At 45.6% G+C, this 218,957-nt stretch overlaps 8 protein-coding genes across 22 annotated transcripts; 5 read left to right on the plus strand and 3 right to left on the minus strand.

Annotated features, from left to right (window-relative positions):
- Positions 1 to 4,762: 4,762 nt before the first annotated feature.
- On the plus strand, positions 4,763 to 66,598 carry LOC144718556 (glutamate receptor ionotropic, NMDA 2C-like). The gene is made up of 13 exons (XM_078593926.1): positions 4,763 to 4,849; positions 17,643 to 18,059; positions 28,903 to 29,498; positions 33,499 to 33,613; positions 36,113 to 36,321; positions 37,536 to 37,710; positions 39,878 to 40,031; positions 40,308 to 40,433; positions 42,402 to 42,631; positions 47,749 to 47,909; positions 50,499 to 50,686; positions 54,300 to 54,538; positions 62,851 to 66,598. Exons 1-13 carry the CDS (start codon positions 4,763 to 4,765, stop codon positions 64,660 to 64,662), a joined length of 4,509 nt encoding a protein of 1,502 aa, XP_078450052.1. The 3' UTR covers positions 64,663 to 66,598.
- Positions 66,599 to 72,376: 5,778 nt separating this feature from the next.
- Positions 72,377 to 92,194, minus strand: SLC35B3 (solute carrier family 35 member B3). Of its 3 annotated transcripts, XM_078594064.1 has the most exons (11): positions 91,896 to 91,982; positions 91,333 to 91,419; positions 87,239 to 87,496; positions 84,684 to 84,805; positions 83,214 to 83,368; positions 82,689 to 82,796; positions 81,044 to 81,141; positions 80,222 to 80,314; positions 78,580 to 78,691; positions 75,375 to 75,444; positions 72,377 to 73,146 (listed from the first exon to the last, which is right to left on the minus strand). In XM_078594064.1, the coding sequence occupies exons 2-11, from the start codon at positions 91,348 to 91,350 to the stop codon at positions 73,002 to 73,004; spliced, it is 1,179 nt and encodes a 392-aa protein (XP_078450190.1). In that variant the 5' UTR covers positions 91,351 to 91,419; positions 91,896 to 91,982; the 3' UTR covers positions 72,377 to 73,001. The 3 variants fall into 3 exon arrangements, with proteins under 3 accessions (XP_078450190.1, XP_078450192.1, XP_078450191.1); XM_078594066.1 differs by lacking the exons at positions 91,333 to 91,419; positions 91,896 to 91,982 and adding an exon at positions 92,091 to 92,194; XM_078594065.1 differs by lacking the exon at positions 91,333 to 91,419 and having other exon boundaries at positions 91,896 to 92,166.
- Positions 92,195 to 94,941: 2,747 nt separating this feature from the next.
- On the plus strand, positions 94,942 to 101,997 carry HSD17B7 (hydroxysteroid 17-beta dehydrogenase 7). 2 transcript variants are annotated; one of them, XM_078594069.1, is made up of 9 exons: positions 94,942 to 95,389; positions 97,120 to 97,323; positions 97,954 to 98,046; positions 98,800 to 98,914; positions 99,306 to 99,500; positions 99,630 to 99,734; positions 100,308 to 100,364; positions 100,606 to 100,704; positions 101,684 to 101,997. In XM_078594069.1, exons 1-9 carry the CDS (start codon positions 95,295 to 95,297, stop codon positions 101,765 to 101,767), a joined length of 1,047 nt encoding a protein of 348 aa, XP_078450195.1. In that variant the 5' UTR covers positions 94,942 to 95,294; the 3' UTR covers positions 101,768 to 101,997. The 2 variants fall into 2 exon arrangements, with proteins under 2 accessions (XP_078450195.1, XP_078450194.1); XM_078594068.1 differs by having other exon boundaries at positions 94,946 to 95,389; positions 99,276 to 99,500.
- Positions 101,998 to 102,967: 970 nt separating this feature from the next.
- On the plus strand, positions 102,968 to 114,242 carry LOC144718655 (carnitinyl-CoA dehydratase-like). The gene is made up of 7 exons (XM_078594070.1): positions 102,968 to 102,985; positions 103,105 to 103,363; positions 104,470 to 104,637; positions 108,667 to 108,761; positions 109,686 to 109,830; positions 110,625 to 110,774; positions 113,263 to 114,242. The coding sequence occupies exons 2-7, from the start codon at positions 103,135 to 103,137 to the stop codon at positions 113,490 to 113,492; spliced, it is 1,017 nt and encodes a 338-aa protein (XP_078450196.1). The 5' UTR covers positions 102,968 to 102,985; positions 103,105 to 103,134; the 3' UTR covers positions 113,493 to 114,242.
- A 1,429-nt stretch (positions 114,243 to 115,671) lies between these two features.
- Positions 115,672 to 129,266, plus strand: DRC3 (dynein regulatory complex subunit 3). 2 transcript variants are annotated; one of them, XM_078594077.1, is made up of 13 exons: positions 115,672 to 115,772; positions 117,343 to 117,510; positions 118,646 to 118,762; positions 118,969 to 119,135; positions 119,268 to 119,414; positions 120,309 to 120,428; positions 121,509 to 121,621; positions 122,420 to 122,594; positions 123,188 to 123,319; positions 124,169 to 124,239; positions 125,419 to 125,542; positions 126,478 to 126,609; positions 127,659 to 129,266. In XM_078594077.1, the coding sequence occupies exons 2-13, from the start codon at positions 117,351 to 117,353 to the stop codon at positions 127,767 to 127,769; spliced, it is 1,569 nt and encodes a 522-aa protein (XP_078450203.1). In that variant the 5' UTR covers positions 115,672 to 115,772; positions 117,343 to 117,350; the 3' UTR covers positions 127,770 to 129,266. The 2 variants fall into 2 exon arrangements, with proteins under 2 accessions (XP_078450203.1, XP_078450204.1); XM_078594078.1 differs by lacking the exon at positions 115,672 to 115,772 and adding an exon at positions 116,858 to 116,949.
- Positions 128,812 to 139,976, minus strand: NCDN (neurochondrin). Of its 6 annotated transcripts, none has more exons than XM_078594072.1 (9): positions 139,755 to 139,976; positions 139,333 to 139,409; positions 138,550 to 138,618; positions 137,896 to 138,043; positions 135,312 to 136,325; positions 133,627 to 133,853; positions 132,862 to 133,092; positions 131,825 to 131,964; positions 128,812 to 130,587 (listed from the first exon to the last, which is right to left on the minus strand). In XM_078594072.1, the coding sequence occupies exons 3-9, from the start codon at positions 138,570 to 138,572 to the stop codon at positions 130,154 to 130,156; spliced, it is 2,217 nt and encodes a 738-aa protein (XP_078450198.1). In that variant the 5' UTR covers positions 138,573 to 138,618; positions 139,333 to 139,409; positions 139,755 to 139,976; the 3' UTR covers positions 128,812 to 130,153. The 6 variants fall into 6 exon arrangements, with proteins under 6 accessions (XP_078450198.1, XP_078450199.1, XP_078450201.1 ...); XM_078594073.1 differs by having other exon boundaries at positions 139,885 to 139,903; XM_078594075.1 differs by lacking the exon at positions 139,333 to 139,409 and having other exon boundaries at positions 139,755 to 139,856.
- A 618-nt stretch (positions 139,977 to 140,594) lies between these two features.
- LOC144718660 (choline/ethanolamine kinase-like) lies at positions 140,595 to 157,911 on the plus strand. Of its 3 annotated transcripts, none has more exons than XM_078594084.1 (12): positions 140,595 to 140,673; positions 146,217 to 146,427; positions 147,837 to 147,945; positions 148,803 to 148,916; positions 149,388 to 149,521; positions 150,746 to 150,850; positions 151,453 to 151,511; positions 153,023 to 153,110; positions 154,211 to 154,319; positions 154,738 to 154,949; positions 155,454 to 155,535; positions 156,223 to 157,911. In XM_078594084.1, the coding sequence occupies exons 2-12, from the start codon at positions 146,231 to 146,233 to the stop codon at positions 156,277 to 156,279; spliced, it is 1,266 nt and encodes a 421-aa protein (XP_078450210.1). In that variant the 5' UTR covers positions 140,595 to 140,673; positions 146,217 to 146,230; the 3' UTR covers positions 156,280 to 157,911. The 3 variants fall into 3 exon arrangements, with proteins under 3 accessions (XP_078450210.1, XP_078450212.1, XP_078450211.1); XM_078594086.1 differs by lacking the exon at positions 140,595 to 140,673 and adding an exon at positions 140,970 to 141,391; XM_078594085.1 differs by lacking the exon at positions 140,595 to 140,673 and adding an exon at positions 142,440 to 142,620.
- A 687-nt stretch (positions 157,912 to 158,598) lies between these two features.
- On the minus strand, positions 158,599 to 211,425 carry LOC144718659 (ankyrin repeat and SAM domain-containing protein 1A-like). 4 transcript variants are annotated; one of them, XM_078594080.1, is made up of 24 exons: positions 211,136 to 211,425; positions 205,152 to 205,232; positions 202,969 to 203,125; positions 201,503 to 201,565; positions 195,541 to 195,837; positions 194,178 to 194,253; positions 193,578 to 193,691; positions 193,284 to 193,477; positions 192,349 to 192,432; positions 191,345 to 191,474; positions 190,196 to 190,284; positions 189,966 to 190,071; positions 189,059 to 189,696; positions 182,882 to 182,954; positions 178,816 to 178,931; positions 172,427 to 172,522; positions 171,530 to 171,670; positions 170,667 to 170,768; positions 168,706 to 168,831; positions 167,637 to 167,708; positions 167,413 to 167,499; positions 166,663 to 166,800; positions 164,659 to 164,841; positions 158,599 to 163,847 (listed from the first exon to the last, which is right to left on the minus strand). In XM_078594080.1, exons 1-24 carry the CDS (start codon positions 211,261 to 211,263, stop codon positions 163,743 to 163,745), a joined length of 3,396 nt encoding a protein of 1,131 aa, XP_078450206.1. In that variant the 5' UTR covers positions 211,264 to 211,425; the 3' UTR covers positions 158,599 to 163,742. The 4 variants fall into 4 exon arrangements, with proteins under 4 accessions (XP_078450206.1, XP_078450209.1, XP_078450208.1 ...); XM_078594083.1 differs by having other exon boundaries at positions 189,059 to 189,435; positions 192,349 to 192,435; XM_078594082.1 differs by having other exon boundaries at positions 167,413 to 167,496; positions 192,349 to 192,435.
- Positions 211,426 to 218,957: the final 7,532 nt, after the last annotated feature.

The raw sequence follows: 218,957 nt of genomic DNA on the forward strand, positions 1-218,957 counted from the left end.
GGGGGGCACGAGGGGGGGTGGGGGGTGAGAATGTTAAGATGTACGCGGTTCGGAGCTCGCAGCTGGAGGAGGAGAGACGATTGGATGTAGGTCTCTGATCAAGGAGGACAGCTCCAGCACCTGATTCATTGTGATGCTATTCTTCTCTCCAATATCATTCTTCTGAAAGGTAAAGAAAGCTTCTGCGCGATTTCAAATGTGAAATGGTGCGAAACGAGACGTTCAGCCGCCGCTCCTCGTGCTTTAAGCGTGGCGAGCGCAAGGGATGAGAATTGAAACAAAAAAACCTTATCTGAACTGCAAATCGCAGCTCGTAAATGATCATTTATTAGAATAAAACGCTGATAGTACGTCGTGACTGCTCTGATATGTCAATGTGCGTGTGTGTGTTACAAGATCGTATTATTTAGCCTCTGTGCCATCTGGTTGTGTGGGTAAAAAACAATGTAATGTGGTGATCACAATTAACGTGGATAGGAAATGACCACGAACGCGTCTTTTGTAGACTCAGTGTAAAAATAAATAAATCATGGAATGTTTTATATATATTTAAAAAAAAATTACGGAGCCTTGCTGTGATCTTGTATATGCTGCCATCGTTTCGCGGAATTTGTATTGGTACATATTTCGTCGAAAGGTGCAAAACCATCAAATTCTACCACGGTGTAGAGAAATACCAGCAGCTCATAACACGGGGAGACAACGCAGCAATATCATTAAGCAGATCACATAGTGGACGTTACGTGCGTGCTATGTGTAAACGTTCACGTTGGAATTTATTTTTTTAAATATAATAAATTGCCATATATCGACGTAAATCCATTTCGCATCACTGTACCGCTGCTTGCTGGCGTACACGTCGCATGAATACTGATAAGGCGAGACCTCACAAAGCCGCCACCGTCTTCATTTCATACGCATTTTAATTGTGGAGCGTTCAACTACCCACACACAAAGGAGATTGCTACTCTCGATACGCGGCGAGAAGGCGATGCCCGCAATTGCGTCGTCGAGTTCGTCGGTGGCTCGTGGTTTTAAGTTGATCACTCTATTAAAATAGTTCACCCGCATGATGCCCACCAACAACAGCAAAAAAATAAATCACAGTCATCATTCGCGTGCTTATATTTTTAGACTTGCCTTGGCGAAAGCTCACGTTGGTCGCTCGGCCAATTCGTTTACCGAATGTAAACGTTTCATGATCGAGATTCGCGAATTCGACGGATCTCGTGCAAATGAGGGGCGCGTCGTGACGTCTCCGGCGCGCGCGCACGGCGCGCTTTGGGTTCGTGAAGTAGTCCACTCGAGTGGTGGTGGCGTGCCGTGTGGCGATGTCCTGGGGTGATGGACATTGCTGGGGATGCCAGCCACTCGAAATCATTGCAGCCACGGACACCTACCGGCAGTTGGCACTCGCATCACATCCTCTTGTCTCACCAGATGTTGTTATACTCGTCGTCGTCGTTATTATTGTTGTCATGGGAAATAATATAACGCGTGCCATTGATACATTATTGTTCAGATGGAATTCGTTGTTGAATGTGACACCCATTAATTGTACACCGTTGAAAGGTGTGGGAAACTAGGTCTGAATGAATGAACATTGCCTGCATTAGATTGTCTAAAATGTGTAGTGTAGGTTGGATGTGCGCCTACGCAATGTATGTTTCCTCTGTATATGTTTGTGTGATACAGGTTACACAGTGTGTGGCGTAACCAACATGAGCGGTATTGCTAATCGTGAGTGCAGTACACAATGAGGATACGTGGCTCTTCGGCAAAACGTCACAGTAATAAGTGTATGTGGGCGTTCATCCCCACCTTGCGTGCAGTACCCTCAGTGGGGTTTAATACGACATATGGGGTTTTAGAAATGTGTAATCTTACCTCATAATTTCCTAAAGAGACATGTGTAGTGGAGAATGGTGAATGGCACATTTGATATGCGTGTCGCTTTAGCATATAAAACGCAAGGTACGGTATATACGATTTTCAGCACAAACGGAAAATAAATACAACCATTAGTCTCCCTTATCTACGGTTCCTAAAAACGTTTATTTAAAATGGCCACCTTGAAGTGGTTTCAATATGCAGCGAGTCTCATCCACTTGAGGTGCAGCCGACTGATGGAGCAGCCACCGAACAGCCCCTCCTGATGGTGTGTGTGGGCAAACGGCATCCACGGCTTCACAGCATCCCCGACGCATTCACGAATGCCGTGTTCACGAAAAAGGGGCACGTTGCTTAACAATATTCTGCAGCTTCAGTTAAAGCAATACACAAATTATCGTAATGTGTAGTTGAGTTAAAATCAATTGAAACAGATATCAGCCTGTTGGGGCCTTTGACATCGAATGTTTCTTGGTGGCCTAGATGGTACTCCAGGCTCATTAAAGCGCTGACTTTTTACTTGAGATGATACAAACTACACTTTTTGAGATTCTAATTTTGATCTCGTGTTCATCTTCATTGGGTTTCTTATAAGCCATTCTCAAATGATGTGAACAACTATACACGTTCATGTTCTTCCACGTCTTCTGAATTTGATTGAATTTCAGTTGTCGACCTGTAGAGTCGGCTTCACAGGCAGCTGATTGTGGTGCCAGATCACGTGTCAATCATGTGTCAACCATGTCGGGTTCCTGTGCAATATTCCAGTTTATTTTTGCACTGATTATCTTAATTCATTAACCCACGTCCACACGGACTATTATTGATGCAATACATCAACAATAATCAACTATGACATGTGGAATAGAGCGTGGCATGATGGCATTGTAAAGGCAACGAGGAGGAGGAGGGGGCATTTGTGATGGAAGGGACACGTGTGTAGGCTTGGATGAGAGGCAGGTTAACTGAGAAAGGCGTAGAGCCACATGGTGGTCAGACCGCGGAGGTCGGGTGTAGGCTATTCAACAGTTGTGGTATGTGGCAGAAGGAAGCAATGCCGAGATGTGGCGGCGGCATTGGAATAGCGCTCGCCATGACGACCTCGTGATCTCCACGTGTGCGCGTAACTTTACCAACGTGATTATTGCTGGCATTGGCCTCGGTCATGTGATGAAACATTTCTGTTACGACGCAAATTAAATTCAGGGACAAAGGAATGAACTTGGGAGTTTCCCTGGGGTGGGTTTGCTGGGGGGGGGAGGAGGAGGGGGTCGGGCACGTGGTCGGGGGTGGAGGGCAAATATCCATGTGGGACCACGTCAAGTGGCCAAAGGGGCCCCATGAACGCTCGTAATTATGATGGCACGGCACCAGCGTAGCGTACCCTTCCTGTCTCCTTTGTTCCCACACGCGTGCCCTTAATTTTTCAGACGTGGAAGGATGTTCACTTCACCAGCTGCACGGTCTTACAGGGTAAGGCAATTCACGCCGCCTATGGATAATGTAACATATTCATGGTGTACGTTTTACACTCGACGTTACAAGTGCAGCCCTTTTGTCAATCCACTGTTCGTTGAGTCCCTCCCCCACACCGTGCGGGACATATGGGTTTATTTGACCTACTTCGTCACGCCGATCAGTAAGGGTTGGTGAAGGAAGGGCGCATAGACACTGGAGAATAGTACAGTACAATAAAAAAAATTCGTCACTGCCCTCTGCGGACAATGCAAGCCCTGCAGCGACCTCCAACACCTGTTCGTTGCGGTCATCCATCCAATGCATATCCAGGCTCAACTTTGCTTAGCTTCAGAGAGACCAGGTGCATTCTGGGCAGCTAAACATGATGCGTATGCATGCGGTGTGCTGTATATGCCGTACGAATAATGTACAAAGACTGAACCCCCCCCCCCCTCACAATTAACATCGTTTGATGCCCACCATTAAATAACCTGCCGTACCCGAGTTGGCTAATGTTTTGGGAAATGGCCGCCTATTCGGTGCAGAGAGAGATTGGGGGCAGCCTAAATGTTTTGACTGACATTTGGAGGAAGACTGTGGTGGTGCCTTGAGAACACTGACATTTGGACGTACAATACCCCCTTGGATGACATTTAGCGATAGTTGGCATAAACGATTTTCATAACGACCAGATAACTGGATCGCAAACCAAAACCTATAAATCTGCAGCAGCAAAAACAAAAAAAACACACTTAAATCGTTTCGTGTAAAGCAAAAAAAAATTAGCACGTGATGTAAATAAAATAAAAACGAAATCAATATGTGTACGTGCATTGATCTAAATTAAGCAACGACAAAAAAATGACCAGGTTGAATCCGCCGCAGCCCACTGCAAGTCAATAGATTAACGTTTCGTTGTGAGTGCAGCAGTTGAAGACATTGTTATGTTAAGTAGGTCAACCATTTTTAGGTGTGACCATTCATGCACTGTTCGTTTGCTAATGTATTCCCACGGGGAGATACGAGAACAATGCTCTCCAGCAATTAGCCACATCATTACACTCCTTACACGACTGCGCTATATGTCGACTTTGTCCATCAAATATTACACACGTTCTGTCCATCGATAAAATACACGCACACAAGACCGTGCACCGAGCGTTAAACAGTTTTACTGTGTATAATGTTTACACGTACAAATGAATGTATGCAGTCCAGAGGATGGTCGGTGTGTTTTGACGTTGCAGGCTTCTCTGTTTATACCAGGTCGTGTCTAACTGGAATTCACAAGCGATGGCTGGTTTTAAGGAAAGCCGAGCTGAGCTCTTTAACCCTGCCGAGTGAAAAATGTCCCATCTTTAAAATATAGCAAAATCCTGCCCTCCTTTGAGCCTCATTCCCATCAGAGGCCAGCATGACATCGCCTACAGCCGTGCGCACATTTAGGGTCCCTCGAACCGACGCCAGCGAGGTGATAAACCGCTGGGCTCGTGTCACCAAGGTGGGCCGACCAGGCACATCCAAGGAATCTTTATCCTCCTGCTCTTCAGACGAGTGCAGCACATGCAAATCGCGTCTACGTACATACCTGAAGTTAGATGTTTTTAATTTAGCAAGAACAACAAAAATGCTGGTTATATAGATGTGTGGCCTCTTGTCTCAGCGTTCGAAGCAACAGATTGTCAAACGCTTTCTCTGCCTCGCTCGCCGTGTATGTCAGTAAAAACGTCACGGCTGCCATTTTTGTCTTCCTTTCCAAAAGGGCCATTTTATAAAATCTTCCACTGTGCCCTCTACTAAGGCTGTGTTGACGACGACGGTGGTGATGTCTCCTTCCTTGCTTGTAGACAATTGCCCAAGAAAATTCACTTCGCTTTTTAAACATTATATTGCATGCATAAACGACTTCTGTATACAGTGTACTACTGAATTCATCCGTATACTGGAATGCATGCATACATTACATTAGTATACATTATGTACTGTGTAGATATTTTTTTCCTATACAACCCCAGTATGGGGTAAATGTGCTGCACAGACATCTCAAGTAGGATGATGGGTACTTGCTAGGGAGTGGCGTTAAGATCAGCAGGGGGGAACGTGGGGGGGCATTGCTATGTTTAGGAGTCTGGTCCTGGGCTGCTTTATTGTAAGAACACCCAGTTTAATGTCATTCTGTGATCACGTTTTTTTTGTTTTTTTTTTTACTATAACAGCATTTTTATCCGCAGCACTTGCCCACAATGCTACCACGTTTCCGGGAGGCACAACCGAGACACGTTGTGAGCTGGTGGGAGAAACAATTGTAACCAGAACAAAATGTAGAATTATTCAAATGTTTCCAAACACCAGGAGAGCCTTTCTAAAACCGGAACTGTCCCAGCCAAAGCCTTTACCTTTCCAACAAATTGTTCTGGCCAGGAATGGGATGAATCGATCATTGGCGAATTCAATCAAAATTTAAGCTGAGCTTCCATATTGAGTTTAAAAAGCACAAATATAATGCAATCACGTTTAACTTGCCGGGTCCACTGCTAACCGTAAGAACAGCAACAACTGGCTACTCAGTTGCATCTGCATCAACATAGCAGCGGCCCTGGCGTGTTTCATATAAAATATGCCACTTATGAGCAAGAGTGGAAATTGAACCCAGGATGCTGCTGACATCATAGACTACTGCACTACTAACCACTCTTACTCCGTGGTAACCAACTTTTACCTCTCACACCATGGTAAATGTTTTTAACTCTCAGACCAAGTGCAGTGCTTTAACCTTCATCATCATAGTAGCACGAGAGAGCTCCTCAAGCTGTCGGCATATTTATCCCAAAGATGCAGCAATTCGTTTAGCTCATGCACATGAGCTGATCTCATTTTCTCCGACTCAGAATCAGAATATTTATACTGGAGGAGGAATCCGATTAGCTTTAAAGCTCTTTTTCACATATGTCCAGTAGGGGCATAGGATAAGAACGTTACATCAACAAACAGTACAAAAATACACTAGGAGTGCAAAGTACAACAAAATTAAACAAATCGCCCAAACACAGACAAATACAACTAAACCATCCCCATCCTACAAGGCAAATCCCACTGAGCTATTAACTTATTTTTCAGAAGCAACCTGGCCACAAATAATAGCTGAAGAAAGTGGCCCATCATTTGGACATTTATAGCACCAAAATAATAATTCTCGATCTTCAGCTGTCATCCATTCTCATGGACATGTCCTGGCTAAACCCAACTATCTTAAGAATTCATATTTATATATGTAGTTTGTATATGTTATTTAATCCACGTGTTGCTGTTTTATGTCTCTAATTATATTTTCTAGCATTCAACTATCCACGTATATAAATTGTTGACAAATATCAATGAAACAGAATAAAAAAAAACGTTAGGATTCAATTAACTACGTGAGAAATGTGAGATTTAGGAAAGGTTTTTCTACCACTGTCTGAATACATCGCATTAATCAGAGTCTGGGAAATACTAATGAATATCAAATATCATCCAACCAAGCCTCTGTAGACTATGACATGGCATTGCAATTAGTGGAAAGTAATGCTGTCATCCAAGTGCTCACAGGCCAATGCATAAATAAATGTATGGTATTCAAGTGCATTTCAAATACATTGTACTATTGTATATCACCCCGTTAATTAATGATTTTATATCCATAATACACGACGTAACTTTACTTAGAGCATTTTAAATGCATTATACACGGCATAACATTATATACTATTTTGAAGATATTCTACACCGCAATGGCATACTTAGAGCATTTTTAAGGTACAGTAAATTAAATTAAGTACAGTCAGAATCAGAATATTTATTTATACTGGAGGAGGAATCCGATGAGCTATGCCCAGTAGGGGCACGGGATAAGAATGTTACATCAACAACAAACATCCTAGTATGAGAGGATCTGCTGCCACAGGTTTCAAGTTTCGTATTTCTCTTTTTACCAGGTGAGAGCTCACGAGGCCCAGAATAGTTCCGTTTATTAAGTTCTTGAGCCAGCTGGCCAGAATTGTGAGGAAGAACAAAAAACTTAGCCCACTATTCACTCAGGGCAACTGCAGAGCACAGACAAAGTGTTTCTCACCTGACATAAAAACTAACAATAGAGTCTCGATTGTTGGAGTGACCTGGATCAACACCGTGGTGAAAGCAATATCGTTAAATAAAATACAACACGTGTGTGTGTGTGCGCGCGTGTTACTCGGCCTATAAATGTATAATTGTCAAATCTTATAGATGATTGAATATAAATTCCGAATCCTCCAATTCCTAGGTCCTCCGTATGAACAATCTATAAATGATCAGCTTCACATTTAACAACATACATACAGTGCACGTAATTATTGTACTTTAATATGAGATTGTTTTTCCAATTACGTCTATATTCGGGAAATTTTGTCAGATAAGTGGTTCCACTGCTAATTGAACTAGGGCTGGCTAGCTTAAAAATATATACCTACCTAATAATGCAATGTCTGCTCACTAATACGCCCACCAATTTACATTCAGCGTTATAATAATGAGCCTGCATAGAAATGTAGCACTGTGCAGTAGGTCACTTTCACGAACCATGTAAGATTTTCCCTTACAGACAACTTGATCATTCAGACACACACACACGATGTTGTGTGAGGGCAGGTATTCTCTCACCTGAAACACTGCCAACAGAGTGTGCCCAGACAGATCATAACCGTACACTACTCGGAACGACAAGCACCACTCGAATGCACTGCAATGTCTCTATGTATATATTAAAATAAATCCATTACATTTCTGTCGATGCTTGACGACCAAGAGGGCCCCTCCAGCTGAACTCGATAGCAGCAGCGCCTTTCCTGGCCCCTCAAGCTGCCAGCTCTCCTCCCCCATCTCAATTTTTTGTATGATTTTTGTTTTTAAATAGACGTGTGCAGCTTATTGGTCCGCCCGTCATGTGCCCATGGCTACAAGTGTCCATTTTACTGGACTGACAAAAACCTCAGCATCTAAGGTCGTGTCAGTCTGCTAAGAATTCACCATTAAGGGGGAGGGAGGGAAACAAAGGAGCACAGCTTTCTGAAATCCTAAAATTTAACTTCAGTGGAATGACAGGCCCTGAGCCGTGAATAAAACAACCGGCCCCGCACTCCGATGGAAGTAGATAACTCGATGAAAATAAAGACGGGCACGATTCCCCACTTGTAAAGCAAACGAAAATCCCACGTGTTCCGGTGTAAACAAATATGACAATAGTTCCACACAACTGCCAGCATTCCAGTGAGATAACCAAAGGTTAAGGGAGAAAGTGACATTAAAATAACAAACGCATCACAAAGCAAGTTACACGTGTACCTCTTGCACGGGGTTTTGTTATCAGCCGCCTTGGCTTAGACCCCTGCACACCATAGTCCTGGCATCACCGAGTCTTTGGCTGTAGCCACTGCTGGTGACACTGAGACAATCAACCTCCCACAGTCCGCCGAGAGATGCACGCCAACTCTCATGAGCCCCCTAATACCACGGCCCCTGGCTACCGATGAATCTGGCGGACACGTGGCTTTGTGTGGTCATATCCTTTGGTAGGACACAGTTCCCAGCCGGTTGCCTGCAACATCCCAATGGGACAAAAAAAACTATATATTTTTTTTGATAGGGGTCAGAGTTGCCTACAGGTGCAATCACGGGCTCGCTAAGCGGGAGGGATGGCGATACTCTGGGAGGAGCACGTGGATTGTCCAAGGCCTGACCATGACATACCTGGCACCTGCTGCAGGAGGCTAACAGCGACTAAAAACTGAGCATACGAGCTGAGAGTACAATGACGCTGGCTCGCGTGATGACGAGCCGCAGCCAACGGTGGTGCGCGCACATAATCAAGGGCTCTTTGGGAGGCACGGATTTGGTTGTGGGGTCAAATAAAATGTGTGAATCTCCCCCATACTTGCTGGGCTGTTAGGCAGTCAGGAGGTGGCAGTATCGCAAAATGGATTCAAGGCATTTGTGCAGCGGTCTCTTCACAAGGATGGGGGTGTGCGCGTTATTGAGGCGCCTTTCGGTTTGATTTCGCGTGCAGACATTTATTTCCTTGGGAGAGGATTGGACGCGCGTTTCTATAGCCGAACCCCCTGCGGAAAGCAGACTTTGTGAATTAACGAAGGACCCATTATTGACTGTGCACTATAACAGCACGTATTTCTATTTGTTGCCAGTGAGATGTGTGTTATTCATACTTGGTTCAGTTATTGTGATTTTGGATCCAATGGGCTTGTAGCTCGGCCATCCCATTATTGTCAATCATATAAAGTACACAGTGTAATTGTCACGCATCTGTTAATGATGCTCATTTCAGTACTGCACTTAATGAAAATGAATGTAAGCTAATACATGAATGCAAGCGATAAGCAATTAATGGGATTTTTTACAGTTAAATTAACACGAAACTAATTGCTGAAGAGCCACTCCAGTTATGGGGTTATGTGGGATGTCCAACGCGTCGCAAACGATTAAACGTGTAAATATGACATTTTATTCACATTGACACGTAATTAAACCCTATCCCATTTAATTAACACGTAATAACGTACCAACAATAAACGAAATATTGACCATTTCAAATGCACAATTAAATAGCGCTTAGAATCCACATCTGGACTTTACTGTGCGGTTAAATCCCGGTCGTTGGGCATCAGCATGCGAGCACAGGTGCAATGCTTGGGGTTGGTTTGATGAGAGGATGCCTGATGACATTTTGTTGTTGTTGACGGGCCTGAAGAATGTGTAAGTTGTTTATTTATAAATGTAATGTCAAATTAAAGTGACAAGCCAGAGCATAAAGGGACCCCTGGACACAGCACGTGGGTCGCCTTGGCCACCCAAGGGCACGGGTTCGCTGAATTCCATGCAACCGTTAAGTACGTATAGTTGATAATTGGTGTCAGTTTTGTTGCCAGATAAAAGGGTAAAAATCCAATTATCATATTTTGCTACTGGCAAAGGAGGTTCCAATGGTGTAAATTCTTACCCCGAGCTCTCATACTCTGATGGTGCATTGTCTTTGAGTTGTGCGCCTTTTGGCGTCATCTGGTCCAACACCATGTGAGACTAGGCTCTAAGAAAAGCTGTCTCGGGTGTGGACCAATCAATTTCAAGGACAGTGCATACATTATTAGAGTTGTGTTTTTGTTTGCATTCCGACCGCAGGTATTGTGGTCAATGCAAACATGACTCCTTGTAAAAAAAAGTGTTAGTTTTGTTGCCAGATAAAAGGGTAAAAAACCAATTATCATATTTTGCTACTGGCAAAGGAGGTTCCAATGGTGTAAATTCTTACCCCGAGCTCTCATACTCTGATGGTGCATTGTCTTTGAGTTGTGCGCCTTTTGGCGTCATCTGGTCCAACACCATGTGAGACTAGGCTCTAAGAAAAGCTGTACGTATAGCTTTATAATTGCCAGTGCACAAATGCAGGTCAAATGTATGTGGGGTTTTTTTTTTAAACAACGGTTAAAAATAGCATTTTACACTTCCTAGAACTGTATTGCTAAGCACATCTCAAATTCCCCGCACGAGATAAACACAAAGCATGACTGCGTGCAGCACAAGCAGTGGGTGAACGGAGTTGCAGTGGGGTTTTTGGTTTGTTTTTGCAATCGTTATTTATTGATTTATTTTAGAAGCTCATCTGCTTTCAAGAGGATTCACTGTATTCTCCAATGGCAATTCTTCGTCGGCCATTGCCTATCTACTGCTGGATGAAGGCCTCCCCACACTCTCGCCAGCCCACACAGGTCTCCGATGCCACAATCCATATCGCTGCGGTGCATCACCTGATCTCATCGCTCCGTCTCCACCGCCTTCGCCTGTCATTCTGTCACCAGTCTTGCCCATCATCCACTATCCATCCCTTCCAGCAACGGTCTCCGGGCCTGACCCCAACTCCGTTCAGCACTGTTGGCAACGTACGGTGCTAAAGAAGTTCAGCACACATGCATACTTGCCTTAGTCATGGGAATGACAGCACGTGTAATAATTAAGTCACGTAACTGAACACATAATTTTCAGGTATTCTCTGTGCAATGCTTGATTGATACTTAACCCCTTGGTGTGTGTTGCTGGGTACGTTGCTGGTCACACGACCGCCTCGGTCTTTATTCGTGTTCTTTAAAAGCACTTGCCCCAACAGCCTACATGGGCTAAACAGGTGATCTTTGTCACACTGTGACATCGTTGATTCATGCGCTACGATCACAGGAACTCAGCTTTGCTTCCTGACCAATGCACAGCATCGGTGGCAACACGTGTCTGGACTGGACCTGTCCCGAGTGAGGGCCCCTTGGTCTGGAGTGTGAACATCAGCACCGGGAGGGGGGGGGGGGTAGGTGTGGTGAAGCCCAAACCTCCACCATGCCAGTCCGAGTTGATAACCCACCCCAACACTTGCCCCTGCAGTCTGTAAGGCTCAATTGGCTTGTTACAACCACACACCCATTTAGCACACGATGTTACGGGAAGCGAGATTCAAAACTAAAATCAGCTGAGGCTTAAATTTTTAAGAAGCGCTCAATGTGCAGAAAAATGCCCGTGTGTACCGTGGGTATGTAAACAGTAAACATTGACGTGTGCTAATTGCTGCTAATTAGCGCGTGTCATTTAGCTCCTAGCCCTTGGGATTCGTGAGTTTCCACATTATCGAGTCTCCGAGTCTCATATACACACTGTTGGCTCCAGGAGCACGGCTAGCTTGCCTTTTTTTTATTATTTTTACGGTTCATTGTTAATTCCTGATGCTCAGAAAGCCACCCTTGGGATTTTAAGTTGATGAGTTGCTGCCTAAGGCACGGAGCCATTCTAAGACAACCTTGTGTCACTATGAGTTAACTTCTTAATGTCCGTTGCTTAGGAGGACGACATTCTCGTCATTCTTAGCTTGCATTAATAATTTTTGAGGCGCACAGGTACAGGATAAGGCACCTTAGAATCCTCCGAATGGATTGGCTGAGAACATTGTTAAGTGACTATTCATCATTTGGTGCATTTGGTATTCGCTCAATTCATATAGCCCAGGGCTATCACGAAGGAGCTCTGGTTCACAGACAGTCTGAGGTAGTTTCACAGTCGGGGGCGATGTTGCTATGTTTAATCCCATTCCATTATTTTGCGGGTAAATATTTTCAAACGTGGCATATGTGGAACATGACACTGACACACGATGGCTTATTAATTTCAAATGACGTCAGGATATTCTTTTTATCGGTCACTGAGAAACAGACTGCGAAATATTTTACGCATAATACACATTAACCAGGGCGGCCATGCAGATTCAAACCACGAACCTCTCCAACAAGCAGCGAGCACGATATCGCTGCGCGACGTCACCGCGCCGATGTCTCCGCTCGAGCGTAAAACATTGTACATACCAAGCGTTGGTATCTTCATGCACACTTGTTTTGTTTTGTCAAACAAGAGTATGCTCAAGCATATGCCACTGCTGGTTGCACAGATTTAAGGGACAACAACAACAACAGCAGCAGCAACATCATCATCACGCGAGCGCACTTGTTCAGATACGGTATATCACAACGTCTTCTGGGCAATCCTGCAGATTAGAACGATATCCAATTTAAAAACAGGGAAGATGTGGGGGAATGTTGATGACATCACACCACCTATGCAAGTCCCAAGACTGGAGGAGATGTTCACACTTCCCGGCAATCGTCCTCGCGATGCTGCTCGTAGCTGCAGGGCGAAACGTCGTGTGAATGGTGTTGGTTCGCTCGCTCCCACACGGCCGCTGTGCTGGAGCAGCGATTCGTTGGGGCGTTTGTTCACGCGGCAACTGTGATTGGCTGCGTCAGGTGGCGGAGGGTGTACGACACAGCACTGGCATTTTACTCGCCCAGCGATCTGATGCAAAAAATTTATTATGAATCACGACAGTTCCTGTTACATTATTTACGGGTTCGTTGAACGATTTAGGCGTCAATTGCATGTGAACATTATTTAACTTTAAACACAATGTAGTCCTGTACTTAATGCTTTGCTTTAGAGAATCAACTGGTAGATGCTTCCCAAAAATACACGTCAGTATAAAACGTCTCTTTGAACCGTTATTAATATTACACGTTAATATTAATTAATAATAAATAATTCATAATTATTATAACCAATAATAATTAATTATTAATAACGATGCTGCACGTAAAATGTATATTTGGACAGTTATTGAGAAGAACGCGGCTATCTTCCTTTCCGAAACTAAGAGTGGCATTTTTATGTTCCATAAGCAACAAGCGTACAGGGGGGGGGGGTGGGGGTTGCATTGCTACTCAAACCTATGGGATTAATGAGCTATTTTCGGCTTGAAACGGTTTCGGGAGAGAAGGTTTTAAAGTGTGTGGCGGGGGGGGCACAGGGGATGGGATTAGTCAGGCTGCCCCGCTTCCTACAATCAGCAGTAAGACGTTCCTCGTTTGTTGTCACTCCAGATCGCATTGAGCGAGGTGCATGGGCAGCTCACGGCAAGCGTCGTGGAGGCAGCGTCCAGAGAGAGATAGCCGGGAGGCGGCGGTGGCCCAGTGGACAGCGCACAAACTCGGGCCCCCCCTGAGTTTGATTCCTGGCCGTGGGTGACATCGGTGGCGAGTGGCATCGCACCGACTCACGCTGGCATTTCCGTCGTACGGCTGATCTTGACGCAGACCAACGGCCGTAACGTTTACATTGAGGTGGTTGTGCCAGGTGATTGCGTCAGGAGTAGCGGCGTGTGCCGCTGTGATGCCACCTCCTTCGTTTAGATCTCTGTGCGAGTGTAAATCGGTGTCTAGATGGGTCGTTGGGTCTCGATGTGAATCGATGGATCTCTGTATGAGTCTATGGGTCTCTGTGCGAGTCTATTGACCCCACAATGGCGCTGTGGAAGTTGCACCACTGGCTTGGAACTGACAGGGCAGATGAACGCGGACATCGTGTTGGGCTCCCTGAGAGACCCTTTGACTCCCTGAGAGACCCTTGGACTCCCTGAGATACCCTTGGACTCCCTGAGAGACCCTTGGACTCTCTGAGAGACCCTTGGACTCTCTGAGAGACCCTTGGACTCTCTGAGAGACCCTTGGACTCTCTGAGAGACCCTTGGACTCCCTCAGAGACCCTTGGACTCCATGAGAGACCCTTGGACTCCCTGAGAGACGCTTGGACTCCCTGAGAGACCCTTGGACTCTCTGAGAGACCCTTCGACTCCCTGAGAGACCCTTGGACTCTCTGAGAGACCCTTGGACTCTCTGAGAGACTCTTGGACTCTCTGAGAGACGTTTGGACTCCCTGAGAGACCCTTGGACTCTCTGAGAGACCCTTGGACTCTCTGAGAGACCCTTGAACTCTCTGAGAGACCCTTGGACTCCCTGAGAGACCCTTGGACTCCCTGAGAGACCCTTGGACTCTCTGAGAGACCATTGGACTCCCTGAGAGACCCTTGGACTCTCTGAGAGACTCTTGGACTCCCTGAGAGACCCTTGGACTCCCTGAGAGACCCTTGGACTCTCTGAGAGACCCTTGGACTCCCTCAGAGACCCTTGGACTCCCTGAGAGACCCTTGGACTCTCTGAGAGACCCTTGGACTCCCTGAGAGACCCTTGGACTCCCTGAGAGACCCTTGGACTCTCTGAGAGACCCTTGGACTCCCTGAGAGACCCTTGGACTCCCTGAGAGACCCTTGGACTCCCTGAGAGACCCTTGGACTCTCTGAGAGACCCTTGGACTCTCTGAGAGACCCTTGGACTCTCTGAGAGACCCTTGGACTCCCTGAGAGACCCTTGGACTCCCTGAGAGACTCTTGTACTCTCTGAGAGACCCTTGAACTCTCTGAGAGAAGCTTTGACTCTGCGGTGTTCCCAGGAACTTCTCTAGGTGCCAACTCACCGTCGAGACTTCACTTTTCCCGGGTCCAAGCTGACCACGTAAAAATAATCGTTGCTCAGAATCGTCGGTATGGAACGCTTCATTGGTAGAAATATCACAAGAGATTTCCATTTGAGGGGCAAAAAAAAACCGTAGAAGTAAAATATATATAATGTAAATGATTCATATTATGGTTTTTATACGATTCCGCTTGCACCTTTTAGTCAAAGTAAGACCACATTATGTAAACATCATTAACCCCTGGTTGGTTTCCTCTCCTCCTCCTCCCTGTTTGACTCCCCCCTCTCACCCCCCACCGCATCTCACCCCCCACTGCCCCCCTGCCCCCCCCTGCCCCCCCCTGCCCCACTCTACTCACAGAGACTCTTCTCTTGCTACTTGTTCACATCGCAATTATTATTACGAAGGGCGCGTGAGATGCGCCATGCCCAGCCCAATCGCGTGTGAACATCAGGCCACGGGAATCTGCCGCCGTGGCCAATGAGTTACGGGCCCGCACGGGGGCTAATGGTTACAAAGAGGCAGAGCCTCTAATAAATTAAAACTCCACCGGCCATGGACTCGGAAACCCTCCGAGAACATAAGGCAATCGAGTGTTTGGATCGACCTCTGTATTCTCGTGTGAAACACCGATATGCACGGGGGGGGGGGATTAAAATGAGATAGGAACTGTGACGTGAAGACTTAGTAGGCATGGATTCTGTGGCACCAATCCAGGCCGGGGTTGTGGGGACGGTTTATTGGGCACTGCAAATACATCCATGTACACGCAGAAGCACCTCGTTCTTAACACACATTCATACTCGAGTCATCAGACGATTCACCCTCTCTGCAGTGTGATGAATCGTCACCACGTTGTGGTCACGCATTGATTCAAACGTCGATTATGATTGTGTGTTTTTTGTCTCGTTTATGTTTCATTCGCATTGTCTGTTTCCACGTGCGTGCTTCATCTTGATTGCTGTCCGAGGCCAGTCCATTAGCCTTCGGGATAACATTTGAGCACGTCATTTACATAAATCATGAATAATTGATTGCAGTGGGCACCAATATGAACACGAATTGCCATCGTAAGACTCTGTGGGAACCCGTGAGTCGTTGAATAGTTAGTTGCCTGATTGAAATTAATAAAAAAATTCCTGCAGAAATTCCAGAGTAATTTGTGCAACTCCGAGTTTGTGTACGGTTTGGCTTTTTTGCATTGAACGGGGGCCCCAGATTGTATACGGAGTGCTCTTACCAATAAGATCTGGCAATCTAGCAGCATTTGTTGAACAAGCCTGATGGCTGATGAGACCTAAAAAGTTGAAACCAGAACTGGAGTTTGCTCGCTTAAACAAATTCCAGTTGTTAACGTTGGCCTGGAAAACCAAGATGTTGATGGACTAAACATTTTAATACATTTTATTTATATTGTGGCGACAAGAGAATGTAATTCTGCTTATCCTGTACATGTGAATATTAACTTTCCTGGAGACACGTCCTGGTAGGGCACATACATCGGACCAAGGAGTGGTTTATTATCTTTGCATAGGGGATAATAAAAAGCACACTCTTTTAACAACATGATAGAGTTTTATTTAATAATAATACTGCAGTGCTATTCCTGTAGTGCGCTGGTCTTGAGACTCAATACCGTACCGCTTGAGACTTACTGTCAGACCGGCCTTGCTGTGCACGTCTGCTGAATGCTCTATGTCAGTAAAGCACTTTGATTGCGATTCGAATTGAATGCAACTTGGGAAACAAAATGTGGCAATCAAAAGTGACAGCGTGATATTCATTTACGCAAACACGTATCATTGCTGTGACATGCCACGAGCACACACAGCTACAAATGGGCTACAAAGACACAGCGTTGACTAAGCCATTATAAACTCATCTTTGGAACATTCCTCCTCGAATGTCACACTTCCACGCAGTAACGACGTCTCTCCACCAGCTTACGGACATTTTTAGCATTTGACCGTGGCGGCTGATGAAAACAAACCATCTGCAAAAGTCGATGTGGCACTTTCCGACTGACAAATATTACCACAATTTGTTGGCAAGCAATTACCTGTCACAGGGACTCATCATGGGATAATTAAGATATCGGCGGAAGGGATAAATTGTACGGCGTGCGTGAAGCGTGGCTACTTTAACACATCTTTCGCGCAGCATAAAGCTCACTCGTTTGCGTGTGGATCTCGAACATTTTGCGTAGTTTCTTTAATCCTACCCATTTTCGCCCACATCACAAAATGCTAGCGCGTGTGTTTCCGCTTAACGCCAATGCTGCTTGGGAGAACGCTGTCTTGAACGTTGCGAGTGCCTCTCTTCAATGTTCTCTCTCTCTTTCTCGTTGTTCGCCCCCTCCCCCCGCCCGCCTGCAGGAATTCACAATACGGTTGAGTATGGGGAATGCTGTTGTGGCTGTTTTAATGCTACTTGAAATCTTAGCACGAAACTGGGATACGGTCTGTGAAGCGAAGAGTACACGCCCAACTGTGAACATAACTGTGATCTTCGGCTGGAGCGCGCTGGGCATTCCGGACATACTCAATACGGACGACCTCTCCGGCATCCCGGTGGCGATCAACCTGAAGAACAAAGTGCTGAACGAGACGAGTCCCACCGGCATCATCAACCAGCTATGCAGCCTCGTGTCCTCGGAGAGAATGAACGGAATTGTGTACGGTGACGACACTAGCCAAGAAGCCATCGCTCAGATTTTGGATTTTATATCGTCGCAGACGTTGCTGCCCATCGTTGGCATTAATGGTGGCGCTTCCATGGTCATGAGCGGAAAGGTAAGCGCGCCCGGTTTGACCGGTCACAAAATAATAATCTGTACGTTGACACGACGGTTCGTACGCGCATGTGCAGCGGAACTTTAACAATCTCAGACAGTCGTCGCGAATGTCGGTGTTGTGATGAGAATGGGCAGAGCAGTAAGTGACCTGGTTTCGGCATGCTTAGTGCAGATAGTGACAGTTAAGATACTATCCATAATAGAGGTTGTTTGGGTTAAATGGCGTAAATGTAAATGTGTCGTTAAACCTGCCACCAGCCGACGCAGCCAATTAGGAAGGTTTGTCACGTAAATAATACGTGCCAATTATTTGCTACTCTTTGGTTCTTTCGGTAAAGTCACGTAGGTATAAAATAAACACAAGCAATCATCATCAGGTGGGAAAAACCCTACAGCAAAACAACATTACTGCTGTGGTTTTCTCACCTGATGATGATTGCTTGTGTTACAATCGAAACGTGGTGATTTAATTCATTTTATTTTATACCTACGTGACTTTACCGAAAGAACCAAAGAGTATGGATCCCTGCAGTCACGAAAACTTCAAATCAAGATTGAATTCTTTACTAGTAGAGCACGCCGCCGTTGTGTGTGGAAGAGTAAACCCACAACATGTACAATTCGAGTACAATGTTTTGCCAGTAATCACAACTAGCATCATCAGAAGACAGCCAGAATTGTGGAAAAATCCTCCCGTTAAAAAAACCGTTGAATACGCACACTCACTCGCAAGAAATATAGACACGAATGGATTGCATTGCACAAGCCGGGCGGTGCAACAGCGATGGCGGTTGTTATCTCACTGCACTATGAACCTAGTTATTCCCAATTCCCAGCCAATGGCTAACATCAGTCATGAGTGGCGGGTCGTATCTGATTCTGCAGTGTGGTCTCACATTCACCAACCCGCACAGAACGTCCGAACAACCCCCATATAATTCTAGATTTGAAGCTTTCGTGACTGCAAGGATTCATACTCTTTCGTTTTTTCGGTAAAGTCACGTCGGTAAAAAATTTAAATAAGTAAATGAAAACAACTAAATTGAATCACGACGTTTCAGGCGCAACACAAGCGTCCTTCTTCAGGTGGGGACAACGTAGCGAAAGCACAACCGCTTAAGTGTGTCTGTATGTGATTTAATGTAGTTGTTTTGATTTTTTTTACCCCTATATAATTGGCATGGCTTGGTGAGGTTTTCATCCAGCAGCAGATTGGCAAGGGGCTGTAAGTGATCATTTTTAATACGGACTGAATAACTTAAAATGTCAGTTCGTGATGTCGTATGAGGGATATACGAGGGATATGTTTGTTTTAAGTGCGTGGCTTGGGGGGTACAACATTTTGGAGAGAAAACAAAACTGGTGTAATTAGTTTTTCGCACTTGCAGACATACACACGCAATTACCGAGATCACATCGAGAGAAAACTTAAGAAATACTGTACACGGCGTGGTAAATCAACGCCTGCACGTCACACGTGTCGCCTACACTCGGAGCCGTTTAAAGAACGAAACATTTGATTGTATTCCAGCGATGCAAGCAACCAAAACACGCTAATTGTATCGAGTGCTGACATCGCCATGCTGTGACCGACTGCCCACAGAGTGGGCAAAGAGGTGTGAAGGAGCGAGAGAGGGGCGTTAGGGATAATTCGATATTAGCTACATTTATCACGGAGTGTACGAAGCCTACACTCGGGGCAACGGTTTTAAAATCACTCGCATATTGATAAGAGCTCGTTCTCTGGGAACATTACATTTTGATTTGCTCTTTCTTGAGGGTAAATTGGGGTGAGGAGAGACTCACGACAACACTTTTGGGGTGCACCGGCCTCTCACGTAACACGCGAGACATTTCCCCAACACTGCCAGGAGATCCGGCGTCGTCATCAGCCTGAAATTTTCCTCCACCAACGATGACTTTGACTTCAGGCAGGCACAGAACCCCATAGAGGGAGAGGAGGGAATGTAGGCAGCGGTTATTTATACAGCTCAATCTACTCCCTAACCCAGGGACAGGGCCATCCCAGATGCCGGGCTGCAGATAAGCGTGCGAGTTAGCAATTATACAGCTCAGACAGGGGAGGCGAGATGGGGAGGGGATAGATCCAGCGTAGAATTTGCTAAGCATCGGATTTGCGATTGATCAACTTGACAATTGATCATTTTCGTTTGATTTTGTTGTTGTTAAAACGTGGTTGGAGATGTTTCCATTGGCAACAGTGGTGAAATTGGCGAAACAATTTGTTTTGACAATTCGATTCCTACTTACGTCTTATGGCTAATGCCAGCGATATATTGGAAACCTGTCCTGTGCCTCTCTTAGGTCGACTAGGCCTTAAATGAGTTGTGTGATAGCATCAACACTGTGGAGACAAAGGTGGCCAGGAATGGTGCTCACCACACCACCCGCTCGTCAACTGTGTGGGCCTTAATAGGTGCTCGCTAATAGCACTTGACCCAACAGTATATGTAGACCATATAGGCAAAAATTGGATTCGGTGTTAATAACCAATTGTGTTGCAGGAAAGAATAAACTTATTACTCTTGGAAATCTTGAAAACGCCGAATGAATGAGGAAACAATATGTATTTGTACTGGACTGAGAGTACCTCGAAACGCAATGTTCACTGCTAACCTCTTATTCGTCCAGTCTCTGGGACCCACCCTGGTTTTCTAGGTATTTTTCTCTCTTTCGGCAGCAAATCATGTTTTCTGCAGAGCTAGTCGTATCCAACTAACGTTTTCAATGGGCCCTTTTTTTGTTCCTACCAAACTGCAAAAGTAGAATTTGCTTTTGTTGAAAGAAGCTAATTTAAAATAAAAAATTGCTTTAGTCAACAAGCCTTCGAGATTCACATATAGATTCTGGGCATGTCCCCCTGACTTCACATTTTCCTGCGATGCCAGCACTGCCACTTTTTCAAACGATACCATTACATAACCGCGACACGTAGCCACAAACAAAACAAACCAAAAAAAATCACCTTCCACAACGAGATTGGATTAAGAAAGAAATGACAAGAAACTGTATCAGTGGATTAGGTTTTTGCTATAAATAACATTCCGGCCGAGAGCTATGCACAACACACGACCTCATAATTCATTCCTCTTTGCAAAGTACACGCTGCCTCTCCTATGGTAGATACTATAAATTATCTTGAAAGCTGCCAGTAGTTCGGCTGATTCAATCACATCTCGCTTTCTTAGATAAGTGATCTTTGGCTGACTGCAAATGCGATAAGACTAGTTTTATACGCAAACAAATTGACAGCCGCAAGTTCATTCTCAGTTTTAACATTTAGGACCTTACCCTCTGGTTAAATGGACTTGCAGATTGAATCCCTTGGGTTTCAGAGGCGTTTGGCATTGGCAGAAGTTTGACTCAGCACTGGTAGTCAGCACAAATGGAGTTTTCTGCCTGCAATGTGAGCAAATGTTTTTTTTTTATTAATGTGCCGATTTTTTCTTTTTTTTCCCCAGAGTGCTTTCTATGCACGATTTCATTCTGTCACTGGCCCCAAACCTCGTCACACCCCTTGTGCAACGTAAAGGGGAAATGCTCGTCATTGCCTGTGACGTGCGTCCCAAGATCTGTCGTGCAGAAAAATTTGGCTGAACCCCCACAATCCCAAAACCGTTCGTGATTCCATGCAACAAAAAATCTCCTCGACTCATTTGCCCTGTGAACATGGCCTGGCGCAAATGGCTTTTTACCCTGAGTACACGGTTGCACGCTCCCCCTAGAAACAATTTGTCTCAATAAGAACTGCAAAGTCTAAACGTAGCTTTCCTTATCTGCAATTTATTTTATAACGCTGCTGGCATAGGCAGCGGTGCACGAAGCACGATTGACAAAACAAAAAAACTCAACAGATTCATCAGTAACGATGCCTTAAAAGAAAAATGTATAATAGACGATGTTTCGGGCTATTGCCCGTCTTCATGCTATGGACAAGGGCAGTGGTATTGATGAATGTGTTGAGCGTTTTTTTCTCTCTATCTCTTATCTGCAAGAAATTGCAAATTGCAGAAGGAGTCTGTTATCACCTTTCTCTTAAGGAAAGATGTAATCTCAAAGAGAAACAGCTGTTGTCTTGTAGATACAAGATACAGGGCTGGTCGAGTTCATCATCATGGCACTCCCGTGATTGCACTCCCATCCATATTCATACAAAGTTTCAAGTTTATTTTTGTGTATTGTTTAACTAGGTGAGAACTCAAGAGACTGGGATCATAGTCTAATTTGCGAAAGTGACCTGGGGCACTCAATGTGAGAGAAGCAATGACGTAACATAAAGTTTTCTAACGCAGCAAGGAGAAGTGAGTGGAAAAGAACCATAACAGAACTTGTCACGGTTTTTGTCTCCTTAACAAAGCCTAACACTCACAAGACACACAGCCAGCTCTGCAAGATCTCCTTGTGTTTAGAACTTAGTTTTTTTTCCTCTTAAACTCTGATAAGCTGGAGTGCAGCAGTGGCGCAGTGGTGAGCGTACCTCTATGAATCCGGCGACCTGAATTGTTCAATTCCCAGCCTTGCACGGCACACACGCGCCCGTACCACGCAAGTCAGAACTTCATTCCCGATTGAATGAGGACTTGCGTGATTCCTGCACCGCATGTGTGCGGCGCAGCTTTGCACCGCATCGCAGCGGAGCTCTCAGCTCTCGAGAACGATTTGCTCGATAAGCGTGAGCGGCAGGACGTGCGCGACTTGTCGATTTCCACGGCAGAGTCGGCTCAACAGGAGCCGGCAGAGGGAAGGGGCCACTGGCTATAGCTGCGGCAGCGAGTTGGCCGATCAATCGCCACCACCGACTTTCCACTGCTCTCAATGCTTGAGGGTTTCATCCTGCACTCGGAGGAGTCGCCGTAAATCAGGACGCACACTGCACAGAGACGCGACGTACGTGGCACGGTCGTCCACGTGCGGTGCGAAAGAAGATCAACGTACATCATCCACACGTACGGCCCAAAGCGTGCACGGTGCAAATCGCAGAAGCCACGTGCATGACGCAGGCAGCTTCCAGGTGCGCTACCCCCACGCAGTGGTGCCCACAGCCACGGTCAGAGTCCAACTCCAGGCAGCCGGGCGTACGGCAGCTACTGGGGTAAGCTCACCGATGGTGCCCGCTGCTCACGTCAGGTTACCCAGATGGGGGGGGATGGGGGGGTGGAGGGGATTCGTGGCGAAGCCGTTCGGTTCTCGCCTGCAGATCGGCTGCCAATGCGTGGCGCAGTGCACGTGGTGCTTGCCATGCATTAAAACAAAGAATCATATTTTGCCGATTATATATATATCTGCATCGCCAGTTTAGGCAAGCAACCACAATTGAGTGGCGTTATCTTTCCATGATGGCAATAACACGACATCGCGCAGTTCTTTCACATATTGGTGAGGCGTATATTTATTCCTGACGTTCCACCCAACTCCCAGCTCTGTTCACTACACAGCGTAATAACTCTCCAATGGCTCTTAACGCTTGGCTTTAGTCGCGCGTACATCAGTTTAGTCCTCGCAGTCACCCATGCTTTCTGTAGCTGGCAGGCTTCCCTGGCCTGGGCAGCATTGTTTCTGAGTCCCACAGCACACACAGGTGCTCAATACTGGACCAGCTGAGTCAGCTTAAAGTGACCCTCCTTGTTCCTCGACCACAAGGGCCTTTACGGCAAGGAAAGATGCCAGTCAAAGGCCTCAGCTCCATTGCTGTGTTCCCACGACCACCGGCGTGGCAAGCCGGACCCTGTTCGTGAAGCCGAATCCCCAGGGCGACGTTACCGGGTCGAGCGAACTAGAACATAGCCTGCGTGGGCCGCCTACGCTGCGCTGAGCACATCGCTCTCCATAGGACGCCAATGTCAGCCGCACCGCCCTCAGAGAACAGTCGTGGTGTCACGGGGAGCAACGCAGAACAGACGACCGCGCCAGTATTTCCCTCCATCGGCGGAGGGGAGCGGGGACAGGGAACAGACAAATGAAGGAGAGGGGTTGAGCCCACGGAGTTGCGAATTAGAACGAGGCCGGAGCCGTTCCCTGAACGTCCCCAGACTGGCCCGGCACGGTTCAGGTCTGGTATTTCAGTGGCTGCTGGAACGTAGACAATATCCGCTCCATTCTACACAGCATCTCCCTTGGACCAGTTGCAACTCAGAGACTTAAGAAGCACAATGTCCCATGCGCAAAACCACTGGAGGCTTGTGTGCACAGCGCACCATTCCAATACATTTCCACGTAATATTAGCCCAACACCAAAGACATTAATTACTTTGTGGTTCTGTGGCCTCGCATTTGACGGCTGCAGTGCTGCATCGGCAGGCCAACAACCTCTTCTGCTGCCGGTGCCATGTCGAACGGACCGGGCCACTGCTGATGCCTTCGCAAGCCCCTACACTGCTCACATGACCCCCCACCACGCCTCTCCCCAATAAGGATTTGCATTTAAATGACACTTAGCCGCCCGCAGTATCTCAAAGCGCTTTACAAACACGCTTTGGGAATTTCACAAAACAAAAGAACGCGGAGAGATAAGTTAAGCTAAAACACAATAAAATAACGTAATTGAAAAAATAACAGGCAAGAGAGGAGGGGGATGGGGGGAGAAAGTCATCCCCACTCGACAATTCGAACGGTCCACGAAGGCCGGGCAGGGGACGCGTGGCTGTGGGAAAGTGAAGAGAACCCGACGCATTTCGATTCAACGCTTCAAGCTCAGCTCCCCCCGGACCCCTTCCACGCCGCTGATAGGAAAGCCCGCGCTGAACGATGCTAGGGGCCGTCTCTGCCGAGTGTGATTTAGTGCAATCACACTAAGTGACGCGGCAAGTCGTCATTCACGAAATGCAATCTACATGGGGTAAAGAAAAAAAACGCATGGCACGAGGTCTCGTGACCCGCAGGCCCCCCCCCCTCTCACCCAAGGCGGCTCTTCCTCGCGTTGCTGTGAACGAACGCTACCTGATGCGCAAATGGGAAAATGTAAAACTGTTGGTCGTCCAGAACAGACCGTACAACGTATCACGGCGCAATGCCCCGATGCACAAATACGAAGGAGACGTCACGGCGATGATGACACACCCATGATGCGGTTATCTGGCTTAACCACCTGAATGTGAAATTGTCGCTGTTGTTATTGTTGTTCTGCATCGACATCAATCGTACGAAAGAAACAAAGGAAGAAAAACGTTACCCGGTGCATAGAATCACGCGAATGTGTGAGGTCACCACCTCCCACACGCTTGGGCCCCGAAGTAGGCCGTGTGGCAATTACATTGCAGTGGATTTTTTTTGTTTTATCAAAACATACTTTGAGAAACATACAATTTTCTAAACGGGATTTTATGAACCGCGTTCTAATCGCGTGGCGGGTGGGAACAACGGAAACGGTGAGAAAATAACAAGATAAGCGAATAAATTATGCACGACAGACCTCCCATTGTACAATGGGCTACAGCGACCATCAAAAGCCCCCCAAAGGGCTCCAGGCCATTTTTTTCACATCCACCGCATTGCGATAGCTTTCCTCGCCATTTAATTAACGCCACTAATAATTCACGGGGTGGGGGGGAGGGGGGAGCGGTGGCGCAGCGGTTAGCGCACGGTTGCTCTGAACTCGGCGACCCGAGATTTCACTGCTCCGCGCGTCGGGTGCCGGTCGGATCGGTTCAGATATCGCTCGCCACAGACGTCAGCTGTGGCCAGGCATCAAACTCTGGTCGCCAGGTTCACGGGGGAAGTGCTCTCCCCACAGCGCCACCAGCTCCTAATTATGAGTGATTTTAATGTTTGAAATATGTTTGGATATGACATGCTTGACTCAACCGTCGAGACTCACAGCTCATCCGCAAGGGTGCCTTGGCAAGATGGCAACCATACGTCAGTTCCACATAGAATTTACACAATATAAAAACACACAGCACATTAACATTGCATGCCAGCGTAATGTATCATCCTAGGCATTGTCCATACTCTGCGATGCGTTCCGTGCAACGGACACTCACAAACGAGCTGTCCACCACCCTCAATGGAAATTTTTTTATCAGGTTGAAATATTTTAACGGTTAAAAATATCTCATTTTCAGAAATACACATTTGTAAGTGGAAAGAATGGCGTGAAAGGGCTTTAAAAATGTGTACGTCTTTACATTTAAAAATGAGCGCACCGGCAAGACGTGAAGTAGCATAATGGACACATCTGTGAAAAGGAGCTGTATAGCTCATTGGATTCCTCCAGAATATATAAATATTCTGATTCTGTTTACTCCTCAGGGAAGTCGACTGCAGTTTGCTTGTGCTCTGCATTAACAACAACAACATGCTGCCATATTGATAAGTGTGTGTGTGTGATTGTCATCGTGACAATTTCTCCCCCACCCCCAAATTCTTTTATCTACCTCTCAATTGTTGAAATAAATAATCATCATTACACACGTATGGTCGCGTAGGTCAGGTCGCAAGCAATGCGCCAGTCGGCTCTAAAATAGTGAAATAATGAGCACACATCGATACGCTGCGTAGAAAATCCAATCCTTGGTGCTTCAATAATCATGCAATGTGCCATTAAGAATTGTTTTTTAATTGGTTATTTCTTCTTCTAGGTAGGAGGCGGATATTCCCCTCTAGGTTCGAGAGAAAATTCTACTTCCTCTCGCCAAACAAAGCGACACATTTTGTTTGCATGCGGGGAGTCACTCGGCAGGCCCCAGGGTGCAGAAGGGGTTCGTGGGTGGTATCGGGATGGGAGTGCGGGATGGCGGAGGAGAAGGGGGGGGGAGCCGCCGGGTATGGAGGAGATGTAAGAACATGAATCTATAGAGACTGCGATTGACGAGTGTCGTCTGCGAATCGAGGGGCAGCCGTGGGCTCCGAGTGGTGAGCGTTGGTGGTTGAGTGTAATTGACGTCGGTGGTAGGTTTTTAGGCTACGCGTTGGCGCGATGTTAACTCCCTCGCCTGGCATGCAGGTCGTGGGTTCGATCCTGACCTTGACACCTGTACATTTGGAGTTTGCGTGTCTCTCTCCCCATGGTCGCGTGGATTTTTCAGCTGGTCCTCCGGTTTTTCCCTCCACATTTAGAATCGACATCACATTATTTGGCTGCTATACATTTCCACGTGATAAGCCACTTCGTTGAGCTGTCATATGTGGCCAGGTAGCTTCTGAAAAAGAGATGTGTAGCTCAGTGGAGCCTTACATGGTGAAATACAACTTTACAAAATAGTTTAGTTTAGCGGTTGGAGTAAGTGATGAGCGTGATTGGTGAGTGCAAGTGGAGAGTTGCGCGTGTGCAGTCGCGATTATTACCAGCGGTGAGTTACCGAGTCGAATGGCCCCATTCGTGCGTCAGTGCAGCGTCTTAAGTGCCCAATAAGTGGCGAGCGCTAATTCTTCCTGATTGATATAATAACAACGAATAATTGATTTTATTTACGAAAATTTCTAACTGCTGAGATTTCATCTGTTCAAATTATGTTTTTTTTTATATATATTAAACAAGGCTAACAAGCGTAGATTTTTTTTTAAAACCACAAATTGCGTTTATTTGCTAACACGGAGCCAAACCAACTGTGCTCTCGTGGTATTGCCATCGCGACGTGAAGAGCGGAGAGGCCAGACTCATGGACAGGATGGAAGTTGCCACGCAAATGGAGTTGTCCACTTTGCCGAAAGGAATGATTTCGTGCCTTGCCAAACTCCGTCTTTAAAGAGCCAAGGAGTCGCTTTAACTCAGCAACACAGGAGCACGATTGCTCCCCTCTCGTGCGCGCGTGTCCCTGTGTGCGTATCCACACTGCGCTATGAACCTGGAGACCTGGGCTCGACTCCCGCTCACGGCCAACACCAGTGACGATTATCTGAACCGGTCCTGGGCCTCCCCTAGGTCGACTCAGCCCGAAATGAGTACCTGGTGCGGTGTGTAAACATCGCCACTGGGGAGACAAAGGCGGTCGGGCGTGGTGCTGGCCACCCACCCCCTCGTGTGCCGTTCCGGCCTTCGTAGGTGCTCGCTAACAGCACTTGCCCCTACAGTCTGTTAAGGCTATACGGGGGATCTTTATCTTTATCCACATTGTTCGCTCCACCCAACCGTTCGCCATCACCTTCATCCCTCTGCCAGATTCCCCTAGTCGACACACGACCGCGGGCGTGTGTGCTCACGATATCCCTGCATTTGGCTTCAGGTCATCTTCTGCGATGTCAACAGCTAGACTCCATTGGCGGCCCCCCGACCCAGTGTTGGAAATTTCACGTTCCCATGGCGGTGACCAGCCTCTCGTAGTTAATATTTACGTCACGTAATCTGCAGTGTTGTATAGATGCAATTGATTATTGACACACAAATTCAACCGTGATAATATAGTGCATTCATAGTAATAATAAAAATAATACTGTGGGTGAAGCAGTGCCACAGTGGTTAGCACTATGAGCTGAGGGACCTGGTTTCATTGCCAGTCACGGGCAACGTCGGTGACGAGTGATATCTGAGCAAATCTAGGGACCATTTGCGTCTCCAACCCCCATGACCGACAGGGTGTGAGGAGGCCTTCATCCAGTAACGGATTGGCAAGGAGCTATAAATGATCACTCATTTATTTGTATATTTATACGGCCTAGTACCAGATTTTCACGCTCATGAAATGGACAGAACACATCGCCTTGGTGATTCGCCCCATTGTTGTTGACTTTACAAAAGCCTGGCTGGAAAGGAGCATTCATCAACACAAACACAAGGGCAGGCTTATAAGAACAAAATGCAACATTGCAGAAATTAAAATGTACTTTCGGGACTTTTCGGTGGAAAGCATTCAAACGAAATCCGTTCTGACGTTTTATATTTGCAGGAGATGCGGTCGATGTTTTTGCAGTTCGGAGCTTCGGTGCAGCAGCATTCGAACATCCTGATGCGCATTCTGGAGGAGTATGACTGGAACAGCTTTTCCATCATCACCAGTTTCTACCCCGGCTACCACGACTTTGTCAACCACATTAAGCACATCACAATCAACAGCTACTTCGGCTGGGAAATTCAGACCATCGTCTCCATTGACGTGAAGAAGGACGACGACATCGCCATCCGCATGCAACTGAAGAAGGTGCACACGCAGGTCATCGTGCTGTACTGCTCGAGGGACGAGGCCGAGTTCCTCTTCCACATGGCCAACAGCGTCGGCCTCATGGGGCCTGGCTTCGTGTGGCTGGCCGCTGGCTTGTCGGTGGAGGACGGCGAAATCATTCCCCTCGGCTTCCCCATCGGTCTCATCACGGTCGCGTTCAACGACCTGGACTACAGTTTCTCGCAGCGCATGGCGGATTCGGTCGCCATCATCGCCTCGGCTGCCCAGCGCACCTACCAGGATTACGGTCACATTCCCGAGGCGAAAACGGGCTGCGACTCGCAGCCCGACGAGGTGCCAGAAGAAAACAATATATTTTACGAGTAAGTGAGCGGAGAGCGTGCACGCTGCCACGGCCTCGTAAGCCGTTGATCACCGCCCGCGTGTCGTTCCCTCGAAACGTGAGAGAATCAGTGCTTTAAAATCCCACGTAAATGTACACGTCGTTTATGATTAATGACACACGTGTGAAAACCACTGCGGCGCAGCACCTCCGGAGTACGTGCACAGGGAATGTAAAATTGCTATATACCCGTGTGTACAGGTTTAGACTTGCACGCGCACCGGCTCATTTGTGTCCTCATAGACCGCCAAGTGTGCACCCGGATTCATGAGACAGACCTTGACGATTGGCCACAAGCTGGGCTTCCACAGTCAAACAATCATTACCCCCCTTCCTGTCGCGCTCTTGCACTGATTGTGTCATTAATCAGGTAAGTATTAATGAGACATTAGCTCACGCGACGTGTTATTTTTGATCGAAATACAGATGTAGCCATAGTGTTGATAAGAGTAAATGACGGTGGGATTTCCGCTATTTCGATCGGTTTGAGTGTCACTTGATTTCATATATATATTTGAAAATACCGATGTCATATTTGGATTCTGCACACCTCAACAATAATAATAATTTAATTTTATGTTGCGTCATTCATGCAATTGCATCCCACAACGCTGCACATCAATTAGCCAGTCCTTTATACAGATAATACAAAAAGAAAACCCCCACTACTTAGCAAATAAAAAAAAATGCATACATAAATAATGAGTAAATAACTACACATCACGAGAAAATGATCATCACCGAGAAAACAAATGTAATACATCCGTATGCTTAGACAAACCTTCATCAGCCTGGGTAGAAATTATTTTAAAACGTTACATGGTTTGCTTCCTACATTTGGGAGGCCCCGAATTTGACAATTTTGCTTTTCTGATTTTTGTAACGTAAAAAATAAACAAAAAATGTTCCAGATTTCAGCTACCTACCCATTTTAGAAGAGCGTGATTGTTACTATCATACACTCACTCACAATCGTATATATATATTCGATTTTTTTTCTATGACTGTCCAATACAACACCGCTGATATTTCCATAGAGGAAGTCAGTCATTTGCAGAGGAAAACAGGAAAGCCTTGAGCCTGGAAACGAAAAATAAACTATTTTTATTTTACCAGGTAAGGCCCACTGAGCTATATAGCTCTTTTTCAGAAGTAATTTGGCCTCAAATGATAGCTCAACGAAGTGGCTTATCACGTGGACATTTATAGCAGCCAAATACGTTAAACTCATGTTTCTAAATGTGGAGAGAAAAACCGGAGGACCTCCTGAAAAGCAGGCGAGGTAGGTAACATCTCGTGGCGGCGCCCCTGGACTTGAACAGCTTAGAGGATTAAGCACAAATAATATAATCAGAGGCGTCGTACGGTAGAGTGTCGTAGTGATTACTAACACAAGCCGCGATGGTCATTGATGCAGAATAATGATTTGTACCGCCGTTGAGTGTAAAGCGACGGTCACTGACGCAGCCCGGGATTCATTCGTTCCTTGTGAAGTTTAGCGGCGGTGACGTTGGCGTCTGAAGGTGCTGGCGAAACGGGCTCCACTCTGGTTGCATTGAGTTTTCGTGTCATCTTCTTGGTTCTTTCGGTAAAGTTACGTAGAAGGGAAATAATAAAATAATAAATATATAAAATAATATGATATAATTTTATTATGTTTTATTTCTTGGTTCTTTCGGTAAAGTCACGTAGAAGGGAAATAATCAAATAATAAAAGAACCAAGAAGATGAATCCCTGCAGTCACGAAAGCTTTAAATCGAAATTTTTCGTGTCATGGCAAAGAGCCAGCCACTCAACGGCCGATGACATCCACACCAAGGGAATGGGACCCTGGGTAATCGTGGCCTTGCCGAAGGCTGATGAGCTTCCAGTTTTCCATTAAAGGGATCCTAAAATATACATTAACTTATAAAATACTTTCTAAATAAATAATTTGCGTAAAAGATTTAAGCGGACTCACCCCATCTTGTGTGTCGTCTCTTAACCTGTCAATCGCTTGGTATCATGGGAAGAATTGTGGAATCCATTGTAATTGTGTTGTACTGTAGTATAAATAGAACGATTCACAGATTACAGAGGGATGGGCAAGAGGAGTTTGACCATCGTAAATTCCATCAGAAAGACAATCATCCGCAGAGAGATGCACATCCAAACGGGAAACAAAATCAATAATTTGACTTTCAAGTGGTCAGACAGCAACAGCATGCCTGATCTACACCACTTGAGGCAGCGCTGTTTGAACACAAGGTTGAAACAACGCTTTCCAACTTAGAATGAAGGAATTGCCTACCATGAAAAAATGTTAACGGTCCTGTTGATTTAGTTCACTTTGTTTAATCAGGCAAGAACTCAAAGAGGCCAGGATAGAATCTCATTCGTAAGAGTGACCCCGGGTCAGCAGAGTGACAAAAATAAATAAATAAAAACTGAACACAGCAAGGATAATAAAGCAAGGTCAGAGAAGAACCACCGCACTGCAGGAGAAATAAAAATGACCGCGAAAATGGCCATTAATATTCATGACAATAAATGCTTTCCTGTCAGATAAGTTGTTGGCTCGGTCGTATCGCATGTATTTTTAAAACCTTCATTGTAAGAATAAGTTTGAAAAAAACATGAAGTTAGGGAAATCATTATTGCGGTAACATACCACGTGTGTGAAAAATGACCCAAAGAGCCCCAGAGGCAAGTCAAGTGGTGTTGCATGTAGGGGAAGTATGGACAATTAAACCACTTACATAGGTGTCAACCCCTTATCAGTGCCCTACCTTATTACAGACCAATTCAGACCTTATTGGTCGCCCTTATAAATCTCAACGTTTATCCTACAAAGTCCCATCACAAATAGACAAAACATTTTTTTGCCCATATTGAAACGGCTGTACGCCCTGAAAACTCAATTTCCCTGGCCACGAAAACGGGTAAATCATATGGGTTGACACGGTATGCGCTTAACTGGCACCGTGTGAAGAGGATTTCATCCAGCAGTGGATTTACAAAGGATTTGTAATTTAAGAGAATAATACGATTTTTTTCTCTCAGTGTGGCGCTATTGAGGATGGCTACTGTTGTTTTTGTCTGGCACCGGCCAAGTCCGGAAGTGACCACGTGGCAGGCTCCAAACGTGGAGTGGAATTGTTCCCATCCAAAAGCACGTGGCACTTGACTCGTGAAGCTCCATTCGTGCGTCACGAGGCAATTAAATCAGATTTTGAGACGCGGCAGTTGACATTGATTCCAATTTTTTTGTGTATACGGGAGGTAGTTTTTATTATTATTTAACGATTCAAATATAATGCACGGATTAATATAGTCAAATTCCAAGGTGATACTGTTTTGCAAATGTGTTAAAGATGGTATGGTACTATATGTATGTAGTGGTCGGATGGCTTCTGAAAAATAAGCTAATAGCTCAGTGGGCTTTACCTGCTAAGATAAAAAAAAATTGTTTAGTTTCAAAGTATTTCAATATTGTTTTTTAAGTGATTTGTTTACCTTTTCGAAACTTTGCACTCCTATCGTGTTTTTGTTTTTATTGGTTGTTGTTTATCTTCTTTGGGTCTTTCGATAAAGCCACGTAGATAGAAAAAATAATAACAATGCAATGATAAAATAAATACAAATGAAAAGAAAGTAATTATTTGGGTGTATCGGTAAAGTCACGTAGATAGAATTATTTTTTCTATCTACGAATATGAATTCCTGCAGTCACAAAAGCTTTAAGTCAAGAGATTGTTGTAACGTTTTGACCCCGTGCCCCTACTAGGACGTCTGTGAGCTTTATAGCTCATCGGATTCCTCCTCCAGGAGAAATAAATATTGTAAATTCTGTATTTATTTTTTATTATGACGACAATGATGATGATGATGTTATGACGCATGCATTCTCACCATTGCAGGTATTTGATGAATGTAAGCATCTTAATGTATTTTATGATGTTGACGATGATGATGATGATGTGAATTCTCACCGTTGCAGGTATTTGATGAATGTAAGCTGGCACGATAAAGACCTCTCGTTTAAACGCGACGGCTACCTCGCCAATCCTCCCATGGTGGTGAAAGTTCTCAACAAAAAACGCACGTGGGAAAAGGTGAGCCGCTCCTCCACCTTGTCGCGTCCATCCGCACGAACTGGATACACGGTTCTAAACAACATCTCCGATAAAAAAAACAAGAATAGCTTCTACCCTTTCTGGCGATAAAACAGGAGGCGTTAAGATGTTGAAACACCAAATAGAAACATTTTTCAAGGAATCAAGTCTTCTCTCTCTCTCACTCTCTGTGAGCGACGTCAATTCCTCTAAGACGTTGCTGATTATTCATTCTCGAGGAATCCGGTGAGCTGTAGCGTTCCTTTTCATGGACGTCCAGTGGTTCCAATTCACCTCTCTTCCTGTGATATTTACTCAAGAGATTTGAATCAGATACTCCTCTAAGTCTGCCTCCAATCGTTCAAGTAGCTTTTTGGTGTAACGCAATTCGCCACGGATTCAATAAACGCACAGGCGTATGAAACGGTTGAGTGAATCGCAGCTGACGTTGGCTGACTATGATATACCGCTAATACTTGCTAATTCTACAAGTAATGGCTGTTGTGCACCAGTTGTTAATGATTATGATGATGATACAATCACGGTAGTTGTGAAAAATGCTCAACTCATTAAAACCTCCTCATGGTGATTACACCTGTCAAACGTGGGTGTACGACTGGAGCCACACCAGTCTTGTGCTGCCACAAAGCTTCTGTGATGCATATCTTGGTAGAATAAAACAAATAGTTTAGTTTAGAGTGATTTGCAGGTCATTTCTCAGCATTGGGGGGGGGGGGGGACGTTTTGGCCAAAAGCAGTTTCCATTTTGTGTTGTGGGTTTAGCTGTGGGAGGAAGCCTGAGGACCCGGAGAAAGCCCCATGCCAAACTTGGGAGAGGAGAGAGAGATCTTCCACACAGGGACGCACCCGAGTTGGGAATCGAACCCAGCCCTGTCTAGCTGCGAGGCGCGAGCGTTACCACTGCCGCCACCTTGTGCAGTTATGATTTATATAAGTACATACTCACCTGTACGTACGTATTTAAATGGCCATCAGCTTCTTTCCCGGTTGTTCTCTCAAATGTCCAGCTCTTTTGACCCCCGTACCATGGCAGGCGTTGTTACTCTCGCCTCAAACGCCCGTCTCTTAAACATCTCAGCTCTACCTTCTTGCACTCTTCCGGAAATGATTTACGCGGTCCATAAACCCCCACCGATGCTGCTACGCAATGCCCCGCACGACTACGAAGATCCCCCTTCGTTCAGCAATAAAACACGGTTCAGGGTTCAGGAGGTAGAGCGATGCCTCACAGCGTAATGATTTACACACTCGGGTGTTGTAGCATTAATTCGCAATCAATAATGCACTGCCCTTTGATGAATCGCTGCTGATTGAGGCCTAATCACGTCGAGTTGGTAGGCCATGGTGGTTGTTTGACCATACTTCACCTCGCTCGTCGGTGCATCTTGGTGGCGCCCGGGAGGGAGGAGTCTAGGGCCAGTTCAGGTTATCGCTGGATTCATAGCGAAGTGCAGTTGCTCCTCCCCATTGGCATATTCTGTTTAATTCGTGCATTGTTGTTTGCGTGAGTTTAATTCCCTTTCAGAAGCCACATCATGCAGAATTCATAAAATGTACACATGGAACAATGATAACGATATGATATGCAAATGTGGTAATTTCACCAAGCCGCACCGACCAGTGTTGTGAAGTATGGTCACATAATCCTCCCCCACCCCTCCATGTACGTTAATTGATGATGTAGTGGATAGATACATTGTGCATGTTGACGATTGACGATGATATTGCGGTTAGCTACGTACGGTGCGAAAGAAGTTCAAGATACATACATATTGTTTTCAAGTTATAGTATTTCCATATTCATATTAATGTGTCGAATTTAACTAAATGTCATTCTAAATAGTAGAATGTTAACAACGTGTGTGTGTGGCCTGCAGTAATGTACGATTACCATACCTGTGGAACGCTTTCACAATTAGAACTTTCAATATCCAATCACAATGCAAAATTATTTCCAGTTGATTACGGCACTGCCAAAAAACTGCTCCAGGCACGTGCAGTTTAGTTATAATATTTCAATAGCATTTTCCGCGTGCAAATCTCTACATCAATACAAATCAACGCAAGCCTCCCGTACGTCACGTGACTTCTGTGTGGCCACGCCCGCCCCCTGTGAAAACAGACGCCGCTCTGTGCAGATCACTCCTGCTTGCTCCTTCCTTCTCTCTCTCTCTCCCTCTCATCATCACCCTCCTCTTATCTCCCTCCCCCCCTTCCTGCCCGGCTCTCCTTCCCTCTTCCTGCTGCTCATCTTGAGCTGCGCCCTCTTTGTTCTGTCTTGAGGACTTACATCCTGTTATCCCTTCCCTTTTACATTCCCCTATTCTCTATCCATTCGTTATATATCATTGACTCCCCTTGCTGTGGTGACGTGCCACGGGTAAACGGTGTTCACACACTGTTATGTGGGTACCGTATAAGCGTTCTGACCATGGCTTTGGCTCGCAACAATGGTTTTCGTTGACACGGTCGTTCCAGGTCGGGATGTGGGAAAAGGACCGGCTGTCGCTGAAATACCCTCTATGGCCACGCTACGAGCTGTCCGAGACGACGGTGATGGACGACCGCCACCTGAGCGTGGTGACACTGGAGGAGAAGCCCTTCGTCATCGTGGAGGACGTGGACCCCCAGACACGCATGTGCATGCGCAACACCGTTCCCTGTCGCCAGAAGATCAAGCTGTTCAGGTCAGTCCACGGGCCTACGAAGGAGGGCCCACTGCCCACCCCCCCCCTCCACCAAGAACGTCACCTCACGCAAAACGCGCGATGTCGGTGCTAATGTTTGGACGTGCGGTTGGGGAACGTTTGCCCCAACGTTGGCTGGACGTTAGCCCAACGTTCCGTGTATACTGGGCTGTTATATATATTCTTCCCATTTAAGGCGACAATGTTATTGCCGAATGTGTTGGGATTTTTTTGTTGGGTTATTTATGGCCGTGCACTGCTGCTGTCGCAGCCAACATCACCAAATAATTTGCTCCGGTAGGAAGTGATTTATCTGCAGGCGTTTATTTTGCTAGAACGGTCGTCCAAGCGTGGGTGTTGGTTGCTGTGGTACATTCACCGCGTGACTGCCTTCACCGGATACATTTGTGGGTGTTTCTATATTTGGGCAGGCAGAGCAAATGTTATTTTGTTACGTGAGGTGAATAGCAAGGGGAGGCCTCGCCACGCCGCTAGCCTCCTCCACGCAGGTGGCCACGACGCCGTAGGGGGAAGAACAAAAACAATCCGCGGATTTTTGTTGTTGTTGTTGCTTGCTGCCTCAGTGGAGATGAGCAAAGTGGATCCTACAGACGCTTTGCTACACTTGAATCATGGCTTCATCTCCTCCGTAGCTCGTAGATTCAATGATGGAACGCAACACATTATTTTTTTACAAGTGTCCTGCTAGACGGTGCCTTTAATTGGCCATTTACTTTCTGACAAATATCTACAGAGAGTGGCTTTCTGACTCGCTCCGTTTTGGGCTCATTGCTCTTCACCCTAGTGAATTACTTGGGCACTATTTTCTTTACCGGCAGAGAGGTGGTGCCGCGGTTTGTAAACTGCACTCAGAACCCTGCCAACCTGAGTTTGATTCCCAGCTACGGCCAACATCAGTGACATTGGAACCAGTCCTGGAAATTCCCCCCCCCACCGCCACCACACCCCCCCCCCAACCTTTCATAAATGCACACTGAACATGATGAAGTATGGCCAATCAACCCCCACGAATGATACGGCATGCATGGGAGAGGCCTTCATAGAGTAGTGAATTAACAAAGGACTGTAAATTCTTATTATTTAATATTTTTACCACTGTATTCCAATACTATTGCGTAAATAGTTTAATAATAACTTGTATATGTGCGCGTGTACGCACGTGTGTGTTTGCCCCCCCCCCCCCCCCCCCCCAGTAATATGACCAATCCATCTTCGAGTCCATACGTGAAGAAGTGCTGCAAGGGGTTCTGCATCGACATTTTGAAGAAGCTCTCCAAAACCGTGAAATTCACTTACGACCTTTACCTGGTCACCAACGGCAAGCACGGCAGCAAGATCAACGGCGTGTGGAACGGAATGATTGGCGAGGTAAGGAGCGTTCGTTTCAATCGGTAAATATCCCTTCTGGTTCTCCGATAATACTTTTATCCCAGCGGTGCTAATGCAGTGCGCGAGGCCTCGTGCTGTGTAAACTATTCGGGATTGAACGCGCAACGCGACGAGAGCGCGCTAAATAATTAGGCGGCGTTTTTGTAGTTACGTTATCAAGTCAATATCATCGACGCCAAAGAGACAGGTGAGAAATTGAAATGAAACCGCCGATTTCGCGTCTCGGATCTCCGCGTGGACATTACCAACGATCAATCCCAACGCCGGCGGCGGCGCTCCACTGCTCAGCGCCGTTGGCGTGAGATCCGGCAACCTCCACCCTGCCGCTCTGCCCTCTAAAGCAGCGGCTGGAACAAGCAAGTGGGCAGTGTGCAGCCAGAATGGTCAGCGTTAGGTCAATTTCGGTCATTGATGAAAGAGCTCTGCAACTTTGTAACAGTGGCAAAAAATGTTTTTTAATTCATCTTCTTGGTTCTTTCGGTAAAGTCATGTAGAAGGGAAATAATAAAATAATAAAGATAAAAGATAATAAAATAATTCTCACGACGTTTCGGCCACAACGCAAGCAGCCGTCCTCAGGTGAAGAACAGGTCTGTCGGAAAGAACAGGTCTGTCGGAGTCACGAAAGCTTTAAATCGAAATGTTTTTGAATTGTTATCATCGTGATGTTCATCATATTGCCGCTATTCAAGAAAATGTTTGGTTTACATGAGGCCCTGAGATAGGGCGCCATGTGTTGTGCCAATTAAACAGCAGTCGATTTGTTTTGGACTGCGTCTTCAGTGACAAGGCCCCCCCCTTCCCCCCACCCCGTTGGCTCGGAAGCTTCTTCATAAAAGAGTTCTCTCTCTCTTTTATCTATCCACAGTAGCAAGTAGCGTGTAAGGCAAACAGTCAAACAGCTTAAACATTCTGTCTTTTTTTTTTATAAAAAAAAAAAATTACGTCTTCACGAAATGCAATAATTAGCAACAGCATTAAACACGAGACATCGCTTCGTTTCCATGCGATTTAATTCCAAATTACAAGAAGTCGTGAGAGTGCGTGGCTCGTGCTTGTCAGTGCACGGGGCACAGGAGCGCGCGAGGCAATCACGTGAGTGCACTCGCAGCATCACACGTCACGAAGCTGGCAAGTCGTCTAAGTTGCACTGCCAAATGTTTTCGCTTGATAGGCCGTTGTGCATCATCACTCGCAGTGTTTCTACGAGTTGAATGTCCTACTTTCCTACCAGCTCACCACCCCTCTCACTCTCACAACCCACTGCCCCCTCTCACATCTGCACACTCCTTCACCTGCGCGTCGTACATTTTTGCTTCGTTCATTCGCCGCAACAAGCCCCCTCGCTTGGTGTGTCCCACCTCTTGCCGCAGGCTGCCACCTCGACTCCGTAACGTGGCCCTCCTTCTGTCCTACCATCGCTCTCGACACCTCCTCACGCCACTGCCCCCCCCCCCCCCTCTTCACTCACCACGACCCCCCCCTCTCTCTGGCTGTCCCTTCCTTCCTCTGCTTCTATCATAGCTCCGGTACCCCCCTCGCCCACCCCGCCATCATCTCCCTCCCCCCCCCGTCTAGCCTTATCGTTTCTCTCATCACAATCTCGGCTACCTTAATCTCTTCTACTACGACAGACTTCCTATATCGTCTCTTCCCTTCCACCCCGCTCTGGACACCATGATGCATGATGCACCACTCTGTTGGAATGAGGCCAAGAAGTAACCTGACAATGGGCACCTTCACGACCACATAAACAATGCAACAGGCTCGGCAGCCAGTAGGCCTTCCACGGCAACGCTTTCCAGCATTTAAAGTTGAACATTTAGGCTTTCCGACCAATATTATCCAAAATATATTTTTTGTTTTACGTGATCTAACCCGAAAACCTCTATTATCTTTCCAGCATTGTCTGTTTAATGTGTCCCATCTGCTCTTTCGTGGATGGATGGAATTTCGTGTTGAGCGATACATTGTCGGGCCACCAACGTGTCCGTTCTTTGAATCGTGAACACGTCAATCCCGCGGAGCAATGAGGTCCAGCGAAAGGGGCGGCCCACGCGGCGAGATTACATTTGTAAGTCTCTCGTGCGTGCGTGCGCGTGCTTGTGCGTGCTCGTGCGTGTATCGCGATGTGACGTTCCACCAGGTGGTGAACATGCGGGCTCACATGGCTGTGGGATCCCTCACGATCAACGAGGAGCGCTCGGAAGTGGTGGACTTCTCGGTTCCGTTCGTGGAGACGGGCATCAGCGTCATGGTGCCTCGGAGCAACGGGACCGTATCGCCGTCCGCGTTTCTTGGTAAATCGCCGCTAGGGCTGCCGTGACATCTCGAGGCTCGGACGCCGCAGCCTGCCGCGCGGGAGGTGCCCGCCCGCTGGCGTCGATCGCCCCGGCGGTAAACGCGGTGTAAATATTGCGGCGGCGAATTAATATGCATCAGATGGGAAGAGATGACAGGCCATAAACTTTATATGCTTGAATTATGTCTCGTTTATGAATGACACTTTTTCGTCAAACGGTGCGAATCAGTGTGTAATGAGGTGATCCTCCTGTGGGTTTTGTTTGTAATTCCAGAGCCGTTCAGTGCCGACGTCTGGGTCATGATGTTCATCCTATGCTTACTCGTGTCCGGAATAGCCGTCTTCATCTTTGAATACTTCAGTCCCGTTGGCTACAATCGACAGCTGTCAGCCGGAAAGGGTGAGTCCCACTCCTATATATGTGTGTGTACATTCAACTTTTTTTGCACCGTACGAAGCCAATCGTGATAATCGCCATAGCCTGCAGATGCACCGGGTTTATTTTACGCTGGATTTATGTCTGCAGTGATTTTCCGCATCGATTTTTTAACGGTGGATTTATGTCTGCAGTTATTTTCTGCATCGATAAATCATCACGTTTCTTTATTAGTGTCATCGTCACAATAATCGTCATCGTCATCAATTTTCAAGGGGTGTTCGTGCACTGCTGTACATTTCATCAAATTAATTTCAACTTTGAATCTTTCTTATTTGTAATATGTCACTTTGAATGCATACGGCGAAATTAAATTAGCAAAAAAAAGTGACTGCATAGAAAAGAATAAACAAAAATGTTCATCACCCCACGATGACCAGCATGGCCAAACAACTCCCATGACAGTGGATTGACAGAGTGCTGTACAATACTTATTATATTTAGAATCTTTCACTCACCCGAGTGATTTGAATTCATCTTGTCAGCCCTGAGGGGTGAGAGTCTGGGTTGTCCGTCAGCCAGCAGGCGCATCTCCTGTCTCCCTATTGTGCATTAAGCCCTCTAACCATAGTACCTCCTGCCTCGATGAAAGGAATATTTTTCCCAATACGTTTCCCAGCCATTTAAGACATTGCAATTAAAACAATGTAATTTCATGGACGTATAATTACGCTTTCAGCTGTAAAACTTCGTGGCATATACCGTCTGCTTTAATCTTCCCAATGTTACATCACCAAATTAATGACACCTTTTTATATAATCACATTTTACAACTTGAAATCAATATGCTTAAAATTCACCATCATTCCTGCATTTACACGGGCAAGATGACCAGTGCATCATCATCATCATCATTATCCAGATCACGTGCGTGAGATTTAAAATCCATGGAACGTTGCAAAGAAGCCGTTGTGCTCAACGAGTGAATTGCACATGTCATAGACAAGAGCCATCGATTGATCAGCGGACCATTTCTCGTGGTTATGGAGTAGCGCCCAATGCATGGAAATAAGGACAAGACGAGCCAAGGAAGCCGTGGGATTGAATCAAGGACTCGGCACGTTCGTCACAGACGCTGTGGCCTTAAAAGAAAAAAAAGTACATAATAGGTGACATTTTGTGCAGTGGCCATTTTTTTTCACAGCGCATGAAAAATGGGCCATGGCCTGAAACTTCAATCGTTTATTTTATTTGTTAAAGGCCACAGTGTTATTTCTGAATGCGTTGAGTCGTTTTTTGTTACTGCCGCTTGTTGCACCACTGCCAATACAGCAGCAGCCGCAGCTGCATCACCAAATAATGTGTTTATATTGATTCAGTCAGCCTGCATGGGCACATTTGAGGCGTAGAGATAGTTTCGTGTGACCGCAGTACCTACCTACGTTTGTTGTCAACAGCTCTTGATGAGTCCGATAAATTCCGGGAGAATCACAAATTGTTTATCTAGCCAGCATGAAGACTTAACATCGCAATTCCAGACAAGATGCACAAATCCTGCCAAACGTTTACAAAAAGTGGCAAAGGTACCATATTGATAACTCACACCAAAGCAATATACATTTCAGACAATAGAAATATCAATGAATAAATACATAAGATATCACTGAAATTCATTTTTAGATGTCATTTTAAGCATTGCTGATCATCAACAGTTTTATATATACATATTTCTTCTCAGAAAAAAACGTGATGATTCGAGAAAGTGCACTGCATCACATCTGGAAAGATGTAGACGAAAACCGGTTAAAACTAGATTTAAAACATAAAAGAAAAATATATTAGAATAGAATCTTCAGTGAATAACGTCCCGTGGGGTGGTGGTGGTGGGGGGAGGGGCGGGAAACCCTCGTGGATTGATTCTGACGCGTGTGGTGCCGTGCGCGCGTTTGTAACGCGTTCACCTTTGCCTGTTGTTCTTTGCCTCTCCGCAAGAATTCGGAGGGCCGGCGTTCACCATTGGCAAGTCCATCTGGCTTCTCTGGGCCATCGTGTTCAACAACTCGGTGCCAGTGGAGAACCCGCGGGGAACCACCAGCAAGTTCATGGTCTCCGTTTGGGCTTTCTTCGCCGTCATCTTCCTCGCCAGCTACACTGCCAATTTGGCGGCCTTCATGATCCAGGAGGACTACATTGACCAGGTCTCCGGTCTCAGCGACAAAAAGGTAAAACGATCTTCCCCTCGCCCTCTTGCAATGCTTCTGGATTCTCTTACTCGGAAAGAAAGAAAAGAAAACCGAGATAACACGGCCCCATTCTGAAAACTACTCGTGTACGATTAAAAGCTATTTGGAAATTACGTAATTTGGAATGTGCAGCATGCACGTGTCTATTCATGCAATCCTTTTAAAGCATTGGTCTACATGTATAAGTCGATGTGGCATTTCACGTTTTTCACTGAATTAAAATGGAACTTTTTTTAAAATCCATAACGACAATGATAAGGGAATTCACAGACACCGGGATATTTTATTTTAAAAAATTGTTGTTGTTGTTTTGCGGTTAGGTTATGTTAATGGCTCCCTCCCCACCCCCCGATTCATATTTAAATAAAATCGCCACGGCGTTCCCTGAGCTTAACGCCGTGTGACGTTCGCGATGTGAGACACATTAGGGAGACAATGGACGGGATCGCAGTTCTCGGGCCGTCTCTCGCGCTATCGCTGCTCACCGAGAGGCAGCAGCGGGGAGCGATGGCAACACGCCGCTGTAATAACGCCCGTGTCATGCGGCACTCCGCAAATCACCTTATCGCGCCAGGAAGTATGGTGGGATTCATCTGGTCCTTTAATGGACTTTAAGAGAACATGGAATGGATGGAGATAACAGAAGATATCTTCCAGGGGAGAAATTTTAAGTGCCCTACGCTTTCTCATTCGCCGTCTTCGCTTTTCAAACGATTCTTTCACCAGCATGGCCCATTTGTGTTTTGGGTGGGGGGGAGGGGGTAGAGAGAGTCGGGAGGGGGGGTAGGCAAAACAAATCTGTGGGTATAAACATCTCTCAACTCCAGAGGGGCTGTAGTTCCAAAAATATCAAAAGCACATTCCACACACAATTGGTTGCCACTGATGCACCTGCAGCTGTTATTCCTCTGTCCGAAAATGGAACTGTCAAATTTGTTATAAATATCCACCAAAAATAGACTGAATAAAACACAACAATACATTTAGTAATATTTACGTGTGTATATTTGACACGAACGTTATTTAAGTACTTAAATCAAGCGAACGCAACTGTGTGAGAAGTCTGCATTATTGCGCAAATATAAATCAACGTTAAATTATACATTATTAGGAGAACAACTCGGCTCAGGAAGATTATTTTAGGCTGATCATTGTGCAATTACTAATCAAGGAACAGAAAAAAATGAACGGGTGTTGGGTGACTATTGGACTAATATGTAAGCAGACAAGCATACAATCAGTAGCAATTGAAATGTAGAATGCGCGTTCCACACCAGGATCCCAATGCGCAATGCACGAAAAGCAGAAAACAAAAACAGAACCAGGGCAACCGAGCAAACTAGAGAGGGAGGGCCACTTTAAACGAGATGGGGGTTCTAAGCAGACTTGAATCTATCTACCGACTCTGATTTCCTGACTTCAAGTGGCGAGGCATTCGAAACGCAATTGCAAGTGAAGTTACCAGAAATAATGTCTTCACTCGTCGGTACATTTCACTTGTCGCTCCTTTCACCCTCAAAGGACAAGAAGACTGAAAGCAGAGTTAGAGACACAGAGATACAGAGAGACACAGAGACACAGATAGACAGAGTGAGACAGAGAGAGAGACACACAGATGGAGACAGAGTTAGAGACACAGAGAGACACAGAGTTAGAGACACACACAGAGACACAGAGAGACAGAGTGAGACAGAGTGAGACACACAGAGACACACAGAGACAGAGTGAGACAGAATGAGAGACACAGAGACACACAGAGAGACAGAGTGAGAGACACAGAGACAGAATGAGACAGAATGAGAGACACAGAGACAGAGTGAGAGACACAGAGACAGAGTGAGACAGAGTGAGAGACACAGAGACAGAGTGAGACAGAGTGAGAGACACAGAGAGACACAGAGCGACACAGAGAGACACAAAGACACAGAGTTAGAGACACACAGAGAGACAGAGTGAGACACAGAGAAACACAGAGAGACAGAGTGAGACAGAGTTAGAGAAACACAGAGAGACAGAGTGAGACAGAGTGAGAGACACAGAGTGAGACAGTGAGACAGAGAGACACAGAGTTAGAGACACACAGAGACAGAGTGAGAGACACAGAGTGAGACAGAGTGAGACACAGAGAGACAGAGTGAGACAGAGTCAGAGACACAGAGAGACACAGAGAGAGAGAGGGAGACAGAGAGAAAAAACACTTGCCAGTTTATGGAAATAAATCAATTTAATGCATTAATATCTAAATTTGAATTCACATGTCTAGATGCGGAGTTGGGTTTCCCAGCTGGCGAGTGTAAAAATGGCTCCTCTGATTGTTCTGATTATTGTTCGCTTAATCCATGTCACTTTATTTTGCTTTTATAATTTTAGTCACCCAGATCTCTCTTGAAAAATGAGACTCATCCTGGTCTGTGGCGTTACCATCACCTGGTTGAAAAAACGCAAAACTGAAACTAAACCAATGGGTTGAGAGTAAATCTTTGCACATGAAGCTCATCTCGTCCCTCCACCTCCGTGATGGTCACACTCTGAGATGCGTTCGCTCCTTGAGCTGCCATTCCTTCACCAGTCCCGTCCTCTTGCTCCGTCTTCTCGCCTGGCGATACGTCTCACCGAAATCCACCTGCTTACTTGAACGATCAATCTAATGTCTCTAGTTTTGTGATAGCTCATTGATCCACGTCTTCCTTTTTACGTCTTATCAGTGCAATTGCATGTTTTTTCTCCTCACATAGTTCAATAAAAAAATGTCATTGAGAGATAAAAATAGGCGTCCATGTATTTGAGAATGTTCACGTACGCGTATCAGGCAGGACACTTTGATGAAAGAATGATAGCCGGTGGGGCAAAAATAATAACAGTGGCAACCAAGGGAGGGGAATGCACCAGAGGTGACGTCTTCCGCGGAGATGGAGCTATGAAATCGGCAGCTGCTGGGTGGATTGTGACATTGCAGGGCCATGAGAGATTGCTGCAGATCGGGGAGGCCTTCATCCAGCAGTGGATTGATCTCGGCTGGTGATGATGATGACGATGATGAATACGATTGCGCAAAATGGCTGCCTACAGCATATTGATTGATGTCCGCCTATTGACGGATGCCCATGCATTTACATGCATACTTACAGAAGTCATGCCACCGTCATGAAATATTCATTCGCAGTTGCATTCCACATTCCATTTAAGAGGCACATAAATAGCAGAGTCTCTCTGCTCCCACCACTGTCGTTCGGACGGCTCCTAACCTCCCCAGGTTTGCGAGTGCGAGCCTGTCCCTTTTTGTGAAATCGAATTTTTTTTTGTGAATTTCACCCAGTAGCCTCTTTAAAACGCTAAATTGTACACTCAATCCCGATCATCAATTGGAAGGCTACTTCATGCGGCGGTTTGGCGATGGTGGGACACCGCGGCCACGGTGTAACGGTCAGCACGCACGCGGATATTGAAACCTCGAGGTCGCCGCTCTGAGCTCCCGGCAGGGCGGAGAGAAACAAAGGGACATGTTCATGAGATTTACACGCTGCCTCTGCCCGCCCAGCAGTGCAAACGGGTAACAGCAGAGCGAGGGGCCGCAGTGGCGAGATGTTAGCTGACTCTCCTGGTATACAGGAGGTCGTGGGTTCGATCACGACCCTGACGCCTGCTGTATATTTGGAGTTTGCATGTTCTCCCCGTGGTCGCGTGGATTTTTCTCCGGGCCCTCAGGTTGTTTCCTCCAGATTTAGAAACATTCCCTTCAAGTATATGGCTGCTATACATTTCCGCATGATAAGCCACTGTGTCAAGCTACATTTTGTGGCCAGATGGCTTCTTAAAAAGTGCTACGTATCTCAGTGGGACTTACCCGGTAAAATAAAAATAGGTTGGGTTTAAGTACAATCGATCTTATTACCTTGCCGATCACTTTGCCACTCATTACAGAGTTACCCTGCGGACTGCCAGCATGAGTGATACGTTTTCATTAGTGTGCACATGTCTTATGGCCCCTAACTTTTTTCAGAGTGGAATAAGCCTGGGGCGCAGGGTTTCGACATTATCTTTGGTAGCGTCAGAAAGATGATTTTTGTAAAACCCTTGAAAAATGTGGGAACTTTGGGTAATCCATTAGCGGTGACCTCGGGGTACCTCTTGAGAGGTTTTTTTGGTTTTTCTGCATTATTAATAGGGCTGTAAGATGTAAATAAATATATATACATGTATGCGCATTGCTGGCGAAAGGGAGCTCTAGATAGCCCCTCTAGTTGGCATTTGGCCTACTCGTTCACACTCTTGCCAGACATCTTGGAGAAGGTAGGAGCACTCACACTTTACCCCACCGCATGCGAACCGCCGATCGACGAACTGCGGTAAGGCCATTTACGGTGCTGGGTGGACAATTTGAAGCGAGGGGACATTGCGGAAACTTTCCCCATTGTCTCAACTGCCATGCCGGGAGATTGAACTGATGACCCCTGAATTACAAGTCCAGCGTGCTATCCATTATAGAGGTTCATTTGAGTTCGGTTGCCTAAATATAAATGTGTCGTTAAACAAGCCACCACCCGACACAGGCAATCACGTAAACAAAACATGCCAATTCGTTATTAGTTCAGCACACTGGTGTGCTGGAGAGTAAACCCAGCGCACTGACCATGACACCACTGTGGCAGCATGCCATATGTAACCTCGACTTAACATTCACCTCATGAAGTATTTAAAGAACATTTCTTAAGAAATTAGAGGGTTGGTAGCACAACGTATGAAGACCTCTGTGGGTTGAAGTTTCATTCTTGGCCACGGCTAACCTCAGCAGCACATGATTTCTGACCTCACCCCGTTCACCAACCCTCACGAGCCTGCCTGGTGAAGTATGGTCAAACATCCCCCATAACCGACACGGCATGGGGAGGCTTTCATCCAGCAATGGATTTAAAAAATGGTATAACTTAAAGCTTAATTGTCTCCTGTTATTCAGAAGCATTCTTGAAACGCATGTCAAGTAAATTGTGTACGCGACCAATGTGTGTGGGTATGTTCGTTACAAATTATTGTCTCGTAATAAAGAACTGAGGTTTGTTTTTAACAAATTGCATTATTTCCCCCCCCCCCCCCCTTAGTTCCAAAGCCCGCTGGAACATTCACCGCCGTTCCGCTTTGGAACTGTTCCAAACGGGAGCACGGAGCGTAACATTCGAAATAATTACCTGCAAATGCACGGCTACATGTCAAAGTTCCACCAAAAGTCCGTCGAAGATGCTTTAATGAGCCTGAAAGCAGGGTAAGTTATCTGTTTTTATTATCATATCAAAGCAAGCGCACGCATGCCTTCTCGCAACACGGTGGAGGACTCATCCCCGAGCGAAATGTTCCCGGTACCTCGCGGCATCTTGCTCTGCCGTGGTGTACACGTTGAAAACTAGGGCAGACAGCAGGTATAAACACCAACACGTAAACAGCGTCTTCTAGCCTCCAGCCACAGTGACACTGCCAAGAACATTGTACGCGCACAACTCTGCGCCATGCCTTGCCCGTTTGCCTGCGGTAAAACATCTTAACACCTTCACACCCCCTCAGCGGTTCTTACAGCAGCCACTCAACTTCCTCCGCTCCTCCGGCGGCCCCAGTGTTTGCAGTTGCGTGGTTTTCAACCAGATCTGAATCAAGGACCACTCCATTCATTAATGGCTCTAACGCATTACTGCGTAGTAGAGCATTTAAAGTTGGGTGTCTTCCGTGAATATGCGGAGATGTCTCGTTCCGGTACCGTGTACCCCGGACCCATTTACCACCACCAGATTGCCTGAGGCCACAATGAGGGGAAAGTGAGTTGGACAATCATTCAAAAGATTAATCGCTTTTATTTTAACAAAACTGGAGTCTGCGTGGGCTTTGTATTCATATGATGAAAAGTAGGACTTCACATTCCAGGATGAAACGCAGGCCGGCCGGCCGGTCCAATCCTCCCGTTGCGACGACGCGTGGCGTGCAAGCCAGAATTGCGTTAATCAAGGCCGGGCTGCTACCCCGCGGCCGCGTTGCCCCGCTGTGTTCAACTCCAGCTCCTTGCCCACCACAATCACCCCCCACTCCTTGTTCCAAAGTCCCAGTCCCCTGTGGTCTAAGCGTCCTGCACAAGAACAAACCATTCAGTGGGCAAGCATCAATGCAAGGGCTGGTCGTGGTGATGGTTGAGAATTTACATGAAAATGAAACGTGTCTAGACAAAAGTGTCTTTTTTGTGATGAAAACAAAAAAGGAAATTTTCTGTCGTAATGAAATAAATTATTTGGCAGTGGTGCACAAGTACAGACAACAACAAAATAACCTCAACACATTCATCATCCCTGTATTTCTTCATGCCTCTGCCAGTCTCTCTCCATCTCTTCATCTTTCTGTGTCTCTCAATAAATCGTGTCTCTGTCTCTTCGTTCGTCTCAGTGCCTATTCATGTCTCGGTATCTCAGTCTCTCTCTCTCTCTTCATCTCAATGTCTCTCCGTGCCTGTGTGTGTGTCTCTCTCTCTCTGTGTCTTATCACTATCTGCACAGGACTGACCTCATTCTTGAGACAGCTTAGAGCCCAGAGGCTGTACACAACTTCTCCAGGGGCAGTAATCTCAGCGCAAGCCCCACACGGATTGAGTGTTCCGTGGAAATGAGCCCGAATGAAGAAATGTTTAAAGCCATCGCAGGTGTTCCTATCAGTGGATCACTACATTAATTACTTGCTGTACTACCCAGCTTCGCCTGGGACTTGGATCCATCACGCCCGGCCGCCTTTGTATCCCCAGTGGCAATGTTCACACACCACAGCAGTTACTTGTTTGAGGCTGAGTCGACCTAGGGGAGGCCCAGGACCGGTTCAAATAATCGTCACTGGTGGTGGCCGTGAGCGGGAATCGAACTCGGGTCGCCGGGTTCGTAGCGCGGCGCGCTAACCACGACACTACAATGCGTTACGCTTCCACATGCGCGAGTCACATGACAGATGTGACGTCACAGCTCACTTGCCGTGCAGAAAATATCTGCATTATTGAGCTCCCCCCCCCCCCCCAAAAAAAAAAGTGTATTTTTATCGTTTTTGCATGGTGTACAGTCTGGAAAGTACCCACATGGCAAATTTGCAGTTTGTTGCAAGTCGGGAAGTACGCTAAACATTTTTAACAGACACACATATTCACAACTTTGCCTTTTACATATATATGGAGATACATTGTCAAAAGATACAGCTGCAACATTAAATGCGTTTACATAGAACCTAACGGCCATATGTTATCGCAAATCAACTGTTGTTTGACTTCAAGCAAAGATCTCATCATATCAAGCTCGTTAATACCATTCGACACTTAATCTAAAGTTTAATGTATTAGGAAATGAACAATATAATTTACACTTATTAATACCTGACATTTGTGAGAAAAAACTCTTGTCATTATTCAGTTACGGTCCCCTCTCAGATAATAGAGCTGAGCCCTGTATATTTGGAGTTTGCGTGTTCTTCCCCTGGTCGCGTGGATTTTTCTCCGGGTCCTCCACATTTAGAAACATGTGCTTAGAGTAATTGTCTGCTATAAATTTTCACATGATAAGCCACTTCATTAAGCTATCACTTGTGGCCAGGTCGCTTCTGAAAAAGAGCAATATCGCTCAGGGGGCCTTAACTCGAAAAATAAAACATTGTTAAGTTTGAGTTTAACCTCCATAGCCCTTCTAGTTGCATCCTCTTTGTATCTCTTGTCAACGCGTGCGCAACCCATCTAAATAGCCCTTATCTTCCCGGCAATAATTAGTAACTAGCTTCTAATGCTCCGGCTTCTTCAAGCAATGGTGGTGTGCCTATCGGTGAACTCGCTCTTCTACTCTCTCAGGAAGCTCGATGCGTTCATCTACGACGCAGCGGTGCTGAACTACATGGCGGGGAAGGACGAGGGCTGTCGCCTGGTCACCATTGGGAGTGGAAAAGTATTCGTGGCTACGGGATATGGCATTGCCCTGCAGAAGAGTTCCCGTTGGAAAAGAGCCATAGATTTGGCTCTGCTGCAGTTTATCGGTGACGGTAAGACACGTCTTATTCTTGTTTAATAAAATACCTTGAGATGCATTATAATAAATGTCACTATCTAAACAGAGTGATCCATTTGCCATGTGAATATCTAAATTAATGTTACTACATTGACACACGTATATCCCCAACGTTTTGGTTTCGGCTGACACCTAACAATAAAATAAGCACAGAGGCATGGGGAGGTGCGTACTTGGAATTACACCGGGACGACAGAGGGACACTCGGGTTAGAGACATTCTAGCCACGTCGCGTATCGACTGTTGAAAGGGTCGGCGGGCTTGGGCAGGGCTCGTCACAAGCAGGAGCGATAGCCGGTGGGAGAGAATGATTACGGAGTGGCAACCAAAGGAGAGAACGCGCCCAAAGAGGAAACACACCCGCCAGTGGATAAAGGAGCGATTGAATCAGCTCATGTGCAGGTGCCGGGTGGATTTATATATCGTAAGCGCCATGAAAGATTATGATGATAACTTGAGAATGCCTTCATCCAGCAGTGGATGGATCATGGCTGATGATGACGATGGAATGTATGAAAATTGCTCAAGGTAACCTTTGGTAGGTGCTTTGCGGGGGACCATTTTGAGGAGCTATATTTGATGCCAGGGTCAAAGGCCAACACAACTATGGTGTGACTACAAAGATCACCTAACACGAAAGTGTAATCGTGACATTTGGGAAATGTTCTCTGCATAATTGAGTGCAGCGTTGAGGTCACATTTCAAAAGTCCTACGATTGTTTCACTCGATCACTCGGAGATCCCCCGCTCACGAAGTTCATCGCTCGTTCGTTGATATGAATGACCTGACACTGAGTCTGGCCCTGCCCGCCAAGTGGTGCAGCGGTTAGCGTGGGGCAGGGACCTGAGTTTAACACCTGAGTTCACATCCCAGCCACAGCCACATTAACGCCATGATGTGGGGGGGAGGCATCTACTTACCCAGCAGTGAATTGACAGAGGGATTACAATGATGTATTTATGATGATTATTATTACTGTCTGCCATTAATTTCAGGAGGTTGTTGATGTTGGTATTGATGGTGGTGAACGGACTGCGGATTGGGAGTAATCTGGCAGGATCCATGATGAGCAGTCTTGCTCCATGGGTCACTATGATCATAGTTGGTGCGATGGACATGAAATGAATGGATCTGCCATTGATGCTAAGATCAAATGGTTAATGAGCCTAAACTTGCTCTCTCTCAAATTATATAAATAAACACCATGCATATGTTTAACACAGTGCAGAAAAATGTGGAACAGTGTTGTCAATATGTAAAATGATAGGGGTCACACCTAAGAAAAGCTATGGACATATTTTAAAAAGGGGCCGTCCATAAATGACGTCACACACCTGTGGGGGGGGGGGGTCAGACATTTGTGACGATGTGTGACGAGGGGGGGGGGGTTTGAGAAATGTGACGTCACATCAAAATGCGCAACTTAAAATAAATATAGACAACACGTTCTACTTCATTAAATAGACTTTTTAATAAATGTTTTCTCCTACAACATCAGAGTGCAGCGCCACATTAAATACGCACTACAATGACAATAGTTTAAAGCGATTTGAAGCATGTTTTATGGTTTTGGGGTGGGGGGGACAGAGCTTTGTGGCGTCATATTTGAGGGGGGGTCTGACTTTTTATGACGCCGTGTGACGAGGGGGGGGGGTCAAAAATCGTCCAAAATCGTGTGACGTCATTTATGGACGGCCCCAAAGCACGATTTATTTTAGTGCTGCGTCGCGACACAGCAACGCGTGATTCCAACGGTTTGAGCGATCGCTTGAAAAGAGACGAATTACCAGAATAACTGCATCGTCAAACTGGTGACAGGGGGGAAACAACGCTTATTGATTGAACACGGTACTGATAAATGTAAACAAATGTACCTGTAATATCAAGGTTGTGCACGCTCATACATTTTTAATGACTCCTATTAGGCGCACGTGTAAATTTGGCGAGACGCATAAATCCAGGGGGTCACCGCGTCATTAATCAAAAGCGTCACTTTGGCGCCTGAAGTTTGCCTCCTGTTTGGCGAATGACCAGACTTGGCTGTTTTGTCCAGAGCGACATTCCTGTGCTTCAATGTGGACAAAGACAACAACAACAACAAAGACAGGCTCTGGGTGGGGAACACGGCAACATTTGTATTTTAAGGCCGTCAAGCCGAGCATCTCGATTGATGTAAAATTCTAGAACTGTAATGGCGAGGCTTTGACGAGTAGAGTGATGATCCATGATGAGGGTGGCCAACCACGAGAGATGACATTCACCATAATTCACACGGGTGAAGAACATAGCGTATTATCTAGATCATGAGGCGCATTATCCCCCAGCCCCCAGTAATTTTAAGCAAAGGTTGGGGGTAACGTCTGATAATCTGGAAGGCTGATTCTCCATCGCAATACTGTGCAGTGTATGTAGCAGGAGCAAAAACAAACGCAAATGAGATGGTAAGAATAAAAAATACAATCAATAAACCTGGTGACCCAGTTTAACACGGCTTTAGCGACCAATGTTATTCAACGTAAATGTTTTTGCATTGCATCGCATAAATGTGTCGTTAATCCACCACCACCCGACACAGCCAATGAGCAAGGTTTGCCACGTGAACAAAACGTGCCAATTCGTTACCACTTCAGCACGCCGATTGTGTGTTGGAGAGTAAACCCACAACGTTAACAATGTTCAATCTTGATTTGAAGCTTTCGTGACTGCAGGAATCCATACTCTTTGGTCCTTTCGAAACGTCGTGATTGGTTTTATTTTATTTTATTTCTACCTACGTGACTTTACCGAAAGAACCAAAGAGTATGTTTACGATGTGAATACGACGTTTCGTTTGGTGATGACAACGACCAGCTTCGTTACAACCAGCTTGCGCCCCAAGGTTCAATCCTGGTAAATTCGTCTATCCTGATCTCTTAAGTTCTCTCGCGGTGACAAAAAAATTAACCTCAATGGAATCATGACCCAAACTTGTGACAATGCGTCGTATTTCATGGGACCTCCTTTGCCAGTACCAAAATATACTAATAGGGTTTTTCCCCTTTTTTCTGGAAACAAAACTGACACCTTTTGCAAGGAATCATGCTTACATTAACCACAATACTTGCAGTCAAATGCAAACAAAAAACAATACTCTGATAATTTATGCATTGTCTTTGAAACTGATTGGTCACGTGCGCCTTTTGGCGTCATCTGGTCGAACACCATATGAGACTAGGCTCTAAAGAAAGCTGTCTCTGGTGTGGACCAATCAGTTTCAAAGACAATGCATAAATTATCAGAGTATTGTTTTTTGTTTGCATTTGACCGCAAGTATTGTGGTTAATGTAAGCATGATTCCTTGCAAAAGGTGTCAGTTTTGTTGCCAGAAAAAAGGGGAAAGCCCCTATTAGAATGCGTCGTATTGTTAGCATACCAGTGAAGCGTACGGCAGATTATCCGCCCCCACCGACATCATCATCATCGATGTCGTCTTTTGAACGAATAACCCAACACGCGCGCATTGCGGGGTTTTGTTTTTGTTCTCAGCGATTCCCGATGCTGTTCCTCTCTCTCTCTCTCTCTCGTCCCCCGTGTTGTTGCCACGCAGGCGAAATGGACGAACTGGAGATGATCTGGCTGACGGGCATCTGCCACGGCGAGAGGAACGACGTGATGAGCAGCCAGCTGGACATCGACAACATGGCGGGAGTGTTCTACATGCTGCTCGTGGCCATGGGCCTGAGCTTCATCGTCTTCGTGTGCGAACATTTCTTCTACCACGTGGGACGCCACTGCGTGAAGAATAAAGAGAATGACGAGCCGGGCCTCCTCTATTCCATAAGCAGGGTGAGTTTGGGTTTGTTGGTGGGAAGGGTACGAGCCACGCGGAACGTCAGCTGTTGCTGCCCTGCTATCATCGTCATTGTCCAGTTGTTGTCGATTTTCTTTCTTTCTTCTCGCGAAGATGCATAAGTGAATAAGCCATAAACTAATCTTTATCAAACAATTTTAAGTCTTTAGTGTTCAACAACTTTCGGGAGCAAACAACAAAGGCGACCCTTCAATCACCGTGGCAACCGCGGTTCCCTACTGCACGTCACCTGTCCCTGCTGTCCTTTCACAGTGTGCGCTACGACGAGGCACGTTCGCTACGCGCTGTTCCAAATCGGAGTGGTGAGGGGCAAGACGTGAGAGTGTTTAATGCTGAAATATGGTGAAATGTTTTAATATTAAAACCAGCACTGCCAGCGCATTTTCGCGGGGTACACGGCCGGGGTGGAGGGTGGGGGGCAGTGGGGGGGAGGTGACGTCACCACGAGGCTTCACGCTGCACCACCACAAACAACAGCTCAAGGACAATGCACACACACACACACATTTTCTTAAGCATGTTTAAAATAAAGAATAGGTTTTACCCTTTCTGGCAATAACACAGGAGGTGTTAAGATGTCCAAACACCAAACCTTTTGCAAGGCATCAAGTCTGCATTCATCGCACATACTTGCGGCAAAACATGCAAACAAAACATCCTCTGATAATTCACTGTGTAACAAAAAAAATATATATTTTTTTGTTCCTGGGTAGTAAGTGTTATTTCCTAATTGCTAATGCCTCAAAAGTACAGAAAATGGCTATTATTCCCTACAACCTTTGCGTTTGTGACCAGGACAGGGAGATTTCGAAATGTACCTATTTTCAATATGAAAAGGTGTGCATTTGTGTCATTCCTTCACGTAAAATCCTGGTCACAAAAGCAAAGTTTGTGGGGAATAATAGCCATTTTCTCTACTCTTGTGGCATAACCAATTAAAAAATAACACTTACTTTCCAGGAACAAAAATCGTGTTACATAGTCATATAATATATGCATTTGTCTTTGAATCTGGCCTATACCAGAGACATCTTAACACCTGTTTTATTGCCAGAAAGGGGGAAATCTATTAATCTATTTCCATCATTTTCATCCTGGCGAAAAGGTCTCATGGACACGAAGCATGTTTGTTCGAATGTTTTCTCACACGCATGTCTGGTTAATGCAGACTAGATGCTGCCTTTAGATGGGTGTCTATTTAGCGTTTGAACATCATAACACCTCCTGCAGTGTTCTTACCAGAAAGGATGAAGCCTATACTTTGTCGTCATCTTGATACTACCCCCTTAAGCTGGTGACGTCGGGTGACAAGCAGGCATAAAGAATTATGAATTGTCACGATTAGGGTCACAAATGCGATTCAAGGATAGGTTGGGGGTTTGTTTTTCTTTCGTCTCGAGCTTAAGAATCCATTTGATCTTCTAAATATGTTATTTTTACTCCCCACTATTTTATTTCCAGCGCGCTTATCGATATCATGGCAACGCGTAACAAGACGGGAAAATCCATTCAAAGATTTGCTTGGGGAAAGCGACCCAACACTGCTGATGGCCCTGCGAGAGATTTGTTTTACAGAAATGATTTCGTGGCCTCTTTATCTTCCTACAATAAGGGTCATCACTTCCCACTGCTGTTAGCTCAGTGTTTGCCACATAGAAGTCCCACCGATGGTTTACTTCTCAGAGACCTCCAGTTTAGCCATATGAACCGGAAACATACTATGTAATGCTAGTTTTTGTGTGTGTGTGTTTATGCATGTTGAACTTATTTCGCACCGTACGTAGCCAACTGTGCTAATTGGAGGTGCGGGGGAAGGACAACAAACTCAACACAAAAAGCAGCGCAAATCAATTATTTAAAAGTGTGCAGCCCCAGTGGCTCCCTAATATTGGCAGGAAGAGCGTTCCAGGCAGCCGCAGAAGCGCATCTGTTTGCACGTGATGCAGCGGCCGTCTTTGTTCGAGGGCTAGCGAGGATGGTTTATGGGTTGAGACTATCAACTCACTGCACCTGAGATCACGGTTTAATCACGGGTAACTGACACCCGGGGTTCAAACCCAGAGTCTCAGTCGTGTCGGCTCAGCAACCCAGTGAGACTCTCGTGACAACATCCAAAATATATGTCCCTTCTCTATTCCATGAAACCCATGTTTACTGTATATGGAATGGAAAGCTACTAAAAAAATTAGCTCGCTCACAAAAGGTGTTTCTCCGAATGCCACTGAGGAATCTACAGAAAGCCACCTGGGTAGCAGCACAATCAGGGATCTCACGTCGCTGAGTGTTGGCGTGAGACCAGGCAAAACAAACAATCCTCCAGCGCTACTGAAGACGCGTGCCACCGGATCTATTGCAGGAAAAGTGAGACTTCCAGACGAGGCAACAGCTCTGGAGCATCGTGTGATGTGCAAACATTCGACGGTGCAAGGAAACTAACGGGCGGCAATATCCGATTGGATTTCTGCTATCGATTCCACCGATCCACAGCCTCCTTCGTCGCCGCCTGGCAATTAGCGGTGTCATGAGTGATTCTGCTGAGGACGGCAGTAGGGGTGGCAGTGGCATTCTTATTGGCTCTGTTACGGTGCCATGTAGCAATGCATTCTCAAACCAGCGATTTTGATTAATTATTACAATTCAGCATCGCAATTCAAATCAAGAATATTTTTTTGTTCTCTTATATTTTTTATTCTTTCCAATTGTTCTGCCTCGTACAGTCAGGTATTTGTGCCATTAACATGTAAACTATTTAAATTAAACTATTTTTTTTATTTTACCAGGTAAGGCCCTCTGAGCTATTTAGCTCTTTTTCAGAAGCGATCTGGCCACAAATGATATCTTAATGCAGTGGCTTATCATGTGGAAATGTATAGCAACCAAATACTCTAAATGCATGTTTATAAATATGGAGGGAAAAACTGAAGGACCCCGACAAAAATCCACGTGACCACGAGGAAAACATGAAAACTCAAAATATACAGGTGTCAAAGGTCGGGATCTAACCCACGACCTCCTGTATATATAATTTGTGTTACATCTGTGTCCATTGTAAATAATTGATACTCACGTACGCGCACACACACACACACACATCCGTAATTCGATGGCTACGTCGGAACAGTGTGAATACATTGTAATTGTGCGGATCAATGCATCGTCACGCGTTGACCGCGCACGGTGATGGAAGAGAGACGGCTGAAAATGCACGCTTCCTCAAACCTCCTCGCGTTGGCCTCAGATGGGGGAACGAGCGAGCGCGCGAACAGGGCGAGCCTCTGGCAGAGGAGAACGAGCGAAAAAAAACGAAGCTTTTATTATCCCAGCAGGGAGCCACGTTAGTTCCGCGTGAGAGATCACAATCGGAGGAGGGGAAACGTGTAGAGATTATCGCAGGTTTGTCAAGATACGGGCGGCCGCAACAAAACAGGACCGCCGCTCGCCAATGTTGGATGCTCGCACGGCACAATGAACCGTGGCTCGTGATCCGCGGTGAATTTAAATTTTTATGACTTCTGCAGGGGCAGCTAGGGGGTTGCGCACGTTTTGATGCATTAACTCTTTTGAGTCGAGAATTAATTTGGGGGTCAGCGCATTGCGCGTAGGGCCAAGCATCCTGACCGAAATCCCGACAATTGTTTCCTAGGCCAAGGATGCGAATATAAAACAAGCTGATACATGCTCTCAAATTGGGTTCAATTACTGCCCACGCAGCTCAGTTTATTTAGTCGTATTTAGGCATGCTGTTCACAGTGCAGCAGAGTGGAGTGTGACTGGATGATTCAATATTGATATACTTGAGGGCAGGCCGTCCTACAGACAAGGTGATGCAACACATACGTGTCTCTCACCTGACCCTCACTCCACTCCACTCACCATTAACCAGATATTGACACGAAGTAGACACTAACCACTCAGTAGGAGATCAAATACTCATATACGACTCACCAGACAGTCACCAGCCACTCTCCACTCACCCAATAACCGCTCACCTATTACCATCCATAGTATATACCGTACGCTGTGTAATAAGAACCTGGAGTCCATCAATGATGATCATGTGGTCATGGTTTTTAGATCTAGATCAAAGGTCATAGGTCACACAGAGCTCATCTTCAATACCAGAAGTTCCTGGATTATTAAGATTCACTGTAAGGGGCCATCCCAAATGCGTAGCTTGCATATGGGCGGTCTACTGACAATGTTTGCATAGGAAACGGGGGGGGGAGGGGTGAAGCCTGATAATAATGTGTCTACATTGGCCTTCGAATGAGTTAGATCGTCCGGCGGTGGACCATCTGTTTGCTTAAACACGTTAATATTAATAATCATTGATCGTTTCTGCGTGGATTAAATATCGGCCGTTCTATAGGATTGGGGGGGGGGGGGTGCATCGAGTGAACGTACGCAGGTGGCGGGGGGGCATAAAAAGTCCGCGTGCGTACAGAGAGGGGGGGAGGGCTCAAGTTTTGACAGATTTTTGCGTACCTACTAAATGGATGGCCCCTTATTGCTAAGGGCTCCAACAACCAAACGTGAAGGAACTTATCAAAGATTTCAATCAAGTTGGAGAAAGATTCCAAGCGGACCTGTGTGACCCCCCAGCTTTTGAACTAGCGCAAAGGTCATAGGTCGCACATATTTCATCTTCAAAATCGTAGTTCCCTATTCCAGTGTGGTGAGAATGAGGCCTCACTGCACTTCGATAATCACTCAAGTAAATGCTGTGACTGACACTGACGAATGAATGAAGCTATTTGAGAACAAAATGGGAGGGTTTATCCACAAATCTGGCTATCGCCTTATGAAGCTAGCTGTAATTACTGGCAAAACGTTTATTCTCCAACACACCGGTGTGCTGCACTAGTAACGAATTGGCATGTTCTGTTTACGTGACAAATTTTACTAATTGGCTGTGTCGGGTAGTGGCGGGTTTAACGACACATTTATATTTAGGCGATCTAACCCAAAAAAAACTAACATGATTTAAGCTGTTCACCATGCATATAGATTGGTGACAAACTGTGACTGCCGATTTTTATGAAAATCATTTCTATGACTTCTGCCTATAGCCACGGGAATACAAACCGCGCAGTGGGTGGAAACTTGATCAGCACTTTCACGGTTTTTACATTCTGCATGGGCAGAATTAAATGTGCAAATGAAATTTTGCATAAAGTGTTAATTCGCTAAAATAACAGGTCTAAAGAGGCATAACTAAGGTGTACGTGGATGGCACCTCGGTAAATATACAGTAGCATCTGAGGAAACTTACAACAGCACTGATGATAGAAAAAGACTCAACCAACTCGTCATTAACACCGCGGCCTTAAAAAGGAAAAAATATATAAAATAGGCGACATTTTCGGACAATGATCCTTCTTCATAGCACATCTATGTGCTATGAAGAAGGGGCATTTTCCTTTGAAGGCGGATTTATTGATCAATGTGTTGGGTTTTGTTGTTGTTAATTGTGCTTGTGCACAACTGCCAACACAGCAGCATCAGCATCGTAAATTTCGTTTTTCCCGTCGATGGCCTTTTGGCTGGCCATTTTAGAGGTCCTCCAAGCATCCATCAGATAGATCACGTGGAACAGCGGGCAGAATTAAGAGCGGCGGCTTATGTTGTGCTGATAAAGAGGGCAACACCTGGCCGAGCTGGCAACCGCTGAGACCCCCGTGGGTTGAACCTGGGCAGCTGCCCATGAATAAAGTGGATGCTCAAGCGTAGTGAGTGGTTTTTTTTGGGTTTCAGCCTGGTCGCGAGCGGCTTTATGAAACAAAAAAAAACTCGTTGAATGTGATTTAATTTAGATAAATTTCCGCTTTCGCTTTGAGAATACTGTGGTAGAATTTAAATAACATTGAAGGGGCGGAGGGTAGGGAACTAAAATAATAATACAAAGATAAATGGTACTACTGCAATGAACTCAACTAACCTATGGAGCCTGATTATTCCGCAGATCTCTGTGCGAACACGATTGTGGGGCTAGTCGTGCAGTGGAAGCCATGTCACCCCAGCATTCCTGCTAAATTTAGCCCAGTTGGTTATTCCTTGCCTCTACCCACTGAGCTGTGCAACAAGATGGCAAGTGCGGTGCTGCTACAGGGAGAGAGAGAGCGCGTGCGCGCGCCCGGCTAATTGCGGCCATGCGCGCACAATCGGCGAGCTGCTGCTCCTAAACGCTCGGCCGCTTGGCCCTGCCGGGCGTACGACCGCCGGGGCTAACGAAGTGCACGCGGCTCAGATCGGACGCAGCGCGAAAGCCACGGCGATGGGTGGAATGACTCGAAGGAGACAAACGCTCGCCGCTCCTCCACTCTGCCGCCGCCGCCGCCGCTGCCACAGGGCGGTGTTTATCCGGTCACATTCCTCCGGCAAACGGTCGCAAGCGCAAATGCAGACAGCCTTCTTCATTTCGTGCAAACGGTTGCTGTTGTCCGAATCTCCGAAATACGCTTTGACCTCAGTGTATTTTGGAAATTTTTATGCGCGGCCTCTTGTAAAAGGGTGCCATGGTGACGAGGTGTTAACTACCACACTCGGTATACAAGAGGTCGTGGGTTCGATCCCGATCTTGACGCCTGTATATTTGGAGTTAGCATGTTCTCCCCGTGGTCGTGTGGATTCTTGTCCGGGTCCTCCGGTTTTTCGCTCTCCATTTAGAACCTTGTGTCTCGAGTATTTTTCTGCTATACATTTCCACATGATGATAAGCCACTTCGTTGAGCTATCATTTGTGGCCAGGTCGCTTCTATAAAAAGAGCTACATAGCCCAGTGGACCTTACCTGGTAAATAAAAAAAAATGTTGAAATAGTTAATAGTATGGTTCGTCAAGCGCGTACATTTTAATGTAAAAACATCATCCGCAAGCACTGTGCCACTATGGGGGAAAGTGGTGGCGTGGCGATTGGCACGCTGTGCTGTTAATCGGATAACCCGAGTTCGATTCCTGCCCGTCGCTAACATCAGTTTTTTGCCAATATCCACTGACCAACCTGGTGAAGTTTGGTCAAGCAACCCCCATGACCAGCGATGCATAGGAGAGGTCTTCATACAACAGTCGCTTGATGAAGGGCTGTAAATTATATAACACTATGTAACACGATTTTTGTTCCTAGGTAGTAAGTGTTATTTTCTAATTGCTTATGCCTCAAAATAATTTTTAAAATGGCTGTTATTCCCCACAAACTTTGCTTTTGTGACCAGGACTTTACGTGAAGGAATGACACAAATGCACACGTTTTCTCATTGAAAATAGCTACATTTCCAAATATCACAGTCCTGGTCAGAAAAGCAAAGTTTGTGGGGAATAATAGCCATTTTCTGTACTTTTGAGGCATAAGCAATTAGGAAATAACACTTACTCCCCAGGAACAAAAAATAAATGTATTTGTTACAAAGTTAATTATTTTATTATGAACCGCGTGCCATGTCAAAGTTTATAGACGCTTGTAATTGCTAACTTTCATTGGAAACAATGAAATATCAACGGCACTCACAGCAACATAGCCGGTTACCCCATTGCTGTATTGGCATATCATAACGTATGTAAACTGATCACAAAGACACGAACATACCGACCAGATTACTTTTGCCCTTTAAAATACCTGGTAGAAAAGTGTGTGTCTTGTAACCTGGAGAATATGATATCAGTAGGGCCGTCCAAAGTGGGGTGGGGGGCCCCCGACGCTTTCAGACTGAAACCCAACATATTAAATCTGACACCGTGACGTAGATGCGTGAGGCCCCCCAAAGCGTGGGGCCTGGGGCTGTCGCCAAGATTTGCCGTTACCCAAGGGACGGCTTTGGGTAACAGTGGAAGAGGCATCAGGAGACTTGGTTTAGATCTCCCAATTTGCATGGGCAGACGACAGCAGTCTGGGCACAGATTCTGAGGTATTGCTGGCTCTAGCCTGGATGAAGATAAGATTTAGTTTTTTTACTTTTTACAAAAATGATGGCAAGTTTATTTCTCCTGAGACTGAACATTTCCCTGTAATTTTTCGTGAGAGCGATGGGGAAGGTGCCTGTGAAGATGTTCACGTTTACCGATTTTCATCTCCGCTTGTCTCCAGTCTTCGTGCAGCATCAAACAGTCCTTGTGAGATATATATATATATACACCGTGTATGGCGGTGTCGCATATAGCACTGGCATTTTTGACAAGTGCGTCGTGATTTCTTCAACATGTTTTTTTTTCACCGAGCGTTTAAACCGATTGCGCACTCTTACAAATGAATTACGGTAAATTGTTGTGTTCCTTTTCTTCGCGTGTCTCTGCAGGAATTGTACAGCTGCATTTACGGAATTGAAATTTCCAATCGAAAGAAATACATGCAGTCGCCGAAAAAGCGCGTGATGGACACAAACTCGAGCATCGTGAGGTTACTGAAAACCGCGCGAAGCATGGCCAACCTGACTCACATCAACGGGAGCAATTCCACTCCTCACCGCAGCAGCAGCAACAACAACGAACGGGCACCCCAACCGACCCACGGCATGAACGGGCCCTACCACAGAACGTCGATAAATAACTCGGTCCTGTACAACCACAACCCGTCTTCGCACCGCTCCAGCCTGCGGGAGACGAGCTTTCACGAGAGCGACAACACGTCGCAGTACCGCTCCAACGCGAGGCTGTCGTCGCGCGGTTCCTTTTCCCTGAAGGAGCAGGAGCAGGTCCACCCCTCCGTCCGGGCAAACTCGGTCAACACGACGATCCACGAGTTTGGCGAGGCGGAGCGCAACATGGCGAGGTCTCGCCACGCCTCCGAGAGGCCCCGGGACCTGGCCCCGGGGCTGCGGGGCATGCGCAGGAGCGCGTCCCATGCCTACATCGCGTCGCAGAAAATGTACAAAAACGGATCGGAGCTCGGCAGGGGCTACGTGTCGGACCTAGAAGACATACGGGAGCACAGCCCCATCCTGAGGCACGACGCCTACAGGGAGAAGAACGTCCCCTACAGAAAGTTTGATCGGAACCTGCGCGACGGTGGCCGACTCCCGGGACGGTTCTCGCTCAAGGAGAAAGAACTCTACGGAATGCCGCCCCAGCGTATAATGACCAAATATGCATCCATGGACTGGAAAGACCCAAAGATATTCACCCGCGATGCCCCCAACGTCCTGGAACCGGCGGCGGCGAAGAAGAGGTCACTGTTCAAGCGAAGCGACAGCTTCGCCGAGCACGAGGCCACTATGCGTTCTACCTCCTCCATCGGATCGTACTTCCCGCAGCACGAGGAGTGCAGCGGCTGCAGGACGAAATGCCACGAGATCGCGCCGATGAGCGTGCATCAGGGGGAGCCGGCTCACCCGTCCCGGAGCTGCCCGGGCCACTCCAAGTGGTACGGCAACGCGCACGGCGGCGCGCGTCACCAGTGCGTCGGCTGCAAGTGCCCCGGCATCGCAGCCGACAAGAAGGCCGCGGCGGACCACGGGGAGCGCTACATCGCGGAGCGGCAGAAGCGGGCGCGCGGCGACGACGAGTGCTCCTTCAGCTCGTTCTCGTCGCACAACGTGCACAGCGCGCCGCCCAAGGAGTCCCACCACAAGCACGGCTACGCGCCCGAGTACGACAAGCCGGCGGAGATGTACTCCTCCTCCTCGGCCGCCGCGGCCAAGGGCGACTTTGCGGAGGGGAAGTTCGGCGACACCGACGGCGCCGAGTCGGTGCGGACGGTGCACTGCTACCGGCCGGGCAACTCCAGCGACGCGGAGGCGGGGCTGCAGCAGGGCCGCCACCAGCCGCCCGAGTGCCAGCCGCACAAGGCGTTTGCGGATTCGTACCCCGAGTCCCTGAGCTCGTCCTACACCGACCGGGGCTACTTGAACACGACTAACTTCGGTCGACGGGCGGCCGCCGCTGATCAAGCACACAACAGACACTTCCCTCCCATCAATAAATCAGAGGGCATGGCCTGGGTTCAAAAACACAACTCAGCAGAAGAAATTCAACTTTGTAATCAAGACACAGTTGCCAAAATGCCTTATTTTCTAAGCAAGACTGATGGGTGGACAGTGCCACGACCCATCAATAGTACTTGCATTAGAAGGGTCTACAGCAAGCTGCCAAGTGTGGAATCAGAAGTCTGAAACTTGGTGTACATATATAATTTATACAGTGCTGTAATCTGCTGTACAAGAATACCTGTGAATATTTAACATTAATATTGTACATAAATGAAATGTTCAATTTTGCACTTAAATGCTTCCGTCTTGGCACTCTTCTTTATACAATCTGCATGGTTTATTGGTGACTTTTCACTTGAAAAATTAACTGTTCTAGTTTAAAACATTATTATAATTATTTCCTAAAGTAGATTGTCATCGACATATGTATACAATGTGTGGAGTTTGTATAAAATAAAAAGGGTAGATAAAAAAAACGTTCCAAAAAAAGTAATTTGCATGGAAAATACCACATTTTTCTGTGGAAAGCAATAGGAAGCATGAAGTCGACGACTTCTGAGAGGCGGTACAGCAAACTGCTCTCGTGCGACGTGGCAAATTTACAATAAGCCATATAAACCATCGTAACGTTCATTTTCTCATTACTCAAATTATCTTGAAGCGACGTGAGCAAATTTCGGGCTAAAATTTATACACATTTTAAAAAGGCTAAAAAATCCTCGCCGCGCATTTCTATCAAAGTTGACGGCGCTTGGCACAAACCCGTCATTTGGCACCGCGTTCCCACGCGACAAGGGGTAGAGAGGAGAATCGACGGAAGACACGGTGCCGTGCTGACGTCTAACGGAGAACGGTTCCTCGTACAGTATGTACTGCCTTAAAACGTTAACATTCACCTACCCAAGTACATATTATTATTATTATGATTTTAATTATGAAACATATCAAATGAGAGCGACTAATTTGATATTTATTTTGGTAAGGCGTTGTCACGTGTTCAAAAAAAGAAGTATCCGCAGATGAATGTGCAGATTTCCTTGCTCACTGCATCACAGGTTGATCAATTCCAGGGTTCAATGTAAAGTATTGTTTAAAGCCATATAAACCTTTCAGTGCACCTCCAATGAGTTCCCTCCACATTTTGTGTGCTTGTAAATATCTCTCTCTCCATACAAACCCTATACGTACAACCTTTTTGTAAGATAAATACCCTTGTCGTTATATATACACACACACTCACACACCATTTTTAATGTGACAGGGTAAATACAATACAATTCTGTTTAATTGTACCGTAGCAAATCGTTTTACATTCAAATAGGTAAAGAGGGCTAAATATTTAGTAGGAGATTATGCTTTTCCATTTTTCCATACACGGTGTTAGATAGTAGCCATTGTGTTATTTATTTATTTGCAGTTAACACACATACTATGTGCATGCATTTTTACCTTCTACATTTTTGTAGCAAAATAATATAAATTATCGCATTTACCTTTACAATAGTTTGCAGTTCGTAGAGCTACATGTGCTTTGTTTTGTATGGCTGCAACCGAATGGCCCCACAACTTGAGGTCACTTCGTCACTCAAGTCCCGCGGTGTGGGATTTTGGGCGTCATTTCATGGAGGTTTATGGTGCAAGGGATGCATTTCCACGCACGCCACATTCGAAGCCATCAGGTGTAAAATACTGCGTGTGAAACATTCCTTGCTTAGCGTTCGCCAGTGATCTTTTTTCAACGGAAGGCGTGTATAATATATAACTATATCAACAAGTTAGAAGTTTACACTAATTAACGCATTGCTCATTCATCATTTTACTTCTTTTCACTGCCGGTTTGAAGATTTTCATCCATCGTGTCTACACATGGCAATATTATAACCGAAGCTATAAAACCTACAAATCTAACAAATCCTTTCCGATAATAAAAATGGGTTCGTGGTCGTGTGGTTTTAGCCAATATCACAAGTTAGTATATGGAAGATGGATTCAATATTTAGGTGTGACACGGTTTTTATAATAAGAGTAATGTTGTTTTATTATTAATCAACATCTGCAATGTGCTCAAGATCCCTTGTTGTTTAACCTACATGTATTAAAATTTTACCACATTTACTTGAAACTGCTTATTTTGACCGAATAAATTTCATGAATTTAAAATCAACGCTGAGACTCTGCTTGATTTTTCCAACGCATGCTGCTGCTGCACCCGGCAGCCCGGGTTTGACTCCCAGCCATGGTCTATAGGCAGGGGTCAGCATCTCAAAATAACAAGAAGAGCTATCTTTTTTTCCGTGGAATTCGGTAAAATATAACTCAATATTTCAAAAGCCACAATGCACGTGAATAACGTCACGAAGCAGTCGATGAAGAGCCTCATGCAGCTCTGGAGCTGCATGTTAGCCGACCCCTGGGCTAAAGTGTCTCCATAACATCAGTGGCGAGTGATATATGAACCAATTCTGAACCCCTAACCCTTCACAAACCCTCACCGATGGTTATGGTGAAGTATGTAATTGAGATGATTTTAATCCAGCGTTGAAATGCCTGAAGGCTGTAAATTATGAGTACCAGTATCACTCGTAAAGGAACTATTTCTGTAGTTGAGTGCTTTTGACAGACATTTGGATTACTGTATTAATTTTAACTTTCTAATCTGCTTTATTCTGAACCCTTTAATCCAATCTCCTGTGAAATGCATCGCTACTTGACAATTCTTCATTATTATTCAGTGGCTGTGTTAAATAATTTTGTGCTAATAACCACGACTTTCTTTGCCTAATTAATGATCCTCAAGAAAATGAAGCCAAGCATTTCTGCGATTACAAAAACAAAACCTAGAAATGCCTAAAAGTGCACAACGTGTAATGGGTGCTGGACTTCACAAGTTACGCTTGTTTAATAGGACAAATGCATCAGCAGACGCTACTCAAAAGTGATTGTTTTAGTGGAAGCTGCAATGGCAGTGGCGGCTGGTGGTAACGAGGTTTTTTTAAAATATAAAATAAATTTTTTGGTGATGACATTGGAACGGGTGGGGGGTGAGGGAGACAGAAATAGAAAGATGTACATTAGAGAATACACGCACATCAAAGGCATCGTTTCAACCGTTGATAAAAGTGCGTCGTTCTGTGCGCGTACAGCTTCCTGGCGGCTCGATCCCACTCATCACTACACATTGATGAGATGAGAAACTGGGGTCATTAAACCATGGATCCGACGAGACCAGATCCTTGGTGGCAATTCCTACAATCGCTTTCACCCGACAGAGGATGGGAGAGTGCCTGGAAGCTCACCAAATCAACCGTCGCCTCTCTCCTTTTAGCTCAATCATTTGGGCAAACACACCCCTAAAGGTTGGCATTTAAAGGATTAATCTGACACCAATGGATGGAGGCGGAAGTGCGAACGGTCGAGGGGATTACTTGACCCCGATCTGCGGCCACATTCAAAATGTAAAGGCCAAGTATGACATCGCCAGCCATGGGGTTGTTGTTTTCAAAGATATATATTTTACATGAAGGCATGCGATCTTTTCTCCCTCCCCCAAAATCCAGTTGTCAGAGCCCACGCGCTTTAAAAAAAAAACGTAATTCTTCAATAAATCACGAGTCATTCATAAGCCCTTACTTGAATGCAACGGTAATCCTAGAGCGCAGAAATTATCCTCTGCTATCCTCGCCTCCTGACGGCAGATGACGAGTGGTAGAGAGAGGAGCCTCCCCTCGAAGGGATATCATCTGGGTCCCCTTTGTCGCAATTTTTGTTCTTCAAATTTCGAATGCGCACGTGCGGAGCTTGGCAAGAAGCAAGCGTGGCAATGGACGCCCGCCGTGCGAGAATCCGAGGATGTCCCCAATTTTCCCGTCGGAGATTATTCGGTGCCGCTGCGACTGGCAATAACATAAAGTCAACACATTGGTCAATACCACCGTGGCCTTAAAAATGAAAGTATGTATTAATGTGTTTTTTTTACTTACAGTATTGTAATTCCCCTTAAGGCGGTGTTATTGGCGAATGCGTTTATCGATTTCGTTATCTTTGGAATATCGCTCTCCTTTGCCGCAGAAACCTGTCTCCTAAACCTCGTAAGGGGTTGATTAATTGACTAAATCTCACAACAGTCCACGTCATTCGCGAAATCAGTCCGGTATTGTGGTTCATTTGTGGCAAGCACTTTGTGGTTAAAACATAAAACGTAATCTCCATCCCGTGTCAATCATGGCGGTTATTTGACCCTACTTCACCACAGGCCGACTATGTATATATTTTTTAAATAAAACTTGAAGGAGCACCAAACACTGGGTCTTGGCAATTGGTCGCGGCTTATAATGATGCCTCTGGTGTCACCTGTAGTGTGTGACAGGTGAACGTGTCAGGGCCATGGTGTCACCTGTAGTGTGTCTATGGCAGCATATAGTACGGGGTAGACCCGTGTGATGTAAGGGAAAAAAGTTTAGCTGGAAGCATATCATATTTTTTGCGACATAGAATTGTAATGTATTACTTACTGTTAGTAGCTCAGCTTATTGGAGAGTATATTTAGTATACTGATGATACTATGTAGTTTATACTTTAGTTTTTTACGTGGTTTAGTTACTGCAGCTACATACTATTAACATTCCTTACCTTCATTAATGCTACCCCTATCCCCTCCCTTTGATGCTGCTAATCCTGCATAATGTACGGGCATAATGACTTTGAAACCCCCCGCCCACTCCTACGCATTTCACAAGAAGTACTAATCACATACCTGCATTTCCCATAAATATGCTAAATTCCTCTTGATATGCAAATTATTTTGTCAAGGCGCCCTTCCCCCCTTCCAACCCAGCTTAAATATACGCTCCAAGCGTGGTGGTGTTTCATTCAGACGCTGTCTCCCCGAAAGACCTGGTCTTCACCTGACGGCTGCTTGCGTTGTGGCCGAAACGTCGTGAGAATTATTTTATTGGTTTATTTTTATTATTTTATTATTTCCCTTCTACGTGACTTTACCGAAAGAACCAAGAAGATGAATCCCTGCAGTCACGAAAGCTTTAAATCGAAATTTAAGTCAATGTAAATTAACCTTTGACAAAGTTTCAAGTTTATTTTGTTTAACCACGCGAGAACTCAAAGAGACCTGGATAAGTCCAAGTTGCAAGAGCGACCTAATGCCTTAAGTCTGCCAACAGCAGGCGATGCCCACTGTGTACAATCCCAATTTAGTCATGAGTGGATAAATTTCGTATTTGGCGCATTTGAACAGCGATGCCAACACGCAATAGACCCAAGTCTTGCGAATGACGTCAGATGATCTCTCACGTCCAATGCGAAGCAGAGACCTCGTGTTATTACGGATATTACTCCCGCAGTATTAACCAGGGTAAGCCGCTGGAGCCGCACCGTGAAACCTCGACAACAAGCGGGGGAAACTCGGAACCGTTAGGCCATGGCACTAACCAATCAAGTCGGGACATATCAAAAACCACTCAATTCCAGAAGCGTTATCCACAGCGTCTTCTTTTATTACGAAGTTTCGTTTAATAAAAAAAAGCACTTGGAGACGCGCATTCGTTTTTTTTTCCCATCCACCAGAGACCCTTCTCGTGTCAGTCCACAGCGTGCACCCTCATACACCTGTGCCATCGCAACAAAAAAGGTGGCAAGTACACACTTACAGTAAAAGCTATGATCAGCATCGCGTAAAGCAATTGTGAGCAGCAACCTTCCCAGCGTCAGTCTTTATCATCATCATCATAAAAATGCAGTGCCCAAAAAAACCCTTAAAAAAAGAGAGAAAAAGTTGCAATAAAGGACGCAGATGTTTGGGTTGGCGGGTGGCGCCGCAGTCCAGACAATCTCGGCAGCGACTTCTGCCGTGGAGAAGCTCTCGCCGAGGTCACACAAGTCGTGCCGGGGCGGGCGGGCGGACGGCCTCCTCCTGCCACGTCGGCGCATGGCCCTCGGGCTGACGTGCGTAGCTGCCCCCCCGGGGCACCGTCCACGCGCGCGACACCGCAGACAACTCAAACCACCCCCCCCCCGCCGACGCCGGAGACGTCGTCGCGCTTCTTGGAATATCTACTCGGCCGGAGATGCATTGCGGGCTGCCTCCCAGGGTCAACGTCTCACCGCCGCAGGTTTGAACACCGCGGCGTAACGGTGCACAAAAACAAAAAAAGGAATGCGTTTGAGAGGTTCGCAGCGCCGCGCGCTTGCTGGAGGATTCTGTAGCGAAGACGTGCGGCGCACTCCGGAACCCCGCTTGCATTGATTCCGTGAGCAAAATTTGTTTTTAATTGCACAGTTCGATGCACACAACAAACGTGTCGTTATTATTAATTTAAATAATGTAAAAAAAAGCAATAACTGAACGTGGAGGTGCGTTTTACATATGACTCAACCACAAAAGAATGAAGACAATTCGTTGATTACAAAACTGTGATTGACATTCAGGCTAAATGTGCATTACGCGCCAAGATCACGTGCATGACATACATACACCTCCAAAGGCAGTGAAAAAGGATGCCTGTAAGATGCAGTACAGAAAGTAGGTATCTCAACCGAGGATATATTGAGTGTTCTTCTCTTGTGTCGGTTCTATCTCGGAAACCCAGTTTCCTCCCTCATTAAACAATACATGTTATAGAAATAAATTATAAAAGACAATTTAAGCAGGACTCGTGAAAAAAAAGTCTTTGGACTCGACAATGCTTTCTTGGGTCAACACATTACGACATTACGATTATCTGTTATCCTGTACACTGCAATCCCAACATCTGCTGACTTCGGGAGCCACATTTCCACAACTCCATCATTGCGTAAGTCCTCTCTATAGACGTCAAGAAAGCTATATCGAACAATAGGGTTACAAATTAAGCGATTGGTAAATTCAACATATAATACAAGTTTTTATAAGACAGTAAAAATAATGTACAGCCTCTCTACATTCGCTGCCCGATGACCTCTCCACTCTGTGGAAAGGCCGTGTGGTTTACTGACCATACTTCACCAAGTGCGGGTTGACAAAGGGGAGGCCCCAGAACTTGTTCAGATATCGTTCGTCATTGGCGTTAACCATGGCTGGGAATTGAACTCTTTGTCACTGGCTTCATGAGGCACTGCACCACAGCTTCCCCCAGTCACTCGTTATAGTTCTAAAAACCAGAGAAAAGAGAAAGTGTCCTCCAAGCAGAGAAAGCCTCGCTATGACGAGACTTTTTTCCAGGAGGTGTTCTGCATTACGATGTTTGGTCAATTCCTCTTTTTAATAATGAGTGGTTTGCGTGTAGGAGGAAAGCCAGGAGAAAACCTGCACGCATGATGGGATAACACGATAAAATCAACACAGATTGGGCATGGCACCATTTGTACTCCCTCCCATTTCTTGGCCACAGCGTGTGAGTAAACGTGCATTAGCTATTATTGCACTGGTTAACAAGTGTGCGAGTCAATGCACGGGAGGATGTGGAGTTGAGTGGACTTGCCGACGACTGGTACCAGCGGTGTCAAGATCGGCCTCTATGGAGGAGGCTCGTGAAGGCCGCTACTGGGCAGTTGGAGGCAATCGCCCTCCAGCAACAATGGAGGGCGGAGGAGCGATGCTCACAACAATGAGCAGAGCGCCGGGCGGATAAAATACAGCACAAGTTGGCACAGTAGGGGATACAGCTGGTGCATCTACGAGTCATCTCAGCCAACCCATGGCACCTGGGTCTGTCCCGAGACCTCCTGACAGCGAGCCTTCGACACTTCCCGTGGCCTCAAAGTGCACCTGGCCTGGCACACGCACCGTGGTGACGTCACCATCACTTAGTGGCGAATGGCGGGTATTGGTATTGGTGCCAATGCACTCGGCCAGTTGCAAATGAGATTTTAAATTACTGAACATAAGTGCGCTTTACAAAACTGCTTTTAGCCAAATTAGTTTAATCACTGTAGAGGGACGTTTTACAAAAAGACACGTTAAATCAAGTTTTTGCTCCTTAAATATTTTCCCTTAGAAGATTTTCTCAGACGGCCACAACATACATGATGCCTCCGCATATCGTTGACAGATGCGTACATGATATGACAATAAATCAACAGACAGGGCCTATTTGGAAGTGTCAACGTGTCTCTCCAGTCATAGAATGAATTGTCCATTGCCGACTGCATCAGATGAATCGAGCAGAGCGGCGCGGCTTGAATTACAGCCGATTTCTGACTGCATCCCGCCAGTTGGGGGTTTTACACTCTCCAATTGCCAACACTGAATGTGTAGCGTTGGACGAGGGGGGGGGGGATGCAGAACGGGCCACAAAAGATTTTACGGCAACTAATTTTAAACGAGACAGCAGACGAGAAGGGATTCGCTGAATTAGGGGGAGAGGACGTGTACGGGTGAAAACTGAGATGACTATAAAACTAAGATACGAACAAATATATTCAAACACCGTTGGCGTAATGGCCATTGTTCCACCGAATAAGACGAGTAAAATCATTTAAAAATATAACGGCACCGTCGTCATTGCATACCCCCATGTATTTTTTACACGTCACACAGTGTGAGAAAAGCTCGTGCGTTTCTTTGTCAGGAAAGTCCACAGGTTGTAGAACATGGCACAGTTGATCTTGTCCGAATTTTTGCTGTAGAAATTTAGGAAAATCCCCAACACTACCACCGCTCCCGCGAATACGTAGCTGCAAAAACAAAAAGCATCGTTCAAAATGTTTCACAACGGCGTCTGATTCAAACATGGAACAGGCACAGCGATTACTACAAAAACGGCAATTTATTGCCTGCATATGCGTTTAACTAGTTAACATAAACTAGGGACGATGCATGTGAACGCGTAACTGTGAGCAGACTCGGGCCACGTTTAATTAACTTTAGAATCACTCTTCCAAAAGAGGACCCTAAACAAAGGGTTATTGAAAAGCTGATGTCATATTTGGACAAACCACTCTGTAAAATATCCAAATGCAATCTTTCCTGAGTGTAGATTAAAAAACAACAAAAAAAGTCACAATGTGTACCCAGATCGCACTGACATAGTTTACAGACTTATTAAAAGTTTACAGCATTTAACTTGTAGAAATCACCACCACAGTTTTCGTGCCTGCAGTGAACAAGAATTCCCTTGCATCACAAACAATTATGGCTGTAAAGCTTCACAGCTGATGACTCGGTTCCAAATGTTTTTGGCAGCAAAGACGTCAATGTTTTTGGCAGCAAGACGTCAATGTTTTTCTACTATATCAACTCTTGTTCATGTTCAGCGTCCGAGCGCTGCAAAGCGTGAAATAAATCGTCGTGCGTTTTCATTACAGATTTCCAAACATGCAACGCAATCGCACTCCAAAAATATTTGGTGCGGCTTTTCGTAGGCGCCAATGTTCGGTCGCGTAGGTATAATGTAATAAAAAAAAACTATGACCCTCCACCATCTGCCAAAGCCAATCAGATCAGATCAAATTGTCACGTCGTGAGAAAATATGCAGCTGATTTGGGTTTTCAGCTAACCGGAATGTTTGTTGAAAAGCAGGCATAATTTTATAATGTGACACGATGAATTACTGTCGATTACATCCAGCATCATCAGCTGTTAACAAAAGCTCGGCTCTCTCTTGCTTGAAAGAGCTTCTTGATTCTCATCCTTAAGTAGGTGATATCACATCATCAGGACAGCCACCACAGGTGAACCGGTTTAATAATAAGAGTTGATTGCGTGTTAATTGGTTGTGATTGGCAGATTATATTTATTGTAATAAGATTAATCTAGTGAGTGGTTGGTGAAAATAGGCTTTTAATTATATTAACGTTTCCTACGTTAGGTAAATAAATAAAATGAAAACAACTAAATTAAATCACGACGTTTCGGGCGCAACACAAGCGTCTGTCATCAGGTGGGAAAGCAAAAAAAAGTATGAATCCTTGCAGTCACGAAAGCTTCAAATCTAGAATTTCCTACGTTAGTTATAGAGCTGGAGTTTAAACGGTATTGTGATTCTCATCCAGCGTTAATTGGTTCATAGGGTTAATTAAATTAGCATTTTTGGGATTTGCACTGAGGAAATTAGCAATACGAGTTGACTGTAAATTTGACATTAGTGTATATCTATGCAATCCAACGCAAAATAAACCAATTACGAATCGGACGCATGGGACATCACTTGCCATTTATGGTTTCTCACTTTCCGTCCCATTTCTGTTCGTCCACTCACAGAGAAATCGTGACAAATACCCTCACCTTGCTTCTATCGATAACACTGCATTATGATCTGTTTCTTTGTCTGTAAATTCATCACTAATCAATGGCCAAATATCGTCAAATCCATACCTTTGTTAAACATTAGCACAGACGCAAGTCTGCCCAAAGTTACGCAAACTCCGGTCATCCTCGGAGTGGCTTTTGGCTACCATCGAAGACGGCCACTGCATCGCGCGGCGCTTTCAGATGCACTTCTACGGCCGTCTGGAACGCTTTTTCTTCCGATATTGGGAAGCCACTGGAGTTATGCACTTTTAAATCTAAGTTGAAAGTAATTTCTTTAGAACTGTTTTGTGTGTTTAGTTTGATGTCCTTCACCCGCACCTCCGATATGCACGGGTGGCTATGTATGTCGCAAAAGACGTTGAACATACACACAATGCGAACACCGCTGAGCTCAAGTGCGATACTGCATGCATGTATAGATAAAGAAATACAAATTTACCAAACATATTTGTGTATATGTTACATGTATAAATTAATGCATGGGCAAGATCCCTTTGCAATTCTCCTTGTAGTTGCTTTATCTGCCTTCATTCTGAGTGTTCGGCTTCAAATTTAAATTCATAAATACAGTAGATAAGGGGTAACTGTTCTATTTAATACTAATGTTAAATCGTATATCTGTTCAGCTGAACGTAAGTAAATGTCACTTACTGTATAGTAAAGGGTTTTGAGAAAAACATGAAGGACAGCACAATTGTCATGGTCTTTCTCCCAGTTGTAACTGCAACAAAATACAAAAATATATCTCACGTGAAAGAGTCACCAACTGTTTATAGAATACCACTCTGATGGTGAGCAGTCCTGACACCTTGGGTCGATTTGCTCAAAAAAACGTTCATCGGGTCGAATGATAAGCATGCAATGAGGATTACGAATAGCATCAACGCTTCAAACCGACGTGACTTCAGCAGATTAATGAGCACATAAAAGGTGCACTGCTATTTATGGCCCGACTCATGCAAATGATTGGCTACTCGACTCCATTTACTCATAACGTTATCTGCAGGGTATGTAACAGGCAAGAAAAAATGCACTTTGTTCTCAATAAGGTTTTTTGCCAAAGAGACTTTTAACTTTTATTGGGATGAAACCAGAGCACTCGGATAAATCTTTCCAACACAAGGGGATGGGGGGGGGTAACATATTTTCTTAAAACCCAATCCACTGAAATATCTGTGGAATGAACCAAGTTCTGTACTTCTATCTCCTGGCCACCATGCAGCCCTGTGTCTAAAACACCTGGACATGCAATGGATCACTCATCCGAGTAGCAACCAACCGTAAAAAAACAACCCTGCTTAGCTTCTGAGATGCATTGAGGGAGCTTTGATTTTTTTAAACTGGGTGAAAACTCAAGAGGCCAGGAGAGTCTCACTTGCAAGAATCACCCGGGACACCAACATGGCAAAAATTAATAAAACAATATACAGCAAAAGATAATAAAACAATATCAGAGCAGGACAACCACGCTACAGGAGACATCAAGATGACAGCACAAATGTGCATTAATATGAAATAAAATAACAATTCATCTAACATAAGCTGGCTCGGTTAAATGGATTAAAACATTCATAATATAATTATGTTATATTTGGTTATAAACTCAACAACAAAGTGTTACGGGATTGTGGTATATATTTTTGGCTTCCAGAACTTAAATGTTTTGCTGTCAGTTAAACCATAAGAGTGGGGGAAATTATCGGTTGGAGTTTCCATGAGAGAGCAGACTAGGACTTCACATTATCGTATGACCCAGTAGTTCATACCAAAAACCTACGGTACTACATCCTGCAGGCATTTTTCCAGTCCCCATCTATCCAAAACAAGTCTTCCATTAATTTAAAGAATGATTGGAGATGTATCACGTGATACCGCATATTTAAACAGCCTACAAAAATGTAACATTTTGCAGCTGTGATGGAATAACGTAGGCATGTGATAATTAATAAGCACATTGATTAAAATAGACCATTACGCTCATAATACATTCATTGAGCCGCACGTGTTGTATTTGATTGGTTCAAGTAAACCTTGCAGCCGATATAGATTTCCAAGTGCACCACCATTCATCAAGCTGTCAGGCTGGGGGATCATTACATACCTCGTGTATTCATTAGGCCTACATGGCCAAATCACTCGGAATGCGTCCGATATCGTCAGATCTGGGCACCTAAGCAGGACTGAGAGCCCGTATAGTGCTTGGTTAAGTGACCACAGTGGGTAAAAGGTTGTTATGGCCGCTGCTGCTACTGGGTGATGTATTGAACAGAGGGCAATGTAGGAGAGAATCCATTATTGCACTGTACTTGTGCTCACTGCCTTCACCAACCCGCACTGACCAACGTGTTGAAGTATAGCCAAATGACTCGCATGGTACGAGCAGGCCCTCTCCCAGCAGTGGGATTGACAAAAGGGCTGTCCGTACGTGCACGTGCATTCGTTAAGATACCACGCCGAGATCGCAAGACCATTGAACTGAAGATCGTCGTCAAATCAATGTCGCTGAACCTTATTGGAACACTGGATCTCAGTGGTGCAGGTGGCTCAATAAAATTCTGCCACAGAATTTCGGGCCGCTCAGTCACTCAAAGCAACAGTGCATAAATGGCAAGACTAACAAATGTTAGCTGATAAAAGAAGAGTCATTTGCAGAGGATTTAAGCTTTTTTTTTCTGTAGAAAAACATGAATCGTTTCCACGATCATCATTAACTTTAAAATTTTATTCATATTGTACAATATATATTTTTTATCATTATTTAAAAACCGTCAAAATAATTACTTGAGAAGGCATATCAATAGGTTTTTACCCTTTCAACTGGTACAAAAACTGGCACCTTTATACAAGGCATCATGTTTGCAATAACCACAACACAAGCAGTCAAAATACAAACAAAAAGAAACAACTCTGATAATGATATGCACTGTCCTTGAAAGGCGTACGTGTCATCTGGCCCAACACCAATGGAGACTAGGCTCTAAGAAAAGCTGTCTTGGGTGTGGACCAATCAACTTCAAGGACAGTGCATATCATTATCATTATCAGAGTTGTTTCTTTTTGTTTGCATTTTGATTGCTTGTGTTGTGGTTATTGCAAACATGATGCCTTGTATAAAGGTGTCAGTTTTTGTACCAGTTGAAAGTGTAAAAACCTATTACTATATTTTGCCACTGGTAAAGGAGATGTCTCATAGTGTTAAGGCATATCAAACAACGTTCTCGACTGCGTTGAAGCTCTATGGGCTGGGTTTTTCCACTGACGCTGGAATAGAAATGCGCCTCTCATGAGCACGGTTGGCTACTGGCAGGACGAAAGAAGCTCAACATACGTATGTGCATCACGGTCCACATGAAGTATAAATCGGAGCGCAAACACCCGCTCTCGTTGTAGCCTAACAAGGACGAACGGGTTCGACCATTCACTTCTAGAAACTTCTCTAATGGCCTAACACACAAGCTTTGTGCATTAAATAAGTAATAAGTTTATTTTATATCCCTGAATTTCACATTTTTGGGAATTTTCAAGTGATGCTGTGATGTGGAATTGGACTGAATGTATTGGGGGAAATAAAAGTACGACATTTAAAATGCTTTGTTACTTTCAGCGGGGTTTTTTTGTTTCTTAAACTTAAAATGTATTTTTTTTGGCGTGCTTGTGTTTTTTTAATGTTGTTACTCGGGTGCAATGTGTTATTTGGTAAAAATTTGGATATATATACGTGTACTACAGCAAAGCATAATGTTACGTGACAAAAAAATAAAGTTTAAGGAAACGCTATAAACAAAGTAGTAGCTACCCTGCAACAAAACATAAAATGTCATTCCACAAGACAGGAGATAAATTAAAGTTTCATTACCTGTGACTGCTACAAGTGCTCCAAACAGTTTAATCAAAGCCAGTACGAATGAAATTCCCAAGTATCCACTGATAGAGAAGATCAGCGCGTAGCCATATGTCTGAAACGGATGCTGAAACAAACGAAAACGTTAATTCCATGAAAGATAAATATTGCATGATATGCAATAAAGAATAGCAACTATAGGAACAGCATTTGAACAGTCATCCCTGAACGATGTTCAGGCAACACGATATCAATCAGATATGCGTAGGATTCGACACAAAACAGTGAGCGGTGACGTGGCCAAGCGGTAGCACGTTTTCCGCTTGAAGCAGAGGTTTGCAGTTCGTGGACTGGGAGTCAAAATTTTTATTTCTGTGTGATTTATCAACCCGAGCTTTTAGAGTGTTAGATCACAGGCCTGTGCCGCTTTGTTGATGGAAAAAAAATTCCATTCCGAGAATGCGCCTTCTGCTTATCACCACCAAATGAACAACTTTTTTGCATTCATTAACTGACACTAACTGTGTGAATTTGCTGTAATATTCTCTATAACGCATCAAATTGGGGTGATGATTTATAATGCTGTATTGAACTTCAAAACATAATTTTTTTTGTGAACATGAAAGTACAAGCAAAGTCACGTAGAAGGGAAATAATAAAATAATTAAAATAATTTGAACATTTTTTTTGCTGTGGTTTTCACACCTGATGATAATTGCTTGTGTTGCAATCTAAACGTCGTGAGAATTTTATTGTTTAATTTTTATTATTTTATTATTTCCCTTCTACGTGACTTTACCAAAAGAACCAAGAATACAAGCAATGTTCTTTAAGAAATTAATTAGCGCCGAGTCATTTGTTGTGATGCTTGAGTCATGGGCATCGGACTTCACCAAATAGCTATTGGTCAGCTTTATCCTCACACTCTTACAAAGAGCCCCAAAAAATTGGTTGTAAAAAATATTAAGTCATTTTATTCGGATTCAGTGCCCTTCAAAACCTTTGATGAAAGTCTGTAAAACCCTTTGTTTCAAACATGTTTCTAAGTAAGGTATACTCTCGATTATCCTTGCTAATGAAGGGGATGGCTGCAGATCATTCAAAATCATGGATAATCCAAAAGTATCCATTTTCTGAGCATCTCTATGCCAAAAAACACTATTATACGATCGACCAATCGATGTGCGTGCTCAGTGAAAACCCTTTCCTGCTCCCGTGCAGAGGACTCCGCCCACGAGGTGGACAGCAGAGCCACGTCAATCAAAATCCATCAAATTCCGCCCACTGTTGTGTAGATATGCAACTACTGTACTGTAGCGGCGATCACGTAGATTTCGGATTAATCGGACCACATATTTGTTCGGTTTAAGCATGTGAATTGTAATAAATATTATCCAAGCATTACGATGTATAGCTGTTGTTAGGTTATTACTTTGGGCTTTAGGGAAAACCCAGGAGTAATTCATTTGTAAAAATCTCAGGTGCGTGATTAATCCGCAAATCAGATAAATTATAGCCAGGAAAAATGTTATACTAATGCACTACATATACATTATTTATATATATATATATCTTTAAACAAGAGTGCAAATGGATGTGTGTACATTCTCTATCAAGCCAAGATGAATTGTAAACGTGCACTAATTGTCGAGTTTACCTGGTAACAAAATGTAAAGGCTGTACTGAAGCTTCCTGATAGTCCGATTCCAAAAAACAGATACACAAATCCGATGGAATAGGAGTAGAGTACCTGTAAAACACAAAGTGCGACACAAGCTTGTAAACGTACAACTTTCATCAATTACAATAGTTCTCGGTAGTTGACCAGGGACCTAATTGAAGTGTGGAACAAAGCCAGCGTTACGCATTGTGAATTCACACCACACAATATTTAAATGCACGACGACACAGCGGCATAGCCTCTATCAACATGGTCATCTCCAACCGTGCTCAGAGGCGGCATCTGAGCGCAGACTTAATCTCTCATGCTAAGTCTCCTGCAGAGCTGCACGTGACTTCGCGAATTTAAACAAAAAATGTTTTACCCGTTTGTAGGCGATTCATCGTCTAGGGAATGCACCCACACTTGCATGTCATGTCAAATACGCGAGATGCATAGCGGCTGGGACGTATTGTTCGGCTCATATCCGTCAATTAAATATGTGACGGAGATAAAGCGCACAAGTCCCTCTGCTCAGGCAGCATCGTCTCCCGAGCACGGGGCAGAGTTCCTCTTTGTTTGCATCCTTTATTTAGCCACAGTAATACTGCACATCGCGTACACCACATGATGAATACCACATCCTGGAAGCGAACACATCAACCCACCTCCCCCCCCCCGTGGCTTCATATATACCGGCTCAAAACGATCGATTGGTATAATCCAAAAATGAACCGGTCTCACCAATCAGTCTTCTTATCTGCGACAACCCCCTGTTCCACATTATCAGACGCGAGAAATTAAACTGAGAATATTCACCATTTCCGAGTTGGAGCTACTAAATTCTTTCATGGCTTTCTCTTGCACATTGCCAATCGCTGCGTCGGCACAGAGTGCAAGCAGTATCAATGCAACACCTGTAAAGAAGGGAAAACAGAATTAATCAGGAACCGACGCGTTTTGAAATATATTCAATAACGGCAGCAACGGCGTTAAATAATTAGTGCCGATTGTGTTATGATAACCGACAACAATCATTATCTTGCACTAATGAAGTCAATTCATTCAAATCATTGATTCGAATTGAGCAATTATATGACACCGCAGCAACAATATCGACACCTTAATTTATGTTGGTAGGTTTAACAGAACGGTGAAAAGGTTATATTACATAATGAAACATGAGCAAAGCATCTTAATTCACACTACATTACCAAGTTTATAAAACAACTACATTTTACCATCACGGGTGACTTTCAACTTGTGTAACAGTTGTCTTAACAATGTGGATGATGGTATTAAAACAAAAATGCTCACTTCAACTAAGTGCTTTTCCTGCCAACAGCAACACGAACAGAGTAAAGTTTGCATGCAGAGCTGTTCAGGCATTACAAATGACCCGTTACTGGGGAATTTTGATTAAAAGGTTTATGCTAGATCTAATTATCCGGCTGGGTGGCACTGTGATATAGTGCGCGCATTAAAATACTCTTCATAGCCTAGCATCGCGGTCCCCAGGGAAGTGTGCTTGGGTGCAGGCATGATCTCACACTTAATAGCGTGGGATTCGTCTGCTGTTCTGAACACAGGCACAACACACGGGAGCCGGGTCGCCACCCTTACGCAAGCGAAGCCTCGGCCGTTACTTGCTCATCAACCGTTTTGTTGAGTAGCAGTCACTGCCAAAAATGATCGGATGCCATTCAACGAACTGGGGTGGAGCGGTGGCGCTGCGGTTAACGCATCACACTATGAAACCGACGACCAGAGTTCGATTTCCAGACACAGCTGCACCGTCTTGGACACTCTCTCTTCGCCAACCTGCACTGACCATCGTGGTAAAGTATGGTCAAACTGCTATGAATGACCTGGCCTGGGGCAGCCTTTCATTCAGTCGTGGAATGGTATAGAGCTAGGCAATTTTTTATTGTTGAATTTAAGATCCTGTGGAAATTATCTGCACCTCGTGATGTCATGTAGCATATACTGTACAAGGTATCCATTCAGGTATCATATTGTTGATAAATAAACAGCTGATTGGACTGAGTCGATACAACTACACACACTGACACTTGGTAGTTGAACAATTTTTAATCCTGCGAGTCTCCATTCTGTGAATCAAGATTTGAAAGGGTCACAGGTGTTTTCCAACGTCGGGTGTCACCGTTCCAATGGTTATGTTATGTGCTGTTACATGAACACTCAAGCCTTTCAGTTTTTCTTTTGGAATTCACTTTTACCTTTCGCACAAACTGGGCCACACGTGAACGTACGACTCGGTTGCTTTAAAAAAATGTTTCCCCTCTCGTAGCCGATTAGTGGCGCCAAGACGCTCGCAGTGACGGATGAGAAAAAATTATCGTTTGCGCACCTAGGCCTCACCATGGCCACAGGCCGCACGAAAATAATTCCCGAGGGCATGTCAATCCCGCGTGCCCTGAGGCGCAGCATCGGCGAGCCTTACCCGTTACGTTGAAGTTGGGGACGACTTTGCTGTCCGCGAGGGTGAACCATATGAGGCCCAGGCTCATACAGATCACCGCACACACATCCACCAGGGTGTACCTCTTCCCTGGATAAGAGGATTTAACGTTTCCGTTGTCACCGATTCGGTCCAAATTTCAAACGCACATTCAAGTGACTGTTTCATCATACAATGTTTAAAAAAACGCTATAAATAACGGGTTAAACAAAGGGATGTTTTAATTACATTACGGAGTGGAAGATTTCAACATTTTGGCTGACAGGCCTTCTTTGAGAAATGTATGCAGTTCAGCACTGTATTTTTACTTGACCTTTCATTTATTAAGCATATTCCCAAAATCGACATTTTAAACACGTTTAAGGGACACTTCCATGTGATAAGAAAATGTGTTTAAACAGTTTTTCAAGTTTTGATGCAGCAAAGATAATGTAATGCAACAGAATCTCTGTAATTTTCAAATGTTATTCAGAATGGGAAAGGAAACGTAGCAAATTATGAGATCACCTTGGATAAGCACACCTCCAATCATGACTGGAACAAGTTTACAGCACTTAAATATCACTTGTGTTGGGTAATTCAGGTAACCAAGAGATGTGTTTGACAGTCCCATTGTCGCGACAGTCAAAAAGGCAATCAGGAAATAGGTCCGTAGAGGAATCCTGCAATGTGGAACAACGACGGGCAAGAGAATTTGTTTATACAGAAAACAAAAAGTTAAAAATTATAATAGCTAATTACAGTCCGGTAGAACGCCAATAATCACTCCTTGAAAAATTTGCCTTGCCACGAAAAATTGTAATTCTGTGAGATTGTTAATTTTTGGAGGGCGTCTAAAAACAATGAGCAAAAAAATGCATGGATTATATCGGCAAATCCCTCTGCAAAATTCACGAGATACCGCACCAAAAATGATTATTTTTCAAACATGGTGGGGCTCCTTGAATAGCAATAATAATATACAATTTACAGGTGTAACGCGCACATATTTCACGCAACGATGAACTGTTCAATCGAGAACTCAGAAGCACAGAGCCAGAGCTCAAAGTTCCTGCCTGAACAGGTGAGAGCCTTGAGCTCCTCATTGAAAATGGATGGTGATTAGATGCCGCGCTTGCGCAGTGGGAGAGAGTTCCAAACGGCCGCTAGTGTGGCTACGGAGAAACGCCGTTGGTCGCCGATTACAGGATCCGCAAAAGCGCGTCCCCATAACACCACGGATTTTTTTAGTTCTACGGCATTACAAAAAAGTACTTCGAAGTTGTAATTAGTTTTGGAAAATACTTGCAAGAAAATAAAAATGCATCAGACATATCATGCCAACAATGTGTTGTGTAAACATTTCACACTGCTACATTACCAAAGCTGTTACAGACACTAACATACACCCATAATAGAAATGTACAAACACTTTAATAACACCAGCAAAGACACACAAGTAAATACCACACATGCATCATCATATTTTATAAAATGACAACGCAATTACATTACATTACAAATTGGAATGTGGAAGCTTTTTCTAATAATATTATAAATACTGTCGCATTATTATTACTAATATTTGCAAGCAAGGGAGAGATAACGGTTGGGCTGGAGGAAAGTGGCTTTACGCATCGGCATTTAAATAACGATGATGAGAACAGAGGGGGCCTATTGTTCAAGAGCAAGAGGTCACAACAGCCTGCGTTATTTTAATGCCACCACGCTTCCCCCATTGCTGCCTTCATTCGTCATGGAATTTTGCATCTTCAACATTTTTTTTATCATGGTTAAAATCTCAAGTGAGAACAATGCATTCACAAGAGCCAACGGTTTCACAAAAAGATTCAAAATTCATTCGTAATTTTATGGTGGAAATTTGACGATTAAACTGAGGATGAAATGTATAATTTTTGGGACTAAAAGCATAAGCAAATGTTTGTTTTTTGACTCGTGGTTTTACTGAAAAAAACGAAAACATTCATTATACTTTACCTCCTCTGTTTATTGCTTTTTATTTTCAGCTCGACAAGACCAAACAGCGAGTAGTAAGCAAACTGCACAAGGGTCAGGTACCAGCCGAAGGGCTTGAAGCCCTCGACAGAGAAGATGAGTTCCTGCGAAAAAAAACAACAAAGGATGAAACTTCATCCATGTGCATGGTGTCTTCAATGCCTTCCATCGTGCGTTTGTCCTCAAAATTACATACTTTGGGAGAGAAAATAACCAGGCTAACGACATTGTTCACGCTGTTAAAAAAAGTAATTTGACTTGGGAAGGACGCATCGCTGGAATGGATGATGAACAATAAGTCGAGATTTATCGCCAAGTGGTAGCCGAGGTAGGGAGAGTTCACCACTGAGATAGAATTATGAAATTAGCTCGTATGCAGGCGTTTGGATGAAAGGTGGCATCGCAGCAGTATGAGAGATGGTGATGGCTTGAGGGAGGCCATCATCCATCAGCAGATTGATAATGGCCGATGACGATGATAAAATGTAGGACAATACAATTTCAGACGAAGTGATTTGTTCGTAGAAGTCTTTATACTGGGGTTCAGATAATGATTGCAGTGGCAGGTGCAGTAATAAATTCCAGGAAATAAAATTGCATAACCTGTGTTTTATAGCATGCTTAATAAACACAACTTACAAAGCAGACACAAGAGTGGCAATGAGGTTTTTGTTTTTCCTCAAATAACTGCCATGCATACTGTTTTCATATCCTTACGGATGCATAAACATGAGGAATAACCTGGGAAATGAAGCACTGAAGCTTTTGAGCAAGAATGGAAAGTGAGGATGAACAAGTAGCTATACCTTTACACTAAAATATCAAGAGAAAGACTGTGGGAGACCAGTTTAATGCTAGAGGAATGCACTTGCGTAGACAATTTAACATAAACTGTAGCGCTTATAATGAGGTCCACAGTGGCATAAGGCGTGCAAGTTTGGTGGTTGACGCAAGTTGAGCCCTCTGAGACGTGCAGTCAAAGCAGCCATAAATCAAGCAGAGATGGAGAAAATGGCACTACCAATGAAGGCTCTCAAAGGATTGTTCACAATTGCACACGTGGAGGCGGAAGGTTAACACTCGCAGGGCTGTAAAGAGGGAAATTAAAGGCAAGTCTGATTGACATGCAGGCGATTCATCCCCTACGAGGACTTCTCAAATTGTAACAAAATTAGATCCGCAAGAGACAAGCACGGAAGAATGAGATTTTAGCGGAGATCACAGGAGAATGCTGTAAACTTGCAATCAAAAACATCCCTTTCCAACCACTGACATTTCAATAACGTTTTGGTCTTGTTAAAATCGTGAAACGTGGTTTCAATTGTAAGTAAAATAAAAAAAAGTGGAGTTTACTTGTAGCCTGTCTACTGGACAATGTCCACTTTCAACTGCTGATCCTTGCAAAATTAAGACTGGCTGGGCAATGGAGGCAGCGAGAAAGTGCAAATCCTGTTTACAAATGCCAAAATTAGGAAAATTCAACTAGTTATAAAACACCAAAATCCACATACCTATCCATATATATTAGATGGTACATATGTAATACATGTTAGTTTTTCAGTCGCTTTTATTTTTAAAATTCAACATATTTGAATATTCACACTGGCATACAATGGAGTGGAGCGATGGCAAAGTGGCAGGAATACCGCGCTTTGAACCCAGCCCTTCCTGAGTTCGATTCCCGGCCATGGCTAGAATCTGTGATGAGTCGTATTTGGACCACTCACCACCCCTCACCAGACCACAATGACCAGCGTGGTGAAGTATGGTCAAACAACCTCCATAACCATGGCATGGAGAAGCCTTCATCCAGCAGTTGACTGACAAAGAGGCTGAACATTTTTTATCATGCACTACACAATGGATGTGAAGCAGAAGTTTGGTGCTGGATACAACCACATTTGCAAATGTGATTTGTAACTTTGATCCTTACCTGTGTGTCGATAGTTCATTTGAACGTGCAATTTTATTGAGGGACTACTGTGCGTTGTCTTGGTGTGGTCTGGGACTGTTTTTGTTGTCCAAGCTTCCATTTAGTGTTGAAATATCAGCAGGAATTTATGTACTTATGCAATATATACTCATATGCTTCATACATTTTTCATGACTTGCTTACCTTTTCTACATTTTGCACTCTTTTTTTTAGTTTGTTGTAACTTGCTGACCCATCCCAACTGGACATCTATGAGTAAAGAGCTTCATAGCTCATCGGATTCCTCCAGTCTAAATAAAGATTGCGATTCTCATAAATATATACAGTACTACAAACGGAGGTTACAAGATCATGTTCCACATCAGGCCGTGCACTGTGAATGCATACACTGTATAGGGGAGCGGTAGTGTAGCGGTTCGCGTGCTGTGCTACTAACCCGGCGACCCAAGCTCAATTCCCATTCGCGGCCAGCACCAGTGACGATTATCCAAACTGCTCCTGGGTCTCCCATAGGTCGACTCAGCTTCAAAATCGTACTAGGTGCGGTTTTTAAACATCGCCACCTTAGAGACGTGTCTACATGTGCTTCACCACGATACCGTACCTGGAGGTAACCATAGATGAGGTAGAAGACGAAGACTCCTCCCAAGCAGATGAGGAACTGCACGCTGCGTGAAAATTTCCCCAGGTTCAAACCCAGCACGTACAGCTCCTCCGTCGTTCGTATGTGCGGAGAGATCACTTCTTGCTTCGTCGAGATGTTAATGCTCACGAACTTCCTTGTGTTCGGCTCCATTGTGGGTGTTACTTTAAACGCGTCTTCAGCACTTGTGTCCTCAGCGTCATGCTGTGGTTTACTCTCCTGCAACGTAGAAAAAAGAAGCGCATTCACACAACGTTAGTTAGTTTTTAGTTACAACTAATCAGTTACCTTATTCATAACAAGCAAAGGGAGCAAGGCTGTATACTTTTGAAAGGAGGCCAGGTCAAAAGAGCCTCTATAATAGCTTTGGGGTAATAAGAACAATGGTTAAGGACCTATCATGTATGGATATTTCAATCAGCAAGAGGCTTGTAAAATAATTATATTCGTAATTTAGATTTTTAAAAATTAAATTGTCAGATGTTGTAAAGTGATCGAACAGGACGACGGTGCCCTTACACAACCGCACATTAGAAGAGCAGCAATTGGCTATTCGTTTGTCCCCTGAGGGTGGAAGGACAAAATACCTTCAAAATCGTTCAAACTCCACGAATCATGGCAACATTTTACACATTGGTATAACAACTGCATTTCAGACAATAATGCATCACAAACAAGTAAACATATTTTTAATCAGGCCAAAAAAAATGGTAAATCCTGTAAAATGTATTGTCTTTGTTTACATTTTTGGCACAAATTGGACACACATTTGGAAAATCTCACTTGTTGTGGATTACTTAATTAACTGCTCCTGTGCTGGCACCTAACGACGGTACTGCGTACCCAACACGAGCGATGTTGGCCGGAGTTTAAGAATGATCTGGCCTAAAACCTCCGTTTTTCATCACAGGCCTGCTTACGTACTGATTGAAGCCGTTCCACCCATTTGTAAATGTGGCCATGATTCCTACAGTCAGCAGCCATATTGCAGCTTCATTCTTTACGTTACTCTTCTAATGTAGAGCTTCAAAGGGCCAAAACAATAAACGGCTAACCTATTTTAATGTGTTTATTATGCAATGGCACTCTTACCTTTTAACACCTACCAGTAAAATATATTACCAAATATAGTAGAGATTCAAATTGTTAAAATCAGAGCATAATGCGACCATCATCGCAGCCAGCTCCATGTGTTATACTTTATCATGCAATGAGCGGCAACGGAGAGCAGGTTAGTAGTTAGGGGCCATCCATTTAGTAGGTACGCAAAAATCTGTCAAAACATGACCCCTCCCCACTCCCTGTACGCACGCAGACTTTTTACACCCCCCCCCCCCCGCGTATGTACGCTTGACGCATCCCCCCAAATCCTATAGAACGGCCGAAATTTAATCCACGCAGAAACGATCAAGGATTAATAATATTAACGTGTTTAAGCAACCAGATAGTCCACCGCCGGCTGCATTAAATAATTAAGTTGCGTACCTTTAAAAAGTGTGTCAAGTCCGCTAGGTTCAAACGCAGACTGAACCCAGTCGAACAGGTGACGTATTAAAGGGATTTCGTCAACACGCGCAGTGTCAGGCGGACGCACAGCAGCGTTAGCTGCAGTCTGCTGGGTGGCTGACGTCCTCATTATCATCATCATCATCCAGCTTTTGATTGTTCTCACCGTCAGAAGACTCAGGAGTATGAATGCGTTGGTGTTGTTTTACAGTGGCCTGCAGCAGCTAAAATCTTGAGCCAGCGGCAGTCTGCAGTGAGGCCAGATTGAAGGATGTGTAATCATCCATGCGGCAGGCCGACAGACTATGTCAGACTCACTGCTGAGCTGCGTGATAGCTGCAGTCAGGGGTACGGTGGCACACGAGAGACACCTCTCCCACAGTCCCACTTCTCCCGGTAGTACTTGTCTGACAGCTGAAGAAACTGAACTGTGGCTCATTTGAAGGCCAATGTAGACAAATTATTATCGAGGCTTCACCACCTCCCCCCGTTTCCTATGCGCACGTACATTGTCAGTAGACCCCCCCATATGCAAGCGTACGCATTTGGGTTAACTCCCCCTCCATGCGTACGCACTAAATGGATGGCCACTTATGCTGGCATGCATGCTGCGCTGTTGATCACAATTGATATTGCCATTGCAAGCTGGGCTCCCAGAAAGTTAACTAAAATAAAAAATGTATGATTTAGATTTTAAAAATGCATTTGTTTCTCCAGAAAGCATGATGTCTACCAGACACGCTCATCAAATATGAATTAAAATATTCCACTCATTTTTCACGACACTTGTCTATACGAATGCTAAAAAATGTAAAACAACACCGCGAACATCTCATGTTTGCCACTTAATTAATCAAAATAAACAAGGTTGGATTACGATGCATATCGCTCAAAATCAAGATATTTTTAAAAATTCACATTAATGTATAAATGTCATATTTTCTCTGAAGACCGCAGATCTCATACGGTGGCACCTCATCACCAGAAATACATAATTGATGTGCATCAATAATGAAGCTAATTTACGTCAATAATGAAGTTAATTTACGTAAATAATGTGCATGTGTGAAGTTTTATTTAATGTATATGCTTTTGAGCTGTTCCATATTGCAGAAAGTGTGTGTAATGGGAGTGTGGAGTGATATGAGGAAGCAGATTCTCTCATCCGTAACACCGTTTCCCTGCTTTCTTACAAAATAAATCAGTTCTCCTGCATCAGTATTTATGGGTCAGAGCAGAAACTGGTATCACGAGATAGCTATCAGCATGGTGAGGTATGGTCAAATAACCCCCATGACCCACATGTCATGGCAAGGCCATCATGCAGCAGCTGAATGACAAAAGGGCTGTACGTGTGTGCATCCTTTGAAGGGGTTATCAAACATGAACTTTTATTGGCCATAGAAAAATGTATTTTTACCACAAAAACGTGCCAATTTTAGGTGAATCTACCATGGTTGACACTGTGGCTTGGCATGGGATTCTGACCGAGGAAGGCGAGGGTTAGCAAGAAGTTAAACTGCCAATATGGTGAAGCAAAGTTCCCATTACATTCATGTTACAGAGCGGTCGTGAGAGTCAAAGGCCAAATTGACATTTAGACCATGGAAGGATATACAATACAGTCGAACAATAGATTGTGCTGCACTGCCTTCTGCTGCCCACAATTTAGCCTCTACAGTGGGCGTCACTTCCAAACATCATCTCTGGCCACTGTCCTCCTGAAAACTCGCAACACTGCTTCGTGTCACATCAGGATGTGCAGAAAGCCGAAAGATCTGCTGCAGGCCCTCGTCTACACATGCAGTGATTTACGTTTTGTCCGCTCGGATGCATCTCCTGCAGTCACATCAATCAGCTGCTTTAGTGCGGATGGGGCAGATCGAAGAGCGATTGACATGTCTGAGTGATGGTCAAGTCTTTGATTATTTAAAAGACACTGGCATTCCATTGACATTGGTTCCATTACATTTTCAGTAATGTCGACTTCATGCTATGGGCAACACGCGCATCATTTAAATCTGTTTTTTTTCAATTGCATCGGGTAGCCCAAGACGCATAGCGTATTACAGTATTTACAAGACTGTTTTTGATTGTAACTTTCTTTATGGCCGAGTTCACCTAGGGGAAGCCCCGGGAAGGTTCAGGTACCACCTGCAAGTGATGTTAGCCGTGGCCAGGAATCAAACACAAATCGGCCGGTTCAGAGCCGTGCGAAAACGACACCTCCAATACACACACTCACACGCACACCCACATAGGTAATGACAACATTACTCGACACATCTACTTTAGACAGCCGGGTCTATTGCTGTTGTCGAGCACCTATTAAGGTAAGCCTACGGTACACACAAGCAGATGGTGCGGCCAACATCGTGCCCGCTTCTACCCATGGGAGCCACTCTTTGACGTCTGCTGGGTCAACGCAGCAACGGCATCTCTCGCTTCAGGGCCGGGGGTTGGTTGAGAGTAATGAAATGCAACGGAGAAAAGGCCACAAATATTGCCTAGGCTCGTGATAACAGCTATAGCCCGACCCAACCGCTGACCTTGGAGAAATGCTTCATCGATTGATTGCTGCTCTCTGGATTCAGAGGGGCAGGATGTTAGCAGTCGTTCCCGGGCCAACGAGCCCACTGGTGGACACAAACACAAGTCAGGCAGACGCACAGTCACCCACATCGATTCGGAGAGAGACGACAAACATACACATACACACACACAACACTGCCAGCGAGATTCACACACACGCGACACATTACCGCATACACCTGTGCACACACAGACTCAATCGCATACAAAGACACACACTGCCATGCATACACACACACCTATCACAATACTTATGATCACCCACAAACATACAAACTCCTCCTTATAGCCTCCATACATACCACACACACACTGCCACGTATACAGGCACACGCCAACACGAGAGAGGGGGGCCTACCACGCCAAACGAAGCCACCGTTCGACGGGAACTTCTCTCACGCGCACGGAGACCTCAGTGGGCTGCAGCCGCGACAACGTTGGACACTCACAGAGACACACGGACAATGCTGACAAAACCACAGCGATAGCAAATGCATCTCTCCCATGTCCCATCTCCCACCTCTACGGCTCCGGCGGTGGCGGCTTTAGCTTCCTCCTCAGTGGCTGCCGTGGCTCTGAACAACGAAAGCGGAGCGCCCTGTGCGGCACTGAGCACACGGGGGGTGGGCAGCGCCGCTATTTGTCGGGCTCAATGTGACACGGGCCAGCTACACAAGTGAGAGACAGCGCGTGCGCGTGTGTGGAGCTACAGTACCGGCAACTTGACTGCTACTGTAATGACACACGGACGCAGGGGGGCCCGGAACGAAAATTGGCCCCGGAACGAGAATTGAGACACTTGGGGCCCCGGAACGAGAATTGAGACACTTGGGGCCCCGGAACGAGAATTGAGACACTTGGGGGCCCGGAACGAGAATTGAGACACTTGGGGCCCGGAACGAGAATTGAGACACTTGGGGGCCCGGAACGAGAATTGAGACACTTGGGGGCCCGGAACGAGAATTGAGACACTTGGGGCCCCGGAACGAGAATTGAGACACTTGGGGCCCGGAACGAGAATTGAGACACTTGGGGGCCCGGAACGAGAATTGAGACACTTGGGGCCCGGAACGAGAATTGAGACACTTGGGGGCCCGGAACGAGAATTGAGACACTTGGGGCCCCGGAACGAGAATTGAGACACTTGGGGCCCCGGAACGAGAATCGAGACACTTGGGGCCCCGGAACGAGCATCGAGACGCGTGGTGGGTTTGTCTGGGAGTCTCGCGGACAAGTCCGCAACTGATTGCCCCCTCCGTGGCACGGTGTTAAGTGGCGTTGGCTGCGTACGGCGCGAAAGAAGTTAAACATTCATACATATACGCACGGACATTCATTATATATGCACACAATTAGCTACAGAAGTGCCATTGTGGTCATGCATCCCAAACTATGGACCGTATTGTACTCCCAATAGAGACTCGTAGAGATGCATAGAGGACCCATAGATGTGCATTAAAGACAAGCCACAGTAATGTTGTGGGCATGCAACCCACGCTTTGAACCGTATAGTAAACCACTGCCAGTCTACGCAGCTTCAGCAGAGTAGTAGCAGAACCACACGAACTTTCTCTCCTGAAGTCCTCTCGTGTCTCGCAGACCTCGACATTTCGCTCCTGAACGTATTGCTACACACAATAACATAAAAACGTCAACACGTTCGTCAAAAACTGTAGCCTTAAATAGCGACGTTTCAGGCAACGGCTCTTCGTAGCACATTTGTGTTCACATTTTAGGATCCATTGCATGGAACAATGCCCAACTAGTTTGGGTACATGCAGTCAGAGGTGTGGACTCGAGTGATGTGACTTGGACTCGAGTCAGACTCGAGTCATGAATTTGATGACTTGCGACTCGACTTGGACTTGCATAACAATGACTTTGTCCCACCTATGAGATGTGGACTCGAGTCATGTGACTTGGACTCGAGTCAGACTCGAGTCATGAATTTGATGACTTGCGACTCGACTTGGACTTGCATAACAATGACTTTGTCCCACCTCTGCATGCAGTATGCTTTACAAGGCAGGGTTAGTGACGTTGAGCTGTGTTTAGTTATACGTATGCACCACTGAAAATTACGCATACCGTAACTGCTAAAACATTCCAGTTTTTTAAAACGTAAATACTTCTTTTGAAAAAGTCAAGTCATTCTCGTGTACCCATCACACACAGTACGCTCTCTGTACGCCCAAGTTTAGATGAGTAGGTGCCATAACGCACTGATGTTTTCATCGTCAGATGAATTGGGTGACAACGCTTTTACGAATGTTTTATTAACATGCCAATACAGTACTTTAATAGCTGAAATGATAGATCTGAGCCGTTAAAATTGGTACGCAGCGGAGCCGACTTATTTAGCCCCGTGGGCGAGAAAAGAACTCGTTAACACACGAGGTGCTAAAACTTTAGTCTTACCCAAAAAATTATGGCCAATGCAAACTGAGTTATGGGACAACTAAATAATTTCACCAAAATAATCTTCGCTAATTTCAATTCCGCCTGAAATCGACACACCACTTCATTTGCACACATCGAGTGGGAGGGTTGTTGGGTCGTCCTGGCCCTGGGACTCTGGGACTCAGGGTTGGAGATGAGTCCCAGCCCCCCTGTGACTGCCCCCTGACCTGGTGGGACCCCGCTGTGCCTGGTCCACCACTCCCACATCTCTACGGACTGTGACCCGTGCGATACTCGTGATCTCTTATCTCCTGCGTGTCCCTGCATCTTTTAGACTATGGACCATATAGTTATTAACCCGTAGAGACTCACAGAGATGCATACAGACTCCCTTGCATCTTACATACACCCTTGTGTAATGTTGTTGACGGTTAAACCTCGAAATCTGAAACTTTTTATTTATTTGACCAGGTAAGGCCCACTGAGCTATGCAGCTCTTTGTTTAGAAGTGACCTGGCCACAAATGATAGCTCAACGAAGTGGCTTATCAAGTGGAAATGTATTGCAGCCAAAGAAATACTATAAACGCGTGTTCATTATAAATGTGGTGGCAAAAAGCCTGAGGACCCGGATAAAAAAAAATCCACACGACCACGGGGAGAGAGACACCGCACACTCCAAATATACAGCAGCAGGCACTGTCAGGGTCAGGATCGAACTCGACGACCTCCTGTACACCAGGCGAGGTAGTGAACATCTCATAGCCACCGTGATGATGATGAGAGAGAGACGCAAACTCCAAATACACAGCAGCAGGCACTGTCAGGGTCAGGATCGAACTCGACGACCTCCTGTACACCAGGCAGGTAGTGAACATCTCCTAGCCACCGTGATGATGATGATGAGAGAGAGAGACGCAAACTCCAAATACACAGCAGCAGGCACTGTCAGGGTCGGGATAGAACCCACGACACCCCCCCCCCAAAGCCCCCCCACCCCACGCGCATTCTCGCTCAGTCATTGGCCGCTCGTTGCCCTCGCGCGACCGCGGCTTGGTCCAATCAGCCGCTCGCGCCGGCGGCTCGCGCCAGCGCGACAGCCAATCGTGGAGCCGTCATCGCTCACGCCCCACCCCCCCACCTCGTGGCTCCGCCCCCCCGGCCCCCACTCATTCGTTCGTGAAGGAGTCGCCCACGTGCGTCTCTCGTGGTCATCCTCGAGCTTTGCTTTTGACCGCGGGTGGACATCGCTCGCTCGACCTTCACTCGCCGCGTGCATTCCGTTGACACAGAACAGGGTAGGGGGGGGGGTGTTCAATCGCAGATTGCGATAGCCACTACAACTCCACAACACTCGCACGCACACCCCCATAAGTTAACGGCGACATTACCAGACACGTCTGATTTAGGCTGCAGGGACTATCGCTGTTAGCGAGCACCTATTAAGGTAAGCCTACGGCACACGGAAGGCGTCTCTAAAGTGTCGTGGGCGAAGGAGGGTCGCGCACTTCGGGCGAGGAATGAAGGAGGAGGTCGCGTGGAGCGGGAAGGATCAAGGGAAGGATCAATGGAAGGATCCACAGCGCAAGGTGGTGATGGTGACGGGTGCCAACAGGTACTGGACATAGTGCTGAGGAGGGTTGCTGTGGTAACCGCACAGGCCACAACCTCGCCTTAAAAGAAAACAATAGGCGACGTTTCGGGCAATGTACCTGCCCTGTTTTGGTCCTTTTAACGCCAGTGTTAACAATGTGTTGCGTTTTTTAATCGTTTAACATTGGCCATCGATTATTATTACTATGCTTGCATCGATTGTATGTGATGCCTGTGCTATGAAGGGATACTTCCGGAAAGGTCGCCTATTAGATATTTTCCTTGACAAATGCGTTTTTTTTTCTTTCGCTGTATTCTGCCATGGTCATTTAGACAGACACGCGTACAATACACACTCGTGTCCCTTTAAAGACAAGTACCGTAACCCACATGGGTCGTCGTAATCTTGAAACTACTTATCAGTAGTTTGATCAATTTGATGGCTTGTTTATGGAACGAGTCGATGCTTTGACCCGCGCAGGAAACGCAATGCACCCGTCATCCCAGTGTGGATGAAGAGTTGGTCTGGAGTGCATCCAACCTCGTGGCATCTTACCAGAGTGCGTCTCCCGTCATAACGCAATCGGACGAGAATTGCATTTTTCTGAAATACAGGCCTATTTGTTTGACAAACTCTGCCTTTGTAAAAGCCACCTTAAGTATTGATGAGTACCCACATCTTTAAGTGTCTGACATGTACGTCCGGCATAATGGGATTACCCTTAATGTGAAAGAATTTTGATTTAAATAAACTGAGTAAAGAAAATCTAACTTATCTTTTTCGAAAGTTTTAACTTTTAGCCTGGAAGTCATGGCAAATTAACAACAATAATAATATATGATTGCAATTTGCAATGCGCACTCCCATAGAGACAATGACTCAAAAGGTGCGAGAAACTACAGATTAGTAGGAAGGCAGCCACCTTGATCAGCCGGCACCAACAATTCCCCAAGCTCTGAGCTCCTCTGTACATTAAGTTGTTATCGGCCAATTAATAAGTGTTTAAATGTGGGAGGAAACTGAAGCACCCAGAGAAAACCCATACGTGCGAAGGGGAAACACTCTATCCCATACAGATGGAACACACCGATTAGCACGGTTGGCTATGTACTGTGCGAAAGAATTTCGATTTAAAGCTTTCGTGACTGCAGGGATTCATCTTCTTGGTTCTTTCGGTAAAGTCACGTAGAATGGAAATAATAAAATAATAAAAATAAAACATAATAAAATAATTCTCACGACGTTTCGGCCACAACGCAAGCAGCCGTCCTCAGGTGGAGAGCAGGTCTGTCGAGTAGACAGAGTCTGAATGTCTGTCTACTCTGTCTACTCGACAGACCTGCTCTCCACCTGAGGACGGCTGCTTGCGTTGTGGCCGAAACGTCGTGAGAATTATTTTATTATGTTCTATTTTTATTTTATTATTTCCATTCTACGTGACTTTACCGAAAGAACCAAGAAGATGTGCGAAAGAAGTTATACATACAGGTGGAGCCCACATTTTCTTTACTGCCTTCTGGAAAACCAGGGTATGGCACATCGACGCCCACGACAAAGGAGTTTAGCAACATTTGTGTGATCCACCAACCCCCGCCTCCACAGTTCCGGATTATAAGCGCGCACCGCCACTGTGAAAAAAACTTGTCCGATGTCTTCCTTGTGTGTGTATACCAAACTTCTTTGACACCGTACGGAGCCAACCGTGCTAACGGATGATGCGGAATGTGTGCGGATGTGCCGTGTCTCAACAGTGGCATCGGCTTGGCGCTGTGCACGCGTCTCCTGGCTCGGGAGCCCAGCCTGCACCTGTGCCTGGCGTGTCGGAGCACCGTGCGGGCCGAGGGCGCTCGCCGGGAGCTCCTGGCCGCTCACCCCGGTGCCGATGTGGCCCTGCTGCGCGTGGACGTGAGCCACGTGGAGTCTGTGTACCGAGCGGCGCAACAAATCAAGCAACGGTGCGATGTGCACCTTGACCCGGGTTGCGTAGTAAGTGGACAAGAAAGTTGTGATTTCATAGTTTCTGGCTTGAGCTTCACTTCTCATGGGATCTCCCTTGCCAGTATCAAAACCTTTTAGCAAGGATTTAAAAGGTTTAAGTTTGGTGTTTTAACATCTTAACACCTGTTTTATTGCCAGAAAGGGTAACACCTATTCTTATAGCTTCGCTTCTATTTGACCATTACAATCGACGTACCCGCCTTATCAAACTTCACATGGGGGGTGGACGCTAGGGTTGGAAATTCCTCATCATTACTCATATTCTGTCCACTGCTAGATGAAGGTCTCCCCAAGCCTTTGTCGTCTCTTAGAGTCTCTCAATGTAACAGTTCATGCTCGTTCTTGCACAAGAGCTGATTTCATTGCTCCATCCCTGCCAGTGGACATGTTTCTTTGGCCCTCATCAACACAAATGTCTCTCGTTTTAAACGTTGATCAATCTACGGCTCTTATGATGGCCTCCCCAAGCCCTCGCCATCTCTTGTCTACCTGAAGAACACAAGTGCTGTATTTCATACTGAAGTAAAATAAATTCCACGTGAGATCACAATTCTATAACTGAGAGTGTGCGTGTGTCAATTGCACAGGTACAAGCGCTTGGACTACCTTTATCTGAACGCAGGGATTATGCCAAACCCTCGTGTGAACTGGTCGGCCTACTTTTCTGGCCTATTTTCCAGGTACTGTAATTGTATTATGTTTCCACACAGCTCTGCAAAACAAATATTTAATGCTCGTGCTGCATCAGCATAAATGTTTTTATTAAATAAACCAAGAAAATGTAAGTTTATGAGAATATAAAAAAGTATTTGCACACTCTATATAATTCTCTATGCGGGTTTGGTTTTGTGCAATTTTTAGAGTATGTTAAACGTTGAGTTTTATAAAGCACACACTCTCAGTTACTTAATAAATAATGAAACTATAAAACATGACATCGCCATGAAATTCATTTATCCGGAAAACATGGTGCAAAGTACTCATTTAAAGTGTCATTGAGACTTGTTAAGACATTTTATTGTCAACTTTCATTTGAAACATTACATTTGAAATAACGTATTTCAATAGATAAAGTAAGCAACAAAATACAATGAAACTATATTTTTCAAAACGGATTATACGATTTATCCTGGACCTTATATCCGAATATACACATCATAGTATCACCATATCACTGCAAACCAACTGCACAAGCGGTGAAATACCCCGGCATGAAACACAGCGCGGGATGAAATACCCGGAACTAAACCAGTGAGAGTGGCAAGAAGGTCGATGTGTAAATGTTATCTCTTATCAACTGTTGGAAGGTATCGTGTATTCTACGCTTCAGATAGAGTGTCCGTTAAATGGTTACAATTTGCCTAGCTTAATGGTAAGTGCTTTTAGTGATTTTTACAAGTGGCGCGTGCATGTGTGTGTGTGATGATGATTAGGAATGTTGTGAGGATGTTTGCCACGGGCGAGGGGCTGCTAACCCAAGAAGACAGCGTGAATGAAGATGGTCTGCAGAACGTTTTCACGACCAATGTCTTTGGGCATTTTATCTTGGTTAGTACGCTGCACGCTCCATGCATTACTGTTAGGTCACGGGAAACCATGCATTTTTAATCTACTCGAGGCTCTTCCATTCTATTGAAGACTTGTAGGTTTTTATTGTTTTGTTATTGAATAAAAGATGTTGCATTTCTCACCCAGCGAGGTACTGCCAATCTAACCCAAACAAACTTTATGATAATATTGGTCGCGAAAAGCCGTACGCGTTAAATGTATGTTATCAATGTAATTATGTTGCCCAGGTTTGTGCAGTTATAAACCATAAGTCACAAGGGCATTTTCGTTCCATGTTATTTAATTGTTATGGAATCCTCACATTCCTGTTTGTGTGTTTCTAGTTAAATAATGTATGCAGAACGTTCTGTGTGTGTGCGCGTGTTCCCAGATACGTCAATTGGAGGATTTGCTTTGTCGTCCGGACACGCCATCGCAGCTTGTGTGGACTTCTTCGAGCAACGCAAGAGCGTCCGCCTTCGATGCCAGTGACCCTCAACACAAGAAAGGCTGTGAGCCCTACAGCTCGTCCAAATACGCAGTCGATTTACTGAGCGTGGCACTCAACCAGCAGTACAATGAGAAGGTACTCTAACGTGCTCATGCAAGCGCTGTCATACATGTTTCCTCGATTACAACTTCAATTGATATTTCAAAGATTGCATTTTAATGTGTGTTTTGATGGGAACTTATATGTATGTCTGTGTCTTTATAGGGACTGTACTCGAGTGTGGTGTGCCCTGGTTTGGTAATGACAAATATGACATACAACATATTGCCTGCCTTCTTCTGGACTCTAATCCTTCCAATCATGTGGCTGGTAATGTTGCTCACACACTATATGCACTGATATTACATCCCCACCTACACAACACAGACCGCACACTAGAATGTGATTTTCTTTCTCGCGTTATGTCTACATTAACCGCAGCCTCGTGAGAGCAATAGGTGTGACGAAAGTGATCTTAAAATTGTTATTGACACTGATGGTATGACACTCTTATTTAGTTGAGTTCACAATTTATAATATACAGCTCTTTTTCAATCTACTGCTGGGTGAAGGCCTCCCAAAGCTACGTTATTTCTGGGAGTTGTTTGATAATGCACACTTTTCAGTGCGTGTTTGGCGAAGGCAGAGGGTTTGGGTCAACACCAGTTCAGATATCACTCGCCGCTGATGTCCGCAATAGCCGGGAATAAAACTAAAAGCTCAGGTTGACAGGTTCATTTTATAGTATGCTAACCACTGCCTTGATGGGTTTGTTTCCATGATTAACATTTTCTTTACACAATAAAAACACAGAGTTGTTACCCAGAATATCTCTGCCAGCATTGCTAAATGTAACATCTCAAACATGATTAATTGTAATCATATTTTTTTGATTTCTATTAGATCAGGATTTTCACGAACAGTTATACTTTATCTCCAAAAAATGGTGCTGAAGCTCTGGTGAGTACATCCTATTTTTATTGCATTAAACAAATAATGTGTGTTTTTTTCTGTCAGCGGCGATGCATAATTCAGGCAATAAACATGCACAATGACTTTTTCTTGATGCCATGTGGTAAGCCCTCTCTCTCTTGTGCAGATGCGACAGTAAATCAATCGTAAAACAACTTTCACATATCGATTCGTGAACTGTGGAGTCATCGTTCATTTCCTTGGTGTGGCACACACGTGTGTGTTCCAGGTGTGGTTGTTTGAAAAGAAGCCAGTCACGTTGGATCCACTGGTCAAATACAAAAGCTCCACGTCAGGAATGGGCAAAAACTATGTTCAGGCTGACAAGGTTTGATACACACATGGCCACATGTGGCATTTGTATACACATATACACTAATAGCCCTCGCTCAGGTTACTAAACACACATTGGAAAACATTCAATATAATAAGGTTTCATGATATTTGTTTGTGAATAATGCATATTTAAATGTCGTATGAAGATTAAGTTAAATTGACCGAATAAGCCTTGTGGACCAAAATGAATAGTGACATACAAAATAAAAGTCGGATTCACCCAGACTGATTATCAGGACACAATACCAAATGTACAAGGTGTTCATTTGTTAATTGTCTCTACATTATTAATCCTGTAATGTGTGCTTTGCTATAGTCTCTAAATAAGTAATAGGCTGTAGTGATGGTACAGTGGTGAGCACATTCCACAAGAAACCAAGAGACCTGAGTTTGAATCCTGGGCACGGCTAGCATGGGTGGCAAGTTCTATCCTAACTGGTTCTGGCCCGCCTCCTTTTTACCAACCCACAATCACCAGCATATTGAAGTATGGTCAAACAACCCTCATGTTGAGAATTACGTGGAGAGACCGTCTTCCAGCTGGTGGTTTGCAAGCGGAATGTAACTTACAATCGATATTTATCTGGCCAGGTGCCATTCTTGAAGTGCTTGACGCGCAAATTGGGAAGGTTTGTGAATTCCTAGTCAAGGTGTGACACAACTGTCACCCATCCGAAGTTGATAAATTGGGTACTAATTTGTGAAGTCAGCACAGGCAGTCGGTGCTGTGGGGCAAATGGCCTTGGAATGTGTAATTTGCACTGCTGGCGGAAGGCCATCTCAACGCTTATGTGAGCAGGAAAAAAAACACTTTAACTTTGCCCTTGTGGATGCAAGTGAAACGGTGTTCAAGGACAATGGTCCGACGATTGTGTGTGGTGGGGGGTGGAAGGGGGTTATTGACAATGAGATAAAATGAGTTGAGAAAAATACTCCGGTTTTGTTTTTTAATGTGATGTTTGTCGTTGCAGATGAACGTTAATCTGGAGGATGCCGAACGATTTTTTGAATACTTGATCAAGTTGGAAGCAGAAATGAACGAGAAATACAAATGAAAGCAATGCCCTCTGTAACATGAATGTATACTCCTTAAAACAAATGGAGTATATTGTTGAGAATTATGAGTACATTTTGTATAAAGATGCAATTCTCTGTTCATTAAAACTGCGGTGTATTATATATACGCATCGATTCATTCCAGTTTGTTCCTGTGCAATAAATGTAATGAGTTGATTATTATAATTATTCGTCACACTGGTGTCATTAAACATTTTTAGTGATATAACGCTTGTGAATCGTGGAAACTTTTTAAGTGGGATTCTATTGTGTGATCAGCGCCATTTGCAGGACACAGAAACGGACTGAAGAAGTGGTCCTGTGATGTCAACATTTAGGGCTGTTTTTGTGACTTAGAGTTCTGTGTGACAGTTTCATAATCTTGTGACAACTCCGTACAGTTGAAGTAATTTTTGGAAATGCATTTTTTTTAGTTTAACCTCATGGGTTACTATGGTTTCACTTCAAAGCAGCTAATAAAAGCTGAAAAGTCAAGCTGTGTTGCTGCCTGACGTCACGCCAGGCGTTAATCCTCACAGGGGCTTGGGGATGCCACCATTGGCTGAAGTGCAAAGTTGGAAACCCAAAGCATGGCCGAGCAAAACGTGGAAAGAGATCGTGAAGGCATTGCAGCAGTATAAACAAGATAGGGGAGAGATCGGTGCAAGGGATGACAATATAATTGGGGCTTCATGGAGCCACGGTGGTGAGACGCTAACTACCTCGCCTTGGTATACAGGAGGTCGTGGGTTCGATTCCGACCCTGACACCTGTATATTTGGAGTTTGCATGTTGTGGCCGTGTGGATTTTTCTCCGGGTCCTCCGGTTTTTCCCACCACATTTAGAAGCGTGCGTTTAGAGTATTTAGGTGCTATAAATGTGCACACGATGATAAGCCACTTCGCTGAGCTATCATTTGTGGCCAGTGGGCCTTACCTGGTAAATTAAAAGTTAAGTTTATACAGCTCATCGAATTCCCCCAGTATGTATATTTTTATACATCTGTAAAAAAAGAGCTTTATAGCTCATCGGATTCCTCCAGTATAAATAAATACAGGATCCTGATTCAGTGTCTCTCTCGAGTCTCACCTGGTAACACAAATTGCACTTGAAACTTGACCCAGATTCCTGAATCGACAACGAGTTCGCCGTGAGCGCGACACGGGAATCGAATCGACTGGCAGGGCCCACTCTCTCGTCTCCCACACAAACACGTGTGTGTCCTTTTATTTTTTCTCTTTTTTTTCTTTATCCTCTCTTTTTTTAAAAAAATTTCTTAGTTATTTTTGTTATTTCTTCTTTTTGTTCTATGCTTTATAATTTTTTTGTGTCCAGTACTGCTGTAGGGACATCGGCTCCGTGAGGATGACGCTTCTGCTGAGACATCGTCATGCCGTGAGGATGAATCTCCTGCCGAGACGCCCTGAGGATGATTGCTGGTTCTCCCGTGTCTGTGTCTCCTTGCTGCCCCGTGTCTCCCGTGTCCCCCCTCTCTCCCGTGTCTCCTCTCTCTCCCGTGTCCCCCCTCTCCCCGCTGCTGGGCGCCTCTGTCGCGTCCCCGGGTCGAGGGGTCTCTGCACGCACGGGGAGCCAGGTGACCGTGGTGGATGCACGCACACAAAAGCAAAGATCCCCCGTGTAGCCTGTAACAGACTGTAGGGGCAAGTGCTGTTAGCGAGAAGCACCTACGAAGGCCGGCACTGTGGCACACGAAGGGGGTGGGTGGCCAACGCCACGCCCGGCCGCATTCGTCTCCCTAGTAGCGATGTTTACACGTCGCACCAGGTACTCATTTGAGGCTGAGTCGACCTAGGGGAGGCCCAGGACCAGTTCAGATAATCGTCACCCCCACACACTCGCGGGCACGCACAAACTTCAGTCTCGTCGAGGATTGCTCCGCTTAACAAAATAGTTCCGCGGTCAAGGTTCGTGAGTGCGTGCGTTCGTAAGTCGGGGACGGCCATAACAGCCTCCAGCGTTAAATCGACGTCAAACTTCAACAACCCCAGGAGGAGCCGTGTACCCTGGTTCGCCAGGGGGAGGCAGTGCAGCAGACACAGGGACTCCACCCGTTCCGTCTGCATGGGATTGAGTGTTTCCCCCTCGCACGCGTGGGTGCAAGCAGACACATGGACTCCACCCGTTCCGTCTGCGTGGGATTGAGTGTTTCCCCCTCGCACGCGTGGGTGCAAGCAGACACGTGGGCCCCACCCGTTCCGTCTGCATGGGATAGAGTGTTTCCCCCTCGCACGCGTGGGTGCAAGCAGACACGTGGGCCCCACCCGTTCCGTCTGCATGGGATAGAGTGTTTCCCCTCGCACGCGTGGGTGCAAGCAGACACGTGGGCCCCACCCGTTCCGTCTGCATGGGACTGAGTGTTTCCCCCTCGCACGCGTGGGTGGGTGTTCGCCGAGTGCTCCGGTGTCCAAAGACAAATATCGCCCCCGTATAGCCTTGACCAGAATGTTGGGGCAAGTGCTGCTTCGCGAGCATCTAATTGGCCGGTAACACCTTAATATATAGAGGGCCGCTGAACTTGGGCAACTGTTGGTGCCCGGCCGCCTTCTTGCTCGTCCGTAGTTCCTCACCCCTCTGGAGTCGTTCTCTCTCTCTCGCTACGAGAGCGCGCGGATACCTTTTGCGGCGCGTTACAAGTCGAAAATATTCACGAATATAAATTGTACTCTTTTGTTTTTTCAGGTACAGGGTCAGTTGTGAGTAAGAGGCACGGCAACATTCTGTCGGTCGGAATAAACCGGCCTCACGTCCGTAATTGCGTCAACGCAGAGGCGGCCCAGCGGCTCCACGAAGCGTTCACCGCGTTTGAAGAGGATGATGATCTGCTCGTGCTGGTTCTGCACGGCATTGGTAAGTTCAGGAGACAATTCGTTTCGCTGTTCCTCAATTGAAGGAGCACGGAGTAGAGTGAGTTATAAGTAATGGTTCATAGGTTGGGTTACATGGCCAAAAAACGCACTGTCGCTCATCAGTCGATGCATGTTCTGTTGTGGTTGATGATCACAAAAGTGCCTTCGAGGAATGTCAAGGCCAGGAGGTTGCGATGTTTTGGTCTTGAGCGGATGTCTATTCTGGATCTCCGCGTTGTTCCACTCCGTTCTCCCGCGTTCTTCCCGACGTGGGTGAGATTCTAGGATGGTGACAACAGGGGCCGTCCATAAATGACGTCACGCACCTGGGGGGGGGGGGGGTCAGACATTTGTGACGATGTGTGACGAGGGGGGGGGTTTGAGAAATGTGACGTCACATCAAAATGCGCAACTTTAAATAAATATAGACAACACGTTCTACTTAATTGAATAGACTTTTCGATAAATGTTTTCTCCTACAACATCAGAGTGCAACACCACATTAAATACGCACTACAATGACAATAGTTTAAAGCGATTTGAAGCATGTTTTTTTGGGGGGGGGGCAGAGCTTTGTGACGTCATATTTGAGGGGGTTTCTGACTTTTTGTGACGCCGTGTGACAAGGGGGGGGGGGGGTCAAAAATCGTCCAAAATCGCGTGACGTCATTTATGGACGGCACCACAGCGCCTTCCCAGAAGGGGGATCGGCACTTGAGCCAGTAGCGAGGTCCACTCTTGAGGTCTTGATCGATGGGTTGGTTGTCGTTGGTAAGAGGGATAAATGATAACATTTTTTTTTACACAAGACCTCTTCTGCGTGGAGATTTGCGGGGACCAATTTGGCAGCTCCTGTTACCCATGGGGTTATTCGCAGCGTTATTCCACTTATCTGCAGTAAAACATCCAGGGATTAAGCTCGGATAATAGGAAATATAGATCCGTGATGAGTTTTGGTTTGCAGATCCAATGGCTGCAGGGGATAATGGGAGTCGTGGGTAATAGGCTAATTGCTAAACATTTATCTTGAACGTTTGACTTGGCCAAGTAGATGTACATCACAGGTGCGAGGAATGTGTAGTTTACAAATCTGCACAATGGCATCTCTCAAGGTGGTACCTGAAAAAAATATTCAACGCGTTCCCAATCAGAACTGCAAGACCATCACTTACACATACTGTACAGTCAAAGTAGATTTTTTGTTTGTTATGCAAGTCCCCAATGTTACGTGCATACAGAAGCCCTTCAGGAGTACATGACACAGCCACTATTATTAACCCTTTCCAATTGAAGCACAGTGCTGAAATGCCATTAAACTGCTTTCCATTCTCCTCCAGTTAAGCCCTCACAGGCTAATGCTTTCATGTATATAAAATGTGTCAAAGATGGTGTTCCCATCCTAGCACATAAAGCAGAACCTTTATGCTCCAATTAGCATTTGTCGGCACTTATTTTGGTAGATTTTGTCTGACTCACTATTCCCAGACACCCCCCCCCACGCCCCCCTAGGCTGTTCTAGCCTTTAATGCCTCCCCAACATGCTCGACTCCGTTAGCAGAGGTGTGGACTCGAGTCATGTGACTTGGACTCGAGTCAGACTCGAGTCATGAATTTGATGACTTGCGACTCGACTTGGACTTGCATAACAATGACTTTGTCCCACCTATGAGATGTGGACTCGAGTCATGTGACTTGGACTCGAGTCAGACTCGAGTCATGAATTTGATGACTTGCGACTCGACTTGGACTTGCATAACAATGACTTTGTCCCACCTCTGTCCGTTAGTGTACAACCAGCGCCCCCAATACGTGCGCACGACTTACGAAACACCCGTCGTTTTATGATTTTAAGGTCGTACGCTAAAAATGTCAAAATTCTTTAAGTAGATTATTTTTTCATGATCATCATGAGACCTCCTTTGCCAGTTTTAAACTATGATAATAGGGTTTTCCCCTTTCTGGTAATAAAACAGGTGTTGAGATGTTAAAACACCAAACTGAAACCTTTGCAAGGAATCGTGTTGAATTTACCAGTTTCAAAGACATGCACATACTGTCAGACCATGTTTTTTTTTGTTTGCATGTTCACCACAAGTATATGTGGTAAATGCAGACGTGATTCCTTGCAAAGGTTTCAGTTTGGGTCTTAACATCTTAACACACCTGTTGTATTGCCAGAAAGGAGAACACCCAATTATCATAATTTAATACTGGCAAAGGAGGTCTCATAATGTAGCTGCTCACCCCGAGCTCTCAATGTCCTGATAGTGCGTTGTCTTTTTGCTATTCACCTTTTGGCGTCCTCTGGTCTAACACTGTTTGAGACTCGGCTCTAAAGAAAGCTGTCTCTGGTGTGGACCAATCATTTTTAAAGGCAATGCATATACTGTCAGAGCATGTTTTTTTGTTTGCATGTTCACCACAAGTAAATGTGGTAAATGCAGACACGATTCCTTGCAAAGGTTTCAGTTTGGTGTTTTAACATTTTATCATGATCACATAATGACATCTTGATTATACTATTCAGTGCCAATGTTATTACAAGGTGTAACATTTACGATGAATGATTGTACGATGAAGGCTGGGCCCAAGGGTTTTTGGCAGAAGCGTTGGTGAGGAACTGTATGAGAGAAGAATTCCGAGTAGGTGGAGGTAGGCGCCTCTGCAAAGTTGAGAGATACGAAGGTGCATCGTGTTAAGAGACAAGCGTTGTAACGCATTAGACACTCCACGTTAAACAAAAAAATTAATGGATATTTAGTGACCGTATTATTACCGGGAGCCCAGCATAAATTTGAAAAACCCAGATGTTTGCGTGATGCAATCTTGGCCCGTCGCCGCATTCCCCTCGCATGTTGAGATCACCTATTTGGTACGGCCCACTCACTGCTCGTGCTACAAATAAATAGCGCAGGCGGTTGTTCGTGCACAGCGAGTGCCGGGGAGCGCTCCAGGGGCAAGCGAGTCGTAGTTTTCCACTTTGCGCTCCCTGCTAGCTGTGAGCAATTGCTTCATGATCACCCCCAACAGAAGCGAGCTTGGACAAATAATTGGGAGGCACGACTTTCCAAGCCGCCTCCTCGATGACCTTGTACTTAACAATCCAAAGTTCCGCTGGACATGAAAGGACACTGGGAAATACCCCATGGTTTAGGGCCTTGGAAGAGTAAAATCTTTCAGCCGGAATACAATCACCACTCCGATTTGAGTACATTCTTATAATTACAATCATGTGAAAAATGTATCTAACAACATATTTACTCTGTGTAACAAAACCCATTCAATGAAAAAACAGATTTCCGTTAAGATTATTTATGATTGTATTAATGTTTAAAAGTTGTTTATATTCATTTTAAACACACTACAGTATTTGAGTTGTTAATGTCTCCTCAGACCATCCAGTGGAGGAGCCTACCAGATGATTTTACGTTACTTGAAAAAAATTACCACGAATCTCAATGGGCTCATACCTGGCCATAAAGAGCATCTGTTTATTATTATTATTTCACATGAGCAGACCGGTGGATCTGACTGCATTAGTTTCGCTGACAGGCCGTGCCATATCAAGCAGATCGTTATTGCTGTGAGTAGGTTTACTAGGAGATGGTTGCCGTACCCATATGGTCTGACACAAATATTATTACATTGGTTTGTTTTACTATACAGTAAGCATATTAACTCGCTCTGTTTTCAAATTAACAATTTGTACAGTTTCATTTACCCTTTGGATACACTGACGTCTGCCATAGGAATGTTGAATTTCTACCACTGGCTCTGCTGGGCTGTAAACCAAGAGATAAGCACAAATGCTTCAATGCTCATTTGAGCAGCAAATGACTTTTAACTTATTGACACTGGGCACAGGTTTGGGGGAGGGGGGGTGATGCGTCTTACTTTGTGGCGTCTTATAATGCGGAGAATATGCTAGCTACTATTTCATATACGTTCGTAACGTTCTCGCAAATGTAATTCCAAAGAGCCTTGGTAAATTGCATGTGCGTACTATAATGTACTTTTATTTTTATTCCAGGTGGAAACTTTTGTGCAGGGTACGACTTGAAAGAACTCGCCAACACGACAACACCAATCACAATACCAGACGTAGGCAAAGGGCCTGGGCCAATGGTGAATGCCTTGTCATTGCTTGACATTCTACACAGAGAAACTTGAACAACCTCTGTACTGCAAACGTGTGACATTTTTTTGCATAAGGGCAGGCAGGTCAGGTCAGTCAGCCAAGGCACCACAGCACTAAACACCAGAAAACAGTTGCCCATTCACCCAGCCTCTCCATGAGGAATGATGCACGTTGACATTTTCCCAACAGCGGTGGCAGTGTGGCTCACACATGGGAGAGCTGAGCTGTCACCGCTGGGTTTGAATCCGGTTTCATCCACCCGTGGTTAAATCGGGTTTTCAATTGTAGTGAATTGATGGATATCAGATAAGGATGAGGTGATCTAATCCCCTTTGCTTTGCTGACGACATACCACCCCACCAGGCATAGGTGAGGCAACTGGCGTGACCCATTTTTAGCGTGGAGATATCAAACGCTGCGCAACGCAGATGTTACACACAATAAGGGGCCTCTGTACAGACTATGATCTCTACTGTCCCTGTCTGTGCCTCCCTCGCCATGCGCCCCAGTCTCGCTCTCGTTTGCTTTCCCTTCTTGCCCCCCTTCACTGCAACGCACAGAGCAATCATCTTCACTATCATCTGCTTCTGTTCCTCCCTTATAACTACCCCCATGTCTTCTCCCCTAGCCCATCCTGCTGCTGCTACTCCCAGCTATGACCAGGCCTACCCACAACTACACCACCACTTTTCATAATAATCCCAGTTCTTATTATCTCAGCCACCATCATCGTATGTACAATGTATACACAGTAATCGTACAGCGCCTCGGAACAAGGCGCCGCTGTGTAAATGTATATTAGACAACGTAAGGCGGTTTCCAGATCGCTGCGCATGGAATATTTTGAGAGATGCATCAGAAGTACGTGGACGTGTCGCTCCTGATGGGTCGTCATTGCTGGTTTTACGCAGGGCCCGTCGCGCATGGAGCTGACGAAGCCTGTGATTGCTGCGGTGAGCGGCTACGCCGTGGCCGGCGGGCTGGAGCTGGCCTTGCTTGCGGACATGAGGGTGGTCGAGGAAGATGCCACGATGGGTGTCTTCTGCAGACGGTTTGGTAAAAAAGAGCACATTCGTTCACTTCAAAAGTCGTCTCCCCTGCTGTCGAAGTAAACTGTTAAAATACGATTCTTATTCGTTCAGGACATCGTCAGTGGTGTCTGGTGAGAGTGTCTGGTGAGTATAATTGCCTAATGCAGGGGTCGGCAACCAAGATAACAGGAAGATAATTTTTTTCGAATTCGGTAACAAGTCAATATTTCAAGAGCTGTGATGTGTGTGAATATGTCACGAAGCGGTCCTTAATGAGCCACATGCGGGACTATAGGTTGCCGAGCCCTGCCTATGGTGAACTGGACTCTTATAACCAGGGGTCGGCAACCAAAATAACACGAAGAGCCGTTTTTTTCTCCAAATTCGGTATATAAAAAAATCAATTAAATTTAAGTCCTAAAAGAACCGCATGCGGCTCCAGATCCGCAGTTTCCCAACCCCTGGCCTAGTGAGTAGTGAGCGTTGAAGGTCTGGTGGCAATGACTGACGAGTGGTGATTCGTGTTAGGTGAGTGGTAAGTCTCTGGTGTGCATGTCACGTGTCTGGTGAGTGGCGTTAGGTGAGCGGTGAATGCCTGGTGATGGTCAGGTCTTGTATCACGTCACCCCAGCTGTAGGATAGGCTGCCCTCTAGTGTTACATGTTATAATGATGCCATGTCGTCTATTGTCTTAATCAGTAATTATAAATTCGCAAATGTTGACTTAATAGTTTCAAGCGCATTGTTTCATTGGTCTATTATGAGAAGTCGACGATAATAATGTCTAATATTTTAAATATTGTTTCTCTCTTTTTGTAGGAGTACCTCTGATCGACGGAGGCACTGTCAGACTTCCCAAGTTAATTGGACTGTCCCGAGCTCTGGATCTTATTTTGACTGGCCGTCCGGTTGACGCACAGGAGGCGTTCCATTTTGGATTGGCCAATCGGATTACGACCAAGGGAAAAGGTTTGCCTCACACGAAGGCGATTTTTACCCCTTTTTATCCACGGGCACATCTGAGCCAAGCCAGCATGGGTAGATTTCCACTGGCTATTTACCGAACCGAGCCGTAATCTTTGTTGGGGAAAAGCTGGGCTCGGGGCAAGGCTAATACGGCGTGCAATGTGTCCGACATCATCTCAAGCTAACCAAAGCATTGGGGCGCTGAAAAAATGTGTGTTGTGTGTACGCATGTTTAATTTCTCTCGCACCGTACGTAGCCAACCGTGCTAATCAGAGGTGCTGTGTTAGAGTGTGTGTATGTCTGTGTGTGTGAGAGAGCGTGTGAGTGTATGCCAGTGTATGTGCGAGTATGTCCATGTGTGCCACCGAGTCATCTACATGCATCTCGACGTCACACTGTGCGTGATGTCAGCGGCACGGATTTGCTTCTGCAGTGGGCAAACAAAACCTGTTCCTCCTGACCAATGCCGGGCTGGCACAGTTAAGCTGTGCAAGTGGAAAAGACGTAATTGTGTCTGCAAAGTGAGTGAGCATGGGGGCCAGTATTACAGTGAAAGCTACTTTAAGCATTCCATATCAAAAATGTCAAAAATGTTCAAGTCAATTAAAAACCCAATTGATGAGAAACTCCACTCATCTATGCCTTCAAAGTCACACTCTGTGTCGGTGTACTTGTATATTTTTCCACTACACTCAGTGCTATAACATGCCCATGAATAGTTATCCATACTCGCAAGTGATCAGTTCAACCTCTTTCCCTCTCTTCTTCGTTAGTTCCATTCCGTCTTCCCGTAGAGACGCTGGGGCCGAGTGAGATCTCTCCACCTGTTCCTGTCTTGCGCCAGCTTTACGGCTTCCTCTACTCGTCGCACTTTTTGTTCGAGATCATTTTTCACCGACTCTATCGAGTGAGCCTTTCGTGCTCCTCTACGTTTTGTGCGCCTGTGCGCGTGTACGCCAAGTCCACAATTCTCTTTGGATCTGTTCTAGACGCGCGTCCAAACCACCGCAGTCATCTCTCTCCTGGTTCATCTCTTGGTCAGTGTCACCTCTTGTTCCAGTCGTTCTCTTATTGCTTCCATTTGTATTGTTTCTAGCCTTAGACACTCAGTATTCTTCTCAGCCAGCTCATTTCAGCAGTTGCTATATTTTATTCATCAGATTCCCCCATTACCAAGAATTTGCAGCCAAACGTGAATATCGACAATGATCACTCCAACACGAGAGGAACACCATTATCTCGATAGTGATGGCGTTCAGATGTGATCAAACACATCCACGATTGATTTTTACTAACAAGTCGTTTGTGAAAATCATATTCATCCGAAAACTGTATCTTAACCCTTTACATGCTGTAAGGAATTGACGGCCTCACGTGTCGGTGCACAACGGTGCAGTCATTGATTGAGCGTTCTCTTGTGGAACAGTGACAGAAAGACGTTTGATAACCTGAACCTGGCCACTGTGCAGTGTGGACGCTGCGGTAGAATATAAAATAATGAAATTCTGTCCGACTATAAATAGTATGGTATCTCATTACTTTATACTTGCTCTCAAATTTTAGTTGGCATGGCAGCTTCCACACGCAGTTCCGCATTTTCAAATCTTTTTTCTCGAGGCTATTCCTGTGAGTCCGGTGTGAGAGATGAATAGGAGAGGTCATCGACGCAGCACGGATTGGGCCGCATTGCGTGCGCTCGCTCCTGCACTCTATCCTCCTGCCGTTTCGCTTGTCAACGAAGGGAATGAAAAGTTTGTTAAAATATTTTTCACTCATTTGGGGAAAATGATGCTCCTACCCTGAGGCGTCGACGTGGGCCCAGCGGCCTCGCGTTCGCCGCTCGTTGCAGTGATTCACGGTTCGAATCCGGCGTGCGTAATAACCGGAGTGACACGGTGAACGTTGGTGAAAAAAATAATAACCCCATGGACGTCATTCGCAAGAGCAGGCCATTGTATGCCGGCGTCGGGATCGAATTTTGCCGCATTCGAAAATTACACCGCAAATGACTCTATTGGGATTATATATAAACACACACAAAGTAATAATCGGCCCCTACTGCCAGACTAATTAATGCCCCGGGTCTCTCTTGCAAATGACACTCTATCCTGGTCTCCAGAGTTCTCACCTGGTTAAAAACAAAATACATTTGAAAGTTTGAAAAGTGTTTTCATCATTGCACATAAGCATGAAACTAAATTAGACACTTTTTTACATCTGGCACTACCACAGTTCCTTGTGGTTGTGTTCCACTGGCAAATTTACAAAGGAGCTGAATACCTAGTGCACTAGGCAACATGGAATTGTCAGTTTTATTGGGAATAAACAATGTTATACACAACAACGTTATGTTGATATTGCTGCCTTTGATGTCTACTATTTGGGCAAACATTGTACTTTGTAGGGTAATGCAACTTATGGTACAATACACAATACCGTAATACTATGCCGCCAATATTATGTATTACAAATGTGTGTTTGTTTCCACAGCCTTTGAAGAAGCTATGAAGTTGGCAGAGCAGATTTCTTGCTTCCCTCAGAAGTGCCTGCGATCAGATCGTCAGTCTGCTTACCGCAACGCGTTCTGTTCTCAAAACCATCACGAGGCTTTGCAGTTTGAACTTAACAATGCCAAGCATGTAATTAGCGAGGAATCCATTAAGGGTTCATTAAAATTTAAATCTGGATATGGCAGGGGAGGAAGATTTAATGACCCCTAAGGATATTAACGCAAACATCTAAGGGACAAGATTGTGATTTCAAATACTTCACGAGTATACCACCACTGATTCGGTAAAGTAACATACGATCATTTTGAATTCATTACCAACAACACCTATATTCAGTATTAATACGACAATATCTGTGCTAGTTTATTAATTCTTGCTAAAACAAATGTTCTGCAACAAAGCACCAGTCTGTGGGCCTGAATCATGTATAATTTAGTTTTTACTCCCTAGTAGAATGGACTGCATGATTAAAAAGTTCGATAACAGCAATCGTGCCAAATTTGGGTAGCGGTCTTCCACGCCGGTTCGTCGTGCAGAATGTGTGTGGACCGGTGGAGATAACCCCAATTTCTGCGGGCCACGTCACAGCCAATCGGTTGCCGCAGGGAGTGAATCGGGAGCCGAGCGCGATGATGTCACAGCTGTCCGGCCGAGTCGACCAATCGGAGCGCGTTCGACTTGCACAAATGCCGATGTGTGTGTTGCTTTGCCCTCCACCAAAGGGCGATATCGTAGTTTTTATGAGGCTTGACGCCTTGTAAAACAATTATGAAGATGGGGGGGGGGGGTTGGATGGGTTGGTGGATAATGTTCAGAATGATGCTGGGCTGTGTGTAATTGCCCGAAGACAGTATAGCAAGTGGATGATTATTATCCCCTCTGATGATGAGTTTCCTCTGGGTACTGCAAAAGACTCGGTAATAAAAATTGGGACTCAATTTGATTTCCCCTGGTATACTACCCCTTCTGCATCAGTATTGTCTTTGTTATCGGTAGCAACAGCACCTTTGTAGTCATCATCATTCGCATGAACATATACATCAACAGCTGTCGCAGTCATCAAACTATTAATAATCGATGTATCAATGACATTTTTATCATTCATCATGGGACCTCCTTTTCCAGTACCAAAATATGATACTGTAATAGGTTTTCCCCCTTTTTTCTGGTAACAAAACAGGTGTTAACATGTTAAAACACCAAACTGAAACCTTTTACAAGGAATCATGTCTGCATTAACCACAATGCTTGTGGTCAGAATTCAAACAAAAAACATACTCTGATATCATATGCATTGTCTTTGAAACTGATTGGTCCACACCAGAGGCAGATTTCTTTTAGACCAGAGGATGCCAAAAGGCGCCTTTTGACGTCCTCTGGTCTAACACCGTTTGAGACGAGGCTCAAAAGAAAGCTGTCTCTGGTGTGGACCAATCAGTTTCAAGGACAATATCAGAGTATGCTTTTTGTTTGCATTCTGACCACAAGCATTGTGGTTAATGCAGACATGATTCCTTGTAAAGGGTTTCAGTTTGGTGTTTTAACATCTTAACACCTGTTTTTTGCCAGAAAAAAGGGGAAAACCTATTGTTATCTTTATCATTATCCCACTCATCTTCATGTGCTTGTGCCTTTTCCATTACACCACTTGCCGCAAAGTTCAGAGCGACAGTAACGTGCTCCAAATTGTACAATGAAGTGCAGAAAATCTGTCATGGAATGGAGGCACCACAAAAATATACATTAATTTGTGCGGAATGCTTTGCCATGCATTCTTAAGTACTGTACCTCCCACACGCCCGACAACCCCTTGATATGATTGATGTGATTCTGCACCACGGTTATGCCCCTAACCCCAGTCTAACCCCTAGCCCACGTAAGGCCATTCAGCAATTGCGGCTCTGGCGAAAGGTGATGTTTAAGCTTAATTGGGTGTACGCGAATTTCCAAAAATGCTGAATGGGTCCAATGAATTAAAAAAAAAGTCATTTTTCCAAACGGTGGCAGTGATGACGGACAAAAATAGCGGCATGAATATTGGTGACGGACAAAAGGAACGAAACGGGAGGATTTCTCCACAAATCTGGCTGTCGCCTGATGAAGCTAGTTGTAATTACTGGCGAAACGTCGTACTCAGATTGTAAATGTTGTGGCTTGGCTCTCCAACACACAACCGGTGTGCTATACTAGTAACGAATTGGTATGTTCCGTTTATGTGACAAACTTTACTAATTGGCTGTGGCGGGTTTAACGACACATTTATATATTTATGCGATCTAACCCAGAAAAAACCTGTATTAATATGGCTCTGTATTTCCGCCGCCCCCACCGGCCCCGCCCCTTCCACCGCCCCGCCGCCCCCACCGGCCCCGCCCCTTCCGCCGCCCCCACTGGGCCCGCCCCCTTCGCCGTCTCTTAGCGACGGCGACGCCGCCGAGGGGAACGGAGGCGCAGGAGGCGGCCTGGGCCTCGCTTCTTCTCCTTCTCGCGGTAAACGACGAGAGAGGCGCCTCGCGAACACGAAGCGGTCCCCCAGACCCCCAAACTTGTGCCAGGCTAGGTGCACCGTGATGGAGTGCGAGGGAGAGGAAAGGTCGGGGAGCAGAGGCAGGTTGCCTTGGGGGCGGTCGACCGACTTGAGATGACTGCCGGCTGATGGGTCCCCTCACCCCGAGTAGCCTTGACGGGCCTGTTGGGGCGAGTAGACGTGCTAATGAAGGTGCCGGCACTGTGGCACGGGTTGGTGGGTGGCCATCAACACGTACCCTGCTAACATGTACCCTGTCAACACGTACCCTGTCAACACGTACCCTGTCAACATGTACCCTGTCAAGCCGTACCCTGTCAACACGTACCCTGTCAACACAAACCCTGTCAACACAAACCCTGTCAACACGTACCCTGTCAACACGTACCCTGTCAACACAAACCCTGTCAACACGTACCTGTCAACACGTACCTGTCAACACAAACCCTGTCAACACGTACCCTGTCAACACGTACCTGTCAACACAAACCCTGTCAACACGTATCCTGTCAACACGTACCCTGTCAACACAAACCCTGTCAACACGTACCTGTCAACACGTACCTGTCAACACAAACCCTGTCAACACGTACCCTGTCAACACGTACCTGTCAACACAAACCCTGTCAACACGTATCCTGTCAACACAAACCCTGTCAACACGTACCCTGCCAACCCATACGGTTTACCCCGTATTCTTGTGTAGGGAAATTGAGTTTTCAGGTCCATACGGCGTACAGCCGTTTCAATATGGGCAAAAGTTTGTGTCTATTTGTTTGTGTTTCTCCCTTGTGATGATGGGACTTTGTAGGATGAACGTTGAGATTTATAAGGGGCACGGGGTGACCAATAAGGTCTTAATTTGTCTGTAATAAGATAGGCGCTGATAGGGGGTTGACAGCTATGGGTGCGGTTCGGCACCACCACGCCCGGCCGGACACCCACGCCTTTGTCTCTCCCCTTCCCCCCCGATGCTTTCATACGCATCTCACCAGGTGCTCATTTGAGGCTGAGTCGACCTCCTCGGGGAGACCCAGGAACCGGTTGGGATCATTAATCGCCACTGATGTTGGCCGTGAGCGGGAATCGAACTCGGGTGGCTCGGGTTCGTGGCGCTGTGCCACCGCTCCCCGTGTGCACGTGAGGCTTTGCCCAACCACGTGGGGCCCACGTTGGCATGTAGCTGGAACTGTTCGACACTTTGGCTGCTGTGCATTGCCACATGATGAGCCACTTCGTCGAGCTATCGTTTGTGGCTAGGTCGCGTCTGTAAAATAAGTGAATATATTTTAAGTGATTTGTTTACCTTCCCTATACTTTGCACTCCTATCGTGTTTTCGTATTGTTTGTTGTAACGTTTTGACCCGCCCCTAATGACCGTCTGTGAAAAAGATCTTCAAAGTTCATCAGATTCCTCCAGTATATATATTCCGATTCTATTAGACCAACGTTGGTCTAAGTTTCCATGTTTATTTGGAATAAGCTAAGACGTGTTGTTGACAAAATGCCAATGTGTGTTTCTTTTCCTTTCAGGTACAAAAATGAATCAACTGTACGATTCGGGGGAGCCGAATGTTATTGACGAGGAGATGTTGATACAGGCCGTGGAAGAACAAGACCCCAAGCGACAGCCTGGAAAGATTTCTCATCTGCAAGACGTTGACTTCAAGGAGATAACGCAACTTAGACTTGACTTTAAAAGTGAGGACGTCTTCGCCTTTTATTGCTGATTTAGGTTGCGTGCCATATTTGATATATTATACTTACTTGAATGGTTTGACCTTTGCTGATGGATCAATTGCAAGACATTGTACTTTTATTTAACGGGCAAAAAATGCAAACTTAAACACACGTCATCTTAATCATTGGAGGCCTCCCTCCACGCCACCTCCAGATAATGCTGTATGCGTACTATGTTCCGAAACGATTTTCTCAAAAATGTATGCACACTGCCTACCTGGCGACTCGAATCTCACTCCTGCTCCCGCTCACGTACTTCGGCAACCAAGGGCCTTCTTGTCTATAAAGCCCCAAGTCAACCATCACTCAGTGGGAAGTCACTGCTGCTCTTTTGCTGCCCCTTAAGATTAGAGCTTTCCTACCTACCGGGCCATATGGGTCATCGAATGCCTGTCCTTCTTGATGTCCTGAGCCAATTCAGTCACCTTCACTCATTTCCTCTGCCTATGACTGCCTGTCTCATCTCTTAAATTAATTATATATATACAGTATACTGTGTGTATCATATAAATGTGAGCCATCTGTGAAAAAGAGCTTCGTAGCTCATCAGATTTCTCGAGTCTAAATAGAGATTTTGATTCTCCTTGATCTGCATGATAAACATTTTGTTTTGTATGGTGCCTAAAGTTGCAGTCGCATTTACACCGTACAAACATTCAAATTGTATTGTGTTCTACCTGCCCAAATATTGTACTGTATTGGAGAACATTGAACCATTCGTGTGTGGAGGTGTATTTGACCATACTTCACTATGCTGGTCAGTGCAGGTTGGTCAATTTCGAGAGCTTATTCATGGCAGCATAGTACAGTACAACAATTATTTTTGGTGCACTTCCCTCTGCTGCTCATCACGTTGCCCCACAGTAGTCTATATCACCTGTTATGCATGGTGTTCACCCATCCAACCACAATCCAGACGCAGCTCTGCTTAGCTTTAGATATATTTATTAAACTGGATTATTTAGTCATAGGTTGTGATTAATTAATGAATAACAAATTTCTGAAAACAAGTTAAATGTGCTTAATTTAACTTGTGCAAACACGTCTCATTATTCATACCGCGTCGTAATGATTTGTGTTCCGTCACATTTTCCAGACATTCTTAGAATTGATAACCTTTGGCAGTGTAACAACATTACAAAACTGCAACTGGATAACAATATAATTGAGAAGATTGAAGGACTCGAGTCACTAATCAATCTCCAATGGCTCGGTAAGCATTCTATCTGTGTGTAGTGTTGAATACAAAGTAATTTGCGAATTCTATTTGGTGCACCTGTACAGAATTTTACATTTTAATGTGTTGTCCGTCACTTCCACAGAGCATTCTTTTTCCAATAAGGTTGTTTCTCAGCGTGAGAATGTAAACTTCCGGCGATGTAGTTAATAATGAAAAGGGATTGTGTGTGTATGTTGTAGATTTGTCATTTAATAACATTGAAGTTATCAAAGGTCTGGATACATTGACAAAACTGGAAGATTTGAGTATCTGCAACAATCGAATTTCACGGCTGGAAAATATGGACTCATTAAAGAATTTGCAAATCCTCTCTGCTGGAAACAACTCTCTGGATCAGTTACCAAATGTAAGCCTTCAAACAATGGTTGCGTTCATATTACATGTCGTGTAAAGAAGTTAGTTCATTCATACCACACACATCTGCTGCTTCAAGTCATTTCCAAGTACATTCATTTTTGTTATATATTTGTTGTTGCAGATGGTTTACTTGAGAACATTTCCGAGACTTAGTTCTCTCAATGTGAGAGGAAACCCTTTGTGTGAGGATGAGCAATACAAGTTTTACATTGCTGCATATTTACCAAACCTGGTCTACTTGGATTTCAGACGTCTGGATGACAATACGGTACGTGTTTAAAGTGATGTACTTGCAGAAAATATTTGTAAAAACTTTTTCCCATTATTGTCGTTCCTTTATTCATGCAATCCATTCATCATAATTTACTGTCATCAATTCGCTTTCACAGAATTCACGCATCATCACAGATTTGCTCCCATGGCTTCCTCTAATATATTTCATTCACCTCGTTCTCCACCATCTCAATCAAATGTACCGTTCATAATCAACGTTTTTTGGGTTTAGATCGCGTTATTTATAAATGTGTCGTAACCCTCCACCACCCGACACGGCCAATCAGCAAAAAAAGTGTCACGTTGACAAAAGACAAATAGTTCACTGCTTTAGTCCACCGGTGTGTTTAAGCGTGAAACCACAACATTTACAATTTTTGAGTACGACGTTTCGCTGGTAATTGCATCCAGCATCATCGGGCAATTCGCCAGAATGGTGAGACTCTGCTCTGGCTCCCGGTCTTAAATAGAGCAGCAGCAGGGTGACGTCATCATTAACTCATCAACTGATTATGAATAATATTGGTCGCGAAAGCCTACGTGTTAAACAAATGTACCGTTGTTTATTCTTTGCTAAGCGCCTTGGTTCAGTCGCTAGATACATTCCTTGAAGATATGATAATGTGTATGTCCACACATTACTAAAAAAAGAACATAGCACTTGCACAAAATTAAACTATAATTGGAACTGTTAAATGAAGCGTGCAATTATCGAATGGGTGATTGCAATGAATCACTGCCTACGTAAAAATAAAATTGAAATGTGTATGTCTGTCAGATATTTGGCGAAGAGCAAAGCATTGCCAATTGTGTTATGTGCTTTTTGTAGAAGTGGCATTTAAACATTTACTAGTCTGTTTTAACACAAAACATTTTATTTGTCTCCTAGAAAGAGCAAGCATTTCAAAAGTATCACTATTTAATTGAGGAGCTCAAGCATAATGAGAACATTGCATTGCAGAAGAAAGAAGAGCATTTGCAAAAGGAAAACATGCTGGCATTGCATAAGGTATTTATGCCTATAAATATATGGGACTGATGAAACAGTAAAAACCCATTGCATTAACGGTTTCCTCCAATGTTGGTGATGGAGACATTGGCAAGCTTTTACCAAACTCAGATAAAATGAACATGCACCACCACTGCATTAATGGAGCACTTCTGTGCCATCTATTTTTGGACAATACAATTGCCATTTCTCACAGTGTCACTGCCTTCCTTTCCAATCCCATAATAGAACTCTCGCTCAAATACACTTTAAGTCAGATCACATAAAACGTACCAATTTTAAATTAATTATCTATCTATATTCAGCCCCTACAATACAGTGTCGTGTTAGCTATGCACATAAGTCTCACGAACAATGAACAGGTGTGTGCATGGAATCCAGAGCTCCTCCAATCCAGAGCCTCTAGAATGCCCGCCATGATCTGCAGAGGATGGCACAGTTCAGAACCGCGAAATCCCTCCACCGGTCGGAACTGGGTCAGTCTTGTTGAGATCTCAGTAGTGCAGCCGGTCTCTTAGCCCAGCTCCAGGGGCAAGGGGAACAGAGGCAGTGGCAATAGTAAGATCCATAACCAGTGGTCCTCACAGAACCACTCCTCCACCCCTGCCAAAATGAAAGCCAGGACTATTGGATGGCATTGACAGGCTTCTATATCTGGAGGGCCTGAGAGAATGTGTCCTTGAACAGGATAATTTGAAATTTTACTCCTGAGTTATTCCTGACCCCAAAGTCCTCTGGGGGATTCTGAGTGAGATTAAAATTCCACATGGGCACCAAAATGTTCAAGATAGAGACTCTGGGGTTCAAAAGAAAGGCAGTCAGGCCCGGTGACTGGTTGGCATCGATAGACCTGTCTCCACATTCCAAGAGTGCTAATTCCGAGAAAGATTTGATTTGCTTCACCATGGGAAAAACCAACACTTCCAGTTTAATAACTTTGACGAGAGCACGTGCAAGTGATAAATTATGAGAGAAAAAAAATTGATGGAATTCAAATTAATTATTGGAACAATCCCAGTATTAATGCTCCCGTGAGTTGATGAATCTCCTGGAATAGCAATGTTCAATGTCTCTTTACAGGCTGCATTTGTGGACACTCTGGATGACAAGGCTGTCTTTGACAACATGTTTTCTGAAGATGCAGATGGTGCAATACTTCAATCATTGCCTGAAATGTCAGGTTTTGTTGATGAATATCCTTTTGATTGTATGGTACAATAATTTATCCTGTATTTGTGTGTATATTATATATACTGTACACATTTTTTGTATCACAAACAGAAATGAGCACACACATAGTGTGTGAATAATATGGACATCATGTACGTGATATAATTGCACATACATTCAGAGGGACTTGAAATATACTTTTGGTTTTAGGTATCATATGTGGAGGATTATATCCAGGGGGTGCTTGAAATTCCTTTACATGATCGTGGAAGTAACTTGGAAGTTTGGTATACAATGTGGCGAGAAAGCATCGATGATCTCACCAGGAAGATGAGATCACAATGGGTGGGGGATGTCAGAACGATGGATGGGGGCAGGCCACTGAGATAGGCCAGCTTTTGAGTCGCAGACAGAAGCATGCGATCAAAGGGAAGCTCGAAAGGCAGATGAAGGGACACGAGTGGGAATTGCAGTCTTTTAGAAGGTAGTCCAATAGCTGTGGGACCTGGCATATGGAAGGTAGCATCGTTGAGGTGTCGTATCTACACCTTCATTGGTTGTAATGACCTTTTGACCTCTGCTTCAGAGAGGGTTACAATGAAAACAGTAGGGTAAGTTGTACTCACAAATTCACAACCAAGAGAAACATTGCCAATCTTCACTTAGCAGGATGAGACACAGATTAACTGGACCCTTCGGCTGACAGCAGTAACGGATAATAGGGTAATGGTGTAACCCCGTAATGTTACAACCGTTAACGTGTTAAAGGAGAAAAACAAAAGCGTTGCTTTGCACTTGCCATTTTCCTTGATCACAGTTACTTATCGACAGAAGTTTGTTGACATTTGCCAGAAGATTTTTGAATATGGACTGCAGCAGTACAGGCAGAGGGAGGAAGAAGTCGATGATTTCACCAGGTCTGTGAACGAAGCGAAGGGCGACAACCGGCAGGCGGCTTCGGCCATCATCGGCGACTTTGAAAAAGAAAACGCGCAGGTAATTGACAACCGACATTAAAACCTACGCTTGTTAAAGGCTTACGGAAATTACTTCTAATTTGCCCTTGAGTGATGTTGAGGTTGCAATTAAACGTATTGTGGGGAAAAGGTTCAGTTTCGTGATGAATATGTAACATGAGCCCATTGAAAATGTGATACGTTTATAATAATACAATTTATTTTTAGCACTTGCCGCTATATACATGTGTGTACGAGGAAGGAGTTTCGGATTTAGATATGTTCGGATAATTTACATTACAGTGGAGAGATAGCAAATTTACATTTACTGGGAACATTGGAAAGCAACTGGGAGAGATTGGGGGGGACAAAGAGTGGAATAGCGAAAGGGATGAGTAGTGGTTTCAACATGGAAAAGATAATATGTGGGCAGAAGTAGCCAAATGATGAAATTAAGCCGGACATGGATACACAGATGGGGTGGGGGGAAAGTCTTGGGCATAATGGGAAAGCTTGAGGCAGCTATGGGAGGGAAGGCATGGAGGAGGTGGAAATGAACATTGTGCCTCTTAGTGCCAATTTAAAAAATCGATTGCTATATTAAAGTGCGGTGAACGTGTTTGTGTTTTAAAGCTTTTCGAAGAAGTACAGCAGATCACCGATGCTGCTGTTCTGGATGCTAAGATTTTGGAGCACAGCCAGAAAATAAATAATATGTGGGATGCGTTGATGAAACTAGAAATCCAACTGCTCGACCAGCTGGAGGTGAGCAATGTGAAAAGATGCCTTCAGTGTCATATAATTATTGACGCGTTCTGGTCTCAAACACCAAGTGAGTCGGAACCGAAACACTTCAAAACCAAATTCTCAGAAGTAAAATTGCTTGCACTTTACATGGAAGATACTGCACTAATCTGCCCTTTCAGAAATCATTACTCTAAATTATGAAAAGGGAGAGTGGTGCCCATTCCCATCAATCTCGAGGTGTGTGCCAATGCTAACTGAGTACCACTTCAGCGATATAGCGGCTGCGATATTTTTGCTCCCCTTACATCGCTGGGGGGTAAGGCAGCGGTGCAGTGATTCATGCACTGCACTGTAAACTTGGTGACCCGAGTTTGAAGTCTGGCCACGGCTAACACGAGTAGCAAGGACTTTTATGCATGTTGAACTTCTTTCGCACCGTACGTAGCTAACCGTGCTCATCGGACAATGAAGAATGGTCAAGAAGTGGATTTACAATGGGCTGCAAATTATCATATAAATTGGGGTTCGGCAAGCAGTGTTGCACACTGCGATTGTATGTATACTGCTGCTGTAACCTCCCAATAATTTATCTTTCGCAACACCCTGTTGATCTGTTCATACAAATGTGAGTTTGGCCTCCGTGGAGGCTTGTGGATGTCGGTGACATTGCCCGCGTATCGGCAGTGTGGGCACTGTTGGATTGTGCGATCCGTGGTCTGGCTTTGGTGACCACAGGAGTCACATTTCCGACCGTTCTGAATTTCCCATCAAAGGAGGTTACCGTATGTGCCGTGCCCTGCTCCGCTGTGGTTCAGAGCTGTGACCGCTTGTTTCCTTGGATTGCTTTAACTCTGCTTTCACCAACAGGATGTGGTGAAGGACTTTGAAAGGAACCTCACTGACATGGTTGGCGCGTTTATTGAAAACGTGCAAGGATTATATCCTTTGGCATTGTTTGCATTGCTCCTAAATTACACAACTTATTCATGATATTACTTGGTAAACCTGCGAAACATGTTAATTTCATAGAAACATGACTGACATGACTTTGGAGGAGCCTTCGTCCGGTGGTGGATTAATGAAGGCTTGTAAAATATTGATTTAGTTAATAAGAGATGCATCATGGTAACAGGGTAAAACATCTGCGACCAACCGAACGATTCATTGGTTTGGTTCTGCTGTAGGATCACATCCCTGGGGCGTTATGTACCGTGCCACGTATGTGCCATCACATGCGTTGACAACAAATATACACTTGGAAAAAATATTATAATAATGTATACATTATCCAGAAAAGCCTCACTGAGTTCTAAGACTTTTTTTTCAGGAGGGTCCTGATTCGGAGATTTGTCTTCATTCTTGTTAATCGGTGTTTTAAAGTGGGGGTTAACCAGGGTCAGAAACCCACTTGCTGTACTGTCATATTCTGGATGCCTCACAGCTCAACAGGTTTTGGAGCCTGCCAAAGCTGTGTGGTCCGTCAATCCTTGCCTTCAAAGCACTGGATTACAGTACAGGAGTGTGGAACCCTGCCTAATGTGTATGTACCACTCTTTGTGAATTTACGCTTCTTAAAAATATTGATAATATTGTAGTTATGGGCATAGGGACGTCAACACTTCGACCCAATGGAACATTTCCGGAACAAAAACGGGAGTAAAAAGAATTGCAATAAATTGCTCCACTCCGTGAAGTTACAGAGCAGAGATAGCCAGCTGGATCAGTGGTGACCTGATAGGTGGTTGAGAGTGCATGAAGAATCTTCAACATGTTTAAGTTTTGAGTTTGTTTAACCAGATGAAAACTCAAGAGGCCAGGATGAGTATCGTTTGCAACAGTGACCTGGGACATTAGTCTGCTTGGAGGGGGCAATGATTGATGTGTATACTCTCAATTGAATAATTTGTGGGTGATTTTAGAATATGTATTATTTGCCAAATGTGCTCAAAACGTATGTATGTGGAACTTCTTTCGCATTGTACGTAGTCAACCGTACTAATCAGAGGTGCGGGGGAAGGACAACAATCAAAACACAAAAATAGTGATTATGAACGTTTTAAACTGGTGTTCTCAAATGTTTTGTTTGCTCTGCCCACGTTTCCTGAGCTTCTTCCTACATTGTCCCAGTGCCGTGAACTGGAGAACAACTACCATGAAAAACTTTTAGAGGTGTTGATGTCTACATTTGACAAGATTGTCAAAAACGAACTAAAAGAAGAATTATCTGAAGATCTGAGACTGGTTTGTTGGTTTTTTCATGTTCACCTCCAGATATTTGCTGCTAATATCAAACCAACATTTATGATAATTCCTCGTATGATACATTAAATTGCACTCTAAAGTGTTATAAACATAGTCGAATATTGTCATACTATACTTATATATCAACATTAAACTTTATATATTATAATAAAAAAATATTGTAAACTGTCACTTTCCTAAATGGTGTTTATGTAATTTTAGGAACATTTATTCTATTGTGTATGGCAATATGTTCAGGAGCTAAATACCAATGTCGAGGTCTGCTGGCCATGCTGAGAGGGCTCCAAGAGAAAAATGTCGTGTAGTTTTGCTGCTCCTCCTCCATTGAAAGAGCGCAGACTAACAGTGGTTTACTGAGTGGGCCACAGTCTGGGCTGCATGTCCACAATCGCACCACTGTGGCCTGTCTGTAAATGTCCATTCATAAAGGAGATGTGCGCATCCACCTGTGGGTGTCGAAAGATGAATAATAATAATAACACTACATTAATTCATAGCACTTCGTTATTACGCGAAGGAATGTTTGAAAATAAATTTTTTTGTACAATGGATCTTGGACAAAAGACCAGAGTATAGCCCTCTCTATTAAAAATTAGGCCATTGCCCACAACATTCGCCTGTTATTATCTATCCTCGCCAGCCTTCATCTGCACACTTCAGGGTGAGAGCTGTTACGCGTGCCACCCAGAGCGGTGGAGAGTTTTACCGTGATGTGATGTGTTTGTACGCCGGTGCCAACAACAACCCCTTCAATGTGTTGAAGGGAATTTGGAAGTTGGTCAGATGAACATGAAGCATGTATGCAGTACGGAGCGTCGCTGCAGTGGTTTATAGTGTCCGATCAAACACCGCGTCAGTTTTGTTGCTCTGCAGGTACATTAATGATGAACTCTATTCGGTGGGGGTTTATTTAGATATTCACAGACAAGGATTCACTCGTCAATGCGGCGAGTGCTTCACACGATATTCATCTACTGAAGATTGACAACAAGGAAGATGACATCATTTCTCGAGCAAACACCTGGATGGCCACCTTTGTCCAAAGGGTGAGAGCATTTTTTGGACATATTTGTGAACACCTAACCACATCCACCTGTCAGGGCAGCATACACTTCACCTGGCACTCGACACTCGCCAGGTTCTCGCACTCACCAATCAGCAGGCGTGGGAGGATCTGGGCGAGTTGTCCACTGAGTATCGAGAGAGAGTTTAGGTGTGCCACGTCACCGTGGCCTTACGCTAAATACTGAAGATAGGCAGTGGTTAAATCTTGACTTAAAGCTTTCGTGACTGCGGGCATTCTTATTCTTTGGGTATTTCGGTAAAGTCACGTAGATAGAAAAAATAGTCAGAATAAAATAAAAAAATTAAAATGAAAATAAAGTTAATAAAAATATATCGACGTTTCGATCGCAACACAAGCAATCGAGAAACAATTACGATTGCTTGTGTTGCGATCGAAACGTCGTAATATTTTTTTTTTATGTTTTATTCACTTTATTTTCAATTTTATTTATTTGTATTAGTTGTGATATTTTTTTCTATCTACGTGACTTGACCGAAAGACCCAAATAATGTAGGCAGTGGTCATTGTATAAATGACGTGATTTGTCCGGCAGGTGGCGCTACACCCACTGTAAATAATATTTGGTAATTTTTTCCCCGAGGTTGCGCTTGGGTCAAATGCGGTAAACCACAGGCTCCCTCCCGGGCTTCCTCACTTTCAGGATCCTATATGATGAAAATGACCCAAGTAAATGCGGTTCAACGCCCAACCCCTCTATTCACCATCATTGACAAGAGTGGTGAAGTATGGCTGATATGGAGCGGTGAGGCCACATTCTAGCAGTCTGAGTAGCAAAGGCTGTTCACTACTATTTTAAGTGTCCAAAACAATTCCGTGCTACCTGAGCAATTGTTGGGAATACACAGAAGAGGTTTATTTATTTTCCAACATGAGTTTCCAGTTCTTCCACAAATGCATTTGGGTAGCCACCCACTTTATGTGAACACGTGTTTATTTGTTGATTTGTGCGTGCGCGGCTTTGTACATTATGCACACATACATGGTATTGACCAAATCGTTCACTTGAAGGTTCAAGACGAAGAGGTGAAACGTAATCGCGCCAGGGTCACCGAGATCAATCACTACGTCGACTATCTGCACGAGGAGCTACAGAACCAGGACATCCAGGACCCTCTGTGAACACCTCTTAGAATCCCCCATAATTCTGGAAGTGTGCGTGTAATGACATTAATGAGAAATAACAAGAACGTATTTGCCCAGGGAAACCGCACAAAGTCTGAAGAGACCGTTTCAAGAGGGTATGGCTACGTTGGGATGTTTGGCTAACACCAATGACATTGTGCGTTGGGTAACACTAAACATCTTCTGCAATTGTAGCCTCTTCAACATGGCCATGAAAGTTCTGTAACGATTTTTTCGGGTGTGTTCATGAAGGTATTTTACATTACGAGATTATTGATAGCAAAAAACTCGCTATTATAAAGTCAAGTATGCATAAAGGGCGTTTATGTAAAGCAGACGGTATTAGTTATGAAAACGTGTTTCATTTCACTTGAGGTTTTTCATTGAAAATTCTAAACATTATTACTTACGATTCCCATCTGCCTCCCAGCACTCTTAGCGGCCGTCATTTGTAACCCACGCTGATGGCTCATGAAGCAAAACTTTGTGAAAACCCACAAGACGTACTTTGTTGGGCAGCAAAATCCATCCTCAAATTGGTGGCTATTTTGGTCTGCTCATTACGAGGTGGGGAGGACGAGTGAACTTGTACTTATATAAGAGCTACACAGATAATATTTGGTATCAAACATTAGGCTTTTACGGTAAAACCTCTCAAAAGGCCGAATTCGGAGTTAGCCGGAAAGGGTACCGAAGATACATTCGAAAAATAAACCAAAAAAACCTGACCAATGTCAACACATTAGTCAAGCTGCACGGCGTTTGGATATGGGGCACATCTCTGTAATGTTCAAAATGTTTGTAATCTTGTGATAAATTCATTTTTAAATGTAATTCGCGGCTTTTGAAAGTCATGACAGAGCTGAAGTGCAAAACATAGCACGTTTTTCCCCAAACTATATTGTAATTTCAACTTAATTTCCATTGTAACATTTACATGCGCTTGAATACACCATTTCAATGAATGTATCACCAAAAAAAATACAATTCTACCGACTAAGGTGATACTACACTATGAAAAATCAGGCTTAGGCAGTAATCTTGACCCATACGTTTACTGCATGAAATATAAAGCATATTACAATGTACAAAATGAAGTAAAAAAATCTACGATTTTAAACAAATTGATTACATTGTACCCAAGGTTGCAGATATCGGTTCAGACCACAACCCAGTTATTGTAGAAGATTGAAGCGAGGGAGTGGGCTCGAGGATTGAGAACTTTTATGTAATTTTACTACGAACTTTCTTCAAAAGTAATTTATCCCAAACCAACTTTAATTCTAGGAAAATGTAGTTTAATGTGTGCAGTATTTTCGATTTTCTCATGTTGTTTATGCACTGTTTTCTATTTGGTTGCTTTTGCTCCGATTTAAATTCGCTGCGTTTTATTGAACTTTGGTGATTTTATCACCCAGGTCTCTTGCAAATGAGACTACCCCTGGGTCTCCGAGTTGTCATCTGCTTGAACAAAATAAACTTGAAGAATCTTGACTAGTGTTGACTCGGTAAAGCTATACACTCTGTGATGGTATTAGTTGAGGCAGCAGCAGCAGAACTCCGAGGTTCTAACGAGGCATGAGTGGATTAGAGCGCAAACCAACGAAGCAAGAGATGGGGTTAGAGAAGTGAATCAAAAGATGCTTGGGTGAGGACGGCCTGTAAGTGCGAGGAGAGTGTGCAAGCACAAGCAGGAATGATAAATAGGTTTTACACCAGATACCTTTTGCAAGGCATCAAGTCTGCATTAACAACAAGTACTTGTGGCAAAACATGCAGAAATCGGGGCAAACGTGCACCAGGGTAGGATGTTATTGGCAGAAGCCAGCCGAGATGTAAAATGCTAAGTCTTCTCAAATCAAACCTATATCACTGTTTCTCATCCACTAAATACAAAATACATCGAATAAAAAAGATATGAAGTGTGAATACATTTTTATTCTGCTCGTTAGGATACACTTTTTTAATCGATACCATTGTCTACAATGTTTGCATTTTTTTACAAAAACACCCCAGCACTTATTTATTATTGGTATGATTGTTTAGCCAGGAAAGCCTCGCCGAGTCTCACGATTCTTTTTGGAAGGGTCCTGGCTCCCAAATTTTGTATATTTGCAAATAATTTTTTTAATTTGGCAACAATGGACCAGACACACCTGCACATTGGGGCCTACGCTTGCGAATGACGTCACGGGATCTTTAATGCCCATTGTGCAGGACACGGCACGTATTCTTACAGTACCGATTTAACCGCACCTCCAATTAGCACAGTTGACTATGTGGTGTGAAGGAAGTTTAACGTACATAATACCGCAGTAATAACCAGTGATTTTGAAATCCAGTAACAAAAGTTTTTTTTTAAGATACAGGTGAGTGATCTATCAGTGATCAAGTGCTTTTTTAAGCGAATCCATATTGTAACGATCACTCAATTGTCTGCCAGCATGTTGCAGAACGTAGTCTTTGCAGCGGCTGCTATGGAGACTCGTTTCTGTCAACAGACTCTGGAAGGACTGCAGGAGATCCGGGGCCACTTGCTTTGTCTCGGCATTGGCCAGAAGCTGTAGAATCTCGAGCAGCCATCCAGAATCAAGCAACACAAGCGGCAGCCATTCTAGACGTGCCAAGCAAGCACCGAGACCTTGCATGCCCAGAAACCACAACTCTGAAATATCCTCCCAGCACTCTTTGTAACCACTCCTCATGACGACCACACTCTGCTCTCCTTCCGCAGTGCTCTTCTGTAGCAGGTACGGTTTGGAAAGAAAGTCAATGACCGCTGTGAAGAACTGTTGCGACGTCGCTTTGGAAAGAGCTGCGACGACAACAACAAATACAGGATGACAACATTTTCACAGACGTTACTTATGGAGTCTCTAAACAGTAAATCGGTGTTTGTAAATGTAAAGCCTTTTGTCAATCCACTGCTGGATGAGGGACTCCCACCAATGCTGAGGGGGTTATTTGACCATACTTCACCACACTGGTCAGTGCAGGTTTTAAGGTGGTGAACGTATAGATGCGCTTGCTTGTCCATCGCCACATAAATAACCTCTTGTTTCGATTTAAAGCTTTCGTGACTGCAGGGATTCATCTTCTTGGTTCTTTCGGTAAAGTCACTTTACCAAAAGAACCAAGAAGATAACCTCTTGTTGTAACTGCTCTCTCACTGGGTCAGCAGTTCCACTGCTGGATTATTTTTTCCGCCCGAGGACGACCGCTTGTGTTGCGATCGAAACGTCGTGATACATTGTTTTATTTTTATAACTACGTGACTTTACCGAGAGAACCAAAGAGTATGAGTATAGGAGCATCAAACTTTTTTATTTAGCAAACACGTAGCTCCCGTAAGCCTATAACACCTGTTATGCACGGTGGTTACCCAACGAGGCACTATGCAGGCTAAAACCGGGTTAGCTTCTGAGATCAGGTGCCTTTCGGGTGTTCATAAAGGTTAAAAGTAGAGCCGTGCAATTGCTTACTCAGACCGCTGCTGGCAGAAGGCTCCCCTCTAGAGTGAGCTCGTGGGAGCTCTCATTTAGTAAGCTGCTGTGTGTACAGGCTGGGGCTGGCTTAAGAACTTGCCCCATTTGTTTCAACTGCCGCTCCAGGAGATCGGACTGGCGACCTCTGGTTTGCAAGTCCAGTCGTCCGCTATTTTTTAACAGTGAAGATGTTAAACACACCGCACCAGGTACTCACTCAGGACTCGCTCAGATATCACTTGCCACTGATGCTAGCCGTGGTTCGGTAATCGAACTACGGCTGTTGGGTTTGTAGCACAGTTCACCAAGCACTACGCCACCACTACCGCATGCACGCACGAATGCTGCACATATACATATCCCCAACATAACTGTAAATAACACCCTTTCAAGAAAACTATGCTACATTTTTTTAATGCCTAACTCATGATAACAATGTACGCTTTGTTAATTGCAAACACTGTATATAAGTTGGACATTTATGCTTAATTGGGTAAAAATACCATTTTGTGTAGAGGTCATTCCATTTGCATTGTCAAGTGTGTAGACCATGTTACAAAACCTTACCGGGGATGTCCAACACTCTAATCAGCATCAGGCTCAGTGCACACACATTGCCAGCAAGGATCAATAGGCAATCTCTGCCAATCACCAATGGCAAAGAATCCATCAACAGGGTCAGCAATGATGCAAAGTTTTCATCAGTCCTGAGCAAATAAAAAAAAACACACAAATGTGACGGTCTTACCATGTGTGAGATACATTTACACAGATTTAAGGGTGGTGACATATGCAGAATTGTATATACAATGTAGAAAACTTAAAGAGTTCTATTGGTGCCCAAGCCGAGAGAAAGTCTTTACCCTCGAGAAACTCATTCAACCACAAGCACTTGTGCAGCCCTTGTCAATCCACTGCTGGATGAGGGCCTCCCCATGCTATGGGGGTTTATGGAAGTTATTTGACCGTACTTCATGCCGCTCAGTGCAGAATAATGAAGGCGGGGCACGTAGAGCACAGCAGTACAGTACAACATTTGCATTTTGCTGCGCAGAACTTCGTGTCCCACAACATAACACCTGTAATGCAAGTTGGTCGCTCACCCAAGAACTATCCAGGCTCGTCCCCGCTTAGCGCCTGAGATCAGGCAAAATCGGGCGTATTCAAAGGTGATTTGGTCATAGGCTTACAGCAAGTAAGATCCCAGCATTTCAACTCAGTCTGTCCGGCTGCACTTCATGCACTGTCACATCAGTTATCTGACTACGTTGATTACTGAATTACTCATTAACAGCTGATAAATAAGACGCAACCGGACAGGTGGCGCTGTGCTTAAGAGCGAGAATCGCAATCGCCGAGGTTTATAAAAGTTGGTCGACTGAAACCCTTCAACCTTCGGTGAGTTGGTCAAATGAGGACGAGTTTGAGAAGTCGACCGTGGTTGAGCCAATGAAAGTGGCTGGCCCCACCACAGGGATGGGGAATTTCCACCAATGGAGGAAAACACGACCCAACACCAATTTTTTCGGTTGGGTGACACCAACTTTGTAAATTAGGCAACAAAGCCCAACGACAAAATTAGGACTTTTTTTTTTGGAGCTTACTTCGCAAACTGGGGTTCGGTAACGACGAGGTTTAAAAAGATGCTGCACTGATAGCGAAGGGTCATTTCAACGTCCGGATACGTCTGCAATTCTTCATCCGACATGAGACGTTTGAAAAGCTCCCACTGCCTCTGGAAGGAGAGTCTCAGGAGGACGTGGAGGTTCTGTTCCAAGAGCAGCTTCCGCGCATCGTCTTCTGCCGTTAGGTGACAAAATCCTGGAAGCAGAAACCTGGAAATGACAAACGTAACGCAAGTTAAGAAGAAGATACCTTTCAGGGTATTTGCCGGATGTGGCCATAGGTTTAAGTTGGGCTACATACCGTAAAGGATGTCAAGTTTATGCTGTACTACCAATGTTTGCTGGTGGTGACACGAGTTAATCTCAATACAAAGTGAAACGCCCTGCTTTCCAGAAGGTCCTGCATTGGGTTTTCGTTTTAAACGTTTGCAGCCAACTTACACACGTGGGAGGAAACTGGAGCACCGAGAGGAAACCCATGCGCGCAAGGGGGCAACACTCGATCCCAGTGAAGATGGATATTAGTCCAATTGCTGCACTGCCTTTTCTTGGCAAGCCAGGTTATGCCACCTCAACACCCATGGGTAGGCAGCTTCAAAACAACGCGTGTGAGCCACCAAACCTTGCCTCCACACGGATGGATTACAGGCGTGCATAGCCGCCACTGCACAGCGATTATTATCATTGTGATTAGGACAAATAAATACACAGTATATATGAATAATAAAACAAATATTGTCTCACCTAAGTGGATCAACGATCTGATCACTGACAAACTGACAGGGGTTTTGCTCGACTGTCTTGGCCGCTGGCTCCACTTCATTGCCTTGCATTTTCCAGCTGTACTGCATTAAGGACGGAATGATTTCCATAATCTCCTTTTTGAGAGTCAGGTTCTCCTCCGCCATCCATGATCCAAGCACACGAACCGAAGCAAACACAAAGCTGTCTCCAATCCACTCTTCTAGAACCTAGAGCAGCACAGCAAGGTTTCGTGAGCGAGATAAATGTACAGTGCAAGGTGTTAAAAAATAGCACACGCACAAATATGCCTTATTCGAAACGTCGCTAGTCCATTAAAAATGTCTACATAGTAAGAGAAACCTTGATAAACAAAATTACAAAAAATGTGGTTTTAATAACAATTTGCAATTAACTCTGGAAATGGCCTAGGATGCAAACACAAGATGTGTTTAACTTCTTTCGCACCATACGTAGCCAACCTAGGTAATCGGAGATGTGGTGGGGGAAGGACCAAGATGGACTCTCTTGTGATGATATCACGCGTGATTAATGTCCGCCGTGCAGCATACGGTAATTCCCAGCACAGATGATCAAGTGGCTCTGCCAAACTGTCCTCTCCGCAAACTGTCTCACGGGCAAGCGTTTGCTCACCACCAGGCTAACGATCTGCCAAAAACAACTGAAGATGATATTTTCCGAGTTTAATGAGCACCCATCATTGTAAATATGCGTTTTAGTACAAAACGGCCGTGCGGGATGGGCTTCCTCGATGTTAGATTTGTGACAGCGGTGATAATTTGTTACGAAATTCTTCCAAGCCACACAAGTGTCTTTCAAATCCTACACAGGATCTTTTGGACTCCTGTATATGATACTATGTGTAAAAAATTTACCCAGAAAAACAAAGTTTTTCACTATAAATCCTTTATATACGTGGCGGCTAGAGTCCTCTCGTCCTCTGGCTTGAGATGGCTGCCACCTATGGGTCAGATGATTGCCTGCCACCATTAAGCAATTGGTAATTAAATATAATTTATTTTTTCCTAAAAAGTGTAAAATTTAGGAAAAAAATGTTCACGAAAATAAATTGTCACGCACAACGAGTCTGTGTGCAAAATGTCAGCTCGATTGGATCACGGGAAGTGGGTTAAAAAACGACCGAAAGATTTGCACGGTCGTAAGCGCGCAAGCAAGCAAGTGAACTTAATATAAAGGATTTAAAAAAAAGTGTAACACCAACTTCACTATGCAACACAACCATTGGCACCAAAGCCTGTGTTCAACATCTGAAGTGTCGATCCGCACTGCCTTAAACATTAAAACGTTCTATAAATTCTAGATTTGAAGCTTTCGTGACTGCAAGGATTCATACTCTTAGGTTTTTTTCGGTAAAGTCACGTAGGTAAAAATAAATAATAAAAGTAAAAATAATAATAGAAATATAATTATAAATAATTATATTTATTTTTATTTATTTCTAGCATTTTAACTTTTATTATTTATTTTTACCTACGTGGCTTTACCGAAAAAACCTAAGAGTTCTATAAATTCACACGTTAGCCACTACCCGTGATACATATATATTCCTGCATTAAAGCAGCTTCAAACCCAGCCACTCCGTCCCTCAGGACATAGTTCACCGAGTCCTCATCTCATGCGAATCGCATACATACATATGTATTTACCTGCTGCTTTAGGTAATAAATCACTGCGGAAAAGGCCTCTTCCATCTTCGTGACGATCTGGTTGCACCAAACTCTGCTGAACTGGTGTTCCGCTGTGGTGAGCAGTGTAACGGTATTTTCCAGAATGCTGTAACAAGCAATCAAAATCGCGTGTTTGTTAGCTACCGTCACGGAATCGGTGTCCTCAAGGCACATACGGACTTCGATGCACGCGAGATTGACGATCAGCGCGAAGAACGTATCCTTTGCGGTTGTGTTTCCGGGCAGAATCCAATCCAAGCTGTAGAGATTTATCATAGCAGAGGCCAGCTTCAGGGCAGGATCTCTCTGAGCACCAGAAATCTTGCTGTTGAGGACGCCGAATAGTTCCGCGTGTATAGTCCGGAAACATTCGGAGCACTGCGTGCACTTTTGAAAGATTGCCAAGGGTGGCAGAAAATTGGGAAGGAGCTCGCAAATGTCGAACTTATTGCCATCGTTAGAATTTGCAAACTGCACACAAAGGTGCTTCAAAACTTTGGAGAGGTCTTCTTCGGCCTTTGCCCAGCATTCTGAAGATCGTGCATTTAGCAAGTGAATGAGGAGTTGAAGGCCCTTTTCCCAAGAATGAGACTTCCTCACCAATACATTGCACAATGCACACAGTACTTCTTCGGTGAGCAAGTGGTTAAAGCCCCCTGGTGCTGCAATTATTCCTTGAAAGCACTGATAACAATCGTCGACCACCGACCTGTACAGGTTAAGGTCTTCAGATTCTTCATGTGGCTGATTCAGTGCTAGAATCTCGCCTAAAATGTGAACTTTGTTGAGAACTTGTGAATTCAACACGAGCTCAGAATCGGTGCAAAAACATGCCAACATAGCAATTCCCAGCGACCGATATTCATTTACAGCGGACACATTAGACGCCGCAGATGGTAACAGAAGTCTGTTTATAAATGTGAATCCGATGGCGTCAAAAATTCTCCGTCGCTTTTTTGCGTTGGTGTTTTCCACGGCAAGCATCTTTGTCACCTGTAAAACCAAAGGACACGTATACATCAAGTTTAATATATTTTTTTCTCACATAGCACAAGCATATTGTACTGTATTGATTTTTAAAAATCACATTTAATGCTGTCAAAAAGCCATGTTTAAGTCAGTGTTTTCAATAATTGCAGCACCAGGGGGCTATAACCGCTTGCTCACCCAATAAGTGCTGTCTGCGTTGTGCAATGTATTGGTGAGGGAGTCTGATTCTTTGGAAAAGGGCCTTCAACTCCTTATTCAGTGGTCTCGAGGCAGTGGTAACAATTCGACAATCTGAAGCCAGGGGCTCATCTATACACCCACTATTTTAATGGCACAACCCACAAAATAGCTCTCATCTCATATTCTTGGTTATTTCGGTAAAGTCACATAGAAGGGAAATAATAAAAATAAAACATTATAAAAATTCTCACGACGTTTCTCTTATCTCGTCTGCGAGTACACGGCTGGATTTTCCAGGCTGTCTTGACACACATTTGGAGCCTGCGTGCAATCGATCAGAGATCAGGCTCATACTGGTAGGAACCTCCTGGTTACACCAGCCCACAGGGGATTCTTGTGTCCGTCCGTCGTGCATCCAAAAATGGGAGGGGTAGGGCTGGGTGGAGAGGGGAGGGTGGGGAGGGGCTGGGTGGGGAGGGTGGGGAGGGGCTGGGTGGGGAGGGGCTGGGTGGAGAGGGTGGGGTGGGGCTGGGTGGGGAGGGGCTGGTCACCTCGTGGTGCCCTTATAAAACTCAACGTTTAACCTACTCACGCCGGCTTGTGCCCGCCCTCACAGTCGGCCATATTTGCTGAATACACCACGCCGCCGTTGACCCTGGCCATTGACCGAGCAACCCAACGTTCCTACCAGCTCCCTCCGCAGGAATGTGTTTTTGGGTTGTCTTTCTCTACGGTGTACTATAATACACTACCGTAATCTCTGGATTATAAGACGCACACCAAACCTGTGCACGGTGTCAATAAAGGTATCAAGACCTGGTCACACACCACCACCGGATTGTTACGCTGCACCCCAAACTTATACTTTCATATTGGGGGAAAAAATTGCGTCTTGTAATCAAGATAATAGCTCGGGATTTCCCTCATTAAAATTGTTGGTTGTTGTAACTTTCTGACCCGCCCCTAATGGACATCTGTGAAAAAGAGCTTCATAGCTCATCGGATTTCTCCGAGATAAATACAGATTCTGATCAAAGTAAAGTCATCGTTGACGATGCTGTCACTGACGAGCCAAGTCCCGAGCTAGAAGCGTGCTGCCGTTATTTGCCCGCGTTGTGCCAACGTTCACACACTTAAGTTCAATTGGATAGCTGAGATAGTTGCCACAGAAATAGCTGCCAGAGATAGTTGCCACGGAGATAGTTGTCACGGAGATAGTTGCCACAGAGATAGTTGTCACGGAGATAGTTGCCACAGAGATAGTTGTCACGGAGATAGTTGCCACGGAGATAGTTGTCACGGAGATAGTTGTCACGGAGATAGTTGCCACAGAGATAGTTGCCACGGAGATAGTTGTCACGGAGATAGTTGTCACGGAGATAGTGTCACTCACCAGGAGCAACGCTGCAAACTGTTCGCTGTCATTCCTCGCTTCCCTCAGAGCATTCAGACATCGCTGCATTGATGAACTAAGATCGTCATTATCCTCAGAAGGTTTGCTCTCATGGCCACCGTCATTAACTCTTTCGTCACCAGACAACCTACAAATGGTCACAAACAAGACATTTTGCTCAAAATCAACTGTGAGAAGCAACTTTTTTAAGCTGCAAAACCCAATTAACTTTTTCTCATCAGTTCAAGCTGTCAACCCTCCCTCCATACACAATTAGACATGTCCAACTCATACCTGTCAACCCATACAGTTCACCCGTAGTCTTTCTTGTACAGGGAAATTGAGTGTCCAGGTTCATACGGCGTACAGCCGTTTCAATACGGGCGAAACTTGTTTTGTCTATTTGTTTGTTTCTCCCTGGTGATGGGACTTTGTAGGATGAACGTTGAGATTTATAAGGTAACGGGCGACCAATAAGGTTTGAACTGGTCTGTAATAAGGTAGGCACTGATAAGGGGTTGACAGGTATAACTTATTCCAAATACTGAATTCTGACACAAATATTTGAAATTGTGTCACTACAAAAAAAACATTTTAGTTGTAAATAAAACTAAATTCAACACACTATAATGCAGAGCATGCAACACAACATACCTTGCGTCCCTTGCCGTCAGCATTGTTGATTTTTTTTCTCTCAATATTTTTCCAGTCAAATCAACGCAACTGAAAAATAAACATGGGGTTATGTTTTACTCCATGGGGGGGGGGGTGTTTAACCATACTTCACCAGGCTGATCAGTGTGGGTTGGTGAAGACGTTGGAGCATAGTAAAGTACAACAGTTCACCTTTGATGAAAACGTGGCCCCAGCAATAGCCTTCAGTACCCATCCGATCTCTATCCAAGCTCAAGCCTGCTTAGCTTGTGCTTCGACGAGTTAGGGTGCATTCTGGGTGATTTGGTCATGGGTGTCAAAGCAAGTGCGAGCGTAACAATGACTAATTACAACGACGTGTCCCCCATTTAGCCTTCACAGACTCTTGGGGCGTTGATCACGAGTAGCACATCTCAAGGAAGGGACGGCATACGAAGGGGGTGATATAGCAAGTACCACGCCTTTGGCGATGTTCACACACTGTACCGGGTACTCATTTGAGGCCGAGTCGACCTAGGGAGACAGGGCTGGATCAGATAATCGTCCCTGGTGTTGGCCGATACTTCCTCTCCAGCAACCACGGCGATTGTGCCAGACTAGGAGCACCTTGATGCCACATTAAGCGTTGAAGGCTCGCCGGCAGATCACGGGACAGACCCAGGTGCCATAGGTTGACTGTCAGATGCACGACCACCTGTGCCCCCTACTGTGCCAACTTGCTGCGTTTACGCAGCCCGGCGCGCTCCACTCGTTGTGAGCGTCACTCTCCTCTGCACTCCTAACCTTGTTAGCTGGAGGGCGACTGCCTACAACTGCCCAGTAGTAGTAGCGTCCTTCACGAGCCTCTCCCCCTCCTCATCCTGCACAGCAGACACAAAGCAGAGCGAAGAGAGGCGCCGCTCACCGGCTGCTCGCTCCCTCGCTCGCACGAGGACAAACACGTGCGCGCGTCCACAGCACGCACGTGGCCCTGGCTCGTGACACAGAGGTTCTACTTCCGGGGTCAACTCACGGGAGCTTCAATATTTTACATCCGGGTTGCGAATGTGTCCAACCGGTGCGATAACAATACAATACTTTACATTTTAGTGGAAACCCCCTGCCCCCTTAACACACGTTCGTCAATAACATGGCGCGCTGCCGTAACATCATAAATATATAATCGGCGATGTTTCGGGCAATAACCCTTCCATCGAGGCACGTACATGTAGAGTCGCGAGGCAATGCCGTGATTTTAAGGGATGTAATTTTTTTTTAATGTGTCGTCGACAAAAAAAGAAGGGTTTGCGCTCGTTACAATAAACAAAAAAGAGCGTGAGGTTATTAAAGTTTCACCCTCTCCTGGGCGCGCGCGGTCCCTGCACGCTTGCAGGGCCCTAGGTAAGATGGCCGCCAGGCTGCAGGCCTAGCGGGGGTCACGTGGAGCGATGCTTGTTCCGGGGCCGCTCTGCGATGCTGATTCAGAGTCCGGGCCCCCCTCGCTGTCATGCTGATTCAGAGTCCGGGCCCCCCTCGCTGTCATGATGATTCAGAGTCCGGGCCCCCTCATGCTGATTCGGAGTCCGGGCCCCCCCTCGCTGTCATGCTGATTCATAGTCCGGGCCCCCCTCTCTGTCGTGTTGATTCAGAGTCCGGACCCCCTCATGCTGATTCGGAGTCCGGGCCCCCCTCGATGTCGTGCTGATTCAGAGTCCGGGGCTCCCTCGCTGTCATGCTGATTCAGAGTCCGGGCCCCACCCCCTCGCTGTCATGCTGATTCAGAGTCCGGGCCCCCTCGCTGTCGTGCTGATTCAGAGTCCGGGGGCCCCTCGCTGTCGTGCTGATTCAGAGTCCGGACCCCCTCATGCTGATTCGGAGTCCGGGCCCCCCTCGCTGTCGTGCTCATTCAGAGTCCGAGGCCCCTCCCCCTCGCTGTCATGCTGATTCAGAGTCCGGGCCCCCTCCCCCACGCTGCGATGCTGATTCAGAGTCCGGCCCCCCCTCGCTGTCATGCTGATTCAGAGTCCGGGCCCCCTCCCCCACGCTGCGATGCTGATTCAGAGTCCGGCCCCCCCTCGCTGTCATGCTGATTCAGAGTCCGGGGCTCCCGGCGGCAGACGAGAAGCCGGCGGGACCCGGGACCGCGTGAGTTGCAGAGGCCGCCACCACCCACCACCACCACCCACCACCCCCACTGGCTCTCTCTGTCTCTCTCTCTCTGTGTCTCTCTCTGTCTCTCTCTTCTAATGTCTGTCTCTTCCCTGTCTCTGTGTCGCCTTCAGCGTCTCTCGGTGGGTCTCGTGTCCCTCTCCGGGTGTGTCTCTCAGTGTCATTCGATAACAAACTATAAAACATTCATATTCAGTGCCTCTCTGTGGTGTCCTGTCCGTCTCCGGGTCTGTCTCTCTGCGTCTCATTCAATAAAAAATTAATATTCAGTGTCTCCGTGTCTCTTATCCCTCTCGGTGTCTGTCTCTGTGTGCGTTTGTCTACCACTGCGTAGATATCACTCTGTGTGTGTCTCATTCTCTGTCTGTGTGTGTGTCTCATTCTCTGTCTCTCTGTCTCTGTGTGTCTCATGCTCTGTCTCTGTGTGTGTCTATTGCCCCTCCGTGTATCTCATTCTCTGTCTTTCTGTGTGTGTCTCATTCTCTGTCTTTCTGTGTGTGTCTCATTCTCTGTCTTTGTGTGTCTGTGTATACGTGTGTCTGTATCTCTTCACGATCGCCCTGTCTCTCTCTCTGTGTGTCATTCTCTGTCACTTCGTCTGCGTCTCTGGGCCACACAGAGGGGGGCAGTGTAGGCGACACGTGTCTGAACGCGGCCTGGGAATCCCTGGGGATACAAAGACGGCTGGGATCCGGTGTGAGTCACGCCACCCACTGTAACTGTACTTGTGTACGGTCGTATAGAGTATGTGTGAATTTACATTATATGGTTGTGAACCGATAATACGTTCTAGATTTGAAGCTTTCGTGACTGCAAGGATTCATACTCTTTGTTTTTTTCGGTAAAGTCACGTAGGTAAAACAATAAAATAAAATAAATGAAAACAACTAAATTAATGTTGCCTCCGAAACGTCGTGATTTAATTTAGTTTTATTTTATTGTTTTACCTACGTGACTTTACCGAAAAACCAAAGAGTATTAACCGATAATACGGTTAAACCGGTAACCGGTTAATGGGAATCGATCCCCGATCCAGAAAAGTAACGAACCGGTAACCGATTCCAGTGGAGTTCAGGGTATTGATTGATTGGGTATGCGAGAACGGACAAACCGCACGGCGGCAGACGTTCGGATAAATACAGTACAGTTAAAGGGGCATCCCTGCAATTTCTTGTCCACGCCACTGCTGGCGGAAGAGCCTCCACGAGAGAAAGAGAGAACTCGAGAGTGGGTATTTGGTCTACTCATCCACATTCACCAAAACAAAACATGGAGTGTGTGTGTGCCCACATTTTACCCCACCGCAAGCTGCGATTCACCCATCCGCAGTGCTGGGTGGACATTCCCGGAAGGTCATGGAATTGACCTCTGGGTTGCAAGGCCAGTGAGCTGGTACCCATTACCCACCCCCACTGGAGCAGCTCCCGTCGTTTTATACCATATCCAAGTGGTGTACTTTGTTAGAAAATAGCTTTGCTGGCTGGATTCCTGGCTGGCTGTCTGGCGTGCTTGTGTGTGTGTGGTAGGAAGGGAGGTGATGGAGTGAGAAGAGATGGGGGGGAGGAGAGTGAAAATGTTCTTTAAACGGAGAGGAAAGCGAGGGAGCGAAAGAGGAGAGAGGGAGGGAGAGAGGCAAGAGAGAGTTTGATGCAGGAAAGGAGGGAGGGGAATAATGAGAGCGAGAGGTCAGAGAGACGGGGGGCAGTGGGTGAGAGTGGAGGGAGGAGATGCATAGAGAGGGGAGGGAGTAGTAGGAGAGAGGACAGAGAGACGGAGCGAGGACTCGATCTACATTGGGATAGACCGGACAGAAGGCAGGAGAAAGGTGGAGAGAGACGCAGGCAAAAGAAAGAAAAAAGTTTGACTGGCTGGAAGGGACGGGCGGACACAAGTACGTGCGAGTTGCTCGTCTCCGTTAAAAAGGTAAAACATGTTAATTTGTACTCTTTGGTTCTTTCGGTAAAGTCACGTAGAAGGAAAATGATAAAAATAAAACAATACAATTCTCACGACGTTTCGATTGCAACACAAACAATCATCAGGTGTGAAAACCACAGCAAGAAAATTTGAGAAAAAAAACGGCACTTTTTTCAAATTTTCTTGCTGTGGTTTTCACACCTGATGATGATTGCTTGTGTTGCAGTTGAAACGTCGTGATAATTTCATTGTTTTATTTTAATTTTACTATTTCCCTTCTACGTTACTTTACCGAAAGAACCAAGAATATGAATCCCTGCAGTCATGAAACCTTTATATCGAAATATGAATTTGTATTACTAGACACATCGATACCACCGGTTATTACCGTTTTTGTAATGCAAATGACATCTCGTATATTTGTGGGTATTATGAATGCCCAGGTCACTAGCAAATGAGTCTATCCTGGCCTCCTGAGTTCAAGTCTACTTTAAACGTAAAACAAATACACGTGAATGTGTGTGTAATGCAGCCTGTGGGGGCTATGCGGGGGATTTATGTCTTTGAATGCACGTGGTTAGTCGTCCTTCAATGAGTACCTGGTGCGGTCCGTAAACATTAGCACTGGGGAGACAAAGGCGGCCGGACGTGGTCCTGGCCACCCACCTCTGCCTTTCCGGCCTTAATAGGTGCTCGCTAACAGCACCTGCTCCAACAACCTGTTAAAGTTGATCGTTCTGTTTTGATCGTTTATTTTACTGCACAGTTATTGACCGCTGTTCAATTATTAACTTCTTATTCGTGAAGGGCCTTGCAACGGTTTATCGCGAAGGGCACTACATCAAATAAACACTCATTTATCGACGATTACGGGGATATATTTGTTTGTCTTTGTAGCGTATTCGACTTGTGCCAAATGGAGGGAGCGCGGAGATGTTTTGGCACGTGGAGTGATGTTGGTGGGGCGAGGTGGAGATAAAGTGGCGTTGAGTCATTTCGTCGCTGTGTCACCAGGTGCCACGTCGCTCGACCCACGGCCCCACTCGTGTAGGGGCCCTTGTAAAGTAAGGCGTGACGGATGCCACTTGGCGTGGTACACAAATAGACGGTTGTAATATATTCATTACAAAGGTGATGAATTGGAATTTACCTCTGGGTAGAGACATGGAGAAAATCCGTGGGTGTGTGTGAGAGAGAGAGAGAAACCAGAGCTGGCGCAGTAGGGAGCAGTCATCTCAGTCAACCCGTGGCACCTGGGTTTGTCCAGTGACCTGTCAGCAGCAAGCCTACGACACTTCACGTGGTCTCAAAGTGCACCTAGCCTGGCACATGCGCCGTGGTGACGTCACCGCCACTTCGTGGCAAATGGCGGTAGTTGTTTCTGGGGTGGGTTCCACCACGTGAAGAACTGAGGGTTTTTTGTTCCTCACAGGGGAAATGTGAGGGCTGGTTAGGGCTGAGCCGAAGCCAGGGATATACAAAATTCATTTGCTCTTGATCTAAACATTTCCGCTTGGTGTAAATGTGACTGACGGGGGCTTGCGTGGCAGTGGTTGATGTGGTCCAGGAGGAGAGAGTTCCTCTCCGCGCTGTTCACACTGACAGTTGGCACATGTGCCCACTGCCACTGTGGATGGAAATTTAATTCCGGCTCTTCGTGTTCCTGGAGACACAAGAGTCGTTCACGATTGGAACAATTTCAGTTTTTTTATGTTCCCTTGGGAGCGGTCCTGCTGCTTGCAACAGCTTTGCTGACAGTTCTGGCTCATGTCCACCTGCTGACAGTGCGACAGTACGAGAGAGAGAGAGCGAGAGAGCGAGCAAAAGGTGAAGAAGAACGTAAAGCAAGTGGTAAAACCGTATAGAGATAGCAATAAGGTAATTACTGTAGATTAGAATGCAAAAGTCACCAAGTAAAAAAAAAGCAGTGATGAACTCTTAGTTCCCTACAAGACATTAAGAAGCAAAAAAAGAAATGCTTTTTACAGGAGATGTGGCATGGGACTCATGCCGAGGAACCTATACTCTTAACGACCACCTTATCCATTTCCCCCTCCCCCACTCTGCACGTCCATATATCAAGATAAAAAATGAAATATTATACCATCCTGAAAAAAGTTATGTTGAGTAGAGTTGTTCGTCTCCCCAGAAGTTTAGATTTCAGAGTAATTTTTATTGAAAATGAGAACACGATCGCCTACTGGTGTGAGAAGCCGAATGTTGCAGTCTCATCCTCTTCTATGAGCTCGAGCCAGGGACCGCTGCTGCTTGTCGCTCTTGAGTGCTTCTTGTTTCACACACATCTTACAGAACAGGTCTCCAACAGCAATGGCCATGTGTTCATCGTAGCGCATCGAATTTGACGTGCGCCCACGATGCCCCCATTCGTGTCACTTAAACTATAAACTAAACTATTTACATTTTACCAGGAAAGGCCCACTGAGCTATATAACTGTTTTTCGGAAGTGACTTGGCCACAAATGATAGCTCGACTTATCATGTGTAGATTTATAGCAGCCAAATAATCTAAATGCACGTTTCTACATGTGGAGGGAAAAACCAGAGGACCCGGACAAAAATCTACGCGACCACGGGGAGAACATGCAACGTCCAAATATACAAGCGTCAGGGTCGGAATCGAACCCACGACCTATATACCAAGTGATTTTTTTTTGGCCATCTGGCTGAAAACGTTAATTCTGTGAGTGCCGTGCGTACGGGTAGGCGAGTTGTCATCCACTCGGCTCTCCAGCGCCAGTCAGCCTTCACATGATTGGTCCCCCACACTGTACACCCTCTCTGTGTAGCCATGGCTGTTTAAATCCGTGTATTGTAATTATCATCTATAATTTACCGTAATCTTATTAACATTCCTAATCCACACGTCCCGTCCTCCAGGATAACCTTTACTGCCAGTTCCCTTAATCACAGGCCAGCTTCGCGCACAGCTTGAGAAAACGGTTGTTAATTAAACGTGCTAGGTGATATTTTGTGGTGTCAGTGTTTTTTAAGTTACGTAATTGCGCATTCATAGCATTATTATGTGCTGGAAAGACGTCCCCACGATTATTCAGGCTTTGACAGGTTTTACCGTCTAAAAGGTGAAGCCCTACAATTTCTCAGGACTACTGTCACAAGTATCTCTACTGGAGGGAGCTCTAGAAAGCCCCCTCTGAGGGTATTTTGGCCTACTTTTCAACGCTGGGCAGTTTTCCTGGAATATCCGAATTGTATTGTATGTGACGCAGCTTCTGTGTGCCACGATGGCGAGATTTTAACTACCTCGCCTAGTATACAGGTCGTGGGTTCGATCCCGAACCTGACGCCTGTATATTTGGAGTTTGCATGTTCTCGCCATGGTCACGTGGATTGTTCTCCGGTTCCGTCAGTTTTTCCTGCCACATTTAGAAACATGCATTTTGAGTATTTGGCTGCTGTAAATGTCCACATGATAAGCCACTTCGTTGAGCTATCATTTGTGGCCAGGTTGCTTCTTAAAAAGAGCTATATAGCTCAGCTGGGCCTTACCTGGTAAAAGAAAAATAGTTTAGTTTAGTATTCGCCACTGTAATTACATCAACGGTTTTTGCTGCTCATGCCAGGATCTTCCGGTGCGATGAGTGAGCACGAGGCGCCCGGCCTCGGTTCGGACAGGACGAGAGGAGCGGAGGTGGACGAGGAACAGGACGAGGTGGAGCGCAAGGCCACTGTCCCCGCAGAGACCAAGAGGCTCGCCTTCGTGTGGTGCCAGGAGTACCTGTCTGGCATGTGGAAGACGCTGCAGGAGAATGAGTTTCAAATCAGTATTATAAGGTAATGGCGAGCCCCTCGGCACAAGCTTCACTTCCGCTCTGTCCGTGGTGGGGGCATTTAAAAATATATTCTTGGAAGCTGAGTCCACAAGCGGGCAATGTCCTACTTTACACCTCATGTCCATATGAAATCTTCCCTGTTGCGGCCCACAGTTGACGATCTCATTTGCTGCCTTGTGCTTTGAAGTTCGCTTTGAGCTTATAAATAATTCCGTTTTTGCCGGGTTCTCGGCTTCCAGAGGACATTTTCCGGCTGTACCTAAAAACGCCACTTGCTTGAGTAGTAGTAGCTGGGAACATTGACATCGAACGAATCCTCTGGTATTTCACGAACCTTCTCCGAGCAAGCGAACCACATGACCGTGAGGTCTTGTGTGAGACCCGCATTATTCTAAAATCCGTGAGACTGAGCTTGTGGCGAATACGAGGAGGGAAGCAGGAGGATTTATCCACAATTTTGGCTGTCACCTGATGAGACTGGTTGTCATTACTGGCAAAACATTGTACCCGAATTGTAAATGTTGTGGGTTTACTCTCCAAACACCAGTCTGCTGAACTATGGCATGTTTTGTTTATGTGACAAACCTTACTAATTGGTTGTGTCGGATGTTGGCAGGTTTAACGACACATATTTACGCAATCTAACCCCAAAAAAAACTCTTGTGGATAATATTGGTCGTGAAAGCCTACATATTAAAATGAGGAGCGTTTCTTGTTGATTTATAAATACCGGTTATATCTCAATCATACCTGAAAATTGGAGTCAATAACCAGAGGTGTGGACTCGAGTCATGTGACTTGGACTCGAGTCAGACTCGAGTCATGAATTTGATGACTTGCGACTCGACTTGGACTTGCATAACAATGACTTTGTCCCACCTCTGTCAATAACACGGGGATGTGTCCTAATCTTGGTTCGCTCTGCGCGGCAACACATTTGTGACGTGGGCCGGGGTGATGTAGAAACGCAGGGTTCAGGTAGCATAGTCCATAGATCATTTTAGGAGCGCAAATTCCCTTTTCTCTAATCTTGTTCAACACACGTCATCGCGGATAAAAACAGTTGTGTAGACTGTTTGAAGAAGACTGATGTGGCCGCACGTCAGGGAGGATGTTGCTGGCAAGTTGCAGATATTTCTTTCTGTGATGCGTCATTGCTAATGCAGTGGGAAGAATTAAGGGCATTGATGGAACTCATCGTTTAATAATTAAACTCTCGAAAAGCCGCCCAGTACCGCTTCATAAAAACACACGAGGCTGCAACACTGGTGCTGTGTTGTGTAATGTTAAGGATATCAAATGACACAATTATGCTGTGTCATCATCATACAGCATATCACTACATTTTTATATACGTCCAATGTGCAGTATTTGTCCAAACAAACATCATTTTCACTGCTTGTTTTACAGTGGGGGGCTCAGCAACTTCCTCTACCTGTGCGCGCTCCCGGACGGGAAGCAGAACTCCAGAGACGAACCAAGAAATGTCCTTTTACGAATCTACGGCCGAATCCTTCAGGTGCATTTCTGTTTGTACAAATAACATGCTGGCATGCACGCACGCTTGTCTGTGCCAAACCCCGTGATGTGCTTGTTACAACACGGCGTGATCTGTGCTGTCTGCTGCTGCTGTGTTGTTGCATGCTGTTTTGTGCAGCCGACTTGGCAGTGGATCACGGGGTACAGCGCCCTGTCCATGTGCAGTGGGCTGTCCATGTGCAGCCCATTGTCCATGTGCAGCGCGTTGTCCATGTTCAGCGCCCTGTCCATGTGCATCCGGCCTCATGGTTCAGCGGTAGAGCCAGTGGCTCGCACTCGCAAGGTTGGGAGTTCACATCCTGCTTGGGGATCGACTCCACTCACGATCCCTCCTGGGTCGATACAACGAGTACCACTTTGCGGGGAAGTCGACAGCTGTCCCTGTGGGCAAACTCGCCCCGGCCATACGAATGTGGAATTTCTCACCACTGGCCCAGGGCCGAGCAGGATATAGCTTCTTCTTGGTTCTTTCGGTAAAGTCACGTAGAAGGGAAGTGATAAAATAATAAAAATGAAACATAATAAAATCAAATAATTCTCACGACGTTTCGGCTACAACGCGACTTTACCGAAAGAACCAAGAAGATGTATCCCTGCAGTCACGAAAGCTTTAAATCGAAAAAAGGATATAGCTTGCGCTTGTGCCGTGTGTCCTTGCACCGTTTGACACAAACGCTGTTGTTTACCGAAGGGGCACCGTGTTCTGAAACTGGTGTGTTGTTCCGTGCGTACGGCACACCGCGTGCGTGCCCGAATGGCACACGGCATCCCGTGACGTGGACGCGATGCGCGTTGTACTCGCTGTACGGCACGCGTCGTTTTGCGGTGTGTGTGCAGGGACAAGATGCGCTAGTACAGGAGAGTGTGATGTTCGCTATCCTAGCAGAACGAATGCTGGGTCCGAAACTCTACGGGGTCTTCCCTCAAGGCCGCTTGGAGGAGTACATTCCTGTAAGCTGATCGCGCAGCGGCTGCGGTGGGGGATGAGCCCACGATCGGCTGCACACCGAGCAAAACATCGTTACCGTGTTCACACAATTAAAAGACGCTCCGGAAAATAAGACGCACTCATAATTTTGGGGTCGTTTTGAAAGAAGACATTTCTGGGAAATCGGGAAACATGGGTGTGGCATGCGAGTGTACGTAATGTGGCGTTAGACTCTCTGTCTTTGTGCGCAGTGAAGCACATCTAGTCCGCGAGGATGCGGATCGTCTCAAACATCTTAGGGGGTCGCCTTTTGCACCGACAATTTGGATATTTTTCAGCCAATTATCAGTGGAAACTGTATTTTCGCCAACATATGAATCATGCCGCGTGTACTGTACCTATCCCCCCTTCCCCCCGCCTTCTTCTAGTACCAAGAACTCTTAATCCCATCCTTCAGGATGAGCAAGTCGTTGTGTTTGTCTGCGATGTTTCAGAGCAGAAGACTGAGAACTGCGGAGCTTGCTTTACCACAAGTTTCCGCGGAAATTGCAACAAAACTTGCGAGATTTCACGAAATGAAAATGCCATTCAACAAAGAGCCCAAATGGCTGTTCAGCACAATGAAGAGGTAAATAATGAATGTGTCGTGGTTTTTAATGTGATTTGCCAAAGCATTGGGTGTCAAGAATAGCACGGCACGGTCACCTGTTTCTGTTCACGACTGTATATACGGAGCAATCATAACCCGTTAATATCCACCATCCGCGTTCTGTCCACTGCTGGATGAAGTCTTGTCCATCGCCTACTGTCACGGTCCCGCGATGCCATAATCCATCTTAATTCCCCCCACGTGAACCGATGTCATCTTTCCATCTCCTTGCTCGTCGTGTTCGGCTCTGGTTCCATCACCGGTCTCGTTCGTTGTTCATCGCCCCTATTTAGCAAACACGAGCACACTCGGTATTCTTACCGGTCAAGATAATGCTTCTAATAAGCATTTTTCTTCCGATCCATGTGTTGCTCTTTCTCTCTCTCTCTAGTCCCCAGCATTTATCTCTTCCCTGCTTCTGCGCACACTTTTCAGCTTTTGTTCCATTTCCTTTTGGCAGTGTCCCCGTGTTTTCGAACCATGTGTTGGAGCAGATATTGTGCACAGGTTGAAAACTTTAAGCTTTGGGCGCTTTGGCAATGTTACTTTTAATTACCGATTTACATTTCAAAAAAACACACCCTGACCTGCTCGTGCTCACTTTTGTATTTCATACATTTCTGTGGGCCTGTTAATCCCTATTAATACTTTATAATACGCTTACGACCAATGTAATAAGATTTGGAATTCATGACTATAATTATTTTTGATACAAAGTATTTTTAGCACGGTTCGGTCACTCAGAATATAAAGATAATACTGTACTATAATTATTAACAATGCAAAAATGCCCAGAACCTAATACACACGTTAAGTTTAAATTATTTAAACGACGCTTGCCGATTTCTCTTCCTTATGTCGCAAATGCAAGCACTTCCCTTTCCTGCCCCTGATGGCCACATCCCATCTCTGTCTGTACAGCGTCATGACGTGCGCTTGCATTTAGATCGTCCGTTAATTTATGTTGTCTTGTGTATTGGATGGTTTGTCTCTTTGGTGTATACACTCAGTCCCACAGTGTTCACAGTGATTAGAATTCAGTCTTCCGTCTTTTGCGTAGCTTTGCGACCGTTTGATCTGTTCGATATACGTTACGCAAAAACAGGCGGGACGGTCTTGTTCTGTAAATTGTGTGTGGCTTGTCGCGATTATCGTTTTGTTTGTATTTAGTTGCTGTGTGTGTGCACGCCGTATTTCCTACAGCTACATGGAGCAGGTAATGCTGCTGGAGTTCCCAAAGGAGCCACAGGCGAGGAAGTTTAAGCACTTGATGTCGTTCAACCTCCCACACGAGATGGAAGTTCTGGGGTAATAATTGCTACAGATGTCCTTACGTAGATACCGGCGTTGTGCATTAGAAGTGACCAGGAGATGACAGTGCAGCAATCGATTTCTGACTGCATCCACACAGAGATTTTGAGCGTTGCACCCTCATAAGGTGTGGGCTTATTCTGTGTATTCGCGTTCCCTTCCCAAATACTCACAAATGGAACTGGCTAAGATCTCGACGAATGTGACCCGACCCAAAATGCGTCTTGAGGCTCGGTAAACCTTTCCTGGGTAAAAGTGGGAAAACTTATATTTACACCCCCCTTTTTCGTATCACTTAGAACAGTGGTTCTTAACCTGGGGTGCACGCACCCCCTGGGCATGCGAGATACCCTTTCTAGGGGTGTGAGGCATGGCCACATTTCTTGAGAAGGTAAATCGTCGAAACACAAATTAAGCAGGGGCACGTAAGTACAACTACCTTGTTTTATTAAACCTATGTATTTATTAAGAACTACTGACTTGGAACATTACGTTAGTGATGCAGTGCAGATTCGCCGAGCATGGCGTCGTCTTGGCCTTTACGTTGACCTCATCTGATGACTGCCGTTGATGTCCCCCTGGCTGTGCCCGCGCTGCAGAAACCTTTTGGCCGCCACCCCCTCCCCCGTCGTGTTTTGTCACAACGATTGTCAGGAAGGTGAGTCTCGCCCCCTGTGCCGCACCGCACGCAAAGTCACCTTGACACACGGTGACGCGCGGTGCACAATGCCCACGGCTCTGTCACCGTCTGCCGACGGCTTCGTCACCGACTGCCAACGCACTCCGCTGCTCGTACCAAAAGGCTCTTGGCAAAGTCTGGCGGCGTGGGTGGAATCGGCCGTGACGACCTCTTGAACCCGATGTTGATGCCGCGATGCCTGTAACTTGACCACAAGGCAACAACTTGCGCCTCGGGCAGGCGTACGTAATGCCGTCAAGCGCGCATGGTCATTTTCTCAGCGTTCATTATTGTCTACAAATTAATATATTGCTGGAATGGCTGCAAAAAGCTTGACCGGTGAATGAATGAAGGGGCGCTGCGGTGGCGAAATGTCAACTCCCTCGCCTGGTATGGAGGAGGTTGTGGGTTCGATCCAGACCCTGACGCCTATATATTTGCATGTTCTCCCCGTGGCCGCGTGGATTTTTCTCGGGTTTTTCCCTCCACATGTAGAATTAACACACGTTTAAAGTATTTGGCTGCTGTACATTTCCACGCGACAAGCCGCTTCGTTGAGCTATTGTTTGTGGCCAGGTCGCTTCTGGAAAAGAGCTACATAGCTCAGAGGGCCTTACGTGGTAAAATTAAAAAAAAAAGTAATAGAATGCTATTGTAACGTGGTGGATTTATATTGAAAGTGAGGTTATGGTGTTGACCTCGGCGTCGCGCATCGGGGGTTGCAAAAATCGATGGTGGCAGCCGTCGGGATGGGTGACCATGAGCTGTGGGCACCGCATTGCAGCGTTTGGCAGAATGGCTGCCGCAGGGGAAAGTAGCCGTGGGGCAGTGCAGCCGTGGGGGAGTTGAGCCGCGAGCGCTGTTGACGCGCCCACGGCCGGCCCATGTCGGTTATGTAAATGGCTGCAGAAGCTGGTGGTGGGCGTGTATTGGTTTTTAGAATGAACTCTCGGAAGGCAGTGTGACATCTCCAGTGTTAGCGAATGACCTCCCCCTGAAGGTGACACCACAGAACTAATTCCGAAGTCCCTCGGTTGCCTGTAACCCATGCCAGGCAGTGCACCTTCTCACGCTCTGGGGGGGGGGGGTGGGGTTGGGTTCACATGGCGACCAAGGCATTGTTTAGTTCTCTGAAGTTGGAATGTGTTAAATTAGGTACAACATCTTTATTTCATGGGGATTTGTGATAAATCATTGGTTACCATGTTGACGCCGTCAGCTCGCTACACCCGGTTAAATTGCAGCTGGTGGAAACACAGATTTGAACTCTGGATCTCAGTGCTGGTTCAGTGCTTTGAATGGGAGCATTTATATTTCACCGAAGGATTATTCATTACCACGCGCACTGAACTGTAACATTACATGGTCCGTCTATAAACATGCCGTTTAGCGTAGGTGCGTCTTTGCTATATGAAATGCATTTAAAGCCATGCAAACGAGGCATTTGATAATGCTATCCGTTGAAACTGTTTTGATGTGTATTTCAAAAGGCAACATTCTCCTCCTGGAAGATGAAGTCAAGGCAAATGAAGACAAACTCATGATTATCGACTTTGAATACTGCAGCTATAATTACAGGTGAGTGCCAATGCCCAGAATCTGTGTTTAACTTTGTTGGGCGTTTTAAGACTGCAGATTATTTAAACAGATTAAATTATTCATAATCAACGTTTTTGGGTTTAGATCGCGTTATTTATAAATGTGTCGTAACCCTCCACCACCCGACACGGCCAATCAGTAAAAAAGTGTCATGTTGACAAAAGACAAATTAGTTCACTGCTTTAGCCCACCGGTGTGTTGAAGCGCGAAACCACGACATTTACAATTTGAGTACGCCGGTGGGCTAAAGCAGTGAACTAATTTGTCTTTTGTCAACGTGACACTTTTTTACTGATTGGCCGTGTCGGGTGGTGGAGGGTTACGACACATTTATAAATAACGCGATCTAAACCCAAAAACGTTGATTATGAATAATATTGGTCGCGAAAGCCTACGTGTTAAACAGATTAAATTATGTTGAACTTTATCACCATGCGTCACCAACCGTGCTAATCGGTGATGCTGCTTGCATTGGCAGTGATGCACAAATAACAAACAAAAGTAATTTGAAAACAACACTGTTGGCCTTAAAAAGAAAGAGTATATTACGGATGCCGTTTCTGGCAATGGCCCTCTTTTACAGCACGTAGGCCTCGGTGAGGAATCGTTGCAATGCAAAGCGCCTTTCCTTTCGCACAGCACTTAATCTCGTGTGGTTTTGTAGTTGGTGATAGTGAACAAGGTAACAACAGAGAATAGGGACAAAGGAAATAAAATACAATCAAAAAGTCATGGACCACATTACTATCATGAGGCCAAATTAAATACGTCGCGACTAAAATTAGTTTATCGAAGCAGGACTGTAAGGGGCAGCCTTCGGCTTTGAGCGCAAGATTTCTTTGTAAGCATGTGTTGAACTTCCTTCGCACCATACGTAGCCAACCGTGCTAATCTTGGGCAACAGCACACAATTTAGCTCAATGAAATAAAAGGGTCGTTCACGTTTTCATAATTTTGTCAAAGTTTTTGTCGCTCGTCGTAGTTTGTACGCAGAGGCTGTCCTCGTTTGCTGCTCCACGTGTGGAAGTCGCGTGCCGAGTAACGACCACCACCCCCCCCTCCCCTCTTCCCTCCCGCAGGGGATTCGACATCGGCAATCATTTCTGTGAGTGGACCTACGACTACACGCACGACGTGTGGCCGTTCTTCACTGCCAACCTGGACAAGTATCCGAGCCGTGAGCAGCAGGTAACTCCCCCCTCCCCCGCAGGCGACCCACACCGTCCGTCTTCCTCCGCCGTCTCTCGGTGAAGCAACTTGAGCTCTCGACGTCGGTCGCTCGCGGGAAATGAGCGGCGTACACGGCGCCGCGTCCATCTGGGTTCCCCCGCCACGGGGAGAACGGAGTTTCCTCCTCTGCTGTTCTGCGCATGGCAGAAATGTCAAAAGCTAGCGGGGAAAGTGCAGGCGTGTAGCTTTCTCTGCGGGTACTTCAGAGAGGGTGGGGGCGGGGGGCAAACATGCGCAGTTCTTTGCGCCCCCTTTTTAACGCCCGTCTTTGTCGTGTTTGGTTTTTCGCAAACGCACATCTTGGAAATGCGTAGCCTGCTTACGGACTTTCCAAGATAATTAACAAATTGCTGTCGTTTTATTTCCTTCGTTGCAGCTGCACTTTCTGCGGCATTACCTAGCAGAGACCCAAGCCGGTAACCACATGAATGGCTGCAGCAGCGCTCCAGAGAATCACGTGGGAGGAGGAGGTCAGAATGACGTTTCTGGCGGTGGGCGTTTGGGCGGAAGGTCTGCGGACAGCGCGGGACTACCCAATGCAAGTGGCGACACCGCGGTTTTGGAGGCCATACTGGTGGAGGTGAACAGGTGATGATGCCCTCTCTTGCAAGCGTAACCTCTTTTTGCCTGAAGCATTTCACCAAGGGGCGAGGTGCTCGCCGGGTGGCTCAAATACTAATAAACCTCGTTTTCAAGTGCAGTGCGTTGATGGCCTCAAGCCTATTTTAGCAGCGACTGCGTGAAAAAAACATCGAATTAAATTTGGTCCTGCACTTAATATTGCTGAATGCCAGCTCTGAGAATAAAAAAAACATTGGTTTGACCGTCATGCGGAAAATATTCCTCTGTCGTTGAGTGAGTGGGAGAGTGCTGACCTCTGCTGTGAGTCTTAAAGAGATGTCCAGTGGTAGCTCAGTCATATCGGCTTTTGTGGGCCGTTTTCGATATCTCTGCTTACGGTCGCCGTCTCGTGACGCGGGCCGATAGTATTCGGGGTGGGGGGGGGGGGGAATTAGGGGAAAAGAAAGGTTTGGTTTTTAAATGGATATCGCAAGGTGTCAAGGAATGCGCGATTGCCCCCTTTGTGTTCAGGTTTGCTCTGGCTTCTCACTTCTTCTGGGGACTGTGGTCCATCCTCCAAGCACACATGTCCACCATCCAGTTTGGATACTTGGTAAGGTGGACCCTTTTACACAACATAACCGTGCAACGTCCCTCTGCGGAGCAGCTTGTGTCTTGTTTACGAGTGCGCCACGGTGGCGAGATGTTAACTCCCTCGCCTGCTATGGATGAGCGCATGGGTTCAATCCCGACCCTGATGCCTGCTGTATATTTGGAGTTTGCATGTCTCTCTCTCTCTCCGTAGTCGTGTGGATTTTTATCCGGGTCCTCCGCTTTTTTATCCACATATTAGAATTAACATGTGTTTAAGAGTATTTGGCTGCTGTAAATTTCCACGTGATAAAAAGAAGTCACAGTCGAATCTGTATATTTTGTGAAGTGGCGAACATGACAATGGAGCGAGAAACTTCTCTGAAGTTTAGAGTGCGGTATAAACTAAACACTAAACAAAACCATTTTTTTATTTTACCAGGTATGGCCCACTGAGCTATGTAGCTCTTTTTCAGAAGCATCCTGGCCACAAAGTGGCTTATCATGTGGAAATTAATATCAACCAAATACTCTAAATGAAAATATTTGTGTGGCATCATGATTATGCACTGTGCATGATTAATAGACCTAAAAAGTAACAATAAGCGTTACATTTTAATGACACGACACTTTTTTACATAACTGTGATACGGACGAGCAGGACAATGATTGTAAACGTGTTGCCAAACGTGTGTGTGCATGCGTGTAGGATTACGCACTGGCAAGATTTGAGGCATACTTCAAACAGAAGCAAGTGTTTTCCTAAAGCATCGCTCGTTCCTGCAGAAGACTACGCCGCCTTGTGTTGCTCATGTTCGGAAGCCGATGTACGATTAGCATTTTATGGTTCTTTGTAACCACTTACTGTTTGATTTGTGGTTGGTTTTGAACACATTCCCGACATAAGCTTGACACCCAAACGCAAGCATCCTGCCAGCCTTGACAATAAGGGTGAACACTTAGGGCACAATTCGCGTGTTGTCGAACGTTCATGTCTGTGCTTTTACCAATGTGTATCCCCATTGCCAGCAGTGCGACAGATTTCCAAAGGGGTGGGACGGATGAGCTGTCTCGTATGTTTGTGTGGGGCATCTGTTCCTGTGTGTGTTGCAGGAACGCCTTGCGTTTCTCCTGCATCGCGATAGAATGTTCATTCACGGCGTACATTTGCCACTGCCACTGTAATCTAACGGTACGCCATAAGAATTTTTTTTGGGTTAGATCACGTAAATATATAAATGTGTCGTTAAAACCCACCACCACCCGACATAGCAAACTAGTAAGGGTTATCACGTTAACAGAACGTGCCAATTCGTCACTAGTACAGCACACCGGTGTGTTGGAGAGCCAAGCCACAACATTTACAATCTGAGAACGACGTTTCGCCAGTAATTACGACTAGCTTCATCAGGCGACAGCCAGATTTGTGGAGAAGTCCACCTGTTTCGTTCCTTATATAGAGGCGCAGATGTGGTGACCACACTTCTGCGCTCTTGCACAATGTGGTGGGGGGGGGGGATTACTGAGGCAACGTACATTATGCATGTGCATTATGCGAGCCCTTTGAACTTGTCCTTCCTGTCTATTGTTTATTAAAATAGCCCTACCAACGGTAATCCCTATTGAAGTACGCTGCCCTTTGTAGGCATGCATTTAAATAATGTATTATTTGATTATTCGCTTCCACGTAGCACTAAGGCGGTAGCCGAACGGTTTAAGTTATTTTGATTTCTTTAAATTTAGATATTCTCTAATTAGTCTTGGCCAGTAGTAGCTAGTTTTGCACAAAACTTCAACAATCAAAATCAATTGAGTGTCCTTGTTGGCACGCGTGTTCTGCTACTGCTGACAGTTGAATTTGGGATACTTTAATATTTCTCTGACGTTCTTTTAGTCTCGTGCTGATCATTCGTCCTGTTTGCCCAAGATAACATTTACCACACGTGCAGTTAATCCTGTACACACACCTTCTGTTGATTGCGTTTAATTTACGAAAGCCGATCTGCTCATTCGTAGGGAAACCATTCAAGCGAAGAGCCCCTTTCCGTGTCGTTTTTCCAAATCGTACACAGCAGCCATTTCATACTGTTTTACAAAATCAAACTAATGGGCATTTTACAAACTCGCATTTCTCAATGCCTGTAAAATTGATCTTTACGTAGTATATTTTAATCTTCGTTTTTAAAAAAATATTGCACACTTTATCAGCAACTGTGATGTCTTTGTTAACAGTAAAGCAGAAATGTGCTTTCTGATCAAAGACTAATTGTCTTTGCCTGTTTTAAGATAAAGGCTGTAACCTGTGAAGGTAAACAATACTTGATTTGAAGTTTTGTTTGTCCTTATGATGATTCTATTAAATACCAAACAGAAAAATTAAAATATTAATTCCTGCTAATTGTTGTCTGGCTTTGTCATCTGCATACAGCAAGCATGGCAAGGAAGCGCTTGCACACAACTTATATAATAACTGCGAAGGTGACTGGCGTCGGCCCAATACTTGACGTTATGTAATGTGGATTTGGCAACAGGGCTTGCCAGGAAATATTTCCTATCTTGACAACAAATAACAGTGATGCTGATATTGACCACAACAATCTTGTCCGACAAATAATTTTAGTTAGATAATTATGATGGTAAGAGTATAAAGGTCGACATGTTCACCTATGTTTGTGCGATGATCAATAGAATATACTTCAGATGGAGGAATGTGTGTACGGTAGAAGGGTGATTTTTGTATTTGCAGCTGTGTGGACCGGTAGTCCAGCAATTGATGCACTGTGCTACGTGACCAGAGTTCGATTCCCGCTTGCGGCCAACACCAGTGATGGATTACCTACAACGGTTCTGGGTTTCGCCTAGGTCAACCTAGCCTCATGGGTACCTGGCACGGTGAGAAACCATGGCCACTGGGGGAGACAAAGGCGGCATGGTCTGAGCCACCCACCCTCTGGTGTGCAGTGCCGGCCCTCATAGGTGCTACTCACGAACACCACACGCCCCGACCCTCCGTTACGGCTCAAGCGCGCAGGCACCGAGCAGCGGGTGGCAGCCCCCGGTGATGCAACAAGGTTTACGCGGAGTCTTTATTTTTCTCTAGTCGCGTTTTTTATTTTTCACATTGAAAATACGAACGTCCAACACACGGTGTACCCCCCCCCCGCCCGCGCGCGTCCAGCAAGGGTCGAGAGAAAAGCAAAAAGTTGCTGCGCTTTGCAACTCGGGGGGGGCATGGACTACGCCCAGCACGCCGCCTCTGCGCAACGTGAACGCACCTCGCGGGTTTTTAAAACAAGGGGGGGGAGAGAGAGAGAATGGCATATGCGTACAGTATAAAATTCAAGTATTGCAACGTACTGTTAGTATTTTCTAGCTTAGTAAATGAAAGAGCATAAATGCACGACAGCTTTCACAATTCACGCTGGTTAAAAACAAACAAGCAGGCAAGCAACGTAATTCACACACGAGAGGCATTTCACGTCGAACTTAATGTACAGGACGTGCGAAGTACCACTTTTTTTTAAAGTTACATTGTAAAGGAAATGTGCTGATACATGTATCTACACATTTGAAACTCGTGCGTCAGACGTAAAGATGCTCTAACTCTGCGGAGGTTTAAGTTTTCTACGCATAGCCTTACATTGCAGAGCTGTGAACGTTAGCACAGAACTGAAAGGACAACGCGAACCCCTCTCCCCATGTAACCTTTTGAACTGCCATGACGAAATGTTTATAGATGCTAAGTGACTTGTGCACAGTTCTTGGTAACTTCTCGGAGGTTTAGCCACGTGGATGATTTAGCACTCGCGGATCAACCGCATTTCTCGGGCCACGTGCTCTCACAAGTACCGTGAGGTTGGTGACATTTCACTACAAATATAAATACACTTCAGTCACTGGGTGGCTGCAGGTCAGTTACGAAGTTGACAGGTCACAATGTGAGAGTTGATCTTCAACAACCAATGTTTTGGTGCCAGTGATCTTGAAAAATGTGCCTTGCGATTCATCCGACCTAACAGCAAGCGTCACATACTGGCCGTTTCCTAAGATTATTATTCTCATCATCAGCAGCAGCATAAAGCAGATTTTTTTTTTTTACAAATAAACGAAAGATAATTCTTGTTACGCACGAGCGAGTAAATGTGTGTACCTGTTTGACAATTCTAAACAACGAACACTAACGTATACACACACACATATATATAAACAAGCTGCAAGTAAATACTAACGGTGAGACCGTATGTACAACGTACACTGCCATCTCCCCGCGGGGCTGCACCAACTGTAGGTTGGCAGAACTCGGTGCAGCGCCCCTTTGGGTTTGCAGTGCGCAAAAAAACGACGACGTTCCGCCCATAGCCACGGAGAAATACTTCAATGTACAAAGAGAGCCCTTGGTTTTACGCGTTTGTAAAGAGTACCGATTGTAAAGCCCTGCTGCTGCTGCTGCCCATTCGCGAAACCACGTGGGGGGAGGCAGAGAAGGCGACGCTCCACTGCCGTTTTTTCTCTCTCAATATTGTGAGTGCGCAAAAAGACGGTGAAACACGGTCACTTTCAAAACAGCGTAAAAAAAGTAACACCGTAGAAACTATACACGACCCGACCCTTTAAAACGCGATGTTTTTCAGTACCTGGAGCGGGTGAATATTTAACGTGCTTTAACACTCGTTAGCAAGTTTAAATCTCGCCAAAAATGTTAAATGTTTGGGTGCAATTCCGTTTAAATCTGCAGAGGAAATTGTGGACATAGCAATCGTAAAAATACACGTTTCTGTTACCACTTCAAATGTTATGCAATTCACAAAATATTGACAATGCGTTTAATATTGTTATGCAGGTGATAAAATCACTTTTCAAATGGAAATGTTATAGACTACGACCTTAAGGAACACAGACTTGTTAAATTAGCATGAGCAAGTGGTGAGCTTGTAACATTTTAGAAATCTGAGCAAACCGTACGGCTCAAACATGGCAGTAGCAGCTAACTTTTTATTGTACACGGTTTCGTCTTCAGCAAACCGTTTATACTGCGGATACAGGAGGGCAACAATTAGGATAATCGATGCTATGCAAGGGACAAAGGATCAGCACTTTTAATGTAGCCAAACAACGAAGTGCACACAAGGATTAATATTGAACACTGCCCATTTTACCCAGAGCAATGTGCATTTTCTCATGTCACATTTGCGGCAGTTGAGCTTTGGTGCATTTGGATCCAGGCTGAGATGAGCTCTATGAATTTCGCTGTGGTCTACTACAATGGGGACCAGGTGCTGCCCGGTCTCTAGAAGTTCGGTGAGCCATCAGGATGCGCGGTGCATCAACCAATGCACTAATGAACAACGGCAAAAAACATGGTGCAGTTTGCTGCAGTAAGCCAACACGCATGCACGATGTGCATATGGGATTATGCAACCGACATCAGCAGCACTTACACGGGCGAGGCAAAACAAATAACATCTTACGATGTCTGTACGTATCACTTTGTGAACCCAAGGAGGTTTTAAAGGGCTCCGCCATCTCATCAGCACTGCGGCTCGGAGAATTCCCACGGCCGTAGCCTGGCTCGATGTTTTACAAACAGGAAGTAGAAACGTATGGGAGCTTCTCTCATCCCAGCAGTTATCCTATTCATGCCAACGATCGCACCCGACGATGCATACGGACCCAGACCAAATATTTTGCCGGTCTGTACCACCTGAGATGGCAAAGCCAACTCTTGAGTCGGAAAGAACCGGTGAATTATGCAATGAGCTTAGTTAATGAGCTTAGTTAGCACAGTTCATCACATTAGCCACTTTTATTATTGAAGTATGCAAACTGGTATGGCTAAATGTGACACCTCGAGTTGTGCCGAATGTTGCTCTGACCTATGAACTAATATTGCCGACAAAAGTAGTTAATCTGTACAAATGAGTACATGGGTTTTTTTTTTCTTCTGCTGGTAATGTGTAGATTTAAAACAGCTACACACAATGCACAACCAACCAATACACTATTACTCTACACCGCTGCGAGAGACAAAATACTTTACCAATCCATAAAAAAGAACGAAGTGAGCAAGCTCAGTGCACAATTTTACTCATTGAAAGTATTTGGTCATGAAATGAGGAATGGCACCAAGAAAAGGAAAATGTTCCACAAGTCCAAGAACGCACAGCGACGACAAAACTCAACACCGTGCGAGATGCGGGAGGGGGGGGGTGTCTGATGGCGTCATCCTTGTGCTAAAACAGGGATGGTGCAAACATCGCCCAAATGCAAAACCTTCGTGGCACGTTCATCTACCCTCACGGTTCAGGGTTTTGAATAGTGGAGAAAGTGTGTGTGGGGCGTATTTCCCTTCACGTGAGCGATGTGCTCCGAACGAGATCTCCGATCGTTTCACATTTTTTTTCGTGGTTTGCACGGAATGCGCCGCAATGCTGCACACTAACACTGTCTTGTAACTTTAAATGTACATTGATCGATATCTGAAATGATACATTGGATAGATTGTTGCAATACTACGAGTAAAATATAAAACAAAACAAAAAATTCCATGGAAAAAGCCACCAGGAAGTTGAAATGCATCGTGATGCACACGTCCATCAAACAGCTCCAACATCATGGAGGGGCGCATATTTGCAAACTAGTGTTTCCATGCTCCTTAGCAATGTGATGTGACCCTTGGAGTTGAATATGGTCCCCAAGTCGGATCACTGGGAGTTGTGCAACCACAAGGGTTTCCCCAAAGGAATTGCCAAAGCGTGCCCTCCAGTCGTGATAACGTAACCACCACTAGAATCGCACACAACTTTTCCCCCATTTCGACCTCTGGGGTCGCAGAAAAGTTAACCACTTGGTGTTGGGCGGCAGGCGGGACATATCAAATTGAGCGATTCGCATTGCAATGAGCCTGGGTGTATAAACGCATTTTGGTGGAAAAACCATTCGTAGAGGATAACCGTATGCATTTTTCACAAGTGTGGGGGAGACTGAACTCGGCAATTCCCATCTGTGACGGTGTTGTCGGGATCAATGAGCAGTTGCTACACGATGCTTCTCTTGCTTTCAGGATCGAAGATCAAGACGTCACATCACGGCCAAGGTGGAAGATGCTACCCGCATCTAGCCAAAAGCGTTTTCTACTATCCGCCTAATCTCCTGCTTTGGCGGGTCAACATCATTCGCTGTTGCGACTCGATCGAGTCTGCAGAGAGTACGAACGTCCAGTGTGATGGATGTGTCGTTGTGGTGTGCGGCGAGCTCAGGGACAATTCTAAACAACGGACGATAACCCTGTAGAGCGCAGTGGCAAAGGGGGTTGTCTACTGCTGAATTCTTGTCATGTAAAAAGAAAAAATCGTACATGTTCACATATCTATCGACCTACAGCACAGTCTAAATATAACCCACATTGTCACTGGGTGGGTTAGATCCCCACCAGCGCTAACACACGACACAGTGGAGGCCTACAGGTGCCTGCACTGTCGCTCACAGCAGCAAAGACGCGCGGCGTGCCACGGCTTCTAGACGTGCCACGGCTTCTAGACGTGCCGGCGCACGGTACCACAGACGAGGCAAACACGACCGCGTTTTTGCCGAACAGTACCACAACGGGCGTCAAGTACCCACGCGGGAGTGCACAGTACCAAAAGCTGAGATGTACGATGCCGCGATTTAGGAGTTAGAGTGGCTGGGAAATTCCTGTACATCCCATACCTCTACGGGTACAACGATAGCTTTTAGGATACGCGTACGCCGACTTCCCACCGACCCTGTATGTATGGCGACTACAATGTAACCACTTTGTTTCAAGTGTGAGTGCAGTACCGGGTGCTGAACGGACAAAAGCAGGAATTCTCAAACTCTGTTTAAATGGAAACCCCTCTGATGTGGTCGAAAACCTGGCAGGCCAGAGCAGGTGAGAGTGGAACCACGTTGCTGACTGATCTCACTGTAGCCTTGACCAATAAGGGGGGGGTTGGCAAAATCGCGTTAAGGATGTCGTGGCCTCAACATTTGAGAGGCCTGAACGCAAACGATTGTGACATTTGGCGACCTCAAAAGTTATTTTATTTTGGCAATTTTAACGGACGCCTTCCCTTTTAACTCATCGAATACGAGGCTCCAGCAGCGACCTATCTCTCAAGAAAGCACGGAAACCCCATCGTGGTCCCGGACCCGCAGCTTAAGAAATGTGGGGCTGGGACACCATTGGATGTGGACTGGGCCCTGGGCAGGCTAGAAGATGGTCGTCTCGTACTTGGCACCAGCTGGTTTCTTGTGCTCAGACGGCTGCTCCGCCATCCAAGCTGCCCCACCGTGCAGCGGCTCCACAACTTCCACCTGCACCGCCACAAAGACAAAGATGCGCCCCACCCCCCCCACCGTGTAGCCTTAAACAGACTGTTGGGGCAAGTGCTGTGATCGAGAAGCAGCGCCTGTGAAGGTCGGCATGGCACACAAAGGGGTAGGTGTGCTCAGCACCATGCCCAACCGCCTTTGTCTCCCACACGCGCATACACACGGACAAGTCATGCTTAGAACATGTTATGCATGGACGGGTTCCCTCCGAGATTTATGTTTTTCTTCAAAAGCAAAAAAAAAATACATTGTAACTGTATTGGGCCAAAATGCTGGCAATTACCCTCTTGAAAAAAAAGTCTGGAGACACAGTGGGCTTTTCTGGGTTAAGAAGCATAACAATATCCCCCCCCCTACATTCGCAGAATAACAACATCATGTTCATTACACGGTGACTGGTTTACTTTGTTGTGAATATTAATCGAGGAAAACCTCTTTTTTTTTTTTTACAAAAATAATTTACAGTTATATATATGTCAAAGATCTAGGTTTGTATAACTGGCTTGTGCGCAGTCATCAAGTCCCATCTGAAATGCAAAACTTAAAGACTTGAATAAATTACCTCACCCCCTGCCCTTTCGTGACCCCTACGTGACCTCTGTTATGGTCGCTCATTCCTCGGCTATTGCGCACCTCCTGCCATCTAAATCACGCTTTTTAAACTACGCCAAGCACCTTGAGCCCAGTCAAGGCGCCCTATAAATATAAAACAAGGCAAGATGAAGCTGTTCGAATTCAAGTAAACTTAAAGGAAAACTACATTTATTCGTCGCGTAGCCACGCGGATTCTCACCGAGGATTTGCAGACGGTGCTGCGGGGTTTAGGGATGGGCTTGCTGGCCTTGGGGCCCTCGGACACATCCCCTCCACCGCTGCCTCCGCCACCTCCGCCCTTGGCTTTGCGTCCCTGCAGCGCCAGCTGGTAGGCCACCTCGAAGGCCTGGCCCAAGGTCAGGATGATTTCGTACGCCAAATTCTGCAGCAGGAAACAGCGTCACGGCCATACAAACTCATAAAAAACTTTTTATTTTACCAGGAAGGACTCACTGAGCTATGCAGCTCTTTTTCAGAAGCGATTTGGCCACAAATGATAGCTCAACAAAGTGGCTTATCACGTGGAAATTAATACCAGCCAAATACTGTAAAAGCATGTTTCTACACGAGGAGGGAAAAACCGTAGGACCTGGAAAAAAATCCACGCGACTACGGGGAGAATATGTAAACTTGTCAGTGTCGGGATCGAACCCATGACTTCCTGTATACCAGGCGAGTTAATTAACATCTCGCCACCATGGCATCTACGGTTTGCATAAGCTGTGGCACCATCTTCCAAAAAACGTGCCCAACACTGATGCATCGTTTAAACTTGAAACTTCGTGAGCGTGTGAGCTTCTGCGATTCAATGAATGGGGTTTCCTGGTCTAGGCATATAGCAATTAATAAATAATGAATACACAGGAAGTACATCTCTCCGTGTCATTTTTTAAATCCTTTATATTAAGTTCACTTGCTTGCTTGCGTGCTTGCGTGCTTGCTTGCTTACGACCGTGCAAATCTTTCGGACATTTTTTAACCCACTTCCCGTGATCCAATCGAGCTGACATTTTGCACACAGACTCGTTGTGCGTGACAATTTATTTTTGTGAAAAACAAATTCCAAAATTTTACACTGTTTAGGGAAAAATAAATAAATATTTAATTACATATTGCTTAATGGTGGCAGACAATCATCTGACCCATAGGTGGCAGCCATCTCAAGCCAGAGGACGAGAGGACTCTAGCCGCCACACATATAAAGGATTTATAGTGAAAAACTTTGTTTTTACGGGTTAATTTTTTTTGTTTGGTCCACTGGCCTATGGGCCTTCTGGAGCAATGTTTTCGACTGAAGTTTGTTCATTCATTCGTATCCTATACTTGTCAACCAAGTGAAAACCAATTAAGAATACAAGTCTCGTTGTCAAGGGGACGTGTGTTACAAAGACAGGAATAACGTCAATTGCATGACAATGTGCATTAAATATAAACATTTAAAAGCAACTCGAAAGCATACAAAATAATGTGTATATACTTACAACAAACTAAAATAACACAAAATAAAAAGCAACAATTGTCGATCAAAGCAAATGTACACAACATTTTCCACGCACAGTTTCTAGGATGCCAGGTTGTTCCTGGTACTTAAAGCATCTCCAAACTTAGCCTTCACTCTCGGCGCCTAACTGTTGTGGCATGATTTATGTTGTGAGGGTTTGAAGCCGGTACAAGCAAAGCAGATAAACTTAAAGTCAGATCTTGATCCTTTGCTGTTAAAATTAACTCCGAGCACTGCAAGTCACTCCGTCGAGACAGTGAAAGGTAACCAAATTGAGAGCAGAAGGCACAGTGATGAACAGTGGCCCGAGTTTGCAATGGGGCACAAGGTCGAATTAAAAACAAGATCTAAACTATTCAAAGTTGGTTGTGCTATGAGCATATTTATAAACAACATCTGCATAATCAATTATGGACATGGCAATGGATGTGACAGGCTGGTGGCGATGGATAATGAGAAACATGATTCGTTTTTGTGAAGCCACAAAATGTAATGGAAAATTTTTTAAACTTTACGTGCTAAATGTATCGAAGGTTACATCAGAAAATGCTTTTACTGTCGAAAAAATGTGTTTGTCATATGCTTGGCACCTTATATATACACCCGGCCTGCTCACCTTGTAAAAGTTTAGTTTGCATTCCGCGAGAGAGACACGTGCGAGCTCGCGTGCGTACAGTCGTGGTGCGAGGGGGCAGCACTCACCACATCAAAGGCGCTGAACACATGGCAGTAGTGGTAGCTGGTCTTTAGGTCTTTGGTGATGTACGCAAAGGTGCACAGATCCTCTGGGTCCTGAGCTGCACACGAGATGTTCCGTATCTCGTGCTCGGCTATCGTGTTCTGCAGAAAGAGGATTCGTGCGAAGGGGACCAAGGGAGGAGAAGGGCGGATTATCGATGGGCTCGACAAAGCGGAATACTCAGCGTGGGATGGAAGCTAAATGAGAAGTCCTTGTGGCGAGGGGGCAAAGGTGACACCAGCTACCCTGCATCACCTCGACAACGACCGAGCCGTCCAAGATGCACGACATTTCCGATCCAAAAAACGTTGGTGCCTCAAGTACAAAGGAATAACAGTTGCTGCCACTCGAGAATGGAGGTATTTAGGTACCCGTTGCACTCTCGATGCTCCTGCAGCACTGCAGACCCCACCTACAGTACTCCCCGTTACTGTCTCGGTCTCCCATTCTACATTTGCACGGTGTGAACGCGAATAATAAAAAACCAGCTGATCCTCACCGAGCCCTCGACCACGAGGACGCCACGTCTTAGACGTGCACATGGAGCACGGCGCACATTGCTTCAGCCCGCTGCGCCACCCGCGACCTCTCCACCAACTAGAGCGACCTCCTTTATTCGTCACTAAAACCCGCCACCGGTGCCCAACGCTCCTGTGCCATAACCAGCTCCACCACCCTGTACCTCCACGCCACCTCAACATGCTCATACCCACCTTGTTGGAGGCATCGATGAATTTGACTCCTTTGTACGTGATCGAGAGGGTTATGGTTGGGATCTTCTTCATGTCCTCTGTCGACTTCTGCGAACACGGCACATTGCGGGGGATATTCAAATCCATGCGAAACAAAACAGGTTCTTTAACGGTCAGTACAAATACTTTCTGAACTTATAATCGGCGGTGCCAACGTATCAAAAAGGGGGGCAACGTGCACGCACCCTCATCTTGGCGCACGCCTCGTGTGTGGAATCCGTTCCACGAAGGTCCTTCACCAACATGGATCCCATGTACTGTGGGACAACCAACGAGCTCCCGATTACACCACAAAACAATCACATCGCCTGCTGCACACCAACAAAAACACCAGTCGCTGCTTAGCATTCACCGCGTGTTGATCACAGGGTTGAGTAACCACCGCATCATCAACCAACAATCGTTATACCGAGCCCAGTTAACAGTTTACTGAAGAGCATTTGTTACGTGAACTTGCAAACGCTTAGCTATACGCACACAAATACACGTTATGCTCGCATGCACGCGGAAATACACGCACGCTTGCACAAACGCACATGGACGCACACACACAAAACACACGTGCGTGCACACACACATTATGCATGCGCACACTCACACACAAACACAAAGATCCCCCGTGTAGGCTTAACAGACCGTTGGGGCAAGTGCTGTTATGTATGTTCAACTTCTTCTGCACTGTACGTAGCCAACTTTACCTATGATGGCCGTCATGGTCCACGAGACGTTGGCGGGCCAGGAACACGCCCAGCCGCCTTTGTCTCCCCAGTGGCGATGTTTACACACCGTACCAGGTACTCATTTGACGCTAAATCAACCTAAAAGAGGCTCAAGACCGGTTCCAATAATCTTCACTGGTATTGGGCATGAGCAGGAATTGAACTCAACTCGCCAGGTTCGTAGCGCAGCGCGCTAACACTCCCCGACTTACAAATATAAAGATCCCCCGTATAGCCTGAACAGACTGTTGGGGCAAGTGCTGTTAGCGAGTAGCACCTATGAAGGCTGGCACGGCACACGAGGGGGTGGGTGGCCAATAGCACGCCCGGCCGCCTTTGTCTTCCCATTGGTGATGTTTACACCCCACACCAGATACGAATTTGAGGCCGAGTTAACACACACAAGCAAACGCACACGGAGCTTGAACTCGCAAACACACGGGAGTGGGAGGGGGGGAGAGGCTTGAACTCTCACACGCGCGCAACACACGCAGACAACAACGACACAGAGGGCTTATTTGGCCCTTGCACTCACGAAGGCCTCGTAGTTGCAGGAGCGCAGGATCAGCTGGTCAGGCTGATGCTGCCACTGCTGCACAGGGGCAGACGTAGTCGCCTCGTGTGGGGGCCGCAGCACCAGCGGAGGCTCGGAGCACTCGTCCTGAGGGGGAGGGAGGGGGGCACAGTGTTGAGAAGGAGCGGGGGGGACCACCACCACCAATACATAACAGTTGCCATTCGCCAATAAGCAACAGTGACGTCACCACCGCGCCTGTGCCAGGCCAGGGGCACTTTGAGGCTGTCACGTGAGGTGTCGAAGGCCCGCCGCTGACAGGTCACGGGACAGACCCAGGTGGTGCCGTGAGTTGACTGACTGACTTAGGAGTGCCAGTGGCGAGATGTTATCTCCCTCGCCTGGTATGCAGGAGGTCGTGGGTGCGATCCCGAGCATGGCGCCTGTATATTTGTATATTGCATGTTCTTCCCGTGTTGGCGAGGATTTTTCTCCGGGTCCTCCGGTTTTTCCCCTCCGCATTTAGAAACATGCATTTAGAGTATTTGGCTGCTATAAATTTGCACACGATAAGCCACTTCGTTGAGTTATTATTTGTAATAGCCAGGTCGCTTCCGAAAAAGGGGTATATAGATCAGTGGGCCTTACCTGGTAAAAAAATGTAATTAGACTGAGATGACTGGCAGAGGCACCAAGCACTGGCAAGAGCCACTGAACCTCACTGCCACCAACCACGTTTGTGCTCACGACGAACGGTGAGACAAAACACAAATCCAACGCCAAGAGACCGGCACGCCCAATGAAAGTGATGCCACCGCAACTTTCCACAACCCACTTCCTTCTGAAAGATCCTGCAGTGACTTTCAAAAGTCATAACCCAACTTCCAAAGTCTACTCGTATAGTATCCCACCATCCGGCTATCAATAAATTAAAACAAGGGTACAGTATTCATACTGGTAGGAACCACCTGGTTCCACCAGCCGACAGGGGATTATTGTGTCCGTCCGTCGTGCAGGGAGGGTCTGGGTGGGGAGGGGAGGGTGGGGAGGGTGGCAAGGGGCTGGTTGGGAGGGTGGGGCTGGGTGGGGGTGGGAGGGGTGGGGCTGGGTGGGGAGGGGAGGGTGGGGAGGGTGGCAAGGGGCTGGTTGGGAGGGTGGGGCTGGGTGGGGGGTGGGAGGGGTGGGGCTGGGTGGGGAGGGGCTGGTCACCCCGTGGTGCCCTTATAAAACTCAACGGTGGAATACACCAGGCCGCCGTTGACCCTGGCCATTGACCGAGCAACCCAACGTTCCTACCAGCTCCCTCCGCAGGAATTTGTTCGATAAGACGCCACAGCAATGCTCGTCCCATTCACCCGCCCTCCCTTCGTTAAATCTACAAAATCCTTCGTCCCATATTCTATGGCAACCGTTCCTGCTGCTCACGCTTTTCTGCCATTAAACTGCCAGCAGCCTCTGTAGGCACCTGTACTCGTAGGCCAAAATCTTATCTCCGTTCCTAGGCGCTGTGTGAAGTGAACACAGAATCTGCCGTGCTTGCGTCTTACTTGTAGCCTCCACTCGCCCTACCCCACAGGGCCCCCACCCTCCCTGTCTCTCCTCCCTGGCTCCTCCCCCCCTTCTCTTGCCTATATAACCTCTTGTTGCAGCACCCCTTTTGCCCACTTCAGCAATTGTTTCTTGCTGTGGTTGTCCCACCTGATGACGGATGCTTGCATTGCGCCCGAAACATCGTTATTTAATTTCTTTTATTTTCTACCTACATGACTTTACCGAAAGAACCAAAGAGTATGGATCCCTGCAGTCACGAAAACTTCAAATCTAGATAGAATCAGAATATTGAATTGTACTGGAGGAATCCTACGAGCTATAAAGCTCCTTTTCCACCCATGTCCAGTATTCCACCGATGTCCAGGACACACCGGCACGGTGTGCACATCGCCCCCTTCCCCGCCGCGTGCAATCGCACACGGCCGTCTTACGAGTTGGTTGCCGAGCCGGGACTTGTGCGACGGGTCCTCGTAGCGCTCTCCCAGGGAAGCCAGGATCCGCTTGCGGTGGCCTGTGAGCCCGATCTTCAACACCTGGCAGCACAACCACAACGCGCACGTACGTACGTGTGTATAGTTTAACACGTAAGCTTTCGCGAACAATATCATCCATAATACAGGTTTTTTAGGTTAGATCGCGTAAAAATGTGTCGTTAAACCCGCCACCACCCGACACGGCCAACTAGTAAGGTTTGTCACGTAAACAGAACGTGCCAATTCGTTACTAGTACAGCACACCGGTGTGTTGGAGAGCAAATCCGCAACATTTACAATCTGGCTGCCGCCTGATGATGCCAGTTGTAATTACAGGCGAAACATCGTACTCAGGATTGTAAATGTTGTGAAGGACAACAAACTAAACACAAAAAGCATTTTTTTAGAAATTGGTTTTTAATCTAGATTTAAAAGTGGCTTCCTAATATCGGAAGGTAGAGCGTTCTAAACGGCCACAGCACATCTGAAACCGCACGATGCAGTGACCGTAACATAATTAGACGAGTAGCGATGCATCGATTAAATCATTAAACATTCATTATTACACCCATGATATGCACATTCAACTCTGCGCGTGAGAATTATTTGATTTACGCATTTACGCAAGTCAGTGCAACATTAGCACAACAGCACCATCTACTGCTTGAGTTAAGGAAGGACGGGATAGGATGAATTGTGCCAAATCGAGATCCCCAGGCCACATTTACATTCTAATTCACAAAGGCATGCCCCTACAGCTCAATTCAAATGGCATTTTACCAGCGGTCATTGAATTACTGTCTACATGTGAAACAACGTACGTTCACGAGCTCAATTTCCCAAAGCTTTCGAACTTGGTCCATCGAGCTGTATCCATTCATGGTGAAGTTCTTGAGGTATTCGGACAGATCCAGCGAGTCCAGCCACTCCGCCACAGACAGGTCGGAACCCGCTCGCCGCACCTGCACCACCACCATCACAAATAAGCGTCCAGCCTCCGAGCGTACGTCTCGACGCGTTACCGCTCGTCCTCTGCGACCGTAGCAATGTGCGAGCGTCCACCCACCACTCACAGCCACATCGCGACGTCGCTGTCAACCCTCCACACCACACGTATGTGCGTGCGTACGTAGAACTTATTTTCGCGCCGTACGTAGCCGATCGTGCATATCAGCACCCGCCATCCACGCCTCCATCACAATTTGGCGGCTGCCCTGCGCACTCCTCCCTCCCGAGCATCAAACGTGCGTTTATAACGCGTGGCAGATGAACCAAATACTGCTAACAAAAATAACTCAGCTCTGATGTCAGAGAGCAAATCCAGTGTTGTTGCTCCCAGGCTCTTATGCCGGAGAGCACGATGAGAGTAAAGCCAACGCGCACACGGAGACAATGAAATGCAGCCAATGTAAGAATTCCTCTCAGGAGTGCTTTTTTTGCAATGGGAGCCCAAAAATATCTTGCGGGTGGAACACCGAGCCGTGCCACAGCATGGCTTCATTCCTTTCCGCACCGCTGCGGCTGCAAACACGTCCGTCGCCGCGTTATCAGCAAATCCTTGGCAACATCGTTGGACCACGGCGACTGTTGTGCATCTCTTTCCAGTGAATAACACGATCCGCGGGCAAGAGGATGACAAACAACAAGATGTTTTACTCTTGTACTCTCGTATGAAAGAAGCATTTCCACGGACAAGCAGAGAGGGTTGGGCAGGGTACCTTGGGCAGCAGTCGAGCAGCATTGAGGACCTTCTGCCGGTGCCCCGAGTTGAGGATCCCAATCTCCAGCAGGTCCTGATCTTCCATCGCATTACCCTAGACGCAGATGTGTTCAAGCCCAACAACAAAACATAACGATTTCACGTCTCGGCCATGGCGAAACCATCACAGACGTCAGCGGTGTAGCCAGCGCCTGCTTAAGTTGGTGTGGCAAATGAGGTTGTGGGAATGCCAGTGGCATACCCAGAGTCCTTTGCCTCCGCAGTGCCGATGTAAACGCTGCACAAGGTGCAAATTTCGGGCGAAGTCAACCAAGAGGAAGGCCCCGAGTTCGCATATCAATAGCCAGTGGTTTCCACGGCCGATATTCTAACACAAGTTTTTGGGACTGCAGCACCATATGCAAACCTCACCGCAGCACCACTCTCAACATGCACAGGCATGCATGTAGATGAGCACGATGTAAGCACGCGAACAAAAGCGCACGAGAGTAGGTCTGGAGCGCACAGAAACACGATGTTTTGCCCTGCTGAAATATTTAACAAAAACTGGGGAATGTTGTAGAGGGTGTAGTCGTGTATGTTAGCGCCATGCCTAGATTATCACAGTGACCCACGTCACAGCCGATCGCAGATTGGATGGTATCTGCCAGGCAGAAAGCAGGCGGCTGGTCTTACTAAGCCATTTTAAAGGATAAACGGTCATTCAGTAAATTCAGACTGCTATGATAAATGTCTCTCTAATCTCACACGTGTGCAAGCACGGCAGGCCATGTCAAACGGGAGTAGCGCCGCAATTGTTCACAGACGACTTTACGGCAAGTACCTTTATGGGTGCGAGGTGAGGGTGTTTACCAAGGCTTGCAATGCTGTTACTAAACGTACACTGTTACGCAACGACTCGATATTCAAGGTAACAAAAAGGCGCTCAGCCAGATGTGGGGTATGACCTGCAGCGGTCATGGATTATTTTATTTACAAAGTGGTTTAAGGATCCATTTTGCTTTATCCTTTTTTTTTAAGAAAGTTGGTAATATAAACAAAGAAAAAGTGTGACACTGTATTGTTAGTGGTGCATTTTTAGCACATAACAAAAACTCGACGCACGTATCAATTACACACACTGGCGGAGCAAAAGGAATAAATATAAATTAGGTGATGTTTCAGGCAATAGCCCTTCTTCCTAAAGGAGGGTCGTTCATAACAAAAAAAAGGTTATTTCCCAAAGCATCACCAAATAAATATTTCTTCCCTTTTAGGGAAGTGTTATTGACAGACATGTTATTAATATATGCATCTTACGGTCCATATTACTGTGGAAGAAAGCAGATGAGAGGATGAACACTGCTCTTGTCAAACATTATCACAGATGGGTTCTATCGTATCTCTAAAACAGGTTCAATCTGGTTAGTGATTTGAACATTCATCCAGCTGATGTAAACAAGAAAAGAGAAGAGCTGAAATCATTGACAGTTGCGATCGTGGCAGTAAACACACATTCCGACAGAATATTCAGACAATATGCATACATATGTAATATTAACAATACAATATATTTCACAGCTATGTAATATAGCTAACAATCTTGCTGTTTATATCCTGCAAATTTGGCGTCAATAGACAATCAACATGACAACAAACTGCCATAGAAATGTCCTTCCCGCGCTACGCCCAAGCAACAAGGGGCAGCGATACACTTTGGGGAGAACGTGTGGCGGAAACCACAGTGAAAGCTACACTGGCGAGGAATATTTAGAGATGATCCCGAGGCAAAAGGACGCAGCGTTCATCATAAATGGGCTCGACGATTCTCAAATATGGCCGTCGGTAAACTCCCACGTCAAACCCATGTGCAGCCCCATCCAATGGGAATGGCTGCATTGGCGTCAGATGACACATTAGTGCAAACGCCAATGGCTGCAATGAGTGAAAAATCTGGCAACTGCTGCAGCCTGAAAGCAGCCTTCTGAGGCAGCCTGCCCTCAGCGTAAGCGGTGAACGTACACAACCTTCATCCAGCAGGTGTATGCTCTTCTTGATCTGACACAAATGCTCTCGCGTGTAAGGGGCCATTCAAGCAATATTACAAAATCAAACTCGCAACAAACTGCAATAGAGGTACACGGATGTAAATTTTGCAGAGCACCGTGCATTTGTGGTTCATTGCATTGCACGCACTAATTCACGCTCTGCGAGAGATCCAATCGGGGAGCATCTCTCCATTATCTGCAAGCAAATAGAAAATACTAAAACTGTCCAATATGGTAATGGGCGTTGCTGTTGTTATTGTTGCTGTATTTCCATCACCGATGTTGATTTTATTCCTTCGAATATTTCATCTGGTCATCTCCCTCGAGACGCAACACCTAATTTTGCAAGTGTGTCCAGTGCGTCAGAGGACACCTGCACAGAAAGCGCGCGATATTGCTAGACCTCACTGCAATAGCATGAGTGGAGATACGGGGATTTCACAAGAGCTCTGTACTCAGATATGAATCGCATCACATTGCAATGCAAACGCATTTGGAGTGGTTATTTGTCCTTCAAACATCCCCGGAAGGGCATGAGATATATAAGAAAGCCTTGAGTGAGCGGTAATGTCGTGTGTGCATGAGTGTGTTTGTGTGCATAAGTGTGTGTGTGTGCATGAGTGTGTGTGTGTCCGGCAAAACAACCTCCTACCTCCTCGCGGTGCCGGACGGGCAACATTGTCGTGGGCAGTGCTGTGGGGGGAGGGCCAATGCCCATTGGCCTCTCCCCTCATGGCGTCTGTGACCACCACAGTGGCTAAACGGGGGCTCTGGACGGGTGCGAGGGGCTGGTAACCCCTCCACCTTCAATTAACCACCACTAAACTACGAAGTAAACATACCGCAGTCTTCGCTCGGAGGTTCGGAGAGCCGTGAGGCGCTGTAAGGATGGGTGGTGGTCGCGGGTTGCTGAGGAGATGGAGTCTGCCTCAGTGGCCCGCGATCACAAATCACTATTTAACTCCATCAAAAAAGTAACCTGCAGCGCCACACCTATTACCATCATTAGAGGAAAAAACGGTGATCCAATCTCCGACCCCCAGGAACAGGTTTGCAGATTTGCTGAGCATTTCTGTGAGGTCCTGGGGGAGGGAAAATCTCTCAGCCAGGAAAACATCATGGCACAAAGTGGGGATAACCCTGCTGAGGCTGCGGTGCCTCAAATATTGGAAGAGGTCACCCCCTGTGAGTGGCTGGCTGAGGTACCGGCTGTTGAGGAAGTACTGAGGGCGATCCGGAGTCTGAGACCAGGGAAGGCACCGGGCAGAGATGATCTCCCAGGCGAAATGCTGAGGGAGGGTGGCGTTTGTGCACAGACTGCCCTATATGACATCATAACAACAGTCTGGACCACTGGACGGGTTCCGCAGGACTGGAAGGATGCCCTGGTGGTCCCCCTCTTTAAGAAGGGGGACCGTACCGACTGTAACAACTACAGGGGCATCTCACTCCTCAGTGTGCCGGGTAAGGTCCTGGCAAGGATTATTCAACATCGCCTTGCTAGGCACGCTGAGGAGAGGCTTGCGGAGCCCCAATGTGGTTTCAGGAAAGGGTGGTCCTGCACAGATGCCATATTTTCTGTCCGTCTGCTACAGCAGAGGTGTAGGGAATTCCAAAAAGACCTACATCTCTGCTTTATTGACCTGGTCAAGGCCTATGATACCATCAGTAGGACTGGGCTCTGGGTTGTTCTTCGTGCTTTCGGAGTCCCTGACCCTCTGCTCACGATCATTAAGGACCTTCATGATGGTGAGCGGGCCCGGGTAAAACTACGTGGCCGGGAGTCGGAGCCTTTCCCTGTACACCTTGGGGTGCGACAGGGATGTCCTCTGGCTCCCACATTATTTAACATCTATTTCGACTGCGTAGTTCGTGAAGCCTTCAATAGCTGTACCGGGGGAATTACCATTTGGTACAGATATAATGGGAGGCTGATCGACGCCCGGGTGCGATCAAGGGATGGCTCCCTATTGGTCAACCACGTTATGTATGCCGATGATTTGGTAATAGCTGCTCATTCAGAAGAGGAGTTGGAGACGCTGCTGCTGAGACTGGAGCGTGCCACTAAGAGGTGGGGCCTTACCATCAGCCCCACCAAAACTAAGCACCTGCCTGGGTATTTTGTACCATCGGACACTCTGCCCCCACAACTCCCAATCGGTGATGGGGCAGTTGTGGAGAGAGTAGAGAGTTTCCCATACCTGGGCAGTGTGCTCATGACCGGCTCCAGTTTATCAGCAGAGGTCTCACTCCGAATCAGTCGAGCGGCAATATCTTTTCATCGGTTGCGTAACGCTGTGTGGAAGCTACCTGGTCTGTCGCTCCGCACGAAGCTTCAGGTCTTCTCGGCCACGGTCATTCCCTCCCTTCTCTATGCTTGCGAAACGTGGACCCCCCTAGTGGAGCATCTTCGCCGGTTGGAAACATTTAGGCTGGCCTGCCTACGATCCATCCTGGGTTTAACCAGGCTGGATTGTGTGAGGAGCTCACAAGTCCTTGAAAGATCTGGGCAAAGTCCCATCAGTGAGCTCCTCCGGCAGGCAAGGCTGCGTTGGCTGGGTCATGTAGCCCGCATGCCCAGCCACCGCATGCCTAAACAGCTTTTGTTCGGCCGGATCGAGGGGGCTAAACGGGCGCGGCACGGGCTAGAGAAGAGATGGAGTGATGTGGTACAGGAGGACGTGGAGCTGAGTGGATTTGCCGATGACTGGTACCAGCGGTGTCAAGATCGGCCTCAGTGGAGGAGGCTCGTGAAGGACGCTACTGGGCAGTTGGAGGCAGTCGCCCTCCAACAACAACGGAGGGCGGAGGAGCGACGCTCACAACAACGAGCGGAGCGCCGGGTGGCTAAAGCACAGCAAGTTGGCACAGTAGGGGGCACAGGTGGTGCATCAGCCAGTCATCTCGGTCATCTCGGTCAGTCGACCCGTGGCACCTGGGTCTGCCCCGTGACCTCCTGCCAGCGGGCGTTCGACACTTCACGTGGCCTCAAGGTGCACATGGCCTGGCACAAGCGTCGTGGTGACGTCACCGCCACTTAGTGGCGAATGGCGGTTGTTGTTGTTGTTGTTGTGTGTGCATGGGGAGCAGTAGTGCAGTAGTTAGCGCACTGTGCTATGAACATGGCGACCCGGGTTCGGATTCCCGCTCACGGCCAACACCAGTGAGGTCGACTCGACCTCAAATGAGTACCGGTGCGATGTGTAAACATCGCCACTCGGGAGACAAAGGCATGGTGCCGGCCTTAATAGGCGCTCACTAATAGCAATTGCCCCAAAAATGTTGAAGGTTATATGGGGGGTCGTTGTCTATGCGTGCATGTGCGTGAGGGTTTACACGCGCACAGCAACTGGCTGGACAAAGGTTCTCAACGGAGATGGGTCACCCTGAAGCACAGATGCGCGCGCGCTTGCAGAGCGCTCACTCGGCACGCTGCATCCCATTACACGACACCACCGTCCCCATGGCAACGCAGCCTCGTTGCACTGCAGCGCGAATGACGGCAATAGCAACCCACCGCGCTGCAATAATCCATCAGCTGGGAGGCACGGCCAACACACAAGGACCCCTTTCAGCAAAAGCACATCCATGGGACCCTATTTCCCAGTATTAAGAATAGATATAGACCCTTTCTCCCAGTATTAAGATCATATATACAGACAAATATATTAAAAGCGGAATGCTTTCTGTAATAATACACAGGCGTTAAGATGTTAAAGCACCAATTAGTCAGCTATGACAAGGCATCAAGTCTGCATTAACCACACATGCTTGTGCTTCAACGTGATCCACACATACACTTTGATAACATATCCATTGTCCTCATGTTCTTCTCTGTGAAAGAAAAATTAATACACAAAGCTGCTGGTTTGTTAAATATTTAGTAAATTCGCCATAACAAATGCTGCACCAAAAAAAAAGAAAATGCACAGCCATCGGCTCCCCGAGCATCCGCCCTGGGCTCTCCCTGCGGTCACGGCAGCGAGTGCAGGGTCACACTCGGTGCCCAACCTCCAGGGGTCACAGGAGCACTCGCCAGCAGCAGCAGCAGCCAATGACTGCAAAAGCTCTCTCAGCTGATCCCTTGCTGCACAGCGAATGACTAAGATACAGATGACGGCAAAATCTGGAAGTGAGCCCCTTTCAGTAGCTGTCAGGATTAGGATAATCCGTGACATTTTATGAAAAAAATGTTTTAAGATGCTAGAATATTGAGCACGATGGCATTTTAAGCAAAGTGCATTTCCCAACACGAGTGGAATATTTGTTACATATATGCAATATGCATTGCATGTCAATGCAGAAGACAGTATACTGTACGTGCACATACGATGCGTGTGTGTGCGCGTGCGGTACCCACCACAAAGTTGAGGTCATCGTAGCCATTTGCAAGCAGCTGTGCCTCATACTGGGGCAGTCCAAGCGCGTCCAACCACTGGCCCACACTGCTTCGGCCCCCTGCGCCACCGGCACCCCCTGCATAGGGCACACGCCGGTACGCGCCGTCCATGCGATAGCATTGGCACTCCGCTGGCGACAACTGACAGTGCCACATCCCCGCCTACGGCTTGCACGCACACTCGCAGTCGCACGTGCACGCGCGCACACACGCAAGAGCTCTGACTACGCACACCCCTCTTCTTTCCGATCTCCCGGTTTTTACCCCCCCCCTCCACTCCCTTTCTCCAGCTGCTGGACCGTTCCCTCCTTAAGGGTCACCGCCGTTTGCCGCAACGATGCCGCTGGGGACGAAACCGCTACCGACTTTGTTGCACCGCATTGCTACGTATCGAAGGCAGAAACGAACGGCGTGCGCGTTATCGCTGGGTCTGCGATTGCCGGGGCGATGTCATGAGAACGCGCGCTCGCGCCTGCCTGTCTGCCTGCCTTCCTGCCTGCGCAGTGTTCCCGCACGTGTGCGATGCTGCGCGTGATGCCGCGCGGCTAGACCGCGCGGGGCGCACGAGAGAGGCTGCGCGTGCGCGCGCACGCACAACAGACATTACGCTCCTGCGTGCGTGCGGCGCCGCGTTTATGTATGCGTGCACGACAATGTTACGCGCGTGTGCGTTAAAGGATAAAAATAGAACGCGTGTCACGGTGTGCTCCAAGCCCCCTCATTTTGACGCCACATTATATCCATCCACGACTTAAGCAAACTTCAAATTACTACTCATTAATACCTTGCAGAGACTGTAAGCATGTCTCATAAAGGCATAAGCAAAACATATTTGGCATCTCATTGGGCTCTTACATGGTGAAATAAATGTAAGACAAAGATTTTTTTTTGTAATGGTATTTCATCATTACAGTTTTCCATCGTTTGTCATATTTTCCCTTCGCCCAAATTTTCACCAACCTTGGAGTACCAGCAGTTGGTTTGTATATTCTATTTTACGGTTTTATATTCAGATTAAGGTAACAAAAATTTGTAATCACCCAACTGTTTAATAATATGGAAAGCGCAGTGTTTACAGCAGAGGTGGGACAAAGTCATTGTTATGCAAGTCCAAGTCGAGTCGCAAGTCATCAAATTCATGACTCGAGTCTGACTCGAGTCCAAGTCACATGACTCGAGTCCACATCTCATAGGTGGGACAAAGTCATTGTTATGCAAGTCCAAGTCGAGTCGCAAGTCATCAAATTCATGACTCGAGTCTGAATCGAGTCCAAGTCACATGACTCGAGTCCACACCTCTGGTTTACAGCGTGTGCCTTGCAGTCACACAGTTGCCAGTTCACATCCCGGTCAGGGGTCAACCCTGCCCTTCATCTATTTGGTGACAAAGTGAGTGGCTTTTAGTGGGAGATTAACAGTCATTGCATTTTGTAAATTCACGCCTGCTATAGGAATGTGGAATTCCATGTTTGGCTCAGTGAACGAAATGTCCTGCATAGGTATTTTGAAACATTTATAGGCTACATGAACACGTGGCAATAGAATGTACGTCTACAATCATATCATTGTTTTACATTCGTCACACAATGCGACACACGTTAGGAGATGCAGGGCAATCTGAGGATGTTGACACTCCAACTCTTGCAACTCTGTCCTCCCCCCGGACCGAAATAACTAAAATTGTATCACCGAGTAACCAACCAAGAGGTGAAACAAGGAAACCTTTGCAAAAACAATAAGGACATAATGGTAGGTTTTTACCCTTTTAACTGGTACAAAACTGACACCTTTATTCAAGGCATCATGTTTGCAATGACCACAACACAAGTAGTCAATAAAGCAAACAAAAAGAAGCAACTCTGATAAGGATAATAATATGCACTGTCCTTGAAGTTGATTGGCCCACACCCGAGACGGCTTTCTTTAGAGCCTAGTCCCCATTGGTGTAGGGCCAGATGACACCAGAAGGCGTACAACTCAAAAACAGTGCAATATCAGAGTATTGAGAGTTCGGGGTAAACATTTACACTATGAGATCTCTTTTACCAGTAGCAAAATATAATGGTAGGTTTTTACCCTTTTAACTGGTACAAAACTGACACCTTTATTCAAGGCATCATGTTTGCAATGACCACAACACAAGTAGTCAATAAAGCAAACAAAAAGAAGCAACTCTGATAAGGATAATAATATGCACTGTCCTTGAAGTTGATTGGCCCACACCCGAGACGGCTTTCTTTAGAGCCTAGTCCCCATTGGTGTAGGGCCAGATGACACCAGAAGGCGTACAACTCAAAAACAGTGCAATATCAGAGTATTGAGAGTTCGGGGTAAACATTTACACTATGAGATCTCTTTTACCAGTGGCAAAATATAATGGTAGGTTTTTACCCTTTTAACTGGTACAAAACTGACACCTTTATTCAAGGCATCATGTTTGCAATGACCACAACACAAGTAGTCAATAACTACACAAGTAGCAGGGTGTGGGCCAATCAACTTCAAGGACAGTGCATATTATTATCCTTATCAGAGTTGCTTCTTTTTGTTTGCTTTATTGACTACTTGTGTTGTGGTCATTGCAAACATGATGCCTTGAATAAAGGTGTCAGTTTTGTACCAGTTAAAAGGGTAAAAACCTACCATTATATTTTGCCACTGGTAAAAGAGATCTCATAGTGTAAATGTTTACCCCGAACTCTCAATACTCTGATATTGCACTGTTTTTGAGTTGTACGCCTTCTGGTGTCATCTGGCCCTACACCAAAGGGGACTAGGCTCTAAAGAAAGCCGTCTCGGGTGTGGGCCAATCAACTTCAAGGACAGTGCATATTATTATCCTTATCAGAGTTGCTTATTTTTGTTTGCTTTATTGACTACTTGTGTTGTGGTCATTGCAAACATGATGCCTTGAATAAAGGTGTCAGTTTTGTACCAGTTAAAAGGGTAAAAACCTACCATTATATTTTGCCACTGGTAAAAGAGATCTCATAGTGTAAATGTTTACCCCGAACTCTCAATACTCTGATATTGCACTGTTTTTGAGTTGTACGCCTTCTGGTGTCATCTGGCCCTACACCAAAGGGGACTAGGCTCTAAAGAAAGCCGTCTCGGGTGTGGGCCAATCAACTTCAAGGACAGTGCATATTATTATCCTTATCAGAGTTGCTTATTTTTGTTTGCTTTATTGACTACTTGTGTTGTGGTCATTGCAAACATGATGCCTTGAATAAAGGTGTCAGTTTTGTACCAGTTAAAAGGGTAAAAACCTACCATTATATTTTGCCACTGGTAAAAGAGATCTCATAGTGTAAATGTTTACCCCGAACTCTCAATACTCTGATATTGCACTGTTTTTGAGTTGTACGCCTTCTGGTGTCATCTGGCCCTACACCAATGGGGACTAGGCTCTAAAGAAAGCCGTCTCGGGTGTGGGCCAATCAACTTCAAGGACAGTGCATATTATTATCCTTATCAGAGTTGCTTCTTTTTGTTTGCTTTATTGACTACTTGTGTTGTGGTCATTGCAAACATGATGCCTTGAATAAAGGTGTCAGTTTTGTACCAGTTAAAAGGGTAAAAACCTACCATTATATTTTGCCACTGGTAAAAGAGATCTCATAGTGTAAACAATAAGGACTTGAGATATCACGACCAAACTGAAGAATTGAGGTGCATACAGAAGATTCGATTAAAATAAGATTACCAAATAAAATTACATTTAGACGATTATCACGGTTGGCTTTGTACGCTGCGAAAGAAGTTCAACATACATACATACATACAACCAAAAGTATATGCACATAATCCCAACCAACCATGAGATGTATCTTGTGCGGTCATATGAAATATGCACAAATATGGGGCAGTGTGTGTGTCTGTGCGTGTGCATACATACATACAAGCATACGTGTGTAGGCCAGTGTAGGGTCATGTCTGTGACTGTACGTGTGTGTATTACCAAAATATCTCTACTTATAGCAACTGTAACCTACATTGTAGGGTACCAGCCCAAGGGGAGACTTGCCTGAATGATTAATGTTCCTTGGGACAGTTTCCTTGGTGATGCCGGCATCTATTGAGCTCATAATTTTGTCAATCTGTAGGGAATAAAAGGGGCATTTAAGAAGATGGAGATTGAATAAGAGGCAAGGTGAAAGTACATGATTGAGCAACATGAATGCAAGGTCAGTTGTATCATCTGCACACCAGGTTAAATTCCATTATTGTATGCACACAAGCTTTTTGTCATCTGCTCACGGATTGTCAATGTGCACGGAACCGTAATGTCAATTAGTGCTGCTGTTATCAGTTAGCACACAAACTGTAATTGTTCTCAGCGCATTGTTTAATCGGTATAATGTAAGCAGCGTTGTGTTCATAGTGGTGACCGTATGTGATGCTGTGCTGCACTTTACGTGCCAGCTAGTCTATTTTACGTAAACAATAACGACAATTTGTAAAGCGCCGAAACGTCGCAAAGCCATTACAATCACCGACACACAACCATGAATGTTGTGATTATCATCAACCACATAACCACCGCATTATCCAAATTTCCAAAAAACTCTCTGTACAGACAACCGTGCTTGATTTTGACACAAGTGCAAATTATGATTGTTAAATGGGAAAGCCTAGTGTTAATCGCTTGTTGCTCTACGCCTTCTAATTAGGGGAAGTGAAACATCTTGCAATCATGTCTTAACAACGGCGAGCACACATTCATGCTAGCAGTCCAAAATATCCCCCTGTAAAAAGCAACGCATCACATTCATAATAAATGAATTCATCATATTCTGTTCGAAGGATCGCAAACCTGCAAATGACTGTGTGCATGTTTGATGTGGTTTAAAGCAGTGTTACTATGTAAATGTATTTTTATTTATGACTGGTAGGAACAGGACCAAAATTGGGAAGCATATTTCCTAAAATCGCGAGATCATTTCTATTATTCAAGCCTTCGTGCGGATAAGAGGAGTGCCCCGGATTCTGGAAGTGGTGAAAAATACATCGATTTCTTAGTCTTTCCATGGCTATGATGATGTGACATCATCCTATTACCTGCGTTACTTTTAAAATTGACCATCTGGATAAACTAAACCATGCACAAAAAAGAGGTAATATGTTCTGCCATTTACACAGCCCCTATTATATTGGATAATAAGAGTTGTACTGAATTAATAATACATATTTATTTAGTTGTATTTCTAACATGTATTTGAAAAGGATGAAAACTGAGTAATAAGAAGACAGCAGGTGAAAAAAGGCTTCTCTTGAAAGAAATACCTGGGAAAAATACATGGTACAAAGGTAAGCAAGAATGTGTCAAAGCACACAAGCAACACATTAAATATTTACATCAAAAATACATATTCACGTGTAAGGAATACCGTAACCTGGGCTCTAATTTTCAAATGTTAATAATAGCGTCGAGATGCTTCTCATGTAGATTTTTTTGTGGTGCCAAAGGTTTAAAAAACTGATGGCGAGTCAGCAAAATGTTACGAGAACGTGAAGGCCGATTCCTGACACAGCTGGACACGTGTTCAAAAGAATTCCACGCTTTTTGTTATTTAGGCATTCAAACGCCAATGGGAGACACACGAACGCCCCAACAGAGGAACGTCAAGGAAAGAAAGGGTAAAAGCTGAATTAACTTAACACTCATTATTTATTTTGGAGCATGAAGTGAAGGTTAACCTTGAACCACCCTTAAATGCAACAAAACTGAAACCTTTTTTAACGAGGAATCATGTCTGCATTAACCACAATACTTATGGTCAGAATGCAAACAAAAAACATACTCTGATAATATATGCATTGCCTTGCATTGTCCTTGAAACTGATTGGTCCACACCAGAGACAGCTTTCTTTTGAGCCTCATCTCAATTGGTGCTAGACCAGAGGATGCCAAAAGGCGTACAGAAAAAACCCTATTATTATATTTTGGTACTGACAAAGGAGGTCTAATGATGAAATTAAAATATAAATAATTACGATTCCCACCCCCGCATGGATACGATTTGGTACTTCTTCGTGCTGGGAGTACAACACAAAATGGATGAGGCAGTTTTACACCAACATTAAGGACACAATGGTTCAAGTAATTAACCTTGAGGACCACTGCGATTTGGGTGGCATGTAAATTTAAACTTCTTGGTTCCCGGTGTGTCCTCGGCTCAGCATGTCCCTCGTACAATTCACCACAGATTTTTGGGTTTGGTCATAATGATCCTGCCAAAATTAGTCATTAAGAAGCCTCCGCCACACAAAGCAGCCAAACAAATTAATCGTCACGTGTACAAGCTTTTAACACTCCAATGATTATAGTTTGCAGGGCGCCGGGAAGTTTAAACACGATTCTCACCAACAAATTTAACGATTCGTCAAACATCATCAGGTCAACATCCAGGAAGTCAGAATGACAAATCCAGAAAGTCATAATCTGACAAAAGAACTTGAGCGTAGAGATCGTGGAACTCAAAATGCAAGCCACACTTTTAACTACATATGCCGACAGCTTTTGCAGGACGCAAATAATTTGAATGGATTTGTTCTTTGACCTAAAAGTGTACCAAAGCACCTTCAGGGGTTTGCAAGATTGGAATTCATGTTGAAAGAGAATATTCCTGAAAGTTGAAAGACGCAAACTACGTCTCACATGATGATGTTAAACCTGAACAATTACTAAATTAGCATCAACAGCAAGAGCAGCAAAAGCAACAGCAAAAGCAAATCAACAGCAGGCGCCACAGAAATTACGTGGCCATCAACAGCGCAGCAGCAACCATAGCAAGGGGTGAAGGAGATATTTTAGGCCAAGGCAGGTTTTGGGAGCAATAGGTCGGGGAGCTGGTCACCATGAGCTCCACGATACAGACACCACCACATAGTGGTGAATCTGATTAATTATATATTGATTATATTAATTGGAATTAAAAAATGTACATTCATTAATTGAATGTTTTTTTATTAACTTTTAAAATTTCAGCACTGCCACCCCCCCCACCCACCCCTACTCCCCTCAAGAAGTTTCTATAGCTGCCTCTGGCCCCCGTATTGCACCAACTAAACGATTGTGGCAGCGGGTTGGACACCGATGCACAGAATGGCAATAATAGCCGCGATTGAAAAACACAACAGCTCTCCACGCACCCAGGCACCAGCGAAGGCTGTGGAGCTGAGATTGCCTCCCCTCTCAACCAATTAAAAACAAACAAAACACGAATGGTACGTTCTGCGGCTATGGCGTCACACTGGCAATGACTCGCTTGCATCATCAGCCAGTCAGTAAGGTAATTCCAGAGAAAACACCAACTGGACACCTCAGGGCTAACTGAACACCATAAAATGCTCGGTGCGATAACCGTAGCTGGAAGGGTGGATTCCTAGTGTGGCGGTGTCTGCGTGTGTTAGCTTCGCAAGGTTCAGAGGTGAGCACTCCAAAAATGTTACACGATGACAGCACAGACACCGCCACTTTACACTGGGTACCCCGCCAAAGCCAGTCACCCCGGTGGCACGGTCTAAAGGCCAACACCAGCCAGATGCAAATTTAATGTGACTCACGGCAGGAAGCGCTGTTTAACCAAAGCTAGTTTCCATGGCAGGCCTCGGTGTCAAGCCTATAACGCTTGATGGAAGAGTGGGTCTTGTGCAGACTTTAGGAGTTGGTACGGAGCCTGCTGAAGCTCAGGAAGTGGAGACTGTCCTCATATCCTAATTTTCCATAAATATGTTAAATTCCTCTGTTGATATGCCAATTCCTTTGTCAAGGCGCCCTTCCCTCCTCTAACCCAGCTTAGATATACGCTGCCAAGCCTGGTGGTGTTTCATTCAGACGCTGTCTTTCCGACAGACCTGTTCTTCACCTGAGGACGGCTGCTTGCGCTGTGGCCGAAACGTCGTGAGAATTGTATTTTATTGGTTAATTTTTTTTATTTTATTATTTCCCTTCTACGTGACTTTACCGAAAGAACCAAGAAGATGAATCCCTGCAGTCACGAAAGCTTTAAATCAAAATTTGTCCTCAAGGAGTTGGCCCTAAAAGACTCCAGAGCTTGCTCATGTCTTAGGTCATAACAAAACTGGGATGGCATTCCCAGATCTACAGACTGGTCTACCATGGGTGTGGGGAAAAAAATAACCAGAGGCCCTTTAAGGTCGACAGAGCTCAACATGGAAAAAAAAATAGGCTCTTTGGAGAAATCAATAAAATTGTGCTACTCATCCCAGTAATAATAAAACAAAATGTCAGCCTGATGATGCGAGTTATTTGAACGTGCAACGTCATCACCGTGTGATAAACGGTCCTGTGTTGTTTGTTTTAAATAGGGGGCAGGAAGCCAGAGTGCACAGCCTATGTAGTGTGTATCAGTGCCGTGATGACGCCACCGCCACTTCGTGGTGAACGGTCGTCGTCGTTGTTGTTGTTCTCCACGTTCACCACTGCGTACTTGCAGTTTAAATACATTTTTCTTCGTTAAACCCATGATTGCAAATTAATGCATCGGCGTCTGATAAGTTGCCACTATCATTTAGGTATTGTCTGTGGAAGTGTAGCAAACCACAAAGTAACAAAATAAATAATACATTTTAAGAAAAGGGTTTAACAAAAGAATTGGGAACACGGAGAAAGAAGAGGGGCATGAGGATTGGTGACATGCAATGTGGGATGGCAATTATGGATGAGTGCGAGATTGAATAAAGATCACTGAATAAAGGCATGTGAGGCTACAGGATGTGACGAGATCAGATATGCAGTGGAAGGTCGAGTGGGGATGGGGCGACTGGTTAAATGAGTGAAAGAGTTGTCATTTTATCTGGATTTTGCATGTATATAAAACAAGTGTATTTGATGCGTTAATCGTTGAATCCTTCTGTAGATCCGTAGGCCATGTGTCTGAGATCCTGCTACATAAAAATCTGGACAAATTAGCCTCAATGGAATAGAAAATGCATTCCACCACATTTAAGCACACACTAAAATAACTGCACGGCTCACTCGAGTGCAGCCTGGTTTACGAGTCTAATTTTCTACCATCATTTAACAGTGTAAAACACAAATAGTTTATATGCACAGATTGCTTACCCATATAGAAAAATGAAACAATGCATCTTCCCCCTGATCATGTATGTGTTACTGTCCTCAACTGTCTGGGACCACCTCTCAAGTCCTCTGCACGACTCCACCACCCTGTTCACAGCTTGAGGACTTCCTTTGCACAGGACCGTCTCTTCTAGATGGCTTCTTCTTATTAAGGAAGCCCTCTTGTCTTACCCTCTCCCCATGTTCACCTCTCCCCCTGACTTCTCCCTTCTTATTAAAATATGAATTCCCTCTACTTCCCCACAATCTAATAATAATGTCTTCCTTCGTGTTATTTTTTTTAGACAGTTGCTGAGCACAAGCCGAAAGGCCCAACACGGCAATCAGCCGTCACGCAATAAAGTCTTGAAATGAAGTCGCTTTTAGACGATGTATACATCTGTACAAGTAGCCACGTACTATGTACACGTGTGATATTTAACACAAGTGTTTAGCAGTCTGGACCTGAACTCTTTAATACACCCTGATCTCCCCCAGGCACACATACACTGGCACTCCAGCCCAACTTATTGACAATAAACAATAAATCAATCCAATTAGATGCAAATAAATATCATTATCCTATACAATTACCACATATATATGCAACACTACTGGCCCCCACATGTCCCCAAAGCATATTGGCATGAATATCATTCCAGCGTAATTTTTTGACAAAAACACGGAAAACCAATTAGTCGCATTACAAATTTCAAGAATTAAGAGGTCATACATATGTTAAACACTAACCCTAAAATACTTTAGACATTACCACTACTGTACCCTAGATACCACACCAATCCATAACTGCAAGAATACACATGTACCTGACCCAAAACACTTAAAGCGAACCAATTACATGGACAACAGGCTCAGTCGAGCACGTATTTAACAACTGCCCTACCCACGTTTAAGTGCGCATAACGAACAACGTAAAATATAACGATCACCGTGAAACGGTAAAACATGAAAAAGGCATGATGTGAAACGTGAAGACAATGCAAGGGGGGGGGGGGAACGGGGGGGAGGAACGGGGGGGGGGGGGAATGGGGGGGGGGAACGGGGGGGGGGGGAACGGGGGGGGTAATAAAAAAACAGAAACTGCTCGTCACGTACCTCCTCCCACTCTTTCGTAAATGAAGGGGTGCGTGGAGGTCCCCGCCGTCCACCCCCCCTGCGCGCGTTCCCCCACCCTCCTCCTCGCCTCTCGTACGACACCTCATCTTCCGAGCAGCTCTTTCCGTTGTGAGCGGCCGACTCGGACGGCATGATCAACAGGTCGGAGTCTGACTTGGAAATGTTCCGCGTCAACTCCAACTCAACGAGGCACCTGGGGGAGCGCGTCCGCCCCAGCGAGTGGAAGACACTCGTGCCCTCCGCGGTTGCCGCAGCCTGATTGACCAGCGTGTGAAACACAGTTTTGTACGTGACTGGGTGGCCGTTCTTGCACTTCCCCGAGGCGGTGTTGGCGTTAAGCTGATCGAGGCGGGCTGCTGTGCAAGGGCCAGAAGAAGCCGAGTCAGCGAGCGGCCGTGGCGACCCTCGACTGAGGTCCGCTTGAACCCGGGCTGTCTGGGAGGACCCGTGCAGGAGGCCCGCAAACTCGACGGGGAAGTTCGCCTGGTTGGAAACTGCCGCCTGCCTGGACAGACTGGACTGGCTGAGTGTGACAGGTACGTCCGAATGATTTGGCCACTCACGGCCTGGCAACGGCAGTGGCGGCTCCACAGGCCCTGAACAAGGGTTTTTTCCACCTACACGCGCCACACGCACAGGACAAGCCGGCCCGGCAAGCCACCCACGGCAAGCCACCACGCACACAAGGCAACATGCGAGCCAACGTGCAAGGCAACAAAACAAACACAAAACACACACAAGCTATCACAACACGGGCAATCATCAGAGAAGCCATGACCATAACAGGTCCCTCTTTATGAAGAAGAAAAAAGAACAGCTGCAGCAATGGATGTTGAGCAACATGCAGCAGCTCAACTGGTCTCAGGGTCATATAGCCAGCCCTCACCTCTGCTGGACTGGACGATCCCCTTTTCATCCCCGAGTGTCCCGGACCCCCGAGGTTCGTCTCCTTTTTTCTCCGTCACTCCAAACAGAGACTTTCTCTGCCTAGGCTGTAAATAAATAAATACAACACAAAAACATTACCTTCAAGCAGCTTAGCGCCGTTGACCGAAACCGCGGCTCTCAAAATAGGTGACGCGCCAGCTGTTGTCACACGCCGACACTATCTCTCACCTGCGGGCGGATGACGCTCTGAATGTTGTGCACAGCGGTGTCTGGAGACGGTGGCGAATAGTCCGGGCTGGACAAATCCCTCAGCTCCTCTGCGCGTAGACCACCAGTGGGAGAACATCAATAAGAAAGGAACCAAGGGGGGAAGAGGATTTAAAGCAATGGCTTAAATTGCAGACGACAAGACCCTTGCGCAGTGTGCAAATGTCCTTGTTTAAAAATAACATGTTTTGTGACAATGTAATTCTCATGGCTGATTATAATGATAGGATGAAAATTATAAAGGATGACAATGATGATGAGATGTATTATCCTTGTTAACGCAGGAAAACCTCACCGAGTCTCCACTTTTTTTCTCAGGACGGTCCTGCCAAGTTTTCTCAGTCGTGGGCGATGTAAAAATTTGGAATCCAAATTTACTTATTTTCAGGTAATTTTTGCAGCACTGGGATGTTTGACCAATGCATTGTACATTTTTGTTGTTGTTTTTTGAGGCTACTCATACTAATAATGTGTTTTTTGCCATCTACAGCCTGCCGATACCACGGCTGCCACCATATCTGGCGCACTCCCCTGCACCACTTCACTACGGTGCACCACACCACTACAACGATTCCACACTTGGTGGCAAATTCATCCTCCTATTCACGTTCATCCAGGGAAAATGTTGTGGATAATAGCACGAGATTTCCCCTCATATGCAAATGTTCATGCTCGCAAACAGCACCCGCACCGCCCAACACCAACCGTATTAAACAACAGCGGTGTTTAGTCAGAAAGTGATCATGACTCCTGCCAAAGAAATATGGGACTCTCTCCACTGGTTGAGCACTGGCAATGGAGAGACACTCAAAATCTTAATTTTTATTTTCAACTCGAGGAGAAATCCGATGAGCTCTGAAACTCTTTGTTTTACATATATCCAGTAGGGGCATGACGTCACAACATTTACAACAACACAAAAAAACACAACAGGAGTGCAAAGTAGAGGAAAGGTAAACAAATCACTTAAAAAAAAATATATATACAAATAAAAACTAAACACTGTCCCATGCGTGCTTGCTTGCTTGAACAAGGAGAGACTTTTAAAACGTCTTTCAACGGTGAGCAAGTGCCTGCCTGCAGGTGAATGCGGGAAGAGAAACCCCTTACCTGTACTGGGTGGTAAGTCCAGGGTGAGCGTGGGGAGGCCTCGGGACTCGGCGCTTGCCAACAGTTCATACGGGTTCTCGTTCCCACCCCACCCAATGTCACAGCCCTCATCGCGTGCAGACGATCTCCTCTGTACAATCACGCACAAGAGACAAATGTCCCCCCCGCCCCCCCAATATAGCCTTAACAGACTGTTGGGACAAGTGCTGTTAGCTAGCACCAATCAAGGATGTAATTGCCTCTTGGGAAGAATTTCATAATCAAGCCATTGCCCTTCAGTGCCATTCTTAAGCTGTGATTGCAGTACATTGAACAGAACTTAGCTAGGCTATAAGCGAAGCTTCTTATATATATATGAACTGCAATGTGTCAATTACACAGTTGTTTAGATTTTCTGACAAAGCAATCTCATACACAAACCAGCACAAGTACAACAATATTGATAACATAGTTCGAAATTTTAATTTAACCCATGGAAAAAAAAGGTAAAATATGTCATCATATCTATGGGACCTTTTTGCACAGTATCAAGATGATGTTCACCTATTGGCATTCTCTGGTCTAACACTGGTGAGGCAAGGCCATAGAAGAAGGCCGTCTCTGGTGCAGGCCAAATCAGTTTCTTAGAGCATGCTTGTTTGCATGTCTTGCCACGGAGTACGTGTGATTAATGCAGACTTGGGATGCTTTGCAAAAGTTATATATATTTGGTGTTTGAACATCTTAACACATGTTTTTTATTGCCACAAAGGATAAAGCCTATTCTTATATATGTCATCATGATTACAGGATACGGCTTATTACAGTGCATCCCAACCATGTGCCGTGCAGCACTTTCTCAGGCGCCATTCACTTGCTCAGCTCTGCTCACAGTTGCAAGTCACCATCCCTACTCATGTCAATCACCGGGTCGCACCCACCCACCCACCATCCGTTTCATTCATCTACAGTCTTCTCCCTCTCCCCCACACACCTGATGCCCATCACCCATGAGGCCAACTCACCTGAGCAGAGAGTCCTGACATGTCAACCTCAGTGTCCGCTTCCTCCTCTGGTGGTGGGTTTGCAGGGGGAGGGGGCCGTGTGCGCTGCTGAAAGAAAGGGCAAAGATTCCGAGCGTGCATGTAGCCCCGTGGACTGCTTGGGCAAGCGCGAGTAAGTAACCATCCATAATATAAGTTTTATTTTTGTCGTTAAACCCGCCATCACCCGACACAGCCAAAACAGTAAGGTCTGTCACGGCAACAGAACGTGGTCAATTTGTTACCGATACAGCACGCCGGTGTGTTGGAGAGCAAATCCACAACATTTAAAATTCCGAGTTAATTACAGTCTCATCAGGCGACAGCCAGATTTGTGGAAACGTTTGAAAGCAACCAGTTTTTATTTCGTGCAATTATAGGTTAATGTAATTTGTTGTTAATAACCCTATTTAAATTATGTATACCGGCCCGTGGCTTTGCAACAAAAATGCTCGAGTAGTTTGCGAGGCAACTTAAAACAGCGAGCCGTGGACACCTTTGGTCATTGGCACTTTTCAATGCGTGTGTATGCAAGCTGAAATTACTTTAGATAATATTTATATTTGAATACTGTGACCTTGTTGTTAAGTACATTCATCACACTGAAAAAAACATGCATTTTCAGTTTAAGACAGACAGTTGAGATGAATTTAAGCTATAAAACTACTCTTAAATCCTACGAAACAATACTTTGGGGCTCAAACCATATGGAAGCATAATATTAACATACTCTTCAAAATATATAACTGGTCATCCACACATATGTACTTTATTGTGCATATATAAAAGTTCAAGCTCTTATTACCTTCACAAATAAAATTGCTGCCCAACTCTACACAGCCAAGATGCCGTTTGCTAATTCTACCCCACGTCCAGCAAAACGCTCTTCCCCGCCCTCGCGTGGCGAGCGCTGTCACCTTGCTGAGGCCATCCTCATCGGTGTGATCAAGGGATGTGGAGGAGTTGGAGAGGGCATTGCAGAGGCTCTCGTAGAGAAAGTCCCCACTCTGCTCAGGGTTGCTCGGCCTCCTTTCCCCTACCCTCTTGTGCTGCTCACCACCCACTTCCGTCATGGGCCTCGTTGAAGCCGATTTGTCCTTCGGCCAATGGTCTAGGAACAAACAGGAGTTAAAAAATACCATTTACACAATGGAAGTTACCTTCAATATCACTGAATAACAGCATCACTATACCCAACTATTATCCATTACCTGCACTTTCCCCACGCAGCAGGGCAGAGATTTGCAAGGCCTTCTGGGACCGGTGCTCCCCCAGGATGTCCAGCGCCGTCTTGCTCTGCTTGTCTCGGATGTTCACATTGATCCCTGCAGCACGGCCACACAAACCACCCGTTAAGATGCAACGGTGGCAGAACGTGAGTGCTCGGTACCGTGTCAAGCGATTAACTCATGTACGGCCAAGCATACGGCGGGGTCGAGGCCCGGGGCTCTCGATCAGAACGTTTAAAGTTCAAATCCCAGTCGAGCGTGGACGCAGCCCTTCATCTCTCAGGGGTTGATACAATTACCATTTAACAGTGGTTGGTCCCACACAGACTTTCCACCAATGGTTCAGGTATATAAAAAGTAGTGAGAGTAACGTCTTTAACTTCATTATTTATTGGCTCGTGGCATGGTGGCATCCGTGCCGCATTACGAAGGTGTCAGGCTGGACATGACAAAGAAAAAGTGTGGCATGGCCAAGTGTAGTGTGGCTTGGTGTGGCATCGCTGCGTATCAGGGCGCATTGTGGGTAAATTTGTGACGTAGCAAGGTGCGGTGTCACGGTGACGTCAGCGATGTCTCGCTCACCGGCTTCTAACAGCAACCTCACGACGTCGACCCGGCCAAAGAGCGCAGCCTCGTGGAGAGCACTGCCCTTCTCGCTCTAACCACACACAACCGCCAGCACAAGCACGTGTCACAATGCTGCTACTGCACGCCGCAGCACCAGCAAGCATGATTAATCATTACTGCACAGATCATGACATTCCCAAATGTCAGAAAATCAGACTCCCACTCGTGAGATTTCCAAGTGAGATTCCAGCCATATTGATTTAATCACCGTTATAATTGTTTTTTTCTGTAAGCACCACCCTACAGGTTAGCCTACAGGAGAACTAGTCCCTGCCATAGCAGTGTGGCAGTGAAACAATTGGTTTAGAACTATCAGTGGAGATGAGCAGTGCACAATACTCATTGAAGAATGGGGAAACTTTAACTACTCATAGACATCTGCCATATTTATACAAACGCACACACGTAGTAGTTATGCTGTTACCATCTGCATATCTGTCGTATAAATGATCAGTATGTGCTATGCAACCAGTTCCACCTGGCAGTGAACGTTTTACCCATGAACGCCAAGACAATCTTCCCCATCTGGAAAACATTTCCACGCTGGACCAACCATGTTGTTCTTTTTTTGTTGTCCTTTCCCCACACCTCCGATTAGCATGGTTGGCTACGTACAGTGCGAAAGAAGTTCAACATATACACAACCATCACCGGTTTACTCTCAGGTACTCGAGGCACTTGCACTTTTTGGCCATGTTTATAAATCTCTCCGGTGAAAGCTCCACAATGGGCATCGACGTGAACTGTTGTGGATAACCTCCGTAAAGCTTTACCCAAAACCGCCCCAACTACAGCGGCTTCCTCCACGGACGGAAATCCACGCTTTCGCCTCGCGAGAATGAGACGTATAAGAAAGACTCGCAGAAATTCTTCCAGTTCCCGACGTAAAAACTCACTCGCGCTGTTTCTGCCATGCCGAAGTCACTTGTTAAACAACGAAAACGATTTGAAAGCCGAGTGTTAAAATTGTCAGCAGTCAGCATTTAAGTCAGAAAAGTCAGTAACTGACAACACATGAATCAGGCTCTATGCACATACACACGCCAATCTAGAGTTCACATACACTCGGTAAATATACAGCCCGATTCACACATGACTCCTAAAGTGTGTGTGTGTGATAAAAAGTGCCATATTTATAAAGGTGTTAGCCACGTGACGTGCTTTGTGCTGGCTATATTTGGCTTCCTGATAGCAGCACTGACCGACACCCAGCAGCAGCAACAACAGCAGCAGCAGCAATCCTATGAGGGCGGCCGGAATCTCAACCCCCTGCGAGCGACAATGTCCGTCGCGTGCGCGGCCGGCCTGCCCCCCTCACCTGGATGTTGACATCCATGCCAGCCTCTAGCAGCACCTGCACGGTACCCGTGTGGCCGTTGCGAGCGGCCAGGTGCAACGGAGTGTGCTGCTTGGTGTTGCACGCCAGGAGGTTAGGGTGGGAGCGGGTGAGCAGCGTCACCACGTCCAGGCGGCCGTACAGGGCCGCCAGGTCGAGGGGCGTCTCGAAGCGCGCGTTGCGCATGGTGGGGTCGGTGAGCTCCTCCAGCAGCAGGCGCACCACCGCCGTGTGGCCGTACTGCGCCGCGCAGTGCAGCGCCGTCTCGTTGTCGTGGTTCTGTGGGCGCGCGAGAAGACTTGAAATTGTGAAGCGCATTCATAATGACAATGATGACAATCAACACAATTTCTAACACGCACATATTCTGCGAAACGGACGCGGAGTTCGATTGGGAAGTCGGAGGCGCTGATCCAGCCTGGACAGGTGAGAGCCTAGACGGATGAGAGCTGGACAGGTGAGAGCCTGGACAGGTGAGAGCCTGGACAGGTGAGAGCCTGAACAGGTGAGAGCCTTGAGTTGCCGCTTGGAGCTGGATGGTGCTTGGAAGCTGCGCATGTGCAATGGGAGAGCGTTCCAGAAAGCTGCTGGTGTAGCTATGGAGAAACGCGCACACGACGGACATTGTCGCTCGCAGGGGGTTGAGATTCCGGCCGCCCTCATAGGATTGCTGCTGTTGCTGCTGTTGCTGCAGGGTGTGTCGGTGACGAATTGGCACGTTCTGTTTACGTGACAACCCTTACTGGTTGGCTGTGTCGGATGGTGGCGGGTTTTAACGACACATTTATATATTTACGCGATCTAACCCAAAAACCTTTGTTATGGCAGTTCTGGTTCTATTTGGACGTGTGCACACATGGAGATTGGAGTGCTTTTGTAAAAAAAAAAACATGTGGCAATGAAAAGCAGTATTCCAATGTGCCTCACAAGGAAAGATTTCAATCAGAGCCGTATTCCCTGCTATGATGCCTGGATCGGAAGCATGGGCACTGAAAAAATAAAATGGAACGATAGATGCAAAAAACACGACGGAGTGCGGAGATATGCGTGCTGCGAATTACGCCGATGGAGAGAAACAAAAACACCCTGGGGATCATCGAGAAAAGAAAAGAAAATTAAAGGCACATTGACTGTTAAGACTAGTAGGTCGGCTTGGGCAGGACGCATTGTCAGAAGGGATGGGGCAAGACTCGTGAGAGATTGGAAACTAAGAGGGAACAACCGCCACGGAGATGGAGCGATGTGCTTAACTCATGTGCAGCGATGGCATTGCAACGAAGTTTGGAGGTCTTCATTCGCCATTGGATAGATCGTGGCTGTTGATGATTGATGATGATATGGACAGGTTTGAATGGAACGCTTGGTAAGACAGTACATCATAAAGCGTTGAGATTCCTTGAGGGATATTGACACATCTAGTTGTTGGCCATTAACCTGCTCCACAACCCGCAGAGGGTTTGAATATATTTAAGTTTATGCATGCCCCATAAATATTTATAACCTGCTTTTATCTTACTGTTGAATAATATCAAAGTGGAAGCTTAACAAAAAAAGCATGCAGACTCTGTGATATTTTAACAATTCTAAATAATCACAAATATTCACACACATAACACAAGTCTGTGCAGGTGGCTGGTCAGGTGGACAGGCTTCTTAACTGTTGTCCCCACGTCTAAGCTAATAAACATTAAATTCCACTCAGGATCTGATTACAGATCATGGGTAATAGTCAAATTTCTGATGGTCTAAAATCGGTTCTGGCAAAAGGGATGAACTTCACAGTCACCCCCAAACACATACCAGTGGATGACATTATTGCCCAGGTCGATGTAGCCCTTAAGGGTTGGGACACCGTGGCAGACGTGACAAGATCTGAAATCGCTGCAACCCTCAAAAGCGCTAAGATACCAGTCGGCAACAGCAATAAGGATGAGCGTTTTGAGTTATCTCAATTGAAAAAGAGTAATGATATCGTCATCCTCTCGGCCGACAAGGGCAATGCCACGGTCATCATGGACAGATAATCGTCACTGGTGTTGGCCGTCAGCGGGAAACAAACTCGGTTTGCCGGGTTTGTAGCGCAGCATGCTAACCACTACCCTACCGCTCCCCATACACACGTACAAATACATCTCCGCATATAACCCAACCACATAAAAAAACGCAATGGCCAGGATGGCAGAGCCAGTGGTTTATATAGGGAGCTGTGGGCTCATACCACATGGGGTACATATGCCATTTTGCATATCACCCAAGTAATCAATACAAATCTGGGCACAAAGAAAATTATTATACATCCCATAAAGTGTTTTAGTGGGCATACTTTATATGATGGAAGGGGGGTGTAAACGCATTGAGCAAAGTTTCCGGGGAAATATTGTGCAAAGCTTATAAATGACGCGGGTTATCAGAGCAGAGGGGAGAGGAAGGTTGCGGAGGACAGTGTTAGGGGGGAGGGTGGTGAAAAGTAGTGCAGTGAGTGCAAGACAAAAAATAGAACAATATCCCCCGTACAGTCAGACAAGACTGTTGGGGCAAGTGCCGTTAGCGAGCACCTGTGAAGGCCGGCACGGTACACGAAGGGGTGGGTAGCCAGCACTATGCCCGACCGAGGCCGAGTAGACCTCGGGGAGGCCCAGGACTGATTCAGTTAATCGTCACTGGTGTTGGCTGTGAGTGGAAATCGAACTCGGGTCTCCGGGTTCGTAGCGCAGCATGCTAACTGCTGCACTACCGCTCCCCACAGTGCGTGCACACATACACACACTCAATTTATTTTAACACAAGCTGAATAACTGAATAACTAAGCAAAAATAAAACCACATACAAAATCATGCAATGATTCGCAGCGTCACAGCACAGCGGACATCGTCGTTTATTGGTAGGTGGTGGATGTGGAACTGGGCGAAAAGCCACGCCTCTCCCACAGTGTGTTAGAGGACGTTGCCTCGGTTGTGCTGATAACCGAGTTCAAGGGTCTCACTTCCCTGCTGGGGTGACACTGGCTTCTAAGTAGGCTCCTACAAAGTTACGGATTGCAAAGGGGTCCCACAACCATGGACCAAAGCCCCTTTAACTACCACTTTCTGACAATGCCACCACAACGTTGGCTGTGTCCCACAGTAAGCATGGAAGGTTACGTTTGGGCGGTTGCATTTCGGGAGCACTGTGATAAAGCCACACCGTGCACAGCAGTCCTCCACAGCATCACGGCAGGACACTGCCGAACCGCACTGAGTGAAGACTATGAAGTGTATACACACGCATTCATTGGCTGAAAGCATCTTAATATATAGAGGACTGCCGAGCTTGGGTAATTGCTGGTACCACCGGCTCACAACCTGGATGCAATCTAGCTTGGCAGTGGTTCCTTAGCGACTGTGAGATGCAATTTGCATGAATAACGACACGATATGTAAAAAAATACATTATTATTATTAAAGTGTCATGCAGGTCTAATGGTGCTTAGCTTCTCAGCTCTTGACAAGAAAACATAACAGCATGGCAGTGCCACTGTAAACACATACATTCAAGGTGAACTGCCTTATTCTTCCTCCTTACTAATATTTCAGAACCACAAAAAAAACAAGAGTAATGTCTGTGGTTTGAGTACAAATGTGTTTCAACATGCCATGGAGTGACTGACACAAACACAACCTCAGGCAAAACATACCACACGCCCTGCACCTAACAATGAGGCCGTAAACATGAAGGCATACAGTGTTCAAGGTAGTGGACGCAAGAGTCAATGTCACATCGCTGTAGTTCAGAGTGCTTATCTCTCAGCTCCAGCACTCATCCAACAGACCAGCACATATCACTTCCTTTAATCAACTTGATAAGCTGCCAATGGGGGAAAATGTAAATAGTAATTGTTCTCTACAATTAGCATTTGTGGGAACATTTAATTTGACCCATCTTTTAATAATTATTAATGATTAGTGGTAATTTCTGTATATAGGAGACAAGATTACAAAATGGGACTTCACTTTCCTTGTCATTAAACACCAAACACAGGGTATTACTGATGTTGCTGTTCTTTAATTTAACAAAATATGGAAAAATATTACATGTGGGTGGCAACCCTAAAGTATTGGTGCCAACTTCGCGACAGGACTTTGACTCGACAGGTAAACAGCCAAGAAGAGAAGCCTTGCAACCATGCGGATGAACAGCTCAAGAAGAGGAGGCTGTTACTTAGCCCTCGGCCAGAAACAAGACGACGAAATGGCGAGGTGAACAGCATGCGGTCCTGTACTTTATAGACAGCAGAGAAAACGATACATCCGCATTGGCAAAGCAGCAATTATATTTAACCAAGAATAACATTAGGGAAGAAAGTGACAGCTGTAGAAAGGAATGAAAATAATTGTAAAGCAAACTTCAACACCTAAAGATCTGACAGAGCAGCTGTGGTGCAGTGGTTAACACACTGAACAATAAACCTAGTGACCTGAGTTTGATTCCAGGCCACGGCTAACATCATTGGCAACTGATATCTCAACCGGTCTTGGGCACGCCCCTCCATCAACCCACAACGACCAAAATGGGGAAGTATGGTCAAACATTTCCCTGGACTGGCATAGTGGGAGGCATTCAGTCACTAGTGGATTGCCATAGGACTATAAAGATTATTGTTGATTGTTTAACAGCACAGCAATGCCCGCTGTGTTTTGATCCTCATACCATACTTGCTCGCATGCCCGCATGTCTATATTTATCGGTATATGACATTTGCTAAGAAGGCCTTGCAAGGAAGCATATCAGTGCACTATTATGACTGCACACATACAAACACTGTTGGCTGGGGACATGCCAGAATTCTTGAACAGACATAGTCACATGACTGCAAAAGACAATGACAAAGATCCCCTGTATAACATTTAAACAGACTGTTGGAGCAAGTTATTTTGGTGGGCACCTATAAAGGCCGACAGCACACAAAGGTGAGGTGGCCAACAGCACGCCCAGCTGCGTTTGTCTCCCCAGTGCTCATGTTGACACACTGCAGCAGGTACTTACCATTTAAAGCTGAGTCAACCTATGGTCGGCCCAGGAATGGTTCAAATATTCACCACTGTTATTTGTTGCGAACGGGAATCAAACTCGGGTCACTGGGTTCACCGCACAATGCACGAACCAATAAACTACGGCCCCCAATTACACTACCAACATGCCTACAAACACAGACATCCAAGGGTGCCAGCTCACACACTCGCTAACTTGACATCCTGGCATGCTCGTACACACGCTTATTCATCCGTATATGGGTGCCTACATTTGAGGTGACATAGATCTGTATTAGGGTCGTGAACATTTAAGTTGTTTTACGTTATCCATAATGACATTATCAGTTTACTAACCTTCACCAATCCACTGACCATGGTAGTGAAGTATGGTCAAACAAGCCCCATGACCGACACAGCGAGCGTGGTGAGGCCGTCATCCAGCAGTAGATTGACAAGGGGCTGCAAAGTTTTTGTTAACATTTATTTTGTATCTAATGGGTTGTCACTTGACCAATGACATTGGAACGCGGTGTGTGATTTAAACGTTCGCGTGCGCAAATCTGTTCAATGGATACTAAAACTGAACTAGATGTAATTACCGACACAAAGAACCTTTGGAACGGTTAATTAATTCCGAAAATCATTACCAAAAAATGAATAATCGATTAAGAACCCAAGTCTGTACAACTTTCACACAAACACACCCTGAGAGCGAGATAAGTGACACATTCTTTCTTCCATAACTTTGACATATATATGCATACAAGAACCAATAATGTGAACAACGTGGAAAAATAATTATTTTCAATAGGTTATTAAAAACCATACGAAGTAATGGAATTAATAACTTTTAACAGACAGAACACGTAACATTTATGCAAGACAGCAAACGAAAGATAAACAAAACAGGAAACATAAAACCGCAAGTGACTTACCTTGGCATTAACATAGGGGTCAAACGGGCCATGCCGTTTCACTTCTGACTTTTCACTCGGAATCTGTAAATCGGGACAAAATACCACAGCACATGACTATACCGAACCATGGGTCGAGGCAGCAGTGCTGCATATCCACACAACCAATCAGACCCACCCTCAAAACCATAATAGGATGCAAACCATATAAAGCTGAGATGTAGGACCGCTTTTCTTTGCCCGCATGAAAAGTGTCGAACTGATCTGCTGGTTAAATAATAGATGTATTTAAAACTTCAAGTATGTCTATGAATGGTTATGTATAGCACATGTGTGTGTGTATATATGATTACTATAAGCACAAAGTGGATGCATTACAGGTAACAATGCACATTTTTACTTTAAACAAATGTTAATTTACACTTAAAAATAAGAATTTTCTCAACATTCTGCCAAACATCATTTTGTGAAAAGGGTGAGCCCTAAAACAGTCATGTAAACATGGAAGTGTGTATCCTCTTATTTATATACAATGTAAGAATCCACTGAAGCTCAAGCACAGAGTAAACGTGTAAACAAATGGTGGTCCCAAGTCTCACTTCATAAACCTGATATCAATACGAACATTAAACAACAATGATGAATTCACAATAAATAACAATGGCATTAAAATGTTACCTGTGGAATAGGGTACAGTTCAAACGCAATTACAAGAATGATAATATTAACCGAATATGTATTTTTTTTACATTGCAGAGATGCAGTGTTATTAAGCATAACGAGGAACGATGATAAAAACAATCTTAAGGTAGAATTTACTCTTGAAACATAACATATGAATTGTGAGAGATGTCTTAAATTGCAGGGATTTAAGTGTGGAATTAATCAACCAGATAGATTTGGCGCTAATGTTTCAGTAAATAACTTTAAAACTAAACTTGGCCGAGTGCATGTCTGTACTTATGAACAACGGAAGTTAACAAAGCTGCATACAAAAAGGCTGGAGTGGTTATCGTTTTGAAAAAAGTGCGACACTGAAATGAGAGTGGTACTTGGAGGCGGGATTTTCGACTGTGTAACAGCTGAAGGATGTAGAGTGATTTTCTGCTCAAATAAGCAGAGACAGCACTCATGTCCTGTTTACACCCCTGAACCAGTGGTGGAAATCCCACATTCCTATGACAAGGTGGAGTCCATCCATAGGACAACCACTGCTGATTTTCCAAACAAGTGTTACTCATTTTATTGACCCCAGAGGGATGATGGGCAGGGTCAACCACACCCCACCCCTCCCCAACCAGGAATTGAACTCTCGACCTTCCGACTGCGAGCCGTCCGCTCGACAAGTTGAGCCACCTGGCCGGGGAGTGAAGGAAGCGAGGGCGAGTCGCGAAAGGTAGCAAGTCGGCCGTGATGATCTCTTTACCTTACGCTTGAGGTTCGGCGTAGTACGCACCTTCCTGTATTGTGTCGGCGACAGTGTTTACCTGCTGATTGGGTGGGCTGCGGGAAGGTCCGTGCTCAATCAGTATGCGCACGATGTCCGCGTCGCCCCGCCAGGCGGCCAGGTGCAGGGGGAAGCAACCCTTGGCGTCTGCCACGTTTGTGCTCGCCTCGTGCTGCAGCAGTCGTAATACGACCTCCCTGAACACACAAAGACAGCAGTCCCCCGTATCGCCTTTAACAGACTGTTGGGGGCAAATTGCTGTTAGCGAGCACCTATGAAGGCCAGAACGGCGCACGAGGGGGTGGGTAGCCAGCACCACGTACGATCGCCTGTCTCCTCCAGTGGCGATGTTTACACACCGCACCAGGTACTAATTTGAGGCCGAGTCAACCTAAGGGAGGCCCGGGACCGGTTCAGATATTCGCCACCGTTATTGGTCGTGAGTGGGAATCAAACTCGGGTCGTCGGGTTCATAGTGCAGCGCGCTAACCGCGACACTACCGCTTCCCACTGCACACACGCGCGCGCGCGCGCACACACACACACAGTGCACCAACCTCTGATCTCAGTGTGGTGGGGATCAGGGTTTGTCATGCGTGGCTCATCCACACAATAACCACGAACAACCCTGCATGGAAGCATCGTTTGTATTACACAGCACCTCTGAACTTGCTCCTCTCTATTTCTACTCAACACACCCACAGTGATATCTGGCTAAGGTGATCATTTATTACGTGTTGCTGCCCCTCACTTTTGCAAAACAAGTTCACTTGGTCGTTTTGGCTTAAATGCCTCCCTTACCTGGCCTTTTAAAATTCCTTCCTTAACTTATGATTCCCCTTATCTTGCACACGTGGTTAGTGAATCCCACGTGATCTGATGAATGTTTCTCTCTTTCGATGTATTTGCTACTCAACGTCATGATTTATTCACTGCTGTTACTTCCCTTTTTTCACTAGGGCCTACAACGGATGATTCTTGTAAAAAAAAGCTTAAGGCTGAATGTTTTTTTTTACCCACGTAATCAAAATCAATGAAATCAATCAATTAGAGGATACTGTATATCCATAACAACAGTATTGAATGTATGCCCTGCAATTACTATTTTTAGAAACTTTAAATGAGAACGTTCAAAAACACAAAGTGCACAGGACCTCATCCTGCGTCACTACATGTGCGGCACACTGACCTATCTCTCGCTGCAAAGATGTTATGGTTGGCGAGTTATACAGGGTTTTATAGACACTATAATAGCAGAGCAGTTTCCTCTTAAAAGCATTACCTATAAAAAACGACTTATGTTCACAGACTATATGCCAATGCACCACAAATCATGAACTTCCGATCAAACCACACATCATCAATTAAACCTTCCTACACACTGCCTTTAGACTTCAATCACAAACCTTATGCATCCCATCCTGCCAATGTCACTATTATAATGCTTTACCACATGTTGAAAGTGTACAACATAACAAACACTATCAAACAAACACAGTGCAAAAACAAATATCTCATGTATAGCCTGAACAGACTTTTTGGGCAAGTGCTGTTAACGAGCACCTATGAAAGCCGACACGACACAGGAGGGGGTGGGTGGCCAGCACCACGCCCGGACGCCTCCGTCTCCCCAGTGTCGACGGTTACACAGCGCACCAGATACTCATTTGAGGCTAAGTCGACCTAGGGGAGGCCCATAACCATGTTCAAATAATCGCCACCGCTCCCCATAAGTGCACACACACAATAAAAAATCAGCAGACTGCATACACCAACAACGTCCAATCATTCCACTCGTCAAGCACACACACAGAACACAGCACACTAAGCTGCATGCAACCAGTGCATAAACCACTTATCCCATTAATAATACTGACATACACATCAAGCAAAACATCCATGCAATGCGGTCCAACGACAATTTTCCTTAACTGAACAAAAAAACCCACCCTCCATGCACAAAGTGTGCACAAGCCTTCCCAGAGCTCTAAAAACTCCAACGTCCCTGCATCCACGAGCACGCCAATCACACGCACACCGAAGCAGTTAACACACTCGATGCACAGCGTGCACGCAGGCGAATTCACGTAACCCCCATGTACACGTCCGCTTGGGCACAATGGGACAAGCGTGCAGGGCTGGAGGGTGCGTGTTTCAGGTGTCGTGGGTGCTGCTCGACATGTGGCTGGTGCTGTGTGCGAAATGCCGAGGCAGCGCTCGTACTTGTGCCCGTTGAGAGCGGCGTGGTGGAGCGGCGTGTACCCAGACGAGTCTACGCAGTTCACTGCAGGTCCACGCCAGATACTGCACGCACAAACACACACAAAGACAAAGATCCCCCTTTAATGGACTGTTGGGGCAAGGGCTGTTAGCGAGCATTTATGATGGCCAACACGCCAAGCGTTGGGGTCAGTGGTTAGTCAGTTGTCTACATACCGTGCATAAGAGGTTCAACATACATATCTACACACCCAGTATTCATTTGAGGCTGAGTCGACCTATGGAAGACCTAGGACCAGTTCTGATATTCGTCGCCGATGCTCGAAGAGGAAATCTAACTCGGGTCACCAGGGCGCAGTGCACGAACCACTACATTGGATAACCCTTGCACAATCATACATTGGTTCACTCCATTTACAATTTATTACTGCAGTGATAAGCTTACAATAAAATAGTCATATTAAAAATCTGATTTTTCGTTTCTCCGGTAGCCCAGGAAACTATGAATGTTGGACACATGGTTGTATATATACAGTATATATTTATAGCTACACAGATATATTCTCTGCATCTCTATCTCCTCCAGAACCACAAGCACCAAATTCACAACTTTCTCAAATTAAAGTTCCAACACTCAGAAACCACATTATATTTTTAACTATTAACATTACAAGAAAATGCCTCGACATGAACGTTTACAGTTAAAATATGGCAGTGACTAAGAAATGCATGTGTGCGCACCACTGCACTCCATTGTAGACGTGGAAACTGTTAAAAGCAAAATAAACTAAAGCATGTGCATGACCGGCGCTCGCCAAAAAGGTGATGTGGACTCGCTCTTGTCGGTTAATAAATTAATGAAGGTGAGCAGCACCGGAATAGGTGAATTAAGAATTCAATAAGTAATGGTGCATGCGCACGCATGCATACACTGTTGTTAATCCCTTGCAGGTACGGCAGGCCCGTATCCAGCTATTTAAGTTGTGATTGTTGTACAAAATAATATACAGCCCTTTGTCAATTCACTGCTGGATTTAATACAAGCCTCCCAAACCAAACCAGGGTAGAGAGCGACACAACGGAAACAGCATTTGAATTCTGCCTGGCAGAAATGTTCACGACCAATCCTGTAAACTTGATGGAAGAAAAGGCATTAATTCTTCATCCAGCAGTAGAATGACAAAGGGATGTACGTGACATTACCTAACTTTACGAGATATACCATTATGGGGCTCATGATAACTGGCTTTGTGGCGAGTTTTACAGCCTCTACTTGGTGACGATGCATGGCACGGTAAAATCTGTAAACCCAAACCAGAAGTACCCCCCCCCCCCACGTGGAGTGCAAATTGGGCCTGTGCCACCAAAAAAACAAAAGTTGCAATGGAATTCCGGAGTTGCCCACATCAGGTGTGGTCAACCAGTTGATAAAGATCACACTCTGTACTCTACTGGACTACGACTGACCAGTGTGACCGGTTGGCTGCATTTGCATTCACAAAGAAGTGGCAACCCCCATTTTAATATCAAGTTTTTCGAAAACCAAAATATGTTATAAATAAAATAGCGGATAATCTCTCACATCAACTTAAATACTGTACCTACTATAAACCTATGAAGTAGGTCATTGCAAGTTCACAATAAACAGAAGTTGACCATACATCCGAGTTCACAGGAGGCCAATGAGAATGCACAGAAGCTCAGAGTGGTTTGCAGATTTTCATTTGCACACTTCACTAACTTCACAATAACGTATAATGAATCATGTTATGAACAAAAAAAACCGTACCACACAGACACTTACATATCAATGGACGTGATTACATTTTTAGTACACCTCCGATTAACACGGTTGACTGTGTACGGTGCAAACGAAATTCACCAGACAGTAAATACATACAATGGGAATTAGAGCAGTTTAATGGGGCGCATACTTATTAGGATTGTTTTGTTTAAAATATTATCTGATTAGTAGTGAATGGAAGAGTAACATTGGTAAATGTGTTTGGAGCAACCATGGTATTTGCCAACCTTACATGATAAAAGCATTGTATTGTTTTTATTATTATTAAAAGTGACAAGACTCTTATTAGCCGCTCAATGATTGTTTTCAAGTACGTAGTGATTTCCAGTGATGTTCCAGCAGGCTGGGCAGCAAAGAGTCTTCTGCGGTCTGCTTCAAAGTATGAAGAACACTTACTACTGTTTTCAGACACGCTTTTCCTGCCGATGATTTTTAACTGTAAGTAATTAGCAAATAGCTAACAAAACTACTTTTTGTGACAATTTAGAGTCATTAGGGGTACTTTCGTAGTTACAACAATGAAAGCGGAAACTTGGCTAAACAAGGCTTCAGCAACTTTATGATTCCTCGGGGGTCAGCATTGATTACTGGAGCTCGTCTCGGAAGACTAAAACATTGCACAACAGCAGTTGAGACACTTCAGGCTGTATTTTTTGCGCGGTGCATTCTGTTAAATATTGCAACATTGCACTATAGTTTGCAGCTTCTGATACCGCAATACTCTACGTAATTTTGCTATGCTTGTCAATTGTCGTGCATTATTCATAATTATTTTGCCACAGCCAAAGGGAGGTTCCACAGGCCATGCTCTGTATATCCCCCTCCTCCATGGCCGGCGATCCAGTGGAACGGGTTCACCCAAAACCAGACCTTGGCAAGGAAGTTCAGCTCGCTCAGGTCTACATCGGCACGGAAGCATTTCACGTAACAATTTTTAAATAAACAATTATACGTAAACACCACGTGGATAACATACTTGCCAACCCAATGGATTTAAGCAGTAGGCTACCATTTTTTTTCAAGAAAGCTTTTACCGAATATCACTTTTCGAAGCTTAAATTCTGGAAATTTAATTATTTCCCTTCTACGTGACTTTACCGAAAGAACCAAGAATATGAATCCCTGCAGTCACGAAAGCTTTAACGTAAAATCTTTGCCTTTACATATTGATGTTCAATGTTATATACTATTATGAATGTCATAAATATATCTTATTAGTCTTATAGTTTAAAATTAATGAAAACATCCTTAGGTTTGTAAGCAGTGTGGTGGTAACGCATGCATATTTCACAAAAGCCAGGAGACAGGATGGGTGGATAACGCTTACGTCACACACGTGAGAGACCTTAATCGACTGGGGCAGTTAAATTTCCTCGAAGAAAATATAACAAGGACTCTGACCTATATTTGCGGGGCTTAATTGTACTTCCCTAATGCGAGTATTAGCAGTGCATCCTCGTTTCCTCCCACGCCCATACTCGTAAAGGAAATGGCCAAACGTCCCAAGCAGGATGGTGGTATTTAAAGACCCTTGAGACTCGGTTAGAGGCTTTCACCAGGAAACAAATTAATTACTTTGATTCGACAATCATAATCGATAGGCAGCGAGCCAAATTACAGCACCTGCAGGATTAAGAGGTTACGCCATTTGCCATGCAGCCTCAGAGACATTCTAAAGGACCAGTTGGATGTTTAAGATGTCAGTGATAATGACTGAGCCAAATATAGTGAAGTACCACTAAGATGTTTATGATTGACCTCTAACGGCAAAGACTCAATGCCACTAAGGATAGCTGATAATTCCTGAATTGTGCTCTGTAATATGATTTGTTGTTACTGAATATAGCTAGCAGCAGGCTTTGCGTGCATTCTAACGACTAATATCACCATCTTCCAAAACGTGCCTAAAACACTGAGGGATTGAAGTCATGTCATATTTAGATTCAGCACCCTCTAAAACCTCGGGGGCCAAATTTGCATGACCACAGGTTAAAATCAAAGACTTCAAAATTTTGCCCCAACATTTGTGGTTCCCAAAATCAATTTTTTTCTTTGTAGTTTTCTAAATATAAGCACAGACTTGACTGCGTTTGAAACAAATGTCAGATCTACCGCTCTTCTAGAACATCATTTGAATCTACATCATCAACTCACGACTGCACATGGGGTGCATTTTTATTGAATTGTACCTTAGACAGCAATTTGCGTTAAGTGTATAAAACGACAGACTTTGTGGTATATCTTAGTCATGGGTGATTATAATATATAGCTGTGTTCATCGTCCTAACTTCGACAGTTCTAAGGCATTGGCAACACACAATCATGTTTATCTGATAAGGGTCCCATGTGATCATCAATACCTCTGGTTGTTTCATGCACTTGTGTTATTATCTGTTAAAGATCCCTCAAGCATTTCAGTTGAGGTAAGATGTTGAAATCATTTCAACCAGTAAGTTAAAACGATTGAAGTGAAATCGTTTAATAATGGTTGATACTTTCATGGACGCCCAATGTCTTTGATTTTACATACACGTGGCACTGTACTTGATTTCTAACACAATAATGGTGTAAAAGGTAGTCTTTTTTTACATAATTAAAGCAAATACTGTATGCGTACTGTGATTGACAAGACAGTTGTACAGTTGCAAGAAATAAAAAAACATTGTTGTCCAATCACAAAGACTTTGAAAAATGTATCACTTATTTTTGTTTAAATCTGTCTGGAATTTATTAGCACACAATAGCAGTTGCAGACAGCGTTTACACATGGGACAATCTAAAATGCAATGCGGAAATACTAAACTTTGTTCCCCAAAGCAATTAAAGCATTGTAAAACTCATGGCTGCTTTACTTGAACTTCTACACTTTAAATACATTAACTAATGACGACATGGATAACAGAAACGAATGCTTAGTTGTTGAATGGGTGAGATAACACAAGCGAGTCGCCGAAGACAGTAGTATATGGAGGGAAGGGCAGACAATGCAAGATAAGTGTTGTCAAAGTGGTGTAATTATAGACGCAAAGTTAGACAAGCCAAGGCAGCCGAGGTAGCTTGCCCTCGTGAAGGCAGAAACTCCATGTGCCAGAGTAAAACTAAAGATGTGGTGAACAACAAAATGAAAGTGTGAACAGAGTTGGGGAGAGTAAACAGATGGCCATGGGGAGAATAGTGTGAAAAGCGAGGCGGGTGTGGGGGAGAGATGGGAAAGGCAGTAAAGTTTCGTCGATTGTGTAGAAATAAACAAAGCGATGGTTGCTGTTACTTGTGTCCCTTTCTCCCACACGCCAGTCTTTTATTTGAATGCTCTCTCTAAAAGCAACGCCACTACTGTATTTTCTTGGCAAAGATTTTTTTTCCTGCGGTTGAACACACTGTAATGGTTATTCTGCAAGGTGCAATGCAAACATTACTTCACCGCTTTTGCGTGCCTTCCCGTACCCACGAACAAACCTGTCTCCCGTGTACCGGACACTTTGTTGAAAGGTCCAGATCCACACACACACATGGTCAGGACCATGAAGAGCACTGCTCAACTCATCAGCAGTCCCATTCACCTTGTTTGTTCCCAAGCTTTGCTCACAATAACCCAGAGAGGCCCAAGCCAACACCGCAGAAGCCTCACCCTCGAGCCAGGAGACAAACAACCACCTCGCTTGCCCAATGCCTAGGGCGCCCGCTCACCTATCCAACAGGTGAAGAAACCTCCTCTTGCCTGATCAGCCTCAAAGCTTGTGCCCAACCCAACCGCTCACCCCCCTCACCTCATCACGAGCCAACTCTCACCTTGCTCACCTGGCCATCCGAGCCAGATTTGACTGCTCAACGCTCGGCCAGAACCCCATGGGCCCCCCTCACCCACCCAGACCCACAAACCTGGTCAACAATAAAAGTTGAGTCTCTCTCGCTCTTTCTCACCTGGTCAGTCCACCCCCAAAACGCCACTCACCCGGGCAAGGCCTTTCTGGCCCTGCCCGGATGCCACGGTCAGGCCCCGCTCTCACCTGGTGAGATGAAACCAATGCCCTCCCTAAGCTCACCACACTTTTAGCAACAGAGACCCCCCCCCCACCCCCACAGTGCTCTCACCTACCTCCGCCAGGTAGAGGAGGTAAGCCCCCCTCTCACCCACTCAGCCTCACCCTGGGCCCCCCCCTCCCGCTGTGCCCCCCTCTCTCACCTGGTGAGTAGCCCGGGCAGAGCCTGCACGGTGGCCGAGCCGAGGCCGCGGCGGCTCGCCAGCAACTTCTCCACGGCCGCCACGTTCCCCGTGCGAGCCGCCTCCAGCAGCTCCTGCTCGCGGCCCATTCCTGCCGCGGCAGTGTCGAGTAGTGGGGGGGGGGGGTCAGGTCAGGTCGTGAGGTCAGCTGGGGTCAGGTCACGAAGTTGTGGGGGGGGGTCAACGCGGAGGGGGTCGAGTGCTCGCGCCGCTTCCGATCGGCGACTCTCGCAACAAACACGAGGTGGGGGGGGCGAGGGGGGAGAGAATCGATTCTTCGAGTTGGTGCGCTCGCGATTCACGAGCGGGCAAGGAGAATCGATTAGGGGTTTCACGAGGGGGTTAATGCAACGTTTAGAATATTTTATGTGCAAGAAATAAGAGCCGGTTTGTAGTATTTCTGGCAATAAAACAGGTGGTGCTAAGATGTTCAAACGCCTTTTGCAAGGACTCAAACACTGCATTAATCACACACAGTACTTGCGGTGAACATGCAAACAAACATGATCTGATATTAAATGATTAATCTATGGCATTGTCTTTGAAACTGATTGGCCTACACCAGAAACAACAGCAGCAGCAGCCTTGTTCTTCATGGCCTGGTCTCGCCACCACTGTCAGACCAGAGAACAACGCCAAAAGGCGAACAGTACAAAGACAATGCCACACGTATCAGAGCATTTTTGCTCGGGGTGAGCAGCTATTTTATTTTTGCCCGTATCAAAGTATGAAAAACAAGAATAGGGTTTACTCGTTCCGGCAATAAAACAGGTGTTAAGATGTTCAAACACCAAATAGATACCTTTTTGTAAGCCTTGATTTCTTATAAAGTATGAAAAATAAGAATATTTTTACCCTTTCTGGAAATAAAACAGGTGTTAAGATATTCTTGGTTCTTTCGGTAAAGTCATGTAGAAGGGAAATAATAAAATAATAAAAATAAAACAATAAAATTCTCACATTTACATTTTGCAAGACTTTATTCCTTCCAAAAAGGTTTCTATGTAGTGTTTGAACATCTTTACACCCGTTTTATTGCCAGAAATGGTAACACCTATTTTTTTTTCATACTTGAGCTGTGAAGCTTTTTCTTCACAGATGTCCAATAATAAAAAAAACGATTGGGGTGCAAAATGGAGAAAATTATAAGAAAGTCACTGAATATAAATAATAAAGTAGTGCATTATTTAAGTCCGATTTATCAAGATTGGGCAAAACAGCAAAAACAAAATCAGTCCCAGACCACACCAAGATAACACAACAGCAGTATTCCCTCAATACAATGGTACATTAACAATAAACTATCGATACGCAGTTAAATTTCGATTTAAAGCTTTCGTGACTGCAGGGATTCATATTCGTGTTTCTTTCGGTAAAGTCACGTAGAAGGGAAATAATAAAATAATAAAAATTCAACATCATACAATTGTCACGATGTTTCGATTGCAACACAAGCAATCATCATCAGGTGTGAAAACCACAGCAAGAAAGAACCAAGAATATCGATACGCAGTTAATGTTAGAACGTTCCTAATCATAATCATTTATTAATCCTGGAGAAATCCGATGAGCTTTTGGAGATGTTTTTCATCTTAAATGACGCGTGTTGTTTTAAATCTTGCGAATGACGAAAAAAATCCCATTCGCAACGGGGATAGCAGCAGTGCATATTGCAAGCGACACGAAGTCATGTGTGTACAATAAGCAACTTAGCCTGCATTAAATGCGCTCTGCGTTATTATACAACACGCCGGTTGTGCGTGTGTAACTGGTGTAAATGTTGATTTGAAGCTTTCGTGACTGCAGGAATCCATACTCTTTGGTTCTTTCGGTAAAGCAACGTAGGTATAAAATAATGGTGTAAATGTCCCACTGACTCAACGCGTATTGGCAGCCAAGTCCCAATGCCCTGCTCCCAGCATGGCTAATTCAGATTTGACCCTTGACACCGCATTGCAAGACCCACTTGTCCACCACCACTGCATTATAAATCTGGCACCCGCTCCTCGGGATGGGCTCACGAAGAGCTCCCCCTTAGACACGGGGGCTTTTCTGGCAGCGGGTTAAAAATTTGCGTGCGATTTATCGAGATCCTAAGTCACAAACTCTGCGAAACGAATTTGCCTCGATTGTGTAGAAGCCAGCCGAGAATCGCCTCCACCGAATCGTAACGGCTCGCTACATTCCACACTAAAAAGTATCGTTGCATGTTCACCGCTCGCAAGATCAACGACGCATTGGCTGCGAATCGATGGCTTTGTTCGCTCATCAATGATGCGCTTCGAGTACGTGACCGCTTCCGTGGGCGATTTCGGAATCAGCCATCTATTGCCCCGTGAGCGCCACCGTGGCTACTGAGAATCGATTCGTGAGTTGAATCGATTAGTTTAAATGCTTCGTCGGAATCGGCCGGCACTGCATCGTTGTTATGCTAAGTGTCCACCAGAGGGGGCTCACGATGCATCTATTCGTGATGTGCCCTGGTCTATCCACTGCTGAATGTATGCATGTTACAGTGAAGCCTTGTTAATTCGATACTTGCCCAATTATACAATATTACGAATTATATAAAAATAGGTTTTACCCTTTCTGGCAATAAAAGAGTTGTGTTAAGATGTTAAAACACCAAACAGAAACCTTTTTGTAAGGAGTCGTGTCTGCATTTACCACATATATTTGTTGTGAACATGCAAGCAAAAAGACATGCTCTGACAGTATGTGTATTGTTGGTCCACACCAGAGACAGCTTCCTTTAGAGCCGAGTCTCAAACAGTGTTAGACCAGAGGACGCCAAAAGGCGAACAGCACAAAGACAATGCCACTATTAGGGTATTGAGAGCTCGGGGTGAGCAGCTACATTATGGGACCTCCCTTGGATGTTCACCAAAGTAAATGTGGTTAATGCAGACATGATTCCTTGCAAAAGGTTTCAGTTTGGTGTTTTATCATCTTAACACAACTGTTTTATTGCCAGAAAGGGTAAACCCTATTCTTATATTTTGATACTGGCAAGGGAAGTCCCATGATTCCGAATTATGTACAATAATACTCCCCAGTGCCTCCTGCCCCAATAGAAACTAAAAACAATTTTTTCCAAACTGTTCACGCACCATACGCTTTGACACCACACCCTGCATCAATTATGTCCAAAACTTTGGATGTGTCTCGCAGACTAATGGATGTTATATACTTCAGTCCATTTTTACTACTTCTTGATGGAGGTGTAGACGACGTTTATGAGAGGGCTGGCTTGCAAAGTGCGACATAATAAACAAGATAAAGTCAAAAGCAACACTGTTGCCACGAGACGTTGTTTTGGTCGTGGCGCGCGGCATCGCTCCACGTTCTATGCCGAAATTGGACAATTCGGCTCGTGGCGAATTACTACTCCTGTATATATGCCGAAAGCGCTGGCGTGCCGAATTATCCCCAATTACCAATGATAAAATACCGAAATAACGAGGTTTTACTGTACGTTGAACTTCTTTCGCACCGTACGTACCATGCTAATCGGAGGTGTGTGCGTGGGGGGTAATATGAACGAGCTTATTTGCAGTACAATAATATCTTCTTCTTTTTCTTCCACGCGTTTGTCCCACTCAATGGGGGTTCCGCTGTTGCAAGGACTTTTCATGTTTTTGGCTTCAGGGTTTTTACGGCCTGTTGCAGCCAGACGCCAACTCTCCTCCTTGATCCTGGCTTGGGACAGGCAGATACAAGTTTCCGGCGGAGTCAGTACGGTAATATGTCATCGTCATCTCTCTTGCCTGCGTGTCCCTTGTCGGTCACTACATCCCTCTCAATGTGTGTGTCTGCATCTGTCTCTTGGCACTGCACGGGGTGGTCTCGTCTACATCCGTGCAGGGTCTCTGTTCTGTCATCTGGCGGGGAATTCCACACGGGCACCAATGCGTCAACACCACCCGCTGAGTCATGAGAAAATGTGGGTTGGCACCAAAGATTTCTCCAATTTATAATTTGTCCCTCGATCGTATATAATCGGAATCTGTGTTTAGGGGCCGTCCATAAATGACGTCACGCGATTTTGGACGATTTTTGACCCCCCCCCCTCGTCACACGGCGTCACAAAAAGTCAGACCTCCCCCCCCCCCTCAAACATGACGTCACAAAGCTCTGCCCCCCCCCAAAACCATATTTCCATTTAGAAATAAAACATGCTTCAAATCGCTTTAAACTATTGTCATTGTAGTGCGTATTTAATGTGGCGCTGCACTCTAATGTTGTAGGAGAAAACATTTATTTAAAAGTCTATTTAATTAAGTAGAATATGTTGTCTATATTTATTTAAAGTTGCGCATTTTGAAGTGACGTCACATTTCTCACCCCCCCCCCCCTCGTCACACATCGTCACAAATGTCTGACCCCCCCCCCCCAGGTGCGTGACGTCATTTATGGACGGCCCCTTCGACTGGAGGAATCCGATTAGCAATGAAGCTCTTTTTCACAGGCGTTCAAGGTATGGGCGGGTCAGCAAGTTGCAACAACAAACATTACAAAAATAGGATAGGAGTGCAAAATATAGGAAAGGAAAACGATTCACTTTAAAAAGATACAAATGAAACTAAACTCTAACAAAAAGTACATGTACTGTAATTACCCCAAGTTTACGTCGGGGATGCGTTCCTGAAATGTGCGACGACGAATATCGAAACGACGTTAAGTGAAAGCGATGTACAGGGTACGGTGGTGGAAGCGAAGGCCGAGAGGCGATGGATACGAGGAAGGACGGATGATGGATGCTGTCAGCGACGTAGGCGTGGGGTTGAGGCCACGCAAATCAGCATTGATAAAGTGACGACGTATTAACTAAACAACGTAAAAGGGAGAAACGTAAATCGGGGTATTACTGCACGACTTTCTGGATTGGTTGCTCCAACATGAATAGACTGAGATGAATGGAATTTCACGTGAATATTATATCCATTCCTATCAGTCGCTCACACCCTTGACACACATGGAATGAGAGCCCCAGCAGCATGCGAGGGCGTATCACTCATTCAACAGCGTTTTGACGAAGGCCTTTAAAATATATGAAAGTGTTATGCACAATTGCATTTTAGAATATCTTTGCAGCCCTATGTTGCCATTTGTTGCTGGCTGCCTAGGTGTTGCAAATGCCCACACCATACCGAGATGAATGGGAGCACAATAAAAAAAAGATAAAATAAATTCATATGTAGGCATGAATGAAAACAACGCTTAGAAAAGTTTTTTTTTTCTTAAATTCATATAGCTTCGTGTCAAACCGCGATCATTACAACTATGCATACACTGTAACGGATGAAAGATAACTCCTACAACAAAAAATCCCGATACTTCACATGATTTACTATATCAGCCATCCGATCTGTGGCTCAGCATGATCATGTTGCTTGCTGCGGTTAGACTTTGTGCCTCGGTTGACGGCTTGAGCTGCGTGGTCAGGATGAGCTGGGCTGATAGCCAAGTTGCTGGCATCTGCACGTAGTCAAAAAACAGAATGGGGGATCGAAGTCCACAGAATTATCTAAAAAAAAAGTCCATGAACGGAGAAGATTGTTAAAATTGGGTTAAGATAAGAAATGCTCGTAGGCCATCGCTATGAAGCCACCAAGGGAATTGCAAACAAGTGTGCGTGATACACAATTGTATTTCATCCAAGTGGGAACATTGTACTATTTGTTTATATACTTTAGTTTCATGATGAAGTCAATGAGTCTTTACACTCGGGAAAAGAAAACCTTGCAGCATTTCAGTATTGTGTTCATGATAGTTTGAAAAACTTTTTACCTATGGCACACCATGGTAAGCGGGGATATAACTTGACTCTATGAGGAAATAAGAGGGAAAGGTATAGCAAGGGATTGGAAAACGTGACCAAGGTGTCTGGAAAGATGGTACTGCGGTGAGGAAGAGGCTCTACATGAACGCCTCGAAGGTGCACGTTGCAGCGTCTGTTTTCACAGGGGGCGGGGAAAGGGGAGGGATTAAGAGTGGGGGGGGGGGGCCACACAGACGGCACTTGGTTTACAGGAGGCTTCAGCTGATTCAGATATACACTGCACAGACGTTAAGTTCATTGGTGGATGACGATTGGGACCCGAGAGTGACTTGCTGCTTTTCCATCAACACTAAATAAATACACAACAGGGTCGTTGAAGGCAAGGCCGGGCAATGCCCTGTGACTCAATCTCCTCATGGTTGGAGAAGGGTTTAAAACAAAAAAAAAACTTTATTGCATGACAATTTGGTATTTTTTTGCCGTATTTTTGTTAACTGGAGATCTACAAAGCTCCAGACCCATTAGCCATCGTATCACACGTACAGTATATAAATTGTTTGTGAAGATCACTGGGATAAAGATTACTACATTGCAGAGGTGGGACAAAGTCATTGTTATGCAAGTCCAAGTCGAGTCGCAAGTCATCAAATTCATGACTCGAGTCTGACTCGAGTCCAAGTCACATGACTCGAGTCCACATCTCATAGGTGGGACAAAGTCATTGTTATGCAAGTCCAAGTCGAGTCGCAAGTCATCAAATTCATGACTCGAGTCTGACTCGAGTCCAAGTCACATGACTCGAGTCCACACCTCTGCTACATTGTATTACGTTTTTGTCTGTTCCGAATCAACAATAAATGTAAACTAAGGGAAGATTTACCTTAGGGTTGCGTAACGTATGCGTTTGGCCAAGCGGCCACTGGTTTGACCCCCATGGTCCCTTTGGCTAATTATTGTGAGTGAGAGGGGAGTGTGAGAGTGTGGTGAGAGTGGAGTGTGAGAGTGAGGGGAGTGAGTTGAGAGTGGAGTGTGAGAGTGAGGGGAGTGTGAGAGTGAGGGGAGTGTGAGAGTGAGGGGAGTGTGAGATTGAGGGGAGTGTGAGAGTGAGTTGAGAGGGGAGTGTGAGTGGGGAGTGTGAGAGGGGAGTGTGAGAGTGTTGTGAGAGGGGAGAGTGTGAGAGTGTGGTGAGAGGGGAGTGTGTGAGAGTGTGGTGAGAGGGGAGGGATTGTGAGAGGGGAGAGTGTGAGAGTGAGGTGAGGGGGGGAGAGCGAGATAAGAGGGGAGTGTGCGAGTGAGGTGAGGGGGGAATGTGAGAGTGTGGTGAGAGGGGAGTGTGAGAGTGTGGTGAGGGGGAATGTGAGAGTGTGGTGAGAGGGGAGTGTGAGAGTGTGGTGAGGGGGGAGTGTGAGAGTGTGGTGAGGGGGGAGTGTGAGAGTGTGGTGAGGGGGGAGTGAGAGGGGAGTGTGAGAGTGTGGTGAGAGTGGAGTGTGAGGTAAGAGGGGAGAGTGAGAGTGACGTGAGGGTGGAGTGCGAGAGGGTGGAGTGTGAGAGTGAGGTATAAGGGTGGAGTGTGGTTATGGGGTGAATGTGAGAGTGTGGTGAGGGGGGAGTGAGAGGGGAGTGTGAGGGTGTGGTGAGGGGGAGTGAGAGTGTGGTGAGGGGGGAGTGAGAGGGGAGTGTGAGAGAGGGGGAGTGAGAGTGTGGTGAGGGGGGAGTGAGAGGGGAGTGTGAGAGTGAGAGAGGGGGAGTGAGAGTGTGGTGAGGGGGGGGGGTGTGAGAGTGACGTGAGGGGGAGGTGAGGGGGGAGTGAGAGGGGAGTGTGAGAGGGGAGTGTGAGAGGGGAGTGTGAGGTGAGAGTGAGAGAGGGGGGGAGAGTGAGAGTGAGGGGGGGTGAGCGGGTGTGGTGAGGGGGGGGGGTGTGAGAGTGAGAGTGAGGGGGGGTGAGGGGGTGTGGTGAGGGGGGGGGGTGAGAGTGAGGGGGGGTGAGGGGGTGTGGTGAGG

Source organism: Lampetra planeri, chromosome 5 (genome assembly GCF_965212315.1).
Source record: "Lampetra planeri chromosome 5, kcLamPlan1.2.h2, whole genome shotgun sequence".
In the NCBI taxonomy this organism is placed as follows: Eukaryota; Metazoa; Chordata; class Hyperoartia; order Petromyzontiformes; family Petromyzontidae; genus Lampetra; species Lampetra planeri.

What these genes read in the sequence shown, in the direction of transcription:
- LOC144718556 (XM_078593926.1), top strand. Translation starts at nt 4,763, where the DNA reads ATGACATCGCCTACAGCCGTGCGCACATTTAGGGTCCCTCGAACCGAC. An exon ending in ACAGCTGTCAGCCGGAAAGG is followed by an intron (nt 40,434 to 42,401) that starts GTGAGTCCCACT and finishes CCTCTCCGCAAG; the next exon opens with AATTCGGAGGGCCGGCGTTC. An exon ending in CCGGTCTCAGCGACAAAAAG is followed by an intron (nt 42,632 to 47,748) that starts GTAAAACGATCT and finishes CCCCCCCCTTAG; the next exon opens with TTCCAAAGCCCGCTGGAACA.
- SLC35B3 (XM_078594064.1), bottom strand. An exon ending in TGGAGGTGTGCTTATCCAAG is followed by an intron (nt 82,797 to 83,213) that starts GTGATCTCATAA and finishes CCTCTTATCCAG; the next exon opens with GGAAGAGGTACACCCTGGTG. An exon ending in AGCACTTGTAGCAGTCACAG is followed by an intron (nt 75,445 to 78,579) that starts GTAATGAAACTT and finishes ATTTTGTTGCAG; the next exon opens with TTACAACTGGGAGAAAGACC.
- HSD17B7 (XM_078594068.1), top strand. Translation starts at nt 95,295, where the DNA reads ATGAAGGAGGAGGTCGCGTGGAGCGGGAAGGATCAAGGGAAGGATCAA. An exon ending in ATGGTGACGGGTGCCAACAG is followed by an intron (nt 95,390 to 97,119) that starts GTACTGGACATA and finishes GTGTCTCAACAG; the next exon opens with TGGCATCGGCTTGGCGCTGT. An exon ending in TCCTTCCAATCATGTGGCTG is followed by an intron (nt 99,735 to 100,307) that starts GTAATGTTGCTC and finishes GATTTCTATTAG; the next exon opens with ATCAGGATTTTCACGAACAG.
- LOC144718655 (XM_078594070.1), top strand. Translation starts at nt 103,135, where the DNA reads ATGACGCTTCTGCTGAGACATCGTCATGCCGTGAGGATGAATCTCCTG. An exon ending in CTGCACGCACGGGGAGCCAG is followed by an intron (nt 103,364 to 104,469) that starts GTGACCGTGGTG and finishes TTGTTTTTTCAG; the next exon opens with GTACAGGGTCAGTTGTGAGT. An exon ending in GATTACGACCAAGGGAAAAG is followed by an intron (nt 110,775 to 113,262) that starts GTTTGCCTCACA and finishes TTGTTTCCACAG; the next exon opens with CCTTTGAAGAAGCTATGAAG.
- DRC3 (XM_078594077.1), top strand. Translation starts at nt 117,351, where the DNA reads ATGAATCAACTGTACGATTCGGGGGAGCCGAATGTTATTGACGAGGAG. An exon ending in ACATGCTGGCATTGCATAAG is followed by an intron (nt 120,429 to 121,508) that starts GTATTTATGCCT and finishes GTCTCTTTACAG; the next exon opens with GCTGCATTTGTGGACACTCT. An exon ending in TTGAAAAAGAAAACGCGCAG is followed by an intron (nt 122,595 to 123,187) that starts GTAATTGACAAC and finishes TGTGTTTTAAAG; the next exon opens with CTTTTCGAAGAAGTACAGCA.
- NCDN (XM_078594072.1), bottom strand. Translation starts at nt 138,572, where the DNA reads ATGCTGACGGCAAGGGACGCAAG. An exon ending in TTTATTACCTAAAGCAGCAG is followed by an intron (nt 133,854 to 135,311) that starts GTAAATACATAT and finishes GTGCTGCTCTAG; the next exon opens with GTTCTAGAAGAGTGGATTGG. An exon ending in ACCGAACCCCAGTTTGCGAA is followed by an intron (nt 131,965 to 132,861) that starts GTAAGCTCCAAA and finishes TTATTTGCTCAG; the next exon opens with GACTGATGAAAACTTTGCAT.
- LOC144718660 (XM_078594084.1), top strand. Translation starts at nt 146,231, where the DNA reads ATGAGTGAGCACGAGGCGCCCGGCCTCGGTTCGGACAGGACGAGAGGA. An exon ending in ATCCGAGCCGTGAGCAGCAG is followed by an intron (nt 154,320 to 154,737) that starts GTAACTCCCCCC and finishes CCTTCGTTGCAG; the next exon opens with CTGCACTTTCTGCGGCATTA. An exon ending in CCATCCAGTTTGGATACTTG is followed by an intron (nt 155,536 to 156,222) that starts GTAAGGTGGACC and finishes GCATGCGTGTAG; the next exon opens with GATTACGCACTGGCAAGATT.
- LOC144718659 (XM_078594079.1), bottom strand. Translation starts at nt 211,263, where the DNA reads ATGGGCCGCGAGCAGGAGCTGCTGGAGGCGGCTCGCACGGGGAACGTG. An exon ending in AAGGAACATTAATCATTCAG is followed by an intron (nt 178,932 to 182,881) that starts GCAAGTCTCCCC and finishes TGCCCTATGCAG; the next exon opens with GGGGTGCCGGTGGCGCAGGG. An exon ending in GGGAAATTGAGCTCGTGAAC is followed by an intron (nt 170,769 to 171,529) that starts GTACGTTGTTTC and finishes TTGTGCTGCCAG; the next exon opens with GTGTTGAAGATCGGGCTCAC.